This window comes from Emydura macquarii, unplaced genomic scaffold, assembly GCF_026122565.2.
Source record: "Emydura macquarii macquarii isolate MOO-44397 ecotype Brisbane River unplaced genomic scaffold, CSIRO-AGI_Emac_v2 contig_1146, whole genome shotgun sequence".
Taxonomy (NCBI): Eukaryota; Metazoa; Chordata; order Testudines; family Chelidae; genus Emydura; species Emydura macquarii.
The window spans coordinates 12518630-12747304 of NW_027131283.1; the positions used below are offsets into that span (position 1 = coordinate 12518630).

The window sequence follows — 228675 nt, forward strand, 5'->3', positions numbered from 1 at the left end:
ATTTTTCAGTTACCAGAGTTTGGTGACGAAATTCACTTTGAAAATGCCTTACATTTTTAAATGCAAAGTTTCCATCCTTTTTAGCTAAAATTAATGTTGGAAATGTTCAGTATGTTTGGTAAGGTCTACATAATATGTTTTCTTATTTTCCCAGTTATGAAATTCTACTTCTTTATTTATTTCATATGCTTGAGAAGCCGCTAAAATTTAAACTCTTTTCACAACCCACATTATTCTTAAGACTGGATGTTTCAGGGGATTGATACCAAGATATGGTATCTTTCACCACTCCATCACAAATTCATCTCCCCATCAGGTGATTAGTAACCAAGAGCTGTTACCTTCCATTCTTCAATTTAACAGATATGAAATGTACACATACGTAGTCTTCAATTAGAAGCCAATGGAACTATACTTGTTTACACCAGATGAGGATCTGGCCATTCCTTTTTTTCTCCCTGCTGGATAATATTACATTTATAAGTTACATCTTCTCTAGCATTTGGAATTGTTAAGTATTACTGGAAGATTTCACCCTTCCTGTGTGAAGATTAGCCCTTTGCACTCTTTGCTGATCAAGTCCTTTAGTTGTTATTTCAGTCATCTTTAAATAACAAATGTTTGATTTTGTAGTTGAAACTATCCAAATTCCTAAGTGTCCTCAAAGTGTGTCTGCCTGTGTTCTCCCTTTGATTGGGTATTTTTTCTTTAGTTAAAACATGTGGAATTAAACATTTCAGACCCAAATTATTTAAAAAGAAAGGGGTTAGAAACAAGCTTAAAACTAGAAGGATCAAGATCAGAGGCTGACTTCCAGGAAAGAACTATAGGAGCAGTTCCACAAAGGGAGAGACAAATGATGTGGCCAACAATTCAGTGATGGCTTAAACTACAGGACCAAACCAAAATATGAGTAAAGGGAGAGCAATCGAGGATTTGTTTAAAAAAGAGGAGAGAAAACAGGAAGAAAAAATAGATACTTGGAGAGATAGAGACACACAAATGATAAAAGACAAGGTGGTGGGAGGGACAGTCATCACAGAATAGAGCACACAGTAATACTAACTAGAGATGCAGATGAGAGGAAAGGATTCAGGTGGTTCCTGCTGAATGAAGATGGAATGAAAAAATCACAGATGGAGTTAACAAGGGAGTTTCTTTTCTGATTTCTGGTCTGCAAAGTGAGAATTTGGGGACACGGGGTGGAGGGGCAATGCAAAAGCAGGAAGAATGGAAGTTGACACAGGACATAGATCCATCTAGCTTGGTTTCTGTAGTAGGGCAAAAAGATACAAATCACAACTCAAACAAGGCCTTGTCTGCTCTGAGTTTTTTTCTGAAAATCTCCCACGGTTGCTGTGGGACAATTGCACAAGGGCAGCTCCACGGATGCTAGCAATATAATTCTCAAAAGATACCGCTGTACCAATGGTAGGAAGAGTGCACACATTTTTACAGTTTTACATTTTACATTTTTACAGTGATCACCAAGTGGTCACAACATCTGAGGCCTGCCTACAGCACAGCTTCTGTCAGTAACCACATCTGGAGCTGCACCTATCAAGAATAAGACAATTTCCTTTCTTTCAGTGAGAAGGTTCAGAGTTCCTCAGAAGCAGGTTGAAGAGGAGAGGTTCTCACAATCAGGAATAGTCTGAGGAGCCTGAGTGTGTGAGTGATCAGGACAATTTGAGAAAGATGCATCTGCTGCTGTCAGGAGCAGTTTGAGGTGAGGGTTATAATCCAGGGCAGTTTGAGGAGTGTTGTGTTTATGTGTCACAATCGGAGCTGTTTGGAAGGAGTTGTGTGTCAGTGTCAGGGGCAGTTTGGAAGAAGTTGTGTGTCACAATCGTGGGTAGTTTGGGGTGTTGTGTGTCACAATCAGGGGTAGTTTGGGAGTGTTATATGTCAGAATCGGAGGTAGTTTGGGGTGTTGTGGGTCACAATCAAGGACAGTTTGGAGAAGTTTTATGTCCCAGTCAGAGGCAGTTTGGAAGAAGTCGTGGATCACAGTCAGAGACAGTTTGCGGGGTGTTGTGCGTCTCAATCGGGGCAGTCTGAGGAGAGTATTTCCCTCGCCCATTCTCTGGGCTATGCAGTGTTCTGTCATGTTTTACAACGTGCGGGAAGACTCGGCTAAAAATCAGCTTCCTTCCCGGCCACCTTGTGCTGGAACCGGAATGGCAGAAGTAGTAACAACCCCTCCCCCCCAGTCCCCGGGCTGCCTCATCCTGCTCCCTGGACCCACGAGGCGTGGCTTCCCACCCACCCCCCATCAAAAACACACACACACACACACCCCGGCGCGCAGCATCCCGCAAAGCTCCTCGGCTCTGCAGCCCACGTCGCGCTCGGGGGCTGCGGGACTCCGGTTGCCCCGCGTTCACACTTCCTTCCAACTCCCGCACGGGCTCCCAAAGCCCGAGCCTCGCCTGGCTTTGCCGCTTTCTTTCCTCCCCGGTGCCAGCAGCCACCGGGAGAGCGGAAACCTGCCCCCGCAAAGCCCTGAGCGGCGGGATCCCCGCTGCCGCGATCGCTGCCCCCCGCTTCCGTGGGAGAAGCGGTGGCTGGGTGCCTGCCAACAGCTGGGCTGGGCGAGCCCTGACGGCGGCCGTGCTGCAGCTGCTGCCCTCCCGGCCTACGGCAGCTGTCCCGGTGCTGCCCCACGCTCCTCAGGCGGGCTGAGAGGGGGCAGAGGTGCCCCTGGAAAGCCCAGCCCCGGGATGGGGAGAGGCCGGGGCAGCTCAGCAGCCAGCGAGGACCAGAGGCAGACCAAGCGGAGCAGCCGGAGAGCCGCAGTCCCCCACGCGGGCGCTCGCCCTCCCATTGGTCCCTAGCTCCCCTCCCCTCCCCTGAGGCGTGGCGTGGGGTTTAAATGCCTCCTGGCTGCCGCCCGCCGAGCCTCTTTGCCCCCGAGCTCATTTGCTGGAGTGTTATCACTGGGGGAAAGCGACAGCGGCGCCTCGGAGGGAGGGAGGGGGGGGCCCCCACCTCATCCCCTCTCTCACCCCGCCAATGCCGAGGGACTGTACCCCAGAGGAGCCGCCCATGAAGCATCACTTCACTTGGCAGAACAGGAGCTGATGATCCAAAACACACCACACCAAAAAACCCATCAGTCCTCAGCGGTCTTTAGCCATGAGCTGTTTGGATGTTATGTACCAAGTCTATGGTCCGCCCCAGCCTTACTTTGCAGCTGCCTATAGCCCTTACCACCAGGTACGTGTGGGGTACCTGGACGGGGGGAGGGAGGGAGGGATGCCCTCTGGAAGATGGCTCTCTGGGGCAGGGCCACACCAGACCTAGCTTCCGGGGAGGTGAATGGTTTTGACCCACAACAGCATCCCACCCCGGGCACAACGATACGCGTGTGTGTGTGCTTCAGCTTCGTGGGATGGGCGTGATCGTCACCCGCCGGACTTTGTTTTAAGAATGAATGAGATTTGGGCAGTGGCCCTGCTTATTCGATGTCTTTCCACGGCTGGCTGCAGTGGTGGTGGGCTGTGCTGAAATGGAAAGGCTGCTTGGAAAATGCGGGCGGAGGGTTTTCTATACATTCCTGCGCAACGCGGTCTCTGGCATCTGAGCTGTAATTAGAAAAAGACTTTGCCACCCGTCGCTTTCGAGGGCTACGTTATCGTACAGAGGTTTTGCTTCTCATGTGGCGGATCTGGTTTTTTAAACCGAAAGATGTTTGGGGAGAGTTTTCTGCCCATTGAAGCTTGGAGGGGGGGGGGGGCTGCCTTGATTAAACTGTCCGATTCCAGCAGCTGGTTCTGGAGGAAGCTGAGTACACATGGCGTGGGGCAGGTTATAGTTTAGTCTGTTGGATGCAAAAGACGTCCGGGTGCAGGTGATGGGAAGCTATTTCCCCTCGCATTGTACGTCCGGTGTCTTTCTTTGTTCCTGTTGCAGCTAAGTCAGAAAAGCGTCTCGGGGGGAAGGCAAACGATTTTCGTTCCCATCCGGCCTCAGCTTGTAGCGCAACACTAGATCAATTCGATCCGAATCGGAATCTGCGCTTTTAGTGCCTTTTAAAACGAACAGGGGCAGAGTCATGCCTGTGAATGAAGTGTTGCTGGCCCGTTCTGCACACGCCAGGTTATCATTCGTGTCAATTCATCCCGGGATTTCCAGACAGTGACACCGAGAGATATAAAGTCCGTCTTGTAAAGGGAACTGTTCACCCCATTCATAGACTATTTCATTGTGTCGGACACCACCCGAGATCCCGAGCTCGCTTTACAAGGCGATTGCACCTGTTCGACAACAGTCTGTCTTTCTTTCCTTGTCTTTCTTTCCTTCTTTCTTCCAGAAATGGAGAGTGGGGAATCCCCACAAACGAAAAAACGGCCAAAACCAGCAGGACTCCTTTCTGCTCTAACAGGACAGACACCATGGAGTCTATGGATGTTGTGCGTGCAGTCCTGAGGACAGAATCGGGCCCCTAGTTAGGGCGATGCGTTCAGTCTGCTTTGCTTGCACATGGCTAGGGAGGGTTTAGATGATCCGCTTTTGTTCAGGCGGAATATTATACCTCTTCCTGATTTACCTTGTGCTCATTGCAGGAGGTCTAGGACACGCTTAGAAATAATAGCTGAAGTTTCCCCCTTCTCTTTCTTAGCATTAATATTAGGGGGCTCATTAGATTCAGTGGCTGCGATGGAAGCCCAGTTGGAAGGCGGTATCTATGGAGAGGTGACAGTCTTAAAAAAGGTCGCGTGTCTTGGCCAGGGCCGCTGAAACAGGCCCCTGTCTTGTCCGGAGTGGGTGGCCCGAAGCGAGAAGGAGCAGCTGCCTACCTTGATTTCCCTTCCTTTCTCCCCGCAGCGCTTGTCTTCCCGTTCCCCATTGTACCCGAGTCCCAGCTGAAAGCCACCCTGTCTGCAATATCCGAATCCAATTATGCATGTCTAAGAAACGGCCCTTAGCAGCTGCAGACACGCTAGGAAAAAATGGAAACACTTTAGCAAACTTTCGAGTAAATTCCAGTTTTAAAAAGGATCCAATGAAAACAGTCCAGTCTTGTAGGAAATACCTTGGGTTTCCGCCTGCTCCTGCTTACCAAGTAAGTGGCTCCCCCCTGAACTGTATTTGAATCAGCCGGTCTTTTCCCCCGGTTATAATTTATAAAGACCCTCTTTGGGAGTTTTTCCATCAGTTACACTGACCGGGAGCCCATGACTTCAGCAGGGATCTGACTAAGGCTAGGATTGGCCCTTTTATTGCTAATGTTTCCAGTCTAAATATAACAGAGGAGAAACAATTTTCTCTGAGTAAGCGGCTAGTACAATTCCACTGATTGAAACGATGTCCCCGAACACATGCCCACCTCGCTTCATTCTTTCTGCTTTCCAACACGAGCTCAACAAAAAAGTCTCCAAACTTGATTTGCCTGCGGTTCAACTGGTGCTTTCTTGCAGGGTTTATTCCCTCTGGTCTCCGGGTGAGATGCATTTGTTCATGTCTCCTGGCCGTTTCTTGGTGCAGTTTCTGCCTCCATGTTGCAAAGCAGGCTTCTTTCCAGCACATAGCCTGTCTCCCCCTCTCTAGGTCTCAGTACAGCTCATGCATTTCGGTGCAATGTGTATATACAATCAGCGCCTTCTCCAGACATTTCGCTAGCGCTGGGATTGGGAACAAGGGGGGTAAATTCAGGGATGGGGAGTAACTAGCGGACTTCAGGCCATCCTCCTCTGGCTTCTCGTTCCTGGCTGTTCTTGAGGAGAAGAGGGGATTTGTTTGGCACTCATTCGCAATGTATGCACTGGCTGGGGTAAGACGCTTCTCCCCTGCCGCATGGGGCATTGGTTTAGCTGCCAGAGACCGACACGGGTTCTTAGCCAGCCGGATCTGCTGGCACGGGACCGCCTTACACAGCTTCGCATGACCGGGTTTATTTTCTTCATTCCTCCCTGACAGAAACTAGCCTTTTACTCGAAAATGCAGGAAGCCCCCGACAGCGCCAGCACCAGCAGCAGCTCCTTCTCCAGCCACGCCTCTGCCAGCATCAAGGAGGAAGACTGCAGCCCCGAGAAGGAGCGCCCCCCGGAGGCCGAGTACATCAACTCCAGATGCGTCTTGTTCACTTACTTCCAAGGGGACATCAGTGCGGTGGTGGATGAGCACTTCAGCCGGGCCCTTAGCCAGCCCAGCAGCTATTCGCCCAGCAGTGCCAGCGCCAAGACGTCCCGGAGCACCAGCTCTTGGAGGGGTGAGCACACGGGGCTCTTTCTATTGGGGTTCCCATAAGGGCTTGTTAAACGGGGACACGAACAAAGCCACCCCCAACACAGCTAAGAAGATTTTCCAAAAGGGCCCAGGGCTTCCTGCAGCATTCGGGTCTCCTTGTTTCCCTAGAGGAACCCTCCACCCGCCAGCTCCAGAGACCCCCCTGGCAGTAACAGGACTTTCCTAACTCAAAATGATGCTGTAAAAAAAAACAAAAAAGGCAAAGGAAAACGACCCTCCACGGGCTCCTTAAAGCAGATCTCATCCAACGACCAGCCAGCGCTAGCTCACCTAATGGGAAGTTTTCGACTCCTGCAGTTGAAACCCTCTTCCAGACAGAGCGGTAGCGGGACTAGAGGGGAACTGGTGACATGCAATGAAGTTGCCAAGGAAAATTCCCTGAACAGTTGGGAATAAAACAGAAATAAATGCCGTTAGACATGCTGTTCCCTGACAGAAAGATACCCAAACAACCTGTATTAATTAAACGGGAACAGGATCGGGCCCTATGGTTTTGTTTTGCAACCCATTTTTTAATGTAAACTATCAAATGAATATTCCCAGCTTTGGCTGAAGCATGGAAATTGAAGTTGGTTAAATTTAGACTTAGTAGGAGTGATTTTTTTTTTTAGAGGGGAGAGCCCATAAATTCTATGGAAGTCCATTAGAATTGGGGGTACTCAGTCAGCACCTTTGAAAATCTGGCCATAAATATCTATCTCTGACTGAGAAATGACTGTGCAGATAAAATCACGTTGATCTGTTTGTAAGTGGGAGTTTTAAAAATTCTGTCGCGAAACATTTCTGCACTGCTTAGCAATTCCAGCTCTTAAATGCCTTATTTTAGCTTCTCCGAAAAACTTAAGCCTAGTTATAATTATAGCGATTTGTTTTCTTGTTTTACCAAGATACAGCTTCTTGTACGTTGCCTCTCGAGTCTTGCCTCCCCCTTTTCCCTCTTGAAACTGAAATGCAACTGATTATAAAATCGTGTTGAAATAGGTGTAGGGAATTTAAACAATGACCCCGACATTACTATGTGATTCACCCTGCAGGATCTGGTAAAACAAAAAGGTTCCCCACGAGGAACTGCTCTTAGTTTATTTTGACTATAAGTTTTTATTTTATTTTTTACCACAATTAAGCAGAAGTCCCAATTGGTATAATTATTTTTGGCCATCCAGCCCTTGGCTTTTAGTTTAGGACGTTGATAAGGAGATTTTTTTTAAAAAAAAATGTGGAAAAAATTCACTGTTCCTTTCCCAGCGCCCCAAATAGATTACATCTTGTTTATAGATCTAGCTCAAGATATATAATAGATTGCCATATCTTTGGGGGCTGGGAGGAAATAAAGAAAAACAATCATTTATTTAAATCCAGGATAGCAAGACTTCCAGATATCCCTCCAAGCTTTCGAGTTTGTGGCTCTGGTCTATTCCCCGACCGCTATATGTGAGGAAGAAGAAAATGTCTGAAAAAGTTAACTAAAGTGTGACTGGATTTATAAGGGAACAAGAACTATAGACATGCAGATAGAGAGTATGCGTGAGAAATCACATTACGAAGTATATTGTTTTCTACAGCATACTCAGCAACGTGGGAGAGAAGGCGATCATGACCAAGCCAATAACTAACTTTACATTTAAGGCTTTAGCTGCCAATTCCTTGCCCCCGAAGAATGAAGGCTGCAGCGTTTCCCAGTAATGCATTCCATCCCCGACCCCCTACGCGTTTTCTTGTTTAACGATATATTTTATTTCAGAGCAGGTGTTCTGTACTTTAGCGTTCAACAAGATAAACTGGACAAGGTTGGGCTTATAACAAGGGGAAAATCCTGATGGCATTTACAAATTCTTAGACATCCTAGCCCTTACCGTATACCGATACAATTGCCAGTGAGTTTGTTCGCTGTCATTAACATTAGACAGGGTTTTCCCCTGTTATCAGCATGGTATTTTGTTTACTTCAGTGGGAAATTTACCTAAGTGGAACGATCTGAGCCCTCTGAAATGATCAATCTAGCCAAGATTCTGCTTAAAGGTTTCCCAGTCTCTCCTTGTACTTCTGTCAGTGGGTTTATAAAAATGAAATACTAGTTAAAATTTGGCAGGGATGAAAGCTATTCGGTGCTGGAGGTGCCTGTGGTGTGCTGCATCCCACTCTCTGAATACAGCTGAGGGATCCTTGCCAGGGATTCAGAGACAACTTACCTCTGGCTCACACTTCTTTAGTGCACATTTTATTCGCCTTAGGAATGCACAATATACCGTATTAATAATACTGAACATGGCTATCTTTACTATTGGCAAATATTATTCCACCTTGCATATTGCTTGCTAAGCAAATAAAATACAGGGGCCCTGCCGGGAAGATCGTACAACCCTAAGCGACCTGCAAAATGCATCACAAATGCTAGTAGCACACCTGTGAGGCAGGCAAGCATCATTAGCCCGATTTTACAGGAAGGGGAATTGCCCAGGTCATTCAGAGAGTTAGTGACCTGACACCTAATGCCTCCTCATTCCATACCTGCCTATCTCTGAAGAGCATAGGGAGAAGAGATGTCTTTATATGCTAAGTAGATAGGTCTGGAACTAGGGGTGCTACCGCACCCCCTGGCTTGAAATGGTTTCCATCATATACTGGGGTTTACAGTTTGGTTCAAAAGCTCTGAGCCACTCCCACTATACAAACTGTTCCAGCACCTCTGGCTAAGTATGTAAATGTTAAGTAAAATATATATATATATATAAAAATGTTGCTAACAGTCTACCAGGTCTTTATTTTCCTCCCCTGGAAATTATTGTGTGCAGAATTGAAGTGACTTGTTTCATCTACTAGGGGAAAAAAATCCCGTAGATCTAGGGCTTCTTCCAAGAACCACAAACAACTTAGACGCCACAATTGTTTTAATTCAGAATCGTGGGGAAACAAAAGGCCTGGATCTGTCAGGCAGCAGGGAGCTTATTGGCTGGTTTGCTGGAGAAGGATCTGTTTGGGGATCTATGCGGGGTTGCCCTCTGATTTATCGGCTGTGTGAGCTGTCCGGGGAGCTGTTATGGTTAGCTGGAGAAGGATCTGTTTGGGGATGGATAGGGTTGATCTCTGATTTAGTGGGTGTGTGAGCTGTTTGGGGATCTACAGGAGGATTGATCTCGGATATTTGGGTGTGTGATCTGTCTGGGGATCTGTTGGAGGGGATCTGCTTGGGATCTCTCGGGAGTGATCTCTGATCTGGCAGTTTTGATGTCTGTGAGCTGTGTGGGGTCTTTTGCGGGCTAGCTGGAGGAGGTGCGTTGGGGGAAGCTCTTGGGGATCGACTCGGGGTGACTTGTTTGGAGATGCATTGGGGGGATCGCTCAGGGGGCACCGAGAAGGGGCGGCTGCTCTTTGCTCACGCTGCTCCCCTCTCTCTCTCTCTCTCTTTCTCTTTCTCTCCCCCCAGACGGGTCCTTCCCGATGAGCCAGCGCAGCTTCCCCGCCTCCTTCTGGAACAGCGCCTACCAGCCCTCCTCGGTCCCCGCCTCCCTGAGCAGCCCCCTGGCCGCCGCCGCCCACAGCGAGTTGCCCTTCGCCGCAGCCGACCCCTACTCGCCGGCGGCGCTGCACGGCCACCTGCACCAGGGCGGGCCGGAGCCCTGGCACCACCCGCACCCGCACCCGCACCCGCACCCCTACCTGGGCGCGCAGGGCTCCGCCTACCCCCGCCCCGCCGCCATGCACGAGGTCTACGGCGCCCACTTCGACCCCCGCTACAGCTCGCTGCTGGTGCCCGCCGCCTCCGTCCGCCCGCACCGGCTGCCGCCCGCCTCGGCGCCCGCGCCGGGCAGCCCCCAGTGCGAGCTGGGCAAGAGCGAGCCCGCCGGCGCGGCCTGGGCGGCGCCGGGGCCCTTCCCCAGCCCGGCGGGGGACATGGCCCAGGGCCTCGGCCTCAGTGTGGACGCAGGTAAGAGGCGCCGCCCCCACCCCCCTCGGGCGGGGCCTTTGCGCTGCCCGCGCTGTTCCCGCCAGGGGACGTGGGCCACGGCACAGCTGGAAGCGCCCGCAGGCCCCAGCCAGATGTTGCAGACTAATCTCTCCTCTCCCCCATCACCTGTCCTCCAGGGCAGTGGTTCTCAACCTGTCCAGAGACTGGACCCCTTGCCGGAGTCTGCTTTGCCTTGCGGACCACCAAGGTTCACCTCACTTCCAGACTACTTGCTTACAAACTCCACCAGCACAATACAGCAGTGGCACAGCGCAGGGGGACTGAGAAATTGCTTCCTTTCTCGGTCTTTGCCATCCGATTCTAAAAGAAATCAATTGGCCTGTAAATATTGCACTTGCCTTTCAGGGTACAGTATATAGGGCGGTATAAACAAGTCATTGTCTGGAGGAAATTGTTGTTGGGGCTGACTTTGCTAATGCTTTTTAAGTAGCCTGTTGCAAATATCTAAATGAGTTGATGTACCCCCTGGAAGACCTCTGCGTACCCCCCAGGGGTACACATACCCCTGGTTGAGAGCCACTGCTCCAGGGGGTGAGGAGGAAGCAGGATTGCTTGGCTCAGAGAAAAGTGCAGCGGTTTCCCCTCCCCCAGGCAAGCTGATCTGTTGTGCTTTTATGTCCGATCAGGTGCCTAGGGAAGCTTTTTGCAGCTATGCTTTCACTGGAAAGGTGAGCCAGATATAGCCCTGCTTTCTAGCTGGGTGAGGGCACAAAAACAGGGAACACTCTCTGGGAAGCATTTCTCAGTACTGAGTACATGGTTATTCTGCCCACCATGAATGATCCCTGTAAAGGCTTGGCTTTAGATAAAACAGGGGATACCCACTTTTCTCTGGCCATGTTTGGGGTTTTTTCTTCTTTGCTTCACCACTTCCTTTTATTCTGTGGGAGCCCTGGCTTTAGATCCTTTCTCTGCCCTCACAAGGAAGTAGTGGTGTTTGGCTTTCTCTGTCCTTAAATATCTTGTACCTTTTTTTCTTCCCCTCTTTCCCCCCCCCCCCCTCTCCATTCTCAGGTTTGCAGCCTCAGGATAAAAGCAAGGATCTGTACTGGTTTTAGACCTGTCCTTCACCTCTTCTTCCCCTGGGCTCTCCCCCAGTAGATCTCTGCCTGGTAGAATTGGTGACATTCAGAGCTGAAATCGAGTCGGTTTGTAACAGCTTCTGATCTTGGTTTTCAGCTCGCCGTTATTCCTTCTGTGGTGGATCTCTCCTGAGCTGATCTGCTGACTCAAAGACTCCAGAGCCCCCTTTCCTCACTTCCTGGAGACAAGCCCACCACAGCTCAGCGTCTATGCCAGGCATTTCAAGGACAAGAACACGGGGAAGGAAATGGGACTTCATACTACTGGGCATTTCAAGTACAATACCTAAGAGATACTGTGGAGGATAAAATTCCTTCTGTTGAAAGAGGAGAGCCAAAGACACTGACTTTTATTTAAACTAACTCCACACTCAGAACTGTGGTCATATTGCCTAAAAAGAGTTAAATGATGTGGACAGTGATGTGCAATCACTGCCTTCTTAAGGGTGGGGGGGAATTTTTTTTTTTTTTTTTTTTGGTGGTGTTGTGAATATTTTTTATGCCAATGAGAATTATTTCTTGAAAGCAGCATGGGGAGATACTCCGTGATTTTGAACTGGATTTGTACTTTACATTATAGCAAACTAAAAGGAAAGGAAATTTTAATTCATGAACAAATTTGGACTACTAAAGATCTGGGCAGATCTTTCAGCCTGGCGTTATGAGTGGCAAGTGGCTAGCTTGGGCCACCTGCCCTGGGCTTACAGAAATGCAGCTGTTCCAGGGACAACTGTTCAAACTCCAGAAACTTGACAGCCAATGTGGCACTTCTCAGAGTTTGGCATAACAATTGTATTGGATATATATATATATATACACACACACACACATATATATAATTTTTATTTTTACAAGTAATGTTTTATGATGAAAGAAGAAACCCTTCAAAAAATAATAAAACCTGACAGCCTTCATGGGGAACAACTGGAGAACACCAGAAGGAAAGGCACATTGTGGACAATTGATCTCCATTGCCTCTAATATTTCTCTTTGTCTGTGTCTTGCTGCCATTCTGTCACTTTAGTAGTAATTTTTTTGAGGATGGGAATAAGGGATGTTGGAATGTAGAAAAGCTACATTAAAAATGTCTCCTTCTTTCACCCTTCATATGTTTTTGTGAAGGATTAAAGCTAAACCAATAGGGTGATGGCACAAATTGGAAACTTTAGAGTGGAACAGGGGGAAAAACACCTGTAACGTGGACAAAGCGACCCCTATTAGTTACTTTGTATTAAAGCTAAACAGAAATCTTGGTGGTGCAAAATATTTTCTTACATCAGTATTAAAAGAAAGGGTGACAAATACAAAAGATAAGAGGATATAATAGTGCTTAGCTACTACATGTTATAGGTTATGGTATCCCTGGAATTAAGATAAAATAAGCAAGGTGTCATTCTGCAACAGCCGACTTCAAGAAGCTGAGAAAAGAGGGGATTGTAAAACCCAGCAGTTGCTATTTCGCTTGTGATTCAAAACGCTTATACAATGACATCAGTGTAAATTAAAACTTCCTCATGCTGGACCAGGGGGACACTGAGAATTGAATCTTGCTTCTGGATTTCCCTTCAGCACCAGCTATAATATAGCTAGATTCCCATGCTCCTCCATAAATCTTACTAAAGAGAATTAAGAAAAGCACTGGATATAACCACTGGCCAAGAATTGATTTGAAAAACACTTTGAGGACCATCTTCACTTAATGCTTTGCAGAACATAGTGCACTGTGATTATTTTCACCCAGGGCACGCACAAGAATTTTCCTGTTAGTCTACACTAAACCAGGACCCGGACAAGCTGCAGAAAGGCAGACTGTGGAAATTATTTTACCACTTAAACCAAAATGCTCTCAGGATCATAGAAAGGAAAGAGGCAGCAGCACTTGGCAAAGGCACATAGTAAGAAGAGTTAGTCAAAAAGTGATATTTTGGGGGAGTACAAGGGGGAAGGATTTTGTTAAAAGCTGCTTTTTTGAAATTTTGAAAATTCAAAAAATTTCAACCAGCTCTAGTATGAAGTGCACTTCACTGAAAATGTTTCTTCTCACTCCCCCCGCCCACCCCAAAAGAATCATACTGAGCATTGCTAGTGAATTTAGCCAAAATGTATTTATGAATATTTTTGCAAGTAAAACCCAGCCATTCACAACAATGATTTGTGAATGTTAATTCGGGGGACCAAAAGTTTATTTGCAGAAAGGTTTGCACAAATACAGAATTGGTAAATACTGATATGAGTATTTTTACTTAAAGTGCTCCTGTTCTTATTTATGATTGGTACAGTGGTAGTACCCAAGGGCCCCACATCAGGACAGGGGCCTCATGGTGCTAGGTGCTGTACAAAGATAAAGTAAAAAAAACACCACAACTATTTCCCCAAAGAGATTACAATCTAAATTGATATAAACCCTGATCCGGCAAAAAACATGCTTAACTTTACACATTGTGCTTCATTCCATTGACCTCAATGGCACTATTCACAGTACATAAATTTAAACACTTGCAGTATTGGGACTTTACCCTGTAGGATCTGAGAAGAAACTCTCTCTTTATGATGTGTTTGTACAGTGCCTAGCACAGTGAGCCCCTTGATGCTAGAGAAATAATTTCATGGCCATTTTAAAACTGTTTTACTACTATTTGCATAGCAGATTCATTGAAAAAGCATGCAAGTTTGCAGATAATCTGTAAACGTGGTCAATGTCACTTTCTGCTCAATAAAGCTTAGGTCACCCAATAAGTAAAACAGACCTGTAAGCATCCAGTGCACTGGCATGACGAGAGAATACTCACAGCCACCATTTGGTGAACCCTCTGTAGGGTTACGTTTGTTAGTACTGTCTGGTTGCAGAACATCTGAGCATAACCAAAAAAACTAATACAAATTCATAACCTGGTCACAGAAACGGAAAGGAAACACGTTACATTCACTCAAACTGCTTGCTGTAAATAGTTTATTCGGAGTATAGTGCACTTATAAAATAGAATTCAATATGTGTAATTTGTAAGGGTTTGAGGGTTAACACTCTTGGTATTTTCGTTAAGGATTTTTCTTTTTTTTTACTGAAAATTGTGGACTCTTGGCACAACCTTGTTCATGCCAAAGGCAAACAAAATTGCTCTTCAGGAATATTTTTACGAGCTAGAGCCTTAACACCAGTCTCTGGCAGGGATGCTTTAACAGCATCCCAAGAAGGGGAGAACTGCATTTAAGAAAGGAAAATTGCACCAATCTCTGTTTTTGGTGATGGAATTTTTAAAAGGGCTCCTGGGAGCTGCCTCCAACTCAGGTGAGTCTGAGAACAGAGCAGACAATGATCTGCCGCTACCCTTGCAGTTAGAGTCAAAAAGATTTGTCCTAACATTGGGTTTGCATTAGCATAAAGATTCTTGTTTCCCAGTGGGTTACTCAAATGAGCCCCTAGTTGGGGGGAGTGAAGCAAATAAGTAATCTCTCTGCCCCTCACATGAAGTGGGTGTTGCCTGTTTCTGGGGAATTTTATGTGCCCCATCTCCACCTTAGGTTGAGAGGAGCTGCTGTCCCTTCTCACTTTCCCTTTGAAGTTCTATTTAGATCCATGACAAGTTCTAGCAAGGACTTAATGGTCGGTCCCTGTCTGGAAGGGAAGGGAATGCTGTGGGTGTTTTTGGACACACCCGGGGCCCCTTACTGGCTGCTTCATGCATCTCTTTCTGGGCAAGAGCTCTAATTAACATGCCCTTTTGCAGGGAAGCAAACCAGCTCCTCTGGAGGGCTGTGGTGTCCTGGCCAGTGTCTGTGGCCTGCCCCCCAGAGGAGCAGTTTCTGCTAGACAGGGAGAGGGACTGGCTATTTGGGTGTGTGGATGTATGGTAAGAGAAGAGGGCTCCTCTTTTTTCAGGTTAAATAGTTTATTGTTTTTCAGGGTAAGGTGGAGGGGAATAGAAAAGTGGGTAGAAATATATATCCTAGCAACCTCTGAGAACCCCCAAACTTGGGTGTGATGAGACTCAGGACCCAAGTTGTATCCTTGGTTCCTACCACAAGAATAGGCTTTATTTAAATCTTCTATGCCAGAACACACCCAAAATTGGGAGGATTTAACTGACTGCACCCATCTCTAATATATATGGGGGGGCTAATTCAGCTATCTGGAAAAGTAGCCATCTCTTACTCTCTGTGTAACCTATAACCTAGCTGTGAATAACACACAAAACATACAAATCTTGAGTTATAAATCTAGAAGTTTTAGGGCAAATGGTTTAGCATGCCCTAGAGGGCCCCCACCTTCTCCTACATTCTGCATGTGTCACATCCACACCAGGTCCCTACAGGACAAAGTAAAGGGGATGCTGGTGTGTCCACCACAAACATGCACGTGGCCCAATGGAGTATGAGCACAATGTTGATCAAAATGGCCTAAACCCTGTGTTGTCTAGTCCTCTGCTGCCATATCCAGCAGTGTGCTGCTGCATGTGAGCCGCTGCCCGCTCTCATTGGTGTCTGTCCCTTCCTTTACTTTAGTGCATTTACACAACGACATACTGAGCAACTGAAAACCTGGGTGTTTCTTTTAGAATTTGTCAGTTGCTCAGGTAATATAGCAAGAAGTGCAGGATAAATACCCAGATAGATAGATGCGATTTTGCAGGTCTTTGTACCACTTCCCATGACGAGGCCCCATTTACTGAATCATTTATCCCTGTTTCCTTTGTGGCATGTTTCACATTTGCTGTACACTTCAGCAATCAGGGCAAAGGAAGAAAAGTAATGGTGACATTATCATTTTTATAGTTGCTGTTTGCGTGTAACTGAAGCACTGGTATATATATAAGTAGTAGAGTTAGACAAACACAAACTTTCTTCAGAAGAGTCAGCAGGTTGAATCCCACCCTTGCAGCTCACCCCCCACAGCATGAGTTGAACCCTAATCCAATGGAACATATCTTTTTTCCACCAGTGAAGCCCTAAAGAGCTGTGTCTGTCCCAGTCGTACACAGATGCAAATGATTATTCTCTCTTGACAGACCTGCACAGCTCTCTCCCTGTATTTAACTGCAGCCCCAGCGAGCTGGATCAAGCAAGAGACACTCGATAGCTGCTGTTTCCGTGGTTGGAATATTTGTGAAGTTAGCGCATAATCTGAAAGCAGAAGCTAATAAATTATAGGGTGCTAATTGGGGCCGGAGTGGAGCCGTCAATCACATTATCCTAAACACACAGAGACCCTCATAACCTAAAAAGGCAAGAGAGACTCCAAGAACAGCTCCCAGTTGTCACTAGCCATGACCTCCACTTCAGTGAGAGCATAGAGAGTCAAGGCAGAGGGTGTCTAAAGACTAATTCTGATAAGAAAATGCTAGCAGTGTAGATCAGGGAGCATGCACGTGTGTCTTCGTTTGCCTTCCTTAGGTATTTATTACCTAGGCCACTTAATTATTTTGCTTTGCGGTTCATATTTCCAGTCCTTCAGTTTTAAAGTTTTTAAAACATATATAAGTACCCGTAACTCACAAGTTTCCCTAGCTGTCAGTGTGATGGTCACCAATTTCTGCGTTCAATCAGAGTCAGCTGAAATAAAGTCCAGTTTTAGCAAAGCCATTATATCAATTGCATTTGTTTTGTTTCTTGTGCCTCAACAATGTCCCCAAAAATACACATGCTGTCCCATTTCTTCTACTTATTATTTTTTATTATTTATTATTTGTATTCCCATATAGCCCAGAAGACCTAGGCATAGACCATGGCTTCACTGTGCTGGGCACAGTACAAACAGAGAACAAAAACCGGATCCCTGTCCCAATCACGTTGCTGTAGCCCTCTCCTAAATTGTCTTCGTATAGTTCTTCAAACTGGTATATTTTAATTGTATAACATAAAAGTTACTCCAAGATGGCTGAATGAATTTTGACACCCCTCCCCCTCCCCCCCCCCCCGAAAAGTCACCTCTGGAATGGTGTAAGCAGGAGACATTTCAGAAAAGGAAAAACTTGGAATAATTAGGAGCAACCCAACAAGGGGAGTGGAAAGCCTTCTTTATTTGAACTATAGGGTGGCTAGTGACAGACATTGACTCATTTAAATATTTTAGGACTAAATTCGCTGTCGTGGACCAATGTAAGTCTGAAAAAACTGGATAGCAATAAAGTAATTTCAAAGTCATATTGGTGTCACTGAGAGCAGAATTTGGCTGATAACCTGAAAAAAACCCTATGTATATTTATACTGAAGTGTGTGTACCTTCCTCCCCCGCCATCTTTGATACTGGTACACTACTCTTTCAAAGTTATAGGTCATAGTTGCACTGGTCAAGCAGGGGGGCAGCAGTGCCACTAAGAAAGACAAGAGTCTGTTGCTGAGCAGGTGGCAGCTTTACTCTTTGTCTATTACCAGCAGCTGCCTCCAGCTGTGTATTGGCAAGAGGAACAGTTTGCCGACCTACTGGCCATCAAGTCCCAGTTCTGCACAAGATGATGCAGGATCAGCACCTATTATCAATCAGTTCAGCCTTCTATACTTTGGAAACTAACGCCCATTGAGCATGGCAGGGTGAACAGAATAGAAAACACAGTCTTATCTCACCTCTCCTGTAGCATTAGCCTGATGGAATACAAACAAAGACCCAGGTCCTCAAGCCCGGTGCCTGGGAGTCAGGAGCCTAAATACCTTTGAGGGCCAAAATTCATTGGACATATTTAGGCTCCAACAGCATGTACAAGTGAAGGATCAGATTATCAGAATTAGGCATATGCCATTCTGCCCGTGTGATTGTTGGCATTTGATCGATGCATGAAAATAGCCAATGTGCACATGCATAAACCAGGTGTTTGTGGAGGCTTGGAGGTATGCGCCGTGGGTTTGTCTGTCTTTCCATTCAGCCAATGGCAAAACTCCCATTGACTTGGGAGCAGGCTCGTACTCCGTGTATACACACACAGTATCTGCATATGTGAGTGAGGCGAGCATAGGTGTATGTGCACAATATGTACCACCCAGGTTTGAAACTTTGGCCCAAACCATTTGTTGGTTAAAAAAAAACCAAGTGTGTCAACAATCTGCTTCCCCTTTCTCCCCTCCCTCCCCCCTTCCCAGTTTAATGGAAAACCACAGTTAACACATTGTAAAATGCTTTATTTTTCACTGTAAAGTCAGTCATGTCACTGGGAATAATGACATGAGTGTGGCATCATCACTAGGCTTTGAAGCTCAGGGTTTCTGGTAATTTATTAGCATTAAAACACAATGTCAGTGAGACATGCCAACTGTCATTGTAAATAGAACTGTGAGCGTTTGAAAAATCCCCCTGGCAAGCAAGCTCCCGCACTCACTCTGTGTGTTTCAAGTGGAGCACAGCAGCTACCCGGTTACTTTCTACACACATACACACGTTGTTCTCTATAACTACTGTTTATTATCATTTGATAGGATTGCGGTGAGAGAAGGAGAAGGAGTGTGTGGAATGGAGGGAAGTTTGCATGTCCTGCATAGTGTAGTTTAAAATGAAAGAGCCGGTCCGTCAGTTAGTGCAAACTGGCATTGCTCCACTCATTTCAGTAGAGCTATGCTGCCTGAGGATACGTGGCAATGTAAGAGAGGAGTCAGTGTGGCAAATAGTTGAAGTAGGGGGAATGGGAGAGAGAGGGTGGAATCCTGCCCCCATTGAAGTCAGTGGCAAAAGTCCTATTGAGTCCAATGGGTCTAGGATTTCACCTGAGGGATCCAGGGGATCTGCCCTGTGACCTTTGGTAAAATCTCAATCTCTGTGCCTCATATTCCCAATCAGGAGAAATAGTTCCAATGCCCACGTTTTAAAGCATCTTGTGATCCTCAGAAGCAAATATTTAATTTATTAGTTAAGACACCAGAGGCTGAAAGGATTCACCCAAGAGCAACAACTCTCCAGTCTCTCACCTCTGGTCCCTGGCAGGATTGGCTAAATATGTGAGGCAGGAGGAAGTAAACTGTTGCATCCTTTATCCATAATACTCACTAATCATTGGAGCTGAATAACTTTTAACAACACTAAAGAATTGTAACCAGGCCAGCGAAAATCTCTTTGCCCCTTTCAATTGCGCACTTTGTTTCTTGTTACTTCTGATTTCATAATTTTACCAATCATCATAGAGTCGCCCAGAGTACACAAGATGTAAATTTCTAATGTAAAAAATAAACAAAAATAAACAGAAAAAACGCTTTATCTAAGCCCCATAATTTTCATTTCTTCTTTACACATTGTAAAGAAGCAATAAAAGGCCAAAAGCCTGTTTTTTCCATTTGCAGCTCACCTTTAAAAAGTCCTTCTCTAGTCCTCAGCTAGTGCTGTCTACATTTATTTGTTCTTTAGAATTTGTAATAACTTGCTTGCTCTAGCTCTAATTTTAAATTACTGAGTGCCCAACTCTGCAAACCCTACTCACACGAATAAACCTTAATCATACGAGTGATCCTATTGATCCAGGAAATTACTGCTGTAAGGATTATTTGCAGCGTTATGAGTTGCAGGGTAGGGTCTTACCTTATAGACTCTTAGATTATAAGGTCAGAAGGGACCATTATGATCATCTAGTCTGACCTCCTGAACAATGCAGGCCACAGAACTTCACTCACCCACTCCTGTAATAGACCCCTAATCTAAGACTGAAGCTATATCTACACTGCAGAGTGAAGTTGACTTACTTAAAATCGACTTTCATCCACTGATTTTTAGAATTCGCTGGAGCATGTACACACCACTCTCCTTGTGCCAGGCTCGTGCGTCCACACTCGCCACGCTTGTGTTGACATTCAAAGCAGTGCACTGTGGGTTGCTATCCCATAATGCAATTAGCGGTGGGGGCTGTTGGGACGAGTTTCATTGTCCCATGATGCAACACTCCTTCCCCCTCCCTTCTTGCCTCAAAGAAACAGGAAACCATTTTTCGCACCGTTTGTTTATGCCGCACGCTCGCCATTGCTGCAGAGACATGGAGCCAGCTCAATTCTGCACTATTATTGTGAGCATCACAAATACATCGCAGCTTATCCTGAAGTATTTTCAAAGGAGAGTGAGAACCCAAAGCACAGACAACAGTGATGTCACCAAGACTGCCCTGCTACAAGACATCAAGCGGAATAATTCCCGATTGTTGCAGGCCGTAACGCATCATCTGCAGTCCGTGGAGCGCAGGTTTTGGTTCTGCGAAACTAGTTCAGACTGGTGGGACCACATTGTTATGAAGCTGTGGCATGATGACCAGTGGCTGCAGAACTTTCATATATGAAAGGCCGCTTTCCTCGAGCTTTGCGTGGAGCTGTACCCCTCCCTGAAGCACGTGAATACTCACTTGAGACAAGCTCTGACAGTGGAGAAGAGAGTGGCCATTGCTCTGTGGAAGCTGGCAACCCCCGACTGTTACCGTTCAGCTGGGAATCAGTTTGGTGTCGGTAAATCTACAGTGGGAGTTGCCGTGATTCAAGTGTGCAGGGCCATCAATAAACTTCTGCTATGAAGGGTAGTGACTTTGGGAAATGTGCAGGACATAGTGAACGGGTTTGCCACGATGGGGTTCCCAAACTGCAGAGGGCCATTGATGGCACGCACATCCCTCTCTTAGCACCTGCACACCTAGCGACAGAGTACATAAACCGCAAGGGGTACTTTTCCATGGTGCTGCAGGCCCTTGTGGATCACAGGGGTCATTTCACCGACATCAATGTTTCACCAACATCTATGCCATGCATCTGGAAAGGTGCATGACGCGCATATTTAGGAACTCAGGGCTGTTCTCTAACATGCAGGCAGGCATTTTCTTACTGGATCAAAAAATTCACATCAGGGGTGTGGAAATGCCAATAGTGATCCTGGAGGATCCTGATTATCCCTTTCTCCCTTGGCTAATGAAGCCATACACCAGGCACCTTGACAGCGACAAGAAACGTTTTAATAACAGACTAAGCACTTGCAGAATGGTTGTGGAATGTACGTTTGGGTGTTTAAAGGCCAGATGGAGAAGTCTCCTTACTAGGCTGGACATGAGTGAAAAGAACATCCCATCAGTGATATCTGCGTTCTGTGTTCTTCATAATGTGTGTGAAGCGAAGGGTGAGAGGTTCCCCCAGTACCCTTCAGTACTCTCCAAAGCCCTCCCCAAACAAGCTATGAATTAATAAAGAGACATGTATTGAAATGATGCAAACTTTTATTTATGAACATTCAAGTCAGTGGGAGCAGGGAGCAAGTGTTCATTCACAGTCTCAAGGGGTAGTATGGTTGCTTTCAGGACAGCTGTCAGCATGGCCACCACTGCTTTCTGCTTGCCTCCACCCGGGTGGAGTGCACCACGTACTGCAGCCTGGCCAATCTCCTTTGAGACCGCTTTGGGGTGGAGGAGAGGGAGGGCAGCAAAGCCATAGGCAGAGGAGTGTTCTGGAGGGGCTGCAGCGGGACTCTATCCGGCCGCTGCTCCTCCTGAAGCTTCACAAGTACCTGTGTAACCCTTCTGCCAGACCCAGTCGCCCGCAGCAAGGGCCGGGTTCTATATATAGGGGTCCCTGTAAATGATGCAACACCAACTGGCTCGAGCCCCCACCCAGTCACCTGGGAAATTACACACTATCCCCTGGGCGCCCTCCAAAGGGCAATACTTCCCCTCTTGCAAGCACAGAGTCTGAGTGTGGAAAGAAACCTTTTAATAGCAAAACAGAGATAACACCGCACTGGTTTGGGAAACAGTGCGAACAGAGTTCATGAACTCAATGGGCCCAAACCCATCCCAGAGTACAGGGCGTGTCCTTCGCCTCTCCCTTCCTTCTTGCCCCTGTACTGACCGTTGTAGTTGCAATATCCACCTCTCAGGTGTGACTCCGCCCCGTCGGCTGCAACGGTCCAACACAGGCCTGTCCAGGCCCCCACTGCCGCTGTCTCCTATCGCCTGTGGGCCTCACTGAGTCCCCCACCGCTGGCAACGACCACGCCGATCTCCCACCGACTGCTGGCTGGGCTGGCACTGACTGTGCCCGGCCCCTCCGCCGATCGCCTTGGGCTGGCACCGACTGTGCCCGGCCCCTCCGCCAATCGCCTTGGGCTGGCACCGACTGTGCCCGGCCCCTCCACCGACCGCTGGCCGCCTTGGGCGGGCACCGACTGTGCCCGGCCCCTCCGCCGACCGCCTTGGGCGGGCACCGACTGTGCCCGGCCCCTCCGCCGACCGCCTTGGGCGGGCACCGACTGTGCCCGGCCCCTCCGCCGACCGCCTTGGGCTGGCACCGACTGTGCCCGGCCCCTCCGCCGACCGCCTTGGGCTGGCACCGACTGTGCCGACCCCTCCGCCGACCGCCTTGGGCTGGCACCGACTGTGCCGACCCCTCCGCCGACCGCCTTGGGCTGGCACCGACTGTGCCCGGCCCCTCTGCCGACCGCCTTGGGCTGGCACCGACTGTGCCCGCCTCCCACCAGAGTTGCCTGTTGCCCACTTAGCTCTGTTAGTGGTCAGGCAATGGTTCAGCTCTTAGTGATTTCAGCTCCTAGTGATTTCAGCTCCTAGTGATTTCAGCTCATAGGTAAACCTTCTACTGTCATACAGGAAATGTCCCTGCTTTCAAGAGACAAAAGACTCCAAGATGAGTCATTAAGTCTACCTTTTTACAATGGGAGGTGAGAGTCACTCCCTGCCTGGGTCAGCCCTCTCGCTTGGCCCCTGCAATCTCAATAGGAGACTCCTCCACCTCCACCTTTTTCAGGCTGAAACATCGGCCTGCCACCCTTGGGGAGCTCTGTTTAGTTTAGGGTGAAGTGCTCTATCATAACAGACTAAACCCAGTTTTGCTGACATCTGTTCATACAATTGCAGGACAACATTTCATTACCCCAGCAGTTAACACAAAGTGGTTTGTAACCCAAACCCAGCCATGCTAACCATTTCCCATTATGCTCACACACCTAGGTAAATTATGCTAAGTACTTAATTGTACTCCTGCAGATACCAAGCCCATGCAAATGATGTGCCCCCCTTTATTCAGACACTCAGACCTTGCTTACACCTGCGTGGTACTGTGCTCGTGCTCCTGCATTGCTCTACAATTCTCCCTGTCCATGTCCATGTCCATGTTCTGGGACAGGGTCAGCCGCCATGCTCAGAACTCTGTCTCAGAGGCCACGGAGGTGTTCATGAGCTCCTCAAACATGTCGTCCCTCGATTTTTTTTCCTCTTTCTGATCTGTGATAGTCTTTCAGCAGCAGTTCTAGAGGGGGGTGCCAAGGCGGAGGTGTCTACAGAAGGAAAAGAAATGTACAACGTTGCCATTGTTAGCAGACACAGAAAACTGAAGCAACTGCAACAATGTATAAAATACTCCCCTTAGTGTACACAAGGCTAAGCGAGACCCGCATTCCATTACGAGCATCTCAGAAGGGTCGGCTCACTGTGTTGTTACAGAGATGGTAAGCCAGGGGCACTTTACTCTGCTATAGAGAGGATTAATTATCTCTAAAAAGCTCATTTCAAATGTCCTGTATGAGAGGGCTGACTGGGCACCACTGTTTAATTAGGATGACCGTTTTGGGACGAGGTGGGCACAGTGTAGCGGAGGACAGCGCGGGCAGGTTAATAGTCTGGTCAGATACCGTGGAAAAATTATTTAAGTGACTCAGTAGCCCAATAAAAAGGGGACTTGAGAGGTACAGGGTATTGGCTGTGTAGCTCAGGTACTTTAAACATGCACTGTCTTCCCTAGGTGACCATGAGCGATATCAGTCTCCTGAGGGTAAGGCATGAGGAAAGGGAAGATTTGCTGCATGCAGCAGGGTACCAGCCTGGCCCTTATGCTGCTATGCTGTGTTCCACCATGATCCCGGCTCCCTTGATTGCAGCGTGGCGCAGCAAAGTATCCTACCGTGGAGAAAGAAACAAGGCTGACCGCCCCCGAAACCTTGTGCAAAGGATAACAGATTACCTACATGAAAGTTTCTTTGAGATATCAACGGATGATTCTCAGAGCATACTTCTGCACATAAATAGTCTGTTCTGGGAGTAATCGCACAGTAAAGTCCGCTAAACCCCTGAAATCCCCTTCCCCTCCATTTAAAAGGACATAACTGCTAAGAAGAAAAAAACCTCACCAGATGTGTCTTCCCCGGGATCATTATTGCTGTCCTGTGTGCTGCTGGACTGCTCCAGGGTCAGGAATAGGTCCCGACTTTCTGGGAGAATTGACACCCTGCTCTCCTGCACTCTGCTCTCCTCATCCTCCTCCTCATCCATGGAGTCCTCATCATTCTCCCTGGACTGGGATGCATCGGAGGTATCAATGCTGCATGGTGGCACCGTGGTGGGGTCCCCGCCGAGAATGGCATGCAGCTCCTCGTAGAAGCGGCATGTTGTGGGCGAGGAGCCAGAATGGCTGTTAGCTTCCCTGGCTTTTTGGTATGACTGCCGTAGCTCCTTGATTTTCACATGGCACTGCTACACGTCCCTGTTGTGCCCCTTCTCCAACATGCCCTGGGATATCTTCCCGTAAATGTCCAAATTTCTTTTGCTGGCTCTGAGCTGAGCCAGAACGGACTCCTCACCCCACAGACTGATGAGATCTAAGACCTCTGGCCAATTCCATGCTGGAGCGCGTTTGGGCCTTGCAGTAGCTATGACGAGTTCAGCTACAAAACTCTCTCCACGCTGTCTGCACAGGAAATGAAAATTTAGATTTTCTCGGGCATGAGGGAAGGGGCCATTTCCGGTTTGCGTGGCCACGTAACAGCAGAGCGTGAATGTCCAGAGTGGTTACAACGGGGCACTATGGGATACCTCCCGGAAGCCATTAACGCCAAATTACATTATGCTTTGGCTACACTGACGCAAAATTGACCCATGAAATTCAAATTACACGCTACGCCACTTGCAGAGATGGTTTTATTACGTCGACTTTTGCCGCACTTTAAGTCGACAGAACTACTGTACCAGTGTGGACGCAGGCTTTAGGAGATCGACGTAAGTGATGTTACGTCGACCTCCGTCACCAGTGTAGACCAGGCCTGAGTTACTGAAGTCTTCATATAATGATTGAAAGATTATCTCTTTGTAACCCAATAAGATTTTTGTATTTCTGGTCACTTAAAGCATTTATTTCATGTTCTATAGAATCTTGATAGTGGTTATAGATGGAAAGACTCAGTGAATCAGTGATTCTGTAACTGGTCTTTTGGCCTGTGATAGTCCACAGAGCATTTGCTGGTGGTCTGCTGACAAGTGGTTGGTCATATGGTGCTGTTCTAGAACACACCCACACCCATACACAGGATATAGAATATCCACAGGAAATAGAGGAAAGCATAGTTAGATATATGTTGCCTGCAGATGCAGAATAATCCCTTATCTTGGACTGATTTAAATTAGTATATCCTTATTTAGGATTTAGTAATTACGTAATTTAAATTTTAGTGTTCAATAATTACATAATATCTAATTTTCATTTACAAAGCAATTTACAGAAATCGGTGAACCACCACAACGTACTTTTAAGGTTGGTAATTGTATATATTATTGTCCACACTTTCTAGATAACAAGACCGCAGCAGAGAGATTAGATGCCTTGCCCAAACCCATACAGCAGCAAGTCCTAGTCAGAGCTGGGCTTAGAACTGATTTGTAGCCCGGTGCTTAATCTCCTGAACAACACTGCCTCTCAATTTTTAAATGTCTTGTTAAATGTAAAGAAAAGGAGGCACTGGAGTGTATTAATAACCAGGGCCCAGATCCTCAAAGGTATTTATGTGCCTAACTCCTCTTGAAATCCTAACTCCTCTTGAAAGGGATTAGATGCCTAAATACCTTTGAGGATCTGGGCCCTGATCTCTAACTCAAAGAATGACTTCCAGTTGGCATAGCCACCTTGGTCTGGAAGCTGCAGGTAATGAAAGCAAGTGTGGGTGTGTGGGGCATCCAATAATTCCTGAGTTATAAAAACTTCATTCATTCGCTTCCTTTTTTTGGAGTTGTTTCCATAGGTGTGCAGGATCTTCAATACAAAGAAAAGCCTGGAGGCCTGTAAATGCACCTGGAAACAATAAAGAAGCAGCAGAACTGCCTCCAGAGAAGGAGAGGAAAAAAGGAGATGCGCTCAGGAATGACAACCACCAGTGGAAACGGAGCTACCTGCCACCAGCAGGAAACCGGGGGAAAAGAGAATGAAACAGCCAGGCAGTGGAGAAGATGACCAGGTGGCTGGACAGCATGTCTCGGGGAGCAGAAAATCAAGTGGCAAAGAAGCATGTGCGGGGGGGGGGAGGAGGAGGAGGGGACGAGGCAGAAGAGAAGCACGTGCAAAAAAGCATAAGGAGGAGCAGGCACAGAACGCACCAGCAGGGGGGGATGAAATGAAGGGCAAAATGAGGCAGCATAATAACGGTTAAAAAACGACAAAACACGTATACATTAAAGACACCTATAAATCCTTTTCCCATGTTATTTTTCCACATAAGCAACTTCTGTATTTGCCACAGGGCTCACTAATAGAAACCTGGAGTAGGTGACAAGTGTTCCAGAAGACAATCTCTATTAAGGCGTGATCCCTGCTATGGCAATCTGAGAATCCCCGTCATTAAATCAAATAGTCCATCCGCATCAAGGATAGGGGAGCCACCGGACACAAGATGGGGGGGGGGAGAAGTAGATGTGACATATCTTGATTTTTAGTAAGGCTTTTATACAATAACACATTACATTCTCATACGCAAACTAGGGAAATGCAGTCTACATGAATTTACTATATGGTGGTTGCACAACTGGTTGAAAGACTGTACTTAAAGAGTAGTTATCAATGGTTCACTATCAAACTGGAAGGCCGTACCTAGTAGGGTCCCTCAAGGGTCAGTCCTGGTAATACTGAATATTTTTCATTAATGACTTGGATAATAGAGTGGAGAGTATGCTTATACAATCTGCAGATGACAGCAAGCAGGGAGGGGTTGCAAGCACTTTGGAGAACAGGATTAGAATTTAAAATGACCTTGAAAAATTGGAGAATTGGTCTGAATTCAGCAAGATGAAATTCAATAAAGGTAAGTCCAAAGAACTTCACATAGGAAGGAAAAATCAAATGAACAACTACAAAACAGGGGAAAACTGTCTAGCTGGTAGTATTGCTGAAAAGTATTGGGGGTTATAGTGGATTATAAATGGAATATGAGTCAACCATGTGATGCAGCTCTAAAAAAAGGCTAATATAATTCTGGGGTGTATTAACAGGAGCATTGTATGTAAGACGCAGGAGGTAACTGTCACACTCTATTTCACATGGGTGAGGCCTCAGCTCAGCTGGAGTTTTGTGTTCAGTTCTAGGTGCCACACTTTAGGAAGAATGTGGACAAATTAGAGAAAGTCCAGAGAAGAGCAACAAAAATGATAAAAGGTTTAGAAAATCTGACCTATGAGAAAGGTTAAACTAGAATGGATAAGTTTAGTTGAGAAAAGAAGACTGAGGAGGGAACTAAGATATGTCAAGGGACATAAAGAGGACGGTGATCATTTGTTCTCCATGTCCACTGAAGATAGTACAACAAATAATGGCCTTAATCTGCAGCAAGGGAGATTTAGGTTAGATATTAGGAAAAGCTTTCTAACTACAAAAGGTAGTAAAACTCTGGAATAGGCTACCAAGGGAGGTTGTGGAATCCCCATCACTGGAGGTTTTAAAGGACAGGTTGGACAAACACCTGTCAGGGATGGTCTAGGTTTATTTGGTCTTGCCTCAGCACTGGGGACTGGACTTGATGACTTCTTGAGGCCCCTTCCAACCCTACATTTCTATGATTTTGTGCTTAACATTAATCACATAAGGAGTCCCATTGATTGCCGAATCAGGGCCAGAGTGTTAAGCACCTTGCAGCATCAAGCACTAGAATGTTTGTACTTGCAGATACTCTTTTGTGGTCCTTTAATTTCAGGACAATTTTGATTTGGATTAAAAATGCAGCTATGAAGACCAGATTTTTAAAGCTATTTGAACATGTGACTCCCATGGAAATTACTGGGAGGTAGGTGCCTAATACCATTAGAAATCTGGCCCTTAGTCCATAAGGTGGTCTAGTATCAAAAAAGCAGGAACTACATATGTTCAGCAAGTACTTCCCCAGCAAGTATAATTTCTACTATGTATATTGCATTTTATGCCAGGCACCCTGGCGTATCTTAAACAGAGCTAAAATAAACAGTAATGCATCATTTGTGTGTGGAGTCTGAACCTCTTGTACCACTACATCATGCACATAATGACTATTCCAGTTCCTCTCTCGCTTGAATTATAAACAGCTCATATGTGCCAGGGTTTTTTTTTCTCCTTCAAAAATACCATTTGCTTAAAAACTCATTAACACATTTAAACCTACTTCGAAGTTTTGACTTTTAGCCTCAAAAACCAATATAGGTCAAGGTTTCTACTACGTTTTTATCTTACACTGTCACATCTGGAGATAGCACAGTTCAGAGACAAGCACAGCATAGGCAGTGGCAGAAAATATGCCGGGAGTGTGGCTCTAAAGCTAAGAAGGTCATTTATTCTCTTTGCCCTTTTAATGGGTGTCACCAAAGCTGTCTATAGCGTCTTTGTCATGTGGGTAGCTATGCTGGAAGAACTGGATTGAACCACCAATTTATTTTGCATAGGTCACTGACCAGCCATCCAACAACAGTGATTTTAAGTCTCAACAGACATTAGCTAGACTTGAAATAGCAAACTATACTGTTGGTGAAAACTGCACTGAGAAATATTTCCCTCAGCTAGGAGATGCAGAACCACGGATTATCAATTATAGAGCTTTCTTTCCAGCTTCATTAAAAGAAAATCCATTCTTCTGCTCGTCTTCTCAGAATTTTTGCTTTACTCTACTGAAAATGTGCACTATAGAAACACCCTATAATTTCTAGAAGTTTGTATTTCTGTAACACTTCATGTGTTCAAAGCCCTGTATAAATATCAAGGAGTAAAACCTCATAACATCTCTGTGAAATAGTTCGGTTTTGTTATTCCTATTTCACAGATGGGGGAACGAAGGCGAAGAGAAGTGAAGTGACTTGCTCAAGGCCATACAGCAAGCCGGAGGCAGAACCAGGACTAGAATTCATAACGTCTTGGTGCCCAGTCCTGGGCTAGTTGGGGGACTGAGTCTGCCGCAGCATAGGTGTCAGGATACTACCAAGCAAGCGGAACCCCACGGAAACATGCTGAGCAGTCAGGGGAGAAGCATGCAATCCAAAGGCAGCCTGTGTGTAAAGATCTATCCATAAAGCAGCAGGCAGGGCACCACTGTGCAGTGATGCCCATGCCACAGAGAAGCACATGGCTTCAAAACAGTGTAGCAAGAGGGATTGTGTCTGGGGTCCCCTCTCCATCTGCCTGAGATGGGGACACTATGGGTTGGCCAACCTTTGGACACACTTCTTCTCCAGAAGAGCTGCCTGGGCTTGAGGCTGTGATGCTTGTGGTGCAACTGCTGGGTTCCCGTAGTTCCTTGCCTGATCCCTGTTTGCAGGACATCCCCTACAGTGGCAGCCAGTAGGCACAGGACGATTTGTTTTGGAGGGTGGGTGGGAGTATTTCTTCCACAAGTACCTCCTGGATCACACTGTCCGCAGGGGGTGTGGTTGCATGTCCCAACTCTATCCCTTGCCACACCTCTTCTGCCCTTTGAGCACTCCTGCAGAGGTGGCGAAGTGTGCATCGCTCTCTTACATCAGGTGCAACTAGGCATCCTCAGTGACCGGCTCACCACACCATGCTTAGTGCTGCTGAGCACCCCATCTGTGCAGTAGTATCACCGACAGGGTCTTGAACCACTGGCCCTGCTCCTCCAAACCAAGGCCCCAATCCTGCAAACAGCACATTTGTGAGTAACTTCAGGCCTGAAGCAAAACCCACTGAGGTCAAGGGGAGATCTTTTCCACCGATTTCAATGAGCTTTGGCTCAGCCAGGCCCTTTCTGCAGTTGAGTAATCTTATTGAATGAAAGGGCATTATTCCCGGGCGTTGTTACCCACGTGTGTTGGCAGAATTGGGGTCCCTCACCATCTTCACTTGAGAATCCTAATGTAAAGACTCTATTGCTTATTATTTCAAAGTTCTCCGGATGGGAGCAATGTGTATAAAATGCTCATCAGACACCATCTTTAGAGGAAGAAAATGCATACACTTTACTTATTCAGTAAGCATAATCTGGAAAAAAGTGCTAGAAGTTTTACAGTTTTTTTGTCAGCACCACCAGGTCAGGCTTTCAAGTTTAGTTGCATTCACCTACTCCTAACAATCTTTTAAAGGGGCTTTGGCAGATACTTTAAAATAGCTTTTCTGTATTTACTTTGTAATAATCCCTTAGAAGGTCAGAATTTTAACTTCTTGTTCTACTCATTTAACAAACATTTTGGGCCAGACTTCAATGGAGTTACACACTAGCTGAGGATTTGCCTCTTTGTTTAGAAACAACTCTGCCCACACACCATAGGTTTTCTTTATTTCTCTCCTGTGTCTTTTATTATTAAGTATATTTGCGTGAAAACAGGATATTGTAATAGCTAATTGATAACTAATACAAGAGATGCCCTTTAATAACTCTGCCTAACTTATTCAATTATAATTAGGGTCCCAATTGACTATCAATGCTTTTTATTCAGTACGTTCCATTTGGAAAACTTGTCAAGCAGTTTGGTTTGATTTCCAAATACAGAAAAGGATACTGACACCGTCTAATCTTAGATCTTACATCAGGATCTGTTAACCTGATCTGCTGTACCCCTCATTGTCCCATTCCCTTCATAGCCCCATCGGTGCTATCCACTGTACAAACAAATTGTAAGAGACAGCCTCTGCCCTGAAGAGCTTACAACCTAACATGAAACAAGACACAATAATTGTGACAAACAAAAGGAGGACGGAGGACAAAGGTAACAAAAACAGGATCATATGGATCCACTGGTAAACTATTGCACAGCTTAATGGTTCCAGATGGTTCCAAAGCCTTCTCTATTAAATTAAGAAATAAAATAAAAGCTATCTCCAACGATGCACAGCCTGTGAACTGATTTCTGATTTCAGCTGTTTCAACTGGAATTTCTAAAAAATAAAGTAATAAAAACAATGTCATTTTTATTACATATTGCAAAAGGTTGCTTTTACCAAAAAAAAAAAAAAAAAAATCTAAAGAAGGGCCAAATTTCAGACAATACTGTTCCCATAAACCAGTAAGAAACATCTTTATAATATACAAAATAGCACTTCATTGCTCTCTTTTGAGCATGATTGCACATGTGCCAACATTTCCTCTTCCCGTAAAAATGGAACATTTTAGACTGATAGTTGAATTTAATTAATGCTACAGTAAAATCACTTCTCATCTGATTACATGTTCTATTAACCTACTTCATATGAAATACCCAAGAGGCCATAACATTCAGAAATTCTTGATCAAAGAACTCCCATGTCATCGGGTTACTATTCTGTTATATATAATTCATTCCTTTGCAATATTTTCCAGTACTTTTAGTTGTTACAGGTTTTTAAATAAAACCCCAGATGACATATCTAATTTTGACAAGAGACGCTTACTTGCTAGGTACTTAACCTGAAAATAAACCTATCTGATCACTTGTCATTGTCAGAGGCATAGTTCACACGTTCAGGAGAGCTGAAAGTATAGTAGAATGCAGGATATTTTCCTTTGCTTCTTTCTTCATCTGCATGTGATGCCTTCTCTTCTTTCCTTAGGCTGAAGGAATCAGATTTCACCCAACTCATTTGGATCTCTGTCTTCTTGATCTTGGTTGCTTTCTGTGACTAGTACCAAATAGTTTAAGCCTTCGTTGTTCCTGGTTTCCATTAAGACAGCTGAAAGAGTACTTTCTGGATCTGTACATGGAGCATCACCATCCGCATCTGAAAGAGAGGCTGCTGTTTTACTACCAGTTCCAGTGCAATATTAGAAAGCAAAGAGAGTCAAGCGGCAGGTAGAGAAAGTGAGTCTGGTAACCACAGGAGTGACAGGTTGCATTTATTCTCTGCTGCAGCATGCCTGGAGTATATCCTGAACCAAAAAATTCATCACCACTCATGCTAAAAAGAACAGTTACAAATAAATGATTTGCCTTTCTTGGTAGGAAAGACTGTGTACATATGGCAAGAATGTCTGTAATCTCTTGGGCCCAAATACTCAAACTGTCCCACCATCTAGACAGGTTCTTGCCTACTGGCTAATGGTCAAGTAAGTTTAGATTGATGCATTCTCTACCAGGAGATTATACTGTCTAGGGGCAGAGACATATAACCTAATAGGTTTTGTCCATTTCTGACTACTTTAATTTACAGTTTTTATTCTAACTTTGCACATGCACCTAGAACCAGTGATGGGCACATCTTTTAAAACCTGAAAAATAACTGGATAATGAAAAGGCTTGAGTTATCGTTGTTGTTATTCTGTGTATTTATTCTTAGTAACACATATCTTTTTTCTTTATTAGACCCTCTACTTACTCTATTTCATTACTGGGAAATGAAGCATGTGACACCCAGGTTCATCTACATGAAAATGAAGCATGTGACACCCAGGTTTATCTACATTTAGGAACCACAAGCATTGATGGTGCTGTTCTATCAGGGGACATTTAACTTACTATGTTGATTTATCAGCACTTTTTGCCGGGTCCACGTGATATAGTCAATTCACAAAGATCATCAGGAAAAAGAAGTTTAATTTAAGAACCTTACTGGCAGGAGGAGAGTAGGGAAACAGATCAAACTATGCTCACATGCTGGGATGACTGATAGCTAAGAACAATCATTTGATACACTCTTTGTCAGTTCAGGGTTATTATGGCAATATTTAGTAATTCAATCCTCACTGAGCTTTCACCCATCAGGATGGCTCTTCTTTGTATTTGGTTTCTTGCTTATTAGAGCACCTAATGGAACCCTCAGGGGCGAGCTGCTTTAGAAAAGGCATGTTGGCAAAATGCCGAGGGCATATTCTCAACAAACTCTTAAGAGGGAAACCTTAAAATAAGGACTTCCAAGTAAAACCGGGTATTTACGGACCAGACATATGCCGGCTGACCAGCCTAAGTATAGAACACTAGAAGAGCATTCAGATTTGTTTCCTGTATAAGTATCTGGAGCTGATGAGGTGATGGTTACACAAATGTGAGCATGAAGTCACTGTGATATTTTTACCAGATATTTAGATACATTACTCGTTCTTTCCCCATCAGTTCTAAAGGATCACAGAATGTACAAATTATTATTTTCTCCTTAGCCAACATGCCACTGTGTTTCCCATTATAGAAAAATAAAAGACATCTGCAACTAACCTCTTGCCTTGTTTTTAATCTTTGAGCTTTGGAGACAAAATAAGAAGAAAGACTATTTTGCAGAAGCATTCAATCTAGTGTATGAAGCCAAAGAAACAATACAACCCTGTTGAATATACCTTAACTTTATGACGTGACAGCAACTAGTTACAAAACCACAACAGAACTGACATTTTGCAACATTTACATACTGAAGTTTTGCACGTGGTCAAATGTGTACGCTCTTTCATTTGCTTCTTTTTATTCTCCTGTTTGCATAGCATTCCAGGTAAAGATACCAATGAAAACTATGCACCTTATACACTAATGCACAAGCTGAGAAATATATGCTAAGATGACAAGTTATTGAGTACAGTGATCACCTTTTTCATAGGTCAGCTTAGCATGGCAAGGAAAGTTAACCTTGATCGTTATGGCACCAACAGATCAGTAGAGGATGCACAGATGAACAATTACAAAAAAAGTCATGGTTGGTTGGGAAAGCCACAGGAAACTAGAGAAAAGGCTGTGAGCACCCAAAGCAGCAGAAAGGGCAAGAAAAGCTGTAGATCAGCAACTGAGCTGAGTTTGGATAAGCCTTGGGAGGCAAGAGCAAACTGCTAGGTGCTCAAGGGAGGGACATTTGAGTGCAGGTTGGTTTATATTTGGGTCATGTAGGGGTTTTTTTGGTTAGTTTCAACACTGCTAAAATTAAATGACTGATTTATAGCCAGGCTAGGTAGATGCAGTTACGTGATCCCCTCAGATTTCATGTGTAAAGCCTGGCTGAGGCAGTTAAACACTCAGATGGGAGACCTCCGAGCAACATCTTAATGCTACATGCAGTGCTGTGGGTGATTCAGAGGTGGACACTTGCTCTGTTAGCACTTTTCCCAAGAAAGGGTTGTTAAATGCAACAGCCTGGCCAAACTGCAGCTGAATGAATTGCACTGGGCCTATCCTAATTCACCCTGCACTTTCCATTGCCAAATCTCTGCAGTATTCTTCAGTTACTTCCTGTTCTAAATTGATATGTCGTGTTGTTCAGTGCTGCTAAATAGCTACTGCATTCCACCCTAGTGGTGGGAGAAGCAATCGCTAGGCATAGTCCCTATCTACCTTGTGGGGCGTTGTGTAATTAGTTCATGTTAATAAATGTTCTGAGATCTTGTGTGGAAAGGTGCACATTGTTATAATGTTTATATAAATATCTTCTGTGTACTTTCAGTATCATTGTATTTCAATGAACTTTTTATATACTTTATTTTTAGAGATGACGAATTATAAGAGAAAATCATTCAGAGGAAGAGGTGATTGGTGAGGATGGAGCAAACAGAACATTTTTAAATCTGGCCTAGACATGTTACTTTTGTCATTAAAAATATTTTTAGGAGCCAGCTCCTCAGCTGGTGTAAATCAGTGCCATGCCATCAAAGTCAGTGGTGCTACATGAATTCACACCAGCTATTATCAAGCCCTAGATGTTAATGATTTTGTAATAAAGATGCAACACAACCCTGTCTGATATCCTACAGTATTTATAGGGTGAATAGCATAGTGTCTCCCAACTGAAAGTTACTGTCCTGTTTTCTTTTCAATAATTATTAGAGATAAGCTCTGTTGCCCACCACCTCTATGTACACTAAACTATTCAGATGTTGGGCAATAGGAGATGCTTCTAGGGAGAGCAAAAAGTTGAGTATATTCCACACAAGTACTCAATTATATATATTTATTCAAGAAATATTAAGGGAAAGAATTTGGTTACTCGACCCTGGATTTCTCAGTCTCAGAATGTTGGATAGTATGAGGGAGTATTTCCAACTGGTAAAGTATTATGCTGATACCTATGGACTACCTGGAGTTGCAGTATTTCAGTACTCATCTCCAGTAAGAAGTATTAATAGAACAAAAATATACCTCTTATAATACTTCACACCATATTATATATCAGTGGAGATGCATCTGTGTCTCCTGTCTAATCAAGCATATCATCTCACATGTTTTTAGGATGACTCACTAAGCTTTACTATTCTGTCATCCTAAGGACACTAAAAGTGAGACTTTTGCTTAGCCAAGGGACAACTGTGCTGTGCACCATTTACATACAAAAATAAAATCAACACTAAAAAAGCTAACGTACATTTTTCAAAGAGATGGTTCTCAACAGAAGCCTCTATATGCAAGAAGCACTCTTGATAAACACAGTGTGTGTCATACTAAAAGCAGGGATATAGGCAGATTGGTTTGTTAGACTAACATATTATCATCTAAGAACTCCAATCACATGTAACGCAGAAGACAATTTTGTCTTCTGATTTATAATGACTATTATTATAATTATTACTTTTTGTATTTTTTTAAAATCTAAAGGAAGGTGTGACTGTTGTTTCCCTAACCAAATTATTTGTTATTTCCCAAACCATTATTTGTTCTTTCTGCAATGAGATAGTAATTGTCAAGGAAACAGAGACGAAATGACCATTCTGTGCTGTACTATCTCTGCATGCAGTGTTGTAGCCACCCATCCCTACAGCAAAAGGGTTTGAAATAAAAGTCCACTGAAGTCAGTGGGCATCCTTCCTTTGACTTCAATTGGCTTTAGGTCAGACACTAACTGAACTAAAGAGAGGATAACGGAACAAAGAATAACGGAATTTCAGAAGGCTGTACTGAAGGCCAGGTACAAGATGTAAGTAATATATAGTTTATCGCATGCTTGTTTTATAGAAACTTCTGCTTGTCTAAGTGATTTACTTAAATGCAGGTAGGTGTGCAGAATAGCACTTGAGTGATTGGTTTTAAAAAGCTAAATGAGTTGAAAACCATTACTAGCTGTCCAGCAGATGCCACACTCACTAAATCCCAAATTTTAGCACCAAATCCTCTGAATGCACATTTCTGCAGAGAAGTTTAAATAGATCTGGTCATTCCTCTGACCAACGGAGAGTTCAGGGAAAAAAAGACTCATGACGTACACTCTGCAGGTTAGTTTATTGCTCTTTTTAAAAAATGTGAATTCAGCATTTAGGAAAGGTGGTGGTTTGATAGCTCTAAAGACAGAAGTCTCTCAGTAGCCACAAAATAATCATGCCATGGACAGTGGCACTGCGGACTTCTTCAGACTTCCCCACTTTGCACCTGAAACCTGAACTGACTGGAGGGACTGTTCCTAGAGTTGGCAGAGTAAGCAGAGGCTCAGAAATGGTCATTGTTCTTGGAGCATCACTGCCACACCCACATCGATATTTTGCATTGTGTGACATCTAACAAAGTACAGCTCCTGTATATGATAGCTGGCTTTATTAGAGGTCACCAGGGAAGCAGACGTAAAGTGGATAGCTTTCAATGAGTCACAAAGCTCTTTTTCTGCAGGAATGGGGACATTTATGCAGCTGGACTGGGAGATGGAACAGGTGTCCAACAGCTTTCCTCTTCCTCACTGCTCCTCTTTTTGGACCTCTTCTTTCTTCCCCTGATTAATTTTGTGCCCTGCAGACTGGGGAACCTTGGCATAGAACATTGTCTCCTGAAGATGTCTGTTTTAGACATCATCCTTCTGTGTAGCTGTACTTTAAGAGGCTAGACATTTGCTGGGGTCTATTACATACATTCTTATTTCTCCTAAGAGTCAGAGGTTATAAAGTAGGACTCATCTATGTCTTTCCCCAACAGCAGCCTTCTCTTTAGATCTTACATTGTGCCTTTCACTCTGGTACCTGAATGCCTAATGTCCTAATGATGTTTTAGGGTATATCTGCACTGTCAACAGGGCTGTGAATGGCAGCTGATGTAGATGTACCCATGCTAGCTGTACTTTAGTTAGCACACTAAAAACAGAAGTGAGGATGTCACAGTCCAGGCTTCAGCATGGATAGAATACGGCCTCCTGACTCTCCTGGATACATATTTGTTTGTGCACCTAGTATGGGTACATCTACCTGAGCTGCCATCCACAGCCTCAGCTGTACTGTTCATGTACTCTTAGAGTCCTTACAACTTCAGGGATAAGTTCTCCTGTCAGTGCAATGTGCAGGTAGGTCTCCCAATTTTTTGTGGACCTCTGTTCCCAAGATCAGTTCAAATAGTTATCTGTCTGCAATGTAAATCCCTTGAAATAGCATTCACCCAAATATTGGGTCCATATGCAGCATAGGTTTAAACAGGAGGTGGCAATTCAGTTCAGGCGCCCAAACTAAAATGAGCACTCCTTAATTACTTTGTGGTAAATAGTTTTGGGCAGAGGAAGTGTCTCAATCTATGCATGTCAAACGCTGTATGATATCTAAGTGATTTTTAATAAGAATAACCCTGAGTTTACACACTATATCATTTTAACCATGACTAAAGGAAGCACATTTATGTTAATGCTGCAACGACCGAGGCCAAACCAAATAATCCAAAAGCCTATCCCATGATGGATTATTCGAGACATGTTTTCAAAAAATTTTACATGATTGTTGGCCTTTGTGTGTAATGAAACTTCTGTTCAAACCTCCAACCAAGAAATGCTCACTGTCACCAAGAGATTTGATTCCAAAAGAAAGAGTCGAATGCTGAGGGAAGTGAAGTGATAGGTCTAATAATAATAATAATAATTAATTAATTAATTAGTTTTACTTGGGATTTACATCTTCCAAGCGCTTTAGAATCTGTACCTAACTGATTCTCCCAAAATCCCAGGAGGCAGATAAGTGTTATCTTCCCATTTTATAGATGGTCTAACTAAGGCACACTGGTACACTCCACTGGCAGGTAGCAAGGAAGGGTACACTTGGGTACACAGGCATTTTTACCATAAGAGCATCTAACACTACTCAGAACAAGTAAAGATGACTCAGTAAAACTGCTTGCTGTCACCAATGTCCTGCCTACGCTGGTATTCCCACCACTGCTACCCACCAATGGAGCTGCACTGCTGGTAGCACAGTAGTGGAAGATTTCCCCCCAAAAGATAGTGTAAACACACTTCAGAGGTTAGTGGCCTCCTTTAAAAAGGCGCTGAGCAGTCACAGTTCCCACTGATTTCAATATATATTATAACCAAGGCTGGTAGCGCCACCAGTTTTTAAGATTGCCCACACTTCCCATCATAAAACCCTGTTTTCAGTTGCATATAATTTTGCCAGACTTCAACTGTTCGGTCTGAAATTATCCATGCTGGGTGTCTGCCATAGGGTGATTTTTTGGGGGAAAATTTCAGCCAAAATGGTTCAGCCATTTAGCCTATGCAATCTTAATTCATCCCCCTTGTGCATATGCCTTATGACTATGGTAACAATCACAATAATAAGAATACTTCACCTTTTCTTTTGATGATCTCATCTGATGATTACAAATATCATCCAATGAATGTCCACAAGCCCACTTTGAGGGAGATAAGTAGAACTTTCCCCATTTAATAACTGGGGAATTTGAGGTAAAGAAGTCACTAAGGGTATCAGTGTCTGTCTGTCTGAGTTTGTATTACAATGATATCCTGAACCCAAGTCTTTTTTTCAGACCACTAGAATACATTGCTCTCTTACAGCTAATAACTAGGGTTGTCAATTAATCATAGTTAACTCAAGCGATTAATTTGTTTTGAGTTAACTCAATTAAAAAAATTAATAGCAATTAATCACAGTTTTAATCACACTGTTAAACAATTATAGAATACCAATTTAAATTTATTATAAATATTTTGGATGTTTTTCTATATTTTCAAATATATTCATTTCAATTACAACACAGAATACAAAGTGTACAGTGCTCACTTTATATTGTTATTTTGATTAAAATATTTGCACTATAAAAAAGGCGAAAGAAATGGTATTTTTCAATTCACCTAATACGAGTACTGTAGTGTAATCTCTTTATTGTTAAAGTGCAACTCATAAATGAAGAATTTTTTTGTTACATAACTGCACTAAAAACAAAACAAAGTAAATCTTTAGAGACTACAAGTCCACTCAGTCCTACTTCTTGTTCAGCCAATTGCTAAGATAAACAAGTTTGTTTACATTTACAGGAGATAATGCTGACCGCTTCTTATTTACAATGTCACCTGAAAGTGAGAACAGGAATTCACATGGCACTGTTATAAAGGTATTTACATGCCAGATATGCTAAACATTCATATGCCTCTTCATGCTTTGGCCATCATTCCAAAGGACATGCTTCCATGCTGATGACACTAGTTAAAAAAATAATGTGTTATTAAAATTGTGATTGAACTCCTTGGTAGAGAATTATATGTCTCCTGCTCTGTGGTTTTACCTGCATTCTATCATATATTTCATGTTATGGCAGTCTCAGATGATGACCCAGCACGTGTTGTTCAATTTAAAAATACTTTCACTGATTTGACAAAATGCAAAGAAGGTACCAATGTGAGATTTCTAAAGATAGCTACAACACTCGACCCAAGGTTTAAGCATCTGAAGTGCCTTCCAAAATCTGAGAGGGACAAGATGTGAAACATGCTGTCAGAAGTCTTAAAAGAGCAACACTCCAATGCAGAAACCACAGAACCCAAACCACCAAAAATGAAAATCAACCTTCTGTTGGTGGCATCTGACTCAGATGATGAAAATGAATGTACATCAGTCTGCACTGCTTTGGATCATTATTCAGCAGAACCTGTCATCAGCTTGGAAGCATATCCTCTGGAATGGTGGTCAAAGCATGAAGGGGCATACGAATGTTTAGCATGTCTGACATGTAAATACCTTGCAACGCCGGCTACAACATGCAAAAGCCTGTTCTCACTTTCAGGTGACATTGTAAATAAGAAGTGGGCAGCATTATTTCCCATAAATGTAAACAAACTTGTTTGTCTTAGTGATTGGCTGAACAAGGAGTAGGACTGAGTGGACTTGTAGTCTCTAAAGATTTACTTTGTTTTGTTTTTGAGTGCAGTTATGTAACAAAAAAATAATTCTACATTTGTAAATTGCATTTTCATGACAAAAAGATTGCACCACAGTACTTGTATGAGGTGAACTGAAAAATATTATTTCTTTTGTTTATTTTTAGAGTGCAAATATTTGTAATCAAAATAATAATAAATAATACATACAATAAATAAACAATAATAATAATAAATAATAAAATAAATAAAAAATAAATAATAAATAAAAAGCACTTTGTATTCTGTGTTGTAACTGAAATCAATATATTTGAAAATGTAGAAAACACCCAAAATATTTAAATAAATGGTATTCTATTATTGTTTAACATTGTGATTAAAACTGCGATTAATCGCAATTTCATTTTTTTAATCATTTGACAGCCCTACTACTAATTTTTTACATTTGTTTCACCCGAGATAGCATTTTCTGGCAACAGGATGACAAATGCTTTGGGCCAGAACCTGAATTCGTTTACACTAGATGAAATCTGGAGTTACTCCCTCGATGCCAGTGGAGTCACCCCAAATTTGTACCAATGTGAGATTGCAATTTGGCCCATTTAAACAAAATATTTTTCATGTCTAAAACACCTGCAACATTATTTTTTGTAACTACATCGCTATTTTACTGCTATACAAGCATTTACATATTCTGCTTTGTACAATCCTACACATGGTGCCAGTTACAGAGAAAGTGATAAACTACTAACTAATATGGAACAAGGTATGATAATGAAAGAACAGCAGGAGGAAAAGGTGAACTACAATGTTGTCTATTTTAAATTATCCTGTATTTTGTCAACAGGGGAAACAAGTGGGACTGAAGGCATTGTCTCAAACTCACATTCAAAGGCTTGGTTGAGGACTCCACTAGGAAGCATACTGTCCTCAAGTTGGGAAGTGCAGCACATAGGAGAATTTCTCAGTTCTTGCAGTTGGTCCTGTATATAACAGAACGTAGGCCTGTTGTGAGGTTCTTGGGCCCAGCAGCTTGTCATTAAGTCCCATCTAGAAAAAATAAATGATATAATAAAAGTATTAACTATAATGTAATTATAACTACTATTATAACTAATGTATGCTATTGTATATATAAATAGATCATTAAATCTTCACCACGAACAACTTAAAATCCTGGCTGATGTAAAGTGTCATATCTCCACTGACTTCGATGAATCCATGGTGAGTTACACTATCTGAAGATCTGGACCCAAATGTTTCATTAATGACAAGTAAAGGGACTCGGATTTAAGAAAAATCAATTGTTGTTGGGCATGTTCACCATGAAAGCTTTTTGGTTTTAAAAAGATGGACATTTTTAGTCCCTGGAATACACTATAAAGCTGTAGAAAAAACAAGATCCTTACCAAGGCTTTCTGAATTCATTCTAGATGCCACCAATATTTTGTGTGAAAACAGACAAGGAAACATTTCTCTTGTCGTTAAAAAAAATAGACATTAGAATCTGAAGCTTTTAAGTAATTTAATGTGTCTGTAATTCACATGGCCTCAAATTCCATTTGATCTGCTCCAGCACATAAATTCAGAGCTTTGTCTTCGGCCCTCAACAAATAGCAATAGGTTGTCCCATAAATCAGATGGTGTAAGTTTTCCAGAGCACAGTGATGCACATTGGAAAGCATAGTGAACTCTGGCCACACAAAACAAAATGTCTCCCAAAAGCCTGAGGAGCCAGTGAATGCTGTCTGATCAGCTGGGTTCTAGAACATCTAAGACAAGAATGTTAGTCTTTCCACTGCCACTACATCTTAGCTCTCAGTTTCTGAACAGAGCACTCTACAGGCTGCAGTAATGAAGCAGAACAGCTTGAAGTCCCAGAGAAAACATCGCCAGTCTAAAGAAAAGGATACCAGAAGCAACATATTGACAGAGACCAAGGAAGGAGGTGCAGGGGAGGGAGAGAAAAAGGTCACATATGAGACAAGACAGTGATGAGTGAGAGTTCTGGATATTTTTGCAACCCTAAAAATACTAAACTTCTGATCATAAAGAAATGCCGACTGTTTGTACATAATTTGCTATGCAAACTGACTCACTATTTTACTATCACAGTAAGTCTTTCGCAGACCCTTAGACATAGTCTATGGAGCCTGTGAGTCCATGAACCACATGTTGAGAACCACTGGTCTAAACAACAGAGTAAAAGAGGTGGTTAGAGACAAAAAAACATTCTTTTAAAACCAGAAGTCAAATACTACTGAGGAACACAAAAAGGAGCATAAACTCTGGCAAGTCAAAGTATAAAAGTATAATTGGGCAGGCAAAAAAAAAAAAAAAAAGAATTTGAAAAGCGACTAGCAAAAGACACAGAAAAACCCAGCAATTTTTTTGCTAAATACATCAGAAGTAAGCAGCATGCCAAAAATAATCAGTGGGGCCACTGGATGATCAAGATTCTAATGGAGCACTCCAGGAAGATAAGGCCGTTGTGGAGATGCTAAATGGATTCTTTGCATCAGTCTGCATTGCAGAGGATGTCAGGGAGATTCCCACATCTGAGCCATTCGTTTTAGGTGACAAATCTGAGGGACTGTCCCAGACTGAGGTGTCAATAAAGCAGATTAGGGAACAAACTGATAAATTAAACAGTAGTAAGTTACCAGGATCAGATGGTATTCACCCAAGAGGTCTGAAGGAACTGAAATATGAAAATGCAGACCTACTAAATGGGGTATGTAACCTATTGCTTAAATCAGCCTCTGGAGGATATCTAATGTAATGCCAATTTTTTTAAAAACGCTCCAGAGATGATCAGGACAATTACAGGCCAGTAAGCCTAACTTCTGTACCAGGCAAATTGCTTGAAACTATAGTAAAGAACAGAATTATCAGACACATAGATGAACACGATATGTTGGAGAAGAGTCAACATGGCTTTTGTAAAGGGAAATCATGCCTCACCAATCTCTTAGAATTCTCTAAGGGTGTCAACAAACATGTGGACAAGGGTGATTCAAAGGATACAGTATTCTTGGACTTTCAGAAAGTCTTTGACAAGGTTCCTCACCAAAGGCTTATAAGCAAAAGTAAGGAGTCATGGGAAAGAGAGGGAAATCCTTTCATGGAGGAAGAGAGGCTGCCGGAGCTGCCCACTGCCCTGAGGACCTGGAGGAGCTACACAAGCTGCCAACCCCCGGTGAGCCAGAAAGGATACATGGACCCTGGGGCCTAGAGGAACTGCCTTCTGCAGATGACCCCGAACAGTTCCCGGATCTACCGTCAAGCAACGAGGAACCAGGGTACAGCTCAGGAGACCAGGTACTCTAGGGAGAGGGTGGGAGGAACTAGCCCAGGGAAACCGACTATGTTCCGGCTGAGCTTGCGCTTGTTCCCTGCTGCCTGCCATGCACTGCCGAAGGGCACGGTGTGGACTAGCTATTCACCCTGCTGAAGGCAAGAGACTGCTTCCCTTCTGCCTGCCCTGCCCTGTCTAAGGGCCAGGGCCTTGGACCATTTCCTCACCCTCTCAGGCTAAAGACTGTTTACTAGCCTTGCCAACTAAGGGCCGGAGGCGGCCCCTTTAACTTGAACTCTCCGAAGGGCGTAGGCGCCAGGAGGTGTGGCCTCCCTCGGAGATTGATACCAAGGGAGATCCACCATCATCGCCTCCTACAGGGGATCCTCTACAATCTCTGTCTGTTTTTTATTTAATCAAACCTTTTACTGGGGAGGAACTCCCAGTGCTGGCCAGTTTTATAAATACAACTGCTTTGTTACATACATAGTCAAAAATGTTTCTTCACCAAACTCAGTAGCAGGACTTTCAAGGGTAGTGAGAGGTTAGGTGTGGAAACATAGCCTCATCTACATTCAGGGACATCCACAATTCAGCAGTTGGGGTAGCTGTGCTGGTACAGACTCCTACATGTAGACAAGGACCTTCTGGGGTTTGCATCGATTTAGTTCAATTGTTCAAACCTTGGCTTCTTTTTGTCTACATTTATCAGTTCACACAAGTGTAGCTATGCCAACTGGTGGCCATCAATTACTACATCAGGGCTTTGAGTGTAGATAAAGTCAATATTTACTTAAGTGTAAAAGTTCGTAGATCACAGAGTCCCTGTCTCAACTCACTGCCAGACTTTACCCACTTCTACAGGGAAAGTGGATTATTATCTTCCTGGATTAATGTTTTGATAAACAAATGGAGGAGGGGGGAAACATTCACATCCTTCTCCCTACCTGCACAGACCCTGTCCCTTTAAGGTGTTTTATATCCCAAGGCTTCATGTGAGTTCTACTTGCCCATACAGTGTAAGCCTACCACAAATTCCTAAACACTTCTTAATTGAAGTAGTTTGGCCTTTGAACCCTCTTCCTATCTGTGATGGTTTGTTTTGTAAAATGACAGCAGGCGAGCTGAAGTGCAGAGGAGACGATTAATGATTGCTGATGTCCAGTGCAGGTTCAAAACCATGTAGAGGGAAGCAGGAATGCCAAGAATCTAGGCATTCCATTAATAACGGAGCAAAGTAGCAACAAGCTATTTACTTTACTGACAGAATCGGCGTGCAGGTGCTGAGTGGTTGGCCAAGGAGATCAACGAAGGTACGAGAGTCAAAGAGTTAATTCAGACTCTTAGCTTTTAGAGACAAAGTTATTGATCTTAGGCCCTGATTCTACAAGTTACAACACGTGAACAAACCCTAACAAGCCCATGCAGTCCCCCTGAAGTATGGATCTCTGCAGGGATCCACTTGCACATTGTAGCTTGCAGGACTGGAACCTCAGAAGGTTACTTCAGCTAAAATAGATTTTCCTCGGTCCTTTTGAAGGCCTACTTAATCTTTATCAAGGCAACATAGAGCCTTGAATAGCTTCCTACTAGAGATACATTTCATGCCATGTGTTTGTTAAATACTCCCCAGCAATGATCCATGAAACTCACGCTGCTACTCAGTAACCCCACTGCCATAGAGGGCAGGGCTCACCAATTCTTCCCAAGCCACTTCTGTAAAGCAGATGGCTGTGGGACTTTTACGCCAGCAGGAATCTTGCATGTCAACTAGTCTCTCTTTCCATTTTTTGGATTGAATGCCAAATGCCTCACTGTGACTACCTAGATGATATAGCAACTTCAAATATAAGTCCTTCTCAGAGAGTTATACGGGTGTAATGGATTTGCTCCATCTCCCCCAAGCAACAGGCATATTGAGCCATTCTGCACATCAGTCTTTTAAAAAATTTGAATTTGATTTTAGTGCTTAAGATAGCCCTGAAGAGTGTTGGTTTTATCCCCAGAATAGTTAAAGAACAATCAAAAGAAGAGTAAACTTCCCGCTTCCCACTCTGACTTTACCTTTCTCTATACAGAGCACTTCTAGGGTGAGGGGGTTGTCTGGTTTCCATTCACATTCCAGCTCTGGCCTGTTTTCTGAGGCCTGGTCTAAACTGCTGCTGGCGGTCGACGGGAGATACGCAAGCTGTGTACTGTAGCTTGCGTATCTCCCGTTGACGTGCTTACTTTGTCCTACCGCAGCATCTCCACTGCGCTGCGTCAATGGGAGATGCCCTCCGATCGATGCAGCCTTGCTTTTTTCGTGGAGAGGGAGTGGATTTATGGCAGCAACCAGAGATCTCTTCCGGGATTGATTGAGTGGGTCTCCACAATCTCTAATTGCCAATAAAGGTGCTATCTGTGATGGTTACATAGGTACTTGTTCATTAGGAACTAGACTGAGACTGAAAAGCTGTGTAGACCATTACCAATATGTATCCTTACAAACATCTGATGTTTAACTGCTTAGTTGTGATACAGTCAGTTAGCGACAATAGAACACACAGACTGAGAAAACCCCATTTCTGCACCCAAGTGGTTAAATTAAAGGGACAGAAGAACTCTCTGAAATCACCCTTAAATTTGATTTGATATATCTCTTCACGTGTTGTCTGTATTGCTACAAGATTCATTTCCAGTCCTGAATGTCCAAGTTATTCCTGGGTTCCTGCGTGTACAACACCACATACACACCATGTAATTTTAGGGTGGAATTTTCAGCCACAACCAAAGTTCTGCACTCACAAACTGGGCCAATGGATAACTAGCTAGCCAGCTGGGGCATGCAAATGCAGATTATTTTGTCTGCAAAAGAGGGAACACAAAGAACTCTGCAGGTGAAAGCTACTGCATGTGATAAAGCCACCATGCAAAATGATGGGCAGCTGAACATGTAGCTCTCAGTGTCTCATTAATGTTCATGATGCTATTTAAACAAAATTGACTTACAGATCATCAGGACAATTGTTCGGCAACTCTAGCCTCCCTCCTGATCGTACATGATGTAAAACATCAAGATTGGAGTAACCTGGATATGGCTGATGACCCAGAGTTAAAGTTTCCCAAACCAAGACTCCAAAAGCCCTAAGAAAGGCAAAGGGAGAATTTTAATTAGCTTAATCACTGTCGAAAACAAAGAATTATGTCTATTGTTATTTAACCTTAATTTTCGCCAATAACCACCAACCAAGGTTCAGCTAGAAAAAAACAAGGCTAAAGGGGTTTAATTTTATATGAACCGGTTCATACATTCTTAATTGGGTCTCTAGAGCTGCTAGTGGAACTAAAACTAAAAACTAGTAGAACTAATCTATTATGCCACCTATCCTTCAGGCACATTGGGACCAATCCTGTAAGGAAGTGAACACCCTCAACCTCCACTGACACCATGTAAGCAGCCTCTAGTGGTGTAAAAGGGAATTACATTTGCTCAACACAACTCACAAGGCACTCAGCACCTACAGGATGGGGTCTAGACTGAAGCACTAAATATTTCCCTTATGTAAATAAAAAAGAATTAAAATGAAATGGCTGCAGTGAAGAACTGTTGAAAATTCTGACTATATTGTTGTTAGGATCCAGATTGGGACAAAGGCCTAATTAAGTATACTAACTCTAAAAAACCTAAGGTCATTTGGTTGATTAAGGAAATAGTGCTAAGGAGAAAATGTTTGCCTGTGTAGAGGAATCACCATTTGACCTAATGGAAAGCAGAGTGGGAAGAATGTGATGTCAGCAGTCAGTTCACTGACCAAAAAAACAAAATAGACACTTCGTGGACAGCCATATAAAATTATTTTGGTCATATGACCATAGTTACTTCCAGCTGGACTGAAGTGAGATGCCATGGATTTAAATAAAGAAATACATACATGCAGGTATTTGTCACAAGGCGAGACCTTTTATTAACTCAGGAAAACATCAGCTAAGCAGACATTATTTGCCTCACTATATAAATGATCAGAGATGGCACTATAATGACACAGCATTGCCACCACAAACTGATTTTTCCCTGCTTTAGTATTTGTTATTATTATTTACACAACTTTGTACCCCCAGGAACTTACCATACATCAGATCGGTTAGTAAACACACCATCAATAAGACTTTCAGGTGCCATCCATCTCACAGGGAGCAGCCCTTCTCCTTTTTTCCTGTAATAATCATTTTTATAGACATCTCTGGCAAGTCCAAAATCCCCAATCTTCACTATTCGGGAGAGACTGGTGTATTCCTTCACTGACACAAGGCAATTGCGAGCTGCCAGGTCCCTAATGTACAAAGCATAAACAGCGATGGAACTGTAACAGTTTTTGCCAGGCAGTCATTTTCAGTCTAGTTTATTTGCTCCTACAACTGTAGGTAACAAAACATAAGAACTACAAGGTAATTCAACAAGTACCTGTGAATGAAGTGCATTTTCTCTAAATAGACACAACCTTTGCAAATATCCAGACATATATCCAGAAGGTCAGCCACCTTTAGCAAAGGGCCTCGGAACTACAAGAAACAGAGGGCAGTGATCAGTAGTGTCTTCCATCTTTACAAATGCAGAACAAAATGAACCTCTTGTTATGATAAAACATATTGTTTTTCTCCTTTTCAGATTACTGGAGATGTTCAAAAGTGAAAAAGCAAAAAAAAGTGGGGGGGAGGGGATAAAGGTGCAAAATCTCTGTATATTACCAGACGTGTGGTATTCATGGTTCAAGAAGAGGGGGCTTCTCAATTAAAGTAATAGTAGTGAGAGATAACAAAGCAAACCCTATTTTCTGACTTCAGAGTAAAAATAATACTGACGTAAAGGGGAGTTATATGTACCTGTGGTGGGAGAATTGGGCCCCTGGAAATTATCCCCTACCTTTAGGGCATTATTGAGGACAGTTAATTATGCAACAACTAATCACTAAATACTCTCATCAGGCCAGATACAAGCAAACTTTCTGAAGTACGGATCAGTAGCTAAAATCAGTACACAGGATCTGGACTAGGCTTAGCAATTGGAGTGAATCAGGTTGTTGCTACAATGCCATAAAATCCTGGATTTAAGTCATCCTTGGCCAGTGACTTTATAATCCACATTATTATTCTGTATACTAAATATGAATAACTGAAGTAGGAGATTTATTGCTTCTCCCCAACCCTCTTTTTGTTGGTTGTCCTCCTAGCATCTAAACTCTTTAGGACAGGGACAGTGTCTTCCTATATATTTGAGAATTGCCAATCCCATTATAGATCCTTCTGCAATACAAATAATAAAAAGGGAAAGTATTATGTTACAAGCCTTATGTATGCCTATTTGGTGTACATTTTTCGAGGCACTGCACAGGATTTTAGTTGGTAAACTCAATGGGCATCTTAGAACTAAAAATGTTTTTTGAAAATATAGTCCTAGGCCTATTGGCAGCACAAGCTACTGCCATACGAGAGATCTGAAGTGGGTTATGAGCTCAGGGTTGAGTTCCTGGGCTGATATGAAGAAGCAAGTCCAGAGACCCTCAGATGGAAAAAAGGTTGGACAGAAACAGGCCCTTTCATGGAGGGGAAAAGGGGGGTGGAAATGGTAGGCTCCTTCAGGAATGCCACCAGCAGCTCAAAATAAAATGTACCTTTTGGAGTCCTCTGCCTACCTTTTGCCCTCTTGCTCCTCGTAAATAGCTGAGTAGATCTCCTCCTTCCATCAGTTCCAGGATAATGTACTGGGGTTCATTCAACAGACAAACTCCAAGTAATTTCAGGATGTGAGGGTGATCAAATTTGCTGAAGAGAAGAAAACATATATAGAAGGAAAAAATCCATGAAAAATCATGGACTCTACAAGCTTACTGTAGTTGCACGTTTCCTGCTTCCTGTACTAAGCTGTTTCATCTCTAAAATCCCATCTGTACCAACAACAGGTATTAAACACTTGCAAAGTTCTGTATCTCCTCAATCTTAAAGACAGCTCAAGTATATGCACCAAAAAAGTAGTTTCATGTTATTCTCTGGGGAAAGGCAGTTAAAGGGTGGTTAGGCTTGGACTCTTTATAGTGTTCCTAGGAAAAAGGAAGTGTGAAGAAGAACAAAACACAGGTGATTGTCTCCTCTTGGTTGAAGTTAATATGAATTGCAATCTGCCCTTGCTGTACTGGAGATTTATTGTATTTATAGTGTTTTTCTCAACATAAAATTAATGAGAAAAAATGACATTTTACCATTACTATTATTAGAGTGGAATGACTTGCCTGGAGAAATCTATCTATTTCATTCTATCAATTCTATCATATTGTCTTTAAGGGCATCATATAATCTTAAAGCCATATAATCTTAAGGGCATCATATAATCCAACAGGTTTGCAACAGCTTTGCGCTAGCTTGTCATGAATATGGACTAACAATCAGTCTAAAAAAGACACTGATTATGGCACAAGATGTGCTGATTGCACCAGAAGTTTCAATAGATGCTAGATGTTGTGCACAAGTTGTCTATCTAGGATCATCTGTATTGTATAACTTATCTCTAGAGGACAAGCTTAATTCTTGCATCAACAGCCACCATGTTTAGCCAACCAACCAAGGCTGTGTGGGATAACAGGAAACTAACACTGAACTCCAAGATACACATCTACCAGACATGCATTTTGAGCATGTTGCTGTTTGGTGGCGAGACCCGGACCACCTACCACAGAAATGAAAGAAGTCTAAACATCTTCCACACACCTGCTCTCTTTGCCGTATTCTAAATATTAAGTGGGAAACCAAAGTTCCTGACACTTGCGAAAGCAACATTGCCAAGTCTAATCACTATTCTCAAAAACAGATGTCTCCACTGGCTTGGTCATCTGCACCAGATGGAAGATGGACATATTCCAAAGGATTTCCTGTATTGAGAACTAGCAGATGCCCTGCAGCCACTGGGCTGACGAATGGTCAGGTACCAGGACGTTTGCAAGAGGGACTTGAAAACTTTCAACATCAACACTGCAAGCTGGGAGAGATGCAGCTAGCAACAGGCAGCTGAAGAGGGGTGGTTGAGAGAGAGGAAAGCGAAGAGAGCAAATAGAAAAGTGCAGACCTCAAGCACTAGTAATTCAACGGCTTCATCCTCTGGCCCTGTACCTTACTCATGCATTATTTGTGGCAAGGACTGTCACTCAAGAGTTGGACCTTTTAGCCATTCATGAGGCTGCTGCATGATGCACAGTAACTGAGCTTCTTGGGCACTTACGCCATCATTTTTTTAAATGGATGGTTGCCATCATACAGTCTTTAGGGGCATATTACCATAGATTCCTAGGCGTTAGAGATGTAAAAGTCATTAGGTTATGCAGCCCGCCAACTTGTCTATGCAGTATTGCTTCCTATAGTACATTTTCAAGGGAAATCTAAAACTGTCTGAGCAATACTTGCAATCACATCAGTTTGCATGAACAAACTTTTATGGTCCAAACTAATCAAGATATTATAGGGACATTATCCCTCTAAAATCTAGTACATTTCCAAGAATGAATTAAGAGTTGTTTCAGATTCTGTCAATTTCCGTGTTTTTACAATCCTATTTTCTTGTGTTTTCAAATGGCTTTCTCTCCCCAGTGCTGTGTGAAAGATTCCAAACAAACCATCTGGGAAACTACACAGGGGATAGAGTGAAACCGACAGTAGTTAGAGGGCTGTCCAATGCACCAAAGTAAACAAACAAATAAAACTGAGAAACTTTTTTCCTCTAACCTCTTTCAGCTCCAGGAATCTTAGGTGTTGCTTGTAACAATAGTAGGTAAAAACTTTCCAGTGAGAAGTGTGATTTTTAAGTTGACAGTTCCCTTCCCCCTCCTCGCAAACCTCTCAATCATACATAAACTCTAGAGCTTTCAAGAACAATAGTAAGAGAAGGAGCACCTGGTACTTCCCTTACAGGTCTCCAACAGTTTCTCCACAGAGCTGTCATTCTTTATCTCCCAAGATTTTGCAATATATTTTTGAACACAAGAGACTCAGTTACCAATATCCAATATCAAATGGTTGTTTGAAAGCAGAATGTCACACAAGCATTTTATCACTGGTGCATAATAATAGTAACAGAAGCAATGTATACTCCTTGTTTAAACACAGCAGTGTGTGTAGCATGAGAGTCTGCATTGCAATATTCATTTAGAGAGGCAGGCAACAGAAAGGTTAAATTTAGATAAAAAGCACATCAGGATTTTATAAAAAGCTGCAATTACGTTGCCTGGTCAGTCCTCAGCTTCAATAATTTATGAGACCTAAAGATAAATAACAAGCATCTACCATTAGACCTTCTCCACAGATCGTGAAAATATTTCCTTTTTGGTAAGTGCCCCACATGAAAACTGGACAGCAAATGAAACACACTATAAAGTTCCTGGTTTACTGAAGGTTAACGGGAACAATAACATTTTAAATTTTGTTTCATATTCTGCCTATCTCTAAGTCCCATTGTGTGTTTGTGTGCATAAATTTCATTGTACTAATTTTCAGGGGTCTCTGTTTCCAGGAATTTTGTGTTTGAATTATTTATCTGTAAGAAATAATGCAATAAGTAGGGATGAATCAGATATTTTGTCTACCGATATATACCATATACATCTTACATACAAAAAATATGTTTGTAGTATCTTACTGACAAACAGCATGGTTTTAAGATAAACTCTTATTAGGAACAATAATGATGTACAAAAATAAGGTAACAAACCTTTCTAAAATCCTCCAGGAAGCGAAGAGATGTTACACTTCTTGGAAAACTTATTCTATAAAACAATGTAACTGGACCTTAAGGTCGCAAAAGGAAGATTACTTACCTTACAGTAACTGAAGGTCTTCAAGATGTGTTGTCCCTGTAGGTATTTGCTGTGGGGTGTGCATCCACTGCATGCACCCAGGACCAGAAATTCTTCAATAGCAGTGTCTGTTGGTCCACACCTGTGTGTTGCACCTCCTCATGCCACAAACCAAGGGCATAAATGGTGGTGCCAACAATCAGCCCCTTCAGTTCCTACTCTACCATGAATCACCTGAGGATCCAAATCAGAGAGGAAGGAGGGCAGGTCATGAATACCCACAAGGACCACACATCTCAAAGAAATCCAGTTATTATAAGGTAAGTAACCTCCCTGCTTCTTCTAGTGCTGGCTATTCACTGTGGGTGATTCCCAAGCTGTGCTTATTTTGGAGCGGGGTGCAAGAAGGTACCTGATGCCACAGTCTGTGGGACTGCTGAACCAAAGGATGCATCATCTGCTAAGGCATAAGTCAGAGCATAGTTCTGGGTCAAGGTATGGACAGAGCTCCAAGTAGTTGCCCTGCAGATTTCGGAAAGAGGGACACCTTGCAGTGATACTACTGCGAAGCCAGTGCCCTATTTGAGTGACCTTTAATACAACATGGTGGAGGAGAAATTTCTGCAAGCTGGTAACAGAGGAGGATGCAGTCAGAGAGTCACCTCAAGACTCTCAAGATATGACCTTGCCCTTCATTCTTTCAACAAATGAAACGTACAGTCAAGGTGATCTTCGAACTGGCTTTGTCTGATCCAAGTAGAAAGCCAGGGAAGAGCTTTCATCTAAAGCGTGTAACGTCCTTTAATCTCTCATGTGGGGCTTCAGTTGAAATACAGGTCAATAAATCATTTCATGTGGGGCTTCAGCTGAAATACAGGTCAATAAATCATTTGATTCAGATTGAAGTCCAACAGGACCATAAGAACAAATGTAGGATCTAGTCAGAGGAACACCTTGTTTCTGTCAAAGACAGTATAATTGCCATGAAGAAACCAAGCTCACCTACCCTCCTAGCTGAAGTATTGCTGTTAAAAAGGCCACCTTTATCAATAAATACAGGAAGAAGCATGAAGCCAAGGGCTCAAAGGACAACCTCTTAAGTGCTGCTAGTACTAAATTCAGATCCCAGGAAGATGTAGGGCAAGATACCAGAGGGAAAGTTCTAACAATGCCTTTAAGGAATGAGACTGTCATGGGATAAGTGAAAACTGAATAACTATCTATTGGAGGGTGAAATGCACTGATAGCTGTGAGATGCCCTCTCTGTGAGCTGACTGGAAGTCTTGATATTTAAGGAGAGGAGGTAATCAAGGATATTGGGAAATTCTGACTTTTCTGGAGAGAGGTGATATTGCTGGTACCACATGGAAAAATGCTTCCATTTAGCAGCATAACACTTAAACGTAGAAGGTCTTCTACTAAGACAGATAGATTGCACTTCTTTTTAGCAGGTTTGTTCAAAGTCTGTCATCCAATTACAAAACAGGCTGGGAGCTGGAGGGAAGCTGGGCTGGGTTGGTTGATTCTGCCCCCATTCTGACAGCGAAGTGTTGGGGATAATTGCACCTGTGAAGGGTCATTTATAGAGCCATGGTGAACCAAAACTGATATGGCCATCATCATGCTATCAGAATTACTGTCGCTCTGTCATTCTGTATTTTCTAGAGAACATGAGGTTAGAGGAGAATGGGAGGGAAGTTGTACGTTAATGGTTCTGACCATGGAAGCAGGAAAGTATCCCCTCTGGAGTCTAGACCCTGGCTGCTATGACAGCAGTAAGTTTGCCATTTCTTTTTTTCTTGGGTGGCAAAGAGGTCCCAATATGGGCACCTCCATTGTTGGAAGATTTGTTGCACCACCAAAGAGTTGAGCTCTTACTCATGGTCCTTGTTGAAATGCCTACAGATCCTATCTGCCAGGGAATTAATTAATCCCAGAAGATGTACTGCAGAGAGGGTGATTTTGTAATGGATGAACCAATTCCATAAACATACCACTTCTCTTCAGAGTGGTATCCACAACGCATTTGCCAAAGGTTAAGATCTGCCATGATGGAAGGAAATAAGCTAGGTGACTTCCAAATGGGGGAGACAGTGGTGATAGAACAACTGATGACTCTGGAGCAATCCATCAAAGCACCTTTTTAGAGGTCTGATGACTTTGGAGGGAAGATGGTGATGCAGCCATGTGCCTGTTGTGGCGAGGTGGGCCTGTTTGGCCCCGTGGGTCTGCGCTCCCTACGGCTATGCTGGTGGTGTGGCTAGGTGGGAGCGGGGGGGGGCCCAGTCCCGCCCTCTACCCCGGGTCACGACCCAGGGACCCTGCGAGGAGTAGCCTCAAACAGCTTAGTCCAGGGGCTACTACCTTCCCTGGGTCGCTCGACTATAGCTCCCCCCCCCCAGCTTGTGGTCCTCCTTCAGTCTCTTTGGGGCCGGCATCCTCTGGTCTTGCCTGGACAGGCTCCTTCTTAATTCCCGTGGCTGGGTGCTCTCGCCACACCCACACTAGCTCCTCCACCAGCTCCACACCTTGCAGCAGCTCTGCTCCACTCTACTCCGCTCCTCCACTGACTCCACGCCTTGTAGCAGCTCTACTCTGCTCCTCCACTCAACTCCCACCCAGATGCCCCCATCTGCCTGATTGGGAGGCTTTTAACTGCTGGGGCAAGCTCCTTGATTGGCCTCAGCTGGCCTAATTGGCCTAATTGCCCTGGAGTAGCCCCAGCTGGATTACCCAGAGAACAGGGATTTACTAAGCCTGGGGCTGATATATATGCCTTCCAGCACCCTCCTATAGCCGTCGGGGCTGGCCCCGTCACACTGTCTTGTTGCAATCTTTGGTGTTTTCTTGATGGCTCATAGGATGGTTGATGGTAAAACAGCTGAGGGTAATGGCCAGTACCATTGCTATTGTAGTCTCGAGAATTTCCTCCATGGTGATCATATATATACATATATGCTCAAAGTGCAGAGGGTGACATGAGAATCTTTCAGTGTGTGGAGTACTTCTTGTTGAAGAGGGTGTTCTCTTCTAAGGGGAGGTCCTCCGCTGTTGTTTGTACTGTAGGGAACTCAGATGTCTGTAATCAGTGGACTCATCTCATGATCACTGAGGTTGCTAATGAGCAGCTAGCCATGTCTATGCCATCAAATGATGCTTGTAATAATGACATGGCTTTCCCCTCATCAGGTATGGCCTGAAATTAAGAATTACTCAATATGGACAGTATGGTAGCTCATAATCCTGAAGAGGAAGCTGACTGAAGACAAGTTCTTCATTCCAATGGGTCCAGCCTCTCAGCCTCTTTATCTGAGGGCGTGGATTTTTGGATGATGGACTCTACTACATTCAGGGGCTGCCTGGACTACCAAAAAGTTTGGGTGAAAAATAAGTATTCTGTCCCTAGAGAGGACAAAATATCTATTCTTGGCTGTCTCTCTCCGGTGGCTAAGGTCTTCCAAATGTCTTTAGCTGGGTCCAAGATGGCTTCATTCATGGATAAGGTCATCTTCGCAGGAGTTATAGAATGGAGGATGTCTAAAAGCTTTGCGTGGTAGGTCCTGCATTTCCTCCAGTGGAATTTGGAGAGTGTCAGCTATCCTCCTAAGCAGGTCTTGATATTGTCTGTAATTGTCAGGCAGAGTGGGGAAGACTGTCAATACCACCTCATAGGGGATGAAGCCGAAGCCGTAGAGGGTTATGGCCGTAACAGCTGCTCTAGCTGTGCCTCTTAATATTCTGCCAGAGCTTCCTCTCTAAATGTTGGGGGCTGAGGTTGGTATCTGAAGTATTATGGTTCTGGGGCCCAGTGGTAAGGGTCCCATGCACCCCAATGTGACCACATAGGGTCATAAGGGTAGGGAGGTAGACCGTGTGTTGGTACCAGTACTCTCTTGGTGGTGAATATTGGTCCTGGGTATGGAAGAGTCTCCATGAAGCCCTGGAAGTCCTTTCAGGGCTAAACTATTATGGGGAAGCCCTTGTTGGAACTGGTTTACCATCTCTTGTTCCTCCTCTAAGTAGGATTCTTCTGATTAAAGAGGTGGGCCCATTGGTATCACCTGGGTGAGGGTGGTGCAGCTGGCGGTGGGTCAGAGACAGTGTCCCAATGTCATAGCTCTGCTGGAGCTGGGGGTTGATGAGTGGACAGTGTTTCAACGTCCCATACTAACACTGGTTCCATGAGGATCAAGAACTCTGGATCCGGATAGGTTGCCAGATCATCTAGAAGGGTGTATCTTGGGTGAGCTGGAAGAAAGCTGGCAGAGTCTTTGGCTTTGGGACTGATGGTGCAGGCTTAGGTGTGTGATGTGATACTGCCAGAGCAGAGGGAGTACTGCTTACTATCTTTGCATGACTGAGAAGGCAGTTTTGGAACAAAAGAAGCAGCCGGTACTATTGATACCTGCCCAATCTCACCATGAGTTCCAGGTGAACCCTGTATGGAGCTCAGAGTCTCGCTCAGACCCGAGAGAAAGAGTGAAGATGCTCTCTAGTTTGAGAACATATGAACAGATTTCTCTGCTCTTTTGTGCTTCTTACCCTTGTCATGCTTCCACTCGGTGGAGTCTTTCAGATTGGTGGGACGTTCTGCCAGTGGAGCACTGCTTGCTGGCTCTGGGTGAAAACTTGGAGAACGGGATGGCCCTGGATCAGATCTAGGTCTCAAAGCTAGCTCTATAAAGTGTTGGCAGAGCTGGAACTCGCAAGCCTGCCTGGTACAAGGGAGAAACGTGTGGCAAATCCCACACTTAGACAGAATGTGTGATTCCCCCAAACAGTAGGGGCTGGTATCATGTGGATCACTCAGAAAGTGACCTGGGGCCATGCAAGGCAGGTTTGAAGCTGGAACCCGGGGCGTAGGGGAGAAACAGGGTTGGGGAAGGAACTTCCCCAACTCTGCTAACTAATTATGTAAAAGCAAGAATGAAATAACCATTTACAATTATTTACAGGTAAAACATATAGCTAAAGAAGAGAATACAGACCGCAAGTGGTAGAAGAGAAACTGAAGAAGCGCACCCACACTGAATTCTGAATAGACCAGCAATCAAAGAAGAAGGGAAAGGGTGCATTCAAAAGTCAGGAAATATACTTAAAACCTTAACTGCTCTTCTTTATGAAACTGCATTTTGATACAGTCTTTAATTACATAATCACGTATTAGTATTTTCCCAGGAGCCCTGCCTCTCTCTGCACACAGCAGTCTGTAGGGAACGAGCAAAGGAAATGTGACCTTTTTTTTTTTTTAATTTATGGGAACAGAAGCGAAGAGGGATTATGCAGACAATACAATTGCTATCTGTCTACTATAATTTATATTTTCAGAATGGGAATTTAAATTCCAAATTTTCAATACTGGCTTCTTATTGTGAGTGTCAAAATTGGAAGTCAGAGCATTGCAGGTGCTCAGCACCTCTGAAAATTAAGCCTTATTCATAGTCTTATACTTTTAAGTGATTTCTTTATCTCAAATCATGGCACATTCCTGGGGATTCCAGAGAACTTGGGTTTCCAGCTCAAACACTGTCATCTTCAGGTAAATGTTTTCTCAGATGGCATGTACATATATCATATATTTGTGTCCTGAAAAGGTAAGGAGGTATGTGGCAGCCTCTAGTGGTGAATGTGCACATACTGAAACCAACTTTCAACAAGAAACTAAAACTTTGGGGCCTCTTCTTATCCTGATAAACTGGGACTGTCAAACATCACCCCATTATTATTAATTATTATTATGGTTATTATTACATTAATTGGCTCATCGGGAGGAACAGCAGGGCTGAAACATCCCAGCTCCAAGGTCCAGTCAATTCATGAAATTAGTGCACTAAACTTGCAATCTTCATCTGCTCTGCAAACAAATTTGGCAGCTTCATTATGGTCTGATTCATCAGTGATATTTTAATTCTTCGGCAAAAATAAGAGACCCAAAAGATATGCATGAACCCATTTGGATGAAAGAGATTCTCTAATCCCTCCAGAAGGCCAGAGCCCTCGTTTATATCATTCTTGAAAGAAATCTTGTGGGCAGATCTAGCGTTACCTCATCAAGTGTGCCTCCTTCAGGAACTCACTCTTTTCATAGTCCGTCGCACCCTTCTTCAAAGTCTACACAACACAAGGCCAAAACAAATAGCACAATTTGATCATAGTCAGTGTAGCCCATCTAGCATTTATATAAGAAAAAATTCAATGGGCTGCTCTCCTCTTCTAACACAAACACCCACCCATCCATACACACTTTTCCAGTAGTAGCTAGAATGTAATAGGCACTTTCGAAATAGAAGTAGGCATCTGTGCCTTTTTCTGATCTGAGGAGCTCACAGTGTAAGGACAGACTAGTAAACAGACAGCAGGGTATGGGGAAGGGGAGTAACACCTGACAGGCACAGGAAAAATGTGTTCCAGCTCAGAGGAGTTGGATATAGTTGTACAATACGGCATTAACCATGTTTTGAGATGGGTCCTGTTTATTCTGCAGCCTTGCAACATGCTCTTGATAAGGTGTTCCCATACGTGCTATTACACCTCCCTGCTCTCCAGTTCTTGTTTCGACTGATGGTTAAACAGGAGGGAGCCTGGATCATTAGGCCAAGTCACATAACTGTGGCCCAGGGGTATGTCTACACTGCAGTTGGAAGGCTGCCTCCCAGCCTGGCTAGACTGAATTACACTAGCTTTGCTTGAGCCAGTGCACTAAAAACAGCAATGTGGGTGCTGTGGCATGGGTGGTGGTTCAGGAGAGCCACCCGAGTACTGATCTGGGGGGTTGGGCGGGCTTGGACTCAGGTGATTGGCCCGAGCCACCGCTGTGCCGCAGCATGCACACTGCCATTTTTACCATGCTAACTTGAGCAGTGTTAACGAGTCAGTCTACCCAGGCTGGGGGGCACATCTCCAGCTGCAGTGCAGACAGCCGTGGGTCACCTGGGGAGTTATTCTCACATTCAAAGATTTGGAATTGAATGTAGATTTGGTCTGAGCTGAGTCACTGGAGGAGGGTTAGCCAGAATTTAAAAATATATATAGTTTAAGTTAAACTGTGTAACATGATTGACTGTCTCAGATAAAGAGAGGCTGGAGACTTGACATTAACACGTATTCTGAGGGGAGCCCAGCCCTTAGTGATCTGCACAAGGTCACAAGTGAGTCAATGGCAGGAGCAGAAACAGAACCTATGTTTCTTGACTCCCATTCTTATGGCCTAACCACAAAACCAGGTTTGCCCACCTAGACTGTGCGGTTGCTAGGGGGTTACACAGCTGAAATCACCTTCACTGCCACTTTGGATTCTCCGCTTCCAGCTCCCATGATGTCTACTGCAGTCCCTTCATACACCTCTCCAAAAGCTCCACTTCCCAGCAGATTATGCAAATCCAGTTTGTCCCGAGAGAAGGCTGGCAAGGATTCAATCTCAGCCCGTGTAGGGAGAGTGCTACAAAACAGTAATGCTTGTTATAGCTTTAAAAATAAATAATGGTTCAAATAAATATGTGGTGGAGGAATACTCTTGAAATTTTGCCTTAAACAAATTTTGTACAATTTGTCTCAAACATAGTTTACAAGAGACTTAAGTGATGCACAGGATTTTTGCAAGCTTTCTGCAGAGGAGAGAATTACACCCCCTTGATTACCTAGAGCCAGATTTACAAAGGTCGCAGCACGTAGAGTGCCAACCTCTCCTGGACTGATATTCCACAGTGTAAAAATGGGAGTAGCTGGGTCCTGTGCTCTTTTGAAAATCTGGACCTTATTTAGGTGCCTAGATGGAATATGAATTCTTTTAAAAATCTGGCCTCAGTTGTGGGCACTAAGTCACTTCCTATGGGCAGCAGGGCCTGATTCTGAGAGTGCTGAGCACCCACAGCTCCCACTGACCTCACTCATACTTGTAGGTGCTCAGCCTCTGAAAATCAGGCCCAAGGTTAGCTAAATTTTCGGCTCTGGAAGTAGCTTTTACACACATCACAATTACATACCTCACAGCGTAGCAAGCATTAGACAATCCCACAGCATCAGCCAGCCCCCTAAATTGAGCTAATTCTTTATCTTCTCTGACCAGCACTATCTGCCCAGGCTGTGCCAACTTTCTGAACTTCCATCTTCTGTGCCAGACTGGAAGGGAACAGTGGAACATGAGATATTTCACTTTGAAAACACCCTTTTACATAAGTGAGCTGAATAATTAAATTGGCTTTTCCTCTACATCATAGACCATCTTCTAGTCCCTTACCCGCAGTTGGGTTTATACATGTGGACATCAGTGAAATACCTGATGTACCAATTACTAACCGTACCAGTGTGAGTTTACGATGCAAGAACGCAACTGCACCCTCAGTGTCCCTCTGCTCTCCCTTCAGAGAACTAAAATCAATACAAGGGAAAGCTTGAGAACAGATATGGGCCGTACCCTGCCCCAGTGAGCAGAACTGGTAATCTGTGGTGACCCAAACCATGAGAGTTCCCAGGTCCCTTCTAGCCCCAGGTCTTCTGCATGGGGGTTAATGCAGCACTGCCCAGCAGAGATCCAAATGTGTGATGTGCTGAGTATTGGAATCAGCAGGAGCTAAGGACATTAAGCATACTCCAGTGATTGCTTGGCCCCTCCCAAGATCTAGCTCTAAAATGCCAGCTTAAATTTCTGTTCTGTTTCACTTTTATTGTGGCCTGGGAGATGATTAACTTTTTAATCACATACCAAAAGCAAACAGTGCAATCACAACCAAGATAAATGCAATCACTCCAGTCACAACAGCTATGATGGTGGTGGTTGCCTCTGGGCGGGGTGCAGCATCTGTTTAAAAAGACAAGAGTCGTTCACTGACCTTGCAACGCATGTAAGTACTACTGAGCTAAGCAAAATGGTTAGAACTCCAGTTCTCTACCATTCCTCTGACGTCCCACTGTCGTATATGAAAGAAGAGCACAGAGCCGTTTACCTGTTAAACTGTTAGGGTGGGATTTTCAAAAGCCTCAGAGTCTACCCCCACTGAAGCCAGTGGTGAACCTTCCTCTGATGTCAATAGAAGCAGAGTTAAGCAAATGCTGAGCTCCTCTGAACCCCACCCTTACTTCATTAGATGTACCGCAGTATCTCCATACCCTGTAGAAAAGCGTACCCATCCCAGTGATAACAAGTGCAAATCGATTTTGGGCCTAGTGTTTCTTTGAAAAGAAACTTAGCCCCAGTACTGCCGGCAAGGAATCGTCACAGAAACACTGCTATTAATCACCACTTCCACATTTTACCTTATATGTGCTACAGCATCTTTCAGAAAAATAGAGGTCTCTGTTCATAAATCATTGGGACTACCCTGAATAAAAGGGACTTGTGTTTGTGATCTATCATTTCAACGCTATCTGATTAACAGAATAAAAGTACAGCATATACCTTTAACCAACACTATATTGTCACTGATGCCACTGTATTCACTCAGTCCCAGCATATTTGCAGCTGCTGCTCGAAATTGGTAAGTTCCTTCTAGGTTCTTGGCCCTCCATGTGCATATATTGGTGCAAGAGCCATTGTAAACCACCTCCCAAGAAGGCTTCATTTCGCTTGTGTTACGGGACCCCTTCCTACAAAGTGCACAGCAAAACAACAAAGATGTATTACCTAGTAAAGTTTGTGTTATTTATAGCTTCTGCCATACATAATTTCAACAGCATGGCCTACATAAAGACTCTCTTATTGCATAGGCTCTCCACTCAGTACCGTTCAATTCATGTGGATCTGGCTATGGAAACAAAGTGATCTTAACATGTTGTTCCAGCAATGCAGGAGGTGACACCTCTTTAGCCTGGCATAGAAAATGAAATGCCAGCATGTTTTGGACACAGCAGAAAGGGTGCCCTGGCTTTGTGTTTGAATATGCAGCTCATAGGCAGGATTTCAAAACATTGTTATTTGATTTTAGGCAAAACTCTTCATTTATTCTTTGTACTATTCGCAGTTTTCATTCTCTCGGGCCTAGAGCAGTTCAAAGCCCCTAGAGTATCAGGTTATACAAGCTAATACAGAAAGCATGTCACTGGCAGGGAAGACACAATTCTTTAGCTAGCCAGTTTCCCACCGTATCTGCTGGCTGCCAGGTATATTACTTCCTTTTTAAGCTGGCTCTGATTGGATCGCTTACCATAAATTCAGAGCATATTATACACCATCTGAAGGAAGAGCATATATTAGATCTGTCGGGCAGCTTTTCTTCGTGTAAAAATGACCTTGTACTGTATGCCAGCAAACCGCACAACACACTCTAAAGCAGAACAACAGAACAAAAACTTCTATCCCAAAAAGCCATGTAGAAGCTAAATGTATATGTTGCTCGGTTATTTGCGTTACTGTCAGAGCTCTGTGAAAAACAGTGGTTATACCTCAAGTAGATTATGCAAATATTTTCTTTGGTCTTGATTAGCTGGGTTCACATTTACCTAACTGAGTTCAAATGAACCTCAGACACATAGCAAACTTCAGCTGAAACCACTGACTTTCTCCTGGTTTCACATCATAACCCCAGAGTAAAAGTAAATTTACAAAACTGATGAAATATCAGAGATAAATCATGGGCTCTAATGGATTGATTATGGGCCTGGGAGCCAGAAGAACACTGGGACTGTGACTGAGCGTAGCCCTTACATAGGACAAGGCTCCTCACCTTGGACTCCAGACATGAGTCAGGTGCAATCTGGCCTTTAGCAGATCAAAATCATCTTGTCTCATCGTATCTGAGTAATGGTGTGCAGTTCAGTACTGTTGTGTACTCTCAGAACTGTGGTGGAAGCTTGCAACACCAGGAAAGTATGTCTGGGTGAAAGCTTATGCAGCTGAAATATGCCTAGCAATGGTGTCAGTCCTTCACTATCATAAGCACTAAATTAACTTAGGAAAAACAACGCACTGAGTTTTATTCTTTGGTACCTTCCCTCACCCCCAATCTACACAATGTCATAGAAATATCTCAGCAAAAGAAACCCCTTCGATATTATGCAATGTATTAATCTTTGGGAGATTTAATACTTACATTGACTATTTGCTCTGTAATGCCCTGACAAGAGTCCCCTCCAGATTCCTTATCAGGAATTGGAAGAACCAAAGATGATTCTGCCTACAAAAAACTATCCTAGACCAGGTAATCCCAGAACAGGACTTTTTAAAGTTTTAGCTGTGTAGAAGCCTCTGAGTATATACACGTTCACTAAAGTTAATAACCATTGGCAAGTGCATTCATTCAAGGAGTTCCCAGTAACCGGGAACATTTACTGCATTTGTCTGACAACTATTTAACATTTCCCCCCAATTCATCTGGATAATGTGGCGTCTATACTTCAATTAGTGATGGATATGCATTAATTAATTCAGAGATAAGATTTGGAAAAGCATCCAAAACTTCATCTAATTAATCAAAGTTTATCCAAATAGATCCATTTATCTGGGAAATGGCCTGGAAATTTTGTTAGAACTAGTTTTCTTATGAGATTTCCAGAATTTTCTGGTTTTGTCTGAGTTTATCTGAGTCAGAAACACTGAGAGGATAGCCTTTCCTAAGACATTTCCTAAGCCTCAAGGAGCCGTGGAAAGGGTTCTGGTGGTTATAATAGATCACAAGCTAATTATGAGTCAACAGTATAACACTGTGGCAAAAAAAACCAAACATCATTCGGGGATGTAGTAGCAGGAATGTTGCAAGCAAGACATGAGAAGTAATTCTTTCACTCTACTCTGTGCTGCTAAGACCTCAGCTGGAGTACCGTGTCCAGTTCTAGGTGCCACATTTCAGGAAAGATGAAGACAAACTGAGAAAGTCCCAAGGAAAGCAACAAAAATGATTTAAGGTCTAGAAAACATGGCCTGTGGGGGAAGGGTGTGGAATCTCCGTTTTTAAGAAAAGGTTAGACAAATAGCTATCAGGAAAGGTCTAGTTATTACATAGTCCTGCCTTGAATGCTGCACACTGGACTAGATGACCTCTCAAGGTCCCTTCCAGTCCTACATTTCTATGATTCTATGATTTCAATATTGCCTTCAGACATACAAGGAAGACTTAGCCATAAGGAAGACTAAAAGCTCCTTGGTCTCTGGCCTAAACTGCCTGGAAACCAGTAGTGCAGGAGCACATGAATACAATTTCAAAACAAAGGACATCAAACATTTAGAAATTTCTAAAATGGCTTGAGTTCAATTTGTGATTTGGGCCAAAATTTAGGCTCATTATTATTTAATCTGAACCTATTTTCTACTTTGTTACTGTAAATTCTGCTGGATACCCATACACTCATGAGTCATCAGTCATTTGCTAGCATGAGCATGCTATGCAATTCATTTACCTGCTTTCCAAAATGTGGTAGGTCAGATTGCTTCCATTGTCTACAGCTTTTTCCCACTGTACAGAATTTTTATTGTCCTCTGCTATTTTGGGGATTCCTGGTTTACTTGGAACTCCAGCTATTGTGCAAAATGAGAAAATGAAGAATCCTTAAAACACAGTAGATTAATAGACACGTTTCATATTCCGCAACAAAAAGTGACAAGACCAAGGGCTAGAAGGTCACAGAACAAATTTTAGACATGCACATGGATGTTGAGACATGTAAAGGAACTGAAGATTTGCAGCATCTGATCTAAAAGGCTATCATGGAAAATGAACCTTTGGACTTTTATTCATGATGGGAAACTTCAAAAGGTTCATTCACACACAATCAGACTTCTGCTTGGATTCATGAGTTCTTATAAAATTAAGGTATTTCATTTCAATTCCACTCTCTCCTTCCTCATCTCCCAACTTTGAAAGAGTGCTCCTATTTTTTTTTTTTTTTTTTTTGGCAGATATTTATTTTGTGACTTTTTTTTTTTTTTGAGCTCAGACAGAGAAAAATCAGTGATTCTCATAAAATTACTATTATCTGGCAAAATACACTGAAAATGTTTACTTGCACCCTCAAAATAGTATTAATCTAGGATGGCATGATTTTAAGTGCTTACCTGTAGTTTTAAAGCTTCCTGGATGTGAGGTGCTTTTAGCTCCAGTTATGTAAGTGACTGCTGCTTGCACAAAGTAGTTGGTATCAGGAAGAACACCTGTGAGATTACATTTATACACGGGACCCGCCGTACAGTTGATGTTTACAGGACAAAACCAGTTGTTTTTTGTTTGCCACTAGAAAAATAAAGTATCATCTTAGTCCATAATCTCACTTTATTAGGGCCTTATCCAAAGCTCATTGCTACCGACAGAATTTTTCTATTGACTTCAGTGGGCTTTGTATGGAGCCTTTAAAGAACTGTGTCACAAACATGAGGATTAGAAGGCTATTGAGACTGGGGGAGCATTTACATACTCCATTTTAACAGGTGCCAAAACTTTTTACCTACAAACTCTCTTCCTACAGGCCAAAGCCAGCCAGAAATTTGATGTTATTCTTCTGAAATCTACCGAGCCTGGAAATCACACAGGACAACAGAATGAGTGCTGCCCACATAGATGCGCAAGAGCAGGAGAGATCATAAGCAGCCTTCCCCTTCCAGACCTGTCTTTGGCTCACCGTGAGCTCTGCTTGCCATGTTGATCCTAAATGAAGCCATCGTGATGCTGATCAGCTCTATTAAGACACTCACACAATCTAGTAGAGCCTATGGCATTTTCTGACTACAGTGGTTCAGATTCTAAACCTGAAGTTGTCATGTACATGGCTACCATTGTAGAATTTACTTCATTTACTGATTTGTTTCCCCAAGCAATTTCTCTCCAGGCCTGCCCCATGTAGGAGATGAAAATAAAATTCATATGCTCTTTTAAAAAAATTATTTCAACATTTAAAATCATCGGAGCCCAACTGTGGCTTTCTAAGGACGCCACACACTGGAGAGCGCGGAAGAGGCTATTCCTTCCCGGAACGTTTTGGATGATGCGGCCAGAAGTCCCTGCGGAACTCCTGGAGAATGCCTGCTGCACTGGCAGCTCTGCCTTGTTCCCAGCCAGTGCTGCCTTCACTTGCCCCTTGCTGGCATACTAGCAGTGACATCATAGTGCCTGAATTATAATGGGGGTGACTCCTTCCCTATTTCCCCACCCTCTACCAGGCTGGATAGAATCTGGCCTTTCATCTGAAAAGAAAAGGGTATTTTTTACCTTTTGTAATTCAAACCAGAAGCTGGTAATGTTGGCATGCAAAGGAGACCTCCACTCTAACTGACAACTGGTGTTTCTGGCAATTATATTCACTGGAACAGGTGGAGTCTCAAAAGTTGCTGCAAGCACCGGAGCACTCTCAGAAAACCAGCTCTTCTCTGGATGAAAAGCAAGAACCTAATAGGAAAAGCAATGAAACACACAATCTGAAAACTGCATTTGTTTTGGTTCTGGTTATTGTCATCACGGCAATGTGAATGCTCCCTTTAGCCATTCAAGTACCTTGGAACACAATTTAACTGCTTTGAACAACGTTGATACTCAGTATTAGATTAAGACTATGTATGGCCTGAATCCAAACTTTCTGGGCCATCCCACTAAAGCTATGGGGACCCTGAGTCAGAACTCCTCTTAGCCTGTAGCCCTATCCAACAGACTCTTCTCACCTCCTCATTTCATCTTGCCCCCAGAACTGATCCTGTCATATTCTTTCCCTGTGTGACACAAACATATTTATGCAAACATTTGGGTGGCAATTTGACATCTAGGTTTCAAATCACCAATTAAAATATCACCCATTCTGTCCATACAGGTCTCCTTCCTTTCTCTGTGGCCTGCCTGGACAGAGTCATTAATAGCATCACACGTCAGTGGAATTCAACGACCCACAAGGAATTGGGCATTTTTACCAAGAAGGTGTTAAGGACTATTCCCTCCACTCCTCTCTCCAATGCACATCTTAATTTGGAAATTTTCTCCTAAAGTCCACCAAACAGTCAACACCCTGAATGCATTTTGAGGCCACTATTAATCTGCCTTGCTAATACTAAAGAAATGTCAGAGCTGGTATATTGTTTCTCCAGCTATTTATTTGCAGTACACTTTTTTTTTTTTAATTTGATAATTGGCTGAAAGGTGGAATCCACTTCCATGTGTCTGTCAACTTTCAATCAATCAAGTATGGTTCTATGGATAAAACAGAAAGACCTGGATTTCACAAAGGGATCTAACTTTTAGGTGCCTAGAAAATTATAACACCACCACCATGATCCACAAAGCCTGAATTAGGCACCTCGGCTAATGCCTGTGGAAAGATTGGCACCTTAGAATGAGATCCTCAAAAGCCAGCATGCTAAGCGGGGAGCTGCCTAAGCTAGCCTATGAGAGGTGCTATTGAGAGGGGTGTGACCTAAAGCCCTGCCCATCTCTTGGAGGTAGGCTCCTGAGTCCAGGTTGAAGGGAGGTACCTATCTCTGCTTAGCAATTCACAGGCAAGAACCCTCTCCAGGAGTAAGGCGGCTTAGGTTCCTAACACATACTGTGAGAATGAGTTAGATGCCTGCCTCCCTCCACACAAAACGCTGGGGGGAGATCTAGTGACAACTGTATGCCTTTTATCCCAGTAGTTAGAGCACTTACCTGGGATGTGAAAGACCCAGATTTTAATCCATTCCACTGCCTGACAGGGGAAAAGGAGTCTCCCACACCTCTCAGAAGTGTGCACTAACCACTGAGCTATGGGATATTCTAATGTGGGTCTCCCTCAGTCTCTCTGTTGAAGCTGTTCCACTGTGGATTAAATAATGAAAGAGCTATTGGGCCAGAGAATAAATCTGTGGCCTGGTGGTTTAGGGTACCCACGTGGGAGACCAAGGGTCCAGTCCCCCTGTTCCAATGTCTTTATTTACACACAGTAGAAGAGTTTCAACAGAAGAGACTGAGGGAGTCCCATATCAGGATGTCCTGTAGCTCAGCTGTTAAAGCACTCTCCTGAGATGTGCAGGAGACCCCTGTTCAAATCCATTTTTCCCCCTCAGGCAGAGGTGGGAATGGAACTCAGGTCTCCCACCTTCCAGCTGAGCACTCTAGCCACAAAGCTGAAAGGTAAGCATCACCATCGACCAGCTTTTGGATGTGACCCAATCCTACAGGCAGCCTCTGAGCATGCCTACCAAATCAGGTCCCACACACAAGCTAGGTGCTCCTCCGCTTATCTTCCCCCCATTCATGGATTGCAGTGAGGCTTAGGCAGGAAATAGGCCTAGAGTGAACGCTTCGAGTGAGGCAGCAGAGTGCATGTCAGGGGCAACACTGGCGCCAAGGGAAATTTACCCTGAAAATGTAGGCACCAAGTCAGGTTAACACCTACAGCATTATGCGGGAGTTTTGTAGATCTCAGTGGAGACTAAATGCCAGACATAGGCCTCCTAAGCCTGGAGTTCAGGTGCCCAAGTACCTTTGCAGACCTGGGCCAAACAGCTTTTTTGGAAGAACTAGGAATTTTCTATTTTTCACTAAATAAAAAATATTTTAATAATAAAAATAATCATAATAGGCCAAAGACCTGACCCTACTGTCAGTGAAGTTGATGGAAGGTCTGCCATTGACCTCACTGTATCAGGATGGAAGTTTTGCAGTGGGACTTCAAGATTTGACCCAATGACATTTTACATTTATATAGCTCCATTTATCCCATTGGAACCCAAACTGCTGTGTATACAATAATACTGAAAAACTCCACCTTGGGGGAGAAGGTTGGCAGCCAGCTGATCAACTCACAGTACGCTGCATGACAGTGCCAAGAAGAGAATTACTGGCTAAAGATATCACAACAGTGCCTTACACTTATGTGTGGGGTATTAAGTGTGCTCAGTTTTTAAGATCTCATCTGAAAGAGCCACACAAGGAGAAATGGATGAAGTTTAATTTCTCTTCCTCAGAAAGCTGAGGGACTGAGACAACTCTGCCAGGTGTCTGAACCCATGTTTACAAAATGCAAATATGCTCTTACTTTATAAAACAGTGGGTTGGTAACTTGTGGGTTAACAAGTATATCATACTTTCAGGTTTCTTGAATAGACAAGTCACTTATAACTATACCTTGAATATGTTATTTGTTCCACCACTGAGGCTGTTAATAGACCAGGCAAGTGTTCCATCTGGAAATTCATTTTTTCTCAAAGGAGTTGCAGGAATTGGGGGTAAAAAGTTGACAGTAATTTGATAGCGGATAGATTCTATGGGTCCATTTGGCTGTGAAGGCTCACTCCAAGATATATTGATGATGTTATCAGACAGAACCAGTGTCTCAATGAAGTTAACTGCCTCTGGTACTGAAACAAAGAGCAAAACAAAAATCTTGTAGATTTGAGGTGGTGAGGGTTGTTTTCAGAGCAATCAAGAAGAAAGTGTCATTATAGAGGTCTTCAAATATACATAAAAACATGTGACATATGATCCATTTTTAATTGTTACACTCTACCCCTACAAACCCTACACAAAAAATTCACATTCTTATACATCATAAACTGTGCACTGATTCAAAAGTACTCTGAGGTGCTTAATAAGTTAGCATATCTGTAGCCATCCTACAGTCCCAGCAGGTAAACTTACAGCTGTTCTTCTTTGCCATCCTGGCAATAGTGCCATAGAACTCATGCTCTCTGCTAGATTCCTAACTCGGATCTCAGAATTGCATTTAATCTAGGCATGCATTTGAAAAAAAAGCCCAAATACTAAATCCAGAAATTTTGTACATTGATAATTCAACAATGTCTGAATCTAGAAACATGAAAGTTGGCTTGTTTTGTAGATCTTCTTGACATATAAGGAGTAAGCCAAGCTTGAAGAAAACAGTTCAATAGCTTTAATTTTATAAAGTTTGCAGTTTTACCCATGGAGTCAAATGTTGCTTTAATTGTGCTTTTCTTGATCTAAAAGCTAGAAAGTTAGAATGAGGCCTCATGCAAGGATAGCAAGATCTAGGAAGCCTGCTTTTAAGGATGTCTGTGTTTGAGAGGTTCCATATCAAGGAAGTTATCGTTTCTGTACAGATCTTGTTTTGTCTCTCTCTCTCTCACCTTTTTTTTTTTTTTTAAACAAAATGTCAGATGATACCAAGCACTACCGATTTTTCTTTAGCAGTACAAGAGTGTTGCCTCTTATGGTCTTAAGTTGGCCTTAGGCACATATCTTAAGAATATACAAAATGATACTCTGTTCATAATCTGCCAAGAGAAGCACAGCCATCCATATATAAGGAGAAATATTTAATAATGCATCAGTCATCCTACAATGAGATTTTAAACCCAGCAGATGCACTGCAGTGATATTTTCTGTAGTGAAAACATCATATTCTTGCATCTCATTCAAATGTACTATTAGCTAATTTCTAAAAAAAATGCAAATAAAATATCAGCTCATAAATCATGAAATCGTAACAGTTAAAAATGGAAAGGATTGTTAGACTAACCAAGTTCCTGTCCAACTAGTATTGTTTCCTACAATTGTTTCCTTCAGTGCTTTGTTCTACCCAGTTTTAAATGTATCTATCAATCAATGAGGCGTTCATCATTTCTCTTGAGAGATGGTTCCCTAGTCCAACAGATCAAACTGTGAGGATGTTTTCTATATTGAGCCCAAATTTTTCTTTGCTTATTTTGATTTCATTTCATTTCTCCCAGCTATACTTTCACACTATGAAATCCATTCCATGCTATTTCAGATAATGGAATAGGGGTGTTTTAATATTAATAAGGATACAACACAGAATTGTAACTAGAGCTGTGTGTCAGTTGTAGGTATTTTTCTTTGAATATTCAAGAACATTTTAAAATTAGTTTATTACAACTATGCTTACAAATTTCTCCTCCAGTTCCTTTCCATAAAAAACTGAGTGTGACAGAGGAGATGAAGCGTGTGGGTGGTGGGTTGGTAACCAGGTAGGCTGTAATTAGAAAGTTATGGTTTTCACCTTTGTTGCAGGCATACGGTATTTGGAGGGCAGTTGCTAATCAGAGTGCAGGGATTCACGTCACTAGTAACTACATTGGCATGGGCTGGCAGCTGGACAGCATCAGTGCTTTCTAATTGTTTGCAGTGGCCTAAATGTTCAAAGTGACAAGATATTTTGGATGTCCCAGTTTTTGGGTGCCCAATCTGAGTGGACCTGATTCAGGCTCCTTCCAGTTGGGCACCCGACAAATGAGGCATTCAAATTCACTAGTCACTTATGAAAATGTAAGTGGATACTTTGTGGACTCTGTCAGAAATTGATAAGAAGTCATATTCCACTTATCAGTATACAGATTGTTATGGGGGGAGAGGAGGGGATATTTTTTATTTTGTTTGCTGTATTTTTATATCTCCTCTAAACTAATTCAAAGGTTAATTGCTACTTATGATAATTATGAGAAAACCATATTCTATCTATTTGCACCAAAAAAACAAAATGGAATGAGTGAACTGATAGAAAACTCCACCTGCTAAACATTATTTTCTGTCATTTGTGGCTTTGCTAAGGAAACACTCACTTAGATGAGTTGTATAAATTAAACAAACTGCTTTGCTGGTCAAATATCCATGTCAATTGGTTACTAAATCATCATCACCTTCTTCTTTAATTTTTAGATGTATTTTCCCCTAAAGTACACTAATGCTTTGGCTACCAGATCATAGATTATTCAAGTGAAATTTGCATGGGTTGTGTTGAAAGGAAAACAGATTTCCTGCTAAGCAATATGTGGAGTAAGAGTGACACTCTGTGGCAAGATCAAAGCATTTATTATTCTTGGGCCTATTTCCTTCGATTCTCCCCCTTTTAGGTATTTGTAAGGAAGTAAAGGTTGATTCAAGCTTCATTCATTTTGATATAGAAACAAAGAGAAGACAGAGAGGATCCACAAAAGTTCTGACGTGTTGTTAAATAGGCTAGGAACATGAAGAAGCTCTGACAGCATTTTTAATTCCAAGCTTTAATAAAATTGTTAATCAGATGCAGAAAACTGAGAGAATAAAAGCCAGGAAACATACATATTCCGAGAGCCGTGTGGAAGTTAGATTTCCTGGGAAAAAAGGCTTGATATTGCACAAACATGAAATTACTTTGAAATGCTGTCTGAGTCAAAAAGAATCACTGCAGTTGTTTAGCTATTGTTTTATGTCTTTTCAGGAAGCCAACAAGCCGGAGCATTCAGGAATATGGACACAACCTATGGACTCAGCTTTTTCATAGGTTTATATTTAGGGCTTCAGTTTTTCAGGGTTTATTAATTTTATTCTTCGAGGTGTTTTTAAAGCAATTTTTTCAGTGTTATGTAGATGCCCCAAAACTGGGGGTTTTCATAAAAACAGCCATACGGGGTCAAACCAACAGTCCATCTAGCCCAATGTCCTGTCTTTTGACAGTGGCCAATACCAGGTGCTTCAGAGGAAATGAACAGAACGGGTAATCATCAAGTGAGCCATCCCAACGGCCATTCCCAGGTTCTGGCAAACAGAGGCTAGGGACACTTCAGAGCATGGTTTTGTATCCCTGCTCATCCTGGCTAATAGCCATTGATGAACCTATCTTCCTACACTTAGGACTTTCTCTTTGTATGTACCGCAGTGAGTAATGTATATTATATATATTATCTCATTACAGTAGCATATACCGTAATGACTAATCCCTTTGGAATGTTCTGTAGTGCGCTGTAACATCGTACGGTTTCAAACAGTATTACGTTAAAACACTCAAAGGAATCTTTAGTGCACATCAGCAGAGTCTACACAGACCAATTAACATGCAACATGTTAGTGCACTTTAGAAAGTACAACCCCTCAGTTCACAGTACTGCTTTACGTAGTCAAGCCCTTAGAAACAAATAATCATTTCTGGTGTTTTTCCAGTATCTGTTGGATAAACACCAATTTCATTTTTTGCTGTTGTTATATTGGGGTGTTTTATCACTGTTTATCAGTTAAAACGGAAAATCAGAACCCGCATTTATATTGTTAGGCCTCCAGGCTTTTGCACAGGTCTGAGTAGATTAAATTTTGAGCAGACACTTCCAAATTCTGTAACAGTCAATACATAATTAAAGATAAAAGGCCTGATTCTGCTCTCACTACACAGGTGGAATTCAGAAATAACTCCAACTAAAGTCAGTAGAGTTACATCTGCCTAAGATTAGATTTAGGCACAAAAGTCAGAATAGAGCCTAAAACTCACCTCCATAAAGCGTTGTGCCAATGGTTTCTTTTCCCAAATGTGGCTGCTCAGAAGAATCTGAATAATAGTTTTTCAAAACAACTTGTATCATATAATTTGAAAATGGCTGTAGGCTTTCAATAAGCGCTGTATTTTCCTGAAGTTCCTGTAATTAAGAGGCAGAATCACAAACAATAAATACTTTTAGAAAATAAAGCACTGTATGTTGAAACAATCATCTAGCAATGAAATGGGAACATATGATTTAACCTCGTAGGAATAAAATCAAAATATCGTCGTACTTTTTCCTAAAAATAAATTTAATGATCATGAAAGATGCCAGATTGACCACCAGATTGTCTCTATTTATCCACAGATCAGGTACAACACAGGTCATTGTTCTGCAACCAATCAATGCACTTTAATCCTGATTTTGGTGGGTCACTTCTAGGGATGAACTAGGGTACATCAGTTTTTGTGCCATTTTAATCCTTGGGCTCTCTGCTGGGATTGTAAACCTGGATTTGAGTTAATTAGTGCCAAGTGCAATGATGTTTCTGTGATACAGGTACCTGCCCATGAAGAAAGGGACTGAGATCCGCAACTCATTTCATGTAAAGTACCAAAGAATCATAAAACTGTATCATTTTGTGCAGAGATAATGAACTTCTTCCATCACAGAAAATGTGAGCTAGGGATTTGATCCCACTAACGTAAATGGAAATCTTTACACTGATTTCAGTGGGCACTGGCCCAAGAGGTAGGTGCAACAATTACAGCTACAAAACCATATTGTTCAGTCACTGAGAGAGGAACTAGAAATGACTACTGCAAACAAATAAAAAATTAAAAAAGTAAGAGCAAAAGGATACTCATTTCCTGTGGCAAGTACAGCTATCACAAAGAGACCAAATCAAACTGGTCTCAATGGTTATTTAAACAGATTAATAACAGCCACAACCTGCTTTTGAGCAGTAGAAACTGAAGAACCTCTTCAAATGAGCTTTAGCAAGGAAATGTTAAGAAAGTAGAATGTTAGAGAGCCATCTTGTGTACAAATATGTTACAGAAAGCCCGGGAATTGACCATTTATGGCAAGACAAGTCATACATAAAAGGTGGTAGGGTTTTAATGGAGTGGAAAATTAATACATAGTAGTGTCCGTCTTAGGAAAACTGCCCACAACAAGGTTTCATAACAGAATATCAAATATCTAGAAGTGTCATGGAATCACCTTTTCATAAATGACGCCATGCAAGTTTTTACTCCAAAATAGTCTTACCATTACTGTACATCGTAGGCCAGACAAACAGTGGGCTGAGCTCCTGTCGTCATTAGTAATTTTTCCATAGTACACCAGGTATGTTGGAGTAGGGCGGGTTATGCCAGTGCACAGTCGTTGTGTTTTGGCAGCTGGTAAGCTTACTGTAAAACTGGTGTTTGTAATATTAAGTATAGTGGGTTTCTCAGCATTTGAAGCTAGAATCAAGCATCCTTTATCTAGAAGGGATGAGAAGGAAAACATTTTGAAGTATAACAGCAGTAGAGACACTCCATATTTAAGATGTGACTCTACTGTAGAAACAGAAAGTGTAACCAGCAATACTATTTTTTCCCTGGTTTAGTAAACAGATCAGGAAAAAACTCCAAATTTAATAGTTTGGGTTCATTTTTGCAGCCAGCAAAAGTAAAATTTTTCAACCTGAAGGACTTGTTTCTTTTCTTGTAAGTTACTCAAGAACCGATTTTTGAAGGTGCATTCTTAGGCACTGTAGGAATATAGCTCCACATTAGATTTGGGTGAACTATGGTATTAAATTGAGTTTGGATATTAGCATGAGCAATAGGTCCAAAGCATTTGATCAGAAAGAATATGTTCCTGAGAAGGAAGAGTTGTTGTGTTAAATTTGTTGTGAACCTTCAAAATACTAGAGTCATCTTATTTAAGGTTTGGGCTGAAGTAATAGAAATAAAACACGGTTAATTGGGTACCAGGTGCAGGTACCAGTAAATAATTGGCTACCTAAGAAACTTCTTTATCTGGCCTTAGTTAAGGCCCAGTAATTGGTAATGACTTCACTTGTTTGTAAAAGGGTATAAAAAAGTAAACTCTTCAATGGACCAATATGGGTCTAAGCACTCCACAGGGTTTAGTCGATTTGTAAGTATCTTAATCAAATGCTTATAAATGTTTTGTTACTGCTTGGATGTAGTACATTGTTTATTATTTAGCTTTTTAGGCATGTTTAGAGCAATTGTAAAAATACCATTCGGCCTTTGGATTTAATAAAGGAATGTATGGTTAAATTAGTGTCTTGATAATACCCTGCACAAATAATAATAATTCCAACAAGCACCTAAATACCTTTGAAAATCCAGCCCTTAGTTACTGTGGTGACAAATGCAGTATAGATAGATTAGACTGAACTTGCTTGTCATAGCAGAAGAGCTGCAGGGCAAAGTCTAACTTTCATTTGCAGTGATCTTTCCTCACACTAACTTTTTTCATCCCACTTTTCACTAGCAGTGTTCACACCCACTAATTAATTTAAGTCATCACTCCATTTTCAGGATGCCACACTTCCAGGTTACCTGTGGTTCCATTGTAAATCACCTCTTTTTCAATGACCTGCAGGTTCCAAAATCTTCTAAAGAGGTATTGTCCACCTCTCATGTCCCATGCTCATGGAGTGTGTGCAGTCTCTATCAGCATGATGCACTCTGACACAATGTAACATATGGCTAGTTCTTAGTTTTCATTCTACCTTCTAAAATTCTAAAATCTATTGCACTGACCTATGTATCTAAATCATTTTCTTCTGAAATCCATCTGTAGTCAGCTGGTAAATTTTAGATAGATACTTTTAGAACAATTTACAACCCAAATAAATTATTTTAAAAAGACATGTTAAAATTTTAAAAACCTGTTACCTGGGTAAGGCTGCATAGCTGTGCTGTAGGCTAAGATTTGCACCTGTTCACGAGCTCTTTCCTGAAAGAAGAATGTTTTGCTTTCTTTATTTGCTTGATAAATTGTTGTATAGTCCTTTGTTACAGCACTCCAGTATATGAACTGTCTGTCGACAGTCAAACTGCCAATGGTCATGTCTGTAGAAAAATATTACATGGTTAAGTTTCAGAATAAAAATTAAGGGGGCAATTTTCAAAGGTAAAAGGGCAGTTAGAGACTCAGTCCCACTGATAGTCAATATGAGTTAAGCATTTAACTCACATCTGAGTCTTTGGAAAGCTCCCCCTGAAAAAAGACTTCTGACATTTTCTGACATGTCTCATAAAAGTTAAACATTTTCTTCTTTAACAAAATGTAGATTTGAGGCCTTCTCTTTTTATCCAATTATTACTGTTAAGATTAATTATAGGAAGTGTAATTCAATTAAAATAAACAGCGGTAATCAAATAACACAAAAGTATAGCTCATCATTCACCATTAATGGAATCCCTCACATAACGATGAGATGATCCCCCCCTTCCAAGATGAGATCTTAAAAACCAGCACCCAGTCTGGTCTGCTGGAACATTACAGATCCTATAGACCTTTATGTAATAGGCCAGTTTTACCCAAGTCTCTTTGGCTACAGTTTCTAGGACCAGGCTGAAATTGGAACCTGAATTACCATTATAGAGTTATCAATGTATGAGTCATCCTATAAGACTTTTTCTGCATGGAACACCTTCATCACATTCAAGCCATTCCTCTGATAGTGAGAAGGCAGATACTGAGGCCTGTATTACCCTCTGGCATCTCTCTTTGGTTATGAGAAGTAGGCACCCAAATCCTGTCAACAAATAGATATTTCCAGTCTAAACTCTCTCTATGTAATATGACAATGTGGTAGATCCAGTGACGTCCACTGACAAGCAGCAAGAGCTGATGCAGCACCACGACTGATGATTTAATAGGACACAATAGTTCCTGCAAATATCCCAAATTGTTCCTTCCCCTGCTCTGTTTCAACAGCAAGCACTACTGATTACTCAGACATAATTTTTTTTTTTTTCAGTCTTGACTTCAAAGTGGTTAATATTGTGGAGAAAATCCATGATGAGTATTGCATTATTTTTTCTGAACAGTAAATTCTTTGACGGAACAGCATAGAACAGACTGAGAAAGAAAAAAACGGATCAGAGCGATCTCACCTTGAAGACTAGGAACACTGATAACTCTCCAGCAGTGGCATCCATCTAAATCTGAGGCCCAGATTTCATTCCTTCTTTTGATAAAGAACATCTGGGATTTCTTGGAGTCAGACAAATCTATAGTCATTGCTCTTCCGAGGTCTGTTTCTGTCACATTGCAACTGCAGTAGCTTCTTCTTGTCTGATGTTGTAAAGATGTGTGTCCCAAAACATGGTGTGTGGTGTTATTCACGATATCGTAATAAAATATCCAGCAGCCTGAATCGAAGGTTTCCATCCAGTACAGACGACTGTCAAACAAATTGCATCATTTACAATAGAAAGCCTTGTTCCAGGCAATTTACCTTAAATACAATCTTACGAATGAATGCACCCATAGAATCATTAAAGTTATTGTAGTGTAAATCCAATGGAATATCTTCTGAGCGGTGTCAGGTTTTTTGTGATTTTTGGTGTTTTTTTTTCTGTTTGGTTTTTATTTGATTTTGTTTGCTTTTAAACTGAACATTTTTAAACAGGGGTCCACTATAACCAGAAATATAATTTGCACATTGCAGAAAATTGTAATTTAGCTACTGACTTTCATTTTGCTTCACTATCAATGGAGTTTCATTTCAGTAGAGCCATCATTTGAAGTCTTTAAATCAAGAATGGTTGTCTTTCTAAAAGACATACTTTAGCTCAACCAGAAGTTGTGGAGACAGAATTTCACCCAGTAATTCCTATGGCTTGTGTTATACAGGAGGTCAGTCTAGATGATCACAATAATCCCTTCTGGCTTTAAAAATCTCTGAATGTATTAAAATTGTTGTATTTCAGTTAAATTAAAAACAAAAGTTATAAGTTATTTCATACTATACCTTAAGAAAGGATAGGTTGAGAGAGATGATATAGTCAAGTATTGATTACTTGGCTTTATGCGTAAAGTTTTAAGGGATTTTGCCTTGAGTTCAAGATCCACAACAAATATTTGAGTTCCTTTCTGTGACGTTTTCAAGGCAACAAAGAGGTGTCTTGCAATCCAGTCAATTGCAATAGCTGTGACATTGCGGAGAAATGCATCTTTGAAAAGCTTAAGGGAAATAAGAAAACACAGTTAGTACAGCAGTTCAGAAAACAGAATTTTTCATCCCAGGGAAATACGGACATTTTGAAATTAGTTTGTTTCATTTCATAAGAAAAAGTCAAAATATCAAAAAATCATAGAATGAATATTTTTGACTTTGTTGACAGAAGAAAAAACTGTCATTTCAAATCAACATTTCAACATAAAATGTAATTCTGGTTTTCTTAAATCAAAAAATAAAATAAAATAAAATAAAATAAATGCCTTTTTATGTTTACATTAAATTTATTTTATTTCAAAATGTCGATTCAAAATGAAAATTATCAAGACATGTCTTGTTGAAAAATTATTTTTTTCATCAGCTTTGACATTTTCCAACAAAAATTTTCTGTTTCCACGAAACTATATTTTTATAGGAATACTTGCCACATAAAACATTTCAGCCAGCTATAACAGCTAAAGGTAAAATGGATTTTTCCAGACTGGGTGAGGATTTCTATCCTATTACTAGAAATCAAATAACTCAGTCATCTATAACTTACACTAAGCATCTCCTACATGCTGGCAATAATTAAAGCAGAATAGGCCATGTTTCTAATGCTGTTTTTCCAATTAAAAGTGATTTGTTCATTAGGAGTCTCTTTTAAGTTTTTACTCTATAATTGTGATATAATTCATTATATAGTTGGTCCCAAAATAACAGCAATAATATTCATATTTTACATGCTCCTTTCAAATAAGGAAATATACAATGGAATACCTGAAGCCTGGAATTATTTTGTATGTTCAGAAGAAAAAGGGAATCTTCCTGGATAAAATACACTGTCTCATCAATAGCACTGTAACAGACACCCTTTATATCTCCTTTTGCTGAAAGACTCCAGATGGTCTGATTTCTATCTATGTCAGTAAAGATCATCTTGTTGGCAGAAATAGTTATAAGAGTTGGAACTGTAAAAAGATCTGGGGAGGAAATGATACAGAACAACTGATACCAAACACTCTGACAATAACATTCATTCTTCATGATAAAATCAGGTTCTAGGCAAAAATTAACAAGGGCCCTGCACAAAGTGTGCTTGAACCGGCACTAGCTACAATTATGTCTATATATAGTTGCTGAAAGCATGTTTTTAGGATGGTTTCACACCATGGCCTTCCCCCCACTCTAAAAACTATGTTCTGCAATAATTTCCTAGACTATTTCAGGAGATAGCCTAGAATATGGGTCAGCTAGTACAGTTCTCAGAAAAGCATCCCAATTCACAGTGCCCAGAGAAACTGTGAGAAATGTGCTAACCACGCTGGAGTTTAACACAATTGTTGCTTGCATGATTTCAACCAGAAATGGAACTGGGACTAAATAAATAACAATATCTATACAGGAACTTTTACAACTGAAAGCTGCAAGTACATAAAGGTGCCATTCAAGGTAACATTTGTATTAGTTTCACCACAGTATAATGTGCTGGCTGATGTGTGTATCATACTGCCTTTTACTGGATGGAATGTCACAGCTGCTCATTGTTTGTGATTAAGTCATCCTCTAGTGGACGGTGTACAAAGGGGATGCCAGCCTTGATACTAGTAACAGCTAATGGATAATCTCTTTCGCTCAAAGGGTCGAGGCTTATGATTTTTGATGCAGGTCATGGGTTCTAATGCCCCACAGCACACGTGTTATTTAATTGGCAAAGTGTCTGTTGTTTGCAGCTATGGATTTTTTACAATAACCCAATGAAAAGTTCAAATAATTGTTGCAGTTTGTTACAGTGGGAAATGGCTAGAGCTCAGTATGTGACATTTGCCTTCATACAGAGAATATGAATTTGTGGTTTTTGGCACAAATCATCCATGGCTACTACCAATCTGAGCCATACTTGAACCATCATCCTAGTGATCATCCATTTCTCATTACCAAAGACCTGTTCTACTGAGTTCACCATGCATTAGCACTTGCATTGCCAGGGATGGTAGCTGAATGTTGATACCTGATGAGTTAGCTTCTGCGATATTAGACAGCGGTCCTGGACCTGCAGATGTGAAGGCTTGCACCTGGAGATAAAGGGAACAGGAGAAATGTTAAGTAGCAATGTCCACTAAGGCCCAATTCAGGAAGCATGTAAGCACACGCTTAACGATAAGAACATGAAGAGTTCCTCTGACTGCTCGTGTTTAAATTTAAACATGCATTTAAATGCTTTGCTGGATCAGGGCCTGAGTAGCGGGGGGCTTCTAAAGATGGTCTGGGCAATGATAGTTCCTGTTGTGCCTACCGACCACTTCTAGGTCCCCACATAACAGAGACAGGCTTTTCTCATTTCAGATAAGAGGTCTGGAAGCACTTCTCCTGCTGCTTCATGTTGTAGTTCTCTAGCAGGCCCAGCTGCTTCAATCCTTGGACTAAGATATAGCACATGCTCTGCTCTCCTGGCCCCTTGTGTTTTGAATGTAATGCATTACCAAGCCATGCATTATGGGGCATCTCCGTTCTCACCTCATAATGAAAAACACAGCAGCATGCTAAATTTGAACATGAGAGTCAACAGAGGTCAGCTGGTACCAGGCATCACCTGAATCCTCACTCTTCTTCAGTGGTGGGGCTGTCCTTGATCTGTGGAACTAAGTTCTATTGGGTCTTTGACTCTCAACCAGCCCAGGAGTCAGATCTACAATTCCGTAGGATCTGTACTTAACCTGCTGCTGCTAACAGGGGCTTGGAAAACTGGGAAATTTTCCTTTAGGCCACTCCAAGCCTGCATAATAGTTATGAGAGGTAAAGTAGTTATTGCTCTCCATAATACACTGACAGGCACAACAAAACACAGAGTGGTTCAGTAATTTACCCAAGTTCCAACATTGAATCAATGACAGAGCCAGGAACAGAAACTAGAAGGCCTGGCTTCCATCCCTGTGCTAATCATTAGACAATACATCTTGTCATGGTTATAACCAAAGAACCAAATCACCACCTTATTATTTTTTCATACCTGAAATCTCACTGTCAGCCTAGGAATCACATCCTTGAGTGAAAAGGACATCAGAGAGGGTGCAATATTGCTTATATTCCATTCTGTAAAAGTCTCATTGGTGCCACTTTGATTTACTATTTGAGAGTAAATTCTGAACTTTGTTAATTCTCCATTGTTTCTCCTAGGTTTATTCCACCTGAATTCCACCAAGGCTCTCTCTTTTCCTTCATATGTACCATTATGTAACACATATATTCTGGGATTTCCAGGTGCTGAAGGAACTGTATTAAAAATATACACACACAAAGAAGAGCACTTGTGTTAAAATATGAAGTCTGATAACCCCTGAGTTAGGCCTTTTACTCCTTAGCCTGGGCTCTAGAGATTAGTTTTAGGCAGCTAGGTTGGTAAAAGAGAAAAAATACATTCAGGCTTGAATACAGCAATTTGTGTAATTCACACTTCGGCCTAAAATTGTCCTTTAAAAAATTGATTTTAAGGTAGAAATGTGACCGTTTCATTAAATAAATAGGTATGTGAATGCATGAAAGTGTGTTTTAATGGTAAAATATGTTTCCACTAGCTGCTTCCAAAACACACTAATGACTGTGACTGCTATGTGTATTTCATTGTCTCATGTGTATTTGATTTTAGCTTGTTCAACAAAAACATACAAAATTGGCACTACTTTATACAATGGAACTCTACTAATATCAACAGAGCTTCCTCAATTTAGACCACTTACACAGAACACAGCATTTGGCCCACAGCATTCTAAACTCTGTGAAATTGGTATATTGCACCTAACAGTTTTTCCCTATGCTTTGTTCATATGCATTAATTCTACAGTAATTATATTGCCAAGTGTCTCTTTAACTGATTCATCTTTGATCTGGCTTGGGTAAAAAAAGTTACCTAGGAAGCAAAAAATAAGTACCTTTGCTAAAAACCTAAATAACGGTTCAAAGTATTATATGCAGGATTTCACTGGTCATTTCATAATGAATTTCAGCTCATTAATCTTGCTTAAAATTACAGGCATGTGAGTAGATATCACCAAGTATTTTCTATTCAAATCTCTGCTACTACAGTGGTGCGGGCATGCACAGGTAACAGTGGATTGTCAAAGACATTCAAGAACGTGTATCTGCATTCTCTATGATTTATCTAAGCTTATCATAGGCCAATCCTGAAAACAGCTTAACACCTCTCAAGAAGGGCCCAACATGCTGAATAAACTAGGTCTGACTGTATCTAGTGAAGATTAAGAATGAGATTTGAAAGACTGGTACCTTCTTCAGGGGCTCGAAGAGTTATGGATGTTGTAGGTCCCTCCCCCCAGTAGGTATAAGGAGTCACAATAAAATCAAACAGTGTATAGGGCTCCAGCCCTTCAACTTTGTAGGATGGTACTGTCAGATTCCAAGGAGGCAAGCACCGTTCACTATCTACAAACTGAAATAAGCACAAAACATTTTTCTCCTCTCAGAAAAACTTGGTAAACATTCCCGATCTTTATTTTGATTTTCCATAAAATTCCGTACCAAAATGAAGTGAATTTTGTTTTGAATTGTCATAGCTCCACTGACTGCTATGGAGCCGTAACAATTTACACCAGCTGAGGATCTGCCCCTTTGATTCTAGTGTAGCAACAGTTTATCAAATGTGCTAAAATTAGGAAGAGATGAAGTTTCAAACTATGGTTTAGGTGATCAGAAACAAAGTATGGTCTATTCTGATAGGTTGTTAAGTCATCGACTCATAGATTCATAGACTTTAAGGGACCATCATGATCATCTAGTCTGACCTCCTGCACATTGCAGGCCTCAGAACCTCACCCACCCACTCCTGTAACAGACCCCTAACCTCTGGCTGAGTTACTGAAGTCCTCAAATCATGATTTAAAGATTTCAGGTTACAGAGAATTCACCATTTACACTAGTTTTAAACCTGCAAGAGACCCGTACCCCATGCTGCAGAGGAAGTCAAAAAACCCCTAGGGTCTCTGCCAAGCTAACCTGGGGGGAAATTCCTTCCTGACCCCAAATATAGCTATCAGTTAGACCCTGAGCATGTGGGCAAGACCCACCAGCCAGACACCTGGGAAAGAATTCTCTGTAGTAACTCAGAGCCCTCCCCACCTAGTGCCCCATCACTGGCTGTTGCAGATATTTGCTGCTAGCAGTCACAGACGCTTATCATACCATCCCCTTCATAAACTTATCAAGCTCAGTCTTGAAGCCAGTTAGGTTTTTTGCCCTACTGGTCCCCTTGGAAGGATGTTCCAGCACTTCACTCCTCTGATGCTTAGAAACCTTTGCCTATTTTTAAGCCTAAACTTGTTGATGGCCTGTTTATATCCATTTGTGTCAGCACTGGTGCTTAACTTAAATAACTTCTCCCCCTCCCTGGTATTTATCCTTCTGATGTATATATAGAGAGCAGTCATACCTCCCCTGACCCTTCTTTTGGTTAGACTAAACAAACCAAGCTCTTGGAGACCCCTCTCGTAAGGTAGGTTTCCCATTCCTCAGAGCCTCCTAGTAGTCTGTCTCTGCACCTGTTCCAGTTTGAATTCATCTTTTTTAAACATGGAAAACCAAAATTGCACACAGTATTCCAGATGAGTTCTCACCAGTGCCTTGTATAATGATACCAACACTTCCCTGTCTCTGCTGAAATACTTTGCCTGATGCATCCTAGGACTGCATTAGCCTTCTTCATGGCTGCATCACACCGGCAGTTCATAGTCATTCTGTGATCAACCAATACACCCAGGTCCTTCTCCTCCTGTGTCACTTCCAACTGATATATCCCTAGCTTATAACAACCAATTTAGTCCCATTAAGCTGTTTGAGTTTGACTTCCACCTCAGAAGTGGTAATTTCTGCCTCATTGCCATTGGCCACTAAGCTCTTCATTAGCTTCATTAAAAACTGAGGCAAAATTTTTGTTTAGGTGTTGGGCCATGCTCAACGATTATCCTTAACCTCCACCCCATCCTCAGTGCTTAGCAATCCCACTTCTTTCCTTGTTTTCAAAGTCATTCAGGCAAACTTTTGAAGATTTAGCAGATCTGTACATATATCTATAAAAGAAATACATAAAGGCACAATGTGGTGTAAAATAACACAGACTAATGTCTAATTTTTTTAAAATGTCAGTATCTAGGAGCAATAATGCATGTTTCAGATAATGGGAAAGAATCTCACGAATACCCTGGTTTGTAGCACCTTGGACTCCACACAGTAGAAGACAGTGCCCCATTCCACATTTGTAGAAGCATTCCAAAGGATGTGAAAATATGACGAATTCCCTTCAGTCCTAAAGGAAGACTCCAGAATTGAATCTGGAATCACTTTGGGTGTAAAGGAAAAGTTTCCTGTGGTCCAGAAAATGAGAAGAAAAAAAAAGAATTATGAACAATTGGTGGAATTTACAAAACTGCCTAAGTGACTTATGAGCACAAATTCCATTAACTTCCATTAATATACTATTAATAATAAAATGATTTCTTTTGTTTAGGCCACGTCAATATCATTTGATTCTGCTTCTACTGGTTTATATGGTTACATGTTATCCATCTCTATTCTGATAAATGTATTAACAAGCTATTTGTAGTCATATCTTTTCCCACTCAGATTTTAATAACCAAGAATTACAAGATGAGAATGGATACATTTTTAAAGTTCTGTAGATCAGAAAATCAAATACCTGGCAGAGGTTTGAGTGACTTCTGAACAAGGGTAAAAGCTGCAAACTCTGCTGGTTGTGAAAAGGGGATGCTAACGCTCTGATTTACTTCTTGTGTTGTAATGAACTGGTAGCCATTAATCCAGAACAGCCGTCCACTATAATACAGCAATGCACTAGGGGATACTTCTGAAGAACTCCATTCTGCAAATTCACTGACTACGGCGTCACCACAACTGTGAAAATAAATATGGCATTACCTAAGCCACAGCCTGCTTTGTAAGAAAAGAAGCATCTATGCAGTAAACTTTGACACATACCTTAACCTTCAGTTCTTCTTCTCCCTACACAAGTTATAAGAATAAAAAGATTTTCTTTCAATTCCTGTCCCGTCCCGTCCCCCACAAACATTCCTCAATCTGATGCACCACTGGAGCTCCAAAAACAATGTTTTGTTACTTCGGCTTTTATAAGATGGCACCTCCAAAATGAAGTAAACATTTATGCTAAGATACTATATGTTACTATAAAAAAGAGACAGTATGTTTATAATTTATTAAAGATGTCCCTGTTTCGCTGTATAACTGAAAACGATTCCCCCATTTTAACTGACAGCAGCCTCTAGATTAGTGTGCCATTGTCCACAAGTGGGATCTTCTGGCCTGCTCTCTCCTTTCAATTTTCTGCACCACAGCCTCTGCACTCCACCAGAATTCCCTGAGGGCCTTTTGTAAGACAGATGGACAGCAACTTCCAGCTGAAAGAGGCTTAGACTGTCTCCTACAGGCTAGCTGAAGGGGTGTTTCGAGTGGCTCGCTCGGCATAACTGCTGCCAAGAGACCACACAGAAGTACCAGTCTGGATGCCCACTCAGAGTCCAGCCAAGGGATGGTGTCTCCGCTAACAGGAAGAAGTCCCCTCTAATATCAGGCATAGCATAAAAAATGCTTCATTCTCCTCAAATCTATCTGCAGGCTTCCCTCCCTGACTCCAGGATGATGTCCAGGATGATGATGTTATCCACAAGCAAACATGAGAGACGGGTAAGAGCAGTGAAAGCTTAGTTGCTAAATAAGGCATAGTTTTTGGTGCCACAGCAGAGTGGTCAGTTTCCCAACCTTCCTCTTCTGCTTTTAACTGGTAAGGGAGGGTGCAGAGAAAACAAATATTAAAGATATAGTGATCCATTCAGGACAAGCAAGCCATGGCTTTCTGCAAAGATCAGTCTGTGCACCTGGCAGGGTGGCGCAGGACAAATCTCTATCACAGAGACAGTTTTATATCCATTGCATGGGTTAGGGCCAATGGTAATGGAGACTTCATGGAAATGTCCCTTGCCACCCTTGTTCAGCCCTCTGGGAAAGGCTCTTATGCAGCCTAAACACTATTTTCTTCTTCATTTTCTTGCTGATGTAATTAAGTGAACCTAGTCCTAAATGGATAAATAACTCAAAGGCAATGTGCAACTAGCCAATCCACAGCCACACAAATAATTTGCCTGGCAAATTTCCAATGCACTGCCACCGTATTTCAATATGAGAAATGCAACCCTATGCCCAGTCTCCAATCTTGGGAGCCTAATTCAGAAGCTCGGTTCCACAATCAGTACCTAGCTACGCTCACTAGAACCTACATGCAGAGCTGAACATTTTGAAAATTGGTTGCCCCCTCCTCCCCTTCCCCTTCCCCTTCCCCTTCCCACACACACACACACACACACACACACACACACTTCCAGTGGAACAATGGACTTGCAGCTCGAATTAGAAGCCCAACTCTACTCCCACTGAATCAATGGAAAACATCCCATTGACTTCAATGGCAACAGGATCAGGCCCCAGGGCTGAATTTGGCTGGTTGTTTTCAGGTAACCTGGCCTCATTTATTAAAAGCTATTCATCTTTTTTTCCACCTGTATTAACAGTTATTTGATCTATCATGCCACTTTTCCATCAAATCTTATAGGTCTTCTCCGATCCCAATTTATCTTCTGGGCAACAGATTAGATATATTACCAAGACATCATTTTACCATCTTAGAAATGCCTTCCAGCTCCAACACATGCTATCCAAAAGAAATCTGAAAGGCTTATACATGCTATTTGGTCCATTAAGATTGATTACTCCTACTCTCTTTGCTCTGGAATACCAAAGAAGATGATTTATGCCTTGCAGTTGTTTCACAAGTGAGTTACAAATATACCTCCTCACAATAAATCTAATCAACATATTTTGATCCTTAGGTGTTTACAAGTGCACTGGCCACCAGTGAGTCTGGGATCGATCTTTAAATTCAGTTGATTACATATAAGGCTATGTCTACAGTACAAGCTAGGGCTGGGATTGCCCTGCTCATGTTCCCATACTTGCGCTCGCTGTCACTGGGCAGTGTAGCAGCAGTAGCAATGGCAGGGGCAGCAGAATCACAGATGGGCAGTGCCAAGTAATTACCCACTAGTTTCATAAATTGTACTGGGCTCGGCTCAGCCACGCCTCCACTGCCGCTACCAGTGCTACCGCAGCTACGCTGCTATTTATACTTGCGCTAGCTCAATGAAAGCTAACACGAGCATGCCCCACGTGAAATGCACTTGCCTCTTAAGTAATTTTGAGAGGTTCACTCCGAATCCTCTACAACTGGACTTGCAGTAACTGAGAGAAGCTTTACATATGAAGAGATGCAAAAATATCGTTCCAAAAAACGTTTAAAAACATTTATAAGTAGTTTTCCTGTGCAGACATGGCACATGCAGAATACATGATAATGTGGTATAAAGGGCTTACCAACACGCATTTGACATGACCGACATAACTCACTTGTGGCTTTGCCATGAGTGAATATGCAGCCATCTCATATTCAGGGGGGTTAAAGGGACACCATGTGAGTACTGATTGCTCATATGAGTAAGGGTTGCAGATTCCAGTCCTAATCCAAGGCCAAGGAGCATTAGTTGCTGCCCTTGCTATTTGAGAAATGTCAGGTTTTTAAAATGATCCAGATTCAAAATAATATGGAAAACTGTAACCACTTATTTTCTAATGTTACAAGTCCAGCATGAAGATGAGTATGACTTCAATTGGATCAAGTGTCCACATCCACACTATTTCTGTCACTATGAGAAATATGAATAACTTCCTGGTAACACAACACAGAGTTGGCCATTAGCTACAGGTGACCATCAATTCTTCATGTTTATTATTTGTTTAACATCAACAACATGCTCAGCATAGTACAATACACAAAAAATAAAGAGTTCCTGCCTTGAGGTGCTTACAGTCTAATAAGCAGAAACACAGAAGAAAGGATGCACTGAAATTCTGATAGACATATAAAACATTAAACAACCTCTCTATAGAGAGATACCCTTACCTTTCTCCACAAAGTGGTACTCTGTACAGATTTAGGTACGGGCTGTCTTGCACAAGCCAGTAGAGGAAGCCATCACTGAAATCCAAGGTTAGAGCAACTACCTACACGATAGAAAAATCCAAACAGGAAAGTGAACAAAATGAATACATCATGGAAAAGATCCCTTCAGTTCTTAAGGATATGTTGCATTATTGTTGTTTATATTATACAGCACCATAGAGTGAATGGTTCTTTACCAGAAAATAAAAATGACAAGTCTCTATCACAATCAGTTTTCAGTCTAAATTAGACATAACATAAAACGGGATAACAATAAACAAATGATCAGATCCTCAGTGGTATAAATCAATATAACTGATGTCAGCAGAGTGACATCAGTTTACAGCAGCTGATAATTTTATATAAGGTGTTTAATTATATTTAAAAGCATCTACTATGTTGCTCATTTCTATAGTTTCTGAATACTTCAGATGTTATTGTAGCAGTATATCAGTTAGTGAATCTTCCATATCTGAAGTTGCATAAACATCTCTGTCCAAAATAGTTGGCGGGTTTCCAATCTGAAAAGTCATGTCACTCTTTAGAGTAATATTACACAGTCTCTGATTATCTTTTTAAGATTTGATTTTACATACACTGTATCACTTATGGGCAATCAAAAGAAGGGCATCTTGTACAAAGTCTGATATTATTTATGGGAAATGATATACTAATTAGTTGAAAAATGTTTAATTAAACTTTACATTCAAAATGTCTACATTTTCAATTAGAGCAGCATGCTATAATTTTTATTTAAAACAGAAAAAAAATAGAGGACTCTTCCTAGCCCTTACCCCTATCCTTGCTTACACTGCATGAAAATAAGTTTTGGGGTTTTTTAAATTAGACCAGATGTTCCAAATAAATCCTCTAATTTCGCACCTGCAGACAATAGATGTGCAATACTGTATGCACAAATGACAGAAATAAGAATTTACTTCCCCAGTTTGTGAGAGAAAATCAGATTTGCATCCACAGATCAGGTAGCTGAATTCTATCATATGAATCCTCAGCTAACTGTGCCTGCAAAATTGTGCCTGCAACTTGTTACAGGCACAAAATTGCAAGTGCAAAATGAGAGACAAAGTTGATATCCTTCTGAAATTTTGCCTCGACATTTCCCAAACTCTATTCTCTTCTCAAGTAATAGATCTATCTAATTTTTTTATGCTAGGATTTAATTATGGAAGTGAATGGAGCATCCATTATTTTACCCTTCACTAACCAGATAGAAAAGATATTGGCATGACAGAGAAAAACAAATGCCATATTGTGTACTGAGATTTCTGTTTGCCCTTATGAAATTCCCATCACACACCTGTTGATATTGCAGGTCAGAAAATCAAGGTTTGAATTATTGCTCTTGTAGATTTCCTTTGTAAAAACTACTCTTGGTATGAGAGTGTGTGTAGTCAGATTAGGATTATATATTATATATGTTATCCATTATAGCCCTTTTACCTGCTCTCACTGACATGTTCTACCTCAAATTTTGTCTCCCTATCTCTCAAAACACCCCAGACCCACATCTATGTTTTTTAGCCTTTTGGGGCTCCTCTTTTCCCCTCCCCTTCTCTTTGCCACTATTACCTTCTTTCACCAATTCAGGCTTGTCCATCTCCATTAATACTTAAATTAAAGCAAAGAAAAAAGTGTAATATTCATATTCAGGGGACATGCAGTAATTTAACATCTCCCCTTTCATGAGCTACAAAAATAGACAGAGTTTTTCCATGGTTGGACAGACATTAATCTCTGAACATGATGTATAGTTGTCATCCTGCAATGTAATTCTATATCATAAAATGCAACATAAATTTAGCTTCTTGAAATAACCCTTGGCTTAGAGTATCTCATAAGGCAGTACTCAACAGGGTTCAGGCACATACTCCATACAGGCAGCATGCTTTGCTGTTCCTTTATACCTTATTGACCTCACAAGCATATTGTAAGAATTAACTAATCAATGTTTATATGGTGCTTTGAACATACTGGAACAGTTCCGCACAGTCGGTATAAGTCAGAGTGCACTGTAGTCGACAGAGTATACCAACAGAGTATGCCAGTATACATCAGCTGAGGATCTGGGTTATAAAGTGCTGCACAAGTGCTAAGTTTCTGTATAAAACAGTTAGCCCTCTCACAAATGATATGGCCCTTGCAGAGTGAAATATTTTTAAAGTTATGCGTATTTGTTTAGGAGCCCTTTCAAATCAGAGTTGTCCTCCAAGACTCAGGTTTAAAGCCCAAAAGGTGAATAGTTATGGATTGTTGAAGACCTTGCAATGACCTATTTAATATTCTATTAATTTTTTTTAAAGCCTCTGTAAATTTCAGCAAGAATTATTTACAGAACTAAATTTACTATCTGCGCTGTTACAATTGCTATAGGACAATCATAATTATAATTAATTGTTCTATTGTTTGTCTGGAGGAAACACCCAAAGGCCCCAGTCAGGATTGGGTGCTCCGTTGTGCTCGGTGCCGTACAAACACACACGAGTATCTTTATTTGTACAACTACACAGCTACATGAACTAACAATGTGCACAACTTGGTAGTCCCAAAGTATTTTGAGGGGTTTTTAGTAATAAATACATCTCAGCTATCACTCATCACCCCTGAATTAAGACGTTTTCAGTAGGCTGATTTCCCATACGCATCACAGGATCTTTGGGAGGGATGTGTACAGGGATCAGTTCAGGGGGGGCATTCCATACATAAAGGGCAGCATGGAACTAAGTTCAAAAGACGTTTGTGGGAGGAGTGAACAGTGAAGGCTGGCATCATTGGCACAGAAATGACGACTGGAGTCACATGACAACAGCAACTAAGTAGGCAGCTGCAGAGTTGGCAAGGGGCTGGAAGCTGATGTGGGGAACTACTGCAAGGATTGAAAGAAATGGATGATAAGAGCAGAACAAACGGCAAGGATGATTTTAAGGATTTTAGATTAACGTAGGAATTATCAATCCTTATGTGTTAGAGTAGAAGCTGATCACCAGGGAGAAATCAGATATAGTTAGGCACACTACAGGGCATGGAAAACTGACATCTTCCAATGAAGAAGTCCACACTGGCCAACATCTGTGGTGGGGTATCTGTGGTGGGGTATCTGTGGTGGGGTATATCTGGATGGACCATTGATCCGTTGCAGCACATAATATTTTTCTGTGTGGCACAAACTTCTTAATTTTTCAGTATTAAGGTCATAATATGGCTTTTGTACTATTCGAATTTGCCATTCAATAGACTATCTGAGCCCTGTCACAAAGAGTGGATGTAACAAAAAAAAATCTATAAAATTAATTGATCTTTTCAATGACTAGTCACCTTTAAAAGGCCAACTCATTTCTGCTCAGTCTTTAAGTTTTACATGCTAGAAACCCACAAGGTCATTGGTTACCTCTAGGGAGAGGAAAAATATTTGTAAAAGTTTAAGGATTTCAGGAACTGTTACGAAGCTAGCAGAAAGAAGAAAATGGGGTTCAGAAACATCTGGAGTTCAAAAAGGATCTTTGATAAAGAGCAGTGTCTGTGTAAGATGGGAAAAAGTTGTATCAGGAAGGGATCCATTTTAAAGAAAACGTTTATATGTATGATACAGCAGGTTGCCCTTTTGGTATTCTTGAGCTCTTCAACAATAATTTGGCTATGACTAATCCAAGCTCTGAGAACAGGGATTTTTTTTTCCCGAGAGAGTGACTCAGCACATGGCCTGAAAGAAGGCAACTTTGAGCCAAATTCTGATGAATATGCATGGCGCTGGACCTAAGTGTGACTGTTAGTTCACAAAGCCTTTTCATAGGGATAAACAGTGCATTTAAAGATTTGCCCCACATCCTGGGCTGAAAAGTGCCCAATGCAGCTGAGAAGGGAGGTAGGAAATGTAGCATTGAGCCAAATTTGCACTCCCATAATCCTAGGGCTAAGGAGCATGGGCCAGTCCTCTAGCTGCACTGACTGCCATGTCCCCAGGATCCATTCCTGCAGACAGGATTTTGCCAGGGCATAGGATCACAGTTACATCAGTGCAGGGAGAGCAGGCAGCACAGGAATGGCCGCTGTGGCTCTTTACCAACTGACAATCCTTCTGAGCAAAAGGAATCCTCAAGTGGCCAGATACTTCAGCTGGGGAAATGGCAGAAAACTGTCTTGATGCAACGTAGAATCGGGATCTTAATCTACTCTGTATGTAACAACTTGATACGATCAGCCTAATTTGTTTGCAAAAGTCAAAACTGACTATTAGAGTAATTCTATTTTTGGAACAGACGTGAAAATTTGGAGAACACAGTGTCCGCCTTCTTGCTTACAGACAGGTGAAATTCACGTGAGTGATAGCCTACTTATTGTGACACAAAAACAAAACTGTGGTTTTCAACCCAGATAAGGTTTGGTGGGTACAATGTGGCTAGAGAGGGCAAAGAGACTAATACTAATACCATATTTTGTTCTAAATGTCATTTTAAAAATTCAGCGTCATGGTTTCAATAGAGCTAAGGTGATTTCTAGAGTTTCCAGTTTTGGGTGGATGTATTCCTGAATTTTCCATCACATGACATAATCTTTAATTCAAGATTAATCTTTAATTCCTGGAGACTCCAGGACAATCCTGGAAGGTACGCAACCCAAATTTACACCAGCTGAGGATTTTCAGGCTCTACAGTGGTCATTATTAACAAGTCAATAGTTGCCAACAGTTACTGGTGTACAATGCTATTTTGAGAGACCTCTGCTCTCTCAAAATGTAAAATAGCACACATTCTGTGTGACGGCAGTAGTAAACGGTCACTTTTTAATGGCAGCCACTAACTTAAAACTCAATTACACAAACATTGTTAAATACAGTTATTCAAACTCATACTTCCGTGATGATTATTCAATACATCTAACATAATAATTGTATGAAGGAACCATTACAAAGTAATTAGAAGCCACATTCAGGAACAAATGAAAGCCATATTGTTATTTGATGTAACAAGCACTAATATTGACTGTATCCTATGCAGTTAAACACGAAAACACTCCTTTTTAAAAATCAGTCACCTGTTTACCAGAAAACTGTGGTTGCTCTTGTAACATATGGTAGTGCTCTCCATTCAGTCTGGTGCTTTCCACTGAGTAACTTGTGGCCCAATACAGATAGCCATTGATTGCATCCACCACGAGATCCTTCACCAGGAATGGAACATGCACCACAACATCTGTGTGTCTTGCCAGCAGTGATTTTCTGTAGATCTGGGAGAAAAAATAGCATAGATCCTCACACATTAGCTATCAGGCATTTGAATGACTGTTTCACAGCTATTTATTTCAGGCTCATGTGTTTAAAGTGTCACATAAAGAATTACGCACAATTAGTATTTAGGATCTGCTATTGAGTGACAAAAGTGAAAACTAAAACTTCTAATCCTTATCATTCCTTGTTTCACCAGCCTTCTAAGCTGCTAAGAGTTCACACCCAGTTTGCATTCACTATGCACAGATATAAATTAGGATGCAAGGTAAGCGAAAATCTGGCTCTATGGTTCTAGTTTTCAAAAGGGCCTCTAACTTTGCATTCAAGTAATTTAGGCACAATTTTATAGCACTGCATAACCTAGCACTGCATGTTTAATGCTGGTACATTTTATATAACTTAAATGGCTAAGCAACTGATTTGTGGGTGCATAGAGTGCATTTGCCATTATTTGGGCACAAAATATCAAAGTACTAAATCAGAGATGACTTCTGAAAATCAAACTCTGTATTTAATGAAACACCTAAAATTTGCTACACAAAGATATAATACAAGGATAAATACAAATGTACATCTCTTCAGCAACTGAAATTCACATGGCAATCTTTAGCTGAGCACTAAGACTGTTGAATCCTAAGAAACTATTCTTGGTATATTTTATTTGTATATTTTGCATCTACAGTTCAATACCCTGGCTTTAATTAATAATTACTTTTTATCTCAAGCCCTGTCATAACTGTGGAAAAAGAAATACCCCAATGGAAAGAAATGTGTAATTGCTGGAAGTTGATTTACTATAGAAGTAAAGGGTAAACAGCAGCTCAAATTATAGAAGGTAATAAACACCTTTCCCAAATACTATATAATGGTCTTCGTTATTCATTACTTTACTTTATCCTCAGTGTAACACTCTTACATACCGTATTTGCTTTGCCAGCCCAGTACAAATACTGGCCCAACCAATCAAAGGCCACTATCCTTGCTTTTTTGATGTCAGATATGTGAGACTTCTCAATGGCACCAGCTTTTCTAGTCAGTGAGCACATATGAACTTCCCCCACCGAGTTGCTCCAGTAAAGAGTGTCATTATACCAATCCATGTCTTGAAGCAAGAAAGAAAGATAGGAGCAGTTATTTCTCAGATAGGTCAATAAACCACAATTTTTCAAGACCAGTCAAAATATCCAGCCAATTAAGGCCTTGTCTACATTAGTGGCAGCCTGTGGGACACGTGTAGCTATATACCGCAGTAAAAGGCAGGCTGCATCCACAATGTGGTGTGTAGCTCCACGTGGTAGTGAATGGCTCTGGCTGGGGGAGACAGTGGGGAAAAGCTCTGGTGGCAGGGAGCTACCAGAGCCTTTCCCCACTGTCTCCACCCTGCCAGGGCCTTGCCCTGCTGCCGGAGCCTTCCACTATGGTAGGGAAAGGCTTTGGCAGCTGGGAGTCAGCAGTGTAGATGGGGGAGGCACTCCTTGGGCATGTAGAAAGCTGTGGAGGGTATATACCATTGGTTCTCAAACTGGGGGTCATGACTCTTCAGGGGGTCGCAACATGGTTATATGGGGGTCATGAGCTGTGAGCTGCTCCAACCCAGCCAGGTGTGGGGCTGTGAGCCTCCTTGCTTCCTCCCAGGTAGTGATCTGGATGCAAGGAGCCCTGGCGTTGTGTCTCACCCTCCCACTCCCCAAGGGGGACAGAAAGGAGCAGCGTTTGTGGGGAGAGCGCGAGCAGCAATACTAGCTCCATGCATGCAGGTCAGTTTCCCCAGATGAGCACAGAAGGGGGGATGCAGGAGTTGGAGCAAAGGGAGCAGGGTGAAGGGGCTAGGGGCGAGGAGGGCACAGTGCAGGAGTTAGGGGTAAAGAGGGAGTGGGGAGCCCCTGGAGGCCAGGGGCAAAGGGGGGACACCCACAAAGACCAGGTGGTCGTACTCAGAGGCTTGCTGTGTGAAAGGGTCACCAATACAAAAAGTCTGAGAACAACTGGTATATACCCTATGGTTCAGGTGTGGCTTTACTCACTCAAGCAGTCCCTGGCTGTCTACACTGCTAGTTATACCCATGCTAGGGGTCACGCAGTGTCTGCACTCTACACAATGCCATAAGTGCAGACATACCCTCAGACTGAAACAGGTCAAACCTGCTACAAACCCAGGAACACTGTACAAAGATTGATATAGCTCAGCTCTAAAACTCAACTGATAGGGAGATCGTCCTCAGGATCTATCTTATGTACAGCAATCACTTTACTACAATGACCTCATTTTCATGAGTGCAATCTCACTGATTACAATAGCACTGCATTACTTTGTAACACGGAGGTTACACAGAAGTAGAGAGGCAGACAGAAACTGGCCCAGGGAATTTAAGTCATCTCCAGTGTAAGTCAAATTCACGGAGTTTCACCAGGGATGAATTTGGCCCAGGGAGTGCAAGGAGCTTCTGCCTCAAGGCTCAGTTCAGTTCAAACTGTTGTATTGCACATGCAAGTCTAGTTAGATATGATGAAAGTTCCAGTCTTTCAGTTCCTTTCATCCACTTTGGAGACCTCTGATAAATGCAGACAGGTCCACTAGAGGAACACTCAGCCAGGTTAGTATTTACCTGAGACATTTCGTATGTTAGGAGAGAAGAATACTCCTGGCCCAAAACTGTCCAACGGCTGCTTCCAAAGTCCATCATCCCTCACAGCCAAGATATAAGGTTCTTCTTCAACTGGTAAACAATGAACAAGTTATAACAACAACCAACCAACATTGTATTATTTGTGTTCTGGTAACCAGGATCAGAGGCCCATTGTACAAACACATAGTAAGAAACAGCCTCTTCCCCTAGGAACAGCAAGCTAAATAAGCAAGAGAGATGGAGAGTGAGAAAAAAGAATGTTACATCCATTTTTAGATGGGGAACGGAGGCAGAGAGATATTAAGTGCCTTGCCCAAAATCTGTGGTGGAGCCAGAAACTGATCCCAGATCTCCTGAGTTTCAGTCCGGTGCCTTAACCATGAGCCCCTCCTTCCCTCTCCACATGTATGTTTAAATACATACTTCAACAACGTACCGGTTACAGCCATTGTACACATGTGCCAAGGCCTTTTGCATTTCCCCAGAAAGCCACACGCTCCCATTCATTACTGGATGACAGGGATACTCAACTGTTTCTGACAGCGTGACCATGCTCAGCCACCTGCCACTGGTGGTCTTCAGATGCTTGTGTCATTTCAAAGGAAGTACTATGTGCAGAGGAATGAGCCCCTCGTGTTCTCCCAATCCACGCCTCTATAGGTGGAGGGTATGCACAGGACAAGTTTCTCATTGCTGCTCAGTGAAGGAGTACTTCTTACCTTCTTTTAAAGTGGTGCCCCTAAACGACTCTGTCCATGGTCCTTCCCCAGCAGGAGATACAGCTCTCACTGACACCTCGTATGCTGTGGAGTAGATCAGCTCTTTCATTATAAACCTAGTGTCACTGATATTTGAGATAACCAGATTCTCATCATGTTGGGCTGATATCTTCACAATGTAAGTCCAATTCTGCCAGGCGGAAGGACCTGAATGGCACAGACAATCACATAATTGGACAAGAAACTATTTCAGTAGAAGCTAGGAAAACTGTAGTTTTAGAGATCCTTTTCAAAGCTACCAATATCAGAATACAGAGATATCAGCAGGGGCGCACATTAAAAACTAGTACTCCTTTAGTCCCTGGTGCCAGGGTAGTACATCATAACCTTGCCCTCCAGGATGACCTAACCAGGAGAGGCAGGCAGTTTCCACAGCACCAGCTGTACGCCAGACGTCACGGTTCAAACATATTGGCATGCCTGGTAGAGCTGATAGTAGACTTTGCCAGCCAGCAGACACCATGATACTAGCACTGTGTGATTCTGCAAGGATGTATGATACCACTCTGATATCAGCAGTCAACCCTGCTGCCATTACACCCCAGGATTTAAGATGCAGCCTTTTTTTAAACCCTGCAAGACACAAATACTCTGAGTGACTCACACAATTAAGCCTCCATTCATTTGGCCAGATGTATTCTTTATTTTATCTGTAAATCTTTGTTTAAAATTCTGGCAGTTTAATTGTAAATTATTGGGCCTGGGGTTTATTCTCACATCTGTTTTATACTGATGTAACTGCATTGATTCCAGCAGAGTCACTTCTGATTTACACCAGCATTAGGGAGAGGAAAATCAGGAAGATCTGTCCAGTGAATACACTGGAACATGAACTCAACTGTTAGGATGGAGCAGTTAAACTTACTAGTTCCAATAGTAGGCTCAGGTGGTCTCCAGCAGACCACAGCTTGGTTTGATCCAAACAGCACCGTGACAAGCTGAGGATAAGTTGGTAAAGGATAAGGCTGAGTTGCCGCACCATAGGAAAGCAAGTTGTTGTATCCAAAATAATCGACACTGGTAAAATCGCAATCCACCATAAATTCATTAAAGCTTTTGATCTGAGTTGGAGCCAACTCCTCAAGGAAAACTGTCTTGCCATTTGTGACAATGAATGTATTATCCTCATAAACAAAGCTTTCTACGTCTTTAAATGAAACTTGACATCGCAGTATGTTAAATTCTGAGCCATCCAGAAAACCAGATACAAAGGATTGATCAGTTTTGTTGAAGTAAATTAGTCTTTTAGACTGGAAGTTGATCACAAAGTCTTGCAGAGTGCTGATTCTCACAATTGGCAAAGCTTTAGGGACCTGACCAGGATAAACTGGGAGGTCTGCCCGATAAATTCCATCCTCCAGCAGATAAAAGACATACCTAACAATGGAACAAAACAGACCACTGTAGTTACACCATAAAACACACTGTAGATGAGTCATTTATATTTTAGTGGTCTGTTGGCTCAGAGACACAGCTGTCCTTCTAAAGAAATTATTTTGGTTCATATTTATATCCTATGAGATTAAATACAGGGGGCCCAATTCTCAGCTGATGTAAAACAAAACTACTTTGATTTACACCAGTTGAGGATCTGGCCCATGAATTTTATAAGAAAAACTTGACAACAAAATTTGACAACAGTTAGGTTGCTGATGTGCTGAGCCTATCATGCCGTTCAATATTGTCTCCTTGTATCCCCCCCTCTGTTGGTAACATCTCTTGTCTCTTGTTTTATACTTAGATTATAAACCCATTGGGGCAGGGACCGTCTTTTGTTGTGTTTATACAGAACCTAGCACAATGGGGTCCTGATCCACAACTAGAGGTCCTAGGTGATAAAGTTATACAATTAATAATAATGTAAAGAGCATTCACATAACACATCCGATGTTAGGCACAGACATTTACAATTTAAACAATTGTTCTGATGAAAGAATTCAATGTCTTTTTTTTAAAAGACAATGCCTCCAAACATTTCACACTTTGGAAAGACTTCAGACACTGACTGAAACAAATCAGACATGATGAGGAATGAGCACGCTGAGGAATAACAGAGGAGCAAACTTGGCAGTCTGTACAATTGCCGGGGGGGTGGTTTACAAAGTGGTTGATAAGCAGCTGGCTAACCAACTAAAGAAGATTGCAGAAGAGATCAACAGCACATCTGACATCAAGTCAACAAAAGAGAAAAAAAACTTACCCATTATATGGATCAGCTACAATTTTCTTAGGGGAGGTAATGGAAGGAGAAGTGATGTCTTCAGCTACTGTGCAGTTCTCCAAGTTACAGACACATACCTAGGGAATCAGAATAAAAAGAAAGGCACTTGTGTATCAGTAGGATGTTTACTGATGAGCAGCAACATGACCTGAGCATCTACAGGGGAGCACAGAGGCAGACAATAACCTAAGGTGCCTCCAAGCACCTATGTTTTCAGTCATTCAAATTATGAGGCTTGCTCACCATGCCAAGCCTGAATGCATTTGTTAAGGCTTACCATGAAGAAATTTTCCATTCACCATTTAACTAGTTGTCTCCAAGCTGGAAGAAAGTGAAGGGCCAGATTTCGGGGTCCAGCCAAGTTATGTTTTGAGCAGGACCTGACGGAGAGGGGAGGAGGTGGTTTACAACTATCTTTGTGCTGATCCTGGGAGCAGCCCACAATCAGTTTGGCCACATAATGTTTCTAACCTCCATTAGCTGCAACGGACTCCTACAGCCGTTGTTTTCAGCTAGGACTGCCAGAGGGCAAACATCTCTGGCCACATCTCACCCTGTACCTATAAGCACCCTGGGCACTAAGTGGAGAGTGGAGTGGCATGGCGCTGGCACAAGGAATCTCCATTTATGGCAGCTTTCTCCTCCTTTGTCTCATATGCATAAGAGGAGCAAAGGAACCAGACCAAGGACCTCACCACTAAAGTCATTAAAGTTTCATGAGTGCGAATTAAAAGCAGGGTTGCCGTCTGTTTTTTCTTTCAGGACAAAACAGCTGTGACCCTGCATCACCTTCATCATCACAAGAAAATATTTAGCACTTAAATATCTCTTAGCATTTCAAAGTGCATTATAATCATTAACTAATGAAGGGCAGGTCTACACTAGAGGCACTACATCAGTGCAGCTGCACCACTGTAATGGGTCTGGTGAAGTTGTCCTGTGCCAACAGCATGATTACTCCCCCTCCATAAGAGGCAGAAGCTGTATTGGCGGGAAAGCGTCTCCCGCCGACATAGCGCCACTTGCACCAGTGTGGACAGCGCTTAGGTCGCTGGAACTTGGTCACTTGGGGGAGGGGGAGGAGGCAGTCTTTTTCACACCCCTGAGCGACATAAGTTAGATTGACTTAGACGGTAGTGTAGATCTGCCCAAATTCTCACAACACCTCTGCAAGGTACAGTAAGAAAGCACTGTACAAATGAGGAACTGAAATATAAAGATTAAATGACTTGCCACCGAAGGCAAGAGCCATGGGTGGAGTCAGTGTCAGAAATGACATGACTTTTTCTTTCACAAGCATAAAAATTAGCTAAGAAGCTGGAATTCTAAGTAGTCAGTTTACTTTTAATGCAACCTGATTCCTGAGATTCCTGCAGCCCAGGGTAGAGTCAGAGATTCTATTTCTATGACAAAAAATAACTATTACATCAAAAATAAAAACATTATAATAGTCAACAGTATGCTATACATCCCTACCATACTCCCTGAACTCTTTGTTGACATATGTAAAATGGGTCAGACATTAATAGTTCATAGGTATTAAGAAGATGATTAAGCTCCAAAGCCCAACCTTTTCATTCATGACAAAGTACATCCGCTGGTAAAGCCAGTCTACTGAGATTGATGTAATTTTCCCCTGGCCAGCATAAAAGAGCTTTAAATCGGACACATCAGACATGCTGGCAGCTCCTTTCACCCAGATAGAATTTCCCTCTGAGAAATAGACAACCTGCTGGTAAATATTCACAGAAATCCCTAAAAACAGTGAGACAACACACACACACATGAGGTTAATATGAGAAACACATTTTGATTTTTCATTACTTTTTTAAAATGCTCATAGAATGAGGTGAGTAGCTCCCAGTCGGAAACCTGACACGAGCTGAAAAAACATCATCATTTCTCTCCCCCGTCTCTAGTATTTACTGCCACAGCACACAGCATTTCCCGTAACCCTTGAAAGTGGCACCATTCTACACAACAGCTCTTAGAATTGACACTCCAGTGGGCACTACAGAAAACCAATGTATAGATTAGACAGAAAGACAAATTAATAAGTAGATGGACCAATCGACACCAATTCACCCTACCTGGTGCTGGAAGACGTAATTTGCAGCTCACCACACAAGCACAATTAGCTGTGCTCCAAGGTGGGGGCTCATTCCATGGGAGAGAAATACCAGTGTGTGCACCATCACCATGTGATGGGAGACAACTGGAGCCTGGAGCAGCTTTCATTTCTGCTGAGTACAGTAACCAAAGGAGCCCTGTTGGCACCCTTGTGAGCTATGGGACATGAACCCAGATATCTGTGTTGTGTCTCACGCTCAGATAAAGCACCAGAACACACAGGGGATGTTACAGCAGCATGCAGATACAGACAATGCAGCTGCACTGTAGCAAGTTAGGCTACCGTGCACTGACTGACCCATGATTGCTTACCCCCTGGGTGACCTGCAATGGTGACGTAGTCATAACCTGCTGAGGCAGGATGGGCTGAATACATTCTCCAGCTATGCTGACCACATCCTTTCCCCTGCAGCGCTGACCATTTCTGGAGAGAGGGGGTATGTGGAGGGTGCTGGCCCCCTCATGCATTCTCCCAGGTCAAGGGAGGCTTGCAGCCATTTTTCACCATCCCCTCTGTCTATACACCCTCCCTAAAGGGCATTCTTCTGTCAGAAACCAGAATAAACCAGGAGTGGCCCAATATGTCAACATCCCTGATAGCCCACTGCCCTCTGCTGTCTTCCTTTCTGGTTATGGCTCAGTGAACAACAGAAAGTTCAGAGATTTCATTTGCAAAGCCACAACTTTTTCAGCTGTTGGGCCACACCTGACCATTGTGAGATTTCTCTCTCTCCTGGTTCCTCCTTCTTCACTGAGTCCCTCCACTCCCTAATGAGTTTGCCGCATGTAGCAAACCTCCCTCCACATTGCCCTAAATCTCACCTACCAGACTTCTTTTTGCTTCCCTTACCACAGTTTCATTTGACAGATTCCTGGTGCCCATTGAACTCCTTCAATACCATATGATAGGTATCTAAAATCATTTCAGATGGCTGGGTAAAACAGGGAAGCATTTGAAACCACCCACATAGCTCTCAAACCAATACAAAGAGGAGACTGCAGCTGCATGAAGGAGTGATAGTCTTGTAGTTATAAAGCATGAGACTGGGATTCAAGAGATCTTACTTCACTTCCAGGCTCCATCAAAGATCTATTGGGTGACCATGGGAAAGCCACTTCATCTCCCAAAGGTAACATTTTCAAAAGCACTTAAGTGAGTTTGGATTTAGTTGGATTCTATGACACTTATGTTTCTAAGTGCCCAAGTCACTTTTGAAAATAGGACTGGCTCCTAAGTCACATAGGCACTTTTGATAACTCTGTACTTTGGCTCAGACAACCTTCCTACCTCACACTGGTGTTTGGGAGGCACTGGCATAATGCAGTAGTGGGAGCTGTATCAGTATCTATGGTGGAGAGAGAAAGAGAAAGAACTAACCTGTAATATTGTGGCGTATAAGGTCATTCTGAAGGCATTGTGCGACTTCCAAGAAAGATTCCATGGATCTCTTTCTCAGAGATTGGTTTCTGGCTAGAAAGAGCCATTTCACTTTTTCCTTAACTAACAATTAGAAAGACAATTTTAAAATTAAGCTAGAAAACAGAAGTGAAAATCAGAGGGTAATTTTCCTAACTTGCACATCATTAATTCATCATATGCATGCCTACACACATACACAGAAATAAGCGTGTCCACCACCACATCCAGCAAAAACATAATTCCTGAGTGCTCTAATGATATCCAAGATTACTAAGAGTAGACAACTTTTGCAAAATATACTGTAGTATATATACATTCCTGCTATGCAGCTTATCATCACTGAATAAAACTAAACTTGTGCTGTTGTAGCTGTGTGGGACCCAGGATACGAAAGAGACTAGGTAGTGAGGTCATTATTGGACCAACATTTGTTGGTGGAAGGCACAAGCTTTCAAGCTTCACAAAGCTTTTCCTTAGGTCTGGAGAAATTTCCTGCTAACCCTTAACTGCCCACTTTATTTTAAGTGATCTCCTTCAGCATGTGTGTACCCCTTATACTTAACAATCTGGTCACTTTTTTCAGACCTGAGAAATAGCTCCTGTAAAGCAGGGCCATAGCCAGATGTGATCTTCTGGCAGGGCCTGTGGCTGACGGGTGGGCTGGTCAAAAAACCCGAATTTCCTGCTTCTGGTCACGTGACTGGAAGCAGAAAGTTCAGGAAGCCTGACGCTCCAGTTGCCAAGGGCAACTAGAGCATCAGGCAGCTTAGTGATTCTCGACCGGTCGCTTCCCGAATGTCCTGCTTCCAGTCATGTGGCCGGAAGCAGGACGTTTGGGAAGCCATCAGCTGAGAAATCTCCAGTTGCACAGATAGCTTAAGCGGAGCTTGGGTGGGCCTGTTTTCAGAGTGGGTGGGCCATGGCCCACACAGGCCCACCCACAGCTATACCCCTGCTGTAAAGCTCAAAAGCATGTCCCTTTCACCAACAGAAGCTGGTCCAATAAAAGATATTGCCTCACCTACCTTGCCTCCCTTAAATCTCTCACATCCGGCATGAATCTTCTAATCACTAGGCTACAGAGTCATTCTCATACTCGCTTGCTCGCTCTCGCCCAAATGACTCTTCAAGTATTTATCCACAGTGCAACAGCTTCAACAGAAGACACTGAGGGAGCCCTATATAAGAACATCCCATAGCCCCATGTTTAAAACACTCACTTGAGAGGTGACAGTTCCACGTTCAAATCCCTTCTCCTCCTCAGGTTGAGACAAGAATTTGAACTGGGGTTTGTCCCGCATCCCAGATGAGTAGCCTAACCACTGGGCTAAAAGTTTTACTAAAACACCAGAGATGTCTAACTTCAGGAATGGTTTCATAGCTGAGGATCGCAGCAGAGAACATCCCATCAACATGGACTTAGGTGCCTATCTCTTTGAGAAAGTCAGGACTTAGAACACGCTCCTCTGGTTGGCATCTCCCATTGGCTAGTTAAGGCAGCTCCCTGCCTAACATGTTGGCTTCTGTGACTTGCAGTGCACAGTGTCCATCTCTCCCCGTTCATGGTATAGGGAGCCTGGGCGCCTAACTCAGGCTTTGTGAATCGCAGCAATTTGCTAGGCACCTAAAAGTTAGGCACAGTGATGGTCAGCATGAAAACATCTAACGCCTTTTGTGAATACAGGCCTCAAGCATTCAGATCCCACTGATATTCACTGGGAGTTGGGTACCTAACGCCCTGAGAGTCCTTTGAAAATCCTAGCCAAAACGTATATTATCCAATATAGCCTTACATTGTTTAGTTTAGGGATTTTAACAGGTTAATGAATGGTTCTGCATAGGGACAAGTAATCTAATTCTCAAGAGAATTTCACAATTGGAGTGCATTATTACCAAGGTAATTCTGTTATCCTCTTCCTTCAGATGTGTAGGTTTTAGTTATTTTCATAGATTCATATATTTTAAGGTCAGAAGGGACCATTGTGATCATCTAATCTACCCTCTTGATTAACACAGGCCACAGAACATCCCCCAGTTATTCCTGCACCATGCCCATAAGTACAGCTTGAGTTATAGCATATATTTTAGAAAGATAACCAGTCTTGATTTGAAGACTTCAGCTCATGGAGGAAAAACCACCACATCCCTTGGCAAGTGGGTTCCACTGGTTAATTACCCTCACTGTTGAAAAATTTGCACCTGATTTCTAGTTTGCATTTATCTAGCTTCAACTGCCCTCCACCCTGTGTTGCTATTCTTTATTCTGCTAGATTAAAGATCAGTTTACTATCAGACACCTCTGCCCTGTGTAGGTACTTGTAGATTATGATCAAGTCACCTCTTAAACTTCTCTGGGATAACCAAGGGCATGTCCTCACTACAGGTGCTATGAAAGCACTGCTGCAGCTATCAGACTGTAGCACCATGGTATAGGCACTTCCTACATTTATGGAACAGGTTTTTCTGTTGATGTTCATAACCCACATTCCTGAGCAGCAGTAGCTAGGTTGATGGAAGAATTCCTCCCTTGACCTAGCTGCATCTACACCACAGGTTAAGTTGACTTAACTAGGGAGCTAAATTTTAAGTGTAGACCTGGGCAAAATAGATTGAGTTTCTAAGTCTCTCACTATATAGGCATGTTTTCCAGACCTCAAATCATTCTTATAACTCTTTTCTGAACCCTTTTCAAAATCTCAGTATTGTTTTTTAAGTGTGGACACTAGAATTTGACACTTATTCAAGTAATGGTCTCACTAATGCCATACACAGAGGATATACCAGTCTCCCTACTCCTACCTGATATTCCCCATCTTACACATCTAAGGATCATGTTTGCTCTCTTAGCTACAGCATTGCAGTGAGAGTTTATGTTCAACTGGTTATCTACTATGATCCCCCAAGTCCTTTTCAGAGTAACAGATTTGGATACAGTCCCCTATCTTATAAATACGGCCTATTTTCTTTATTACTGGATGTATGACTTTGCATTTCTCTGTGTTATAACACCGGTTATTCAAATGAGCTCACCTCACCAAGCAACCCCGAAGGGTGAGGTGGGAAGTTGGGAGAGAAAGGGAAATGAAGTTCTTGCTGGGGAAAATATTGTGATGAGACCCATGATCTATGCCCTTCAGCTAGAGCAGAAGCAATGGTTGAAATAAGAAACAAAGACCTTGGGTGAGATTTGCCATTGTGTTACCCTAGTTCAGAGGTCCCCAAACTGTGGGGCATGCCCCCTAGAGGAACATTCAGGGGGGCACGGCCTGGCCAGCCCCCACAGGGGACAGGGAGAGAGTGCTACCCAGCCCCGCTCTGCCCCAAGCTCTGCTCCGGGCCCAGCCATAGCCTCAGCTCCTGGTTCACCTGTGATCTCGGTGCCAGGCCCCGGCCCCCGCCCCAGCCCCCGGTTGCAGTGCCCAGCTATGGCCTTGGCCATTGGGGCCCACCGCGGCCCCACTCCCAGCCTTGACCCCCATCTCCGACCACAGCCCTCCAGCCATGGCCCTGCTTCCAGCCACAGCTGGGAGGGTAGCATGGAGGGGGGGGGGGCATGGACAGGTTAAGGGAGGGCGTGGGGTAAAAAGTCTGGGGTACCACTGCCCTAGTTTTACACTGCTGTAATTTCATTCATTTCAAAACTAGGGTCACATAGTAGGAAATCAGGCCCCGTGCCTTCATGTACGGGTAAATTCTGTCTTCCAATACAGGAAGTGTACCTAGTGGTTAGAGAAGGGGGACGCGTAGGGATAGCAATTGCACGTGGTTTCTCTGTGAGGAGCAGAAAGGAAGCAGCTTCCTTCTATGTATAGTTTATACAGCACTTGCCACTGTTGTATGTAAGAACTACAACCACACACAATTACCCAAAAGCCCAAAATAGAGTGGTTTTTTTCTCTCCATTCTTCCAGAATGGCTTTGTGAGTGCAGGGTTTGTTGTTTGGTTTGTTTGCACGTTTCAAAGTTATTATTATATTTTTAAAGCGCATCAGTTCTGTGGGCTGTATCAAACGGTGTGTTTTGAACTTTGATCTGAACACAGTCAGGCTTGGGTTCATTCTAATCCCTTCTGGCAAAGAGCTCCATAGCCAGCATCCCATCTCTGAGAAGGCTCTCTTCCCACTGCCCAATATTTGGAACCTGGACCTATCCAGCTACATCATCCCCAGGGAGCATAGTCAGATAGTCTTGGAGGGTAAGGCAGTCTTTGTCGTAGCTAGACCTTTATCCTTAGGTCCCATCCTCATATAGCTGCACAATGGCCAGACACAATCTTTTTAATGTATGGGGCTCAAATCCCAAGTACTCAGAGATCTTTCCTTATGTAACAAAAACCATTTGTGTATTTGACATAGGCTTGATAGGTGGGTCCAAGTTCCATCCTCATATAAATAACATACATATTGTTAGAAGTCAGATACTCAAATGGGCAAACTAAAGTCTGATGTGGCAGCTGGTGAAGATTTGTTTATACTAGAGATTTTTTCATTAAAATCAATTGGTTGTCATTTAACTCCAGTTAACCAAACCATTGGGACAGCCTAATGTGGACACTCCACAAATGCTTGTTCCAGGACACACGTTTGTGATCAGAGGAGTGTCCAGTCTAGCATGTACCAATGCATTAGCCCATTTGAGTCAATTGGCAGCCAATTAACATGAATTTAAAAAGCACTAACGTAGACATAGCTTCAGTGTTTCCAACCCCCAGAAAGTGGAAGACAGGTGAGGAAACAACAATAGAGTTAAGGCTGCTTTTGTCATTTTAACTGAGAATTTCCTGAGTTTCTAACATTTCGTTTTTTTCAGTTTGGTAACACTGTTTTGATTCCCATTCATAACTCTATCTTAACATATCTCCCTGGGAACAAATTAATATTTGTAATATACTTTAAAAGACTCAGATAGACAGGTGACTATAATGTATTGTAATTTGTGTTTTTAACAAACACCCTAAGTGAAAAAAGAACAAAGAAAGAGAAATAGAGAAAAAGGATATGATAGGACATTGTTTTCCATGAGATTGTTCATGATTTTTTTACCTGACAGTCTAATGTGAAATGTGTTAATATTAACATGAGTTCCCCACACACTGATATCGTGTGTTCCAGAAAATGAAAGCATCTTCTGTCAAACACTCATTCACACCCATTTGATATTTTTCACCTTTTTGTCACTTGTACCAGGCTAAGTTTTTGTGCCCATCTGACAGTCTGTTGTTGTTGTTACTATGTTTATTACAGTAGTGCCTAGGGACCCACCAAGAATTGTGGTAGTTGCTGCACAAACCCAGAGCAATAGACAGTCCGTGGCCCAAAGAGCGTACAGTCTAATTATCATTCTATTCTGCTGAAAACGCCATAATCCAGGTGATTTGGAATTTGTTCCCAGTTACCAGGAAGCTATAAGGAATATGCTCCATGTGTACCTGTGGGTTCTGGAGTAGTGATATTAGCTTCTGCAGGTGGCCCGTCACCAACCTCATTTACTGCTACAATGGTAAACCTATAGTAAATCAAAGAGAGATTTTTCAGAACATTATAAATGCCCGAAAAAATGCCTTCTCAAGTAGAACAATTGCATCTCATGTGCTTATCGGGTTTTTCCTTCAGTGAAAAGAGCTGTTTAAATAAAGCCATTCATGAACAAATTCTAATAAAAATATAATCACACTAGGATTTGAACTCACTAGCTTTTTTGCAAGATAAAATAACACAATAAAACTACCTAGCTACATGCTACCTTCAGATTCATGTAGGCAATTCAGTTTCACTTCAAGGGAAGATCTATATTCACCTTGAGAGCAGAATGTGGCCATTTGGAGTTTAGTTAAACTGAAGGGAAATTTAGGGATGCCAAATTAGTCAGAAGATGGCTCCTCTATCATTCTCTGAATACAACAGATATGTGCATCACAAGAGGGGGAAAATATAATGGTTACTGCATCCCAAATCCTACATGCTGGCACTGCATCAGCTTGTCAGTCCTCCCCTCACCACCTCCCAAATTGATTTGCCTAAATTCTGATCTCAATTCGATATATAGAAACCTAAAATAACTCCATTGATTTCAATTGAGATACTCCGCGTAACTGAGAGGAGAACTTTGCCCACTGAGTCTGCAAAAGCAGTTTTAATGTGCACCCTGTTCTGTCCTGTCAAGACCACCCCAACCCCCACAGATTTCCAGATTATAGGAACTCTACTGCCCTTTTTCTAATATGCTTCATGACACCCAGGGCATGCTCTGTCCAGCTGATCACCTTTTCTTTTGTACCTGTAAGTGGTGTTCGGAAAGATGGAGTAGAACTGGAAACTTTGACCTCTGGATGCTGTGCGCAGTTCCTGCTTTTCACTGGTTAACAGTAAATTATATCCGACAATCAATCCACTGGGGAAAAGTGGTGGAGACCAACTAACTTCCACAGTGTCAGGCCCCGAACTTTGAATATTTTTAATGATAGGCGCTGTAACAGGAACTGCAAAGACAGAAATAACTGACTGTAAATTTGGTTTTTGAGATGGGATTTTTCTGGAGGTGAGTGGGCGGAGACGGTGGGATGACTTAATATAATAGTCCATTCATGCTGGTGTTATATGTTACTGAGGAGTTCAATAGCAGGGCCAGGATCATGTTCTGGAGTTTCATGCATGAAAGATACCCATCATGCAGCATCAGGGAAGGTAGAGAGTGCCAGTTTTGTGTGACATGCTCCCCCTTTCCTGGCATCCCTCTACGGTTGTCCTTCACTGAATGCTCTATGCAAAAGGGGCTCTGAAGATTTCTAGGGACTGAGGCAGGATGAGATAGTGTAGGAAAGAGCCAGGTCTATGTGGCACCAGCCTCTGCTCAGTGCCTCTTTTTCCATGCTGCATCTATAGGTGCTGGAACTAGGGGTGTAGGGGATGCTGCCACTCCCTCTGGCTTTAAGTGGTTTCCATCATACACAGGTTTTCAGTTTGGTTTAATGGCTCTCAGCACTTCCACTACACAAATTGTTCCAGCACACCTGTCTGTGCCCCTAGATCCCCTCCACAAATGTTTATGGAGTGAACCAGCTGCACAAAGAGAAAGGGGAGCAAGAACCACATCCCTACAGGGTGGCTTCTGATTGCACACAGAACTAGGTTCCCAAACCCATAGATCCTGAAATCCAGAGGTTTGGTGGGCTCTTGGCCTCCAACATCAACAGCTCCCCCGAGTCCCTCCATCAAAGGGACAGTGTAGAGAAATCTCCATGAAGTACATCTCACAGAGTTTTATTCCTTCAAACTTCCCTCATAGGTTTTCCATGGGAAAGGGCAAACTGAAAAGGCCAGGACAATTAAAATATCAGCATTTCATTTAGGGCAAAAGGAAATTCAAACCTTTTGTGACATTGTATGTACATACATATTTTCCCCCCACATGCCTCAGTATTTCCTAGTTTTGTCCCAAAGCGAAAGCAATACAGTATTACAAGGAAAGCACTACCTGGGGGAGTATAAATCTGACATTTCTCATATGATCCCTAGACTAGAAAGGATCTGATACATTCTAAGTTGCAAACTTAACCATGGAGATGCCCCAGTTGTCTAAACATCAAATTTGGAATGCCTATGCTCAGTGATATTTTGGAGAGCATTTACAGGAACCAGTATTTACAATCTTGCCATCAAACTGAAAGATCGGGGTGATCTCTCTGCCTTTGATGAATCACTTCCCTTTTTAAAAAAAAAAAAAAAAAAAAAAAGATCTGATGGATACTGTTGAATTATCACTGCCAGAGATGATTCGTCCCTAGGGTTCATCAAAATACATATGAAGAGAAAGGTTCCAGTGAAGGGTACTTAGTATAGATTTGTTTGCCAAGTGGTGTCACCTTCCCTTCCTCATTGTGGCTGTGAGAAATCATCTCTGTTTAACTGGAAAAACAAATGAATAGATTTCTCAATCCCACATTTCTCTTGACGACAGCACTCCTGTGATAAAGGGTATAGCACAAGCTAAAGAAGGAAAATTTTGTGGGATTCTTTTATTATTTTGTCATCACCTCACTGCCAAGATTACCTAAAGCCACAAGTCAAAATCCCAATCTTCCATCATTCTGAGGTAGACAAATTAGAACCATGTAATTTTCTGTGCTGTGGATTCAGAGGGGACCTTAAAAACTAAGGGGCTATCGGCTGTGACTAGATACATGTAGCCAAAATTCCCCTCCTACTCCATTGTACAAAGTTCTGTGCACCCATTTGGTTGTTGTTCTACCTCCAGAATGTAGCCTACATCCCAGGCTAATTTTTCATAGTGCTGCCTTTAGTTCTGAAAGCATTTACATTTTCTTCAGCATAAGAGATGCTATATAAATCTAAATTCATTATTATTATTATTATCTAACATTTTGGAAGCTTAGCCACTTAAACATCTAAATCTTTTGAGATTCCGCCATGTCTAATTTTATTATAACATAATGATTACATAAACAGATTCACAGCCAATGCAGTAAAAGTGAATGCAACAAAAAAGTATAAGAACAAAGATCCTTTTTATGACTGAAGATGAAGGGCTTGCACTCAACTTTAGTTATAGTTGCTTACGGGTCTACCCTTATCTGAAGCCCAGACGAGGGAAAGATTCCCACTAATTTCAATGGGCTTTGGCTCAAGCTGAATACAAGTACTATCTTTCCCTTCCCCATCTGAACACTAATATCAGTTTCTTCAAATATAGAGGAACTTTAAATCTCCAGTGGCTTCCAGTGTTACCACGGAATGAGATTTAACATGCAATTAGATGTGAGTTGAGAAAGTATCAAGTTGCACCTTCACTATGTCTTATTCAACTATATAATCATAGTTCCTATCAATGTGAAGCCGGTTCTATGTCACCAATAAAAGGCGATCTCATATCCTGAAGTTGTTTCTATAGGAACGCTCTAGTTAGCGTGTCATTTTTATCTCAGTTTTATGACAAACTAATAAAGTAATCACTCAGTCAAATGGTTACTTAAAGCCAAATTGCAGGCAAATATTGTGAAATTTGCTTAAACAAATATTGCTTCTTTCCATAGCAAGAATGTTGCTAATTTGACAGTTTCTTCCTGCCCTGGTGTTGTGAACCTCACCGAGTCATTGTGGATTTTATTTGGTAGTGGGTACAATACATTTTGTATAGATTTGTTTTTCTTGTTTAATATACCTTGGATATATATGATAATATTCAGATGTAAAAGACACTCTGCATTTTCCCTATATATCTTTACAAGGGCAAGAAGATGTGTTAAAAATGCTATTGCTGTCAATGTGAGAGCCCAAAAAAGTCATCCAGAGATAGGTGAAAAATTACATTTGACAACTGCAATGGTAACAAACTACAGAAGCACACTGTGTAAACAGGTGAAATGTAATTATGTAACAGATGTGATAGTCTGAATGCACAATGCATTCACCCCATGAGGCGCTTATTAACATCTACACCTACTAGACAATAAAGAGGAAAACAAACTAGAGATAGCGCAGCAAAAATGGTGAGACACACTAGCTGCATGTGACTATCTACACTGGCATACAAATGGATCAAGAGCATTTCTTAAAGGATAGAAAATATACATACAATATTTTCTCCATCTTCTGTCCACAACCCTTTCATTTCAAAAGGAATTTTGTAAGTATACATGATTAAAGTTATATTTGTGACAGAGAGATCTGCATTTTTTCAGATGGGATTAGCCCATTCCTACTCATGTAGCTTTTCCTCTTTTTCTTTCAACCTTATTTTTGTTATTTAAAAACTGTAAACTCCTGAAAACAAATGTTTAAAATGGAAACCCATTCAGAGAGTGATTAGTGATGCTTTGAGTCAGACAAATGGATTATGAGTCATCTTTGTCTGACTATTGTAGAGAAATGTAAGATTATCATGCTTTTTCCACTTTACAAATGCAAACATAAAAATATGACTAGCCCATCAGGGCCAAAGTTTCAGCCAGTGTTAAACCAGCCATCAGTTTTGTGTCTACAAAAATAATCATCAAAGCATTTGAACTCAAAGTTGTGTGAACACAGATCAGGTAGCTGAATACCCAACGACCCAATCTGTCCTCATAATTTTGCAGAAGCAAATACTTCCATGTCCCTTTTTGTGGAAACTAAGAAAGAATCAGAGCTGAAAATTTAGTCCTAACTCTTTCAGGTTAAGCTAAAGATTCTTTAGTCATTCTACCGAGCAGTCTGCAATTTTACAACATATAATGCACATATGCTTCTGAGAGGAATAGATAACAAAACAGAAAACATCATAATGCCACCATATAAATCCATGGTACACCCACACCTTGACTATTGCAGGCATTTCTGGTTGCCCTGTCTCAGAAAGTTATATTAATATTCATGTAGAGGTGCAGAGAAGTGCAAAGAAACTAATTCTGAAGCTGTTCCATACGAGGAGAGATTAAAAAGACTGAGATTGTTTATCTTGGACAAGAGATGATTAACGGAGGATACGACAGAGGTCTACAAAATTATGTATAGTGTGGAGAAATTGAATAGGGAAACATTATTTATCCCTTCACATAACACAAGAATTGTGGATCACCCCCTCAGTCTTCTTTTCTCCAAATTAAACAAACCCAATTCTTTCAATCTTTCCTCGTAGATCATGTTTTCTACACCTTTAATCATTTTTGTTGATCTCCTTTGAACTTTCTCCAATTTGTCCATATCTTTCCTAAAGTGTGGTACTCAGAACTGGACATAGTACTCCAGCTGAGGCTTAGTGCTGAGTAGAGGGGAAGAATTACTTTTCATGACTTATTTACAACACTCTTGTTAATACATCCCAGAATAATGTTCGCTTTTTTTGCAAAAGTATTATATTGGTGACTCATATTTTGTTTGTGATCCACTATAACCCCCACATCCTTTTCTGCAGAACTCAGTCTTAGGAAGACTTTCCCATTTTGTATTTGTGCAATTGATTGTTCCTTCCTAATTGGAGTACTTTGCATTTGTCTTTCTGAATTTCATCCTCTTTATTTAAGACCATTTCTCCAATTTGTCAATATCATTTTAAATTCTAATCATGTCCTCCAAAGCACCTGCAACCCCTCCCAGCATGGTATCATCCACAAACTTTATAAGTGTACTGTCTGTGATATTATCCAAATCATTTATGAAGATATTGAATAGAACTGGACTCAGGAAAGATCCCTGTGGGACCCCACTCAATATGCCCTTCCAACTTGACTGCGAATCTTTGATAATTACTCTCTGAGTATGGTTTTCCAACCAGTTGTGTACCACCTTATAGACAGTAGGTTTGTCTAGGTTGTATTTCCCTAGTTTGTTTATGAGAAGGTCATGTAAGACAGTATCAGAGATCTTCCTAAAGGTCGACATTTATCATATCTACTGCCTCCCCCATTCACAAGACCTATTACACTATCAAATCCATGTTGACTGTTATTTATCACCTTATTATCTTCTAGGTACTTACAAATTGAGGGATTATTTGCTCCATTATCATTCTGGGTACCCAAATTATGATGACTGGTCTAAAAATCCCTGGGTTGTCCTTATTCCCCTTTTTATACATAGGTATTATATTTGCCCTTTTCCAGTCCTCTGGGATCTCTAAGATAATTGCTAATTGCTCAGAGATCTCTTCAACTAGTTCCTTAAGTGTTTAGGGTGTATTTTGTCCAGTCTTGCAGAATTAAAGACATCTAACTTGTCTAAGTAATTCTTAACTTATTCTTCCCCTATTTCAGCCTTAGATCCCACACCAGTTACACTGATGTTTGTCATCCAATCATGGCTAATCTTTTTAGTGAAAACCAAAACAAAAAAGGCATTTAACACTTCAGTCATTGCTTTGTTTTCTTCTGCTATTGAAATTAATAGGCAGGTTTAAAACAAACAAAAGGAAGGAGTTCACAAAACACACTGTCAACCTGTGGAACTCATCCATCTGGCCAAAAGTATAACTGGGTTCAAAAAAGACTTAGATAAATTCATGAAGGATAGGTCCATCATTGGCCAATAGCCAAGATGGTCAGGGAAACAGCCCCATACTCTGGGGGTCCCTAGACCTCCAATGGCCAGAAGCTGAGACTGGATGACAGGGGGTGGATCACCCAAAATTACCCCGTTCTGTTCATTTCCTCTGAAGAATCAAGCATTGACTGCTGTCAGAAGACAGGATACTGGGCTAGAGGGACCACTGGTCTGACCCACTGTGGCTGTCCTTATGAAAGTCATTGATAAGTAGTTTAATGTTTTAGAATCATGACATCAAAAGAAACACACTTTTTAATACTGCCCTTGAAACTGTGACCAACAGTGTAATTACCTCCAAATGCATGAGTCCGGTAACTGCAACTAGACAGAGAATAGAGCTGCATCTGAGACGTGATGATCCAAACTACTCGAAACACATATTCTGTGAAGGCTTGAAGGTTACTTACTGTGTACGAAAGCTCAGATACTACCTAGATCAATACATACACATATAATCATTATCACTGTTCATCTATCTGGAGTTACCATGTAGGAGTTCAGTCTAGCATGATAACGACTATATAAAACAATATGTACATATTAGGATGTCACAGACCTTACTCAAAGAATCCCTTGTAAAGCAGAACAAGTTCTAGATGGTTCATTTTCCCTAGACATTATGTACTGATTCCTCCCTCAACACTTTCTGCAAAACCCACTGCCAAATCTCATCAAATATTGGATGAATGGAATACAATATTAGGAACATAGGACTGGAAGAGATTTCCTGAATCAGATCAAATCTTCTGCTATTGCAGGCAACCCAACATATAATCCTATTCCTAAATTTATCAAGCTCCATCTTAAAACTAGTCAGGTTGTTACTCCTACTCCAGAACCTCACTTCTCTGATAATTAGAAACCTTCTAATTTCCAGCCTAAATTAATTTTAAAGAATAAAGCAAATAAAAGGTAAAATAGTAAAATATTAAATATATTAACATTAAAAAAAATTAAATTTTTATCACTTACCCAAAGGCTTCTGGGTACCTAACAAATATACTTAAACTTAACATAATAATCATTTTACCCAAATAAATCCAAGAACCAAAACAAACATAAAACATTCCCAACAATCCACCACCAACATAACAAAAATACACAAAGAATCCCAAAATGCTTTACAATTTTAACAAATTATACACAAGAACCATGTCATTCACCACTAAATGCAGCCCTTCTAGTGTGAAATGTGGCTGCAGTTTTACAAAGTACAAGAATAATATAGAATAGGTGAGGAGAGGAAGCGAAGAACACCTTTCTAACTGAAACAAGACTGGACTGTAAATTAGACTAGGTTGTTTTATTAAAATACGAATTTAAAAAGTAAATGGGAACTATTTTGTCCTTCCTTACCTCAGCATACCTCCAGTCACCAGGGAGTTGACTATACCTCCACTGAATAATATATTTCACCCCAGAGATATTAGCTGCCTTCCATCTCAATGTCACATTGTGGCTTCCAATGATAGATACAAATGGTGCTGTAGGTGTGTTCAAATAATCTGAGGGGAAACCAATAAAAAACAAGCAAGTCATTAACCACCTCACTGTGGTATTCTATGGTAGCTTCTGGGCAGTAGGAGAATGCAGCAGCACTCTGAAGGATTGATGCTACACTGGAATATGCTTCAATGGTGACACAACTAATACACTGGGTAAAAGTAAAGTGCTTCTTGCCCCAGGTACCTGGCACCATCAGCAGTTGTGAAGTTGATAAAAACATGGAAAACATGCAGGAAAATAGTTACAGAATGAACCACAGTAGTGGTAAAAAGATAATTGATACATTCATATTCACTGGGCCAAACTCATCGCTGGTGTAAGCGGGTGCAACTACACTGAAGTTAATGAATATGTACCCATTTATGCTAGTAGTAAATCTGGCCCGTTATATTAAGCTGTATCCCTTAAATGGCAGTTTGGGAAGATCTGTCCATTTCTTTACTATGTCCACTCAGTGATGGTAAAATTTTGAAAGGGACCCCCTTCCATCAAAACACTAAAGCATATGCTTAAAGTTAATCCCATGCTTCAGTGGGATTACTCATGTGCTCATAGTTAAACACATGCTTTAAAATATTGGTCCTCAATCCAGCAAAGCATTTAAGCATGTGTTTAATTTTAAACACGTGCATAGTCCCAGTGAAGTGTTCTATTGTACTACCCAAGTTAAGCATATGCATAAGTGCTTTACTGGATTGGGGACTAATATTTAAATGATCAAATGGAAAGTCATGACTGGATGACCTGTCAAATGATGAAATTGCAGATAACAGACACTAGACATGGAATAAAGAATAGGACATCCCATTCCATCTAAAATATTGGTTTCATTCTACTTGGAATTTTGCAATCACGATGGAATTACTGTTTGTGACAAAATTGGAAATACACTCTTAATAGGTTTGGTTTGGTTTAGTTTGAGTGAAGTCCCTAGTCCCTCGATAAAATCAAGGCTGCTTCTGTCAATACATGTGTGTGGAATGCCAGAGTTATACTGTACGTTACAACAATCACAATGTCCTTCCCTCCCTATGTCCTCTCATAGCTGGTAAGATCTGATGTAGGGCCTTCATGCTTTTAGTACCTCAGATTTACCTTTCCAGGACTGAAAGCAAAACTTTTCGGAAGAACACACCCAGTTGTAGAACTTGCTCTCTGACATCTTGTCAGAGATTGGGTTTGGTAGTATTAGGGCACAAATACCTGTTCAATCATGCCTTTTCATATATTTCCATTCAGGGAAAGCATAGGTTTGTTGTGCAAATTTATATAAATCTTCTTCCCCTGGTGTCACCAACATTTAGTGTACATATGCTTGTTTGGAAACTGAATGTGAGGCACCAGATTCCCAAAGCAATGGGCATCATGCTAACACTTCAATAATTTTTTTTATGATACGGAGCACAGCAAAGCTTTTATTATAAAAGCTTTGCTGAATGGAAATCCCTAAATTTTTCCAGTCAAACAGGGAAGAAATAGTAGATTTCTGAGGGTGGGATTCAAAAGCATGAAGCATTGGCCTAACTGCTCCCACTGATATCAAAGGGAGTTTTTACCATTGACTTCAACAGAAGCAGAGCTGGGCCATAGCTGAGTGCATTTGAAAATACCACCATAAACTTCTACATTTATATTAAAAAATTCTCAAGTTCCAGGAAGAAAAAAGGCCTACTTTTTGTAATACGGCAGCCATCTTTTTACTTTTAAGCTACAACAACCATATAAGAATCAGAAAAAGAACAAGACATTCCTGGTCCTGTTCAAAGAAAATCAGATAACTACGCAAAATGATACTCCTAGAAAGGAGTTCAGCAAACCCTGGGTTATTGCACAACGCTATGTCCATGCTTACCTTGTACTTCAACACCATAAGCCTCCTCTCCGCAGCTGCAGCCAAACTTACAGGAAATTCTCTGTATAAGATATACAGCTCACCAGTTAGTTTTCTTTAAATGGCATGTCTTGTTAGACGCACCCAGACACATTTCTAATACACAGAAATACCACAAAAGTCATTATATTCATTCTAAAAATGTTGGCCCCTTAGGGTCATTCCAGAAATCCATTGGCATCAATGGGAGTCTTTCCACTGACTTCAGTGGGCATTGGATCAGGCTTTATATTCCCTATATTGCCCATTTGCCGCAATGCACAAATATGGGAACAATTCCTGCTCACTTTGCACATGTAAGTCTTCAATGAAAATACCTGAGGAAGGGAAGCAGAGTATGGCCCACCAGAGCTCCAAGGCAGAATGCACTGAACATACACCTAGTAAAAAGACCGTCCCTGCTCCAAAGAGCTTACAATCTAAATAGAAAAGACAGACCAAGGAAGCATTGCTAGCTCCATTTCACAGAAGGGGAACTGAGGTGCAAAGGGTAAAATTTTCAAAAGTGCTTAAAGCCTAAGCCCATTTTTAAAAGTGACTTAGACACACAGGAGCCTGAGTCTCACTGAAAATCAATAACTACACAATGGCTCTAGCTTGTTTTTCTGGCTACTCGACAGAAATGAGGGGGCTGAGGCTGGAGGGGCAGGATTTGTATACTCTCCCCCAGGTGTGCATGGTCAATGGCTTACCTGAGCCCCACTGGCCTGCCCACCAGTTCAGGTGATGCCTTCCCCCAACACCTCCAGGCCATCCCCTCCCAATTCCCAAAGGAGGGGAATTAAAGGAGCCACTGTCCCTTTTTCCTGCCAGTCCAGACAAAGCGCCCCCACCATGAGGGTGCATTTGCTTTGTTGTATTTTATTTAGGCTCACTTACATTGCAATATTGTGTGGCTTACAAAAGCTGAAAAAGATAAAATGCCCCAGCTTTATAACCTCTGTTCATAAAGCAAACAACTACCAAGTAATAATTAACTTTGGGGTCATTAAGGCAACATATTAGGTGGCATTTTTTGTCTTGGTAACTTTCAGTGATCCTACCATACACACTTCCTGCAGTTCACTGAAACAGATAAAATAAAAATGTCCTAGCACAAAGCAGAGGTTTATTTTTCAAGGTCATGCATTAAAGAAAGTGGCTCTTTGCGTTTTTATATTAACAGCAAGGCATAAAGTTTCCAAGTGAAATATCTTGGTCAGGGGAAGGCAAACAGTACAAATACCGGCAGTCATGCTTCTGTCTTGGCACTGGGACAGGGTTGACCCTTTACAAACTGTTAGTTGAAGCTCTATTTGATGTCTTAATCCAAGAGTAGTCAATCGGCAGATTGCGTGCCAAATCCAGACTGCCAGATGCTTTTGAATGGACCGCAAAATATTTTTATTTACTTATTATTATCATTATTGTTATTATTCTTGTGTTATTTTCTCTGGAGTCTGGACCTTGATTATACCTTGACCAACAAATCTGGACCTTAACAAAAAATAATTGATTACCCTGTCTTAATCATTGACAATCAAGAATGTTTAAGCTCTGGGCACTGCTTTGAACAAACTGTCGAATGCTCCATTCAACAGACATATTTCCTGACTTTTCTCTTTATTTCATATTTTCTTTCTTCCTTCTCCTACTGACCATTGATTGCTACAGCCCTAAACCTGATTTTGGCTCTTGCTGAGGAGAATAATAAAAAACTTTCCTCTGGCGGTCTTAAAGGCAAATTTGCCATTTATTCCCCACGAAACCAAGAAATCCTGGTTTATTACCCAGATTCTGACACCCTTATTCATGTTGAGTAGCACCTTTTTCCATGAGTGTTCCTACAAACTTCAATGGGAGTACAACAATTAGAAGAACAGTTATAATTTGACAGTTCTAAAAATACTCAGTACAGTGCACATTGCATTTAATGAGTAGCGTGCTGCATTGTTTGTTTATAGCATTTTCTATGGCACTTGTCACTGCAGTATATGAGCAACACACACACATCAATGAAGTAGCCTCATAATGTCCCCATGGGGAAGGGAGCTATTACCCCATTTTACAGAAGGGACACAGAGGTCAGAGAGATGAACATGATTAGCTAAAGTCACACAGGAAGACTGTGGCATAGCCAAGACCTCTTGAGTCCTAGTCTAGTCTTCAGCCACAAGACCATTCTTTCTCCTTCACAGGCTTAAAAATAAAGAAAATCTATGCTCCCGTTTGAAAATGTCATCCATACATATCTGCATTTAGGCTTCACTTATAGCACAATGTACATTGTGTATCTTATGTTTTTTTTATGAGAATACAGTGTCGTAATGCCACTGGAAAAGAACATACATCATTTTATTTTCTTGTCTTCATTCTGCTCATCCATTTCTTGTTAATTACAGCATCTCTTACCACCTTAAAAGAATCATTTAGACACCACTATTTAAAGAAGGGACCTGTATATTCATACTTCCATCTTACTCTGTAGTTTTATGCTTTGCACAACATAATCAGACACTTGGATTTATAATTTTGGGTGTCTAAATTGCATTTCATTCTGCTGTGTGAACATTTCATACACTGAAATTATCATTTTAGGGTGTTTGTACTGATCTTATTGGCTTTGATTTACCTCACATGCTCTGATGTAGGTCTGATTCTGTAGAGAAGCAAACAAAGAGACATGTTTAACAGAAATATAGTCATTCAATATCCCAATATTCCAAATAAGGTAGTATTAACTAATCAGACATCTCTTACACAGAATACACAGCAAAAGCTTTTCAGTGATATGCTGCTGAAAAAAAAGATAACCCACATTCAGAACTGGAAGGCCAGCATTTGAATTATGCAAAGTCTAACTGAGCTCCAAATTTCTCAAGAAAGAGACTCACTTCCTCTTACACAGAAAGTGATTTCAAACATTTTCCTGGCAACTGTCCCAGAATCTGTGCTAGTTTTTGACCAGATACTATTGGTTAACAGCAGGAAACACGGTGATGATATCTATTGTAAAGATAGGAGAGGTCTAACAGGGTCTGGTGCAGAACGGTGCTGACTGCTGGCAACTCTCACTGATTGAAAACCCAGATGGTGTGTTTAGTTTACACTGAATGTTAGATTCTCTGTCCCCAACACACAGTGGCAGACACATAATGCAGGTTTATATTGTTTAGGTACCCCCATGCCAAGAACTAGTGATTCCCAAGTTAATGTACTCTATTTCAGGGACTTCTGAACTAATAATAGGATGTTACATATTCCAACAGGAAACATATAAACATACTGGGAAAACAAATTATGGATATTACATTTTTATTATAAAAAGATTGGTTTGATATAATACTTTTGGATCATTTATCAGACAAAAAGCAAAGCAGGAGAAATGGAACCATGACTAATACAGTACTTACACATTGCAATGGGCAACTCTTTTGCATTGTTGCATTCCAAAATCGACATCCCTGTGTGCACTGCAAGAAAGATAGTGAATAGCTAGTACTCTAAAGTGTGGCAATCAGACATGCAAAGAGAAAGGATGATTCAGTGGTTAGGGTGCTAGCCTAGAACTTGGGAAACCCAGGTTCAATTCTCTCCTCACAAACTTCTGATGTGACCTTGGACAAGTCACACAGACTTTCTGTGTCTCAGTTCCCCCTGTGTCAAATGGGATAACAGCACTTTCCTACCTCATGAAGATAAATACATTAAAGATTGTGAGCTGCTCAGACACTCTGGTAATAGGCCTAGTTAAATAAAACACCTGAATGTTCCCCCTAAAAATAAATAAACCTAAATGTTTATGGGAGTGATCCACAGAGCCTCTTTTAGTCAGAACCTTGACACAGACATCCTGACTGAGGGTATTGAAATGGCTGGTGTGCAACTCCATCATTTAGGTGTACACAGCAGCTTTACACTCTGCCTTGAGAGAGGGGTGGTGCCAGGCTGCAAAGCTCCAGGAACAAAGCAGAGAATGAATTTTGGCCAAGGGAACCCCAGTTCCTCCCTTGCTCTGGGAAGAGAGTAAATTAAGCCATTCCTGTCGTGAAGCTCTTTCCTGGATCTAGCCAGCAAGCAATGGTGAGGAGAGGACTGGAGCAAGTGGTCCTTCCAAGTCCACTCCCAACTCAGTCACAGAAAGGAGAAGCAGGTTTGCAATAAGCAGCATTGCCAGCCCCAAACATTCAAGAAGACTCTCAAAAAATCATGACTTTGGCTTAACCCCATGAGATTTTAAAAAATAATAAATGTTGGATTCTTGTATTTGCCTTCTGGTTTGGCAATTGGGTCCATTATATTTCATTCTTTTCTCTGCTTCCCATAGAGCTATAAATTTCCTTTTTTTTTTTAAAGCTGAAATTCTCTCATAACCACCTGAATCCAAGAGCTGGTGCTTTATGAAAAACACCAAATATCACAAAGCATAAGAAAATCATGAGAACTGGCAACTCTGGTTTGAGCAAAGACACAGAGGTGAGTAAGGGGGTAGGGCTGCATGGCCAAGTAAACATTGTGACAATCTATCTTTTCGTGATCACATGACCCAACCAGAGGCCATTTACAGAGAGAATGTTTTTCACTAAAGATAGTAGATAACATTGATGGTTGACTCGTCCATGCATCCAGCAAACAAGTGGGAACAGGCCTTCGTGGGGACTGTGACTATCATGATGAACCATGTTAGAGATACGAGATCTCTAAGGAAACCTCTCCTGAAAGCTGCTGCTCCTACCCAAAATCACCCCATCAAAAGTTTGTGTCAACCTTTCGAGATCTCCAATATAAACTCAAACATTTATAGCGCTACAGAAGTCTAACACAGCATCTTAAAAAATAGTATTTTCAGTTTCCTCCCTGTCAAATTCATGAGAAAATAAAAATCGGTGTTATTTTAAATTTACTAGACTACCCAGAACGCAACGGTAACAATTATGCTCTCATGGGAGCACTGATTCTGATGGTGATCCAAATTAACTCAAATATTTCTTCATTCTGAATTTTGCAGACTCTGAACTGGCTCATGCATCTGACGAAGTGGGTTTCTGACCACGAAAGCTTATGCCCAAATAAATGTATTAGTCTTTGAGGTGCCACAGAACTCTCGTTGAACTGAAATAGGTGCCTACACTTCACTATGGCAAATTCACTTTAAAACAAACAAACAAAAAAGAGTGTCTTTTAAAGAATGTGGGCCCAAATCCAGGCCTTCAGTAACTAGGTGTAACTCCTCTACAATCAGCGGAGTTGCACCCACTTTTATCAAGCCTTAATATGATCCACTGTGCTGGCAAAGCTATAATCAGATTATGAGACCTTTGCACCCTAATTATCTATACAGCAATAACATGTCACAATGCAAACCATTACTCACAGTTACATTGACGTCACTAACATTGCAAAGCGCATTAATGGCAAGCTCTCCTTCCTGTAAATGAAAAAAATATATGTTTATAAATGAGTTTAGATTTTCAGTACTTCCTTTACTAAAAAAAATAGCAAAACAGCAGCATTTTCCTTTCTTCCCTCAATTTTTTACCAGCTCATGTGAAACTTTTAAAATTATTGCTGAAATGACAATTGCTTCTTATTTGCTTGAGAGTAACTGAAGAGTATCATTATGGAAGTTGATGGAGTCAATTAAGTTATCTCAAGGAGGAATTTGGCCCTTTGTCTCCTGATTTATAGATTCCAAGGCCAGAAGGGAATACTGTGATCTTCTAGTCTGACTTCCTAAAGGCCACAGAGCTTCCCTCAAAATAATTCCTTTTGAACTACTGCGTATCTTTTAAAAGAACATCCAATCTTGACTTAAAAATGGCCAGTGATGGAGAATCCACCCATGACACTTGGTAAATTAATTACCCTCACTGTTCACATTTTATGCCTTATTTCCAGTCTGAATTTGTTTAGCTTCAACTTCCAGCCACTAGATCATGCTCTACCACTGTCTGATAGATTGAAGACCCCATTATCAAATTTCTGTTCCCCATATAGTATTTACAGACTGTGATCAAGTCATCCCTTAACCTTCTCTTTGCTAAACTAAATAGATTGAGCTCCTATAAGACACATTTTCCAATCCTTTAATCATTCTTGTGGCTCTTCTTTAAGCCCTCTCTAATTTAATCCGATTTACTGAGTCAATAATAAATGCTTCATAAACAAACCTGGGGCACAAATGGCAAAAGTCCAACTAGAACTGACCTCCAAGATGCATGTTACAGATATTGTTTCTTTAAATGCTTTTCTTTTGGCCTCCTTCTGAAGTGGATATACCTAGCCACATGGCAATTGATGCTCTTCTGGTACTAAAAGTGTCTCAGAACTATGGTTCCTATTCCCAGAACACCTGGTTTGAACTGTGCAAGACCAGGCACCTCTTCAGAAGTGCAAATTATTCTGAGATACATCTAACCAGCTTTGAGTAGCTGAATGTAGGATCATAGGCTTTGAACCTGCAAACACTTATGACATGTGCTGAATTATAAGCAAGGGACTACTCTCATGAGTAAAGTTGAATATGTGCAAACATTTGTAGGATAAGATGCATACAGTATGGCAATGGTTAAGAACTCCAGTCTAATACAAAACAGACACACAGCAGGTGTGCTCATACAGGTACCCTTTGGGGGGAGGGGCAAAATGGAAGCTTTAAACTGTACTGACTTTTCATTTCAGTCCCCATCACAATATTTTTAAGTTGCATATGGAATATGGATGTCATATGTTTGGCTTTTAAAGTTGCTATGAAGTGTGACAGAGCATTTCTCATTCAGAATGTATTTAAAAATTAATTACTTCCTAAGCTCATAGCAGGAAAGATGATTAACACTTTCACTGCTGCCAGGGCTCTTTTATGCATCAGAAACAGGTTTTAAAGACTGGCCACTTTAGTAAGATAATGTACCTGGTACATCCATCTTGTACATTTCATGTCCATAATCAGTATATTCTTCAGTACTGACAAAGCTAATTAGCCAAAAGACACACAAAGTCATTTCTACAGTGCACAGGTACATGGTCTTCTAGACAAGATCAGTCAACATACTACAATCCATATAAAAAAGGAATTTGAAGCATAATTATTGATCAGATTTCAGTAAGAGTTTCGGCTTATCTTTATGCATCAGCAGAAGGAAAACAAATAAATTCCACTTCACTACCCAAAGGAACACTACGAAAACATAAGATTAAAGATATAAAAGCCCACTTTTCTACTTAAAGGGACACCAACAACTTGAAAGCTAGACAGTTTTAGATACCACACCTTCAGTTATGTCCCCTGCCAATTGTTGTGATTTTACCATTACACTTTCCTATTTTTAAAATGTTTTATTCTTTCCTGTTGTTGTGTGAAAGGCCCATACGAAGAGAAGGATATATTGACTGATTAATTTTACAGCAAAAGCTGTAGATTAGACAAAGAGTCTATAAAAAAAGAAACTGAAAAAATAGATCTTTGTTATTTGCTTTTTTCAGTAACAAAGGGAAAATAAAATTCAGATGGAGTATGTTTAACTGGGTTTCCCCTTTAGTATGATATCTATGTCTCCCCTGCAAACTCAATATTAAAAACATCATTTCAGCTCTAGTTTCGCCCACATAGGCTCTTTACGTACAATTTCAAATAAACTGGTTTGCATTAGAAAATTCTAATTGTGGTAGCAACCAGCATATATCTAAGAGTTAAATATAGTTTTTCCAAAACTTACCAGGCCGCCTGTACATAAATTCTGACAATTAATCAAGAAAGTACAATATACTGTAGAGATCCATATGCAGTAAACAGAAAGAAGACTGATTAGTTTAGGATTCCCCAAGTTAATGTTCCTCATAGCTTGAACAACACAATTTCATCTGGCAGTCTGCTACTTTTCTTGTTTCAGCCTTATAGATTCCTTTGATTCTAGATGCCAAATAGAAAATTTCTGCATTTCATTGTTCGAAGTGTTAGTAAAATCCTTGTTTATAATCCATCCAATTCTATGACTTTGGGGCTTCCTGGATTACCTGTGTTGAAATTGCACAACATCTATTTAATAGTTTCCTATTAAACCACTCAGACAAAGGTGCCGACTGACGTAAGGTCGCATGACTCCTTATCACTGAAGTGAAAAGAAAACGAAGTGAAATGATCTTATCCCAGTATTAGGATGAATGAGGAAGATCATGAAAGAGAGACAAGCCCTGTTTATATATTATCTTATGATGAAAGCATTTTTAGTAGCTGTTTTAAAAGATGGCTTCAGGTAACAGCTGTGCAGACTGGTGTGGTGGAGAATAACTTTCTTAAAACACCTTTAACAAAGAGTCCACACTGGCCAGCATAACCATGTCAACTGAACCTGTTTTTAATAACTGTTTCCAAATATGTACATGGGGCCCCATCAAACCCAAAATATCATCTGAGTTGAAATGCTTGGTTGAGCTATATATGAAATGACAATAGATTGTCTGGTGATCCCATTAATTATAACATCAATAATTTTTAAAGTTATCACTTTTTAAAATATTTATATTTGGTAGCATCAGGAAACCCCAACAAATATTTTGCTAAGTACTTTACAAACACATGCAAGGGGGCTCGCCTACATGTAGTTGCACCAGTTTAATTTAAGGTGTGATTTTGAACTGCTGTAAAAGGATGAATGGACACTTATTTCAATTTAAGAGTGGCTTATTTTGGTCTATCTTAAATTTGTTAGGAAGAGATATAAACTAAATTGGAATAAGCCACTCAAACAAATATAGGAGTATCCAGACAGTGGTTTGCACTGATTTAATTAAACCTCTTTCATTAAACTGATGCAAGCCTGCATGTAGACAAGACCAAAGACACAGTACCTTTCCTAAATAGCTTACTTAAAAAAATTCTAAGGAAGATCAACTGACATTCAATTATAGGAAGCTCAACTTTCTAAAATGGCCTCCAGTAATTGTGGGGTGCAGATGCAAACCTGCAGATGCCTTTAATCATCCCTGCAATGCCATTTATGTAGACATCTAATTAATTCGTAGATAATCAAGCACAGTCTGTTAGTTGGGCATCTAAGTGGGTACAATTGCACTTGTAGCTTTGTGCCCATAATATCAGAGAAGGTTGATGAGGCCCAGAGAGAAATCAGGGCCATGGTATTTAATTTAAGAGATAAAGTATCCTGAATATGTCAAGTGATGCCCTTCATGGAACAAAGTTTACTCCTTCCCTTCAGTACCTCCTCACAGCCTGACCGTGGAGCTGTTCTGGAATCCTCTTATGTCAGGTTCAAAGTCCTCAGCATTGGTCAAGCTGGTGCTTGTTACATTCACAGCATACACACCAAGAAATTGGATACAAAGCATAAAATACTCTTTCTGAAAGCTGCAACATAACACTACTTTACGAGTTTTTAGAAGCCAAACACACAAGAACCCCAAAACATAGAGACACTAAGCTGGCTGCTTCCTAAAAGAAAGCAAGCTTCCCCGACCTTACTCTAGGCTGCTCTCTGCAGACTGACTGCAGCTGTTAGGCCCAGATCACATGCTTCCTGGCAGAGCGCCCTAGCCTGCAAGCAGGACCAGAAAAAACCTAGAACATTTAAAGTGTTAACATAATTTTAACACTGTTTTCAATATACCACAGTGCTGAACGACCTTTCGTGAGAGTAAGGGGTTTGGAGTTGGTTGATAGGTGGCCAGCTGCGTCTAATTTCACGAGAAAAAATTTAAGACCACAATCTAGTTATTTTTTGTCTATCTGAGGTGATTCTTACATACTAATGAATTATTATTAGTATTGTGGTAGCACCTAGGAATCCCACTCATGGACCAGTGCCCCCATTGTGCTAGGTGCTGTATAAACACAAAACAATGCATGATGTATACACTGAAATGTGTATATTGAGCAAATTTCACCTCTGGTGTAAATCAAGAGATCAATTTGGCCTATTATATTTTGAGAGAATAAAACTGTACATGATTTCAAGCTGTGACACATATTTGAAGTTTTTGTTTTAAATGTAATTATCTATGCAAGCATCAATAAAGAAATATTGTGTGTGTGTGCATGCATACACACACAAGAAGTGCCTAGCACAATGGGCCCTGATCAGAGACTCTAGACACTATTTCAATACAAATAAATATTAATAATAATATTAAAGGCTTTTATTACACTGCCAACTTGTCTCAGGAAAGAGAAATACTTACTAAAAATCATATTTTGTTTTCCACCAGGTGGCACTGTGACACACCACAAATCAGGCTGGAAAGAAAACATAAATTTAGATACTTTCTTTTGTTTGAGCTATTGTAATGTAATACCTGTGCCAAACAAATAATGATATTGACCTTAGCACAGGGGCCTTTGGATTTATCATCTAAACATCAAGAAGTGCCCACAGATAGGAAATTATTTATGGGTTTTAGAGACTAGAGTTCAAGAGAGGAAACTGTCTCTTGACCAGAGTTCACAAATGGTGAAATACTATGTAATTCGGTTTTTGATCTGTTTGATAAGGCTACCTACTAGCCCAGAACTGTGAATCCCAACCCTACTGAAGTCCATTAACAAAACTTGTCCTTTATAATGCAAGTATAATGAGGGGGTAGAACTAATGACAAAACAGCAACACTTCAACTGTTTGAGAAGAGCAGATTCTATTGGAATTCTCAGTTTGCACCCATCCTTCACACTTTACCTGTTTCATGTATTTACATTACTCACAAACACCACTTAATTTATCCTCATGACAGCCTTGTGAGCTAAGGAAGCACTGTCCCCGTTTTACAGATGTGGGGTTTGAGACACAGAGAGATTGAGACCTGATCCAGCAAAGCATTTAAGCTATGCTTAACTTTGAGCACATGAATAATCTCACTTAAATCAATGGGACTGCTCACAGGTTTAAAATTAAGCATATGCTTGGCTGGAACAGGGCCTAAGTGATTTGACCAAAGTCACACACGAACTCTGCAGAGTTGTAGTAGAACCTGCTACATATACTGTGTTCAGTGCCTTATCCACAAGACCATCCATGCTGCCTTTGGAGTACTCGCTCTTCTCCTGTGCCAAACAACCTCACTTCTTTCATATCTCAATTTAAGACTGAAAAAAAAAATCTCCTTAAAAAGCAGCACCATAGTAAAATTGAACCTGACCCATGCCCGAACTGTCTCTGATTGAGATTGTGATTGTGAATTCCTTGAAGCAAGAACCACATCTTCAGAGCCAGCCTTCCAGGGAGGGGAGGGCTATCCACAACCACAGCCTAGCCAGCCCAATTCGTACACCCTAGAAATGAAAAGGGGAATCTCCATTTTTACAGAAAAGTTCCTAGGCCTTTTTCTTGTGCAGATAGCCTTGAAAATGATGCAAAGAAACACTTGACTTGAAAGCTTATCACTGTCTCCTAAAGATCACAGGTTATTCACATTTACCCTCCAGCAATGCTCTCTCTTTAGCCTGTGAATTTCTCAAGTGAAGAAAGTGAACAAGAACTTTGAAGGCCTTGAAACTTCCTCCCCTGGGTCTGCCTTTTATTTTTCAGTGCTACCTCTAAGCTGCTTGTGTGGCAATGACAACTGACTGGTTCAAGAACACTTTGCACAAATAGGGAGAAGAATATACAAGAGAAACCCCACAGAGTTTGGCTCAGGATTTATATCTATCTCCCCAGATTAGGAAGGGAGTAAGGGAAAACCAGACTGTTAAACTGGATCGAACTGGAAAGACAGTCATGTGTGAGATACTTAGCTAAACCAGTCAGGAGACAGGGATTTGCTTCCACTGATCTGGAATAATGATGACTGGAGAAATGTCTCATTAAATGATGTACAACAATGTACAGACTGGGGAAATTCAGGCTGGGGAGATTAACAATGGTATGAAAACTGAACACTAGTCTGGAATGGAAAACTGAAGGAATGATTAAGAAATAACATAGGTACATAAATATGTCACCAGTATCTCGTTGCAGGAGCAAGACAGAAAGGAAAATATCCATTAGCTAACTGAAAAATTCAAATCTGAAAAACATAGTGTTGTTTATTAAACTGTTTGTCTTTTCAGCTATCCTACTAGATACCACTGGAGACAGAGGAGAGGTTGGTAGAAGCTGTGATCAGTGAAAGCAGGTTTTGTTTTATTTTGTAAATTAAAAAAATACACCCTATAAGTATATTTATTTATGTATTGGTGTGGCTGTAAAGAAGAGAGGTCTCCAAGCTAACTGCAATATTCTTTAACCACTTGTTTAATTATATTATCTGAGCTATTTTTCCTGTTGCTGTTAATTTATAGACTGATTATAATGCAACTAGAAAGACCAGGTCGCTGCCATGAGGAAACTGGATTTTGACCTTACACAAACACAATATGGGACAATAGCTCAAGTACAAGAAGGCTTTGACAAGTTGTCTTTGAGGAGAACTGTACAGGTAAGATTCACAAAGACTTTTAGGAGGGAACAGAAGAAAGAGAAAGTTGGTTGCTGCAGAGGATGTGGATAATTTCTTCAAGCATAGGTAAGTGTGTAAGAAGGTGTAAAGACAAGAGAGGGAGAAAGAGACAGAGGGGAGCAATAACTCACTGTATCTTTACTAGTGAGCAATGAACTTCAAAAGGTTCAAATGTTCAGTTTTGATGAACATCCAAACCTAACTCCTGACGGATATCTTGCCTAAAAAGTTTTCTTACAAGGTTTCCAGTACTTCTTGGTAACAGCTATGTTAACTTCTAACTTCTGCATATGGGTCATTAATGAGAAAAAGTTACCACACACTTTCAATGGCTGCCCGCAGCATGATCCAAACCTGGTTTACTGGTTTACATCAGTGTGATATTGGATAGGTCATTAACGTACCACAACCACTTGAGGAAGATTGCAGCCCAAGTCAGCACTCGGAATAACCTGCTCAGAAAATTGGCCGGTTCAACCCGGGCAATGCGCACTCAGATGCTTAGAACATCAGCCCTTGCCCTCTGCTATTCAAAAACAGAGTACTGTGGTCCTGGTCTGGTGTTGCTTGTCTCACACAAGGCTAGTTGATGTAGAGCTTAACAAAGCTATGTGTATTGTTACCGGGACTTTATAGGCAACTCCATTGCCATGGCTACCAATACTTAGCAACACAGCACCACCCCATATTCAACAGAAGTCCTCTGTCACACTGTTGGCCAAGATTCATGAGAATAGCAACCCACTGTGTACACAGACCTTCTCAATCATCCATCAGTTCACCTGTCTTTTGGAAGCCCTTTATGGTCATTTATGCCATTACAGGACATGATGGTGGAATCTGTTTGGCGCAACGAGTGGTTAGTGATAACAGTCGTTAATCGTTCTCTCGTCAGTGACCCAACCATCTGTCCACCAGGTTTTGATCTACCAAGACACCTGTATCATCTCTGAACTGGTTTCAAATAGGACAGGGCAACTGTGTAGCCACTCTCTTTAAATGGGGTTTTTCTAATGACCTGTGATACAGCTGAGGTCAACTCCAGACTATGTCACATATTACTACCGAGTGCCCTCTGGCTTATTTCAACAGTGGGCTACTGACTCTCCACCTGGCTGATGACGATGCCATTATAGGGCTGGGCACATTGTGCATACGTTGATATATACAGCCATGTTGGAATACCACATAAACTGCTTTTCTCACAGTGGTTCTGCATGCAGAGCTAGATTCAAACTGTTGACAGCATATCAAGCTCCTAGGAGCAAAAAGTCCACTCAGGTGGTGATTGTGGTGGTATGAGACACCGACAACATCCACTTTGATTGAGAGGGCCTGGATTTGGCCATTGCAGTCCCCAAGATGGCTGGTATATGTTGTTAGGGTGCTTGTGAGAAGCATCAATTCACTACCTTTAAGTTAGCCTCCAAGGAGTTTCAAGCACAATTAAAAACTGATCTCCCCCAGCCAAACCACCAGGCAGGGAAGCTGTGAAATCACCATCTGCCCTCTCCTGGGAATTGTTACATCATTTATCACGTGAAAAGTAATGTGGCCTAGTGAACAAGGCACTGGATTGGGACTCCTGAGATACAAGGTTACGCAAATAACAGTTTACATTCATACCTTACCTTATTCCGGAATAATTTCCCCATGTAGATGCTAGTTTTTCCAGAACAAAGGATAAGCCACATACCATTTCCCACCTCTAACAGCTGCCAAATCTAAATCAATCCACCTGAAATTTCTCAAGTGTGATCTTCTGACAGAGGAGAGTTGTGGATTTTTTTTGAGAAATGTTGCAGGTAACCAACAAGAGATCTATTAAATACAACCATTTTAAATTGTGGGGTTTTTCCCTTTTACCAATTGTTTTTTAAGAATGTCTTATCTCAAAAATGGCATCGCCTAGAAGTCTCAGTTTTGGTTTGTTCTGTTGTCACTGATGAGAATTAGTGCCTTTGATTATCTGTAGAATGTTTGGCAGATTTGTTATCTGCTATGTTTTTCTATCAGCCTGCAATAACACTGCAGGGTGTACAACAGACTTTGTAAACATAGGGTCCCTGGCTGGGACTTATGAAGGGTTCATAAATGCTACGGAAAAACCCACCACCCTGTGGATTTCTTAAATTCCAGACCAAGAGCAGCCAGGAAACAAAAGTGTATATAGTACAGCACAATTTACGAATGATATAGGCTGCCTGATCTTGTTGGGTCACCTTAGTCCCAGTCCTGGCAGCTTTTGGAGATCCCTTGGTCTCCATAAGGACAGAAGTGCTAGGGAGCCTTCACAGATTGTACACTCTGCAAGATCAAAGAGAAATGCTGGGGATGGGACTCCTGCAGAGTTTCTAAGTTCTTGAAGAGTCAATAAAAAGACTCCCAATGGCTTCAGTGGGCTTCAGATGAGGCCTCAAGAGTGGGGCTGAAGGCAGAGTTTCTGCCTAGCATAACTTCTAAGAGGCAAATTATTCTAATTATTATTTATTATTTGTATTATTGTAGTATATCAGAGCCTACTCCTGGACCAAGACCCCATTGCTTTAGACACTGTACAAGCATAAAACAAAAAGACATTCCTTGCCCCAACGAAACTACAATATAAATAAGAACGTACAATCTAGAGTGGTGAAGCTTCCCTTAACAGGACTTCTAGGCCTGTTTCATTACTACTGTGTATATATGTATGTATAGAAACTTAACTGTTTTATATGTAGGTCAATGATAGTTTACTGAGCTTTACACACACATTTTGGACAGAAGGTGGCAGACAGGTGAGCTGGCTTATATGTATGTGTGTATCTATACATAGATACACATAGAGAGATAATATATAAATAGTACTACTATAAAGAAATAGTTCTCTTTTTAAAAAGAACTCTGTTTTCTAGAAAATGAATACAGTTCATTTTTAATTTCATCTAAGGATGTAAGGAAATATGGCACTGGAAATTACACTGAAATATTGCAGTGAACATTTTTTTATTTTCTATTTTAAAAAATTAAGAACTTCCCAGAAACAAAGATTATTAAGATAAAATTAAGGTTGTAATTAAATATATTAGAATATTGTAACTACTTAAAAAATTGAAAGTAAAGAGAATCAAAATCCACATTAAAATACAAACATTTTAATTTACAACATTGTAACATTTAAATAAACCCCCTGACTATCAGGAAATTTGGAAATACTCACCTAACGCACTAAAGTGTTTTTAAATGAGATTTTTTTACTCAAGGAAAGGCAGCAGACTGTCCGCAAATTTTATCAGTATTTTTTGTCTACAGTATCTTTGTGATGTTTTTGTTTCTTCTTCTTCTGCTTTAGCCTTGCTGTTACATTATATCAACACAGCTACATATATCTAAACACGGAAAATGGCCATGACTGAAACAAAGGAGGGCATGAAAAGATTAAGGTTGTATACCCTTGGAAGGCCTTGCTGGCATAGCTATGTCAATCAGGGATGTGACTTTTTACTAACATAGCTGTGCTGGCAAAAGATTCCAGTAAAGATGCAGTTATACCAGAAAAACCATGCTCCTGTCAATATGGTTTATGTTGTTCTGTCTAGCTAGAGTAAACTATACGGGCAAAAGGGCAGTTTTGCTGGTATAGCTGTGTCACCCCTAGGAGTACTTTTCCTGTGCAGATATACCAGCAAAGCCTTCTAGTGTAGCCAAAGTTTAAGTAAAATCAACAACTCTAGGTTAAAAATCCACAGTACAGTATGGTAAGGGCCATGGTCCACCAATGCTGATCCCCTGCAATGGGAGGAAGACAAAGCAGATTGCCCACATGAGTTCAAAGGCTGATTTCTAGTTGAGAGGAAGGCAAAAAAACCCAAAAATCATCTAGCTCCCTGTTGGTACATTCAGCAGCAGTCTCGCTGCTATACTGTCTATACTGACTAATCACCATCTTTGCAGCCCCACCAGTGGCAGAAGCAGTGGAGGCTACAGCATGGACAAAACCTGCATATTTTTACCATCGTTTTGTCTAGATCTGTCTCTTGAGATCCCAAGAGGCCCAAGAGACTGAGGCTTGGTCTACACCTAAAAATTAGATTGACCTAACTTACCTGGCTCAGAGTTGTGAAAAATGTAACATGCTGTGCAACATAGTTAGATCAATCTTACCCCTCCTGTAAACGCAGGTAGGTCGACAAAAAAATTCTTCCTCAGTCTCTCAAAAAGGGGGATTACCTACATCAACAGAAGAACCCCTTCCATCGATGTAGGAAGCTTCTACACCATAGTTTCTCAACCTGTGGTACGCGTACCTCTGGGGGTACGTGAGACACAGGCAGAGGGTACCCGTGGAAAAACAGAGTGAAGGGGAGGCAGGCGGAAGCTGCTGACTTTTGGGGAAGGCGTGCGGCAGCCCCCCACTTCCCACTCAGTCACACCTCTCAGCTGGAGGCCAGTGACAGCCGCCACAGTCCCGAGAAGCCAGGCTGCAGCCACCCGCTTCCCGCCTGGTCCCAGCTGAGAGACAGGCAGCAGCCGCCGGCTTTTGAGAAGGCACACGGCAGTCGCCCACTTCCTGCCTGGTCACAATTCCCAGCTGGGAAGCGAGCGGCAGCTGTTAGGGGAAGGCGGGCGGCAGCCCCTCACTTCCCACCCGGTCACAGCTCCTAGCTGGGAGACAAGCGGCAGCTGTTAGCTTCTGGGGGAGGCAGGCAGCAGCATCCCACTTCCCACCGGGTCCCAGCCCGGTGGCAGCCTCCTACATCTTGTGAGCTGGGCTCACAGCTGGGTGCGAGCCACCCGCGCCCTGGCTCCGAGCTGAGGTACAGCCTCCAGCGCCCCAGCTTGAAGATGGGCAGCAGCCGCCTGCCCACATCCCTGGATCCCAGCCAGCGCAGAAGCCTCCTTTGCCCCAGCTCTGATTGGGTGGCAGTCGTCCACTTCCTGGGTTGGCAGCCAGGCAGCAGCCCCCCTCCCTGGCTCAAAGCCTAGTGCCCAGAAAACTTGTCAATTTCACTGCTCTAGCTGAGCAGTGAAATTGACAATTATGACAGCCCCAGATTTTACCTGTCTCTGTCTCTCTCTCACCCCTTCCTCGTCTCAAATCTATGGCAAAAAATGTGGCACGGCACTTTACATTCCTCAGCATTATCATGCCACTCAAAGCCTCCTAGCTTTGGCCAACATCACCTCTAGCCCAGGTACGTACTTGAGTTGTGCACCCCTGGTGTAAAGGTGGTAACCCTACCCACACTAGATCTGACATCTGTCATATCACAGCCTTATATACTGAGCCATTCTTCTAACATATGGCTCACATTAGTCTGTAAATATAAAATCCCGTGGAAAATTGAGTGTTGGGGTACTTATTAAAATGTTCAGAAGTTAGGGGGTACTTGCTACTTAAAAGGTTGAGAAACACTGATCTACACCACAGCTGCAACGCTCTGTATAGACGTGGACTGAGTTTGTTCTGAAAGATGTTGAGTGCTCTCAACTTAGGGTTATCAACTTCATAATATTTAAAAACCGGACACTACAGCAGGAGTGCTGGAACCTTCTCCACCCCGCCTCTTCCCCCAGAGGCCCCACCCCTTCCCCCTAGTCCCCAACCCTTATATTCTCCTCCCCCCCAGGCCTCACTCCTTGCCCACAGTTCCTGTCCCGCCCTTCCCCGGTGCTTCAACCGAGGCCTTGCCCCTCCATTCACTCCTTTTCTCCCCCACTCCCTGGGTCAGGAGGGACTTGTCTTTGGAGCTGGGGCTGGGAGCTGCAGCCACCTGACCAAGGTAGGAGGTGGCCTTGTCTGAGTAGGGGCTTGCACAGGTGATGACCTGGCACCTCCCTCGCCTGCAGTAACTGGACTTTTGGTGTCTAGTCAGTAGATCTGACCAGACATTGTCAGGTCCCCCTTTCAACTGGACTTCCTGGTTGAAAACCTGGCACCTAGATACCCTGTCTCAATTCCCACTGAAATCAGGAAGCTGAGAAGTTCACAGGCAATTGAGAGTGCCCAGTAGGTCACAGGACTCGCAACTTTGCAATCAGCAATTGATCCATAACAGGGCCAGAGTTGGAGCTTAGTGAAATAGAGAGGCCCAAGATGCCTAATTTTTATGGGCAGTTCCTATCCAGATGCCCCTTCCCATTTACCAGCTGGGACAGCTTCAGGGAGGAGGTCTGTTGAGACAGCAGCAATCACAGCCAGGAGCCACCACTAACATAGCTCTGGACCAGTCACCCATCCACCCTCACTAGCTGGGACACTGCTTGGGGCTATGCCTTTGGCGTAGTCTAGACTAGGATTTAAGGCATGATATTAGCACATGAAAGCTAACACATTTTAAAAGTTTAGTGTAGACAAGGCAAACAGCTTTTAACACATGCTAAATCAGTCGAATTAAAGCCCAGGAGGGAGACTTAGCTAACTAACATCACATCTTTAACTCCTACTCTACATGAGGTCTTTGAGGGCATCTCCTGCACCACTGGGGCAGTGAGAGTGCCTTGCACCAACCACACACCAATACAAATATTAAGTGAAAAGCAGAGAGCTGCTGCAGGTGGAAGCTTTCATTTGAGAGAGGACTTTTACAAAGGGACACTGTGAACATAAAATTTATGTCCAAATGTTAAAGTGTTCCTGATACCAGTAACTTCTTAGATTATTAAAAGCAAATGTTTAAAATCTTTTGGGACTTTTCATCTTTCATGTTGTTTGTTTACTTTGTGCATTCCACTCTCCTTTGACAACAAATCTAGTATAGACTCATTCGTTTTTATTTCATGCACAGACAAGTGCTCTTTTGGTTGCCATCACTGTACTGTATGGAAATATTCAATTCAACCCCTACATCCTTGTTTTTCCTGATTTTTTTAAAAAACAAAACACCATCTTTGTGATAGTTCTACTCAAATAACTAAATAGTTTTTCTCAAAAAAAAAAAAAAAAACTAATAAATTTTGGTCCTAAACTTAATTGACGGTCAGCCTTTAAACTATCTTTACATTTGTAATTGGCAGCTGTGATGTTCATGAATTACAAGGATTTGACCTTGTAATTCATGAGTGTAACTTCCCTATGCTATGTGGAAAAGTTGCATAACAAGCTTTTTCCGCACACACCAGGATTATTAGAGATTTATGACCCATGCTTCCACTATACATAACTGGCTTACTCTCTGCAACACTTGTCAGGAATGTGGATTTTAAAAAGCAGGCAAAGGGAGTAGAAAAAAAATTGTCTCACACAACACTAATTCCCAAATTAACAAGCATAATTCCCATCCTTCTTCCTTCAAAGAAACAAATAGAAAGGATAGAAAGAGCGTCTCTGCATCTGTTTCTCACCCTTAGAGAATCTCAGACTGATAACTTGGCAGGTGTTGTTAGGTTTTTTTATTGCAATGTGAAAATTAGAACTAGCGAAGGGCCAAATTCAGTCCTGGTATAAACTCATTGACTTCACTGGAACTGTGCCCATTTAGATCAGGGTTGAATTTGGCCTGAAATGTCTAAACCTCTGTTTATTTAGCAAAATATAACTAAATTGTTATATTTACCAAAACAAAACCAAAAAACCAAACTGAATTTTACTTAATTTGGTTATTCCTTTAAACACCGCTTAAGTTACCAACATATGGCTGTGTATTTTACATGGGTAGCTTCTAAATTGTCACTTGACATCCCTATGAAACATGAACAAACATCTGAAAAGGCAATAAACAAAAATCATGAGTATGGCTGCTTGCTTGTCATTGCCAAAAAAAATGCAAATGCCACAAAATTTAATTGTTTTAACCCCCTCAAGTCATAGCACACTTTTTAAAATATGTAAGGTAGGTGTGGGTAGCTTGTTTGTTTTATTTTTGAAATGCACTAAAACGTAATACATTAATTCAAATATGAAAAAATCCATAAAACACATGAAATGAAACACTGGCCAATCTGAAAACACTGGGAGCCTCGCTCTGACTTCAGTCAGACCTGCATTTCATCCATGAAATCCTGATAACCTATAAAAATAATACTAAGGTGTTTTTAAAACAAAAAAGGTGATACAATTTTAAATGCTGTGGTTTTAGTGATGACCTTAAAGCACATCTTCAAACAAAGAAAAGGAACATTCTGCACAAGCATTATTTGTTGACAGGATTGAAGATGACAGCATTGCATTGGCTGCTTTGTTCATGTTTAGCAGATTATCATCAGAACCATGAAGACTAGAAAATTTTTTTTAAACTGAAAGTTAAAAGGACACCACAGCCAACTATCGAGCAGCTCTGAACAACTGCAGAATCAGTGAAAAGTGACAAATGATCAGTTGTAATCATGTTTCATAATTAGATCATAAAAACTGACATTACCGGATATACAACTGTAATTCAAGTGATAAAGGGCATACATCCACCTGCAGTATGGCTCACACTGAAATTAAGAGTTACACCCAGCTTTGTTTACCATCTAGAATTAGTCATGTGCCATAAATTCTGTTCACATGGAATATTTAGGGCTCCTACTCTCTTTTAGTTTAGACCATGTCTACACTGGAGATTTTAGCCATCAATGTAGCTGCATCAGTTCAAATCCATATCATAGATATAATGCACTGGTATAAACAGTGACTTGTACCAGTACAGTTTAAATTGGTTTCAAACAGACTGCCCCTCAGCTACAACTTAAATAGCCCAGTCCCACCTCGACTGCCAAAGCTGATTTTGACGTGGTATTCCACAGGGAGGCAATAACCAGAGTTCTAGGATGACATACTCTCAGTGCCTGTGTTGTTGAGCAGATGGGGTGCTGTATGCGGAACAAGCTCGAGCTTTTTAGAGTCAGCCAAAAAATGGGAAAATTAAGTGCTTTTTTATTTATTTTCCCCAAAAATGAATCACTTTGTCAAAAAATTTTGAAACTCAACATTTCTCAAGGAGTCTAGGCTTTTTTCAGGTTGTGGTTTCACACTTAGATAAACCTATTTACAAATAACCAACACTGCAAGTTACAAATACATGACTCACCATGGCTAAATCTGAACCAGAGAAGGGGGGCTCAAGTCTTGTTGTCCACACATATGGAAAAAGGGCCTTTTTCATAACTGTGGTTATGTGTATGATGAGTCCAGGTGGTCATTCTGGCTTCAACTGTCTTAATGGGTGTAGGCCTTCATAGAGAGTGATTTTAAAAAGAGGGAGAGTTCTTCAAGATCTTCACTCTCCCACCACCATCATCTCAGTCTTCCCATGATTCAACTTCAGCCAGTCATTTTTCATCCAGTTGCTGATCCCAGAAACTCTAGCTTTATAGAATCATGGGCATGTGAAAGGACCTCTTATGGCCATCTAGCTCACCCCTCCGCATCATAGCAGGATTGACTTCATCATCCTTAAATATATGGCCATAACTAAGGCTTTTATTTTACAGGACATCTTTTCTTATTTTTGATACTGCCACCAACACACACCTCTGTTTCAATGTTATATTAAAATGCACAGAGAACCAACTATCGTTCTGAGACATATCCTGTAAATCCAGGGTTACTCTATTGATGGCAACTGATTTGCACCAGTGTAAACTGAAGGCAAAATTTGCCCCACAGATTGTAAAAAGGAGTCTCAATTTGCAAGCTGTCCTTGTGCTAAGTGAAGGGATTAACATACCTCTCGATTTCTAGGTTTGTTAAGCTCTGCATTTGTGACTGGGGCCTTTTCCACTTCATTGTGTATCATGATTTACCCCAAGTCACAAAAAAGCACTAAAAACCTCTGAAGAACAAGAACTCTCCTGTTAACAATGGAAAAGCAAGTACACTCCCAAACAAGCTGAAATTCAAACCTATCTGTGTAAATGAGGCGTCAGGTTCTCTTTCTAAGAACAAAAGTATGAAATGAGACACTTTCAGATGGAAGAGTGCATACACTAACAGGTTGGTGAGACAAGCCTCGGTAAACTCTACTAGATTTGTTTATTTTATTTTCTCTTCTCTCCCACCGACCATTAGAGAACCAAAATACATATATATTTTAAAACTGATCGCTACACTGGGACATACTAGAGATTAATCAGTTGTCTTATAACTGTATTAAAATGTAGAAGGTCTTTCAATTTGAAGTGTCGTAAGGAAATTGCATATATAACTATTCATATGGAAAGTGATGACATGTAAAAGTCGTAAAGTAACACTACCCTCTGCCTAAATTGATTCTCTGTCACCATTGTGCAAAGAGAACAAACAAATTTCCCTAAATGCTTTGACTTGACATTGTCCTGAAGCCAAGTGTTAATGGAGCAATATCTTTATTGCTAATAATAGGAAGTTGGCTTTACTTTATACGTAAGATACATGATTTTTAATTAGGTAAATCATTTAATGCTAAAACAGCCACTAAAGTGAATCTAATTATAGAGGATTCTGAGGCAATAGTGTTTTCATATATAAATTTACAGGTCTGAATAATTTGGAGTTGCACTGTAAGACCTAGAAAATTATTAATACCTGTATCAGGGCCACACAAATAATCCTGAATGCTATGCTGGTATAAGGCCTTATGTTCATATTAAAAGCAGACTACAAGTGGAGCTGGGTGAGTCATTCAGTAGGAAACGAGTTTGAATTATATCCATACACCTGAAAAAAAATCTTGACTTTTTAAGTCCAAATACCATAGGTTCAAATTCAGCAGACTTAAACCCATGGTGGCATAGCACCATAGAAAATCCTTGTGCTCTCACAGCCCTGCAGTGACCTTGCTCTCTCCTTCATAAAATACAAGTATGGGCCCCTGTAATCCACAATTCTGGAGCTACACAATTTGTTACAGAATTCAACTCTTGCTCCAGAATTGTGTCCCAAAATCTCATTTTCTGTTGTTAAAAAGTTGTTTTTAAGCCCCCTGCTTAAGCAGAAAAACTTGAAAACATGAATCATGTATATTCTAATGCACTGGTGCATCCATGAGTTTGTAGATATCCTGAAACATCTGATATCCTGAGTGGCATAGACTGCTCTGTTCATCTTAATGAGCTAACTCTGGAAACTAACAATGACACCCTACAGCATACTGAAAACTGACAAATTGGAGGCAAGCTAAAGCAAACTTCATTTAATACAAAAACAAACAACACAGGAGCTACTGCAATGATTGTATTATTCATTTTCATATTTAAATTGATTTAAAAAATTATATTTAACATTTATCTGAACTAGCTGCAGAACTTCCAGAAATTGCTCCTCAGCATTACAGAATCTGGGAAGCCTGCTGCAGAGTTTAGGTCCAGTTGGACACAGAGAATACAGGGACTTAGATATAAGCAGCTCCAAAGCATGACTTATTGCTAGAATACAAAAAACACAACATAAACTCAACCATTGGCTATACCCCCCAGACACTATTACCTTGCCACCTCCTCCACCCAGCAGAAAAGAGAACACACCCTTTCCCTGTATCCTCTACCCCAGCTTCCTCTTCCTTATATATATTCCGCATAGTCATGTGATAAGCAGGAATCCCTCTACCCTTCCTAGCCTGCTGTTTCACCTTGTCACAACTAATATCAGAGCATAGGCTCCACTGAGAATTGGTGACAACTTCTGTGTTGTAATGTAAACATATCACATGTTTTTGGTTTACCAGTGACAACTAGAAAGCACAGGGATTTCAGGACCCAGTTTATTTTGGCACTGCCTAGATAATGGTGAAGAAATAAAAGACCTCCATTGAACATCAGAGTCTTCTAGCGAAGGACAAAGAGTGACATTTTAATACCTCCTTTGGTGGACTAGATCCTGACTGTATCCTTAGTGATTGAGCAGGTCTTTTCCATCTCTAACCACAAGGATTATAAACAAAGATAATTAAATGTTAAGATCAATCTCACCTTATTTTTAAAAAGTTGTTTTCTAGAACTGAACTGCTATAATACAAATCAGTATAATTTTAATACACATTTGCATGTTGGATTGATTGGTTTTCACGGTCCACTGAGCTGTTCCAGAACACTAATAATAATGTCTTATATAACCTTACTATCTATTCTTCTTCGATGCCTGGCTGTCAGATCAATAGCTATGGTGGGGCCAAAGAAAATCTGTCCACACTGTCTATCTTGTACCGGCTTCACAACTTGTTCATCTATAAACCTTTTTGTTCTATGTCATTCTTCACCATGTCTATCCAACACATCCCTGGTCTTCCTCTGTTTCTAATATCTTGCACTCTGGTATGTATTGCCATGTATGGTATCCTTTCTGGGTCCATTCTTGACACGTGTCTCTGTCATTTTCCTGAATCATCTGTAACAGAGTTATTTCTTCTATAACCCTATTATATTGCTTTCCTATCACTGCAGCTCATTCAAAGGAGAAATGTTCTGCTCTAAACTTTTTGTTTCTGCTTAGTCCATCCCTCTCACATTTTTCATTATGTGCAGTCTAATTTGCAAGTGTTGATGCAATATTGCTATTGGAGCAGTATCATTTTATATGGCCACATACTCCTACCTATCTTTTTTTTTAATCCAATTTTAAGACTTGATTTTCCTCTCCCTCACATCAAGGTTATGTCAACAGAACTCCACCAAATTCTGTGGAGATATTTCTGATGTACAGTGGGAAAACTGGTGAAAACAGAAACAGGTCACTTCATTTACGCAGAAATACACCCTCCAACCCCCTTTTTTTTAAGCAAGTTGTCTGTGAAAGACCAGACTTCAGAGTCTCAAAGCCAACAGGCTCCACAAGTTAGTCCCTTAAGCTTGTTCAGTCAGAAAAGCATCTGGCATTGCACTGATGAAATCTAGTGAGAATTAGTTTGACTATTAAATTGCTTTAGTAATAAATGTTCCACTTTATACTGTTTCCCCACAATATTTTAACCTAGATCGCAAGTGCTCATTCCCAGAGTAACAATAAAAATCCCCAAATAAAAACCTGTTAGATGTATCCTAACAAGGATAATTTATCTTATCAAATACGCAGTGAAAAACACGCTTAGTAAACATGTCATGCATGCAATTATTTTGCATAGTTAAAAAAAAAAGGCAGCAACATTTATAGAAGAATAACCTTATTGAAATAAATGCTTATCAAAGTTGGTTGGTGCACAGGTTAGTTAAGTACAGTTATTTCCAAAATGCTACCTTTAAATTTACCAATATAATAGCAGTCCTTTCATGAAAGTCTTTATTATAAGATATGGTTTATGATAAGATAAGATACGTTTGTGCCCTCCCAATTCTTGGCTTCTCTGGGATGCTGGCATAATTTAGAGAAGACAGTCCTGGGGCCTTTTGTAAATTAACACAGTCTCTTGCAGCTGCTATAGCACTGCCCCGAACTGCCACCAGGTTACATGCTACAGCTCTGGCCCCAGCACACATTTACCAAGTCCGGTGAGCAAGAGGTTCTCAGAATGCGCTGAGGGAATCCTGTTCTCGCACAGCTGGAACTCTTTTTAGGACCCCATTAAGGTAGGTCTACACTGCAGCTGGCAGCGAGCCTTCCTGCCTGGGTAAACAGACTTGCACTAGCTCAGCTCAAGTTAGTGCACTAAAAATAGCAGCGTGGCTGTTGCAGCTCAGGCTCTCAAACCCATGCAGCCCCTGGGTCTGAACTTAGCTGGCTAGTCCAAGTCTCTGCAGGAGGTGCTACTGCCACACTTCTATGGTTAGCATGCTAGAGGGAGCCAAGCTAGTGTGAGTCTGCTCACGTCGGTTGGGTTGCTTGCTCCCAGCAGTGTAGATATATCCTTACACCGCTCTGGCCTTTTTATATGATGTAAAAGAGCTGGATCGGAGGTGAAAACATCAGTCTAGGATTTTACCATGGTCACTAATATGTGTTAAAAATACTCCTTTTTGCCTAATGAAGACAAGGCCTTAGGTTCAGGTTTTAGAAACTAGAAACTCAGGCCAGGTTTGGGAACCTGTTGGTGAATTTAGGTCAATTTATATATTTTCTATAGAAAACCCGGGCTAACTCAGGACTATGTTGGGCAAACCTTACTCACTAATTCACACAATCAGTCCCATTGAAGTAAATGGAATTACTGTTAACTGGGTTGCACAAACTCAGTTTTATCCACTCATTTTATTGCAACTCTTGCAAAATTTGATGTTGTACTTAAAACCCCAGCTCCATGAGACAAGCGATGACATGCCAATCTGAGCTTTCATTTCAAAATGGGTTCAATTCTAGCCCCCACAGTTGCAGAGGAAAGCTTGAAAATGTGACTCATGTGTAAGGCTCATAAAGGCTCACCAACAGAGGGCAAGTAAGAAAAACCACAATGTGCTAAAATATCATATATGACAGGCTGATCTCATGATTTTGGGAGGGCATGACTTGTGATGATGTGGACATGTGGAGTTGGTGATATTGCAAACCAGTCTTTAGTGGTTTTGCACCCTTACTGCACTAAACCAGGCAAAACATGGTTCCATCTGAATTTGTTGTTGTTGTTGAGTTTTTAGGTTCATTAAGACTCACAGACCCAGAGATAAACCCAGAAAGTGTGAACCCATGTGGATCCAAACTGAGGAAAAGTTTGTATAAATCCCCACAGACCAAACCTTCTGCGTCCTGCACTTGCTGTAGCAGAAGTGTCACCACACCTCATGCAGGGCCTGAGTCGGCACCGTTCATTCTGATTTGCGGCTCCTAACAAAACCCCTAACTCCCCCCCCCCCCTTCCTAACCCGGAGGGACACTCTGAAGCCAGGCAGGCTCCTGTCCTGGGGCAGGCCCAGCTGTGCCACCAGCAGAGCCGGACTGTCTCTCAGGTCATCACCAGATGGAGCACGGCCAGATGAGCTGCACTGGCCGGTGGGGTGCAATGAGCCGGGAGGGAAGCTGTGCACAGCCACACGGAGAGAGCCCCCAGTCCACGGCGGCTGCAGCGCTCTCTGCCAGCCCAGGGACAGACGCTTGCGCCCTGCCTCCCCCGCTGGACCATCCCCGCCCGGGAGAGGGAGGAGGGGAGAAAAGAGCCCGCACCTCTGCTGGGGGAGGCGGGGGGCCACCGCCCCCTGTCCAATGGGATCCGCGATTCGCATCCCTTCCTCTTGTTGGCTTTCCCCACCCCTAGCTCCCGGGCAGGGAGGCGGGGGGAGGAGAGATGCGGCGTGCTGCTGCTGCTGCTGCCGAGAGAGAGACACGCACGGGACGGGAGCAGGAGGGAGCAGCAGCCGCCTGCCGCTGCACCCCAGCCCCTCGCGTGGGTGACCCTCCCCGACACACGGACACCGGCTGGGTGGGTTTAAAGGAGCCTCCCGGCCCGTCCCGGCTGCAGAGCAACGCCGGCGGAGAAGGTGCAGCGGAGCGCGGTGGGGAAAGTCGTCCACCCCCCGCCTCCAGCTGCAGGCAGAGCCATGGGCTGCAGCGGGGGGCCGCGGGCTGCCGGCCCCGCGCTCCTGGCGCTGCTGCTGCTCGGACTCTCTGCCCCGCCGCGGCTGCAGGCGGAGAAGCTGGGTGAGTGAGTCCCTCCTTCTCCTTCGCGGGGAGCGGGGCCGGCGAGAGCGCTAGAGGCAGCTCTGGGGGGGCCTGTCCCAGCAGCCGCCCGCACAAGGGCTCCCGGCTCAGTCTCTGGGCCCGGGGAAGTTGGGAACCCGGGTCTGACCCCCCGGCGCTGACTTCCGTCCGTGCCCTGCCCTGCCCAGGTGTTTTATGGTGCGGGTGTCTGAGTTTTCCTTCCGCGCCTTCTCTCTTCCCTTGGTGCCGGTGGCGGCTTCCCCCTTTGCTCCTTCCTTGGCGTGCAATGCTAGCCCACGTGTGCGAGAAGGCAGCGGCAGCAGACGCCGTGCAAGCGTGTCTCGGCGGGACGTAGCGCAGTGGGTCTAAAACTAGAGAAGGGGGCCGAGTCTGCGCCCCACACGCGCAAACTCCCAGAGTGGACCGGTGGCGGGGCCGAGCCTGGGCCTGAGGTGACTGAGCCCTTCTCTGGTTTCCCAGAGCGAAAGGCAGCCTTGAACTCCACGAGGACAAGGCTAAGAAAATGGGGCGACCAAATAATGCTGCCTCTTGGCCGTTTTGCAGGAGGGGATTTCCTCTTTTGAGGCTGATCCTCCTTACTCCATCCATTTGCTTTATCTCTGGCAGCTGGGAAACTTAACCCCGCCGATCCAACCATGAATTATGGTTTCTTAGCTGGTCTCAGGGCTGTATATAGTTTGACCTGGTTAATCCGTGTGTCTGAGTAGCCAGAGGATTAAAGTGGTAACCAATTTTACAGTAACTGTGAACTGATGATGTGTTGCCTTTTCTAAAGCTAAATAAACAAGAAGGAAAAGAGACCACAAGATATGGGTGATATGCAAAGGTTTTTCCTCTTCTCTGTTCTGTCTGGCTCTGATTTTAGGTGATCTCGGATATACATTATAAAGTGCAGGGAGGAACATTCTAAAGGTACATGTGCAGTGACCATCTTCATAAAGAAAACAGTCTCAGTGCTATTAACATTCATGATCGATGCAGTTTATACAGCACTGACTACAGATGGATCCAATTATTTATTAGCTTATTAAACAGAACTGCCTTAACTGGAACAAGTTCTGTAGAAACTCCCTGAGACTGAACAAGTCCCCCTCAGACATTACAACTTCATTTAAACTTTATTACAGCTGGTATACTCACCTGTTTGTCCCAACTTTTAAGTGGCTAACATTTAAATTTCCTGTATAATCAAAAGAGTAGCTATTGTCATATTCAAAACTTGCAAACTTATTGCCATTGAACATCAGGATATGACAGGAATAACCATCCATCTATCCTAGGAAAACTCACTAATGGCCAGCAATTATCCAATTAACATTGAAGTTTGCGGTCAGTATTAAGATGCAACCATATCACCTCATTAAGATGGGGGAAGTATATGCTTCACCCAGTGCTATTAGTTTAGCTACAGACTCAGAAATACACTAGTGCATGGGTTTTACATTGTCAAGGTTAGCATCTAATACAAATTCTAAGAACTTCTTTGCCTTTAGCCTATTCGTGAAAAGACCATTTACAGAAAATTCATATGTTTTCTGAAAACTATTTGATACACATTTGTTAACCTGTTAAGCTTGTTATTGAAGCCGAAGTTTTGTATCAGTCTATTGGCCTTTGATTCTCAAACTTGGTATACCTTTTCTTTTCTATTTAGTATGCTTAACCCCATGATATATATTTCCTTGGAGCTCCCATATCCCATCCCTTTTGCATATTACTCAGTTTTGAGACTAAGAAATGTGTTATGTGTAGGAAACACTTAAATCTGTTTTGTAAAACTGACTGTTTCAGAGGTGTTGATGTCGTTGTGCATGATCTAAGGGAGACAGTCATTTAGCAATAACAATTTGTATTAAAATCTGGGTCCAGCTAGCCAGGTGCAGGGAGTAAGTGGGGACTCTCTCTCTCTCTCTCTCATTTGGAATGTATTACAGAGGCACATATTGTTTAAGGAGGTCGCTGAAACTTGGATCTTTGTTACTGATTGAATAACTGTGGGAGAGGTGGAATGGTTTGGAAACTGGTTTTAATTAAAACATCTTTTTAAGCTTAACTGGACTTGGCCACACTAAAAACAATATACCTCTGACTCTATATGAATAATAAAGAATTTAGAGATTTAACAAAAGGCTCCTTCACTTCATATTCTGTCCCTAGGTTTTAGTTGCCTGTTCTCTGCTGTCAACTCCAAAATCTACTTCTCTCCCTATCTGTTCAGTCTCATATCTTCAACTCTCTGGCATCTCTTCCTGGACTTCCTTCCACCAGCTCAAATTCCCGATCAAGAGAGGCAAATCTTAACGTCTCATCTTTCTTCTTAATTCTTCTCCACTCCCTCCTTTCACAGCTGTAAGATAGTAATTCTGGGCAACAGGAGGATTTAACTAACTTAGCGTTGTATTTGACTCTCTTTCCACCATGAACATCCGGACTCTGGCCAAGTCCTGTCTGTTAGAACTTAAAAAACAGACTGTTGGATAGAGGTGGTGTGTAGTGGGGGGGAGAGAGGAAACAGGGCTTTACCTCATTATTGATGGGACTTAAGGCATCTATTCTTGTAGAATTAAACTTTGCATTTAAAATAAAATTCCACGCTCTGAGTGCAAAGATCAACTTCTGAATATCAGTCTGTGTGGTGGTGTTTTCCTGAGTTTGGCTTGGTCTCTGCCTAAAATTTAGGTGGGCGTAAAAGTAAAAGTGGCCTTTGGTGTTTGAAAAACCCACACCCCTGAACAGTGTAGCTATGCCAACCTAATAGCCAGTGTGCCGAATGCTTCCATCTACCTAGCTACCATTGCTTGAGGAGGAGGTATTCCTATAGAGACGGGAAAAACCCCTTCCATCGCTGAAGACTGTGTCTACGCTATGGGGTTATGCTGGCATAGCTATGGCACCACAGCTTTGCTGCTTTAGCCCCTTTAGTGTAGGCATGGCCTATGTAGAATGGGCATCAATGGAATTGTAAACTTCTTGAGGCAGGGACAGTCATTACTATGTCATACAGTACCTAGCATAAAGGGACCCAGATCTGGTAAAGGCAGAGGAGAGGGTTGGAGAGCTATAAGTCAGAGGCTTATATAAACAATGGAGTCCAGGAGCAAGGTCTAGAAATGGCATTCTGGCACTAATTCAGGCACTGTCCTCCTTTCCAGCAGCTGAGATAAGGCTGGGTTTTATTGGTAGGGCCATGCTTGTTTTTTGTATCAGTCTCTGGATGATAAGTGTCTGGCAAGGTTGGTTTTTTGTTTTTCCCTTCAGGCCTTGTCATCAGTTTCTTCCTGTTCAGTAGCTCCAAAATCCATCCATCCTTCCTCTCCATCCTCCATGCCATAAGCTCCCTTTTTGTCCTGTGACTAAAGTGGTGCTAATGGGCCACTTCACCTTGAATAGTCCCTTAGAATATATGCTAATTGCTTATGTCAAACTGTATGTTCAATCTTGTATTTAGCTCTGACACCCTCACAGCAGGTCTACACTACAAACGCGCTGCATCATCGCAGCTGCATTGATGCAACCGTGCCACTGTTGTGCTTTGATGAAGATGCTGTAAGATCATGTCTACACTAGAAAGGGAAGTCAGCCCCCATGAGATCAACTTACAGCCACTGCAGTAATTACTGTGGTTGTGCATGTCCACGCTACTCTCCTTGGTGTGTGCGTCCTCATCAGGAGCACTTCCACCAACCTAAGAGAAAAGTTATTTTTTTAAAAATAGTTACTGTTTAATACGGGGGAGCGGTGAAATTTTGTCAACATCACTTTTCACAGCAGACTTAGCACCCCATTGCCACCATTACTTCTGCACTGCTGCTGGCGGCAGGCCGCTGCCTTCAGAGCTGGGCGGTTGGAGAGTGGCAGCTGCTGACTGAGCACCCAGCTCTGAAGGCAGCACCGCTGCCAGCAGCACCACAGAACTGTAGAAGTAAGAGTGGCAATGCACTAGCATGACACCCTTCCTTCTGTGTAATGTTTGACCTTTGGGCTGGGAGAGGTGGCTACGGGGGAGCTAAGGCACAGCGCCGCCCCTGCCTGTGTGTGTGTCTGGTGAATTATAATTTTTTTTTTTGTGGCTGATTTCAGTGTTCTGATTGGTCTGCGACAGGGTGGATTGATTTAAATCAAGGCAATTTAAATCGTCAAGAGAAAATCATTGATTTAAATCAAGTTTCACACTGATAGTTCTTCACATATTTCTTAAACAATGGTGCAAATCTGATCACTAAAACATGTTAATTTACAACTCAATACAGCATTTGACAACATCTAGGAGGGTATACTTTGTGTAATTTTTTAGATAACTTGATTTTTATTAATTTAGGAAATAGTACATAATATTCATTACCAGTGTCAAGCTGAAGATGCAGCAACAGTACATTAGGAATGGTAAGAACTAATTCACACACACACAAACACAATAGCACTTATATTTTATTAAACTAAATCTTAAATGTTACATAAATGTTTCACATTTGCAATTGCAGCAGTCTCCTGAGTTGCCGGCTGATGGCTGTCCATAAATTTTTGTGTTTTAATTTTCAAATTTTATTAACTCTGACAACTCATCACAACACTAAACGTACGCAGTCCTTAAAACTTCTACAACTAGCTCTCATCTTTCCCACTCCCACTGTCATTTTTATTCATAGACTGAAACAGAAATATGAGATTTCCTGCTTTTTCAACTCCCAGTCGATTTCTTAGCTTTGAGTGAATAATACCAAATGATGAAAATATTTTCTCTGTGCCTGCAGAGGAAGCTACTGCTGTGAAAAGCAACTGAAGGAACTCTTGTTTCAAGGTGCCTGGATAATGATTTCCACCAAATCAGGGGAGTGACTTTGTTCAAAACATCATCAGTAAACATGTACTGTTTAAATGGTTCCGCTCCAGCCCTCAAATTTATTATGATTGGCATAACTGAGGAGTGATTTTGAGATGCTCATGCCATGGCAGCATTATCTTCGTCAGAAGTTAGGCATCTACCTTTATATCTGGGGTCGAGAATGTTTGCAAGAAAGTGAGGTGAGTTAGTGCTTGATCCATTTGTTTCTTTATTGCCTGCCGTTTAACTTTCTGGTGAGGTATTTCTTTCTTCAGTGTCTCTTGAAGTGCCTTCCAAATTTCGACAGCATCAGCAATGCAGCAACAATTTCTCTGAAGTTTGTTTAAAACTATGGATAATAGGCTTCAATATACTGAGCATATCCTCTACATTCCTCTTCAATCCAATGTTAGATACTTTGGATGAGATACTTCCATCTATTTTATCACGCTTTTCCTCACAAAGCTTTATGAGAATAGGCCAGTTCTTAATAAATTGTTCAAAACAATCAACCACAGAATTTCATCGAACGTCTTGAGGGAAAATTAGTTTGGATCCTCCTGCTCTCTCCAGTGAAGCTGAAGCAAAATGGTTGTTACGGAAATATTTTGCGACTTCTATAACATTTTATTTTATTCCTGGAGAAGACGTACTTAAGTCTTTGGCTAAAAGTTGCATTAAATGGGCACTGCAGCCATAGGTTATTAAGGAGCATCCTTCCGTTTCTTCTTCTAAGTATCTTCTCCTCTTTGCCACGTTTGCAGCATTGTCTGTGACAAAACTGCAATTTCTCTTACTGCAACTTTCTGTACCGTAGATTTGCAACATCCAACATAGCAAACAGCTTGGGAATTTACTTGTTAAATCACACTTATATTAAAAGGCATAGAGAGAATTGAAGAATGATGCATTGCAAAGTGAATTATTTAAGTTACTAACCAGTTGATCCACATTGTTCTTCAGACATATCCACATCTTCATCCACATCATTTTCTCCCAATAAGCAGTTTTCATTATGATGTTTCATTCTTGCAGCTAGGCCCTGCATCTCGTCCTTGCTCTGCTTACACTTGACACGTTTTCCTTTTTTACCCAGGGAAGGAATTTCTTGCGTCCAGAAGCCATGACAGTTTTTCTGTGGCAAAAGTGTGGGGGAATATAGGAAGCTGTGTGTGTACTGAATAATGTTTTCCCTTTTTCTCTCCAGTCAACTCCACTGTTCCTTTCTACTCTGCCTCCATCCTTTGTCTCTCTGTCTTTAAGACAATGTCTTAAGTAACTCCTCTGCCTTGCTTGGCCCAGTTCGACGACCACATAAGCACAGAACAACAACAATCCTATCCAGCCTGTGTCTTTCTTTCACATGTGACTTTAGTCTGCTGAGAAACAGAAGCTGAAATAGAAACTGAAAGCCCAGAACTTTCAAAAAGCAAGAACTGGTGGTTAGACTGGACAAACTAGAGCCATTAATTCATTTTTATGAGACCCTAAATGTAGGTTTACCATGTTTGTGATGAGATTTAATTGAAACGGTTATTTTTTAAACGAGAGAGAAATTTAGTATTTTTTGATTATTTAAAAAAAAAATGATTTAAATTTTAAAAATCCAATATATATGTATACATTTAAAAAAAAATTATTGATTTTTATCCACCCTGGTCTGCAGTTTAATGCAGCTCTTCAGCTGGTGAACAGTCAAGCCCTCTGATGTTGTCTCACTCCCACTTTTTTAGTCTCAAAATGACAAACCTGAGTGCATGATACTGCAATCCCCATAGTCCAATTTCTTTTCAGTGGTGAGAGTACAAATATATATTTAGTTTAGGAACAACGATTGCTGCATTAAACATTTTCTCTGAAGTAAATATACTATGTTGAGCAGGAAAGATGTCATTTTCTAAAACACCAGATTTAAATTATATATTTTATAGCAGTTGCTATCTTTCATGCATGTACTCATGACCCCACACGTAACAACCTCATGACACTCTGGGGGTTGTGACCCCCAGTTTGAGAACCCTGCTCTAAGCTGTTGGGAGAGAGCTCTCCCATTACCGTAGTTACTCCACCTCCATGAAAGGCAGCAACTATGTTGGCGGGAGAAACTCTCACCAACAGTAGTTGGTACCATAAAGGATATTACCTCACCCACCTTGTCTCAGCAAAAATAATATTCCTCACTGGCTGATATGACTCTGTCGCTCCCTAGTCTCTTCAAAATGTTCTAGAGTTTCTGTCTTTTTCCATGTCTCATTCAGATTCTTCATCTTCAACTTCTTGCTTTAACACTGCTGCCAAGTCTGCTTTGGTCTCCTACGATTCAGCCCTGGCCCCTTTACTGTGCTAACTCTACTCCCCTTCATGCATCCTTTGGCTGCTGCTTCTTCCTTCAGTCCCGCATCTTTTTTTGTGCCATTTTATATCCCTCAAACAGCCCTCCTGCACTCATCCACCTAACAACTTTAGTGACTCCTTCAAATTTTTCTTTAAAATTCCCTTTTTTTCAGCCAGTAATGTGCAGTTGATCTCCACTTGAGCATTCCCCGTTGTCATCCCCATTCCTGACAAGGTAGTGTTGTAAAGCAAAACATAAAAGAACCAAAGAAGCTACTACTCAGCATGGTTACTGATTATTGTTACTGAGGCCTGGTCTACAGTGGAGAGTTTTGTCGATAATAGTCACCTTTTGTCAACAAAACAATCCTGGTGTACACACTGCAATGACCCTTTTGTCCACAAAACTGCCCTGTTTTGTCGACAAAATAAAGCCACCTAGACGAGAGGAGTAGAGCCTTTTTCCGCAAAGTTTTTGCAAAAAAGTGTGTAGACACGGTTGCCCTTAGGTTATAACGCTGAAAATAGCCTCCCTATTATCTCAACATGCCATCTTGAGTGCCGCTCTGGTAAGCAGTTTGAGCTTGACTGCCCTGCAGGCTTCAGCCTCTACCCCTCCCCTTTCAAAGCCTCTGGAAGTTTTCAAGTTAACTCACAGTGGAGCTCAGCAAACACAGTCCTGCCTGCATGCCCTAAACTACAGGGGAGGGGTGTAACTCCTGCTGTGCCATGCAGAGCCAGGAGGGAGGTGGGAGCAGTGTCCTTCTCCCTGCCCCCATGGGTGCACCGGACCTTCTCTCCGAGGGGGTGGGGAAACGGGGGATGCCAGCTATGAGCTTTCTGGATAGCAGCTTCTGCCTTGGGATTGGTTGCTTCCAGCTGCTGCTGTCTGAAGTTAGAGACAAGATACGTGCAGACACACTCACTGTCCCCAACACATGCTGTGTGTGTGTGTGTGTGTGTGTGTGTGTGTGTGTGTCTCTCTCTCTCTCACTCTCTCACACACACGTTCACTCTCTCTCTCCCCCCTGCTTCTGTGGGCTTGTGTTTGTGTTCAGCAGTGTCATCTTGGCTGACAAGGCAGTTTAAAAGCAGCTGTTAAACTAGTAGGATGCCCATGGAACAATGGGATTCAGAAACCTTCATCATGTGATGCTGTGCCTGCCCCATGAGGCATTGCAAACCCTTCCCAAAGGACCCTGCAGTGCAGCTGCACAGTGGGATAGCTACCCACAGTGCTCTGCTTCCTGCGTCGACAAAAGAGCTGATAGTGTGAATGCACTCCACTGACAGAAGGAGACAGTGAAGACATGCAACAGCAATTTAATTACAGCCGTGGCTGTATGCCGGCAAAACTTTTGTCCACTAAACTGTATAGTGTGGACAAGGCCTGAGAGTGTTGTCCCATCACCTTGGACACTTTGTCTAAACCTGAAAAAGTGTAGGGATAAAGTGTGAAATGCCAAAAGCCAAGTAGAGTTGGACCTTGTGAAGGGAATTAAAACCTGTAGTAAAGGGTTCTGTAGCCCAATAAATAAAAAGAAAACAAGGAAAGAAGTGGGATCTCTAAACACTGAGAATGGGATGGAGATTAAAGATAATCTAGGCATAGTCCAGCACCTAAACGAATACTTTGTCTCAGTTTTTAATAGGTTTATGAAGACCTTAGAGGTAATGGCAAGGTGGCTAATGGGAACGAGGATATGGAGGTAGAAAACACTGTACCACATCTGAGGTGGAAGTCCAACTCAAACAGCTTAATGTGACTAAATGGGGAGAGGGAAGGGACAGGATAATCTCCATCCAAGAGTATTAAAGAAACTGGCATATGAATTTGCAAGACCAATAGGAAGGATTTTTAATGACTTTTAATTACACTAATTTCTTCACCACCCAGTTTAATTTGTAATGTTTTTAGGAGAGGGATTTTATTTTACCGATAGCCACCTTTAGTGCAATATACACAATTTAATGAAATCATGTGGCACACTTTTCACATATAGTGTAATTGGAGGAGAATAAAACTATGCATGTTTATCTTCCATACAGAGTCAATTTCTTTTGATCAGTGATAAACTATTGAAAAGATTGTAAAAGGAAATACCTACAAATTATGGTGTTATTTGAGAGCTAGTTGGTGTTGTGAACGCTAGCTTGTAAAGACGAGGTTCAAGAACTAGCTTTGTTACAGTTAATGATCTTATTGGATGTTCTTGCATGACACACAATTTGCCATTCAGAAAACTTTGCATAAATTTCAAACAAGCAAACAAAAATACTTTCCATTGGGGCCCAATCGTGTTCCTAGTGAATTCGAACAACAAAACTAACTTTTCATAATTTCTTTAAATATAGCCAGCATGTAACTTTTCAAGAAGACTTAACTAAAGAGACAAACATCAGATAAGGCAGTTTCGAATCAGAGTAATTTTTAATGTCCTTTAAATTAATTGATTTCAGTCTATGCAGAAGTGGTGCTCTTCTTTGCCTTCAGAGTAAATCTGGGAATTTTCAGGCCAAATCAATTTTTCCAAGCTAAAGATACAGGGTGTTAAAATAGGACTTTTGTGTTGGAAGTGGCTTGGAAGCTCAACTATGAAAGAGCTATCATATCTCAATAGTGTTTTGTAATATTGCCTTTAATTGGTACTATAACACTGACTGAACTTTGATTCCCATGTATCAGATGCTGCAGAAACCTTGTTTTCATCCAGTTTTTAAATCAGCGTTTACCCTAATCACATTTCTCACCGCTACTATTCCAAGCTAATTAAATAAATAATATTGGATTCAGTCTGCATAATGCTTTGACATCTAGGGTTGAAGTCATACTGATGTAATCTTCCCGATGTTTGTCTGCCTGATGAATAAAATCGTACTTATTTATTTTATTTCAAATTATGAAAACATAGAGGGTAGTTCTGGATGTGTTCCCTCATATTATACCAAGGATCATGTGTGGAAAACAAGTTAGATTTTTCTCAGTGCAGTAGTAAGAATAAACCTAAAACCCATTAAATCATAGGTGAGTTCTTTTACTCATTAAACCAGAATGTTTGTGTGAAGTGTTATGAATCTTATTGTCACTGCTGTGGTAGCACAGGAGTGTGAAAAATATGAATTCCTACAATTTTTTACCTCAATATGGTCCACTATTCACAGAATTGAGAGATGTACAACTTCTGTTTGACGACTTGAAGATATTCTCTTCAGGATATTGATCCTGATTCTTGTCTCACACCAGTTCTACATTGTGTAACTCCCTTGACTTCAACAGTCAGTTATTCTTGGTTTACATCTGTGCAAGCGAGATCACAGTGGTTGATTCTGAAGTCTAAATATAGAGAAAATTACACTCTTCTCCATTAATTTTGGAGACTGAGAATACTGCATTTAAAGTACTGCCTCTGAAGTAAGATGAATATAAATGAAATTTCAGTGTCAGTCATAGTGGGTAAGGAGAGAGGAATAGCTACACCTGAGCAAGATATTGAAGATGATGGAGCTGCTCAGTGAAGTGAGTAGTAGCAATACCTGCATGCGCATGTACGTATATGCACACAGAGACACACACACATACCAGTTAGTCGTAACACAATAAGGCACTGATTCTGTGACCTAACTTTACATAATTGGCATAATGACTGGATATCCTGCTGAGCTGCCTTCATGATATGGAAGTAAAAAACCTACAGCTTCCAAAGGCTTTGGCATTTTAAAGAGGATACGTTTCTATTATTAATACTTGAAAAAATTCCCTTTATAAGTTCTTGCTATTTCACACTCCCTGCCCTGCCCCCTCTGGATGCTCTCCAATTGATCCATTTTTTTTTTCTTGACCCAAAACTGGACACAATACTTCAGCTGAGGCCTCACCAATGCCAAGTAGAACGGGACAACTACCTCCTGAGTCTTTCTTACAACACTCCTGTTAATACACCTCAGAATGGTATTTGCTTTTTTTTGCAACTGCATCACATTGTTGGCTCACATTCAGTTTGTGATCTACCGTGACCCCCAAATCCTTTTTAGCAGTACTACTACCTAGCCAGTTATTCCCCATTGTATAGTTTGTGTATTTGATTTTTTACTTCCTAAGTGTGAAGTACTTCACTTATCATTGAATTTCAACTTCCTGGATTCAGACCAGTTTTCCAATTTAAGGGCCTTTTGAATTCTAATTCTGATCTCAAAAGTGTATGCAGCTCTTCCCAGTGTGGTGTTATTTGCAGATTTTTATATGCATACTGTCCACTCCATTGTCTAGGTTATTAATGAAAATGTGTTGAATAGTACAAGGAGAAGTCCCAGCAGGACCCCATTGGATACATTATCCCAGTTTGACAGCAAACCATTGATAATTACGCTGGGTATGGTATTTCAACCAATTGTGTATCCATCTTGTAGTGATTTCACCTAGACCATGTTTCCCTAGTTTGCTTATGGAAATTATGTGGGACTGTGTCAAAAGCCTTACTAAAATCAAGATATGTCATGCATATTGCCTACTGCCTCCTCCTGTCTGCTAGGCCAGTAACCCTGTCAAAGAAGAAAATTATGTTGATTTGGCATGATTTGTTCTTGACAAATCCATGTTGTCTATTTCTTTATTCTGTTTTTCCTCTAGGTGTTTGTTGATTGTTTAATAATTTGTTCTAGTATCTTTCCAGGTATCAATGTGAGGCTGACAGGTCTATAATTCCATGAGTGCTATTTATTCCCCTTTTTAAAGATGCTACTTTTTAAAGGTACTATCTTTGCCTTTCTCCAGTTCACCTGTCCTCCATGAATTCTCGAAGATAATTGTTAGCAGTTTTGAGATTTGCTTTATCTAATTCTTTGAGTACCTTAGGGTGAATTTCATCATGCCTTGCTGACTTGAATACATCTAACTTATTTGAATATTCTTTGGCCTATTTTCCCTATTCTAGATTGTGTTTCTTCCCCCTTTGTCATTAATATTAATTGTGTTTTAGCCTCTGGTCACAATTACCCTTTTTAGTGAAGATTGAAACAAAATAGGCATTAAACACCTCAGCCTTCTTGGTGTCATCCATTATTTCTCTCTCCTTCCATGCTGCACTTGTCTTCACCATTCTCTTGCTCCTAATGTATTTATAGAACCTCTTCTTACTGCCTTTTATGCCTCTTGTTAGGTGTAACTCATTTTGTGTCTTAACCTTTCTGATTTTGTCTCTGCATGCTTGTACTATTTTTTTGTATTAATCTGTAGCAATTAGTCCATGTTTCAACTATTTGTGGATTCCTTTTTGATTTTTCAGATCATTAAAAAGCTCCTGGTGGAGCCATTTTGGCTTCTTGTTATCTTTCCTTTGCATCGGGGTGGTTTGCTGTTATGCCTTTAGTATTGTCTCTTTGAGAAACTGTCAGCTCTTCTGAATTCCATTAACTGTTAGGTTTTCTTTCCATAGGACCTTACTTAACACTTCTCTGTGTTTGTTAAAGTTTGTTATGTTCCAGGGTTCTGGTTTTTCCCTCTTTACTTCTGCTGGCCATTCTCTTTTCTCCCCATTCCATTATGGGCATCTATCCTACAAAGAGTTTTTTTGCTGCTCAGACTTCTGATCAACTTTCATTTCTCATCTTACCAAGGCCAGGGTGTGTGTGTGGGTGGGTATGCTGATACAGGAATTTTTCCACCACGGTATTTGACTTCAATTTCCAGGCAGGATTGTAGGAGACAAATTTAGATTAGAAAAAAAGTACAAATATTTCAGCGGTCAGGATAATTAACCATTGGAAGAACTTACCTAGGGACACGGTGGATTTTCTGTCACTTGAAGTCTTTAAAGCCAGACAGCATATTTTTCTAAAAGATACATGATAGCTCCACCAGAAGTTAGGAGCTTGATGCAGAAATCACTGAGTGAGGTTTGGTGGCCTGTTATGCAGGAGGTGAGACTGGATTTAAAAATCTGTTACTTAAATTTTCAAAGGTTACCAGTAATTTTGGGTGGCTAAGGTTTTTGGTTCCATTTAAATTGCAGTATGCAGAGAAGCATTTATTACTGTCGAAGGATGACTGTAATTAGCATGAAAAGGACTGACTGCTCCAAGGTATGCTGACCTAGGGAAAGGAGAAACAGGAATTTTGTGTCTGGGATGGCTAATGACAGCTATTGCTCTTAAAATTAATGGAATCATGACATCTTGTGAGTCAGCTGTGAGGCATGTCTTCGGAATATTGCATAGGGGATTGACAAAAGGAATGTGTTCTTTGTTGTCACAACTAACTTTAAATTGCACATAGTCACCTTTTTTCCACAAGGCTGTTGCCTATATGACTAATGTACCAACTAAGACCTTGTCTTAATCATTGTATCTGTCTGATTGATGTCATAACAAGAAGGGAATTCTGGGATTTCATCCCTTTGTGTTGTGGTATCTCAGTTTACATAATTTAATCTGCTCTTCTGAGGTGTTGTCATCTTCCTGCTGTTCTAGCTCATTGCGGTGACTGAAGAATGGAGCAGCATTGTTTATCTCTGAAGTGCCTGTCTTCTGTGGATTTGTCAGTCCCTTAACATGATGTTGTGTCCAGGTCTCCTTTAGTCATTCTATGGCAACCCAAAATTGGGTCTGGTTGGAAAGGCTGCACAATAGTTTCCCCAGCCCAGCTCAAAGTAGTAATTTATATAGCGGAGAACATGTAGATCAGGGCTTGTCTTAAATCAGTATTTCAGTTTTCCATAATGGGAACCCCTGGAATTTACACAGTTGTTCTTGGAAGGACCCAGACATATTTTTGCATAAGTAGAGATGTCTTCATATCTCTTCCCAAACACGCATGCAAAAAGTAAGGTGATCTGTCACAGTTCTATGTTGTGTTTGTAAAAGCAAAGTGCTAATAAAAAACTGCTTTCCCAGCAGGAAAAAATATTATAATAAAATGAAATCCTTCTGTTTGTAGGGATTAAAGAGAGTTCACTTGATCTCAGACAGAAGTTTTCTCTCACCCACAAGCTTTCAACTGCCGTACATATAGGACAAATGCCAGTGCTGAAAGTGGCATCCTAATAATAAATTTAGCTATAGCTATTAGTCCTGGAAACCATGAATAAAAAACCACTTTTCCCTTTTAGTATTTTTCTTTTATAGATGACATTGGCCTAGATGGTGAAGAGCAAAGGTAGACCTGTGAGCATCCTATGGAAGAAGAGCAGGGAAACTTAGAGGTGCCCCTCCAAGTTTCTTGTATATGTTATCCCTTGAAACATGCAGAGGATTCTCAGTGCCGGGGGAATGATTTGCAGGAGCTGTCTGTATGTACACTTTCCCTGGCGGCATGGCTTCTGAGTTGAGCTAAACTGTTTTTTATTTCTTGATTTCCATGCATAAATGAATCTGGTCAGCTGGTGACAATGCCACTGGTGGCATTCTCTCCTTTCTAAGTGAGTAGGGGGATGCCTGCAAATGGAGAATGTCCTTAGCATGTGTATGTTGACGTGATACTTCCTGTCCATATGGTCTTTAAGAGTCATTCCTTCCAAATCTGTTAGGGATGCAAAATCCCATGGGTTATAATGTTAGGACTTCAGATTCGAATCTGAGTTAGCGTAAATAGAATTAATTGTGATGGTTCTTAAAACTGCAAATCTGAAAACCAGGTGTAAAGTTAATCCCCTGTTCTCCACTTTAGAGAAACGTGATTTCCAATCAGTGTGATGATTTAATCCTTAAAAAAATTACTGCTTTCTTTTATGTTTTAGTAGGGGGAAATCTTAGTAAATAAAAGCTTTTATCGCTGTAGTTTTTACCTCTATCCCCTGGCTTCTGCACAGAAGAGAGGATTTTTGGCATGGTGGAAACTCTGCAGATGTTCATGGCAAGCTAACAAAATCAACATTGTTTAGGTCACTGTGGAGGAATTGAGACTTTTGTGTTTATGGGTATAGAGAGAATAATTTTTTTAACTGTTTAACTTTAAAATAATCCATGGAGCGTATCAAGGGAACCTTGGGAATATGGAACACTTCTTTATTTTACTAAATGAGGAGCTTAAAAATGGTAGACAGTGTCTTTCTTAGTTACTTGGTAGCGGTGGTCTAGTTTACCTTGATGGTTTCATATATGGCCCATCAAGAGGTGGTCTAATTGGGAAGTCTACTGAGCTCTGTTTGTGGGATGGAATGGAAGAGAAAGCTAGGCCTGTAACTGATCTCTAAAATGTGAATGTCATGGTGTTACACTGGGTCACGTTTAAATAAACTTCAGAATGGTTTGAAAGACCATTTGAGCTAGATTCGTGGTAAAAATTGTTGATTTATTGTGCTTCTGCTGTGGAACTAATTTAGGATCATTTGCTGCTTTCTCCTTACTGCTCAAAGAGAGCGGTTACAGTAAATGTCTGAGAAAAATACCTTCTAGTTTGTTTGACTTCCTGCTGCTATTTCTTCCTTTGATGTCAGTAAGTAAACAATTTGGTCTGACAAAACAATATACTACAAAGGTCCTTTGTTTCTCCTCCACCACCAAGCTGCTCCCTGTGCTTTGCTTTGGCAGCTAAGTGATTGCTGAGATGTTGGAGCATGTGGGTTACGATGTTTCCTGAGAACCTAATACAGACAAATGTGTGTGGATACAATTAAAAGAAAATACATTACAAGCAGTTTTATTTTTTCTTTCTCAGTTGAGCATGTTGCAAAGAAGCTGGCTTCTTCTTTAACCTCACAGATTCTCTTTTTATTCTAATTTAAATGTTATTAATCACCTACCTGGTGCACTTTCTAATGATACTATACTTGCCTTAATTTTCAGTTTTTAGTTAGGAACTTTTTTTTTTTAATTAAAGTATCAGCTGTGATAACTCTGCTTTTGTCTCTGATCTCCACGAGATGTTGTGAAGGAGGCGTAGTGTGGAGGCTAGAGAGCTGGATTCCTAAAAATTGCCTGTCATTGGGCAGATCATGCATTACAAATTAATATATGCTTTTTCACCTATTGGACTCCCTGGGGCAGATTCTCCCCTGGTGTAAATGGCTTTCCATTGAAGTCAGTGGAGGTAGATGAGTTTGCACCAGTTGAAGATTCAGCACCCGATTGTTTGTTTGAGTTTTCCAAAGCCTGCCTTTTTTTGTAATGACTGATCTCACCCCAACTCCCTAGACAGCAAGCCCTTAACAGGATTCCAGTTTTGTAGTGCCAAATGCTGCAAAGGAGTCTTGTTGTGAGCAAATGTATTGTTCAGAGGTATCTTGGGCTCCATTGTTACTCTTCTTTTTCAATATGTATAGGAGGCCATCAGGAGGTAATGAGAAGGCTGAGGTTATGGTGCATTCTATAAATAGTTTAGATCCTGAAACCCTCTAAGATTGCTCCTTTATTTATGACACCAGAAAAGTCCTATTTCAACAACAGCACGGTTGCACCATTGCTAAGCCACTTGTGAAGACAGAACTTGGGCATTTCTGTCACTTTGTCATGAAAACCTGCTCTGACTTGGTGGTTTGGAATACCTGAACACAGGGTATGTAACTGCTGGTGCAGTTCCACGTCAGAATTGCTTACTGGAGAGAGGGCTGGAAAGACTCTGTCTAGCCTGAAACGCTGACAAACCTTGAACTTGCAGAAAGGAGTGATCTTGGACTATCGGAGGGTGTGTCTCAGGACTCTTATTTTTAAAGATTTGTAACTTTTACTAGTGAAGTTTCTGTGGATAAGAAATGGCTTTCCTAAGCCTGCGTACCTTGCTTTCCTGCCGTATTTTTCATAAAGTGATTAAACTCGAAGCCCGGAGTGTCCTCAGCCTAGGTGGAGCTCTGGGGGAGCATGTGTAAGTGACTGAGAGGCTCAGATGGTCTAGGATGCTGATTTCAGAGTGAAGGGTAGCTGTCGGTGGCACCCATATCTCAAAGAAGGGTTCAGACAAGGAGCTAGAAGCAGTGACTGGACTCGACCCAGACCCAGCTAGCTTGGAAACATGTGAGAGCCGATGACTGAGTCATCACACAACAGGCTGGTCATCTTAGAGTAGTACTGGGCCAGGCTTTAATAGTTGGCATTATGGGAATGCAAGGTTTTGTCAAAGTGATGGCTCATTCTGCATGACGGTTACAGTAATGCCAATCATGAGATTTAAATAAAATGGTTTGTGTGGGGCTACTCCATTTTTCCATCAAAACTTTTTGAAAAACCAATTTTCCTTTGAGAAACAAATTTTAAACATTTTAAATAGACTGCATCTGCTTTCCAAAGAAAATTTAAGATTTTCATTTAAAAAAAAAAAAAAAAGCCCAAATGCTTAAATATTTTGCTCTTTGTGCTATAGATGCTTTTGTCGTGTACTCCACTGAGATGAACAGTGAGCTCATGGGCGGTAGGGAGAACTGCAGAAAAGCCATCGGCACTTATATTTCATCATCTTGAGTATTTGCATGAGCGCGCCAACTAGATTCCAAAGGGAGTCACAAAATAACATTTAATTCCTCACCTCAAAGGAGACTTGGTATTGCTAATTTGGTTGTGAGTAGGTGTCTGAGCATACAGAAAACGGAGTTCAACTTGGGGAAGAGATTTTTGTTATGATCCGAGTGAAAGGACAGCCTAGGCCAGGTCTACACAACAGATTTTTGCTGGGGTCAGTCAGGGGTCTGATCTCTGACACAGCTGTCCTGGCGAAAGCTCCTACTGTAGATGCAGTTGTACCAGTAAAACGGAGCTTTTGCCAGTATAGCTTATTTTGCTCAGAAGGGGCTGGAATGAACTATATAGGTAAAAGCACAGTTTTGCAAGTTTAGCTGCATCCAAACTAGGAGCACTTTACCTGTATAGTATATGGATCTAACTATGCTGGCAAAGCTTTCCAAGTGTAGTCCTGGCCTAGCTCTCTTGGAATGCTCTGCAATTTTAAAAGTGGCAGGAGCAGAGCCTTGAAAACGATTGATCAGTTTCCAGTTGTAGCTTGCTATGGTTGCTTTTAAAATTGACCTATGTAAAATTTGTAAGTGATGATAATGCCGCTGCTCATGTTACCCCAAAAACAGGAATAGAAAATGCAACCTAGAATCACCCCTTTGGGACGGGGTAAAAATTGCGACTTCCTGCACCAATGGGGACAGGTGCCCTAGGAGCCATTCATTTGGAGAGGGCAACTTTAGATTAGGGCCACTAGTGCCCTGTGATGGATTTGGAGCAGCTTTTTATCTTATGACTATTGTATGTTGACCTGGTTATTGGTATGTTTAGTGTATGAATATATTGGTTCAGTTTAATAGGGGGTTGCTGGGAGAAATATAAGCAGGAAAATCTGGCTCAAGATAAAGGTACTTCTCCACAAACTCCTGAGGATTGTTAAGAGACAGTGCCAGGGCAGGAAAAGGCCAGGAACACAAGAGATCAGAAGAATTATAGCTGGAGTTAAAAAGGGATTCTATCACAAGAGAGGGAGGTGGTTGTTCAGGGGAGCCATACTGAGACAAAGGCACCTGCTGGGGTGTCATAGTCAGTGTTTAAGGCCAGAAGAGACCACCAGATAATGTCTGACTTCCTATATATCACAGGCCACCAACACCGCCCAGCACCTAAACTCAACCCAATAACCAACACTGAGACCAAGATGCACCAGACCCCACATATGGCCATCCATTAGACTCTGAACATCAGCAAGTCAGCCATGCACCTGAGAGAGAGAATGCTCAGTACAACCCCAGAACCCTGGCCCACCCCATCCAGTGTCCCACTATGGCCATCTCCGAAGACATTAGGCCTGCCTAGTTTACCGTCAGGGCATAGTAACCCTGACATGTGTAGACTGTTTTTGTTTTGTTTTGTTTTTAAAATCCTTTTTCTCTAAATTCTTTGTTCTTACTGTTACAATAAATAGTAGTTTAAGAAAGCTGTCTGAGCACTATATAAACCACTGGTCATAGGCTCCCAAACGGACATCAGGTGCTGAACTCAGTTAGACCTGTTAGGTAAGAACAGTTGATACACAGGGGACTGTAGCTCAGAGCTCAGAGTTTCACCCAGGATCGGTCAAGACACGAGGCCAGAGATGTGAGGGGTGGATTCAGAAGGACAAAGGGGGCAGAGGTGCAGCTAGCCCAGTAACCAGGATAAGTCCTGCGCACAGAAACTGTCTAGGAGATGTAATGAATTGGTGCAGCCCCATGATGCCCTGGCCTTTGCTTTCTGAGTTCTGTTGGTTCTAGATCAGAAGGTAGAGTTGCCACTACCTTGCATGATTGTGGTAGGTTTTTCTGTCCACCAGGGGATCTGAGTGCATTTTTCACCACAGAGGCCCTTTGGTTTATGCCAGTATAACATGGCAAAATGTTACCAAGTATAGCCAACAACAATTTGATATTGTTGAGAACTTTTATGTTTCCTAAGTTTGTGATTTCCACTCCACAACTTTAGAGTTGTATTTGTGTATTTTTTGCATTTAATTTCCTCAATTTTTGTTTTATTTTATTTTTGATTTTTTTTAAGAAACAAAGAAAAGGGAAAGAGAATCTCAGAGCTTCTCAGCAATCAGAACTTAAAAGCTCCACTGATTTAAACCAAAGGAATTTTCACAGTTTCTGGGTATGGGGTGTGTTGACATTCTTTAGGTGCGGTGGGATGTGTACTGCACACTAAGAAAATTTAAGTACATGATCTTTATAAGTACACAACTTTAACATTAAGTGATTAGGTTTTGCACACACATGAAATTAATTTAAATGGTCAAATTTAATTAAAACCAAATTCTTTCAAATTTTGGTAAAGGCAACACACCTAAGTGAGGACTGATTGCTACCGATCCTCTGATTCTGCCAATGGATCTATGTGGGTGAAGACACATTCAAGTCAATATTTAACTATATATTGGTAACTGTAATGGAAGACACGGGGATACCTACTGACAGTGCATCGCACCTTTACCCATAACACCATGCTTCTGTGTAGACACAAGCATTGTAGTAAGACTTATACATTCATAACATAGTGTGAATGTACTCTTCCAAAATACCTTTTTCGATTGCATTGTATGAATAAGTCCTACATCGGTGCAACTTCTGCGGGTAGACAAATATGTGCTTACCCATAGATGTTGCTACCAAGTGATAGTTATATTTATATTGCTAGGCAGGGATAGTACCACTGAAGGTGGTGAACAAAGCTGCTCAAAAACCTAAATTGTTGTTTATCCTTACCACTTGCCTGTTACATCAAAAGTAGAGAGAGCCACTACAACAAAGGGGTTTTTTAGTGTGTGTTTTTCCAATAGTGTTGTAAAGCACGAAGGATTCTTTCTCCAAGAATCAGGCAGCACAGACAATACTGAAGAGGTTTATTCACGATACTGGGAAGTCTGATAAATCATCTTCAACTTCATGGTGTTAGAGTGGTCAATTATATACACTTTCTTATCGATGATGTAGTACATTTTAAATTCTTTATCCATTCACTTACAAATACAGACATTGTCCCATCCAGAGAGAACAACAGTGATAATGGTCGTTACATACATGCAGATACACTTTAATCACTCTACTTACATCAAGGATCCTAGGGCTACACTCAGGGCGGGGATAGGGTGGAGGAAGAAGGAGGGGGGTCCTTACAGATAGGTGGCAGGTGAGACAGAAATTCTAAAAGCAAATGTGCTGTTCTCATTGGAATTAGAATCACTAAGAGGACATCTGGCTTCCTGAGCCATCAGATGCTTACACTACCCATTGTCCTTGAGGCTCAGGTATGCTTGTTGGCCATTTAAATGAGTTTCGACCTACAACTTGTTAGCTGAAAACAACTTCAAGCCTTATAATGTGAATAGTAGGGATTAGAATCACATTTAATGGAATTTGGTTTTATAGTGGTAGGAGTCTGAATTTTCATTTCCTGTTCATCTCTTTTTCCAAGCAATGTAAGCTAGTAATGATGATAAAGCTTTAAAATAAGTGCTGCTCTCTGTGAAAAGTATGTGCATGGAATGATGGCACTGTAATTATACAGTATCGTGTAAAAGTTTGACAGGTCGGAGCGTGTCTTTGCACATTATGTCACCTTTTTTGTTGCTAACATATCACGCTTCTTCATCAGCACTTCGTTGTTAGTTACTGTTTCACCCAAACAAATCTTAAGTATTTTTCTCTTGATTGTTTAAAACAGAAAGGGTATGACAGTTTGACCGAAGTAGCCCAATGTAAATTTCTGGTAATTACAGTGAACGTGAGAATCTTCAGCCATTCTGAAGTATTATTATTTTTTTTGCTAACATTAATAGTAGTTGTCAATATTTTAGCACTGATACAAATGTTGTACACGATACGAAGGTAAAGACCATCTATGCCCCCAAGAGTTTAAAATCTGAGGACCTGACCCTGCAAGCACTTATGCAGGTGAGTAACTTTAGTTATTCAAGAAGTTCCATTGATTTCACTGGGAAAACCAGAGGCAGGTGTTTGCTTAAGACTTTTTAAAAGATAAACTTCAAATTACAGGTACACTTACTCTCGCTTACACTGTGTATTGCTTCCTTAATAATCTGAGTCTCCTCACCGTACCTATGTTTCTCCTTTCCTTTAACTATTGCTTTCTGTATTCAATTTCTGTCCCGCCTATTCTAACCATGTTTTCTTGAATTTTCATTTGCCCTTTCCAGTTGTCATACCTAATGCTGTAACTGACAGTTGTGCACTTTCAGTGGCTCTAAACCATCCTGTAGTGTCTTTGCTCCACCACCCACTCAGGATGTGTGTGTCTGTGTGTGCATTGTACAAGTGGAGAGAAGAGAAGAGAATCAACTCCACTATAATAGTGGTGGAATAGTGTATGGTTAAATTCTCCCTGTGCTTTCACATATGGTCCAACTTCCTTCTCTCCTAACAATACTGTACATCGTATTTCACTGAAACAAGCAGTGGTAACTGGGAGAAATATATTGATGGCAAAATCATGATTGCCAGATGCTATATTATGTGCTTGTATTCTCAGCAGGGTTTGGCTCTAAAATAGAAAACTAAGATAAATTCACCTGTACATGAATTCCTTCAAACTTGAAACAGTAGTTTCTGCAGATCTTGGTACACAACAACCACATTTCCCCTCACTCCTCTTACTGTTTTAAAAGAAAGATGCTGTGACTCCATCAATTTTTAAATTTACAAGGACATCTCCTATACGATAATAATTAAACTGAGGAGGACAAAATAAAATGCTTTAATTTTGAAAGTGGTGAAGGACTATTGTTACCAGATTTGCCCTTCACCTTGGGGTGTGCTTATTTATTAGGGTTACCTTCCTGGAAGGGGGGTGTGATTCTACTAATGTACTGCTTGTGTTACTTGTGTGTTCATAGGGCTACAAGCCCCCTCCCAATGGAGGTATCCTGCAGGACCTAAGGTTTTCAGGGCTGGGTTCCTCCAGCACCAGATTCAAATAACACCCCCCCCCCCACCTCCCCCCCCCCACACACACACACAGTTCAGCTCAACTTAGTGCGTCTGAGCAGACCGGGCTATCAGCACTCTCAGCTGACCCCTTATGTGTCCCTGAACTCAGCAGGCTGGGTGACACCACACTTTCAGTGGCTACCCTTATATGCCCCCTTGCAACGCACCAGAATAGAGCAGGCTAGATCCAAACAGCACCTTTTTGGCTACTTCCCTTAATTGCCCCTTGGAATCAATCAGGCTGGGTCAAACAGCACTTGAGCTGCACCCTCATTTGCCCTTGGACCCCATAGGCTAGGCAGAGTAGCACTTCCTGGCTGTCCCCTTCATATGCCCCCTTTACACCACAATTGTTCTAGCAGTAACCTCCTTGATGAGCAAACCCCATAGGAGTTTTGGGCACTCCAGGGATCTTTAGCTTAGCTAAAAGAAGTGTTGCTACAGAGCAAGATAGGGAACAACAACACAAAAGAGCACATGCAGTTTAGAGAGACGGAGGGGGAGAAAGAAAGTGGCAACCAGCTTGATTATAACAGTTATTTTATTGCTAGATATATAGAACTTATGATACTAATAGTAAAACCATACAAGGAGAGAAACACAATCAAATGCTTACAAAACTACACAGTTACAGTTGGGGTATTGGAGAAAGCTATCCTAGGTTTGATTACAAAAGTAGAAAGTACTACCTGGACTAAGGGGGGGGGAAGGAGAGAGACCAGTTGTTTTGGGGGAAGAAGGGGGCGGGGGTTGATCTCACCACTCCATGCAGTTCAGGGGTTTCCAGGAAGAGGCTTGTCATCTTAAGGTCTGGAGTGCTTTTTAGTCTGGCAGAGCCCCCAACAGGATCAGTCAGGAAGAGAGGACAGGTTACAGTGGAACTGATGCAGAGTTTGGATCCAAGCATCAGAACAAAAGTTTGATTTCTGATAGGGGTTTTTTGTAGATCCCAGGTTTGTTTATGGATACAAAAGGAGCTGATCATTCTTGGAAGGGCATCTTTCCTTCAGAGAGAGCTCACAATGCAACCAGGATATAGTGTTTTGCATATCAATACCTAGAATGGTCTGATAACTGCGGAGTTGGATGTGTACAGGTGTTAGTTCATTTACATCAAGAGCAGGGATTTCCCAACATGCAGTGCTTCCCTGCTTCAGCAATCCCAGAGTTCAGTGCATTCCCTGCTGTACCAATCCCAGAATTCCGTGCATGTTCCATCTTTGATGTAGATGAAGCTTCTGTTTTCCATTCATGTGCTAACTGAGATGCTTATGAGGCATGGGGAGTTGTCTCACCCTTGATGGGAGGGTTTCAGTTGTGTCTCCTGCCTTTTCATATTGAGAATGTCTTTGATTTCTGGTTCAAGCAGCCTGCAAGAGGGTGGTGGTGGTGGTGGTGGTGGTGGTGGTGGGGGGGGGGGGGTATTCAGGTGAGCAGTTGGGGTTTTGCACCCTGGTTCCCCAAGAACACAGAGCTGCTAGGTAACACTATTGATAACAATGCTGTATATATGTTCTTCCTTTCTCCCTCACCCCTTCCACTCCAAACAGGGGATGGATGTGGGCACATGGTGGTATATCAAGACAGTGGCACTTTGGCATCCAAGAACTATCCTGGGACTTACCCCAACTACACAGTTTGCGAAAAGAAAATTCAAGTGCCTCAGGGAAAACGACTGATCTTAAAAATTGGAGACTTGGATATTGAATCCCAGAAATGTGAATCTAGCTACCTTACCATCCTTAGCTCTTCAACATTACATGGTAAGTAAGAAAAATTGGTAAGATCACTAATTGTTGAAAGATTTTTGGGTTTTAATTGAACAGTGATCAGAGGAAAGGTATAGGAATTGTTACTTTGTTTCCTTATCAGAAAATCTTCCTGCATATTCAAGTATTCTGTTCTCAGCATGTAAAGTTGTTGGTCCCTCGCATACTGTATTATACTAAGAAACATAGAAGTACTGCCATTCTGTACATGCTATAAACTACATGGGCCAAACTACAAAGTGAATTTGCAGCAAGTACTAGCATGTTCACTTACAGCTTTAGCTCCAAATCTGTGAAATGTAACTAGTTATGAACTTTATATTAGAAGCATAAAGGGCTAGGCACTGCAAAGGATACCTGATGAGTCCCTAAGACCTACGTCTCTGCTACACCCTTGTTAGGTATAGCAGCAATTAAAATAAAATAAAATGCTTACCTACTTCACTAGATAGACTGAGATGTAACGCAGAGTTGTAACTGACCGCTCTGCAGTAAGTCTGAGGCCCCCACACCTGTGGCTAGGTGGGACAAATTTTCACTGCATCGTGGCAAAGGAAAGTCTGAAGCTAGGAGAGGCTGTCCAGGGCAGCCAGCAATTGGGAGGGATATTAGGAAGGAAAGACTGGACTAGAGCAGGAACTAACCTTAATTAACTATAGATTTAAACTTTAGTACCCAAACTTGTGTGAAAGCAGAGATGGCAAATGCTGAGCCAGCTTTCACTTAGGTAAAATAACTGGACTGGAAGTTAAGCTGAAAAGTCTCTCTCAATATCTAGTTGTTCTGAATCCTGAATAGATACATTAAAACTGCTTATTCAGAAGAGCTAGGAACCTCTCTGGAGAAAACCCCATGCATCCCACATATCAACTTTGCAAAACTGTAGCTGATGTTGAACCTTTCCCACTTGTTCATGCTGTAGGAGGTAAATTACCTTTCACTTACAAAAGTCACTGCTTTATATTCAGTTGAAGGTGTGTGTAACTCGAATGAACAGCTATTACACACAAGCTCTTGAATTATTAGATAATAAAATTTTACAGAAAACAAGGGTTGTTGGCTGAAGTGATCTCTAGCCTTTCCTCACCTGAATATGCAACATTGGAAATTATCAATGGGTTGGAGTAGAGCAGTGGTTTTCAACTTGTGGTCTGCGGATAATTGGGGGTCCACAGACTATGTCCAAGATTTCCAAAGGGGTCCACACCTCCGTTTTGAAATTTTTTAGGGGTCTGTAAATGGGAAAAGTTGAAAACCACTGGAGTAGAGGGAAGAGGAAGAGTTAGATACATTCTACTTGGAATGTTTGCTGGTTTTCAAGGTGACCCTAGCATGGTGCTTGTTTCAGTGAAGTGTGTGATATCTTGATGGTAAAGGATGCTGATTGCCTTTCACTCGTGTGTGATAGACCTATAACTCATATGATGCAATAAGACCAAGTGAGTTATTAGGTTCTTTATCACAAATGGAGATAGATATTTATTGCCCTTCATGGGTGAGTTATGTTTTAAAATAGAAAGTCTTCATGGAGTGTGAAGAGTGATATGTTCATATCCAACACTTGCATATATGCTGATTATGATACTGTGTGAAAACGTTTACTACATGATGGTGGGAAGGATTGATCAGGTTATTGCTGCACTTAAAGTATATGGAAGTACTCAGCAATAAATTGCACAGGGTAGGTCGTCATTGTTTCCTTAATCATTTCCACATAATCCCTAACACTGTTGCAGCCAACCTATTACTGGGACCCCTCCACCCTCCCCTTACATGAGGTGAAAGGGAGCTGATGGGGGGGTTAGGGGTTGGCTCCTGGCTGTTCCAGACATAGAAGCCTCAAATTCCCCTTACTCAAATATTATCCTTTATTACAAAATATTAATGTGATTATTTTCCCCCATTTTATACAAAATACACTTGAAAAAAATCACCTGTAACTTGATTACCAGTAACATACATCCAGCCATTTGATTACTGCATCACTGAATACTTTTTCTTTAGTATAGTCTTGACTTATAATCAAAACATATTAATAAGAAACAGGGAAAATATCTGTACATTTTTTTAGGGGTGGAGAATGAGATTTAAATACTGGATGAATTTCTATCCTCCTCCTCCTCCAAAAAACAAAAGCGACATCTTTTTGGCTGATTTCAGGAAGCTCAATTCTGCAGAGTTTTTTAGTCCCTGGACAGAGTTGAGCATTATGCAATAAATTACCATGTAATAATTTTAACTGTTCCCACATCCTTTTTTCATTCCTGGTTGATGATGTCTGATGCATATATAGTATAATTACATAATTATTGACATAATTGACATTCTCAGTAACCAGCTGCACAGTTAGCAGATTTCACTCATACCTGATTAAGCATGTAGTGAGTTAGTTTCGTAGGCACCATTTTTGGTGTTTACAGTTTGCACTGCTCATTGAAGCCTTAAGCATTAGGATTTTTGAAATAATGCTTATCTTACCACTTGTGCTTTTAAAAGCCATACATAAAGGAATAAAGAGGGTTAGGCCCGTTCTAAACAGAGTTGAACCCGCTTAACTAAAAATACGATTTTCTATCTGTTTGGTTAAAACAATGCAACTCTGTGTGTGGATGCTCTTTAAATCAGTTTAAACCTGGCTTATATCCAATTAGCTTGCATCAGTAAATTTTATGGGTGCAAGCTCAGCTAGTATACAGGTGAACACACAAGTGTTTGCCCCTGGTTAACTAAATTGGTATAAAATCACACCTTTCCTTAAACTGGGGCAACTTCTATAGGTAGACAAACCCTTAGAGTAAGAGCAAAGCCCTCTTTTTCTATATGTTTGAATCAAAACATTTCCATTAACGTTAAGTCATGTGGTTCAAAATATCCTTATTTTTAAATGGTACAAGGTATTGCAGGTAGAGCACCAACTTTCTATATACAGTAATATGCAGATAAAATGTAGGTGATGGTTTGTGCCAATAGGGGTCTTGCTTTAGACCATTAAAATCAATCCCAAAATAAGTCAGTTCTTTGACTTTCTTACTCCATTTTTTTATGGATCAAAACAAAGCAGTCTGTTGGCAAAATATTATAGCAGAAATAGCAGCACTTCTGTAGCTTGGGTTTTCATTCTAAACTCGTATTTAACATTTTGAAACTTTCACATTTCAGGCTGAAATTTTTCCATGCTTGGTTTCTGCCCTAAAATGAAGTTGTTTTTTTAATGGAAACTTGAGCAACAAATGTCTGAGAGGAAATGTATAAATTATGTTGTATTTGAGAAATAGTAATGGGAGAGTGTATCGTACATAGGTGGTAATGCTAATATTATTTATTTGTTTTGTGGTAAAACCAAAGGGCCTAGTCTGTGTACAAAAACAAACCATAAAGGCAGTTGCTGCCCCAAAGAACTTATTGGTTTTGTAATTATTTCTGAAATTCTTCTTAATTGAGTGCCAGGGCCATGAGGGTGAGAATTGCAGTGCTCCCAACTCTTGATTTTATCATGAGGCTCATAATAATTGGTGTTTTTGTTAAAGCCTGGGCTCCTGGAGTCATGTAAATATAAGAATTTCAGTTTACTTTTTTTTGTAATGGAAGTATCTAGCTCTAATGGTTGGGAAGAAAGCTTGAAAATTTGACACTTTAAAGGCTTGGGGGGGGAGGAATAGGACAAATAAAACTAACCCAAATTTAATCATGTTTGGGTTTTTGGCTTTAAAAATCATGAGACTAAAAACAATCTCATCATTTTTCGCAGCGTGCCTTGTTTTTGAGTCATTGGGGTTGGCAATACTGATTTTTCTAAACTCCTAAGTAATTTAGGAGCACAAATGCTCTTGAAAGCCATCTGCCTGATGTGGGCTTCTTATACTTTCCTCTGAGACATCTGGTGCTGCCCACTATGGGAGACAAGATGCTGGACTAGATGGACCTAGGGTCTGATTCAATATGGTAATTCCTGTGTTTCCACAAAAGTTGTTGAGACTTGTGCTCCAAAGTCACTCAGGAAATTTTGAAAAATTCAGCACTGCCAATCCCAGACATTTAAAAATAATTAACTAGGCCCCAAAAATCATAAATCTCTCTTGACTTTCAAGGCTGTTTGTGCTCCATCCTAAATCTCTTGCGTGCTTTAGAAAGTACCACACCTCCCACCCCAAGAGCCCAGGATGGGCGGTTTTTGTTACACTTGTACGTATTTAGATTTAAATCAAGTATCAGCTGTTTCTTAGCCCAGAGTCCAGGTCTCTCCTCTGCATCCCTCCCCATCATATACTTCTACCCCTGGATGATGTTTCCTTCCTTCTAAGTATATAAGATGTCAGCTTCAGGGATTTCACTTTTTCCCATGTATAATAATCAGTGATTCTGTAAGTACTGAAAACACATTTCATATGATTAATTTAAGACTGATATTTTAATGGCTTTATTTTTATAATTGTCAAATGTTTAAAGCAAAGAATCTGACAGTCTTTGATATGCACTAAAAATGCCAAAGTATAAAGACTGAAAGTACAAGATGTGGTCCACATTCTGGTGAGCAAAGCTAGTTTTTCATGATGTACACAATAATAAGAAGCCAAGCCACAAAGGGGAGCGTATTAAATTATTTCTTTTAATCAACAGAGCAGAACATTTGGCTACTACCGAAATTGGAAGAGCAGGTATATAGTGTAGAGAATCAGTAACAAATCAGAATCCGAAACAAAATATTTTACAAAATACATCTAAGGTTTCCAGGTAAATTTCCCCTTAGTACAACTGCAATTCCCCAATGGCAAAAATGATAACTTCCCCCATATATCTATGTCCGTCATACATTGCCCTTAAAAGTAAACCATTATTCAGACTCCATAATTATCTTTTTGTTGGTACTAATGTAATAAAGCTGGGAATACACCCAGTTCATTTTTTAACTATTGATGTTCAATAGCCTAAAGGAAATTACTGTTCTATATAAATGAGTGGGTTTGAGGATTTATATTACCTGATTGATTTTCCCCTTTAGACAGTGTGTGTGACTGTATGAGTTAAACGACAAAAACCTAAATACAAGTAATACTGAAATGTGTGGTATGCCACAGATTTTATAGCTAAACATAGAACATTTTGGTTTTAGTCATTCTTTCCTTGAAAAGTATATACAATTTGAAAATTTGCTTATGGTGAACTACTAACCTCTCTGCCTTTCACCTCCATTACAAAACTGCCATTTTAATACTATTAAGCCTCAGTGCTTTTCCTGAGTTTTCATAAAGCTACATATGAAACCATTATACTTAGATATTTACAATCTTACTTTTAAAATGTCTGAACATTAAAAGACACTGGACAAAATTGTAAAATAAATCCTATTCTTCTGTAACTTGATAGCTCTTGATTCTCGTGCACTAATGAGGTCAATAAATCAGTCTCTGAAATCACTACTGACCAACATTCTAATAATAAACAAAATCTAAATTTGCTTATCCTCAGAATTAATATTCCACTTCTCTCTCATCCCTCCCACTCAGTTGGTACTGGTAGCTCTCTACCTGTAAGCTGTGCAGGTATAGGGGACCTAAAACAATTCTAAAGTACTGTATATACTTCAGGCTCATTGCTCTACAAAGAGGCTAAAAGTCAGTGTTCACCAGATGAAGCCTCCAAACCAAATATTGCGCTTGCAACTAATAGTTTGGGCTCACAGTATGTGTAACGGTACTTATTAATCATCAGTTGACAAAGCTGGCAGTTTCACTAAAACTGTTCACCTTTTTCTGCCATTAATTTAAATGTTAACAAGGCCATGCACATGCTACCCACCAGAGAAGCAAGACATATCCTCTTTTCAAAGGCACAGCTTTAAAGCAGAAGACCTATTTAATCACAGAGCGAGACAGACTAAAACATCAAGGAATTAAGAATAAGGCCCCGCTCTTGCAGTGAGCACTCTGGGAGCAGACCCTTCACTAGTGGGGCTTTCTCTGGGTGTTGCCCGCATGAAGCTTACTGCAGGATCGGAATCTAGTAAAAGAAAAATGAGCTTTTAAATAATAGCTACTGATGTTTCTAGTAGTTAGTGGCTGATGTAAAAACAAGATTAACAGTGTGGCTCCCTGGTCTAGGGAAGACTATAATTGCCATGCTGACTTGTTTGCCCAGATTAAATGGATTCTTACAATACATTACTTTTTTTTTTTTTAAGATTGATAGAAAATAACTTTAGCCATACTTCAATTATTTTGTCTGTCAAATTTCCACATACCTTCCACTCTTGCCACCCAGCTCAATCTTCCAGCTCTCCCTACTTCTCCTCCCCTCCCCACCAGATTGCTTGGGGGTATTTTTATTTTGTGAAATGACTTTCAATCCTTGTTGAGAAACGAGGGGTGATTTGAAGGATAAATACTTCTCCCATTAAAGTCAATAGGAGTCGGATTTGGTCCTTCATGGGTGGCTGTCAAACCTGCTGAGTGACTAGCAGTGATTTGGATAGTTAATCCAGGTAACTTGTTCTTGCATATTTTGTAGCCTGTCACCAATGCAAAACTGACTGCAGAAAACAGATTGAAAATGCTTTCTCCTCCCCACTCTCTGCTACTAAATATTACACCAATTTTATAAGTAAGCATTTATTGATATATGAGAACCTGTGATGACTAGTCCCTGTATTTATTAGAACTGGGTTTCCTTGAGCCTATTTCATACTTGTCATTACATCTCAAGAGGACTCATCCAACTAGTTTTTAAATCATTATTATTATTTATTGTTTTAAATGTCTTGCGTAACTACAGGTGTGATTGAGTACTTTTTCCCTTCACAGGAAACTCATGAGTGTAGTATTGTTTCTGGTATTTCAGGTGATCTAGTAAATTGTCTGGGCAAGCTTTCATTGTACATCAAATTGAGCAGTTTCTAAATAGGCTTGTTCCAAAGAAAAGCATACTGGCTGCAGTATCTCTCCAAAGTTTCAACCTTAGAAAGATTATTATGAACTAAAAGACTTCTGCCTTTATTTTATTAAATTACCCGCTAACTTTTTTACATCACAACAGACTTACATTTTTCACTATGCATTATTGCTTTTTGCTTGAATAACGCAGTGTGAAGAATTGCAATCTGTCACACCTCCATTTCTTTGTTCAGCTTTGACCAAAGGAGAAGTACAAGAGATATTAATTGTAGAGTATGTTCTTACTCCATCATATTTTCAGCATATGAAATCAGGGCAAAGAACTTTTTTTAATATAGTTACTTTTCATTATGACTCTCTTTTTTTCCCATGGGCTTATGACATCTATTTTTTTTTTTTTTTTAAAACCTCTCCTCCAGGTTTTAAATACAGAATTGTTCTTTCATTGTTTTAATCAATAACCTTTTGGAAGCATACTCTGGAATTAAACTTATCTTTTTGTGTGTGTCATAAAGTGTTGATAGCACTTATTCTGAAGCTTATAGGCATCCCATACTGCTTAATGCTTCTTAAAAATGAGAGATGACAAAGTAATAACTTTCAATAATCATTCTGAGAAAATCCTATATCTAAGCTCCGGCTTTCCTCGGGCAGAGTGGGGACTTGAATCTGGAGCCCCCCAACATTCAAGATGAGTGCCTGGACTGCTAGGCTATTTGCTGTTGGATGCTCATAGTTAATAACATCAAATTAAATACTAATGAATCTCTGGAAAGCTTGAGGACATGGAACATAGCAGTACTATGAGACTGGATAAATTCTTCAGAGAAACTACATTCTGATCATTCTGAAGAGATTAAACAGCATGCAGAAGGTATTAAAGTTTTGCATTACCCATAACTGTACTGGAGGCATTTTTCAAATTTCTGTCTTAGAAAGATAAACCTAAGTACAAAATTGACAGATTTTGAAAAATTACTCATCACACTTATGAAACGCATAATAGACATAGGTCTATTTTCTGCCTTATATAAAATCATTTTAAGTTGTTACTTTGAGAGGAAAAAGCACATTAATGAAAAGATGGGACGCAGTCTTGAATATGGAAAGTAAGGACAAGGATTATGAAAGTATCTAGAGCAGCAGCCCATATACATCAATATGCATGCTCCATTAAAAAAAATAGTTAAAATCCTTTGCTAGTGGTACTTAATTCCTCTTAATGCCGAATGCATCAGTAGTACAGGGATGGGCCAAGTGCTGGACAAAGTGTAATGAAATGGGCAGAATTCTTCATATGTACGGTGGACCTGTCCCTAAAACTAGGCTATTTGGAAAGTGGTTGGGAACTGTGAGAGTTGACTGGTTGTTGGCTCTGAAATGATATGTTCCTGGGGCTTGTTTTGTTTTGTGTGTTAGTTTTCCCCAAAATACTGCAGTGTATAAGAGCCACAAAGAAGTGATTATCCATATGTTAGCTGCAGCAACCATTTCAGTTGTAAAGTGGTGAAAGAGACATGAATCTCCTGAATCAATTGACTGGTTCCAAAAAGAATGGGAAATCTAGTCTTTGGAAACTGACCCAAATCAGAGTTCTACAAGGAAGAAAGAAAAAAGATTCTTACCTAGTGTCACTTGCTAGGGGGAAAAAAATCATCCCCTACCCCAAAATAAGAGAACTTTCTATTGAATACCATGGATGGGAGAAAGTGTTAAACTGCTAGTTTCACAAATTTCTGAAGGATGATTTATGTATTAGAACTTGTATGTACACCACACCTATTGTAAAGTTAGTTATAAGAATGTTTTTGTATTGGATATGCTTATAAATTAATAAAAAGAATAAAAATAGCTATATTTGTCTTCAGATGTTGTGCCAACTTTTTCTGCTGATTTCTCTTCACTCCCCTCTCCCTCTCCCCAAAAAAGAAATGATTAGTTTTATAATGCTAATTTTGCCTGGGTTTTGAATTAATTAATTTCTTGATTGATTGGAAAGAGAGACGAAAGAGTGTATCTGGAATACATGTAGACCTATTACTTTGAAGGGCCCACGCCTGCCCCCAACCAGCCAGTATTTGGTTAAGTCAGTAGCCTAAATTATAGTTGAACAATGGATAGGCCACTTGTTTAGAAGGGAGACATCTGAAAGGTATTTGCAGGAAAATATGCAGAAGAAGGTCTTAGAGGAAGGAAAGATCTAATGCCTTCCCAGAGAATTATTAGCTATTCTATTTTAAAAGTATAAAGCCACATTTTCCTTTCCTCTTCTTCCCCTCCGCCCCAAAAAATCTAAGGTAGCATTTTCCTTCTAAGATGATGCAAGAGACCTTATCAAATAATTAACCTTTGAGAATTTAGGCTGGTTATAACACCATGGCAGATGCTGTCTTTTCTGATAAGCAAATTACTTGGGAAAGGAAACTTAACCCTTTTATAGAAATTCTTGTCTTTTCTCACTAAGCAGTGGGTCATTGTCAGCACACATGTTCTCAAAGGAAATGTTATAATTAGAGCTGGCTAAAACTTGGAATTTCTGGTTTGTTGAGAATTCTGACCCTTGAAAATTTGATTTAGGTTTGAATGATTCAAGGCTGCCTTAGAATAGGGTTGGAAGGGACCTCAGGAGGGCATCTAGTCCAACCCCCACCTCAAAGCAGGACCAACTCCAACTAAATCATCCCAGCCAAGGCTTTGTCAAGCCGGGCCTTAAAAACCTCAGTGGCCTTGGAGCCACTGCCCTGGAAGCCCATGCTCCCCAGCAACCCACCAGGCAGTATTTGGGGACACAAGTGTGTCAAACCCACCATGTTTCCATGAAATACGTTGGGTTTTACAAATTGCATTTTCCACCAATCCCTGGAAAAATTTCCGACCAGCTCTAGTTCTTACTGTTACTTCCTTTAATTTTATTGCTGTGCATTCCTGATTTTGCCTTTTATGTTATAAGCTTAGAGCCAGGCTTAGTCTTTCTTAGGGGGCTTAAACCATTTTTTCCCCCTCTCTGTCCTGCATATAACTGACTTCTGATCATGCCACCGTGCACAGCGCTGGCCTGAGAATGTTGTGGAGTGCCACTGACAGTCATATGTGGGGTGCTGCAAATAATCATTTCCTTTTATATCTGTATAAAAATAGATGCATGGGATCTTTGGGGTACTGCAGACAAAGAGTAGCCCACTGAATTTGTTCTGTGACTGATTTCTTGGATCACAAAGGTCATGGCCACCACCACTGCAGGTACATAGGGTTGAATAATCCTGATCTTTAGGAAAAATCAGTGACAAACTCTCACTGATTGTTTAATGTTCTCAAGGCCATTGTTACAAATGAACAGCACCAGAAATACAATTTATTAACAAAACAGAAGGCTGAGATTAGCTTTGCATCTTTCACATATCCCAAATCAAGGTTCCAAAGTCGTAGTTTATAGACTTTTTTTTTCTTTCTACCAGTTTCCCTTTCCCTGAACTCTGATACAGTTCTCTCAGCTACACAACCGAAAGGGATCAACCTTCGTTTCCTTGCTTCACTCAGTGGTGACTCCCTTCTGGGTGTTTAAGGGAGAAGGTTTGGTGTTCTTTAAAGGAAATTCTGTCCAGTCCTCCTCTACCACGTGCTAATGATGACAATGCTGTCTTCAAGGGTGGGGTCTTGGTGGGGAGATGGGAGCGGGTTATAATCATGTTTGAGAGACTCCTTAAGGCTTTGGCAAGAACACACAGGAGTTCCCCCAGGCAGAGAAATGCTGACTTGCAATGTATATAATCTCTATAGGGCAAATGTTTTTTTTTAATAGAAGTCTCTTTGTGAATTTGACATCATCTTACTAAAGAGTAAGTATTACACATTCTCACAAATGAAAACTAATGGGTATAAACTAACTCCTAGTTTAGGGGGGCATCTGTGGTTGAACGGAGGTCAGAGATTGGGTTGCTTCCTGGTGGGGTTTCAGTCAGAAGGAGCAGAGGGCTATGTCCTAGACAAAAGAAATATTCTCTATGGGAAAGGAGGAGGGTCCTGCAGAAAATAGCATAGCTGCCAATAATTCCGGGTTAGCCTCTGTCACAGGAAAATACTGTGCCAGCCAGTATCCTCGGATATTGCAGCTGGCAGCAGCAAAACTCGTATCTACTTCAATGGAAGCATGACCCCTTTTTATTTAAAGACGGTAAAATAAACTTGAATTGTCTACTTAAAAATCCCTTCAAAGCTTCCTTGTTTCAGGATGTTTTTAAGCCTGAGAGAGAAAAAGATTCAGTGATTGGTATAAAAATAAATGGTTTCTGAATATTTGATACTATTAAGTGGTGCTGGCATGTTTCACTGTACTACTCACGCTACATATTTTCTTTTAAAAATGTGCATGCTTTTTGTGATCTCATCCTTTTTAGGTTGCAGTCATAGCTAAAGTTGCCTGACCTGTGTGTATCTTGATGGATTATCTTGCAGACTCTGCATAGATGCGTTGGATTGCCTTTAAATATTCCACTCTTTCCTACTCGGGTTACTGCTGTTTAAAAATATTATACTTCAAAGGCCAAAGAGTGCTAATCATCCACTTGAGGCTAAAATGATGAGAAATGTAAATGCCAACGTTTTCACTGTACTCACATGATTGGATTTTTGCCATTTTGTGTTTATAGTAACTTCGGAATTTATAAACAAAGGACTGAATCCAAAAATCTGAAGCAAACGTTTGTAATCATATTGCAGGAGGATGAGTTTATTGTGAAATTCCTAAGTTATCACAAGACTGCCTATCCCCTCTTTTATTCATATCATCTAAAGCTTTTGAAATATTTTTTTTCTTTCTTTCTGCATTTAGGACCGTACTGTGGCAATATGATGCCAGTCCCCAAAGAAATCATCTTGGATACTAATGAAGCAACTATTCACTTTGAAAGTGGGTCCCATGTATCCGGACGGGGCTTTCTGTTATCCTATGCCAGCAGTGATCATCCAGGTACAGTAGAGTCCAAAAAAGCAAATGTCCTTATGAATTAGAGAAAGAAAACATGAGGATATAGATGAACATGCTGCTAAGTAGGTTCTAATATTCATAAACCCTAGTCTTTAGGTCTCCAGTATCGCCAGGGAACGTATCTACTTTAACCCTAATTTTGATATATATTTATTTTTAAATACAGTGTACCCAAGGGACAGTTATAGAGTAATGCATGCATACAGCGCAGCCATTGAAGTCCTACATGGACTGTTTGCAGGACTGGGCTCACCTAAGCAGAAAATGAGTGTGTTCTCTTTGAAGTCCCATTGAAAGAGGGCTCAGGCTCAGATATTTACCACATGGTGATGGTGTATCAGATTAGTGAAAACTAACACCAACACCTGATGATGTGATGGTCTCACTGTGCAGTTTCCTTTTAATGGTAGCAGAAAATCTGTTTTACGTGTGGGATTGGGGTCAGAGGGGAAGGGAAGTTGTGAGAATATCCTAGCTGTTTCATTCCAGCTAATAAAAATGTAAACTATAAAGATGTACATGTATAAATAATATCCTGATACTTTTTAAAATACAACTTCCTGTTTAACCAGGGTTTTCTCTGCATTTTTTTGCTCTGCAGTCATCAGGAATGACTAGTAGTTTTACTTTTTACAGATCTAATCACATGTTTGGAGAGAGCAAACTATCACGTGAAGAGCGAGTACAGGTAAATATGAGTGTAATGCTGTGCATTGCAGTTGTCTCGCTGTGTCTTGTTTAATCTATTCATTATTGCATCCGGATAAAGTATCTTGTCTGCTGTTTGTAACATACTTAAAACCCTAGCACTTACCACAGGAATGTGTTAGTTCCTTTTCAGTAGAATGCTGTGATTATCTTTGGCTTATGAGCAGCAGCAGAATCATCTCCCCAGGAAAGACTTCATGTTCCTGAAAAAACATGGGGAGGATGCTACTGTGCTCTTAAGTATCTTGATTTGTGGCATAACTGGGCATTGCCACGGTAAACTAAAAATACAACACTTGACCTTTGGAGGTGCTGAGAGTCCTAAACTTCCATTGATGCCACTGGGAGTTGAGGGCACTAAGTACCTTGCAGGATCATACCCAAGTTTAGAAAGACTGAGACAATCAGTTAAAATTTTTTCTAGGTTAGTTCCTTGAGTCAGTGATGCTTGCAATAGGTTTTGAAATCGTAATGGAGCACAAATCAATTGTTGTTGTGCTCATGAACAATACTGAGCATAGATTTCTGATCTGAGTTGCTTGGAAAGTTAGTTCTTCTTCAAGTGCTTGCTCATGTCCATTCCATGCAAAGTGTGTGTACGCCATGTGCACTGTTGCTGGAGATTTTTCTCTTAGTGGCATCCACTGGGTCAGCTCTAGTGCCCTCTGGTGCCATGAGCGTATGCGCTGGTATAAGGAGCGCCGCCAGCCATGCTCCCTCTCAGTTCCTTCTTACCACCCATGACAGTTGCTGGAACAATCCTCTTGCTGCAGCAAGGTTTTTTTCTCAATGATTTGGACTCTTTCATTTGTAGTTTTTATAGTTTAAGGTACATAGTTCTTGTAATTAGTGCTAGTGTGTATAGTAGTGTAGTTAGTTCTTGTCATCGAGGAATGTCTTTGCCCCAGGGTCTGGACATGCCTGGTCCCCGGGCTTCAAGCCATGCACTTCCTGCAGCAAACCGATGCCAATAAATGACCCACACTCCAGCTGCTTAAAGTGTTTGGGGGAAACACACATGAAGAACAAGTGCCAGATCTGCCATGGATTTAGACCCTGCATTAAAAAGGACAGGGACATTTGGCTGAAGGCCATCCTCATGAAGGCCGTTCTCTGAACAGTGGGGGCAAAAAACCTAGCTGGCTTCAAGACGGAGCTTGATAAGTTTATAGAAGGAATGGTATGATGGGATAGCCTAATTTGGCAATTAACTGATCTTGGACTACTAGCAGTAAATATGCCCAATGGCCTGTGAAGGGATGTTTGATGGGGTGGGTTCTGAGTTACTACAGAGAATTCTTTCTGGGTGTCTGGCTGGTGAGTCTTGCCCACGTGCTCAGGGTTTAGCACAATATTTGGGGTTGGGAAGGAATGTTCCCCCAGGGCAGATTGGCAGAGGCCCATGGGGTTTTTCACCTTCCTCTGCAGCATGGGGCATGGCTCACTTGCTGGAGGATTCTCTGTACCTTAAAGTCTTCAAATCATGATTTGAGGACTTCAATAACTCAGTCATAGGTCAGGGGTCTATTCCAGGAGTGGGTGGGTGAAGTTCTGTGGCCTGCGTTGTGCAGGAGGTCAGACTAGATGATTATAATGGTCCCTTCTGACCTTATAGTCTGTGAGTCTAACATCTCTGAGCCGAGCCGCTCTGATTTGGCGACGAGCACTTTGACATCGATGAAGTGCTCCCCCAGCGCCGTGCTCTTCCCGGCACCACTCACCATCTCTGGGGCAGAGGAAGAAGCACCAGAAGCAGCGCACTGAGAGAGGATGCTTGCCGGTCCAGAAGAGGGACAAGTAGGGAGAGGCCAGCACAGTGAGACCTGTGCTGGACCACTCTTCCTCCCTGGAGCCAGCAATGGCTCCGTCAACTACGCTAAGAGCGTTGAGTCTGGTATGAGACCCTCTGCCAAGTCCCAGAAATTGCCACAGTGCCAGCGGGCTGATGAGCCCTTCGACCCCGGAGGCATTCCAAGCAGCAAAGCTCTTCTCGCTCCCGGTCCTGCCAACTCCCAAGGGGACACCTGCCAGCTCAGGCGGCTGGAGGCAAGAAGAAACAGGGAGTGCCAGGCTCCTTCTCGGCACTGGCCCTTCTGGCAACCTCTAGGGACAAGCCTTCCAGGAGCCCAGCATCGCAGTCACCGACCCATCCCCGGAACCCCAGCACCGTGCCCATGCAGAAGTGTGTTCAGCTCCACTGTGGTCCCCAAGAGAAGACTCCTCTTTGGAATCTGAAGGGGACCCATTTGCTCCCCCTAAGCCACGTCATCGGTACCCAGCCTATATGCCACCAGACTTCAGTGTCCCCTCCACTCCCCGCTGGCACTTGGCCAGCTGGCTACTGGCCGAAGCAATGGCCATTCTGGAGCCCATGGAGGTTCCCCCCACCCCCAGCCCTTCCTCCTGCTGCTCCGACTCAGTTGCCACCCCTTCCCGCTTGGCACCAGATCCCGATTTCGGCACGAGTCTCAGTCCCAACATCCCGGAGATCATTCCGGTGGTCATAGTGGAAGAAGAGGAAGGGGCCCGTCCTCCGGCGCAAGCCACCTCCTCATCGTCCCCAGACGAGGTTGTTGCAGGACCCAGTAACCTGCTGTCACAAGACAATTTCAGGACCCTCAGGACCTTCTGAAGTGGGTCCCTGCGAATCTGTGTCTGGAAATTGAGGAGCTCAAAGAGACATTGCACAGCCTGATTGACACCCTGGATGCAGCACCTCCCTCCAAGGTGGACCTGCCCATCAATGAGGTGGTGATGGGACCAGTCAAGGCCCTGTGGCAAACACCTTCTCTTCCCCTCATCTCAAAGAGGGTAGAGAAGTATTATGTACCGGCAAGCGGGTTTGAATACCTGTACGTGCAACCCGTCCCCCAGGGTCCCTGGTGGTGTCTGCAGCAAATGAGTGGGACAGGCACGGACAGTCGAGTACTACCCCGAAGCATAAAGATGCCAAGAGACTAGACCTTTTCGGGAGGAAGATTTATTTCACAGGTAGCCTCCAGTTACGTATCTCCAACCAGCAGGCATTGCTGGGGAGATACGATTTTAATCTATGGGACTCCTTGTCTAAATTTAAAGACTCCCTGCCACAAGATTTGAGGCAGGAGTTTGCCGCCTTCCTGGAAGAGGGTAAGCATGTGGCCAGGACCTCCCTCTATGTGGCTTTGGATGCGGCCAATTTGGTGGCCAGGACAATGGGTTTGGCTGTCACCATGAGGCATTTGTTTTTTGGCTCTTCTTCCGGTCTCCCTCACGAGGTCCAGCAGTCTGTCCAACACCTCCTGTTTGAAGGCTCCTCTCTTGTTACCGAGCACACAGACACTAGACATCATTACCTGAAGGACTCAAGGGCCACCTTTCACTTCTTAGGCCTTTACACCCCACCAGCTTCCAGGAAGTACTTCAGGCCCCATCAGTTTCATTGGTTCTTTGTGCCTCCAACACAGGAGCCCTACAGGAGGAAAAGGAAAAGTTACAAACATCGCCAGCCTTTCCCATCCACGTCAGCCTCCCAGTCAGAGTCTCAGAGATACTCCAGCAGGCCTTTTTGAAGGTGTGCCCAAGGTCATTGTACCAATCATCACTTCAGATCTACCCCCCCGCGGTTGTTTTTGGACCATCGATTGATTTTTCAGCCCAGCATGGTCATACATAACATCAGATCATTGCGTCCTGAGTACAGTGACAGATACACCCTTCAGTTTTTATCCACCCCTCTCTCCCACCCCAACCCGTCCCTCTTTGGGGACCCTTCTCACAACCAACTCCTCACCCAGGAGATACAATCTCTCTTACACATGGGGGGCCATAGAGGAAATTTCCCAAGACTTGAGAGAGAAGGAATTCTACTCCTGTTATTTTTGACAAAGTGGAAATGTCTCACTTATTGGGCCTCCGAATGGGATCTCTCTCCATCTCAATCTTCTCTTCAGTCTATCTTGGACTATTTGCTCCACCTAAACCAGCAGGGTCTGGCAGTCTCATCTATTAAGGCTCATTTGGCAGCAGTCTGTTTTCCATACCCCTCTTACCCCCACCCCAGTGAATGGCAGATCAGTGTTCTCCCACAAAATGACAGTTCGGTTTCTCAAAGGGTGGAAAGACTGTCCTTAGTTTTGCGAACTGACCTGACCCCCACCCTCCCCCAGGACCTGGCCCTTTTTAAAGGCTTATGGGTCCCCCTCCCCCTTTGAGCCATTAGGTTCGTGCTCCCTACTACTTCTCTCTTGGAAGGTCACTTTCTTGGTGGCGATCACCTTGGCCAGAAAGGTCTCAGAGATCACAGCCCCTAACAGTTAGAACCACTGTACATGGTGTTCCTCAAGCACAAGGTCCAGCTCCGGACAAGTACAAATACAGTCCCTCACCCAGCCTTTCTGCCAAAGGTGGTGTCACATTTTCATAACAAACAGGTAACTTTTCTACCTGTTTACTTCCCAAAACTGCACAAAACTTCTAGGAACGTCAGAAGTCAGGCAGGTCCATGCCTTCTATATTGAAAAAACTAAGCTTCCACAACTTTTTGTAGCAATAGTGGAACAGATGAGAGGGATACCAGTGTCAGCCCAAAGGATCTTGGTCTGGATAACGGTCTGTATTTGAGCTTGCTACAAGCAGGCGAACGTCCCGCCTTCAGCCATCATGACGGCTCATTCCATAAGAGCCCAGACTTCTTCAGCATCATTCCTCATGCATGCACCAATCCAGGACATCTGCAGAGCCACAACCTGGCTGTCGGTTCACACCTTCGCGACTCACTATGTCATCACTCAGCAGGCCTGAGATCATGCCAGTTTTGGAAGAGCAGTGTTGCAGTCAGCCCATTCATGAACTCTGAGCCCACCGCCTGGGGTACTGCTTATGAGTCACTTAGCTTGAAATGGACATGTGCAAGCACTTGAAGAAGAGAGAACGGTTACTAACCTTTCATAACTGTTCTTTGAGATGTGTTGATCATGTCTATTCCATGACCCACCCTTCTTTCCCTCTTATCGCAGTTACCAGCAAGAAGGAACTGAGGGCGTGTGGCCAGCGGTGCACCTTATACCGGGGGGGGGGGGGCTCCAGAGGGCACTAGAACAGGCCAATGGATACCACTAAGGGGGAAATCTCTGGCAACAGTGCGTGCGGCACACACACACCTAGTATGGAATGGACATGAGCAACACATCTCAAAGAACAACATTAGGAAAGGTTAGTAACCATTTTTTACTTTGTGCAGCAATATTTCCAGAATAAACAGAACTAAAGGGGAAAAAATGCACTTAAATTATTACTATTTTGGCTTTGTGTGTCCTGCTACATGCAGTAAACTAATGAACTTGAATCTGAGAACAAATTTGCCTTTTAAAAACTGCTAATTTATGCTCAGCTAGAACACATTTCTAAAAATATTCCTTGGTTTGTTAGGTGTGTGTGTGTGTGTGTGTGTGTGTGTGTGTGTTGGGGGGAGGAAGATGCGGGGGGGGGGGAGAAGCGCATTACAGTCCATGTTCTTAAACAGGCTTCTATTCTTTTACTGCAGCAGATACTGTCCTGCTGGTTGCAGAGACATAGCAGGTGATATTTCGGGGAATATAGTGGAAGGATACAGAGATGTAAGTACGCAGGGTAAAAAGCGGGCTTTAGAAAGATGAAATACAAAGACAATTGCATGGTTATTTAGCTCCAGTTAAATGCAAACCAAACATTTATTTGCTGTCTGGCTAATATAATTCATTCTTAGCTCTGTTAGCAATCGCGTTTGCTGGAACCTTTACAATCACCCATTTATGAGCAAAAAACATGTAATGTCACTCAGACAACCATGTACTGAAAAGTTACTTCTGATTTCTAGCTACAGTGGTTTGTTTTTTCTCCCTCCCCCCTTCTTTTTCCTTTAAGTGATACTGACTGACATGTTAAACTATTCCTACAATCTCCGCTCACTCTCTCTTTTGAGAAGCCTCTTGGCGCCCCACTCCCTGATCTAAATTATTCCCTAAACAGTGCCATACCTGCTTATCACAGATTTTTCCATTTTTTTTAAAGTCCGTCGTCTTAGGGAAAAATTTAGTTCAGTGAGAAATGGATTTTGACTGCAGTCTACTTCACTTCAGAGTGATTTCCTGGGATATCTCATGTTTCCTAAAATAGGCATTTATAATTACCAATCTCTTAAATTATTGAATTTGCGGCACCTTATTGACTTCAATGGATTGTGATCAGGCCTTATATTAGTAGTTCTTTCTTTAAAGACAAAAGTGGTCTGAGTGGTTCAATTTATGCCTATAGTATACATCACCCTGCTTTGACCTCCACCTGCCCCACAGTTCTAGAATATATTCCCTAGATTCCTGAAACATCTTTCTGATATCTCTAATTTTATCCCAATATAAAGTGATCATACAATATATTTACATAAAGTTCTACTTTTCTCCATCACAAATGGAGTAATAGTTGAATTTTAAAAGCCAGTGCACATCTTCAAACTGCTCACCGATGGTTCAGCCCCTCTCTCAGGGAATTACAGAGAAATTGGCTGAAATAACAAGGAAATTCTGCACACAACTCATATCAAAGGGTGTTCTGCTATCCACACCTGATGATTAGAAATGAAAAGAAACCATGTCATTTGTTGATCACCGGCCTTGTCTACGTTAAGAAAAGTTTGCAGAATTTTCCCATCACTGCTAACAAGTTGTTCAGTTTTTCTGATGTTAGCAACATTGGAAGCCGTAGTGTAGGCCTGCTGCTGGTATTTTAAGTACAGTGCCATCTAACTCTGCTTAAAGTGGACATAGTCGACATGGTCCTTAAACTGCTAATGGCAATCAGTGTACAATCCAGTGTTGCTAACAATGGTGAAACTAAACTAATGTTACCAGCAATAGGAAACTTTTGCCAAATTTCCCTAATGTAGACAAGACCTCAATTCTTCACCTTGCTCAAGTAATAGGTGTGTCTGGCTTCACCGGAAATATGTGAATCCATGAAGTAGTTTTACATTAATTTTACCCAATGGATAGCAGAGACCATACATTTTTAATTGACTATTGCTGGGGAGGGGCATGTGGGAGGTTGTTTGATGGTGATTCTGGAGCATTTTCCCTGCAAGCAGACCTGTTAGTTTTTTTTTTAATAGGCATTTTGGGAAGAGTTTTAAACGTAACCTATGTGGAAAAATACTGTCTTTTCTTTATGTTCACCGTACGTCTTCAGAGGATTTTATGATTTTGAAGATCTCTGACTTATGAGAGAAGTAATGGTGGGTTTAGCTTCAAAGTATTAGTAACTTGCCAGAGTTAACCTTTTGTTTGAGTGCTGGTTTCTGCATTTCAGACCTCCTTATTGTGCAAATCAGCCATACATGCGGGTGTTATTGCAGATGAGCTGGGTGGCCAGATCAATGTGATTCAGCAGAAAGGAGTAAGTCGATATGAAGGCGTCCTGGCCAATGGCATTCTTTCACAGGAGTAAGTGTCACAGTAGTTTGTCTCTTAATTCTGAGTTTGAAAGTAACCCTGAAGGTCTAATTAACCAACCGCATCAGAGAGGGAGCAGATGGGAAACTGTCAGGTCTTCCTCTTTCAGAAGGAAAAAAATGGTAAGTGTTTAAGTATTTAACACAACATTTGATAGTTGACGTGTGGAAGATGAATGTAATACACAATCTCGTTTGGTTTGCTGACACTTTTCAATTAAAATGGCATTAGTTTTGGGACACAGAGACATAGTGTCTCAGGTCTTTGGTGCATTAATGATTAGAAATTTTAGCTTGTGCCACACGTTCTCTGTTTATATGTATTTATCAAATCACCTGCTTAGCCAAATACACAAAGTTTGGTGTTCTGCAGACAAAACCATACCTTTAAATAGTCAATGCATTACAAAAAGTAATGATGAACTAATGAAAGAACTTAAAAAACATTAAAATAATATGATTGAATGAATAAGTAGCAGCGCTGAGACGTGTGGAAGTTAAATGAAAACTTTAAATACATTCACAAGCTTCTTCTTGTAGAACTATTTAAGGTTACTATAGCTACCATTTTATCTGCTGAACCTACATGTATTACAACTAAGGCAAAAATAAAACCTCTTAAAATCTCTTAACTGTGCAGTGACTACTTTCAGCAATAGTCTGTCATTCAAGAAGGTGATTAATATTTTTACATTTAAAATATCAGGAATATGAATCATAGAATCATAGAATATTAGAGTTGGAAGGGACCTCAGGAGGTCATCTAGTCCAACCCCCTGTTCAAAGCAGGACTAACCTCAGCTATATCATCCCAACCAGGGCTTTGTCAAGCCTCAGCTTAAAAACCTCTAGGGATGGAGATTCCACCACCTCCCTAGGTAACCCATTCCAGTGCTTCACCACCCTCCTAGTGAAAAACTTTTTCCTAATGTCCAACCTAGAACTCCCCCCCTGCAACTTGAGACCGTTGCTCCTTGTTCTGTCATCTGCCACCACCGAGAACAGCCTAGCCCCATCCTCCCTGGAACTCCCTTTCAGGTAGTTAAAGGCTGCTATCAAATCCCCCCTCACTCTTCTCTTTTGCAGACTAAACAAGCCCAGTTCCCTCAGCCTCTCCTCATAAGTCCTGTGCTCCAGCCCCCTAATCATTTTTGTTGCCCTCCGCTGGACTCTCTCCAACTTGTCCACATCCTTTTTGTAGTGGGGGGCCCAAAACTGGACACAATATTCTAAATGCGGCCTCACCAATGCCGAATAGAGGGGAATAATCACTTCCCGTGACCTGCTGGCAATGCCCCTCCTAATGCAGCCCAATATGCTATTAGCCTTCTTGACAACCAGGGCACACTGCTTACTCATATCCAGCTTTTTATCCACTGTTACCCCAGGTCCCTTTCTGCAGAGCTGCTGCCCAGCTCGTCGGTCCCCAGTCTATAGCTGTGCATGGGATTCTTCCTTCCTAAGTGGAGGACTCTGCACTTATCTTTGTTGAACCTCATTAGATTTCTTTTGGTCCAATCCTCCAGTTTGTTTAGGTCACTCTGTATCCTATCCCTACCTTGCAGGGTATCTACCACTCCCCCCAGCTTAGTGTCGTCCGCAAACTTGCTGAGGGTGCAATCTACCCCATCCTCCAGATCATTAATAAAGATGTTGAACAAAACCGGCCCTAGGACCAACCCCTGGGGAACTCTGCTTGTGACCGGTTGCCAGCTAGACATGGAGCCATTGATCACTACTCGTTGAGCCCTATGCTCTAGCCAGTTCTCTATCCATTTTATAGTCCATTCATCCAACCCATACTTCTTTAACTTGCTGATAAGAATACTGTGAGAGACAGTATCAAGAGCTGGGAGAGGTGTTTACTGTTGGGGAAGGAAGACCTCTCTCTCAAGCACTCTAGCAAGCTGAATGCCTGGAAGAATATTTCTTCTTTCATCCATAGTTTCCCACTTCCCCCTAGCTTTTTTCCCAAGCCCTCCTGACATGATGTGGTCACCCAGTCAGACTATTCTTTTGTGAGCAGTAATAAGAATATACACAAAGGGTGAAATCTGGAGTCCATTGAAGTTAATGGGGGACCGATGAGTTAGGCAGCAGTTCTGCAGAAAAGGACCTGGGGGTAACAGTGGATAAGAAGCTGGATATGAGTGAGCAGTGTGCCCTGGTTGCCAAGAAGGCTAATAGCATATTGGGCTGCATTAGTAGGAACATTGCCAACAGATCGCGGGAAGTGATTATTCCACTCTATTCAGCATCGGTGAGGCCGCATTTGGATATTGTGTCCAGTTTTGGGCCCCCCACTACAAAAAGGATGTGGACAAGTTGGAGAGAGTCCAGGGGAGGGCAACAGAAATGATTAGGGGGCTGGGGCGCAAGACTTATGAAGAGAAGCTGAGGGAACTAGACTTGTTTAGTCTGCAGAGGAGAAGAATGAGGGGGGATTTGATAGCAGCCTTTAACTACCTGAAAGGGAGTTCCAGGGAGGATGGAGCTAGGCTGTTCTCAGTGGTGGCAGATGACAGACCAAGGAGCAACGGTCTCAAGTTGCAGGGGGGGAGTTCTAGGTTGAACATTAGGAAAAAGTTTTTCACTAGGAGGGTCGTGAAGCACTGGAATGGGTTACCTAGGGAGGTGGTGGAGTCTCCATCTTTAGAGGTTTTTAAGCTGCAGCTTGACAAAACCCTCGATGGGATTATTTAGCTGAGGTTAGTCCTGTTTTGGTCCTGCTTTCCTAGTCCTGAGGTCCTTTCCAACTCTATGAAATTATGATAATGGCAAAACTTCCATTGGCTTCCGTAGGACCAGGATTTCACCCATAACGTGTCAGGGATATAAACCCCTATACTTTAGGGAATAAGTCAACTACTAACTGCTTGGGGTCCTAAGATTAGAAGAAATTTTCCTTATAAATCATGTTATTTCATAACTGTCCATTATGAGGTACGCAGCCCATCCCTTAAGTATCTGGTACTTCCTGCTATTGGGAACAGAGTACAGGATTAGACTGACCACTGGTCTGACCAATGGGGCACTTCTGTAGAAATAAATGGGGAGGTGGGAGAGGAATAATTTCATCTTATTTCAGAACATGAGTGAAGTGTTTAGCAGAATGATAGAGAACAAAATTATAGGAAAACCAACCGTATTTCAAGTTTTGGAAAGGGTTTTATAATGTGTGTTTCAGAAACTGAATAGCTCTTCTGTTCTCAGAACACGTACACTGTAACTACAATGTCTTAGAATGGTCAGCGCTGCAAAGAATAATTCTTTGGCACCTAGAGAGTAGTATTTTATGAGCTTCAAATACTCCTTTAAATAGAGGCTTACCCTACTTTTTAAAAATCTCATTTACAGTGGATTTCAGTACTAAAGATTGATTTCATTTAGTGACTTGAGCTGAATGAAACTGACCTCAGCAAAAGCTGCCTCTTGTGTGCATTGAGCCCGTAAATGTGTCTGTATTATAATTTGATAGTTAAGTTATGAATTGCTCACTTACCAGCTTCCTGTACCTGACCTTGGCCTCTCCGGCTTCATTTTTCATACTCTGTTGTCTGTGATTTGCAGTTTCCATGATCTATGTGTGAACCTAGACACACACATTCTCTAATGAAGATATAGTGGCCATGGCTCAGATTTATCAGGCATTTCTGAGATCTAAGTGCAGATGTATCAGCTTTAACTTTGTCACCAGAGCTGGCCTATGAGTTAAAGCCCTTTGTCTTCAGTTTTTACTGAATTTCCCTCCAAAATTCCCCCCCAAAGAAGTATTTGGGTTTTACTGACTTTAACCCAAATTATGCAAGTGCTGGAATTCCCCAGTGCTAAGTCCCTGCCAGATGGCACCGTGTGCTTGGACAGAGGAGGGTAACTACCAGGTGGCAGCTGCTGCTGTTGCTGCTGCACTGGGGGGGAGCTGGGTTCTAGCAACCGAGACCACCCGACTGCTACAGCAACAGGTCCACAGGGAACAGAGGTCTCCTATTGCCCCCCACCCATTCACTGTTTCTGGTGAATACTGTGCATTCTCCGGTTCTCCACCCAGAGACCCTTCATTTTTGGTTTTACTGATATTTCACCCTTTTTTAAATAAATGCTGATAACTTCCCAAGAAACGTTAAAGGGTTTTACCTATGAGGGTAACTTACATCTGAACTTACATTTGCACATACAAGAGTATTTTTCTCTCTTTGAAAATAGAGATAATTGTTTATGAATTGTTCACTTTACGATTTGGGTTTAAACAGTATTGTTTACAGAAATCTCCTTCAGGTAGATTCTACGTTCAAAAGAGGACTTTAATATTAAACAACAATTAGTGCAACAAGAAATCTTTCTTTGCCAAATACCTGACCAAGTGGAGTCTTTTGTAGAATCTTGTAATTCTCACTGTCTGCTAAACAGAACTCTTAAGTTTAATAAGGAAACAGGGAGCTTTACAATAAAGTGCCTTGCCGTCGAAAGTGAATGTTCTGTAAGAAATGCCACCTCTCTCAATATGGAAAATGATGAATGATCACTAATTAGATTAGCCCTTTTTTCAATGACCTGCAAAAACGTTAAAGCTTCAGCCTGACTTAAAAATATTTTAGAAATGTTAAGCTTTTCTCCGTTGGCTAAAGTTAGAGATATCTATTTTAGATGGGATTTCAGTGCCTTTCCTTGATGCAAAAAAGAAAAGACTTTGTAAGCGAGAGCTTTGTAACAGTGCCCTAGAAGTACTATAATTCACTGATTTGATTGGCTTTGTGAGCCATGCTTTTGACAGTGGACCACTTTGTATTTAATAAATAAGCAAAATTGCTTTTTCTGTACATGTGCTTTTGGATATATTGTAAAAGTCTGTCATAGAGCATACAGAGCCCATCTGATAGCCTGCAAGAATTGTTCTAGAGGAGTAGCTGTGGCACTGGCAGCAGTGGCAGCTGTGACTCACCTGAACCCCCAAATAAATCAATTCCCTCTGATTAGTCTCCATTTCTGAAGGTCTTGTTTTTTCTGCAATCACCAGTATTTCCTATCTAGAAAGTGGGGAAGGGAAGTTAGTGCTTTAACTGGTCTTCTCATCTGGCCCCCTTCCCTTCCTATTGCCAGTTTGCTACAGCTTGGTTCTCAAAATATTTAATTCTGTGGGCCACTGTTAGATTAGACAGACTAGAACTGAGGAAAACCTGTCATGAATGACAGTGATATAGCAACCTGGAAGGGAGTTTTGTTGTCATTTAAGTAACTGAAGTTACTGGCCAAAATTTTCCAAAGGGACTAGTGATTTTTGGGTGCCTAACGAGAGGCATCTTGAAAGGAACAGATTTTCAGGAAGTCCAAGTACCCACCCCTCTGCACATCAGGCCTCTTTAAGGTGCATTTTGTTGAGCAGCTGCAATCAGTTGTCACGTCTGAAAATCTTTGTTCTTCTGTATTATGTGAGGTTTTGTGGATTGGGGCAGGGTTAGTTTTTGATTAATGTCCTATATTTAAATAGCTCCTTTTAGAGAGAGGAGAAGGGAGAAGACAATTGACTTGGCCCTATCCTCAGAGACAAAAGAGACCCTTTTAAAACATTTGTTGAACTTGATTTATGGTAGAGCCATGTTATAACCAGATTAAAACATCATTTTTTAGCCCTGGTAGAGCTTGAGTGTTTATCTTTAACCCAATTGTGATGTCGTTTGCACACAGCTGAAGACCAGACTGAAGTATGATTCAATTAAAACGAAGTAAAACTGTTGTGTAACTCACTGCTTATCCTTGCACTTACATGGATTTACACCAGCGTAACTCCATTGACTTCAGTTGAGTTACTCTTGGTTTACATTAGTGTGAGAGAAGAATAGGGCTCACTGTTTGAGCAGTTCATGGCAGCTAGATATAGAGCTCCTGTTTACTCAGTATTTTGGTACTCTGTGATGGTCTGGGGTGGGGATTCTGTTGCTTTGGTGGCTTTTCACGAGTGGATGGGGAAATTGGGTTCACATGAAAGTGCCCCACAGTAGCCAAGGGTCTGTATAGTGGAGAGGCTTAAGGGGAAATGTGTTTTGAGGATAATCATTTTGGAGATGGCGGGGGAGTGTTGAATCATTTTAAATGATAAATTATATGCCAGAACCTGCTGGATTCGGAGGATGGTCTGAGTTTTGTCATCATGAGACTGTGGCAAAAACAGGAGTGCCCTGACAAGAAGAGGTAGATTGAACAGCAAAAAGACATTGAAGATTGTGTCTCTGGTCTGAGAGATTGAGATTGTTCTGTATCTAGCATAGTTTGTATGAGCAGCTCCTGACATGTTCAATAACTGTTTTTGATTGTTCCTTCCCACCACCCCTTTTTTTTCTTATAGTGGCTCACTCTCAGACAAGCGGTTTGTGTTTACCTCGAATGGTAAGAGAAATACCTTTATTTTAGATGTTCAAGTCTTGCCTTACATTTTTTTTTCCCCTGTGAGTGCTGCTAAAATAACCTGAAAAATATCAAACTGCGTGGAATGTGGTGGCTTTGAAGAAAGTAACTTCCTGCTGGTGTATTGCAGCTGTATCTTGTGATTGGGGAAAAGGAAAAGCCAGGAATAATACAAATGCATGTGGTTGAGAAGCAGCTGCTGTTATGTTGTGATAATGTTAAATTTGTGGGGCTGATACATGAATAGAGTTCCACTTTCAGTTTTAGGTTGATGTGATTGAGGCTGGGTAAAGGAGAGGGACCATAGTAATCTGATGTTGGATTGCCTGCTACAAACATTGTGCCTAATGGATGGCAGTACAAGAGGGAGAAACAGCAGAGAGAGAGGAGAATTATATGAGCTGATTGTTGTGGGTGGCCTTGGTGGGTTATTGACCTAACCGAAAATATGCTGGGAAAATGCAAGTTGGCTCTTCCATCTCTCTCTATCGGAATTCCTTCTAGGCTGCAATAAATCCTTGAATCTGGAAGATGGATTCATCCCCAACAGCCATATTACAGCAACGTCCTCTTGGGAAGAGGCCAATGAAATTGGGGAAACTATTCAGTGGTCTCCTGACAAGGCCTGGCTTCAACTCCAAGGGCTTTCATGGGCTTCCAACCATAGCAGTCACCGGGAGTGGTTGGAAATAGACTTGGGAGAGAAAAAGAGAATAACGGGTAAGTTACCTATTGACTAACATGACTGGATTCCAAACCTGAAGCTTTAGTTCACGTTAATGACTAGAAATAACATATCAGAATGCAATGCTTCTACTACTTTGGTCACTAAACATAATTAAATGTTTATAGTAAACTAAATTGTGATGTTTATATATTTAAGAAAAGACAATTATTGGGCATCTTCTCAGTAACTGTTCCAGGGTTTGTAATGTAAGGTAATTTAAAGCTGGACCCCACACTCTTCATGTGTCCAAAATTCCCATTGTTACGCATGTTTTGGATATACAGGAACAGAGGTTTGAGCTGAGCTGTCTTTATATGCCTTCTGTCATATCAGTTATCTATAAACATTCTTCTTTGAGTGCTTGCTCATGTCCATTCCCAGTTTGGTGTGTTTGCGCCACATGCACCGATTCCAGAATTTTTTCCCCTAGTGGTATTTGTAGGGCTGGCACTAGCGCTTTCCACAGTGGTGCACATATGCGCCCATATATAGGGCACCATCCCTCCCTCTCAGTTCCTTCTGACTGCCAGTGACAGTGCTTGAACATTCCCTTGCTCCTGCAAGTTCTTTGTCAACCTAGTGGTTTGCTTGTTACCAAGTATATATAGTTACTTTGTTGTTAAGTGTTAGTCTGAGAGTTAGTTTTAGTTGCATTTGACTGATTTGCATTTAAATCCTGAGCTTCATGTAAGAAGCCGATGCCACTGAATGACCCGCACCAGAGCTGCTTGAAATGTTTAGGAGAGGCTCAAATGTGGGAAAAGTGTAAGATCTGTAAAAGTTTCCGTCCTCGAACTAAAAAGGATTGGGACATCAGACTCAGGGCCATCCTGATGGAATTGGCGCTCAGACTAGCATCATAACTAAGGTCAGACTTGGCATCGAACATTTTGGCATTGGTGTGAAGCACCACCATCTTCTCGGCACTGCTCGACATCTCTGGTGGTGAAGAAACAGCCAAAAAAGGCCCATGCCTAACAGCGATGCTCACCGGTGCCAAAGTCAGTCAAGAAGAGCACAGAGGCTTCAGTGAGACCCTCAAGGCCTGCAGGGATCTCCACCCACATGGGTGTTGACCTCCATCCTGGCCCCACCGCTGACTCCAGGGAACAGCAAAGGTGCTTAGCACCTGACGGTCCCCACTACACTTCAGTCATTCCAGGCAATGAAGGACCTCTTGGCTATCCCAGTGCCTTTATAAGAGAAGAATAAAGGCTATAAACAACACCAGGAACACTCATCGGCCACTGGTCCCCAAGTCAATCTCAAGCAGTCATCCCCCAGAGGGTAAACAGAACTTTTGAAGGTGTGCCCAAGGGTGACCTACCGGTCACTACCCGGGATCCAGACTCCCTATTATTTTCATCCCACCTTACTCCTTTCCTCCCGGCCTGGGCCACCATAACATTGGACCTCTGGATATTAAGTACGATCGCCACCGGGTACACCCTTCAGTTCATTTCACTTCTGCCCTCCCATTCTCCTCCCCGTCCCTCTTCAGGGACCCCTCTCACGACCAACTTCTCATACAAGAGGTACAGGCCCTCCCGCAAGTGGTACATGGGAGAGGTCCCTCAGGAACGGAGGGGTAGAGGCTTCTGTTCCCACTACTTTCTGATCCCAAAGGCAAAAGGCGGCTTGAAGCCTATCCTGGACCTACAAGGCCTCAACAGATTTCTCAAGATGTTTAAGTTCTGTATGGTCTCTCTGGCTGCCATCATCCCTTCTCTGGATCCAGGCGACTGATATGCTGCCCTCAACTTAAATGATGCGTATTTCCATATTTCCATCTTCCCAGGCCACTGGAAATTCCTGCGATTCATGGTGGGCACTCAACACTACCAGTTTGCTATGCTCCCCTTTGGCCTACCGCATGATGCATGTTCACCAAGTGCATGGCGGTGGTGGCGGTGGCCCACCTTGGACGTTGAGGTGTACAGGTCTTCCCTGACCTGGACAACTGGTTCATTAGGGGATAGTCAAAGATGCAAGTCCAACACAGTATTGAGGTGGTCCGTGCCACCTGTCATGCACTGGGCCTGTTAATAAACGAGCAGAAGTCAACACTAGTACCTGTCCAAAGGATAGAGTTCATCGGGGCAGTCCTAGACTCTATGCAAGCCAGAGCACTCTTGCCAAAAGCCAGGTTCCTGGCAAAGTTGGAATTCATAGCCCAACTGTCAGCCCACCCTCTCACCAAGGCGAGGGTATACCTCAGCCTGCTGGGCCACATGGCAGCTTGTACTTATTTTGTCCAGTACACCAGACTCCACCTCAGATGTTTGCAAATGTGACTGGTGACGGTATGTTCCCCATCTAGACATGATACTCACGGTCCCTCCACAAATACTTACCTCTCTGTCATGGTGGACAAAACCATATCACATGCTGGCAAGAGTGCCTTTTGCAGCCCCGCGGCTGATGTTGTCATTGGTCTCGGATGCCTTGGAGCTAGACTGGGGAAATCACCTCGGTGTGCTCAGGACCTAAGACCTCTAGACCAAGGATGAACTGGCTCTACACATCAGTGTCAGAGAACTCAGAGTTTCGACTGGCTTGAAAGGTATTCCTACCTCACTTCTCCATCAAGGTCATTCAGGTTCTCACAGACCACACAGCAGTAATTTATTAGATCAACGGACAAGGGGAGGCCAGATCCTCAGTCCTTTGTCAGGAGGTTCTATGCTTATGGGACTTTTGCATGAGCCACAACATTCAGCTGGAGGCGGTGCACCTGCCCAGGGTCAAGAGCACATTAGCGGATCGCCTCAGCAGATCGTTAATCTTCCAAAGGTGGAAGATTCCCTTAGTGGACCTCTTCATGACCAAGGAGAACAGGAAATGCAGTCAGTTCTGCTCCCTACACGTCGACGACAGCTCACTAACCAATGCCTTTCTCTTGTCATGGTTGGGCAGTCTCATGTATGCCTTTCCTCTGATACCTCTGATGTCCAAGGTCCTCATAAAAATCAAGAGAGACAGAGCACGGGTCATCCTGGTAGCTCCAGCATGGTCATGTCAGCATTGGTTCAAGATGGTATTCGAGCTGTCAGTGGCTCACCCTTAGACACTCCCATCATGGCCAGATCTTCTTTCTCAGGACCAAGGTCAACTGCTCCATCCGGACCTGGCCTCCTTGCACTTGACATGGACGCACCATGGCTAAGCAGGGAAGAGCAATCTTGCTTGGCTCAGGTTCAGAAGATTCTGTTAGAAAGCAGAAAACCTTCCACTAGAGCATCTTACCTGGCCAAATGGAAGCGCTTTGTCTGCTGAGCAGCTCACTAAAGTGTCTCATCAACAAAATCACCTGTCCAAGTGATCTTGGACTATTTGTTCCACCTGAAACAAGAAGGCTTGGCTTTCTCGTCGGTTAAAATGGCTGATATTGCCGAGACACACATTTTTTCACCCTTCTGTTAAAGGCAGAATAGTTTTTTTCGCACAAAAGGACAGCAAAATTCCTCAGAGTCCTGAAGAGGCTCTTCCCAACACTGCGAGACCCGGGTCCCCAGTGCGATCTGAATCTTTTTTTCTCTGGGTTCACTGGACCACCATTCAAACCCTTGGCTTCCTGTTCCCTCATGCGACTGTCCTAAAAGTTAGTATCCTGGTAGCAATCATGTCAGCAAGATGGGTCTTGGAAATCAAGGCCCTGACCCCAGAGCATCTCTACACGGTTTTTTACAAGGACAGGGTCCAGCTACAGCCTCACCCAGCACTCCTGCCTAAGGTGATATCCCACTTCCATGTCAACCAGGACATCTTTCTACTGATCTTCTGTCCAAAACCTTACAACTCCAGTGAGGAGAGACGTCTCCATTCTCTCGATGTCAGGAGGGCCTGGCTTTTTACATTGACATTACTTTTCGTCAATCCACACAACTCTTCATTGCAATCACCGACCAAATCAAAAGGCGACTGCTGTCCTCCCAGCGAATCTTGTTGTGGATCACGGCCTGCATTCGGGCCTGTTACATGCAGGCTGGGCCCGCACCCCCAGAATCCCTGTCAGCCCACTCTACAAGGACCTAAGCTTCCTCAGCAGCCTTCCTGGCACATGTCCCAATACAGGACATCTGCAGAGCTGCTACGTGGTCTTCAGTACATACCTTCATGTTCCACTACACCATCACACAGCAGGCTCGGGACGACGCTGGCTTTGGCAGAATGGTGTTGCAAACGTCATGCCTGTGAACTCCTGCCCGCTTCCGGGGATACTGCTGGTCAGTCACCTAATTGGGAATGGACATGAGCAAGCACTCGAAGAAGAAAGAACAGTTACCTCAGAACTGATGTTCTTCGAGATGTGTTGCTCATGTCCATTCCACAACCCGCCCTCCTTCCTCTCAGTCAGAGTTCCAGCAAGAAGAAACTGAGAGGGAGGGGGACCAGCAGCACCCTTTATACTGGCACATTCATGCGCCCTATGGGTACCACTAGGGGAAACGTTTCTGGCACTGGTGTATGTGGTGCACACACACCTAATTGGGAATGAACATGTGCAACACATCTCGAAGAACAACAGTTATGAGGTAAGTAACAGTTCTTTACATTGTAGTCGCTCTAGTCCACAATATATTCACACAGTCAGCGACAGAGCTTGGCTGTTGTGTCCCGATCAACCTGTAAATGACTCTTTAGAATCAATGAATAAATATCTAAGCTGTGGCCACTGAAAGAATGGTATGTTCACATGAAAGGCAATCCTATTGCTAGCTCCTTGCATTGTCTTAAAAATGTAAATTACAGTCTCTTGTAAAGGGTTAACGACCCGTGTAATGGACCATAATCTGTGAGATCCATTGCCTTTTTTGGGTCGTTAATCTTTAAATTCCATGGCTGTATTTACATAAAGAGCATCTTGAAAGTTTCCTAACCATATAATTTAAATCTGTCATGTGAAATCTCTTCCTGCATTGGGGATGGAGTTCTTTTTAAATACACCTTGCATGTAACAACACTGATTGGTTGATAGTGTAGCCTGGAATTAATCTAGGGTGCCAAGAACACCTGTCACAAAAAACAGGTTCTTTATTTAGGTTGCTACTTACAGTTAAGTAAGAAGGTGAAGCACACACAGAAACTTTAAGCTTTAGTCAATGCAGACAAATATAATTGAAATAATAGAAAAATCAATACACAAGTATAAGAATAATATAAGTACAGTAAAGTGTTTTCCTGTGTTGTTCATACTTACAACCTTATGGAAACCATCAGAACCAAAGATAGAGAAGAAACAGTGAAGCACACTATAAGAAGAAGGTGCTGGGCCAGCTTCCTGCATGGCTGCCCATGTCATTATCCCAGTGTCCCAACTAGGAGTTGGTTTGACAACCCTTTATGCACCTTTTTTCATTCCATCCACATACATCCGGGACCATAGCTGATCAAGTCTCAGCCCCCTACTTATCTTTGGTTTCCAGGAGACCAACTTTAGGGTTCTGGTTGTTCATATGTGTTATTCCAGTTGACCATAATTACATTTCTGGCAATTAACCCAATCATGTGAATCACTCTCTTTCCCAGTAGTTTTGATATATTATTGTGGTTAGATTTTATTGCAAAAAGCCCCTAAGATACTACCATACGTTCAGTTGTGGTTTACTTGTTTATTACACAATGCCTTGCTAAACTGTCAAAAGATACATATTACTAAATTTTATAACCTTAGGTCATTCATGTATCATTTCATAAGCTTGGTCAAGCACATAATACTTATGCCAACTTCTATTAGGCCTCATTCTAAACCCTTAATGCTTAAAACCTGTAGCCAAACCTCTTTTTTTCATATATTTTGGTTCTTCTCCTTACTGGTACAGTTTCAGTAACTTCCATTATTATTTCTATAAACATGCTTAGCAGACAGATTATATTTTATCCAAAAATATAGACCCATCAAGATCAGGTCAGGAGTCAGAAGCCATGAAATTCACAATATAAAACTGATTTTCTTCACTGCAACCAGTTGGCTTTTTTTGAACTCCAAACTTAGTTTGAGAGGTGAATGTATAGTTCTTTTAGACAGAACTGTCCATTTATTTTTAAAGCATTTCCTTTTTGTAGATGCTTATGAAAATGTTTCTTTTTTAAAAAGCTAATGAAAAACGTTTTTTTCTTTTGTTACAAGGTATTAGGACTACAGGATCCACTATGCTGAATTTTAACTTTTATGTAAAGACCTTTATTATGAACTATAAAAGTAACAACTCAAAATGGAGACCTTACAAAAGAATCCTAAGCAATGAAGAAAAGGTAAAAGGAAATTAGGTGGGCGGGAATGCACAAGAAAAAATTCTCTTAGATGTTTGGACATTGAAGGAAAGATTTTCACTGTCATAAAAGATTAGGGGTTTGCCTAGACTTGGGCAATCTTTATCAGTGTAACTGCATCAATATAATCTACTGGTGTACTATGTCTATGGGCTTATCTACACACAAAAGTTACCCCAGGTTAAGCAAAGGTATTATTTCAAACCATTATAGTTAAACTGGTGCAAAAGGGCCATGTGGCCACTTTTTGGGTTAGCTCAAGTCCATTAGGAATCATTGTAAATTAAACCAAAATACATGCTCTTAAACCAAAATATATGTCTACACAGGAGTTGGCACAAGTTTAACTTAAATGGCTTTAAAAACTAATTAAAATTAAAGCAGTGCAAATGTCTCATGTAAACATTAGAGGGTTGCATTGGTGTAACTACATTGAATTTCCTTGTTGGTCTAAACCAGTGATACTTAGACTGAGGCTTGAGAGCCACAAGTAGCTCTTTAATGTGTGTTCTGCAGCTCTTTGCTGCACATGATATTAAAACAGCGTGTGATTTAATTATTAATCAGGATGCTTTTACTATGTTGTTAAACAATTGTAGTTGAGAAAAATAATTATACTTGGTCAGTCATTTTGCTGAGAATTTATATATATATATATATATATATATATATATATATATATATTTTATTTTTATATATATATATATATATTTCCTCTGTCATACTGTTTAAATATGACTATATGCTGCTATAGTAAATAAAACAATGAATTCACAACTACTGTGGCTCTTTTGGGTAATGTTGATCACTAATTTGGCTCCTGAACCACTGAAGTCTGAGTAACACTGGTGTAAACAAATCCTAAGAGCCTGATCCTAAGTACTCATTCTTTTCAATGGAACATGTGGGAGCTCAGCATGTTGCAGGACCAGGCCCTAGCTGATCATCAATTCTCAATATAACTTGTTGCAGAGGAGTCTTACAGACCCTAAAAGTCTGACTGTAGGAAGTTATTACTCCATGTATCCTGTAGTTTAAATCATATGGAGAAAAGTTTCATTGCACAATGCAGATTTCCTCAGGATTTTTAATATCCTACTGCTTCAGTTTTTTGCCTACAGTAAAAAATGAGTACAGTAACGGCTCTGAACTATGCAAACTAGATATTTGAAGTTTGCTGATTTGCACTATTCCACCATGATAATTCTTAAAAGTTTAAATCATTGACTTGATTGTTTGTTTTAAATTCCACATAAAATACTTTTCATTATGGTAAACTTCTAATTGGTTCTACATTATTCAATCATTTAAAAAATTTCAAAAGAAACTGTGATCTTAAATCAAACAGAATTATTTCAGTCAGGGCTTCAGGTTTATACACTTTTCATTTAAACTAATAAGGTCCACTTGTAGAATGAACTGACTGATCAGACAGATTTTGTAAGTACAATGAAGAGAACACAGTTGAACAGTTTTTGGTCACTCATTTAGATTATGCTAAAGAAAAGAAGTAGTTTACAAAACAAATATTTTTCCTGATTTGATTTCAATAAAAATTTTTGTTTTGCTTTGTTATGCAGGAGGTATTAGGGAGATGCGGACTTAAGCATTTATCAGAAATATTATTAATTCAAACAAAGTAGCATGCATTAGCATGATGCTAATCAGAAAATGAAAATGGCAAATCCCATTTCTTTGTCCAAGTTGAATTAAGTGCAAAATGTGAACAACTAGCAAAAACTGTGAAGTAAATTTCTTCTAAAATTGACTTCTAATAATCCTAAGGTTACAACACAGTTTAAGATATTTTTAATGAGTTTTAGGCTGACAAGTGTACCCGTTTAAATTTAAATGGTTCTGTATTTTTAACAAACTCACTCTGAAAATACGGCAATTTTAAAAGTATTTTATGTGCTTTAAATTTGCAGGTATTCCAAGGCAACTCTAATTATGGGGACATAGTACGTAATAATTTCATCCCTCCTATAGTGACCCGATACGTGCGGATCATTCCACAGACCTGGCACCAAAGAATAGCACTGAAGGTGGAGCTGATTGGTTGTCGAATAATTCAAGGTAAGTGGTAAGCAATAACTTCCAGAAGCTCAGTGAAGCAATGGAATCCCCAAACCCTACTATTACACCACAGCTCAGTTGTTTTCCCTTCTTCTTTTGCAGCTAATAACTCATTTACTCATCCAATGTGGCAAAGACCAAGTCAAAGTACAGGTACAGCGGTGGGAAAAGAAGACAGAACCATCACAGAACCCATCCCGTCAGAAGAAACTAGCTTAGGTAACATTCAAAAAGTACATTCTTTCTAAAATGTGCCCTCTTTTTGAGATGTCTACTTCCTGTTCTACCAGGCCATCTACACTTTGCCAGATCAAACTAAAGAACATTGGTGAGAAGGTTATCTGCAAAGGTGAGAGTGGGGGGCAGTCCTCTTTTTCTTTATGAAGGATAAAGAGAACTTGAAATACTTTATAAAAAAAAAAAATTAAAAAAAAAAAATTAAACTTTAGAAATATCAGGTATTGCCTTCCCTGTTTTGTCTCCCTTGACAGACTCAGAAAATAGATTGATATGTTGCTCAGCCCTTTGAAGGGACAATGATGTTGATTTTTTAACAAAGAACTTTTCTTCCAACTGTTTCTCAGTTGTTGAATTTAATAGATATTTACAAAAACAAACAAGCTGTAAACTCTTAAATAATCTGAATAAAAATCACTTCCTCTTTCAGTTAGTCAGGTTTCACTTCCTTGGTTTGTGTGATGTCCTAAATCTACCAATTTTCTAGTTGTCCCTAGAGTCTTTGAGGAAAAGTTGAGTAGACAAGACCTGAATTTGTAATTTAAAAGAAAAAAAATAAAGTGCAAAAAAAAACTTAAAACAATTTTCAGGTTGTGTTTATATTTGTGCATCATAGAGAAGTGAAGTGGGCATAAACATAAATACTTTTTTTTTTTTAGTTTTCAGGTCCCTCTTAATTTTGACTTGCATTGTCTTGAAACATGGGACTGACTTTTGTTTTTTGGAATAAAATAAAACCCACTTGTTTTTACAATAGTGGCTCTGCAGAGCCTGCTAGAGACCTTATGATGCTGTACAAAAAGAAATGTATATCCAAACTAAATAATCATAAATTAGGTCAATCACCGAAAAGACCAAAACAGAGCAGTACACCTTCCCATTCTCTAACCAGGAATAGAAGGCTAAGTAGGACTCTTGGAATTAAGTATGATTATTGTGAATACATTCTAACTAAAAAGCACCTTAGGTGCTATTCCAATAAACCCAAAGGTTGACTGAAGTTGGGGCCCTGTGGGGGAAAAAATAGTATGTGATTGTGTAATTAAAAGCTTTATAGTTCTGCATCAGCCTCCGACACTGTCTGGATTAAAGGCTTGATGCTGAAGCTCACAAGGATCATCCCCTGTTGCAAAACACTACATCTGCTATGGACAGTGCTGAGCAACAGATGACTACATGTCCACTTGGGCAATGAAGTCAGTTCGCCTCAGTTCCTCAACAGTGGACTGCCACAAGCTTCAGTACTCACGCCGATGCTTTTCAATGTTTACACAAGCAACATCCCTCCAACAAAGTGGTGCAAATTTGCATATGCAAAAGAACTTGCCCTGGCAATGCAAGAAGCCACCTTCAGCGACATCAAGTCCACCTTGAACAGGGACCTAAACACTGTGGAGAAATATTTCCAGAAATGGAGGCTCAAGCCAAATCTTCACAAAACAACATTGACTGTATTTCATCTTGATAACAGGAATGCTAAGCGCATCCTGAAAGTGTGCTTTCACTGTGCGACATGATCCCACTCCGACCTATCTTGGACTGAAGTTGGATCACGTGCTAACCTTCCACAACCCTCTGAAGAAGGTGCTGCCAAGACGGAGACAAGGGTCAACCTGGTCCAGAAACTGGCAAGCACAAGCTGGGGAGCATCAGTGTTATCGACATCAGTTATGCCCTGGTGTGCTTCGTAGCCAAGCACTGTGCACTGATATGGATCAGAAGTAGCCATACTTGACTTATTGATGTCCAGCTGAACACTGCAATGTGGTGCATCACTGGAACCCTCAAGTCAACCCCAACACCTTGGCTGCTGGTGCTGTCACACGTTGTTCCCCCATCCATTCGCCTTCAGGAATTCCAGAGGATCGAGGAAAACGAAAGTCTTTCCATCCACCAGGACCTTAACAATATCGCTCACCACCACTTGAAACAACGTAAGCCCTTTTGCACCCACGTGTTTAACCTTCAACAATGTAACTTCAACCCTGATGAAACTTGAAAAGCTGAATGGAGTTCACAAGAAGTTACAAATAAACATCTCATAAAAGACCCCACACAGAAGATCCCTGGCTTTGATCTCCCAAGAAAAGTTCATGGGCAACCCATAACCGCATCCACACAAACCATGCAAGATGCGGATACTTGCTGCACAAATAGAAAATTAAAGACTTTCCAGTGTGTGACTGTGGTCACCCAGAACAGACCGTGGAACATATAACAACTCAATGTCCCATTCACAAATATAAAGGAGGCATCACAGCAATACACTCTGCTACTCCAGATGCAATTATCTGGCTTAACCAACTAAATGTAAAATTATAGTTGTTGCTCTACATTTTCATCAGCTATTCGAAGAGGAAGAAGATTAAAGGCTATATCATAATCCATACAATAAGGGAGCGGAATCAAGATTGCACAGGCAATCTTAATTCTGGCATTTCATAACTTTTGAGTGCTTAATTTTGCAACCTTAATCTTTTAAAATAGACTGGTGTGTATAATTTCATAGGTTTTTTTCAAAAAGCAAACTGAAAAAACAAATTCTCTCATGCGCTGTCTTGCTGATGAACCATGTGTATCAGCAGAATTAGAACCTTTAGATCCATTGCACAGATCTCGCCTACTCACTCTAATGAAGTAACTGATACCAGTGGAATCAGATGAGCACTTTGTCAGTGGGTTTCAAAGATATTTAATGACAGCAGAGGATGGTGACACTCTGGAATCTTGAGTTCCATTCTAGACTCTGGAGGGGAATACTTTAGTGGGCGCAGATACTTCTGCCCATTCCCCTCCATTCTGCCTCGTTCCCTTCAACCTTTCCCTGACCTGTCTTTTCCCCAGCCCTGGCTCCTTTCCTAATCCTGTTCTCTTTGCCTACCCAGATCCAGTCACTACTTTTCAGGTTTCTCATCCCAGTCTCCCCCTTCAGGCTTCTCTTCCAATCTGTTTCTCTCTCTCTCTCAGACTAGTTTCCAATCCCGGTCTCCATCCCTGAGTTCATCTTATATCAGTCCTCTCTCTCCTCCGCAAAGTTATAAGCAATTGAAAATAGGGTCTTTATAATGGGAAGTGTCAGGCAATTTTAATAGGAGGTGATACTACCAGTCCAGCCAATAAGAAGATAGAATTTACCTTTGGAAGGAAGATCTAGAGAAAGTGGGTTTAACTCCTGTGGTATCAAGACAGCTGCACCCGTTTACATCAAATCCTAATTTGGCCCACAGCCTCTTGCAGTATTGCATTTTCACTTTCTCATGCACTCTTGAATGAAGATTTTTATCATATGTTCATTTTCAGGGTATTCTCCTAAATCAGAATATATCTAGCTCTGGAAAACTGTGGCCTTGTTACCTTTGTTAATTTTTTTTTCCCTGCAGGGTTAAAACTTACAGCTATAGTTGTCCCAGTCCTAGTAGGGCTGTGTCTGTTCCTGCTCTCTGGGATTTGTGTCTATGCAGCCATACGAAAGTAAGAGATTTTATTTTTCATCGTATAAATTAAAACAGCTGTCGTGACATAGATAACACTAGTACAGCAATGCTAGGCATAGGCAAGAACTTAAAATCGTTTGTTGATTGAAAAGCTTTTTTTAAAACAGAATCTCTTGTTTGGTTCAGTAAATCGTGTTTCTCTAACATCCTACAGCCAAATACAGAGTGATGTATGATAGTACCCCTTACGCTAACTTAGATTCCTATATTATTGGTTAGTCTGCCTCCACTTACTGATGTTTAACTGAGTCTAGGTTGGTATAACTTGCACACTCAGGAATCAAAAGAAAGTAGGTGGAAGCTATTTTAATTGTTATCTCACTCCCTCTTGTTAGTGTTGTTGCTACATTCATCTCTGCTGGTTCCTTGATACATGGATTAGACCAGCTTTGACTCGGTGGGCCAAATTCAGAGCTGCTGTGGAAGGGGGTGCAGAAATCACATGTAGGGAAGTTAAGCTAAGCAGCAGTCATACTTGTTGAGAGGGCTGGAAAAAGGTAAATTTCACTATCTTAGACTCCCCCATGACTTCCATTAATTTGAACTCTGCCCAGTGGATATAAATGTTCCCATCAACAGATGGAGATTTGGGGATGGGGAAAAGTTCCTTTGACATCACCTCACTGTGAAAAGGGCTTGCATCTCCTCAGAATCCAGTACCAAATCTAGGGATTCTAACAACTGTGCAAAGAATTCAGGATAGCAATCCTAACACACCTAAGAAGATAACATCTGAGCTGGCATACAGGGACATGAACAAACCAAATAACCAGGTCAAATAGCCAAGGAAAACTAATATAACCAGATCCAGCACTCATGTCCTACTCTAATAAACCCTGGTACCCAAAAACTAAGGGGGAATGATTTTCCTCACCTGGTAAACATGTCGGTTCTCCCCACTGAAGCGAAGGCATGAAGGTGAAGTGCTGTGAGGGACAAAACCTTAAAAACATATTTCTTCCTTACAGGCGAGAGACAAAAGGAGATTCTTATGGCTCATCTGATGCACAAAACACAGGTTAGTGGAGAATCATGCTCTCTCCTTTCTGTGCGTTGATGGGAAGAATCAAACAATTAAACATTGTTTAACATCATTGTCCCTTCATTTTAATTCACTGTATCACAAAGGGATTAGGCCATTGGTGCCACCTGAAAACAGCAGCCACAAAAATACAACATGGCTTCCACAACTGAAATGCAATGAGCAAGAGAAAGAGAGACTTTGTGTCACAAACGTGCAGAGTGTTCCCATTGGAAAAGCTATCTGCCCTGCATCAAATTGCTCCTTTCCTTTCCCTCTTCCGTAGCACAAGGGCTAGCCTCTCCCCAAGGAGGCCAAGAGATGGTTTTAAAGTGGCTTTCCCCTGCGACCCTCCCTGAGTGAGGCTAGCCCTAATTCGTAAAAAAGCCCAACAATACTGAATTTTGTGCTTCATTCATCATATCTGAAGAGAACATTGGCTGAGGGATTTTGCTTTTGGAAGATGTCTGCAAAAACTGTTTTGAAGTAACCTCTTTTGTGTGTCAGATGATTAGGCTGTCTAAGGTGGGTCTCGTTTAGACTATGAAAGCTGAGTTCAGCTACTATTTAGGCTGTCTATACTACCACTTCTGTCGGTATAACTTATGTTGCTCGGGTATGAATAAACCACCTCCCTGAGAGACATAAGTTACACCGACGTATGAGCCAGTATGGACAGCCTGTCAACATAGCTACCGCCGCTCATTGAGGTAGTTTTATTTTGTCGACAGGAGAGCTCCCTCCCATCAGCATAGAGCGGCTACACTAGAGATTTTTACAGCTGCATTGGTACAGCTGCGCTGCTGTAAGCTCTCCAGTGCAGACATCGCCTTAGTTCCTCTCTAGTGGAGCACACTCCTCCTCTGCCAGCTCAGTGAAACATCCATCTGAAACACTTGTTGCTAAAGAAAGCTTGAAACCGATCCATACAGAATACTTTTCTCTCAGCAGGTGCTAAAGGATAAACATATCCCATAAGAGTGGAGGGTCCCTAAGCCCAGGCTCCAGCCCGAACCTGAATGTCTACACTGTGAGTTCACAGCCTGATGCCCAAGCCCCAGAGGCAGCTGATGTGGGCCACCTGCAGGTGTTTTACTGCAGTGTAGACATACCTAAGGCCTGGTCTACACTAGAGAGTTTTGTCAACAAAAGTCAGCTTTTGTTGACAAAACTGTGCTGGTGTACACACTGCAATCATCCCCGCTGACAAAACTGCCCTGTTTTTTCAACAAAATAAAATCACCTCCATGAGAGGTGAGGGCTTTTGTCGGCATAGCTAGAGTGATGCAGTGCCAGTGTAGACACTGCGTCCCCTTGCAGCAGTGGAGAGGCTGTCATTCTTGTGGTGAAATTGACAAATTTCATGTCAACTTATTTTTCGAGTGTAGACAAGGCCTAAGTATGCAGGTGGGACCCCACTGCCATGCACTAAAATTTCCCTGGTGCACTTTAATTTACTCCTGTTTCAAAGCAGTGTAATTCACAGCATACTAGTTCATGCACAGCGGCAGAATCCACACGGAGACTTAGAGCATGGCAGGCTAGATTTACACCCCAGCTTGCCATGGACTAAGTGCTCATGTGGACAAAGTCCTTAATGTTTTCTACTTTCATTTATTACTCTAGGTTGTTGGAAACAGATCAAGCAGCCCTTTGTCAGACATCAGTCCACTGAATTTACCATCAGCTATAATAATGAAAAGGAGACACCACAAAAGCTGGATCTGATCACAAGTGACATGGCAGGTAATAGTTACTTCCTCTGAGAAGCATTCATTTTCTTCTGGATGTATAGTGCCTAATGGAGAGAGGGGCAGGAAAATACTGGCTGCATCAAATGTAAGCATGTGAGGCAGGACCCAGGAACTAATGTACCTACTCTTGTGCCATTGAACTAATGAAATGGGAGATTATATTGGAAAAAACATAGAAGAGATTTCTTAACTCCTTTAAAAAAAAAAAAAAAAGTTTTGAAATTAAAACTTCCCTCCACAATGTCAAGAGATTTGTTTTCTACTTGTGAAACATAATTTAAGTGATAAACACAAAACAAAAACTTGCCAAGAACAGATTGGTGTTCTTTGGTCATGTTGCTTGGTCATGTTTCTTTAGTCATATTTGTATTTACTGTCTTATTTCTTCAAAAAGTTGGAGTGACCTGCTACTGAACAAAGAGTCAGTTTGTCCAACAATTTGAGATGTGGCCTAATGCCCAACTAGAGATCACATTGAGACCTCTGTTCATCTCACTTAGGGCTGGTCTACACTACAGAGTTTTGTCGACAAAAGTCAACTTTTGGTGACAAAAGAGCGGTTGTGAATACACTATACTGCTCCCCCCACCTGCCAACAAAACTCCCCTGCTTTGGCGACAAAATAAAACCACTTTGATGAGAGACGTAGAGCTTTTTGCAGCAAAGTCAGCACTACAAAGCATCATTGTAGACGCTATGTGCCAACTGGGCTCCAGGAGCTATCCCACAATGCCCACCCTGACTGCTCTGCTCATTGTTTTGAACTTTGTTGCACTGCCCTGCATTCCAGCTACATAGGCATGATCCCATCCTGTCCCGTTTCAAAGCCCCAGGAGTTTTGAAATTGCTCAGCATGGAGAGCTCACACAATTACTGCCCAGCTGAGCACCGGCTCCCCAAAGCAAACAGGTTCCTGCCTGGACTGCATGGAAGGGGGATGGATCATTCTCCTTGGTCTGTGGGGAGATGTGGCTGTGGGAGAACTCCGAGGGAATCCTGCTCTCCTGTGGCAGGCATGCAGGCAGCACGGCTGCTGCTGGGGGTCAAACATGGCAGTCTCTGTCAGTGCTGTTTAACAGAGCTGTGCAGGTCAGTTCATCTGCAAAGAGAAAGTGACAGATTAGATTTTAATCTCTTGGTTTCAGGCTAGTGAAAACACTCCAATTTTTTCAAGATTTTGTAAGTAATTTTAAATTAAGTTAATCCTTTGACTGGGCCTTTCTTGGATTGTTGTTATAAACAGCCCTGTCAACACTACAGTCCACTGATCTTACCTCTGGCTCCTCCAGGGGTCATTTGCTGCTCCTAATCCTCATCCTGCTATCCTCCCAGATCTAGGTGACCTGTGCGGTTACCTCCTTTCTTGCTGTTCCAACTCTTCCCTCACCTCCAGTTCCAAGCCGATTTCATACATTACACTTTTCACTTGACCTGTTTGACTCCAGCACCTGCTTTCTTGGTGGTTGTCCCATCCAGCTTTTCTCCTCCCACTTGCCATTTGACTTGCATAAGATTCCTCTTTAGTAATGCAGGAACTAGGGTGGGAGGGGAGAAGAGGTTAAACATCCTTCAGGCATCTCCACTGCTCTCTAAAGTAGATTTTCTCAGAGAACTTCTCACGTGTGAAAATTTCCTATCAACTTGATGCAAGTTCCCTTGCTAGCCTTATCGAGAAGCCCATACCCTGCTGACACTGAACTTTTATCCTCTCTCTAGAACCATAACTATCTCTGACAAATAATGAAACATTCACTGAATGAAGGAGGTTGGCAGGAACTGAGTTTTCTTGCATTCCTAATGAGAATACCTTTTGATGTAGTTGGTGGGTCACTTAACATTTTAAACTTTGCCTCCTGTTGCATTTTATGTGGTGAAATCAAACAAACCAACAGTCTATATATTATTGAGCTTTGAATGCTTCTTTCTAGATTATCAGCAGCCTCTCATGATTGGAACTGGGATGGTAACAAGAAAAGGATCCACATTCAGACCAATGGACACAGAGGATGAAGAGAAGAAAGGTAGTTCAGAGATCGAGAACCACTATCACTGCCCACACAGAACTAGCCGTCATGAATATGCACTGCCCTTGACAAACCAGGAGCCTGAATATGCCACCCCTATTGTAGAAAGGCATCTAGAAAGAGACAACACTTTTCCCTCTGAGAATGACTACAATGTACCCATAATTGCTTCAGCACGTAAACATTCCCTTTCTGATGGCAGTTTCACTAATTTGTGTAGGACCGATATCAGAAATGGGGACTATCAAACACCGCAGAATCTAACAAACTATGATAAGCCTAAAGTTAACACTGTTTTCACCACAGTAAGCTCCAGTACTGACTATCAGAAACCACAAACTAATTCACTGGTGAATGAGGGTTATTCAACACCCAGAGACTGCCTAAAACCAATAAACCAGACAGCAATGACAGCACTCTTGTGACCTGCTGAGTGAGAGATTTGCTGCACTAGTGAACAATGTTACTTTATAGCTACTGGAATGAATGTATTATAGTTTAAAAGGATTCTACTCTGGCAGCTAGAAGACAAACTCAGCCTGTGTACATAATACTGCAGTTCTGTTTGTGTTCTGACACCTGAAGACCAGAGTACACTGATAATCACGGACTATAGCAAGAGAAAATGATCAGTGAAGGCTCTGCTTTCTGTAACTAATTTGTAATATGTGCAATTTGTACATAATTTTTATTTAAGAAAATAATTGTTTCCTTTCGTCTGTTTTGTTCTAAGTATTTAATTGGTAGGGGAAATAGCTGTTGCAGAAGTTCCTGTACAAAAAAACCCCAAAAACTTATGCTCATCTGAACTTCATGTTATCTTCTATTGTGTTAGCAATCTTAAATTGTATTCTCCTGTGGCTTTGGGGGTTCATTTCCTTTCCCATCAGAGCTGGAACTAAGGCATTTTTATAGTTATTTTTTCTAGGAAGAGTGAAAGATATACAACTACTTGAAGCATAAAATGTGCACAAAGAGGGTGGATAAGCAATTAAATGTGAAGCTCAAACCAAAGCTACTTTTTAGCAGCAGTCTTTACAGGCTTGGATTTGATTTGACAGGATGCAAGATGAGTCTGTCCATGTTACTGTGTATGTTAAAGACAAATGGAAAAGATTTAAACCAGCTTTGGTTCAAGCAGACTGTTTTTCGTTGTGATGATCACTACAATGTCATCTTTTTTGGAATATACAAAATCTACATCTGTGAATCTGGCTTTTCAAGAAGTATCTGTGGAGCCAAAATGTGAATTAGGACAATTCATAGGCAGCTTAAGTTTTAAACTTTTCATTGGACTTGGGTTATTTTTCTTTTAAGTTTAGAGTTTTACGCCTTCTGTCTGAAGTAGTAGCAGACTATACAGTGCAACATACATGTGGCTTGCTCTGGCATTTAAAATTGTGGGAGATCACAACAAAGTTGTTTTCAGATCATTTCTTTTTGCGGGGAAGGTCATCCTAGATTCTTGTTTGGGCCCTATACTTGCAATGCAATGTGCATTAGGACCCTTCACTGACCTAGAGCCCCCCTGAAATGAACGGGGCTCCAGGTGGATGCAGGGACTGTCCATTGCTGTTCTCCCAGCAACAGTGGGGCCCTTGTTTTGGACCCAGAAGCCTATTGTAAAATGTCCAGAAGTTCTACTCTTGTGAGGAAGAACAATCCTGCAGTGAAGGCACAGAGCTGAGAACCAGACAGTAGATCTGAATTCTGTCAACAAATGTGTGACCTTGGGCAAATCACGTAACTTCTCAGGATCTTCAGTTTCCCCATCCATAAAATGGAAGTGATATTTACCAGCCTTGAAGGGGTTTAATGAGGCTAAATTGTTTGTAAAGCGCTTTGAGATCCTTGGGTTGAAGGTGCTCTAAAAGTACAAAGTATTATTATTATTTAAGAATGTGCTAATTCTGGCCATACCTGGTCCTAAAACAAGCTCTTAATAGTTTTCCTGTGCTTGTCTCACTGTGCATGTGCTGGGGCCTGTAATGTGCAATGACCTTATGCTGGTGCTGAACTAAAATGTGGAGAGTGTGTATTTGTGTCTCTCCTGTGCAGAAAAGTCAACGTAACTATCCTTCCCATATCGCTGTCAGTACAATTTCTGTGAAATGTATGAAACACTTCAGGTCCTGAAGCAAAACTACAGCAGCCTATTTGCAAACCACATTGTGTGGTATTGTTTACTTTCTGTTGTTTATGTGCACGTGTAAATAAAGGACACTGACATTTGTAACTATATCACTGGAGTATAACTCTGCTTTATCGTCGCTTCAGACCCACATATCCTGCAGGAGGAGAAATGCGACAAACCCAGAAATAGATGTTCCTGACTATGTGCAAAAGTAACAGTTGTGCTGCTGCCACTTCCATTCCCCATGTGACATGACATGATAAAAAAAAATTCTCACTATACCTCATTTAGTGTGTCATTTTAACCCACAGTTTTTGGGGCAGGGGAAGAGAGGCAAGGAAGAAATTAAGACTAAACTCCATGCTGGATTTATATAACCGATTAAGAGGATGAGAATACCCTCCTCATGGCCATGATATCAATACTCCACCACCACCACCCTCCCCACACACACAATTGTTCTGAGATGTTACTCCTCACGCAAAAGCTCGTCTACACTACCATGGATGTCAATCTAACGTTACTCAGGTGTGTGAATAAACTATGTCCCTGAGCAACATAAATTACACCGACCTAAGTGCTGCAAATTTAGCTGCAAATCTGTGGATATCTGCTGTATATCTGTGGACTATTTTTATGGCTCGTGGTTCGGATGCAGATACACGTTTTGTATCTGCGTAGGGCTCTGCAACACACATTTACACATGGAGCGGCTGTCAGTCACCCAGCCCTCAGGCTTCAGCTCAGAGGCTCTGTCACTAGCAGTGGGGTGCGATATCATATGGGGGCGATCCCCACTGGGCATTCTGGGAGTTGTCGTTCCCAGCTTGCTTGGGCAGAGGAGGTTAAACTACAATTCCCAGAAGGAAGCACACCCGTGTGCCCCTGCCCAGTGAGCCAAGCGCCATTTTGAAAGACGTCTTTACTTTAAACTAGCGGACGGCAACGGTGGGCATCGTGAGCAGAGTAGTTGTCACTGCTGTCTCTCTCGGCCAGGTCTGCATGCGTCTGAGTCCCCCACGGAGAGGGCGGTGCTGCATCCGAGGGCCCAGAGTGTAGCCTCGCTGCCCACAGCAGGGAAGGAGGTATTGGGGGGGGGGGGGGCGAGGTGGAATGGGTGGCAGGGCCGGAGGTCTCTGGGGAGAAGTGGGATGGTGATCAGTGGTCAGCACAGCCCTGCGTCACGTGCGCGGAGACCTGTGGAGTGGTTAGTTGAGCCCCGCACATCCACAGATCTCTGCTTTATCGCCGTGGATATCCTCGGACAGCGGGTGGCTCGGATGCAATGTGGAGGTTTTATTATGCTGACAGGACCGAGGCGAACTCTCTCCTATCAGCACAGAGCGTCTTCACCAGCCGCACTACAGTGGTGAAGCTGCATTGGTGCAGCTGGGCTGCTGTAGTGCTTCTACTGTAGACCAGGCCTAAGTAATCAAAGCTACTCCCCGTGTGTGAAGAAGAGGCACACAGAGAGAGTAGCAATGTCAGGCTACTAAGCAACTGATGACATGTCTTGTACTGTAATAATAATCTGGCATGCCTCAGCCAGTTGATTCCTCCATCTGCAAAGTGCTGCTGTACGAGTATCACTGCACAGTTCATGTTAGCACCTGCTTATTTATCTTCCTGCTGGCATGCGAACGTGCCTCAGCACACAGCTTGGGTTAGTCCAATAACATGCTTTTTCAAAAGTCACAGGAAAGTGCTTTAAAAAAATTCCCCAAATATTTTCAGTCTGCTTCCCCCACATCGGAATGACTGACGCTGGAGGAGTGCCATGTGGTGCGATAATGCAGGGCCCTCAGTCTTGCTGCCCCCCCAACCCCTCTTCATTTCTTAAAATGGGCCTTTTGTGGCTCAATCGCCACTGCAGCTTCCCAGTTCTCACTTCCCAGGTGCAGTTCTGGTCACTGAGCAGGGATAGTCTATAAAGCCATACGTATGCTACATAGTTAGTACACAAGGACCATTGCACTTTCTACACCGTAGAATTTTGTACTAAGGGCCCCGCCAAGAGTCCCTGAGCCTTGTGAGGGGTGTGTTTTGGTGGCTTCTATGATGGGAGAGAGCAAAAAAGACAGCACAGGCCAGGTCCTGTGAGATTTCCAGTCCCCACAGGGCTTCTGCGGTAGGCTTGAGATCTCACAGGACTTGGAGCCATAAGAACTCTTGGGATTTGGCACAAGATTTGGAGCCATGCTAAGGGACAGGCTGTGGGTCAATTCCTGTTTGCTGACTTCCAGCAGTCAGCCCAACCTCCTTCTCCTGCCTGACCAGATAGGGTCACAGTGGGGCAGCTCCCTGGCCCACATTGCTTTCCCTTGGAGCAATTGGCTGTCATGGTGCCCCATGCGAAACTGCTCTGGCCAGGTCCTGATCCAAGGTAAGGGCTGCGTCAGCCTCCCCTGTGGATGCTGTGGGGCTCAGGGTGCTGGGGGGGGGTTAGGAATTTCTAGGGAGGACAGGGCTGAGCCCTAGTGGAGAATCATGGCTGCCTCAGGCGGTAGGCCATGCCCATGAAGGGCTGCTCGCTGTCCTGTGGGACTTGAATTGGTGGCAGCAGCAGCTGTTGGATGTGATCATGACTGCCTTCACGCCATGCAAATGCTCCCCCAGGAGCAAACCCAGTCTGCCCTCCTCTCCCACACATACACGTCTGTGGCATGGAATTTACCTAGCGACCAACTTGCTGTGCTAGTCTAGTTGGTTCTTACCCTGCTCCCATCACTGCTCCAGCAGGACAGTGTGGTGGCTGGGTTGATTGTCCTGATCTAGGACTGGATCAGATGCTCCCTGGTGTGTGGTTCTTGCTCCTAATACACAGACCCTTTGTACCTGAGCATCGCCCGTGCATAGGGTCTCCCCTAACCTCCTGTGGGGCATTGGCCATGCTGGCAGCCTAAACCTACTCACAACATAGAAATTGGCACTTTGGAAGTGAAAAATGGAACCCGCCGCCTCCTGGCAGTCGCTAATGTGGCTGGCATTCATACTGCTGGTGGCTTTCTCCCGCTGAGACGTGGTCAGCAAGATTGATAGAATCAAACACCCATTGAGGAGTGTTCATTTCCCCCTCCACCCACAGACTCTGGGGCCTTTCCTACTGCAGTTTAATGGTTTAAGCCCTGCTTCAGACTCACGCACCTCAGTTAAGGGTTTGCACACTTAGGGCAAACTGCCTCACCATAGTTAGGACCGTAGACTGCAGAGACTGTATCGTGTTTGTACCACCCCCCCATTTCCATTGGGGCATTTCCACTCCTAAGCATATGGCCTTTATAACTTTCCACTGAGGGCTGGTGCCGTAAATCCCACAGTTCCTACAACACTTACAGTGTAGAGGGTATAAAAGCTGCTTCTTGTTTCCGCCCCTGCTCCAAATAGTGGGCCTGTCGCCTCTTTATCTCTGTCCCACCCCTTGGTGTACAGGAGTCTTTGCCTTTGGCCAGGCACATGCAGCCTTTTAAATTCTAATGAACAAGCTGGAGGAGGACAATCATCTGTGAGTGTGATTGGAAGGCAAATGGCTCCTCCCATACTGGGCTGAGCCCCACCCCTTCCAAGGGAAACCAAGACAAAGTGGGTGGGAGGGTAGGAAATTAGATCATCTGGTGAAAGGCTCTTGACAAGCGCTGTGAACCGTGCATGGTATGAGTGGCAGGAAGGGACTTGTAAGGGAGGCTGTGCAGAACTGATCTGATGGGTAGCCTAATTTGGCTAGTGTAACATCGCAGCAGAAACATTCCTACGCTTTCCCTTCCACCGAACACTTGCTTATGGAGCTGTAGTGACTCTACTTGTTGAGTAAGGAGCCACCTGTCTGCTGGGCTCTCTGCCAGCCCTGCTGGGGCTATGGAGAAACATGGTAGCCCCTGACGTACTTCTGTCCCTCAGGGCTCATGAGACTGAGCCATGGCCCCCAAAGCATGAAGCAGCCTTCAGCTTTGCACGGCTGCAGTCTGGTCTGTTAACTGGGAGAATCCAGCGACAGCTCCCCTGAGCCCCATGTCCTCACTGGGGCCTCAAAGCAAGGGTGACGAAGTGGAGAGATTTTTGGGGTTTTCTCTAAGTGCTGTGGCTGTGCCTCAGTTTCCCCCATATGTTTCTCATGTATTTCAGTGATGGGACCCAGGTGTGTGATCACTGCAGCGGGCGGATGGGCCTTCTGACTTCCACACTGGCCGTGAATCATTTCTGACTGCAAGGCAGGGTGCCTGGCCTCTTTGGGGCGTGAAAGAACTCCCCAGGGTCCATCCAGGGGGACCCACAGGCGGAGTTTGGGCAGAGCAGGGTCAGGAGGCAGCTGCACTGGTGTGTGGAGACCTGAGGGGGCAGACTCCGCAGCACTAGAGTCCTGACTGGCTGTGTACCGAGTTTTCCAGAGCCCTGTTCCTGGGACACTCGGTCACAGCAAGGCATTAGTGTAGGTAGGAGCTTAACCCCCCTCCCTAGCCAGTGCCTGGCTTATTAGACTATGCTTAAATGGCTTGGTGTATCCATCTCTGTCTTTGCCAGTGCCCGTGCAGAATTCTTCCAGTCAGAGCCGTGTTCCCTGGACCACAGACTAACTATTGTGAGTGCATCAGTCACTCGCGGGAGAAACGGCACACTCCTCATCACATTCCTGAACGGGGGAAAGAGCTTCAGCTTTGGAATCTCTTCCATGTCTTTCCTTGGGAGCCGTCAGGTCGGCATGTGGTGTGCAGCGCAGGTGCTGAGCTGAGCAGAGCCATCCTTGGAATGGAGTGCTACTTGCCCCAAATGGCCCATGCTTGTGAAATGTGCACACTGTGCTCTGAACGGAAGCTTGTCTGTCTCCTCCTTCCTCCCTCACAGGAACTGGAATGCACTTACCTCCGCTCTTGCTGGCATGATTTAAGGGCAGGGACACCAAGACTTATTCTAGCTCAAGTCTCACCCCCTCCTCCCCACCCCCCGTTCTGTGGAAGAGCAAGATTTCCCTTCCTAGCCCGGAGCACAGCAGCCCTTCCCAGGGAGGGAAAGGAGGGACACCACCTGCCCGGAAGCCTGAATGCGACTAAGGCTCTCAAAGCACTCTCTTTAGTCTAGCGACGTTTAGCAATTAGCATTACCAAACAGAAATGTGCATGCCATATTCATTTCACTGCCAAGCACATACCTGGGTTTAACAGCAGCATAGTCCTTGCAGGTCAGTGGATGCAGAGCACTAGCATTGGAGGCCAGGTTAGTGCTGGCAGCCCCATGGAAGCTTGATTGCTAGAAGCAATAGCCGCAGCCAGGGGAGCCTGGGTCTCACGCACGTTCTTAGCTGACACAATGGCGTTTGAGGAGTTTCAGGGATGTGGAAGGTCCAGCCAGGACCTGACCTGCGTCGGAACACCAAATCTGGTGGTTCATGGTCTTGCTATGGCCAATCGCTTCTCCGGGGTGGCCTTTTACTGCAGGTCTGTGGGTCATCCAGACCCTGTCGGGGATTCATGATTCACAGGCACAGACTTAGACTGCCAGGATCGGAAGCCAGGGCCCTCGCGGTCCTTAGGCAATTAGTGGAGGTTCTTCCTTAGATCTGCTGTTTGGGGGTGAAGCTGTCCTCTTCAAGGCAGCCATTCTCTTGTTTTTCTTCAGCACTTTCCGGGTCACTGAGTTGCTTCCTTCAGCCATGGGAGACTCTTCAAGGTGGTCTTTCAAGCTGCAGGATGTGCAGTGGGAAGGTGACTCTGTATGGCTCACAGGCCACAGATCAAAAACCAATCAAATCAGGATCGACGAGGCCTTTGCTCTGCACCGTGCTGGTGAAGGGACCCTGTGTCCTGAACAGACATCGCAGGCATATGTGGCTCAGTGGTCAGCCAGTGAGGTTCCCCCGTTCCTGCATGGAACCAAATTCCAGTTTGTGGGAATGTTTAGAAAGGGACTGTCATTCTGGGGCTTGCTGCTGGGAGCTTATGGCTCCCACTTGTTCCATAGAGGAGCTGCAACAGCAGCTATCCAGCTGGGTCTGGGGATATCAGAGATCCAGACAATAGGGCACAGGTGATCCAAGTCTTGTGTGTGTCTGCCTGAGAGGAGGCCGATGTCTTCTTCCTTCCCTACCCTATCTTATAGAACATATCAGAGCACACCTACACCTGGGCCTATGGATATGTGGGCACAGCATTGTGCACTGGGCTTACAGCAATTCAGCAAGGGGCTCACAGCCAGGCCTTGGGCTGGGTGCACATTTTGTCTTGGCTCAGCAGACGGGGACCATCTCAGACCTCTTTTGTGTGGGCTGGTGCCCCATGACGACACGTCGGCTGAGTTGGAAGGCTAAGTGGCATATTGGGCTGCTGGTGGCCATTTCCCAGCATGGAGCTAGTATAATTTTAGATACTTAGCTACAGGGTTTGGTGGACTGCAGTCCACCCATGGAAAAGCTGCTAGGGCCCAGAGGTAGGCCAGCTAGAAAGTATTGACATGGCTGGAGTCCTGAGGTGGCTCCATTATCAGCCTCGAGTGCAGCTAAGCTTTATTGAGAGGAAGGAGTGCATCTCTCCAGCATAGGTCTCGATTTGTTCCTGGATGATCTTGGTAATGGGTGGGCTGAACTTCTAGATAGCCTGTGCGGGGTGAGGTGGAGGCGCCAAGCTGATGCTGGCACCTCCTTGTGGCAGACGCACAATGTAGGATTTTGCTGATTTAGGCTCCAGATCCAAAAAGGTAACAAAGTGGATACCCTGAGGGCTTCTCCTTACAGGATGAGGGTATCGTGTCTAGCTCCATGTAGGCAAATGAGAACCAGGGACCAGAGCACTACCTGGGGGGACCATCCCACCGATGGCAGTGCTGGCTGAGATCGACATCTCCTCTTGCCTCAACCCCCAATAGGGGGGAGAATGCTAGTGGGTGAGTGGAGGCACCCAAGGACCCTTCTGGTATGATGATAGGTTCCCCCTGCAGTGGGTGCCCCAAGAATTGGCAAAGGATCTATGGGGTGTAACTGCCTGCGTTGGGCTGTCCCTCACCAGGAGCCTTGGATGTAATTTGACTAATCCAGTTGATGCCTAGCTAAAAGCCATGCCCTGTATCCCTGCCTTCTTCTGTGTGGTGAAATCAATGCAACCCCATCCATATCCTCACTGTGGTTGTGCTAACCAGTTCTGATATATCACTCCTCATAATAGTGCAATCTGTACCTAGGTAACTTGATTTACCAGAGTCATGTCCATGATGCATAGAGCTGCACTTTACAGACACATCTATTTGTGGCTAGAGTGTGCTTAACATTACTTTGCACTTAATACATTTAAGAATTCCTCCTGAGATGCAGCATCACTGGCTATTAATCTAGCCTTGAGCAATTTATTATGCCCCAGTCTGAGCCACTTACTTGTTTAGGGCCAAATTTATCCCTAGTTCTTACTTCACTGACTTCTAGAGAGTTTCGCTAGAGTTGAATTTAACCTGCTGTTTCTTAGGACATCTCATTTTAGTGTAGCTGTAACCAGAGACTAAGGACATGGAGAAAATTAAGTGGTAGAGCCAAAGTTAAGTGAAAAAATAGCCTTAATACATGAAATTCCTGTCTCCTTATGCGGTTGGGTTTACAGGGTTTTTTTCAGTCTAACCACAAGGCTTTCCAGCCCTCAAGATAATGCTCCGCCTACCCTGGATTTTGAGCCATTGCAATAGAATTTCAATATAGAGTCTCTTGCATGCAGCAGTCGCTTCCACTAGGATGGAACAGTAAATCCAAGCCAGCGTTCACGAGAAGGTTAACTATTAACTGAGCCACAGCCCCAAGGGCCCAATTGTGCTTCAGATGAAGTCAGTGGCAAAACTTTGACTCCACTAAGGTGCGGGGTTTGGGTCTGAAACTGCTCATGTCAGTCTACAACTAAATGCACTAACCAATAGCTCTTGAGATCGAAGGGCCAAAAGATAACCTGCTTCCACCTTATCTATCTGGCTGGACCCTCAGAATTTTAAAGGCACCCTGCACCATAACAGTGATAGATGTTTAAGCCAAAAAAATAAACCAAAAACAAAAACAACCCCAAGACACTGTTCTCCATCCCAACTGTTTGACATGTGGAAGTGAAATGAGCGTTCTCAAATGCCACTGTCCTCTGTAAAGTATCTTTCTGTCCCCACATGTACCTGTCAAAAAATAATTAATTGCTGTGGTCAAGTGGAATTTCAAAAGGCTGACTTAAGGGGTTATTTTGGTTTTTTTGTTTTGTTTTGTGCAACTACAGTAGTTTTGAGCTGTGACCCTTGCCACTCCGTCTCATGGAACTGTTTCCTCCCATACAATAAGGGTAATCTCTGTTGGTTGTATGGGGAGGGGAACAGACTGGCTCTATTGGCTTGTATTGACTCTATTGGCTGTATAGGGAGATTTCAGCTAGAGATGGCTCACAGGCCTAACTGAGCATGGGGGAAATAAGATGCTGCATGATGTTGGGCAAACCACAAAGACACTTAATGGCCTGATTTACACAGGTATTACGTACTTTCATCCCACATGGGCTTCAGTGGGTATGTTTTCCCTTCAGTTAACTGGGATGATGGGTGCCTGGGTGTGAACAGTGGCACTAAAAAGCCACACCACACGTAACTATCTCCTCGCTGGTGCTGTGCTCCTCCATCCGAGGTCTTAGGACTTCTAGGGACAAATCCCACATTTCTTTGGGCAGGAGTAAGTTGAGCCTCTCTCTGATTCTTACCAGAGGATTATAGGAGAACTTGTCAGTCCTTCTGAACACACATGGGGACTTGTGGGAAAGCATTGGAGGACTAGTCTAGCAGCACTCCTGTGTTCTCACTGCAAACTGGGAGGCGTTACCAGCTCAAGTGAAAGTGAAACTCAAGCTTTAACTCACACCCCCTCGCCATGCCAGGTAACCCCAGTTGAAAGAACCACCTAATTTAGGTCAGAGGGTTCTGCGTATGGTGGTTAGCGGAAAACACCTGAGTAGGAGCCTGAGCTACCTCTGCAGTGAAGAGTTCCCAGTGAGCATTGTGGGTGAGCAGCACCCCTGAAAATCAGGCCATTAACCTGTTGTGCCTGAGCGTCTATCAGTAAAACAGAAGTAATAATTCCCAACCAGTGCCTGTTGTGAGGCTTTATTCATTTTTTTATAAAATGCGTTAGGAGAGCCACACTGTGGAGGTGTGACAGCAATAAGAATTACTAAATTAAAACATCACCCAGGAGAAACTCATACAGCTGCCTTTTGACCGTTACCAGCTAAAACAATAGAGTCGAGCTCTGGTGACATGTCTTCAGAAGTGCACAGACAAAGTTACTATGGAGATCATTGATGTTTAGGTCCAACCTTTTGTCTTTAAACAACTGAGCTTTGTGGAAATAAGTGAAAGGCACAGGGGATTGGTAATGTAATAGAATAGCCTTTCACCTCTAGGAAACTGGTTCAAATTTGGTCTAGGGGAGCAGTGACCAAAGTAATTAGCTATGGGTAGCAGTTTGGTGACCTGTGTGGGCTCAGGCCAGGTCCTACAGGATAGATGTCCACATAATCAAAGTGCAGTTCTAGTGTGAAAAGTGACCCTGTAAAATTGGAATCATGGGGCTCTGTATGGATGTAGAAGCTCTCTACACCAACATTCCACATAAAGATGGACTACAAGCCATCAAAAACACTTTCCCCGATGATCATATGTCACACCTCACAGCTGAACTTTGTGACTTTGTCCTGACCCACAAGTACTTCAGATTTGGAGCCAATCTATACCTCCAAGTCAGTGGCATAGCTATGGGCACCCGCATGGTCCCACAGTATGCCAACATTTTAATGGCTGACCTAGAACAACGCTTCCTCAAAACTCGTCCCCTAACACCTCTTCTTTACCTACGCTACATTGATGACATTTTCATCATCTGGACCCATGGGAAAGAGTCCCTCGAAGATTTTCACAGGGATTTTAATAATTTCCATCCCACTATCAACCTCAGCCTGGACCAGTCCACACAAAAAATCCACTTCCTGGATGCTACAATAAAAATAAAGAATGGTCACATTAATACCACCCTATACCGAAAACCAACTGACCGCAATACATATCTTCATGCCTCCAGCTTTCACCCTGGACACATTACACGATCCATTGTCTACAGCCAAGCCTTAAGATACAACCGGATTTGCTCCGATCCCTCAGAGACAAACACCTACAGGATCTCTGTGAAACATTCCTAAAACAATACCCACTTGGAGAAGTAAAGAAACAAATTGACAGAGCCAGACGGGTACCCAGAAGTCACCTACTACAGGACAGATCCAACAAAGAAAACAACAGAACCCCACTGGTCATCACCTACAGTCCCCAACTAAAATCTCTCCAACACATCATTAAAGATCTACAACCTATCCTAGCAGATGATCCATCTCTCGCTCAGGCAGTGGGCGACAGACCCATCCTAGCTTACAGTCAGCCCCCCAACCTGAAGCAAATACTCATCAGCAACCATACACCCTACAAAAAATCCAACCCAGGAACCTATCCCTGCAACAAACCCCATTGTCAGCTCTGCCCACACATCGACTCTAGTGACAACATCACTGGTCCTAACCACATCAATCACACCATAAGGGGCCCATTCACCTGTACATCCACTAATGTTATATATGTCATCATGTGCCAGCAATGCCCCTCTGCAATGTACATTGGCCAAACTAGACTATCACTACGCACAAGGATAAATGGACACAAATCAGACATAAAAAATAACAACATCCATAAACCAGTGGGAGAACACTTTAATCTCCCAGGGCACACTGTCACTGACCTGAAAGTCCCCGTACTTCTCCAAAAAAACTCCAAAAACAGACTTCAAAGAGAAACTGCTGAGTTAGAAATGATCTGCAAACTTGACACATTCAAAACAGAGTTTTGGGTTTAAACAGAGATTTGGAATGGCTCTCTCATTACAAGAGGTAAATTGCTTTGCTCACCCATTCCCACCTCCTACTCAATGACTGTCATTAGCCCTCAAGTACCCGGCTTTCATCCACCTCCCCCATTGTTCTCTATGCACTTGTATATCTATGTTTCCTATTTATTGTATCATTCTACCTCTGCATCTGATGAAGTGAGCTGAGTCTCACGAAAGCTTATGCCTACAAAAATTAAATTTGTTAGTCTTTAAAGTGCCACAGAACTCTCGTTGTTTTTGCTGTATACAGACTAACACGGCTACCCCTCGGGAACTTGTATTTATAGTGTCTCAATGAATCCAGGTCAAATTTGCTCAAAGATAGTTCTTCCAACTGCCCACCCTGCAAACTCAGCCTGGAATCTGGGAGCTGAACTGGATTTTTCCTTCTTGTGCATCATTGTCCGTAATAAAGATTCTATAGGCCGAATTTTTCACACCCCGCCTGTGCAACCCTATTGTCTTAAATTCTCCCTTCTTACACCATCTGTAATGGGATCGTACAGGCGCAAATGAGGGCAGAATTTTTGTCTTTGCAATTGAAACAATTACTATTGCTATTGCTGCAAGTGCTAGAACAGAATG

General features: G+C 42.0%; 3 protein-coding genes across 3 annotated transcripts; 2 read left to right on the top strand and 1 right to left on the bottom strand.

Annotated features, from left to right (window-relative positions):
- The first annotated feature begins 2938 nt into the window (after positions 1-2938).
- VGLL2 (vestigial like family member 2) lies at positions 2939-12553 on the top strand. Its single transcript, XM_067546642.1, has 4 exons — positions 2939-3219; positions 5923-6214; positions 9677-10177; positions 11399-12553. The coding sequence occupies exons 1-4, from the start codon at positions 3139-3141 to the stop codon at positions 11437-11439; spliced, it is 915 nt and encodes a 304-aa protein (XP_067402743.1). The 5' UTR covers positions 2939-3138; the 3' UTR covers positions 11440-12553.
- Positions 12554-31772: 19219 nt separating this feature from the next.
- On the bottom strand, positions 31773-126603 carry ROS1 (ROS proto-oncogene 1, receptor tyrosine kinase). The gene is given in 45 exon segments (XM_067546786.1): positions 31773-32047; positions 32049-32169; positions 41312-41475; positions 46715-46849; positions 47833-48036; positions 48168-48265; positions 49396-49525; positions 58586-58650; positions 59815-59977; positions 60522-60657; positions 61241-61336; positions 61934-62121; positions 64867-64984; positions 65522-65696; positions 66669-66845; positions 69549-69781; positions 73660-73804; positions 74921-75138; positions 76570-76746; positions 77797-78086; positions 78657-78868; positions 79623-79825; positions 80854-80917; positions 81853-82115; positions 83127-83289; positions 85053-85216; positions 85549-85763; positions 88897-88997; positions 93985-94176; positions 95098-95279; positions 96784-96894; positions 97524-97730; positions 98449-98960; positions 99784-99881; positions 101375-101559; positions 103313-103435; positions 108783-108859; positions 109631-109832; positions 115682-115820; positions 116746-116894; positions 118748-118808; positions 121398-121424; positions 122179-122238; positions 124140-124193; positions 126481-126603. Coding segments are annotated over 45 exon segments (7089 nt in total). The 3' UTR covers positions 31773-31878.
- Positions 126604-146330: 19727 nt separating this feature from the next.
- DCBLD1 (discoidin, CUB and LCCL domain containing 1) lies at positions 146331-217277 on the top strand. Its single transcript, XM_067546643.1, has 15 exons — positions 146331-146648; positions 170774-170986; positions 182708-182845; positions 183500-183551; positions 189096-189168; positions 190892-191025; positions 197374-197414; positions 197937-198152; positions 204290-204414; positions 206361-206508; positions 206611-206727; positions 210126-210216; positions 211208-211257; positions 212887-213006; positions 214943-217277. Exons 1-15 carry the CDS (start codon positions 146549-146551, stop codon positions 215461-215463), a joined length of 2139 nt encoding a protein of 712 aa, XP_067402744.1. The 5' UTR covers positions 146331-146548; the 3' UTR covers positions 215464-217277.
- Positions 217278-228675: the final 11398 nt, after the last annotated feature.

Bases quoted from the DNA above. Each gene is read 5' to 3' on its own strand.
- DCBLD1 (XM_067546643.1), top strand. From the start codon at position 146,549: ATGGGCTGCAGCGGGGGGCCGCGGGCTGCCGGCCCCGCGCTCCTGGCG. The intron at 182,846-183,499 runs GTACAGTAGAGT...TACTTTTTACAG, and splicing joins TGCCAGCAGTGATCATCCAG to ATCTAATCACATGTTTGGAG. The intron at 206,509-206,610 runs GTAAGTGGTAAG...CTTCTTTTGCAG, and splicing joins TGGTTGTCGAATAATTCAAG to CTAATAACTCATTTACTCAT.
- VGLL2 (XM_067546642.1), top strand. From the start codon at position 3,139: ATGAGCTGTTTGGATGTTATGTACCAAGTCTATGGTCCGCCCCAGCCT. The intron at 3,220-5,922 runs GTACGTGTGGGG...CCTCCCTGACAG, and splicing joins CCTATAGCCCTTACCACCAG to AAACTAGCCTTTTACTCGAA. The intron at 6,215-9,676 runs GTGAGCACACGG...CTCTCCCCCCAG, and splicing joins GAGCACCAGCTCTTGGAGGG to ACGGGTCCTTCCCGATGAGC.